The 218,668-nt window shown below is 51.1% G+C and overlaps 10 protein-coding genes across 29 annotated transcripts; 7 read left to right on the top strand and 3 right to left on the bottom strand.

The window, feature by feature from the left end:
* Positions 1 to 215: 215 nt before the first annotated feature.
* On the top strand, positions 216 to 43,063 carry SRP68 (signal recognition particle 68). Of its 2 annotated transcripts, XM_008011695.3 has the most exons (16): positions 216 to 595; positions 2,719 to 2,785; positions 7,538 to 7,651; positions 11,035 to 11,230; positions 13,322 to 13,404; positions 13,677 to 13,786; positions 14,506 to 14,588; positions 17,355 to 17,495; positions 26,630 to 26,728; positions 29,216 to 29,280; positions 35,630 to 35,786; positions 36,440 to 36,534; positions 38,472 to 38,601; positions 41,191 to 41,266; positions 41,703 to 41,758; positions 42,240 to 43,063. In XM_008011695.3, the coding sequence occupies exons 1-16, from the start codon at positions 262 to 264 to the stop codon at positions 42,465 to 42,467; spliced, it is 2,034 nt and encodes a 677-aa protein (XP_008009886.3). In that variant the 5' UTR covers positions 216 to 261; the 3' UTR covers positions 42,468 to 43,063. The 2 variants fall into 2 exon arrangements, with proteins under 2 accessions (XP_008009886.3, XP_008009887.1); XM_008011696.3 differs by lacking the exon at positions 2,719 to 2,785 and having other exon boundaries at positions 407 to 558.
* Positions 43,064 to 54,612: 11,549 nt separating this feature from the next.
* On the top strand, positions 54,613 to 75,639 carry EVPL (envoplakin). Its single transcript, XM_008011697.3, has 22 exons — positions 54,613 to 54,710; positions 57,659 to 57,758; positions 58,124 to 58,278; positions 58,360 to 58,486; positions 59,540 to 59,665; positions 59,852 to 59,890; positions 60,051 to 60,212; positions 60,298 to 60,405; positions 60,525 to 60,620; positions 63,009 to 63,134; positions 63,596 to 63,742; positions 64,079 to 64,233; positions 64,421 to 64,518; positions 64,767 to 64,939; positions 67,026 to 67,204; positions 67,289 to 67,427; positions 67,546 to 67,739; positions 68,079 to 68,229; positions 70,283 to 70,366; positions 70,490 to 70,600; positions 70,704 to 70,796; positions 71,826 to 75,639. The coding sequence occupies exons 1-22, from the start codon at positions 54,613 to 54,615 to the stop codon at positions 75,264 to 75,266; spliced, it is 6,102 nt and encodes a 2,033-aa protein (XP_008009888.3). The 3' UTR covers positions 75,267 to 75,639.
* Positions 75,640 to 76,133: 494 nt separating this feature from the next.
* Positions 76,134 to 82,106, bottom strand: CDK3 (cyclin dependent kinase 3). 7 transcript variants are annotated; one of them, XM_073005019.1, is made up of 9 exons: positions 81,998 to 82,106; positions 80,880 to 81,009; positions 80,464 to 80,541; positions 80,273 to 80,393; positions 79,997 to 80,167; positions 79,803 to 79,904; positions 79,037 to 79,240; positions 78,252 to 78,369; positions 76,134 to 76,839 (listed from the first exon to the last, which is right to left on the bottom strand). In XM_073005019.1, exons 2-9 carry the CDS (start codon positions 80,993 to 80,995, stop codon positions 76,823 to 76,825), a joined length of 927 nt encoding a protein of 308 aa, XP_072861120.1. In that variant the 5' UTR covers positions 80,996 to 81,009; positions 81,998 to 82,106; the 3' UTR covers positions 76,134 to 76,822. The 7 variants fall into 7 exon arrangements, with proteins under 7 accessions (XP_072861120.1, XP_072861116.1, XP_072861114.1 ...); XM_073005015.1 differs by having other exon boundaries at positions 79,997 to 80,152; positions 81,819 to 82,053; XM_073005013.1 differs by having other exon boundaries at positions 81,819 to 82,053.
* Positions 81,903 to 104,066, bottom strand: TEN1 (TEN1 subunit of CST complex). 2 transcript variants are annotated; one of them, XM_037993796.2, is made up of 5 exons: positions 103,958 to 104,066; positions 96,055 to 96,189; positions 93,837 to 93,934; positions 87,862 to 88,019; positions 81,903 to 82,345 (listed from the first exon to the last, which is right to left on the bottom strand). In XM_037993796.2, exons 3-5 carry the CDS (start codon positions 93,926 to 93,928, stop codon positions 82,224 to 82,226), a joined length of 372 nt encoding a protein of 123 aa, XP_037849724.1. In that variant the 5' UTR covers positions 93,929 to 93,934; positions 96,055 to 96,189; positions 103,958 to 104,066; the 3' UTR covers positions 81,903 to 82,223. The 2 variants fall into 2 exon arrangements, with proteins under 2 accessions (XP_037849724.1, XP_037849725.1); XM_037993797.2 differs by lacking the exon at positions 96,055 to 96,189.
* A 243-nt stretch (positions 104,067 to 104,309) lies between these two features.
* ACOX1 (acyl-CoA oxidase 1) lies at positions 104,310 to 140,085 on the top strand. Of its 3 annotated transcripts, none has more exons than XM_073005011.1 (14): positions 104,310 to 104,497; positions 104,769 to 104,928; positions 112,176 to 112,336; positions 126,575 to 126,682; positions 128,456 to 128,575; positions 128,718 to 128,833; positions 130,776 to 130,945; positions 133,956 to 134,118; positions 134,582 to 134,772; positions 135,646 to 135,825; positions 135,943 to 136,048; positions 136,184 to 136,327; positions 136,885 to 137,091; positions 138,851 to 140,085. In XM_073005011.1, exons 1-14 carry the CDS (start codon positions 104,389 to 104,391, stop codon positions 138,896 to 138,898), a joined length of 1,983 nt encoding a protein of 660 aa, XP_072861112.1. In that variant the 5' UTR covers positions 104,310 to 104,388; the 3' UTR covers positions 138,899 to 140,085. The 3 variants fall into 3 exon arrangements, with proteins under 3 accessions (XP_072861112.1, XP_072861111.1, XP_072861113.1); XM_073005010.1 differs by lacking the exon at positions 112,176 to 112,336 and adding an exon at positions 124,227 to 124,387; XM_073005012.1 differs by lacking the exon at positions 104,310 to 104,497 and adding an exon at positions 124,227 to 124,387 and having other exon boundaries at positions 104,819 to 104,928.
* A 4,611-nt stretch (positions 140,086 to 144,696) lies between these two features.
* On the top strand, positions 144,697 to 175,843 carry FBF1 (Fas binding factor 1). Of its 7 annotated transcripts, none has more exons than XM_073005008.1 (31): positions 144,697 to 144,802; positions 145,115 to 145,891; positions 147,481 to 147,566; positions 148,118 to 148,145; positions 150,016 to 150,057; positions 152,986 to 153,079; positions 153,686 to 153,746; positions 154,969 to 155,019; positions 157,135 to 157,252; positions 157,803 to 157,880; positions 158,464 to 158,583; positions 158,916 to 159,051; positions 159,191 to 159,324; positions 159,904 to 160,003; positions 161,684 to 162,142; positions 163,276 to 163,377; positions 163,567 to 163,655; positions 163,825 to 163,883; positions 164,686 to 164,841; positions 165,007 to 165,107; positions 165,240 to 165,446; positions 166,832 to 166,939; positions 167,031 to 167,170; positions 167,250 to 167,368; positions 170,265 to 170,387; positions 170,472 to 170,657; positions 171,109 to 171,285; positions 171,357 to 171,494; positions 171,588 to 171,705; positions 173,443 to 173,558; positions 174,905 to 175,843. In XM_073005008.1, the coding sequence occupies exons 3-31, from the start codon at positions 147,564 to 147,566 to the stop codon at positions 174,986 to 174,988; spliced, it is 3,447 nt and encodes a 1,148-aa protein (XP_072861109.1). In that variant the 5' UTR covers positions 144,697 to 144,802; positions 145,115 to 145,891; positions 147,481 to 147,563; the 3' UTR covers positions 174,989 to 175,843. The 7 variants fall into 7 exon arrangements, with proteins under 7 accessions (XP_072861109.1, XP_072861110.1, XP_037849722.1 ...); XM_073005009.1 differs by having other exon boundaries at positions 144,702 to 144,802; positions 145,827 to 145,891; XM_008011712.3 differs by lacking the exon at positions 144,697 to 144,802 and having other exon boundaries at positions 145,278 to 145,792; positions 145,880 to 145,891.
* Positions 175,844 to 178,508: 2,665 nt separating this feature from the next.
* Positions 178,509 to 186,973, top strand: MRPL38 (mitochondrial ribosomal protein L38). 3 transcript variants are annotated; one of them, XM_073005020.1, is made up of 9 exons: positions 178,509 to 179,539; positions 180,878 to 181,057; positions 183,439 to 183,573; positions 183,666 to 183,874; positions 184,311 to 184,383; positions 184,557 to 184,602; positions 185,949 to 186,107; positions 186,322 to 186,458; positions 186,633 to 186,973. In XM_073005020.1, the coding sequence occupies exons 2-9, from the start codon at positions 180,913 to 180,915 to the stop codon at positions 186,767 to 186,769; spliced, it is 1,041 nt and encodes a 346-aa protein (XP_072861121.1). In that variant the 5' UTR covers positions 178,509 to 179,539; positions 180,878 to 180,912; the 3' UTR covers positions 186,770 to 186,973. The 3 variants fall into 3 exon arrangements, with proteins under 3 accessions (XP_072861121.1, XP_008009895.2, XP_037849727.1); XM_008011704.3 differs by lacking the exon at positions 178,509 to 179,539 and adding an exon at positions 180,175 to 180,571; XM_037993799.2 differs by lacking the exon at positions 178,509 to 179,539 and adding an exon at positions 180,485 to 180,783.
* Positions 186,974 to 187,064: 91 nt separating this feature from the next.
* On the top strand, positions 187,065 to 196,577 carry TRIM65 (tripartite motif containing 65). 2 transcript variants are annotated; one of them, XM_008011717.3, is made up of 6 exons: positions 187,065 to 189,091; positions 192,704 to 192,799; positions 193,055 to 193,288; positions 193,369 to 193,543; positions 193,674 to 193,739; positions 194,203 to 196,577. In XM_008011717.3, exons 1-6 carry the CDS (start codon positions 188,684 to 188,686, stop codon positions 194,769 to 194,771), a joined length of 1,548 nt encoding a protein of 515 aa, XP_008009908.1. In that variant the 5' UTR covers positions 187,065 to 188,683; the 3' UTR covers positions 194,772 to 196,577. The 2 variants fall into 2 exon arrangements, with proteins under 2 accessions (XP_008009908.1, XP_008009909.1); XM_008011718.3 differs by lacking the exon at positions 193,674 to 193,739.
* Positions 196,578 to 206,070: 9,493 nt separating this feature from the next.
* On the top strand, positions 206,071 to 210,579 carry TRIM47 (tripartite motif containing 47). The gene is made up of 6 exons (XM_008011719.3): positions 206,071 to 206,821; positions 207,861 to 207,956; positions 208,237 to 208,467; positions 208,631 to 208,829; positions 209,256 to 209,330; positions 209,619 to 210,579. The coding sequence occupies exons 1-6, from the start codon at positions 206,141 to 206,143 to the stop codon at positions 210,257 to 210,259; spliced, it is 1,923 nt and encodes a 640-aa protein (XP_008009910.1). The 5' UTR covers positions 206,071 to 206,140; the 3' UTR covers positions 210,260 to 210,579.
* A 3,228-nt stretch (positions 210,580 to 213,807) lies between these two features.
* Positions 213,808 to 214,312, bottom strand: LOC103243027 (large ribosomal subunit protein eL32). The gene has a single exon (XM_008011720.3). It carries the CDS (start codon positions 214,254 to 214,256, stop codon positions 213,849 to 213,851), a length of 408 nt encoding a protein of 135 aa, XP_008009911.2. The 5' UTR covers positions 214,257 to 214,312; the 3' UTR covers positions 213,808 to 213,848.
* Between the last annotated feature and the right edge of the window lie 4,356 nt (positions 214,313 to 218,668).

Consider the following 218,668-nt stretch of genomic DNA (forward strand, 5'->3'; position numbering starts at 1 on the left):
GGTGTTCCGTTCCGGTAGGGAGAACCCTATCTCTCGAGTCCCTGGGGATGCAGACACCCCGAAATCCAGTGGCTTTGGTCTCCTGCTTTCTGCTGGGCAGGACGTGAGCCAGATCCCCAGTCCAGGATGTAGGACGTGGGGTCCACCTCCGGTTCTCTGCCCCTGGTGGGTGAGAGGTGGGACTACGCCTGAGATCTCAGCAGCCACGGTCTCACTGCGGCCTCAAGTCTCCACCTAGCCCGCCACAATTCCGGACCCGGGATGCCAGGATCCCTCGCGCAGGCGCGCTCCAGCATACGGTTCCCTGCTGCAAGAGCCGACGGCAGCGGAGTCCGCCGCTATCCCATCAGCCCGGCCAGGCAGGTCCAGCTCTCACCCGCCCGGGTCGTCCCGCCTCTCCTATCCCGTCTTGCTCTGCGGCGCGGGGGCAAGATGGCTGCTGAGAAGCAGGTCCCTGGCGGCGGCGGCGGTGGCAGTGGCAGCGGCGGTAGCGGCGGTGGACGTGGTGCCGGAGGGGAAGAAAATAAAGAAAACGAACGCCCTTCGGCCGGATCGAAGGCAAACAAAGAATTTGGGGATAGCCTGAGTTTGGAGAGTATCCTAGAGTAATCGGGCCTAACTCGCAATGACTACGTGTCGATCTGGAGGACTAGGGGCGGGAGAGGCGGCGGGTCCCGGCAGGTCCTGGCAGGAGAGGCCGAGGGTCGCAGTTTTTCTCGCCCTTACTTTTTGGTGCTCAGAATTCCGGGGGTCTGTCTCTCAACTAGTCTTTCCTAGTGTCCCCCTCGCCCTCCTGGCTACGTCCTTTTCTTCCAGTGGCACTGGGATATCAGGCAGGTTTCCCCTGGTGCCCCGCGGTTGTCCAGTTGGAGGGCTTGTGACCAGGTGACACTTTGAGCACCTTGCTTTGGCACCTTGAACTGGGGAGAGGAAACTGCAGTCTTGACATTCCGCTTAATACTTTTTTTTTTTTTTTGAGTCTCACTCTGTCATCCAGGCTGGAGTGAAATGGCTCAGTTTTGGCTCACTGCAACCTCCGCCTCCCGGGTTCAAGTGATTCTCCTGCCTCAGCCTCCTGAGTAGCTGGGATTACAGGCATGCGCCACCACGCCTGGCTAATTTTTGCACTTTTAGTAGAGATGGGGTTTCACTGTGTTCGTCAGGCTGGTCTCAAACTCCTGACCTCGTGATCTGCCCGCCTCAGCGTCCCAAAGTACTGGGATTACAGGCGTGAGCCACCACGCCCGGCCCCCTTAATACTCTTGTCTGACAGTCGTGGTAGACTGAGTAGTAAAACCTACAGCTTGATACTTTGATAGTGGAGGTAAAGATTGACTCGGAGGAAAAGCTTGTTGCCCATTTTAATTGAAAGTTACCGTGGTTAATATCGTTTGTCCCCTTGTCATTTTTTTATGACATTTGTAGGCATTTTATCTTGCTGACAGTCATTCATATAAGCTGGAGGAATCGGTTTCTAGTTTTCCTCAGTGTGTATCTCAACCGAGTGCTTGTGGTACTAGTTTGTGACCTTTTGAAATGAATAACAAATGGAGAAAATGTAGGCGAGTTTCTGAAATTCAACTTGACATCTTAATGGACTTAAAGTTTTCAGGGCTTTGGAGTGAAGTTTTTTGAATTAGTGGTAATAGTTCCAAGTAGACGTTAGCAAGCCCTGATTTTACTGAGACCTTTATATCTCTTTGTCCCTTTTTAGTCATTGAAAGAGTCCTTTTAGTGTTCACTATTTTAAAATATGTCTCTAGAGAAGCGTTGAGGAAACATTAAGAGAAAACTATACTTATATAGGTGAAGGTCATTGGACTTTCTAAAGTTTAGTGCATATTCTTAAATATTTTAAGATTATTAAAAGGAGAATTTGGTCAGTCGTTCTTCTTTTAAAAGAAAAACCTTAATACTTTTATGCAAACTGTGGCCTAGCTTGGTTGACATGTGCTAATCATAGACTCTCTAAGCATCACAGCTGTTAAGGAAAGTTAGATTTGGCAGGTGTTGAAGATTATGCAAATGGAGGCTTAGTACACGTCATTTATAATCTGAATCTGTTTGAATGAATAAAATGTGGGGTCCAGGTGTAAACTGGTGTGAAGCACCCCAATTATAGTCAGCATTTAGAATCCGTCAGCTTAAACTGGATTTTGGCAGTTTTCAGTGGCCAGTAGTGCCCTCCTTTTTTAGTTTGAAAGTAGTAACAGTTCAGGCAATCAATTTTTCTGTAGGTTAGCCCTGTCCTGTGACAAGATATTAAAAATGGTTACAGAAGATCTCACTAGTGTACTAAATATTTCGCAAATTTGTGTGTATGTGAGAGAGTGTGTGAGAGTGAGTCTCACTCTGTCACCCAGGCTGGAGTGCAGTGGTGCTATCTTAGCTCACTGCAATGTCTGCCTCCCAAGTTCAAGCGATTCTCCTGCCTCAGCCTCCCGAGTAGCTGGGATTACAGGCACTCGCCACTGCCCCCGGCTAATTTTTTGTGTTTTTAGTAGAGATGGGGTTTCACCATGCTGGCAGGCTGACCTCAGGTGATCCATCTGCCTCGGCCTCCCAAAGTGCTGAGATTACAGGCATGAGCCACTGCACCTGGCTGTATTTCACAAATGTTTAATGTGTTGTGGTTTGACACAGATATAGACTGATGGTACAGGTTTTGATTTGTTTGGGTTCTTGCCGTCGTAAGATTTTCCTTAATGTCGACTCTAGTTCTTCAGATTATTAAGGAATCCCAGCAGCAGCATGGTTTACGGCATGGAGATTTTCAGAGGTACAGGTTAGTATCACATACAAGATGTTTGGAAATCATTGTGGGACTTGCTTTGCTTTTGTTAATATCCTGTTTACTCTGATATATCAGAAAATATACTAGAAAGTCTAGAGCATTGTGGGGTTTTTTTTGTGTGTTTGTTTGTTTGTTTGTTTTTGAGACGGAGTCTTGCTCTATTGCCAGACTGGAATGCAGTGGCTCAGTCTTGTCTCGCTGCAACCTCTGCCTTCTGGGTTCCAGCGATTCTCCTGCCTCAGCCTCCCAAGTAGCTGGGGTTTTTTTGTTTTTGTTTTTTTTAAAGATGGAGTCTCACTCTATCACCCAGGCTGGAGTGCAGTGGCGCGCTCCTGGCTCACTGCAGCCCCTGCCTCTCGGGTTCAGGTGATTCTCCTGCTTCTGCCTCCCGAGTACCTGGTACTACAGGCATGTGCCACCATGCTTGGCTAATTTTTGTATTTTTACTAGAGATGGGGTTCCACCATGTTGGTCAGGCTGGTCTTGAACTCCTGACCTCAGGTGATCCGCCCTCTTTAGACTCCCAAAGTGCTGGGATTACAGGCAGGAGCCACCACACCCAGCCTAATTTTTGTATTTTCAGTAGAGATGGGGTTTCACTGTGTTGGCTAGGCTAGTCTTGAACTCCTGACCTCAAGTGATCCACCTGCCTTGGCCTCCCAAAGTGCTGGGATTACAGATGTGAGCCTCTACGCCCAGCCTGAGGTCTTTTTTTTTTTTTTTTTTTTTTGAGACGGAGTCTTGCTCTGTCGCCTGGGCTGGAGTGCAGTGGCCGGATCTCAGCTCACTGCAAGCTCCGCCTCCCGGGTTTACACCATTCTCCTGCCTCAGCCTCCCGAGTAGCTGGGACTACAGGCGCCCGCCACTTCGCCCAGCTAGTTTTTTGTCTTTTTTAGTAGAGACGGAGTTTCACCGGGTTAGCCAGGATGGTCTCGATCTCCTGACCTCGTGATCCGCCCGTCTCGGCCTCCCAAAGTGCTGGGATTACAGGCTTGAGCCACCGCGCCCGGCCCAGATGTCTTAATAAATGGATTCATATTTCTCACTGGACCTTCCAGGCTTTTTTGTTGTTGTTAAAAATGGATCCATACTGCAAGAAAATTTTTACTAATTTTTATTTCTACTCATAACGTATGAGTGTTCCATTTAATTTTTATGTAAAAGGGTAAATGATAACTAAAGCTGCTATTTTTTTTTTTTTTTTTTTTTTTTTTTTTGAGGCGGAGTGTAGCTCTGTCGCCCAGGCTGGAGTGCAGTGGCCGGATCTCAGCTCACTGCAAGCTCCGCCTCCCGGGTTCACGCCATTCTCCGGCCTCAGCCTCCCGAGTAGCTGGGACTACAGGCGCCCGCCACCACGCCCGGCTAGTTTTTTGTATTTTTTAGTAGAGACGGGGTTTCACCGTGTTAACCAGGATGGTCTCGATCTCTTGACCTCATGATCCGCCCGTCTCGGCCTCCCAAAGTGCTGGGATTACAGGTTTGAGCCACCGCGCCCGGCCAACTAAAGCTGCTATTAGGGATTGAGAGAAAAAAGCCAGTTCGTAGATTCAACCTAGACTACTATTTCTTCTTTTTATTTATGTATTTATTTATTTTTTTTGAGACAGAGTCTCACTCTGTCACCCAGGCTGGAGTGCAATGGTGCAGTCTCAACCCATTGCAACCTCCACCTCCCAGGTTCAAGCGATTCTCCCACCTCAGCCTCTCAAGTAGCTAGGACTACAGGCATGTGCCACCACACCTGGCTAATTTTTGTATTCTTAGTATAGATGGTTTCGCTGTGTTGGCCAGCCTGGTCTCGAACGCCTGACCTCGTGATCCACCCACCTCAGTCTCCCAAAGTGTTGGGATTACAGGCATGAACCACCGTGCCTGGCCTATTTCTTTTTTTTTTTTTTTTTTTTTTAATAATTTATACCCTGGTAGCTTTGATTGAGATGCTGAAGTAGTATTTATTTAATTTATTTTTGATACAGAGTCTCACTCTGTCACCCAGGCTGGAGTATAATGGCACGATCTCGGATCACTGCAACCTCTGCCTCCCTGGTTCAAGTGATTCTCCTGCCTCTGCTTCCTGAATAGCTGGGACTGCAGGCACATGCCACCATGCCCGGCTAATTTTTAGTAGAGACAGTTTCACCGTGTTGGCCAGGCTGGTCTGGAACTCCTGACCTCAGGTGATCCCCTGCCTCAGCCTCCCAAAGTGCTGGGATTACAGGCATGAGCCAATGTGCCCGGCCTATTTCTTTATTTATTTTTTATTTCATTTTATTTACTTATTTTTTTGTCACTTAGGCTGGAATGCCGTGGCATGATCTCGGTGCACTGCAACCTCCACCTTCTGGGTTCAAGCAATTCTGCTGCCTCAGCTTCCCAAGTACCTGGGACTATAGGCATGCACCACCATTCCTGGCTAATTTTTGTATTTTTAGTGGAGATGGGGTTTCACTGTGTTGTCCAGCTGGTCTCGAACTCCTGACCTCAAGTGATCTGCCTGCCTTGGCCTCCCAAAGTGCTACAATTACAGACGTGAGCCACCATGCCCGGCCCCCTGAAGTAGTATTGAAATATCATTTTGTATTGTAAATTATGTACTGTATTACTTTGACTTAAAGGTTGGTACAATTTTTTATATATATATATATTTTAACTAATTTAGTAAAAAATGTATATATTTATTGAACATCTGCGGACTAGACACTGTGTTAAGGCATTGTGAAAAATTTAAAAATGAAATCCTAGCCTGGCGTGGTGGCACCTGCCATAGTGCCAGTTACTTGGGAGGATGAGGCCCGATAATTGCTTAAGCCCCAGAGTTCGAGCCCAGCCTGGGCAACAGCAACATTGTGAGACTCTGTCTCAAAAAATAATTCTCCCTGCCCTAAAGGGATTTATATTAGTGGGCAACTATATGAGAACATAATTATAATGTCACACACTGTAATAGAAGGAAGAATAAAGAGCTACATGAGCATAGAGGAGGAGGTGTGGCATAAAGGTGACATTTGTAGTGCTTCTTGGCAACAACCTAATTGGCTTCCTTATTTTTCTTCAGACATGCCTGCAGTTCTTTCTTCATTTGTTTGGTGTCGTCCTAGTCTTCCTCAGGATTCCCCTTTCCTTGCTTTCTTTACATTCATTAGAATCCTCCTCGTTCTTTTTTTGTTTGTTTGCTTGAGACGGAGTCTTGCTCTGTCACCCAGGCTGGAGTGCAGTGGTGTGTTCTCGGCTCACTGCAACGTCCACCCCTCAGGTTCAAGCAGTTCTCTGCCTCAGCGTCCCGAGTAGCTAAGATTACAGATGCCTGCCCACCATGCCTGTCTAATTTTTTTTGTTTGTTTGTTTTCTCTGAGATGGAGTTTTTGCTCTGTCACCCAGGCTGGAGTGCAGTGGCACGATCTTGGCTCACTGCAAACTCCACTTCCCAGGTTCACGCCGTTCTCCTGCCTCAGTCTCCCAAGTGGCTGGGACTACAGGCGCCCACCACCACGCCCGGCTAATTTTTTGTATTTTTAGTAGAGACAGGGTTTCACCGTGTTAGCCAGGATGGTCTCGATCTCCTGACCTCGTGATCTGCCCACCTCGGCCTCCCAAAGTGCTGGAATTACAGGCGTGAGCCACCATGCCCGGCCTTTTTTTTTTTTTTTTTTTTTTTTTTTCCCTGAGATGGAGTTTCTCTCTTGTTGCCCAGGCTGGAGTGCAATGGCACGATCTTGGCTCACCGCAACCCCCTCCTCCTGGGTTTAAGCGATTGTCCTGCCTCAGCCTTCCGAGTAGCTGGGATTACAGGCATGTGCCACCACACCTGGCTAATTTTGTATTTTTAGTAGAGACAGGGTTTCTGCATGTTGGTCAGGCTGGTCTCGAACTCCTGACCTCAGGTGATCCACCCGCCTCGGCCTCCCAAAGTGCTGGGATTGCTGGTGTGAGCCACTGTGCCCAGCCTAATTTTTGTATTTTTAGTAGAGATGGGTTTCACCATCTTGGCCCGGCTGGTCTTGAATTCCTGACCTCATGATCCACCCACCTCAGCCTCCCAAAGTGCTGGGATTACAGGTGTGAGCCACTGCACCCAGCCCCTCATTCTTTCTAGGCCCCGCCATCAGTCCACTGCAGCCGAAGGTACTAACAACAGAATGATTACCCATGTCCATTCAACTTGATATTTGCCTTGTTTTCTTGGTTACCATTTTCTCTGCATGATTCTCCTCAACTTTAATGTGGGTTCCTTGAGCATGGGCACTGTGTCCTCCATCTGTGTTTCCTATAATACCAATCATACTGCCCTCCATGTTTTAGTCGTTCAATAAATGTTTAGGGCCGGGCATGGTGGCTCATGCCTGTAATCCCAGCACTTTGGAAGGCTGAGGTGGGCGGATCTCTGGAGTCCACGGACTTCGAGACGAGCGTGGGCAACACAGTGATACCCTGTCTCTACAAAAATTAGCCAGGTATGGTGGTGCACCCCTGTGGTCCCATCTACTCAGGAGGCTGAGGTGGGAGGATTGACTGAGCCTGGCTGCAGTTAGCCAAGATCACACCACTGCACTCCAGCCTGGGTGACAGAGTGCGACTCTGTCTCAAAGAAAAGAAAAAAATGTTTGGAAGCTGACATGTGATAATTCTAGTAACCATAAGTATAACACCCCAAACTGTTGACCCTTGACCTTGCCTTATTGCAGAATTTATTGTTCAAAATACTCTCAACTTGGCTGAGTGAGTTTTGTTTGTGGTTTCTTACAGGGGCTACTGTTCCCGTAGACAAAGACGTCTTCGAAAAACACTCAACTTCAAGATGGGGAACAGACACAAATTCACAGGGAAGAAAGTGACTGAAGAGCTTCTGACTGATAATAGGTATTGACTGCTCCGTGCTAGTTGCAAGTTACATCTTGCTAATACATTTATTGAACAATGACACGTGCTAGACTTCATGCCAAACCTTTTAATTATCTCTGGTGACTCTTAGCAGCTCTGTGGGATGGGCATTGTTTACTATTTCTGCATTCTAAGGCAAGGAAACTGAGGCTCAAAGAGGTTCAGTAGTTTGTTCAAGAACTGTGTTGGGGCTGGGCACAGTGGCTCACGCCTGTAATCCCAGCACATTGGGAGGCCAAGGCGGGTAGATCACCTGAGTTCAAGACCAGCCTGGCCAACATAGCAAAAACCCATCTCTACTAAAAATATAAAAATTAACTGGGCGTGGTGGCGGGCACCTGTAATCCCAGCTACTTGGGAGGCTGAGGCACAAGAATTACTTGAACCCGGGAGGCAGAGGTTGCAGTGAGCCAAGATTACACAATTGCACTTCAGCCTAGGCAACAAGAGTGAAACTCCATCTCAAAAAAAGAGGAGGGGAGGGTGGGATTCACTTTCTCAGCTTTGGAGCCCCCGTCCCTCTGTCTCTGTACAGGGAATCTTCTTCCTTCTCCCTTCCTTCTTGCCTATTAAACTCTGCTTTAAAAAAAAAAAAAAAAAACTGTTGGGATGGCAAATGTTGATGTCAGTGATTAGAATCTAAGTGATTATTAGGTAAGGTTTCTAGAATGTAAATTTCAGTGTCTGAAACTAGATGCATATATCAATATATCTTTTTTTTTTTTTTTTTTTTTTTTGAGACAGAGTCTCACTCTGTTGCCCAGGCTGGAGTGCAGTGGCCGGATCTCGGCTCACTGGAAGCTCCGCCTCCCGGGTTTACACCATTCTCCTGCCTCAGCCTCCTGAGCAGCTGGGACTACAGGCACCCACCATCTTGCCCGGCTAGTTTTTTTGTATTTTTTTAGTAGAGACCAGGTTTCACTGTGTTAGCCAGGATGGTCTTGATCTCCTGACCCCGTGATCCGCCGGTCTTGGCCTCTCAAAGTGCTGGGATTACAGGCTTGTGCCACTGCGCCCAGCCCAGTATATCTTAATGTAATTGAGTGGTGTGCAATTTTTGTTTGTTTGTTTGTTCGAAACAGAGTCTCACTGTGTTGCCCAGGCTGGAGTGCAGTGGCTTCATCTTGCCTCACTGCAACCTCCGCCTCCTGGGTTCAAACTTCTCCTGCCTCAGCCTCCCGAGTAGCTGGGATTACAGGCACATGCCACCATGCCCAGCTGAGTTTTGTATTTTTAGTAGAGACAGAGTTTCACCATGTTGGCCAGGCTGGTCTTGAACTCCTAAACCTCAGGTGATCCACCCATCCCTGCCTCCCAAAGTGCTAGGATTACAGGCATGAGCTACTGCGCCCAGCTGGTGTCTAGAACTTCACAGTTATAGAAGAGTCCTGTATTTCAGTGCTGAATACACTAGTGCTGGCATTTGCTGAAGAATTTTTAGTCTGTCAAGCAACATGTAGTGAAGGTCTCCAGGTCTTCCTCACACTTATGGGCCAAATTATGTTCCTGCCACCTTTTGTGTAAATGAAGATTTACTGGAACCCAGCCATGCCCATTCACATAGGTATTGTTTATAGCTGCTTTTGTGCTACATCAGCAGAGTAGTTGTGACACACTAGATACAGAAAGAGAGGAGGCATGGTCCTTGAACCTTATTGACTTTCATCTTGTTGAAAGATGTTGGTCAGTGCAAACCAGGGAATGCTACAGTAAAAGTGCCATGTTGTGTATCATTTACTGTTCAGCATTCTGAAGCCTTGGAAGGGAGACTTGAACTTGAAGGCTCTTGACAGGGAAGTCAGTAAGCCTGCGTGGGGGAGGCTTGACCTTGAAGGATTTGCGAGAGTGAAGAACGTTCTCTGTCAGGGGAAGCAGCATGACCTGGTATCCGTGCATGCAGTCTAGGAACTGTAAAGTTCTGGACACTTGTTAGCTGCTACTCAGGCGGTGAAAAGGCTGTGAGCTTGGTGTGTACAGTCAGAAAACTAGAGCCTGGAGACCATAATAGGATGCAGCAGCAGGATGTAGTGATTAAATCTTAAATCTCATGAGAACCAGTTGGGAGAAATCTGGACTCTCCCTTTTTTTTTTTTTTTTTTTTGAGACAGGGCCTCACTGTCACCCAGGCTGGAGTGCAGCAGTGGGATCATAGCTTACTGCAGCCTTGAACTCCTCCTGCCTCACCCTCCTGAGTAGCTGGGATATAGGCATGTACCACCATGCCCAGCTAACTTTTCTCTTTTTTTCTTTTGTAGAGATGGGATCTCGCTATGAGATGACCAGGCTGGTTTCAAACTCCTGGCCTCAAGCGATCCTCCCACCTCGGCCTCCCAATGTACAGGGATTACAGACATGAGCCGCTACACTGAGCCTGGACTCTCTTATGATAGCAAGATCCTTTACTCTGAAGAGACAAGGTTAAGCTGAAGTTTAAGACAGATTGATCAAGGCAGTAAAGAAAGATTCACTGGTATAATAATAAAGTAATTAACGAACTTACTGAGCACTTAGTAAGTGCCCGGCTCTAGTCTAAATGTGTTATTTGTATTACTACATGGGAGAGTGGTGCACAGAAAGGTTAGTACTTTGCCCACAGTCACACAGCTAGTAAATGGTGGCACTGGGATTCTATCCCAGGCTCTGGAGCCCTTGTTCATCACCACTTTAATATACTGCCTCTTTTTTTTTTTTTTTTGAGATGGAGTCTTGCCTTGTTGCCCAGACAAGAGTATAGTGGTGTGATCTCAGCCCACTGCAACTTCCGCCTCCTGGGTTCAAGCGATTCTCCTGCCTCAGCCTCCCAAGTAGCTGGGATTACACGCGCATACCAACACACCCAGCTAATTTTTGTATTTTTAGTAGAGATGGGGTTTCACTGTGTTGGCCAAGCTGATCTCGAACTCCCGACCTCAGGTGATACGCCTGGCTCAGCCTTCCAAAGTGCTTGGATTATAGGCGTGAGCCACTGCGCCTGGCCAATATACTGCCTCTTAAGGACTTTTCTAACTGGGTTGAGATGAAGGAGGTGTTGATTCAAAGATGAGGCCAGATTGTGTGCCTAGACTGTATCTGTTTGACAGAATTCAGGAGGGGTAGGTCACGATTCTGGATTTACCGAGTTTGAAGTGGTAGAGGTTTTTCAATGAGATACGTCTAGTAGATGATGAGAAACCTGAGATTGAGCCCAGGTTGCGAATAGAGATACTGGTTTAGACATGGCTGAGGATATCAGAAGAGTTGTTTTGAGAGCGGCAAAGGAGGGAGAGTATAAAGAAAAGCCAAGAAGCAGAAGATTACACCTCAGAGAATACCTGGGTCTGATGATGGCCTTTATTGTCTCCCCGCTTCTGTCTCTGGTCTAGATACTTGCTTCTGGTTCTGATGGATGCTGAAAGAGCCTGGAGCTACGCTATGCAGCTGAAACAGGAAGCCAACACTGAACCCCGAAAACGGTTTCACTTATTATCTCGCCTACGCAAAGCCGTGAAGCATGCAGAGGAATTGGAACGTTTGTGTGAGAGCAATCGCGTGGACGCTAAGACCAAGTTAGAGGCTCAGGTTAGTGCCTTAACACTCAGCTTGCTTCATTGTGGAGATGAAAGACGCTTTAAAAAGCTACAGTTAAACACAACAGAGTTTCTTCAGGTTAGAAAGTGATAGTCAGGAGAGGAAAAACTTTCTGAACTTGCTTTTAACAGGTGAAGTTAGCATGTTTTGTTTATCAGCTCTTGATTTTTTTATCCTTTTTTTTTTTTTAAATTGGACAACGCTTCATTCCATAAAAGAGTGAGTATTGGTTTTTTGTAACTAGCTGTAACTTTTTTTTTTTTTTTTTTTTTTTTTTAAGACGTAGTCTCGCTCTCACCCAGGCTGGAGTGCAGTGGCGCCATCTCGGCTCACTGCAAGCTCCGCCTCCCGGGTTTACGCCATTCTCCTGCCTCAGCCTCCCGAGTAGCTGGGACTACAGGCGCCCGCCACCACGCCCGGCTAATTTTTTGTATTTTTAATAGAGACGGGTTTCACTGTGTTAGCCAGGATGGTATCGATCTCCTGACCTCGTGATCCGCCCGCCTCGGCCTCCCAAAGTGCTGGGATTACAGGCATGAGCCACCGCGCTCGGCTCTTTTTTTTTTTTTTTTGAGACAGAGTTTTGCTTTGTTGCCCAGGCTGGAGTGCAGTGGCGCAATCTCGGCTCACTGCAACTTCTGCCTCCCAGGTTCAAGCAATTCTCCTTCATCAGCCTCCCAAGTAGCTGGGATTATAGGCACGCGCCACCACGCCTGGCTAATTTTTGTGTTTTTAGTAGAGATGGGGTTTCACCATGTTGGCCAGGCTGGTCTCAAGCTCCTGACCTCATGATCCACCCACTTACCTCGGCCTCCCAAAGTGCTGGGATTAGAGGCGTGAGCCACCGCGCCTGGCCAGCTAACTAACTTTTTAAGAAAGGTCGTGTTGTATATAGATGAAAGCTTACAATCTTGTACCTGGAAAAGTTCACAAAGTTAAGAACTTTTTTGGAAATGAATTTTTTAAAAAAGAGGTGGTAGGTATTGCAAGGTTTTATTTAACTTCTGGTGCTTATGTTATAGCCCAGAAAATGGTTGTTAAGTAAAATGAAGAAAACTTCTTTTGAAGTTCTTTCCTGGGAAGTGAATGAACCATAACAAATTGCCTATGTATCTCACCTTTTATTGGTTAAATACGTATTTCTCTTTAAAAATCAACCTGTGATTAATATATCCATATTCTTTGTTTGGGTTGTTTGTTTGTTTTTTAGAAACAGAGTCTCACTCTGTCCCAGGCTGGAGTGCACAGTCATGGCTCACTGCAGCTGTGAACTCCTGGGCTCACGTGATCCTCCTGCCACGGCCTCCTGAGTAGTTGGGACTAGAGGCGCACACCACCACACCTGGCTAATTTTTTTTTTTTTTTTTTTGAGACAAAGTCTAGCTCCATCGCCCAGGTTGGGATGCAGTGGTGCTGTCTCGCCCCATTGCAACTTCCGCATCCCAGGTTCAAGCAATTCTCCTGCCTCAACCTCTCGAGTAGCTGGGATTACAGGCGCCCGCTGCCATGCCCAGCTAATTTTTTTGTATTTTTAGTAGAGATGGGTTTTCACCATGTTGGCCAGGCTGGTCCCCAACCCCTTACCTCAGGTGATCCATTCACCTCGGCCTCCCAAAGTGTTGGGATTATAGGCCTGAGCCACCACGCCCGGCCACACCCTGGTAATTTTTTAAAATTTTTGGTAGAGACGAGGTGTTGCTATGTTGCCCAGGCTGATCTCGAACTCTTGAACTCAAGCAGCCCTTCTGCCTTGGCCTCCCAAATTGCTAGGATTACAGGTGTGAGCCCCCACGCCCAGCCCATATCCTTGTTCTTTTTCTTCTTCTTTTTTAAAATTTATTTTTATTTTTAAATTTTTTTGTAGAGGCAGGGTCTTGCTATATTGCTCTGGCTTATCTTGAACAGTGGGTTCAAGTGATCCTCCCACCTCAGCCTCCAAAAATGCTGGGATTACAGGTGTGAGCCACTGCACCTGGCCCATATCTATATTCTTGATATCAAAGTTAGAAGCCAATAAAGGAAGATTGAGTGGGAGCACTGGTTTGCTGTTGAAGCAGTTCCTCCTCTTCCATCTCCTCACAGGCTTACACAGCTTACCTCTCAGGAATGCTGCGTTTTGAACATCAAGAATGGAAAGCTGCCATTGAGGCTTTTAACAAATGCAAGTAAGTCCTATAGTCCAAAGGCTGTGGCCAGTTTTAATTATAGGTAGTCAAATTTAAGCTGCAGATCAGGTAGTGGATTGTTTCTGTGAAAGTGAGGGTGACTTTTCTTTCCTATAGAAATGTTGATGACTCTCTTTCATCCTTAGAACATGCCAGTTAGGGTAGTTGGTAGGAGAGCTTCAAAGGGCCGTAATTTGTTTTTAGTCACTGTGTTCCCCATGAGTTTTTCATATATATGGCTAATGTAAAACCTGGCTTTTCTTTTCTCACAGAACTATCTATGAGAAGCTAGCCAGTGCTTTCACAGAGGAGCAGGCTGTGCTGTATAACCAACGTGTGGAAGAGATTTCACCCAACATCCGCTATTGTGCATATAATATTGGTGAGAGCAGGGATCAAGGCATTATACTCAACTTGAGCATTGACAGGTGGCCTACTGGGAGCTCATTTCAGAGAGCCTAGAGAGTTGATGTAACTTTCTTCTTCCCTTGCCTCCATCTTTGCCCTGAGTTTTGGTTGATGGCAAAAGCAGAACTGTTGAAGCCAGCCCTGCCCAAAATTATGGAAGACGGTTCTGCCTCTGTGTCCATCCTGCTGTGCTGTGTACCCCCAAAGAGCAGTCTTGAGTCTCCGGCTGAGTTCATTTTTTACCTTTTTAGAGCAGTTTTAGGTTCACAGCAAAACTGACAGAAAGATACAGAGATCCATGTAATCCTACCTCCCCACATTCATAGCCTCTCCCGTTAGCGTCTTCCCCCACCAGAGGGGTGCATTTGTTACAATTGATGACCCTTTATTGACACACCATAATCTCCCAAAGTCCATAGTTTACATCAGGGTTCATGCTTGATAGTGTACATTGTATGGGTTTGGACAAATGTTTCATGACGTGTATTTACCATCATATACCATACGGAGTATTTTCATTGCCCCAATCAATTTCATTCTTTATAAAAGACTTGTCTTCAGAGAACAGATTGTACTGCAGATTCATTGAAGTAGAATGTGGAGGGGGAAGAGCTCTTTAAGTCTGAATTGAATCTAGTGATTCTCAAGAAAACAGGCCAGACCCTTGAAGATTTTCCTGTCTTTCTCTCTCAGGGGACCAGTCAGCCATCAATGAACTCATGCAGATGAGACTGAGATCTGGGGGCACTGAGGGTCTCTTGGCTGAAAAATTGGAGGTAATCTAGTATGCATATTTTTGTGAAAAGTCTTTGGACAAAGTCCAGAAGAAGGAGTAATTCATAATCCCCTAGGGATATTTGATGTTAATATATGGATATTTATATCTGTATTAGCAAATATCTACATTTGCTAAAAGTTTGAACAAAAAAACTTTTTTAAATTAATACTTCATTCAATTTTTTTTTTTTGAGACCGTCTTACTCTGTTGCTCAGGCTAGAGTGCAGTGGCGTGATCTCAGCTCACTGCAAGTGATCTGCCCGCCTCGGCCTCCCAGAGTTCTGGGATTACAGGCATGAGTCACTGTGCCTGGCCAAGTATTCAATTATTTAACCTCATTACATTTATTTTCTAAGCAAGTAGTATAGAAAAAGCAAGAAATACAAAAGATTGGGGAAAAATATAAACCACATGGGTTGCCACTTTTATTTGTTTGTTTATTTATTTATTTTGAGACGGAGTCTTGCTCTGTTGCCAGGCTGGAGTGCCATGGTGCGGCCTCGGCTCACTGCAAGCTCCACCTCCCGGGTTCAAGCAATTCCCCTGCCTCAGCCTCCCAAGTAGCTGGGATTACAGGCGCCCGCCACCACGCCTGGCTAATTTTTTGTATTTTAGTAGAGACAGGGTTTCACCATGTTGGCCAGGATGGTCTCAATCTCCTAACCTCGTGATCTACCCGCCTTTGCCTCCCAAAGTGCTGGGATTACAGGTATGAGCCACTGTGCTCAGCTTATTTATTATTATTATTTTTGAAACAGGGTCTCACTCTGTTGCCCAGGCCAGAGTGCAGTGGCTTGATTTTGACTCACTGCTGCCTTGACTTCCTGGTTTCAAGTGATCCTCCTGCCTCAGCCTCCTGAGTAGCTGGAACTACAGGTGAAGATTACCATGCCCAGCTAACTTTTTTATTTTATTTTATTTTTTTGGTAGAGACAGAGTCTTACTATGTTTCCCAGGCTGGTTTCGTTCTTGAACTCTGGTGCTCAAGCGATCTGTTCGCCTTAGACCCCCAAAGTGCTGGGATCACAGGCATGATCCACCTTACCCAGCCATACACCATCATCTTTTGATGGCTACATGGTACTCCATTGCATAGAAGTCTGTTTTATTTAACCATTCATTGTTGTGCATTAAGTGGTAAATGGTATTACCATGAATATCCACGTCCTCAGATTTTGCACACATTCTTGATTATTTTCTTAGGATAAATTCCTAAAACTGGAATTAAATGGTTTGGAAACTTTTGATACGTACTGACAAATGTCTTTAAGTTTCTACTGATTTGCATTTCTGCTTGCAGTGTATACAGATATGCTTTTCTCCTCACATCCTTACCAAACCTCAGTGTTACTCTTTTTAACCTTCCGTTATGTCCTTTTAGTATTTGAATTTCTATAACTAAAATATATGATACCAGGGAGAAATTTAAAACAAATAGATATTGGTGGCCAGTGGGGTGGTTCACACCTGTAATCCTGGCACTGTGGGAGCCTGAGGTGAAAGGATCACTTGAGCCCAGGAGTTCAAGACCAACCTGGGCAACATAGTGAGACAAAAAAAATTTTTTTCAGAGACCGGGCATGGTAGCTTACACCTATAATCCCAGCACTTTGGGAGGCCAAGGCAAGCAGATAACCTGAGGTCAGGAGTTCGAGATCAACCTGACCAACATGGAGAAACCCCGTCTCTCTACTAAAAATACAGAATTAGCTGGGGGTGTTGGTATATGCCTGTAATCCCAGCTACTTGGGAGGCGGAGGTTGCAGTGAACCAAGATCATGCCATTGCATTCCAACCTGGGCAACAAGAGTGGAATTCCATCTCAAAAAAAAAAAAAAAATTTTTTTTTTTTCTTAAATTAGCCAGGCATAGTGACACACAGCTGTAGTCCTAGCTACTCGGGAGGCTGAGACATAGGGATCACTTGAGCCCAGGAGTTTGAGGTTGCAGTAAGCTGTCATGGGGCCACTGTACTCCAGCCTGGGCAACAAAGCAAGACCCTGTCTATTAAAAAAATATTGGACAGGATTCAGGCTAGGATTACAGGCTCACGCTTGTAATCCTAGCACTTTGGGAGGCCGAGGCGGGCAGATCAAGAGGTCAGGAGATCGAGACCATCCTGGCTAACACAGTAAAACCCTGTCTGTAGTAAAAATACAAAAAAATTAGCCGGGCGTGGTGGCGGGCACCTGTAGTCCCAGCTACTCAAGAGGCTGAGGCAGGAGAATGGCATGAACCCGGGAGGCGGAGCTTGCAGTGAGCCGAGATTGTACCACTGCACTCCAGCCTGGGTGACAGAGTGAGACTCCGTCTCAAAAAAAAAAAAAAAAAAGGCTGGGCACAGTGACTCATGCTTGTCATCCCAGCACTTTGGGAGGCTGAGGCAGGTGGATCACTTGAGGCCAGGAGTTTGAGACTGACCTGGCCAACGTGGCGAAATCCCGTCTCTACCAAAAATACAAAAATTAGTTGGGCATGGTGGCATGTGCCTATAGTTCTAGCTTCTCAGGAGGCTAAGGCACGAGAATTCCTTGAACCTGGGAAGTGGAGGTTGCAGTGAGCCTATATTGCGCCACTGCACTCCAGCCTGGGTGACAGAGCAAGACTCTGTCTCAAAAAAATGAAAGAAATTGGTATATACTCTACTTTATATGGGGTATAATATGTTGGTTATACAAAGAGACAAATGATAGATTCCACTTATTTTCACCTCCATCACTTATATCCCCAGTTAAAGCTTTAACTTTTTCAAACTGCTTTTCAGGCTTTGATCACTCAGACTCGAGCCAAACAGGCAGCTACCATGAGTGAAGTGGAGTGGAGAGGGAGAACGGTTCCAGTGAAGATTGACAAAGTGCGCATTTTCTTATTGGGACTGGCTGATAATGAAGCCGCTATTGTCCAGGTGAGGAGGAAGAACTTGCTGTGCTGTCTTCTGTATGTGTCTGAAGGTTGTCCTGTGTGTTTAAGATGTAGTGGCTCGTTGGTATTCAGTTCTAACAAAACAAACATTTAATGCCGTTTGGGATTTGGTAAGTCCGGAGATGTGCCTTATTTAATAAAATTATTTTGAAAACTGAGTTTATAGAGGAATTCTTAATGTTTAGAGGGCAAAGAAATTGACAGCAACAGTCATCAACATAAAAATGGGAAGCATTAGAGGCTGGCTTTAAAGTAAGGGGTCACATTTGGCCCAGCAGGTGGTGCAGCAGCTTAACTGTTATGTTCCTCAAGTCTCTCTGACATGTCATAACCTCCCAGCCCTAAAGGGTTCACCTCTTAGTCCTGGGGCTTTGCAGGATAGCCTGGTTAAACCAGAATGTCTTGTTTTGTGTGTGGTGTACATGTAAAATTCACGCAAAGCTGTATCACTTGATACTGCCTACTGACATAGTTACTTGTTTGTGGGTGTGAACAACCAAATGCATCCTAAAAGATAAGACATCCTGGTGACCTTTGTATGAGGTAGACAGCGATGGCGGCACTTTTTAGAGCTTCTTTTCCACATAAGTTAAAGGATATCTTTAAAAAAGCAGGCTGCTGACAGTCTATTCCCTCATCAGGGAACAGTGGCATTTCCTAAGACTTCATAGTAATCTTTTGCATCCTAAATAATGTGTGTATGGGTTGGCGGGGGTGGGGCGGGGGCGGTGTTTTGTTAATGTGTTGATGAACTGGCTTAAGCATCTAAACTTTTCAGCAACTTGCTCCAAAATGGCTACTTTGGGTTGGAGGCAGCTTTCAACAGCTGACGAGTTGATGTGTGTCCTTGTCTGTGTTTCATATTGCCTCTCTCATATCCCTTTTATTTGCTTAAAGGACAGAAGACCTGAACAGTACTATAAAGTCAATTTTTCCTTAAACCGAAAGGCTTTTCTTGAGAGCATTCTATTGGCACTGTTGTATGGTGCTACCTCCTCTGGACAAGGGCTCTGGTAGCAACTATTTAGATTATGTGATTGAGTTAATGCTTTGGTTTTAAAGTGATCAATGCTGGAAGAAAGAAAGCACTTCAGTCCTCAGTTCAGCAGAGCAGACAGCAGAGACAGCGGGGCAAGAATTCTGACTTGAAGAGGAATTGGGGGAGAGAGATCCATAGGGGCAAGTTAAATGAGGGCTCTTTCAGAGCGGGGCTACAGACACGTACCAAATAAAGAACAGGAAAAGCTGGCATTTATTAAGTAATTTTGAGAAGTTACTGCTGGCATGGTGGCTCATGCCTGTAATCCTAGTGCTTTGAGAGGCAGAGGCGGGCAGATCACTTGAGCTCAGCAGTTGGAGACCAGCCTGGGCATCATGGTGAAACCCCATCTACAAAAAAAATACCAGAAAATTTAGCCGGGCCTGGTGGCATTCACCTGTAGTCCCAGCTACTCAGAGGCTGAGGCAAGAGGATCACTTGAGGCTGCAGTGAGCTGAAATCACACCACTATGCTGCAGCCTGGGTAATAGCGTGCAACTCTGTCTCCAAAAAAAAAAGGAAAAGAAAAAAAAGAAAGTTAGTAACGCTTAAAGTTTAAACACACGTGATTTTTTTTTTTTTTTTTTTTTTTTTTTTAAAGACAAGTCTTGCTCTGTCGCCCAGGCTGGAGTGCAATGGTGCAATCTTGGCTTACTGTAAGCTCTGCCTCCCGGGTTCATGCCATTCTCCTGCCTCAGCCTCCCGAGTAGCTGGGACTATAGGCGCCCACCACCACACCCAGCTGATTTTTTGTGATCTGCCTGCCTCGGTGCCCCAAAGTGCTGGGATTACAGGTGTGAGTCACCACGCCTGGCCTATTTGCCTGTTTTTAATTGGATTATTTATTTATTTATTTATTTATTTATTTTTGAAGTTGAGTTTCTTGTCTATATTTCGGGTATAATTTCAGTGTCTCTTAAGCTAGCTGGTACTGATATTTACCTCCTTCTAGGAACTGGAATGCAAAAATTTGGTAGTCCCAGGTTATTGCTTTCCTGTAGAGGTTTTTATGATATTTAAATACCAAAACAGCAATTTACTGAAAAGTCTGGAAGGAAGAAATAATACAGGGAGATAAAATATTAGACTGAAAAGACTTGAGCTCAAAGTTAATCAGCTGCCAAAGTCCAGTTGCAAAATCCTTAGTCTCTGTAGCCAAGCTTTAAGTATTGACATCCTTAGTATTATCTTTTTTTTTGAGACAGAGTTTTGCTCTTGTTGCCCAGGCTGGAGTGCAATGGCATGATTGATCTCAGCTCACCGCAACCTCTGCCTCCTGGGTTCAAGTGATTCTCCTGCCTCAGCCTCCCGAGTAGCTGGGATTACAGGCACCCGCCACCACGCCCAGCTAATTTTTTTTTTCTTTTTTGAGACAGAGTCTTGCTCTGTTGCCCAGGCTGGAGTGCAATGGTGCAATCTCAGCTCACTGCATCCTCCACGTCCTGGGTTCAAGCGATTCTCTTGCCTCAGCCTCTGAAGTAGCTGGGATTACAGGTGCCTGCCACCACACCCAGCTAATTTTTTGTATTTTTAGTAGAGACGGAGTTTCATCATGTTGGCCAGGCTGGTCTTGAACTCCTGACTTTGTGATCTGCCCTCCTTGGCCTCCCAAAGTGTTGGGATTATGGGCATGAGCCACTGCGCCTGGCCTAATTTTGTATTTTTAGTAGAGATGGGGTTTCTCCATGTTGGTCAGGCTGGTATTGAACTCCCGACTTCAGGTGATTCACCTGCCTCAGCCTCCTAAAGTGCTGGGATTACAAGCGTGAGCCACAGCACCTGGCCCTTAGTATTGTCTTTATACTTTATCTCTATTTTTCTTTCTCTTTCTTCCTTTTTTTTTTTTTTTTTTTTTTAAGCGACAGGATCTTACTTTGTCACCAATGCTGGAGTATGGTGAGGCAGGCATGACTCACTGCAGCCTTGACTTCCCAGGCTTAAGCAATCCTCCTGCCTCAGCCTCACAAGTAGCTGGGACACTGACACTTGCCACCACACCCAGCTAAGTGTTAAATTTTTTGTAGAGACATGATCTCTCCTTGTTGCCCAGGCTGGTCTCAAACTCCTGGGCTCAAGCAATCCTCCTGCCTCAGCCTCCAAAGTGCTGGAATTATAGTTGTGAGACACAATGCCTGTCCTAATTAATTTTTTTTTTTTTTTTTTTTTTTTTTTTGGAGACGGAGTCTTGCTCTGTGGCCCAGGCTGGAGTGCAGTGGCCGGATCTCAGCTCACTGCAAGCTCCGCCTCCCGGGTTTACGCCATTCTCCTGCCTCAGCCTGCCAAGTAGCTGGGACTACAGGCGCTCGCCACCTCGCACAGCTAGTTTTTTGTATTTTTTAGTAGAGACGGGGTTTCACCGGGTTAGCCAGGATGGTCTTGATCTCCTGACCTCGTGATCCGCCCGTCTTGGCCTCCCAAAGTGCTGGGATTACAGGCTTGAGCCACCGCGCCCGGCCCCTAATTAATTTTTAGAGGTGGGGGTCTCCCTGTGTTGCCCAGGCTGGTCCCAAATGCAGGCTCAAGCAATCCTCCTGCCTCAGCCTCCAAAGTGCTAGAACTATAGGCATGAGCCTCTGCACCTGGCCTAATTTTTAATTTTTTGTAGTGATAGGGTTCTTACTATGTGGCCTAGGCTGGTCTCAAACTCCTGGTCTCAAGTAATCCTCCTGCCTTGGCCTCCTAAAGTGCTAGGATTGCTATTTTGTTTTCTTTTCTTTTCTTTTTTTTTTTTTTTTTGAGACAGAGTCTCACCCTGTCGCCCAGGCTGAAATGCAATGGCATGATCTAGGCTCACTGCAACCTCCACCTTCCAGGTTCAGGCGATTCTCCTGCCTCAGCCTCCCGAGTAGCTGGGATTACAGGCATGCACCACCACACCTTGCTAACTTTTGTATTTTTAGTAGAGACGGGGTTTCACCATGTTGGCCAAGCTGGTCTCGAACTCCTGACTTTGTGATCCGCCCGCCTTGGCCTCCCAAAGTGCTGAGATTACAGGCGTGAGCCACCGTGCCCGGCCTATTTTGTTTTCTTTCATGCTTGATCACTCCTGACTTGTCACTAGTTGCATTGAGAGGTTATTTTTAGATAGCTCTTTCTGCAGGGAGGACAGATTTTAAATATCTGCAGGCTTGGTGATTCTTTTTTTATTTTTGAGACAGAGTTTTGCTCTTGTTGCCTAGGCTGAAGTGCAGTGGCACAATCTCGGCTCACTGCAACCTCCACCTCCCGGGTTCAAGCAGTCTCCTGCCTCAGTCTCCCAAGTAGCTGGGATTACAAGCGCCCACCACCACGCTTGGCTAATTTTTGTATTTTTAGTAGGGACAGGGTTTCACCATGTTGGCCAGGCTGGTCTCGAACTCCTGACCTCAGGCGATCCACCCGCCTCAGCCTCCCAAAGTGCTGGGATTACAGGTGTGAGCCACAACGCCCAGCCTAGGCTTGGTGATTCATATCCTCAAGTTGTGGTTAATATTTTAATATTTGAGTAGAAGAGAGACCATTTATCTTTTTCTTAAGAAAAAAAAATATATTTATGTATATTTGTATATTCTCATGTGTGATTTGTTTTCTTCTTTACCGGATTTCCATATGTTTTTTCCTAAACCTCACTGGGCTGGGTAAGGTTTGATTCTTGTGCCCATAGTAGGGGCGTGGTTGGGAATGTGGTCAGACTTGCCTTGTGTGTCTCTTAGTCATACTACCACCTTCCAGCAATTTCCATAGACAAGTGAAAACAATCTGAGAATGTGCATTTTAAAGCAGGAGGTCTGTATCTCAGGACACACCGCAGCCCAGCTCAGTTTCCTCTGTACCAGTCAACTTTGAAACTGAGCCTGAGGAGAGAACCTGAGACTGCAGAAAAGCCCATCCTGAAGGTTTCAAGTTTTGTAAAAGTTTACCTAGGATTGATTGATTCATTTGGACTAATCAGTAACATATTACTTCTGGGCTTAAGATTTCTCTCTGTCATAGGCGCACCTGGGAAAAGGTCTAGTCAGACCACAAATTTTTGTGCAGGGAGTTTGCCACTTGTGTTTAAGAGCACGTTCTGGTTGGTCCAGTGGCTGGTGGAGAAGGTCAGCGTATAGGTGGCCAGGAATCCTACCTCTGCGTATTGAGATGAGTTTCTTATTCCACCGTCCTTTCAGGAATCATCTTAGCCTCGAATATAGATTGATAGAATAAAAGTGTAAATAGCAAAATATATTCAAGGCTTCCTGTTTGGGGACGTTTTGCCCTGCCCAGGGAGAATCATGAAAGCTTCTCCTTCAGAGATTAGTGGTCTGAGTCATTGCAGTGTGGGAGTCTTAAGAAAAACACAACTGACTTAAGTCCTGCCCTTCAAATCGACTTTTTCCTTCATTGCTTTTTAAGATATTTGCAAAATTCCCAGTGGGAACTTAGAGCTTTGTGGGAGCAGTGGGGAGGTTTGCTGCTTTTAGCATCTTGATGTAGAGGCTTAGTTAAAGGGAACAGAAGTAATACGTGGCAGTCAGGAGGTTGTTTTTTTTTTTTGAGACAGACTCTCGCTGTGTGGCCCAGGCTGGAGTGCAGTTGCCGGATCTCAGCTCACTGCAAGCTCCGCCTCCCGGGTTCACGCCGTTCTCCTGCCTCAGCCTCCCGAGTAGCTGGGACTACAGGCACCCACCACCTTGCCCGGCTAGTTTTTTGTATTTTTTAGTAGAGATGGGGTTTCACCGTGTTAGTCAGGATGGTCTCGATCTCCTGACCTCGTGATCCACCCGTTTCGGCCTCCCAAAGTGCTGGGATTACAGGCTTGAGCCACCGCGCCCAGCCGGCAGTCAGGAGGTTTTAAACTTGAACTGTACCCTACCAACAGGAAAAGAGGCAAATCCTGTGTAGCTGGTAAGACGAAGTTTGCTCTTTTCTTGAATGCCTGTTGCCCCAACCACTTAACCCCACCTATCTGAGAAGGGTGTTGGTGGCATGTTTGTTGGATTGCATGGAATTAAAATGGGCACTGTAGCTCATCCTTTCTGCTGAGAACATGGCTGTGGTATATGTGTGTTTCTATTTTGTTTTTGTTTTTGTTTTTTTGAGACAGGGTCTCACTCTGTCACCCAGGCCGGAGTGCAGTGGCACAATCTCATCAGCTCACTGCAACCTCCACCTCCTGGGCTCAGTTGGACCTCCCACCTTAGCCTCCTGAATAGCTGGGACGACAGGCATGCACCACCACACCTGGCTAATTTTTTTTGCATTTTTTGTAGAGATGGGGTTTTGTCATGTTGCCCAGGCTGTTCTCGAACTCCTAGACTCAAGCAATCCTCCCACCTCTGCCTTCCAAAGTACTGGGATTACAGGTGTGAGCCACTGCGTCTGGCACCATGTGTGTTTCTTAAGCGGTGCCAAGTCCACATGTTTTTTTTTTTTTTAAGTTCTGGGATACATGTGCAGAACATGCAGGTTTGTTACACAGGTATACATGTGCCATGGTGGTTTGCTGCACCCACCAACCCATCATCTAGGTTTTAAGCCCTGCATGTATTAGGTGTTTGTCCTAATACTCTCCCTCCCCTTGCGTCCTACCGCCCGCCATTCACATGTCTTACTCAAGTTATTAAGCCGTCTAGATTCACATGTCATTCCAACTGCTGAGCATTATACGGCGGCACCATTCCACAGATTTGTACTTTGAAAAATTAGGCCAGTAAAGGTTGATGAAGTGATTCTAAAGAATCTTGCCAACCTGCGGTCGGCCAGCAATATTCTCCATAAAGTCTGTGCTCCGGTGCTGCATTGTCCAGTGCAATAGCCACTCAACACATGTGGTTATTGAAATTTGAATTAACAAAACTTCCAGTCAGGTGCTGTGGCTCATGCCTGTAATTCCAGCACTTTGGGAGGCCAAGGCAGGTGGATCACATGAGGTCAGGAACTCTAGACCATTGGGAAATAGCCAGGCGTGGTGGCGGGCACCTGTAGTCCCAGCTACTCGGGAGGCTGAGGCAGGAGGATCTCATGAACCCCAGAGGCGGTGGTTACAGTGAGCTGAGATCTTGGCACTATACTCCAGCCTGGGCAACAGAACAAGGCTCTGTCTCAAAAACAGAAAATAATAAAAGATATATTAATAAAACTTCCAAGTGCTCAGGTGTGCATTGGAGAGTGCGTGTAGAGGACATTGCCAGCAGCAGAGAGTTCTGTTGGACAGTGCTGCTCTGGTGGTTCCAGGAGGGAATGGTGGCTGTGTTTGCTTTACTAGATTTATAGGATGAATGAGCCCCAGTTCGTTCCCAAATTAGTGAACTTGGGAAAGTCAAGTAACTTATAAGTGGAAAAGTATGTTTGATTTATATTGGGTAAGTTACAAGGAAGATTTTTTTTTTTTTCCCACGCTAGAGACTAAGAAAAGAGAAGAAAAAGATTCTTAAGAGAACTTTTAAGAAAAGCTTTCTTAAGAAAAAAGGTTTTTCTTTTCTTTTTTTTTGAGACAGAGTCTCACTCTGTCGCCCAGGCTGGAGTGCAGTGGTACAATCTCGGCTCACTGCAAGCTCCGCCTCCCAGGTTCACGCCATTCTCCTGCCTCAGTCTCCCGAGTAGCTGGGACTACAGGCGCCCGCCACCATGCCTGGCTAATTTTTTGTATTTTTAGTAGAGACGGCGTTTCACCATGTTAGCCAGGATGGTCTCAATCTCATGACCTTGTGATCCACCCACCTCAGCCTCCCAAAGTGCTGGGATTACAGGCGTGAGCCACCGCGCCTGGCCAAAAGGTTTTTCTTTAAGCTCCCACCCCCGCCACCCCCGGTCCCAACCATCTCTTAAACGGGTAGGCAGTACTGGGTTTTCGTTTGAGCTTTCTTAGAGCTCAGTTGAATATTAAGACATTTTTTCAGATTGAGTGTTAATTTCTATGAGAAGTCAAATATCATAATGGAATGTTGATGTTTTAATTTCAAGTGGGTCTGCCAGTCACACAGGTTCATCTCCTTTCTGCCTTTTGTCCATTTCTATGTGCTCGGTTAGATTCTTTGGGATGATAATGTGGCTTGGCAGGTATTCAGGTAGTGAATCACTTTCTCACTTACCCCAGCTGTGTAGCAGACAGGTGACGCCCAGTACTTGTGCAAAGACTGTCATCTCATGCTTGTCAACCTTGTCTGTCCTAAAAATTGTTCTCAGAGTAGTCATGTGGATTATCTGAGTGCAGCATGTCTGTGGCAAAAAGAACTTAGTGTGATATTTAGAACTTTTTTTTTTTTTTTTTTTTTTGAGCTGGAGTCTGGCTCTGTCACCCAGGCTGGAGTGCAGTGGCGTGATCTGTGCTCACTGCAAGCTCTGGCCCCCGGGTTCACACCATTCTCCTGCCTCAGCCTCCCATATAGCTGGGACTACAGGCGCCCGCCACCACACCTGGCTAATTTTTTTTGTATTTTTAGTAGAGATGGGGTTTCACCATGTTAGCCAGGATGGTCTCGATCTCCTGACTTCGTGATCCACCCGTCTCGGCCTCCCAAAGTGCTGGGATTACAGGTGTGAGCCACTGCGCCCGGCCGAGAACTGTCTTTTTGGTGGGTATTGATTAGTCATTTTTATTACTTGCTTGGACCTAAGAGAAACAATCTTTGAGTTGGGTTACATTTGTGAAAGGTAATTGTGTTGGCATATAGTAGAGCTTGGCAGTTTGTTCTGGAAGGAAGATAAATGAAGTTCTGATGTGCTGTGCTTCAGTGTAGAGTGCCCCAAGGCCAGTCTGTAAGGCCCCTCAAGGGGTGCCAGGTCCTGCGCAGAGGGCGAAGCGCTGCAGGGAAGTAGCAGGAAGCTATGCTAGGAAGAGACATAAAGCCTTTGCTAAGTCTCAGATCAGTTATGCAGACAGCTTTTTCATCATGTTTACTTTTAAAAATGTAACTCCCCTTTCCATATGAATAATGACTAAGGCTATAAGAAAACATTATATGGTAGAGAATAGTAACAATTAAAATGATGTCTGGTGTGGAATGCGTGAGTGAGTGTGTGGTCGGGGGACTCCAGGTGCGATTTTGCTCTCCTCCCGTTAGATGACTATGGTTTGCTCAAAGGAAAGTCTCTTTCTTTGATCTGCCCTTGTTTAGGCCGAAAGCGAAGAAACCAAGGAGCGCCTGTTTGAATCCATGCTCAGTGAGTGTCGGGACGCCATCCAGGTGGTTCGGGAGGAGCTCAAGCCGGATCAGGTAGGACCCTCAGCTGAGCCCTGGCCCTTGCTCTGGGCAGGGGTCCAGGTCAGCCTGTGTCCCCTTCTCAGGTGGACCCCAGTACTCTGAGTGCACTGTTCTCTTGGCCACTGTTTCGTTTTTTTTGGTTTTTTGTTGTTTTTTTTTTTGTTTTTGAGGTGTGGTCGTCGGGACAAATAAAGGCTTCTGGGCTCCATTACACTGAGAAATTAATCCCTCCCTCCCCTGTTCCTCCTAGTGGTTTTCTGTATGGCCTATGAAGCCTGTGGCCTCAAATTCTGTCTCCAGGTGGACTTCTCCAGTGCCTCCTTTTTCTGAAAACACTGTCCCTGTGATTCATTCAGGCATCTAGGCTGAAAACCTTAGATGTATTTGTCTCTTTTGTCCCTGTCACCCAGCCCACTTTCTTCTCCATTTGCAGGGCCTCGTGCCTATTGTTGATTCGCCTGTTTCTATTAGCCTTTTCTCTTGTGCCTAGGCAACCGCAAAGGTCTCCTAATTGCTTTTTCTGTCTTGGTCCTGGTTCTCTTCTCCAGGCCTTTCTTTTGTGAAGTACAAATGGAATCTTTCTAAATCTAGTTTCCCTGTCTAATTTTAAAAAGCCCAGTGATTTCCTGTAGGGATTGAGCAGTGGCCTCCAAACTTTTATGCTGATAAACCCCACAGGCAGCGTTGAGCCTGCACCACTGATGCATTTATTTATAAATTATATACCTTATTATTTGACTAATTTGTCATATATAAAATGCATTAAAATAAGGACTTTTTTGAATGAGATAAATAGAAATAGAAATTCTAATTTTCTTTTCATACTCAGACTCCCTGGGTTTTATGTGCCCTACTTAGAGACCATTGGTCTCTCAGTTCAGACTTGAACTGGTGTACAAACCTTCCCCAGTCTATTCCCAGCCTTGTACTTCACTACATCCTTCTGAGTCCTCTCCCTCAAGCTGTTCCACTTATGGGCATCTCAGTAATGCTTTTCCCACCCAGTGTGTTACACTGTTCTCATTCCCCTCCCTCCTCACTTGGTTAATCTTTCCTGCCGCTCTTCACTTGTCCAAACGCCATCTGTTTTTCAAGGTCCAGCTCATAGCTTGCCATTTCTAAAAAGCGTATGCTTGCACCATCCTAGCCCACAGAGATCTCTGCAGTTTCTAATTATCTGATACTTGCAGCTATAAGTTTTGATAGTTAAGTATTACCTGTTCATAAAAACTTACTTTTATTGTGGTAAAAAAGCGTTAAACATAAAACATACCACCTTAACCATTTTTAAGTGTACGGTTCAGTGGTAAGTAAATATATTTATAATGTATAACCAACCATCACCACCAGTCCATCTCCAGAACTCTCTGCATTTTGGAAAACTGAAACTCTGAACCCATTAAACAACAATAACTTCAAGTGTTGCCTTGCAACTATTTTTTTTTCAGCATCTGCCACAAAGCCTTGAATATAAACTTTGTTTTGAATCACTGCTTTCTCTAAGGAGTCACCTGCTTCCTTGCCCCGTTAGGCTGCCTTTATGTATTGTGCTTCCCTTCATCGACTTAACAGAGGTGTCTACAGAGTCCTAGCCCCTGTCACTGTCACTCACCTCGAATGCATAGCAGTTGGGAGACACCTCACAGAATGTAAGGAATGTGGTGCAGCAAAGGCTCATTCATTTCCTGTTGCTACAATCATATTACCACAAACTTAATGGCTTAAGATGATACAAATGTATTATCTTATGCTTCTAGAGGTCAGAAATGTAGTGGGTTCACAGGGCTGTGTTCCTTTAGAAGCCCTAGGGGAATCCTTTTCCAGTATTCCCAAGAATACATCTCCTGGCTTCTAGCAGCTGCCTGTAGTCCTTGGCTTGTGGCTCTCCATTTGTGCTTCAAAGTGATCAGCTCCTCTCCCCTCTGCTTCCATTCCTTCATCATCTCCAGCTCTGACCCATCTGTCTCCCTCTTCTCAGGACCCTGGGATTACATTGGGCCCACCCAGATAATTCAGAGATCCTTAATCACATCCGTGGAGTCTCTTTTACCATATATGGTAACATCTTCACAGATTCCACGGAGGCTAGCATGTAGACATCTCTGGGGTACATTATTCAGCCAGCCACAAAAGGCAGGTTCTGGCAGCACAAGGAGTGGAACTGGGATCTGTAGCATATATTTTCACACAGAGCCGTGGACTGTGGAATGTCTGATTTTAATGCTTTGGGGTTAGGCACTGGGAGGAGTGGACAGGAAGTCTCATCTGGCTGTTACTCTCAATTATCTTATTTGAGGTCAGTGTTTAGATGCCAGTGGCAATTTGAATGCCACTGTCGTTCTAGATTATGTCAAGTAGTAGATCTTTGATATTTGAGGACTCCTGTCTTGCTAGAGTCTGCGTCTATGTTCAGGGCACTTTGGAGACCCCACCATTGCATGAGGTGGTCAGAGCGGCAGCATCGGTTGCTTCACTTTTTACCTTTTTCACTTTCTGCAGAAACAGAGAGATTACATCCTTGAAGGAGAGTCGGGGAAGGTGTCTAATCTTCAATACTTGCATAGGTAAGGGTTATTTTAATTTTTCTACTTTTTAATATTGTTAAAATACCATTTGAACAAAAGAGTATATGTAATATTTATGTATATTTACATTTATAATTTCTTTTTTTTTTTTTTTTTTTTGAGACAGGGTCTAGCTCTATCACCCAGACTGGAGTGCAGTGATGTGATCTCAGCTCACTGCAGTCTCAATGGCCCAGGCTCGATCAGTCTTCTCACCTTAGCCTCCCACTGAGTAGCTGGGACTACCGGCATGCCCCACTACACCTGGCTCATTTTTTTTTGTAGAGATGGGATTTTGCCATGTTGCCCGGGCCGGTCTCAAACTCCTAAACTCAAGCAATCTGCCTGTCTCAGCCTCCCACAGTGCTGGGATTACAGGTGTGAACCACTGCACCTGGCTTACATTTATAATTTCTTAATGCGTAAAAATGCTAATGCATGTATGTCCATTGTATCAAATGAATATATATGCTATATTTACATTTTATTTTATATGCCTAATTTAAGATTTTTACATAGCTTAACTAGAACACAGCCAGGCACAGTGGCTCACGCCTGTAATCCCAATACTTTGGGAGGTTGAGATAAATGGATTGCTTGAGCTCAAGAGTTTGAATTAGCTGGGTGTGATGGTGCACACCTGTGGTCTCAGATACTCCAGAGGCTTGGGTGGGAGGATCCCCTGAGCCTGGGCAGTTCAAGGCTGCAGTCAGCCATGATCATGATCATGTCACTGCATTCCAGCCTGATACAGCCCTGACTCAAAATTCTCAAAAAAACAAAAACAAGAACACAACCAGTGTTTGAAGCTCCCTGCGGCCCTTTCCTCATTTCCTTCCACTCCTAGAGCTAACTGCTCTCCTTCCCAGTGCCAAACTCTGGAAGTTGGTCTCTGTGTTTTGAAAGTGTTACGGTTGTCCATTTCACATTGAAGTTTAATTTCAACTCAAGTTTAACTCCATCCAGAGTTTATTGTTGTGTAAGGTCAGGATCTGCTTCACTTTCTTCCATAAAGACAGTAGGTTGTTCTAGTATGATTTATTGACTACTCCATCGTCTCCCCGCTGATCTGCAGCGCCAGCCCTGCCAGGCATGTGTCCCATTTTCTCCGTGTGTGTTCTTTCTCTGGACCCTTCTGCTCCATTGATTTGTCTGTACTTGGACCAGCACAGTGCATTATAACTTTGTGCCAATCTCAATATCTGATAGAGCAAGTTCTCCTCACCAGGTTTGTCCTCAGGGGTCTCTTGACTATTCTTGTTCCTTTCCTCTTTCATCATATATATTTTAAAGTCACATCGTCCCAGCACTTTAGGCAGCCAAGGCACATGGACTACTTGAGTTCAGGCATTCAAGACCAGCCTGGGTGATACCCCATCTCTGCAAAAAAAAAAAAAAAAATTTTTTTTTTTTTGGACTGAATCTCGCTCTGTCGCCCAGGCTGGAGTGCGGTGGCATGATCTTGGCTCACTGCAACCTCTGCCTCCCAGGTTCAAGCGATTCTTGTGCCTCAGCCTCCCGAGTAGCTGGGATTACAGGCACCCACCACCACGCCCAGCTAATTTTTTTGTTATTTTTAGTAGAGATGGGGTTTCACCATGTTGGCCAGGCTGGTCTTGAACTCCTGACCTCAAGTGATCTGCCCGCCTCAGCCTCCCAAAGTGCTGGGATTACAGGCGTGAGCCACCACGCCTGGCCAAAAAAAATTTTTTTATTAACCAGGCATGGTGGTATATGCCCGTAAGTCCCAGCTACTTGGGAGGCTTTGGTGGGAGAATTGCTTGAGCCCACAAGATCTAGGCTGCAGTGAGCCATGACCCTGCTACTCCACTCCAGCCTGAACAACAGAGTGAGACCCTGTCTCAAATGAATAAAGTAAAATCACCTCATCAAGTTTCTTTCTTTCTTTTTTTTTGAGACGGAGTCTTGCTCTGTAGCCCAGCCTGGAATGCAGTGGCGTGATCTCAGCTCACTGCAACCTCAACCTCCCAAGTCCTGGTTCAAGCAATTCTCCTGCCGCAGCCTCCCAAGTAGCTGGGATTACAGGCACATGCCACCATGCTCAGCTAATTTTTTGTATTTTTAGTAGAGACAGGGTTTCACCATGTTGGCCAGGCTGGTCTTGAACTCCTGACCTCATGATCCGCCTGCCTCGGCCTCCCAAAGTCCTGGGATTGCAGGCGTGAGCTACCGTGCCCAGCAAGTTTCATTTTTTTAAAAGATGATTCATTTTGTTTTACAGAAGAGAGGAAGAGTGACATATTTTTGGAATGGACAGGGAGAAGATTGTTGGGAAAACTCCACTTCCCATCAGATTCTCTTTTCCATCTGACCTTGAAATTGTGATTCTTAGTCACTGCTTGTAATTTATATGGTGAGCCTGACAATATCCTTAGCCATTCTCCTGCCCCTCTCCATATTCCTATGAGAGCAAAACCACAAAAACTCCCTTCATTACCCTTAAACTTCACCTTAGGAGTTTTATTTTATGTGAATGTCAAATCCACACGAAATGTCCTACCAGAGGACTCAGCAAGAATGGCCCTTAAATGTTGTCTGTTTCAACAGCCAATGAGAAAGGTGAGGTTCCAGGAGGTTAAGTGGTGTGTTTGTAGTTAACAGCCACAAAGAATCAGGAGTTAGTCTAACTTCCTAACCTTGAAAAGACCCTTTGAAACATTTAACAAGGCTTAGGAGACTTTTGAAATTTTGAAGCCCCCTTGCCCGTGGATTCATTTTCCCACCTGAAGGTATAGCTGGTGTCACACCATGAATTTCAGTTAGGTCAGAGGCCAGCTTTGGGGTAAACTGATGAATCAGGAATCAGGCTGCCTTTCCCCGCCCCCCCCCAAGACAGGATCTTTCTCTGTTGCCCAGGCTGGAGTGCAGTGGTACAGTCACAGCTTATCGCAGCCTCAACCTTCTGGGCTCAAGCCGTCCTCCCACCTCAGCCTCCCAAGTAGCTGGGACTATGTGTGCCACCATGCCCAACTAACTTTTTGTATTTTTTGTAGAGACAGGTTTTCAGCATGTTCAGGCTGGTCTTGAACTCCTGGACTCAAGCAGTCTGCCTGCCTTGGCCTCCCAAAGTTTTGGGAATACAGGCATGAGCCCCATGCCCGGCCCAGCTTTTGTATTTCAATAAAACTTTGGAAAGCTGTATCTAAATTCCCATATCATTTTGTGTATAATATTTCTTTGTTTTGAGTCTGGTTTCTGCAAAGCTTTTTAGGAAAATCCATCTCATGACCTCTCCTGTTTCTCAGAAGCATCCACTTTTAATTCGTTTAACACATTTCTGTGGGATTTACCTCAGTATCTCTAAATAACTTGCAGATTTGGGATTTCATCATTTTGTACCTTTCCACCATTAACCCTGTCTCACTCTTCCACTCTGCTTCTCCCTGCCTTGACCCTTCCTGACTCCCACCTAATGTTGCGGACACCATCTAAGAGCTCCTTTGTGTTCTCTGAATGTTTTGTTTTTGATTTTTGAGACAGTTTCACTCTTGTCGCTCAGGCTGGAGTGCAAAGGTATGATCTCGGGTCACCACAACCTCCGCCTCCTGGGTTCAAGCAATTCTCCTGTCTCAGCCTCCTGAGTAGCTGGAATAATAGGCGCACACCACCACGCCCAGCTAATTTTTAGCCACTGTGCCTGGCTTTTTTTTTTTTGAGATGGAGTCTCGCTCTGTTGCCCAGGCTGGAGTGCAGTGGCGTGATCTCGGCTTACTGCGACCTCTGCCTCCCAGATTCAAGCCATTCTCCTGACTCAGCCTCCCTAATAGCTGGGATTACAGGCGCATGCTACCATGCCTGGCTAATTTTTGTATTTTTTTGTAGAGATGGGGTTTTGCCATGTTGGCCAGGCTGGTCTTGAACTCCTGACCTCAAGTAATCCGCCTGCCTCAGCCTCCCAAAGTGCTGGGATTATAGACATGAGCTACCGTGCCCAGCTGAATGTTATTTTTAAAGATAGAGTGTCTCATTCTAATTTCACAACTGCACAGCCTTCCCTTATGTTTCTGGGGTTATTAATAATCATTTTTTGAAGTTCTTCTCACTGCAAAGTGTGGTTTCTCCTGCTTGCTTATTTTTCCCTCTTGGTTCTGGCCTCTTCCTTTTTGGTAGAGGCTTTCCTTAATTAAATGTCTAGTGATCCTTGGTCATCCACTCCTGTTGAAGGGTGTGGCTTGTCAGATGCAAGCTTTGCATATACACATGAGGCTCATCTTGGTGTCTGGCTCTGCCCTTCCACCAAGGACTCCAACTCCAGAATCTTGTAGGGTTTCTGTTGCACTGTTCAGATATCTGGGATATACCAGGCTGCTGTTGTTCTGGAAGCCGAGTAGAGAAGAGACCAGTGGGTCAGTGCTCAGAACTTGACAGTCCCTGGATCTTATGCTCATTTTGGAGCTCTTGACCTCAGCTGTGCTGGTGTCCTCTGCCCACAGCATCTTTTGTATCCTCTCTAAGCTGTGGCCTCTGATCTGCTGGAGTGGGATGGGGCTCTAGGGACAGAAGTGCTGCTTAAACAGAGTTTAAACAGTTAACATGTTTTTAGCCCCAAATATTAAAAGGACTTGCCAGGTGGTACAGTTAAAATAGTCTCTGCAGTTTATACACATGGTTAGTATGCATAACCACCCCAAGCGATTGTACCTTGGTATTTTCTGAGCAGAGAAGGCCCTCAGATGAGTAGGCACAGCTGCAGTGGGAGGACACTGGCCTTGTAGTGTGAGCTGGTCAGGGAAGTAGTCCTTGCTCCAGAAACTGGCTCGCCATCCATGGCCCATCTCTTTTTTTTTTTTTTTCATTTGAGACAAGGTCTCACTCTGTCACCCAGGCTGGAGTGCAGTGGCGCAATCTTGGCTCACTGCAACCTTTGCCTCCCAGGCTCAGGTGATCCTCCCACCTCAGCCTCCTGAATAGCTGGGACCAGAGGTATGAGCCACCATACCTGGCCAATTTTTCTTTTTCTTTTTTCTTTTTTTTGAGATGGAATCTCGCTCTGTCGCCCAGGCTGGAGTGCAGTGGCGCGATCTCGGCTCACTGCAAGCTCCGCCTCCCGGGTTCACGCCATTCTCCTGCCTCAGCCTCCCAAGTAGCTGGGACTACAGGTGCCAGCCACCACGCCCGGCTAATTTTTTGTACTTTTAGTATAGATGGGGTTTCACCGTGTTAGCCAGGATGGTCTTGATCTCCTGACCCGCCTGCTGCAGCCTCCCAAAGTGCTGGGATCACAGGCCTGAGCCACCGCGCCCGGCCCCCTCCCCTCCACCCTTTTTTTTTTTTTTTTTTTTTGAGACAGAGTCTTGCTCTGTCGCCCAGGCTGGAGTACAGTGGCGCAATCTCGGCTCACTGCAAGCTCCGCCTCCCGGGTTCACTCCGTTCTCCTGCTTCAGCCTCCCAAGTAGCTGGGACTACAGGTGCCTGCCACCTCGCCCAGCTAATTTTTTGTACTTTTAGTATAGATGGGGTTTCACCGTGTTAGCCAGGATGGTCTTGATCTCCTGACCCGCCTGCTGCAGCCTCCCAAAGTGCTGGGATCACAGGCCTGAGCCACCACGCCCAGCCCCCTCCCCCCCACCTTTTTTTTTTTTTTTTTTTGAGACAGAGTCTCGCTCTGTCGCCCAGGCTGGAGTGCAGTGGCGTGATCTCGGCTCACTGCAAGCTCCGCCTCCCGGGTTCATGCCATTCTTCTGCCTCAGCCTCCCAAGTAGCTGGGACTACAGGCGCCCGCCACCTCGCCCGGCTAATTTTTTGTATTTTTTTTAGTAGAGACGGGGTTTCACCGTGTTAGCCAGTATGGTCTCGATCTCCTGACCTCGTGATCCGCCCGTCTCGGCCTCCCAAAGTGCTGGGATTACAGGCTTGAGCCACCGCACCTGGCCCCCCTTTTTTTTTAAATTTTAGAGTCAAGGTTTTGCTGTCTTGCTCAGGCTGGAGTGCAGTGGTGTGATCATAGCTCACTGCTGCCTTGAATACCCAGGCTCAAGCAATCTCCTGCCTCATGAGTTGCTGGGATCCCACTGTGTGTGTTTGTGTGTTTGTTTGTTTGTTTGTTTGTTTCTTCCACTGTGTGGTTCTTGAAAAAGGATGCAGAAGGTATAAATCAAGCTAAAAATCAAATTTTGTGATAAGATCCCATACGGGTCCCCTGCAAACTTGCCACTGGATAGTAGCCAAATGGAGGGTCCCTTGAAGCCCAGGCCAAATAGCCCTGCTGTGGCCACACCCCCACCCGCCCCCCACTTCCTCTGGATCAGCCCCAACTCATAGTCCAGTCCTCCTCCCAGTTCCTCTGCTTCTCTGAGTATAACTTGAGTTGACTTATGGTGCATTCCAGCTACCTGACTTATATCAAGCTGTCAACGGCAATCAAGCGTAATGAGAACATGGCCAAAGGTCTGCAGAGGGCTCTGCTGCAGCAGCAGCCAGAGGATGACAGCAAGCGCTCCCCCCGGCCCCAGGACCTGATCCGGCTCTATGACATCATCTTACAGGTGACCCTTGAGGACCGGGAAGGCAAGGGCCTGTCGTTTTCCTTTGCCTGTATCGGGCACAAAATGACTTAACTTTGCATCACGAAAGGACTGTGACAAGCAGGACCTGTTAGTAGCTGGGAAAAGACAAAGGTCTTACACCAGTTGTGCAGTCTGTGAGCCACTACCTCTCAGACATGTTGATCTGTAGAGAATAGTGACCCCAGGTCATCACTGAGCACTTCACCTGTATAAGATGCTCCTAGGTGCCACAGAGCATCTGAGACCTGAGTCCATGCCATCTTGGCCCCCAGGGAGTTTGTCAGTCAGTAGGACTGTGAGACACACACAGTCAAGGCATCTGAGTAGATGCTAAGCAAAATAAAAGCTCAGAGCTGGAACAGATCCCTTCCAGCTGAGATGGGCCAAGAAGTCTCTGAAGGCAGGTGAGCTAAGAGTTGAGTTGTAAAGGACAAATATGTTTCCAAGATCAGAGAGGGGAATGGAGGTGACACCAGGTGTGGCTGCTGCCAGGTCACTTCACAGGCTTTTCCCCATTGTATTGACCTCGGGCTTTTTTTTCCTCACCCTTACCCGTTCTTACAAGGTCTTCTGTCAAAAATTCAATCTAAGATCTTCTCTTCATGAATTTTCTTGTTGCATCTGTTGTACAGAATCTGGTGGAATTGCTCCAGCTTCCTGGTTTAGAGGAAGACAAAGCCTTCCAGAAAGAGATAGGCCTCAAGACTCTGGTGTTCAAAGCTTACAGGTAACGTCCCATGGGATAGGCAGAGTTTTCCTCTGCCTCCCAGGTTCTGTAAGCATTGGGAGCATGACCCAGCCCATAGCAGTTGGAATCGTTGGCCTTGAGTATATGTGTTACCTTGCCTGTGATCACAGGAAGGTCAGCCCAGCATATTCAAGGGGAGTTTGTAAAGGCTGTGGCCAGTAGTGGCCAGTGATGATGTCTGCCGTCTGGCCAGGTCAGGGAGAGTGGAGCACACATGTTAAAGTTGGCTTCCTTGCTGGGCACGTTGGCTCACACTTGTAATCCCAGAACTTGGGGAGGCCGAAGTGGGTGGGTCACCTGTGGTCGGGAGTTTGAGACCAGCCTGACCAACATGGAGAATCTCCATCTCCATTAAAAATACAAAATTAGGCGGGCGCGGTGGCTCACACCTGTAATCCCAGCACTTTGGGAGGCCGAGGCGGGCCGATCTCAAGGTCAGGAGATTAAGACCATCCTGGCTAACATGGTGAAACCCCGTCTCTACTAAAAATATAAAAAATAGCCGGGCATGCTGGTGGGCACCTGTAGTCCCAGCTACGCGGGAGGCTGAGGCAGGAGAATGACGTGAACCCGGGAGATGGAGCTTGCAGTGAGCCGAGATCATGCCACTACACTCCAGCCTGGGAGACAGCGAGACTCCATCTCGAAAAAAAAAAAACAAAATTAGCCGGGCGTGGTGGTGCGTGTCTGTAATCCCAGCTACTCGGGAGGCTGAGGAAGGAGAGTAGCTTGAACCCAGGAGGCAGAGGTTGCGGTGAGCCAAGATCACACCATTGCACTCCAGCCTGGACAAGAGTGAAACTCCATCTCAAAAAAGAAAACTTGTCTTCCTCTACTTTCCTCCTCCCTCCCAGGGGAAAAGGGGCATGCCTTGAAAGGGTGTTAATTAGCGGAACCAGAGTGGCCAGTTCAAGGAACTTGAACTAACTCGGGATAAAGCTAAGCTCGGTTTCTTTTTTTTTTTTTTTTTTGAGATAGAGTTTCACTCTTGTTGCCCAGGCTGGAGTGCATTGGCACCATGTCGGCTCACGCAACCTCCACCTCCTGGGTCCAAGCGATTCTTCTGCCTCAGTCTCCTGAGTAGCTGAGATTACAGGCATGTGCCACCACACCCAGCTAATTTTTTTTTATATTTTTAGTAGAGATGGGGTTTCTCCATGTTGATCAGGCTGGTCTTGAACCCCCGACCTCGGGTGATTCACCCACCTCGGCCTCCCAAAGCGCTGGGATTACAGGTGTGAGCCACCGTGCCCGGCCTAAACTCAGTTTCTTAAATGACTTGTGTCGTTTGTAACTTGGAAGTAGGCTGGGTGGCACAATGGGGCCCAGCCAGGATGGAAGGCAGAGCCCCATGCATTCTTGCCCTTCCTCTTCTGGCCCTCACACGCCAGGGTGCTCTGGTACTCCAGCGTGCCCCATCTTCACTCCATGGCCCCTTCCGTCCTCTCAGGACCAGCAGCACTTAGTGTCTGCTGAGCCCAGGAGAGGAATTTGACTCAGAAAGAACCTTCTGTGGGTTTTGTGTTTGGAAAGCAATGAGCAGAGATGAATGATTACGACTTGGGTGTGTGGATCGGGGTGGGATTTCTGTTTGAGCTGGGCAGCATTCTTCCTTCCTTCCTGTCCTGGCCTCACCATGCTCCTTTTGGGAACTGTTTCTCCTCTGCAGGGTCAGTCAGTCAGTAAAAAACCATGGCTCACTGTTGGGCCTACCTGGGTATCTCTGACTGCTGGGAAGTATCTCTGCAGGGTAGCCTACAAATCTGAACACTTCCCATGAGGGGGGCTCCCATGCAGCGATCCCATGTTAAGAAACCTGTTACCAAATGTAAAATTTTGCCTCAACTGCAAGGAAAGCCTTGGTCTTGGGTAATTGCTGCTTTAGAATATTGTGGCTCTTTTCCCCTCCCCATCAGGTGTTTTTTCATTGCTCAGTCCTATGTGCTGGTGAAGAAGTGGAGCGAAGCCCTTGTCCTGTATGATAGAGTCCTGAAATATGCAAACGAAGTAAATTCTGATGCTGGCGCCTTCAAGAACAGCCTAAAGGTGAGACGTTGGCCTTTCCTTGTTTGCAAGCCCTGGCAGGTTATGGAGTCGGCTGTGGAGGAGCTGCGAGGGTACAACAGCTGGGCTCCACCTCAGGCTGGTCCTCCCTAGCTGCCCATGGGACCTGGTATGGCCCTGACTGCCCAGGAGCTGCAGACTGTGTCACTCATGGCTGTGCTCCAGCCCTGAGGAGGATTTAGGTATGAAGAAGGGAAGGCATTTTTCTGATTTAAAAGAAACCACAGGAAAACCTGAAGTACTGCTCTCAGACTTGACTACACGTTGAAATCTCTTAGGAAGATTGTTTTCAAGGTAGATGTCTGGGTCGCACCCTAGAGATTGCGGTTCTAATCAGTGTGAGGGGTCTGAAGTGGGCATTGGGACCTTGAAAGGCCCTAGTGATTCTGACGTGCAACAAAGTGAGAAGCACTGGTGAAGCCATCCTGCAGGGCCTGTGCGAGACCAGCAGCAGCAGTGGGGGCCTGGCTAGGAATGCAGCCTGTCAGCTCCCACCTGGGACCTTCTGCTCGTTTGTTTTTTTTTCTTTCTTTCTTTCTTTCGACAGGGTCTCGCTCTGTCACCTAGGCTGGAATGCAGTGGCACCATCATAGCTCACTGCAGCCTTGAACTCCCGGGCTCAAGTTACCCTCCCACCTCAGCCTCCTGAGTAGCTGGGACTACAGACATGAGCCACCATGCCAGGCCAATTTTTATTTTTTTGTAGAGATAGGAGGGTCTCACTATGTTGCCCAGGCAGGTCTTGAACTCCTGGCCTCAAGCAGTCCTCCTGCCTCTGCCTCCCAAAACCTTGGGATTGGAGGCATGAACCACCATGCTGGCCAGTAACTGCATTTTAACAAAATCCCCAGGCCATTTGGGGGTCCATTAAAGCTAAGGAAATGCTTGATCTAAAGAACAGCCCCAGGGCCAGGCACGGTGGTTCACGCCTATAATCCCAGCAGTTTGGGAAGCTGAGGTGGGCAGATCACTTAAGGTAAGGAAATCAAGACCAGCCTGGGCAACATGGCGAAACCCTGTGTCTACAAAAATACAAAACATTAGCCAGGTGTGGTGGTGCACACCTGTAATCCCAGCTACTCGGGAAGCTGAGGCAGGAGAATCACTTGAACCTGGGAGGCGGAGGTTGCAGTGAGCTGAGATCACGCCACTGCACTCCAGCCTGAGTGACAAAGCAAGACTCCATTTCAAAATAAATAAACAAAGCGCAGCTGTGGAAGGCTTGCTTTGCTTTACTTTTTTTTTTTTTTTTTTTTTTTTTGAGATGGAGTATCGCTCTGTCTACCAGGCTAGAGTGCAGTGGCACGATCTCGGCTCACTGCAACTTCTGCCTCCCAGGTTCAAGCGATTCTCTTATCTCAGCCTCCCAAGTAGCTGGGACTATAGACATGTGCCACCAAGCCCAGCTTATTTTTGTATTTTTAGTAGAGACAGTTTCACCATGTTGGCCAGGCTGGTCTCAAACTCCTGACCTCAAGTGATCCTCTGACCTCAGCCTCCCAAAGTGCTAGGATTACAGGCGTGAGCCACCACGCCTGGTGCTTTACTGATTATTGAATGACGACTAGCTTCTTAAGCTTGTGGCCTACTGTGATGATATAGAACTTGTTGCAACATCAGCTGGTCTAAGGAATCCATGTATATTTGACAAGTAGAGACCATTTAGAAAAGCAAGCAAAGGTTCCTGTTGTTGATGGAGTCACGCCAGCATAGGAGCTGCTGGATCCCATGCATGCTCAGAGGGGTAGAGAAGAGCTCTCTGCCTTCAGAGAGCTTGTAGTTTTGTTGTAGCCACAGACTGGCATGCAGGAGCCCACCTATGGATGCAGAAGAAGTAAAAGAGACCCCATGCAAAGGCAGAGTTAGGAAAGAGCGGAGGGATGTGGGCAGGTGGGGGTGACGGGCGTGGCAGCGTCGCCACCGTGGAATATCATCTTGAGACACGGTGCAAACCAGTGTGGCCCTGATTTCACGTGCTGAATTGCTTTGTGGGGGACTTGTCAGAGAATGGAGGCGGGAAGGGTTCTGTGGTATTCAGACCTTCTCGGGTCATTCCCAATATGCCAAGCAAGAGACTGAGGCCGGGAGAATTCATCGCCCTCGCTGAAGCAGTGGGATGTAACGACGAAGGCCCTTGAGCGAGATGGCCCAGCCCTTTACCCCAGCCCGCTGCCACTTGGGGGCATGGCCAGCACATTGCCTAACCTCTCCATGCTTCCGTTTTCTCATCTGTAAAATGGGAGTGCAAACTGCCTCAGGATTATTGAGAAGGTTAAGCTAGTGATTATGTAACCTGCTTAGAATAATGCCTGGCACACTGTTTTAGTGTATGATAAATTTATTAATATTATCAACATCATCTTTATTTCCAGGCATTATTACTTAAGCCGTGGCATAGCTTTTCCCATTTGAAACAGGCTAGCATTTTTAGTTTTGTTTTGTTCTAATAGGGAGAACCATTTAGAAAGTCTAAGTCCTATGAAAATACCAGTGGGGTCGCTTAACTCAGGTTAGGTTGGTGTGCTCTGACCTGGCCCTGACTCGGGAGTACACGTTTTCTGAATCTTACAGGACCTACCTGACGTGCAAGAGCTCATCACTCAAGTGCGGTCGGAGAAGTGCTCCCTGCAGGCCGCGGCTATCCTTGGTGAGCCCCCTGCCTGGCCTTTGTATCCCCAGACTTCCCTTCCTGCCACTGCCCTTCTCTCCCACACCCCACACTACTGTTTTAAGGTTGAAAGGGTTGTCTCGGTTCATCTGTAAGATGTTTCTTTTTCCTGGCCTTTACTTGTGCCAGCTGGGCATCAGATCGTGTAGAAGCATTTCGAGATGCGCTGTTACACTGGCCCTTCTCCCTTTTACTGTCCTCATGCAACTGTGCTGGCTTCACTGGGCCGACAGCGTTGGATCTGGGATTGATCTGTTTATCTCCACCACTTCTCAGCAGGAGACAGGACTGGCTTCCCCACGTACTGGCTCCTTTTGCTTTTGGGATGTAGGGGCCACCTGTGTGATAGGCCTCATTTGTGAGTAGTGTGCTATTATAAATCATTGTTCTTACTGAATCCCTGTGAAACTTCCAGATGGAAACGATGCTCATCAAACAGAGACCTCCTCTTCCCAAGTCAAGGACAATAAGGTAAGTCTGGGCTGTAGTTTTTGAGGATTACAAAGCAGGATTAGTAACTAGAAATGCAAGCTCATTGTAGAGCAGTGGACCCTAAATTTCTAAGGAAACCCCCACCTCTCTCCCTTCTCTTACCCAACCTCAAAGCTTCCTACATAAAGCTTCCTAGATGTCAGATCATCCCTGGGAAGAGGGTTGAGGAACCCGTACTGTACAGAGTAGCACCCGTGGGTAAGAGCTCTAACTCGGAACATGGCCGACAGCCCTGCACCCCAGTCCTAGCCTGCCCGTCTCTTAGCCTCGCTGGGTTTCAGTGACTCTGACTGCAAGACAGGGGCGTGGTAGCCGCTCCTCGTAGGAGGCTGTCAGGATTGAGTGATTGAGTGAGATGGCGCCTGTAAAGCTCTGAACCAGGCAGTCGGCACTCAGGAAATGTTCACCAAGGGTGTTCTGTGACGGATGCCTACATACGTCTCTTTGATTTGACTTCCAGCCTCTGGTTGAACGGTTTGAGACATTCTGCCTGGACCCTTCCCTTGTCACCAAGCAAGCCAACCTTGTGCACTTCCCACCAGGCTTCCAGCCCATCCCTTGCAAGCCTTTGTTCTTTGACCTGGCCCTCAACCATGTGGCTTTCCCACCCCTTGAGGACAAGTTGGAACAGAAGACCAAGAGTGGCCTCACTGGATACATCAAGGGCATCTTTGGATTCAGGAGCTAACCAGGCTCTTCCTCAGGGGTGGGGGAGATTCTGACTCTTAATCTGTATTGTGAGAAAATCCCAGCAAGTTCCATGATATTAAATCCAGGTCTGCGTTGGCCCGGGGCAAGAGTTTACCATCTTCGGCCCTGCATTCTACATCTTGTGTTTGTACACATTCTTAAGCAGTGTGTTAGGAGAGCACCCTGTCGTCTTCTGGTAAATGTGTGCGGGGTCATCCTGTCTCCTATGCCTCCTGGGAGAGGGGCCGCTGCTGTCTGGTGCCCTGTGAGCTGTGATTGCCTTTGGTCAGTGATGTGTTCAGGAGGCCACACCAGGCACAGATGGGGCCTTGAAACGCTTTGTCATGCTTCTTCAGTACCATGGATTTGAAATGAACTCATCCTTGCTGTGAGCATCCAGGATCCCTTGAAAAGTTTATCTATGACTGTGAAACTGGCAACGTCACCCCAGAATTACGGTCAGCCTTATTCCCCTTCACCTCCCAGTGAACGCTAAGAAGTTTCAGACAAGCAGAGAGCTCTATTTTTAGAAGAAATATGTTACACTCAGAAATGATGAAACCAAATCTTATATTAAAAGGCAAAGATGATGGAGACTGTGCCCATTTCTTATGTGCTCTCCCTCATATCCAGTCCCTGTTCTCTCCTCAGGAGCCTGGCTGTGTGAACCCAGTGAGGTCAAGTGTAACCTGACTCACCAGCAGCTAGGTGTGGCTGATGCCAGATACAGATGTTAGAGGCACTATTTTTCAGGAGTTCCCAATGTGTAATTTTTTGATGCCATTACATTTTAATCCCCTTCTTTACTTCCCTTTTTTTCTTAGTCATCCCTTTTCACTTCTATTATAACATCAATAATAGAAGTCACAAAAACAATGTAAGAAAGCAAGGAATAAAAGTGATTTAAACATGTACCTGACACTTATGATTCCCTTTGGAAATCAAAACTCACCTGTCACATAGGAAAGAAAAGTCGCCACGAGAAATGTTGGCTTAGTTGTTTTCAGTTTTTGAGCAAATCTGGTGGCTGGAAGAAAAGGCTGACTGGTTAAAAATCTGAGGGCATTGTTTCAGGATGGCATTGTAACTCCGCCAGGGTTCCCTTTGCCCGCTGCCCAGATGGAGCTGATGCATCGAAACAGGAATTGTAATAGAGTTTAATTCACACAGAGGCGGCTAAACAGGAGACTGGAGTTTGTTTTTACTCAAATTGGTCTCCCTGAAAATTCAGAGACTGGGAATTTTAAGGATAATTTGATGGGTAGGGGGTCTGAAAGTGGGAAGTGCTAATTGGTCAGGTTGGAGATGAGGTCATAGGGAGTTGAAGCTGGCCTCTTGTGCTGAGTTGGTTTCCTGGGCAAGGGCCACAAGACCAGATGAGCCAGTTTGGATGGATGGTGCCAGCTGATCCATAGAGTGCAGGGTCTGAAAAATATCTCGAGCACCATTCTTAGGTTTTACAACAGTGACGTCATCCCTAGGAGCAACTGGGAAGGTTCAGAATCTTGTGGCCTGTGGCTGCATGACTCCTAAACCGTAATTTCAATTCTCGTGGCTAATTTGTTAGTCCTGCAAAGGCAGTCTGGTCCCCAGGCAAGAAGGGGGTTTATTTCCGGAAAGTGCTGTTACCATCTTTGTTTCAAAGTTAAACAGTTAAACTGTAAGCTTCTCCCAAAGTTAGTTCGGCTTATTGCCAGGAATGAACAAGGACAGCTTGGAGATTAGAAGCAAGATAGAGGCTGGGTGCAGTGGCTCATGCCTGTAATCCCAGCACTTTGGGAGGCCGAGGCAGGCCGATCACAAAGTCAGGAGATCGAGACCATCCTGGCTAACACGGTGAAACCTCGTCTCTACTAAAAAATACAAAAAATTAGCCGGGCATGGTGGTGGGCGCCTGCAGTCCCAGCTACTCGGGAGGCTGAGGCAGGAGAATGGCGTGAACCAGGAGGCGGAGCTTGCAGTGAGCCGAGATCGCACCACTGCACTCCAGCCTGGGCAACATCTCAAAAAAAAAAAAAAAAATGGAGTGGGTTAGGCCAGACCTTTTTCGCTCTAATAATCTCACCATTAGAATTTTTGAAAAGGTGGTTTTAGAATGCCACTGTGGGCTTGGCTGTGCCTCTTGTTTTCCCAGTAAGTTGCAGGGAGGGCGGGCTAAGAGCTAGAAAGGATGGTGAGACACAAATCAGACTTCTTGTTAGATTTGGGTGGTGGCTTAGAACCTTGAGATGCTGGAAGAGGGGCCTTAACCCCTGGGATTTGTTTTGGGTTGGAGAGCCTCAGGAAGCTGGGGTTTTTCTAATTGAAAGTTTCATCATCTATGCCATATAAATTTAGGACTATCCTCACCCCTCCTTCTAGAAATATAGCACAAATAGGCTGGACACAGTGGCTTACGCTTGTAATCCCAGCACTTTGGGATACTGAGGCAGGCAGATCACTTGAGGCCCGAAGTTCGAGGCCAGCCTGGGCAACATGGCAAGACCTTGTCTCTACCAAAAAAAAAAAATTTGTTTAAAGAAAAATATATATAGCACAGATGATTGGTCTCAGGTCCTTGTCCATCCGTGTCCTCATCCTCCTCTCAGGGTCATCTGCCAAGATTCTGCACCTCCCTTGTCTCGTCTCTGTGCTGACAGCCGTGCTGTCCTCCAGCTCCAAGAACCCAGATCCAGGCCCTGCTGTGCAGCAGTCTCAGGCCTGCCTCAGGCCGTTGCCTGCAGCATCGTGAGGAGGACAGGCATGGGGAACCACTCATCCTCCTGGAAGATGTCCCTTTGTCCTGCCCACAGCCCTCCCAGCCTCTCCCACTACAGTGCTGGCCTCAGTGGGGACCCAGGACCTATAAACTAGGGATGGAGGCGAATCCCGACTATACCTTTTCTTCTCAGGTTGCCTAATGCTTTGTCTCGTGGCCACACTACAAATTCCATTCCTCTCAGTGCTCCTTCCAGGCACTCTGAGCAGCATTGGCTATTACCGGCTAGTGATGCTGTTTAGTATTAAAAGCAGGTGTTTACATAAGAAGACAGATCTGGCAGGGCCAAGGTCTCTGGCGAGCTTCCACATCCCTTCACGTGGGACTCTTGGACATTAAGCAGGCTGTGTCGTGGGGGACAGAGCGCCAAACACAGGACCCCCTCCTGTCCTCAGGCCCTGGGAAGCAGCTCTGCCTCTGATGGGAGCAGGTTTCAAGCAGGCCCTTACTGCCCCTGGACCCTGCAGGCTGTTTGCTGGGGGTTTTCACAGAAGGACACTTCGGAGGCCGCTCAGTCCTGCCTTCCCATGGAGCAGGACATGCAGTTGAGGCCCCGGGGGCTGCGAATGGGTCTCTTCCAAGTGGGTGTTCCATGTTGTGCTGGCTCCAGTCCCTCCTCCAGGATGGACTCTGGTGCTGTCAGCAAGCTCTGAGCCTAGAGGAAGCTTCTGTCTCCAACATCAAGAGAGGACGAAGAGACCTCAATTCAGTCTCCTTATACTTTTATTTATTTATTTATTTAGAGACAGAGTCTCGCTGTGTCGCCAGGCTGGAGTGCAGTGGCACGATCTCAGCTCACTGCAGCCTCTGCCTCCCAGGTTCAAGCTATTCTCCTGCCTCAATCTCCCAAGTAGCTGGGACTACAGGTGCATGCCATCATGCCCAGCTAATATTTGTATTTTTAGTAGAAGTAGAATTTCACTGTGTTGGGCAGGCTGGTCTCGAACTCCTGGCCTCAAGTGATCCACCTGCCTCCACCTCTCAAAGTGCTGGGATTACAGGAGTGAGCCACCGCGCCTGGCCCAGTCTCATACTTTTAAAGCCTGCCCAAGGTCTGCTGTGGCTGTGATCATGGTTTCTTGCCTTTTCTTTTCTCTTTTTTTTTTTGAGACAGAGTCTTGCTCTGTCGCCCAGGCTGGAGTGCAGTGGTGTGATAGCTCACTCCACCTCCCCGGTTCAAGCAATTCTCCTGCCTCAGCCTCCCGAGTAGCTGGGATTACAGGTGCCCGCCACCATGCCCAGCTAGTTTTTGTATTTTTAGTAGAGATGGGGGTTTCACCATCTTGGCCAGGCTGGTCTCAAACTCCTGACCTCATGATCCACCCGCCTCAGCCTCCCAAAGTGCTAGGATTACAGGCATGAGCCACCGCACCTGGCCTTTTTTTTTTTTTTTTTGCGATGGAGTCTCCTCACACTGTCGCCCGGGCTGGAGTGCAGTGGTGCGATCTCAGCTCACTGCAACCTCCGCCTCCCATTCAAGTGATTCTCGTGCCTCAGAATTCTGAGTAGCTGGGATTACAGGTGCCCACCACCATGCCCAGCCAATTTTTTGTATTTTTAGTAAGACAGGGTTTCACTATGTTGGCCAGGTTGGTCTCAAATGCCTGACCTCGTGATCCACTCGCCTTGGCCTCCCAAAGTGCTGGGATTACAGGCGTGAGCCACCGTTCCCAGCCGAAGCGATCATGGTTTCTATTCTCTGTTCCAGGCGAGCCCTACCAGGCCTGCTGGGTGACGGTCAGGAGCGTGAGGTGGCTGAGGATGGCACTGGCCTTCGCTGCTGGGTCTCCTGGCCGTTCCTCTCTTCCCGAATGTCGTTTGGATGTGCTCTCCACATCCTTTGGATGTGGTCTCCTCTCTGGTTTTAAATCAGTGAGAACTCTTGGATTCCCTGTTTGAAATGAAACAGTGCCTGGCTTGGTTCCGACTCCTTCCCCTGGTGGCAACCTGAGCCTGTCACCGCGACTGTGAGGTGACAGCCTGTGATGACAACCCATAGCGGCCCTGGGCCATAGCGGGGACTTTCCTCCCAAAAGCAGAGGCAGAGGCTTCACCCCCCTAGGAGAGGAAGGCTGACGCCAGGGACTTTGAGGGTGGGACTGTGCTCTGTTCATTGTCATCGCTGTGGCAGTGCTAATTTTTCACATACAAGGTGTCGGTCGTTAGTCACACACAAAAAAGCTAATTGATCACAGAATTCTAAACAGTGCAATTCTGTCTGCAGCCTTGAAAAGCTTGGGACATTTAGAGGTCTAGGAAAATATCCAAAGATAGCAAAAATATGTGTTGGTTCTAATTTTTTGTTTGAAGACACTTGTTGCTACGGAGGAGATGGAAAGCAGATTTAGCTGTAAAATTTATCGATGTTCCAAAGCAAAGAGAATAAATTGGAAATTGCCTGCATCCTGACAACACCAACTGGAAGAATCCAACCTGTTGTTCTGTTAGATGTTAGAGACACTTGGGAGCAGGATCTGGGAGGGGCCGTGGCTGGGGGCACCGCCCAGAGCCAGCTGGGGTGGCAGGCTGTGCCGGTTGCACAGAGTAGACAGGCCCTGGCCTCTGGGTCCACCCTCTGCTCAAAGCACCATCTGGCACAGAGTGAGGGGCTCTACAAGCGTCCACTAGAGGTATTATTATTATTATTATTATTATTATTATTCCGAGATGAGGTTTCACTCTTCTTGTCCACGCTGGAGTGCAGTGGTGCAATCTCGGCTCACTGCAACCTCCACCTCCCAGGTTCAAGCAATTCTTCTGCCTCAGCCTCCCAAGTAGCTGGGATTACAGGTGTGTGACACCATGTCTGGCTAAATTTTTTTTAGTAGAGGGTTTCACCATGTTGGTCAGGCTGGTCTCAAACTCCTGACCTCAAGTGATTCCACCTGCCTTGGCCTCCCAAAGTGCTGGGATTACAGGCATGAGCCACCACACCTGGCCAATTTTTTGTATTTTTAGTAGAGACAGGGTTTCACCATGTTGGTCAGGCTGGTCTTGAACTCCTGACCTCAGGTGATCCACCCGCCTCAGCCTCCCTAAGTGCTGGGATTACAGGCTTGAGCTACTGCACCTGGCCTAGAGGTATTATTATTTGGTACAGACTAAAGAAAATATCTCAAACAGCCGGGCATGGTGGTGCATGCCTGTAGTCCCATCTACTTATGAGGCTGAGGTGGGAGGATCACTGGAGCCCAGGAGGTCAAGGCTGCAGTGAGCTATAATCACACCACTCACTGAATTCCAGCCTGGGTGACCCTACCTCAGAAAAAACAAAAAAAGTATCTCACATGACAAATACTGATGGAATATTTGTGAGGACCTTTTCAAACTGTTACGGTACTCTGATCTGAGGCTGGTGGCCTGGTGTTTGGCTTTTGCTCCAGATTCCTATATCACCTTAGCCCACTGGAGGCTATTATCTGCTGAGCTGCTCTGCACTGGTCCTGAGACCCACAGAGAACTTCTTCAAGACAGTCAGGGTTTTCTCCTCCAGCCATCCCTTTGCAGTGGCAATTTTGTGTTGGGAATGGGAGCCTTGTTTGTCCATGGTCACTGCCGCGGCAGATGGTTTTGTTTGCCTTCATTAACTGCAACTCTCTGTTCTCACGCACCGCTCAGGGTTGAACGAATCCTCACCACTTGGAAAAGAATCACATCCTTTCTGTTAGGCCAAATTTCCCCTGGAACCTTTTTTTTTTTTTTTTTTTTTTTTTTTTTTTGAGATGGAGTTTTGCTCTTGTTGCTGGAGTACAATGGCACGATCTCGGCTCACCACAACCTCCGCCTCCCGCGTTCAAGTGATTCTCCCACCTTAGCCTCCTGAGTAGCTGGGATTACAGGCATGCACCACCATGCCCAGCTAATTTTTGTATTTTTAGTAGAGATGAGGTTTCACCATGTTGGATAGGCTGGTCTCAAATTCCTGACCTCAGGTGATCCGCAACCTCGGCCCTGCGAAGTGCTCCCCCAGGGATCTTCTGACCTAGAAATCCAGCTATGACGGGTAGGTACCTGGGCTGGTGAAAGCTGAGTAACGTTAGCTGCAGCTCATCTGTGGAATGGAGACGGGTGTGGCTGTGCAAAGGCCTGGCCAGGCAGTGCCTCCCATGCTGCCCGAGAAGAGGTGTGAGGCAGACAGAGCAGGTGCCCAGGGTCCTCTGAGTTCGCGGATCCCTGCCCTGTGCTTACTAATCCATTGCCTCTGAGCACACTCCAGCTCCTGTACAAGGGCAGCTGCGTCTCAAAGTTGCTGGGAGGAGACAGTGAGGAGCTTCCCCCAAAACGTTCTGAACCCCAAGAGAGTGTGGGACTGCTGTACCCTGAGTCGACGGGCACACATAGCTGAGAGAGCCTTCCACTCAGCCAGCCTGTGTCCTTGTCTTCTCCTTCTCAGGAAGTCCTCCTAAATCTATGCAATGCCATTCAGACAATAGTTTGGGTCTGATGAGCCGCTGTGTGTGCTGGGCAGTTTAACCTCCCCTTTTCAGCTTCCTGACAATAGAGACAAATCAGGCAGCTATGAGAACTGCTTGTTCCTTCGTTTTCGTGTTTGTCTGTTTGTTTTATAAACCTTTTTCTCCCTCTGACCAGTGAACAGTGCCAGATGCTACCAGACCCCTGCTGCTGCAGTGCAGCCGGCAGAACGTTTTCTCAAGCGGCCACACGGGTCATTATCTTGGCATGGACAGTTAGCTGGCTGCCTCCATCAGACCTGCACTTCTCCAAAATAGGGCTGCAGGTCCCCAGACCTGGCTAGTAAGGATAGCTATTATCTTAAAGGTGGCAGAGAGGCCCAGAGCCCTTGGGTCTACCAGTTTCTGAGCAGGACTGGCTAGGGTGCAGACTTCTGGAATGCAGGGATGGCTCATGCACCAGGTGGCTGCAGGGGCTGGGGAGTGGGCTGCACCAGCACCAGTCCTACAGCTGAACTGGGGCTGGTGCTATGGGTCCCCTTTCTCCCAGGGAAAAGGGATGGTTCAGAGTGAGGGACAGATACCCTAAGGTAGCCTTGGTTTTGAGGATTCCAGGGCCTCCCTCTATGTTCTCTTGCCATTTAGTATGAGGAATTCTGCCTGCTCTCTTAACATACACAAGGCTTGATTGTTTTCTGTTTTTTGGAGTTTTTATAGTTGCTTCCTCTAAACCTTCCCTGTAAAAGTCCCAAAAGGAATCACCAGCACCTGTTCCTCCCCACGCTTGTCCAGTTAGGCAAGCTGTGCCACCTTTTGCTTCTCTCTAGGCTGACCTTGGCATTTCATTTCTTTTTATCAGACTTGCTAGGCAGATTCACAGCCAAAAGAGCCTCCTCCAGGTGGCCCTGCAGATTCCTGGGCCACAGCTTCTGCCCCCCAACCCTGTACCTGCAGACAATGGAAGGAGGCTGTTTCCTTGAACCCCCAGTCCACCAGATTGTGCTCCTCTAGGCCCAGCTGGAGGAGAGCATCTCTGCTTTGCTCAGCGGGCCAAGGGAGTGAAGGCAAGAGGTCTTCACTCAACTTCGGTCCAAGGGTCTGGCAGCGGAGCTTTTGTACAAACAGGGCAATTTCCTGAGACGGCAAAGCCTCGCCTCATCAGGAACACATGGGCGCCTGGCAGCTTACAGCTCCTGGGGCAAAGGAGGCAATTACCACCATCTGCCTCAGCAGGGAGAAGAATGCCTCCCCACAGGAGCCCCGAAGCTGGAGGAGAGAGTGGGCACCAGAGGGCTTAACTGCTGGCATGCTTGCCAAGTGGTCACACCGTGGCCAGGCTGCACATGTGCCCAGCTGTGTCTGGCAGTCTTGGAGCCGAGAGTCTCACTGTTTTTGGTCTGATCAGACCTCTTGCTCAGGTCCTGAGCTGGGTGAGCTGCCAGCTGCCCACATCAGCGTGGAGCTCTAGGCGCAAGGAGTTGGTAAGCTGCCGCACAAAGTCATGGCTGGTAGAGGGCTGAGCAGCCCCAGGGATCGTTTCATCTCCAACCTCTCAGTCCACCAAGGAGCAATCCAGGGCCAGGTGAAGGGAAGGACTCACCAGGCCCCTCAAAGTGGGGAGATGCCCTCTTTGTATGCATGCCTTAATTTTTTTTTTTTTTTTTTTTTGAGACAGTCTCACTCTGTTGCACAGGCTGGAGTGCAGTGGTGCAATCTCAGCTCACTGCAAGCTCCGCCTCCTGGGTTCACACCATTCTCCTGCCTCAGCCTCCCGAGTAGCTGGGATTACAGGCGCCCACCACCACGCCCGGCTAATTTTTGTATTCTTAGTAGAGATGAGGTTTCACCATGTTAATCAGGCTGGTCTTGAACTCCTGACCTCGTGATCTGCCCGTCTTGGCCTCTGAAAGTGCCAGGATTACAGGCATGAGCCACCGCACCCAGCCGTTTTACATTCTTTTTCCATAGTATGTCTTTGAAGTCTGGCATGAATTTTGCACATAGAATACATCTCACTTCGTCCGGGCACCTTCAAATGCACTACAGCCACACACAGCAGGGCCTGTGGTTGCAGAAACCGACGCTGAGGGTCTTGATCCAGGCAGTCAGCCCCATCTTGGCCTTTTAGGTAAAGGGCTCCTTTCTCTCCAAAGGGTGAGACCAGAGGTGAAGCACAAAGACAGCCATGCCCCACTCTGTGTCCCTGTCCTTTCTCCTGTTTTCTTCTGCGGCCAGGGTTGCCGCCATCTGACAGGAGCATCCCACGATGAGAGACCGCCTCAGGGCTCGGAGTGTTCCTGCCTGCCGCCTGGCAGCCCATATCAGAGGAGCCGGGCCTGATTTGATCCGGCATGAGAAGATCACGCCAGGAAGTCAGCTCTTGTTTTTCTTGTAGTGTATCAGTTAGCCCTTAATCTCCGGGGCGTGTGGGGGCCCCCTGCAGTGCTCATTTCCTTCCTGGAGGGCTTCTGCAGAGGCAGCGAGTGTTCCAAACCTCAGGCTCGCTGCCCTCTGCCCAGGGCACCTCCCCCTGCACAGCTCAGGGACCTCGCCTGGCTGCTCTCCGTCTGAAGTCTGGACACCTGTCCCCAGGGCCCCACTTCCAATGACTGCCACCTCCCAGGGAGGGGCCTAGCTCAAAGGTGAAGCAGCCGGGCTTGGTGGCTCATGCCTGTAATCCCAACACTTTGGGAGGCTGAGGTGGGCGGATCACCTGAGGTCAGGAGTTGGGAGACCAGCCTGGCCAACATGGTGGAAATCCGTCCCTACTAAAAATACAAAAATTAACAGGTGTGGTGGCGTGCGCCTGTAGTCCCAGCTACTCAGGAGGCTGAGACAGGAGAATCGCTTGAACCTGGGAGGCAGAGGTTGCAGTGAGCCGAGATGGTGCCAGCGCACTCCAGCCTGGGAGACAGAGCGAGACTCGGTCTCAAAAACAAAAAAAGGTGAGTCAGGGATGCTGGGGTGAGGCTGGCGTTGGCCCCCGTAGTCATTCACACAAACGACTCCTTTCTGAAGACAGTTGATTGCAGGCATGCAATGAGTGGTTAGAAGACAAGTGTCACCAGGAATAAAGGGGGAGCAGGCTGGGGCAGAGGCTGAGTGGCCTGTCATCTCTGGTGCCATCTCACTCATCACACGGGCTGGGAGCCGAGGACACTGGAGACCACTTTGTTTCCTCATCGCTGTCAGAGGCCGCCACTGCCCTCCCCACCCCCACTGCCCCTGTCAGCTCCTCCACCTCCAGGAATGGGGGTCTCCTGCATCCCCTCTCCACGGCCGAGTTCAGGGACTTCCCATGAGATTCAGCCAAAAAGGGTGCAGGCCTTTTTTATCCCATGGGGGCCTGAGGCCGGTATCAGGTGTCGGTCCCTGGTCTCCCCCGTCTGCTGGGACCTTTCTCTCCTGCCAGGCTGTGTTTTGTCCTCAGCAAGGCCTGCCAGGATGTCCAGGTGATGTCACCCAGTCAGCCTGTTCCATCCCCTGACTCCCCCTCAAGCCCTCCTTCCACTAAAACCGTGGGGGTTTCAGGAACGACCTGGAAAGCGACGCCACCTCCGAAGAAGGGGCCTGTTACGCTTGGCCAGTGAAATGAGCGCCTGGAAACGGGGGTGGCATCACCCCTTTCTTGAAGAGGCTCAGGGACACCACAGAAGTAAAAGGCAGCAGCCCTGGTCCCCAGTGTGAGGAAAAGACCAATAAGCTGGCATTGCGGTCTGCCACTCAATCTGACTTCACAGAAGCCACCAGGGGCCATTTCTGGGTGGGGGAAGAGGCAGGTGGGAAAAGCCAAGTGTGGTGGGTTCCCGGGCCTCAGCCAGAGCCCAGGCTTAGTGGCACCTGAAGCCAGCCCTGGTGGCACCTGGGGGAGGGCATGCACCAGACGTCCCCGCCTCTCTGGAGCTGGCCTGAGGATCTGAGGATCTCAGTGATGCGCGTCCTACTGCATCGGGCTCCGAGCCCTGCACAGATGGTGCACAGAGCCCCGCACACAGCCAGCCAGGAAGACAGGGCGGGGAGGCAGGGACCGCTGCCTGTGCACACTTTATAAAATGGGGCCCGGTGCGGTGGCTCATGCCTATGATTCCAGCATTTTGGGAGGCCAAGGTGGGTGGATCACTTGAGTTCAGGAGTTCGAGACCAGCCTGGCCAACATGGTGAATCCCCTTCTCTGCTAAAAATACAAAAATTAGCTGAGCGTGGCGACGGGCACCTGTAATCCCAGCTACTTGGGAGGCTGAGGCAGGAGAATCGCTTGAACTCGGGAGGCAGAGGTTGCAGTGAGCTGAGATTGTGCAATTGCACTCCAGCCTGGGTGACAGAGCGAGACTTTGTCTCAAAAAAAATGGACCTTGTGCCAGTTGTCTGGAGTGAATGTCCCCTGGCTGCCCCATCACGTCGGTGGAGAGCAGAGAGCCAGGCCCTGGGCTGGCAGGACACCCCCTCCTCTCCTGGGGGATTGAGAGCTGTGGGTGGAGGCCTGCCTGGCAGCAGGGCCTCTGAGCTGGCTGGAGGTGTTTATTAATCCTGAGCTCCGAGGCTGGGGCCTCTCCGCTGAGCCTGCGCCTGCATGTGCACGTCTGTTTTCAGCCCTGTCTGTCCTGGCCTAACTCCTTCCCCATCTGGGTGTGATCGCCGCCGCACTCCCCTGGGCATGTGGGTGTAACAAGTCCAAACCTTCCGTGGGAGTCGGGCAGGCTCGGCCCCGCCCTCGGGGCTGCGCCCTTTCCTCCCAGACTGGTTGTGCAGGAGCAGGCATGAGTGTGGTCGTTGTGGGTGCATGCGCGGCCCGGCCACCCGCTGCCTCACCTGCAAGGAGGGGCCTCCCAGAAACTCCCTTCCCCAGTGCCCAGCCGCCCCACCTCACCAGACTTAGCTGACCAGCCAGCAAGGACGCCCGCTGCCTCCCACCTGCCCTCCTGCCCTCCTTCGCCAGCCAAGCCCAGCCTGAGCCAGCACCTGCCTTTCCGACCATGTTCAAGGGGCTGAGCAAAGGCTCCCAGGGGAAGGGGTCCCCCAAGGGCTCCCCAGCCAAGGGGTCCCCCAAAGGCTCCCCCAGCAAGCACAGCCGGTGAGTGGGGCTGGGGGATGGGGAGCCGGGGAGCTGGGGTGGGGTTGGTGCCAGGCCCAGGTCCTTGAGCCACCTGGCGGCAGCAGCGGCCCAGAGCCCAGGACCAGCCCCGTGCTGGCATTTGGTGTCCCGAGGCCAAAGGGCCCATGGGTGGACTCTCTCCCGGCCTCGGGAGCCGCAGGCCTAGGCTGAACTTCAGCCCTGGCAGGAGGCAGGGGATGGCCTGGGGCTCCCCACATCGTCTCAGGGGGCCTGCGGGCCACGGATTGAGGCTGCTCAGCGGGAGAAGTGCTGGACAGGAGCCTGCACCGACGCCCTCCTCTGCCAGAGGCTGGGAGATGGGAGACCCTGACTGTCTGACTGCAGCTCTGCCCCAAGGCTCTACTTGACTGGGATGACCCCTGGGGCCTGGGTGCAGGGCATGAGGACTGAGGGGGTGGGATGGGGACCCTGGGGTAGGGACGCAGGGGCTGTGCTGCCTCCTGCCTAAGCCACAGCCCTCCCCAGAGCTCTCATACAGGGCCTTGCTGTATTGAAGAGTTAGGGGTTCATGGCCAGGCGCAGTGGCTCACACCTATAATCCCCGAACTTCAGGAGGCCAATGCAGGAGGATTCCTTGAGCCCAGGAGTTCGAGACCAGCCTGGGTAACATAGGGAGATCTTGTTTCTATAAAAAACTAAAAATAAAAAATAGCCAGGCATGGTGGCTCATGCCTATTGCTTGAGCCCAGGAGTCTGAGGCTGCAGTGAGCCATGATCACACCACTGTGCTCCCGCCTGCCTGGGTGACAGAGTGAGACTCTGCTTTAAAAAAAAAAAAAGCCTGGTGCTATGGCTCACGCCTGTAATCCTGCCACTCTGGGAGGCCGAGGCAGGTGGATCACTTGAGCCCAGGAGTTTGAGACCAGCCTGGGAAACATGACGAAACCCTGTCTCTACAGAAAATACAAAAATTAACTGGATATAGTGGTGCGTGCCTGTAGTCAGAGCTACTTGGGAGGCTGAGGTGAGAGGATCACTTGAGCCCGGGAAGTCGAGGCTGCAGTGAGCCGTGATCACTCCACTGCACTCTAGCCTGGGTGACAGAGGAAGACCCTGTCTGTTAAAACAAAACAAAACAAAATAGAGCTGGGGCTTCCTTTGCCGGGGGGTGTGGTGCAGGGGGCACTGGGCCTCCCTTGGACCAGCCGGCTCTCTGGGGCCCAGCCCCGGCTCTCTGTGGATGTGCTGGGCCGCGTTCTTGCCACTCACTGACTTCAGCTCCTCTGCAGGGGAGGCAGCAGCCCACCTGGGCCCAGGGTGTTGAGATAAGCACAGGGATGAAAGGCTGGTGTGGGAGTGGGGGTGCCCATTACCCCGATAAGGATCAAGGCACCAACAGACACCAAGGCTGGGCGTCTGGGCGGACGGGAAAGACAGTGGTTAAGACTCTCGGCTAACACTCTCGCTGAGTGACCTGTCCTCCCTGGGGTGCCTGAGCCCCACCCAGGGTGGAGTGTGCAGCTCCCGGTGGGAGCAGCCACCCCAGGAGGCGGGACCTGAGCAGGAGTGCCCGGGGCTCAGCACCTGCAGCTCCCACTGTCCAGGCAGGCTTCCCAGCAGTGTGCTCCTGGCCTGGTGCAGCTCGGTCCTCAGGGCCCTGTTGGCTCTGGTTGCAGCCCCCTCACCTCACGTGCGATCCACTCATTTGACACGAACTTACTGAGCACTTACTCTATGCCAGGACTGTTCTAGGCACTGGAGAGGTCTCTGTAGACAGAACCAACAGGCCCCTGCCTTCAAGGCACTAGCCCTCTAGTGGGATATAAACTAACACGTGCTGGGTGCCGACCCTGCACCAGGCCTGCACTGGATGTTTCAGATGGATAAATTCAATTAATGCTCACAATAGCCCTAAGGCATAGATATTTTTATTAAAATCCCGCTTTACAAGTGAGGAACCTCAGGCACAGAGAGGTTGAGTAACTTGCCCAAGGTCACACAGCATTAATGATGGAGCAAGATGAAACCAGGCTGTCTTGGCCACAGAGTTCTTCCAGACTGCTGTGCCTTCACCAGCACTGCCCCTTTGCCTGGGGTGGCCCATCCTTTGACTCAGTTCAAGGCTTCCCCTGCCCCAGGATAATGATCCCCCATAAGGCACTGTGCTCATGAGGCTTGGACCACTCTGCCCTCTTTTAGGTCTGCTTGACCTCGTGAACTCCAAACAGTGAGTGCGTGCACACAGCAGGTGCTCTATGGAGGCTGCAGGGCGAATGCACAGAAAAAGTCCTGGGGTGGAAGCAAGGCTTCCCCTCTGTCCCTGACCGTGTGACTCAGAGCAAGTCAGGGCCCAATCTGGGCTCTGAACCCTCAACTCTGGAGAATGTTACGGTGCCCGGCAGTGTCTTGCGCCTGCCCCCCCACCTGGCTCCGACAGTGTGAGGCTCCTCTAGACAGGCACTGGAGCCTCCACTCTGGCAAAGCCCCCCGGGCTGGGGGAGGTATGGGGATCACAGGGCTGGAGTGGGAGGAGGTGGGGGTGGAGGACATGCTGCTGCCTCCCCGCCCCAGCCAGCCCAACTGCCCCTCCCAGGGCCCAGCCCGGCTGGCTCAGGTACTAGTGGCTGAGCCGGTGATTCACTGACTCGGGGAGGGAATCGGCAGGCAGCTGGGTGGGGTCGGGGACTCACTGCCAGCACAGCTGGTTGAGACTGGGACACCGAGGCCGCCTGCCCCCCAGCACCACACAGACCTGAGACCCTCACCTTTGACCCTTCATGTGGGCAGTGCTGACACCCCCAACCAGGACTAGCTCACAGAGCCTCCTGCAGAGAGAAACCCGAGTCGGGGCAGTGAGCTAGGCTGTGGGGGCAGGGAGGGGTGGAGGGAGGGCAGGGGATGCCACCTGGGTGGGGCATAGAGGGGCCTCATCCACCAAGCTGCCCGCTGTCCTCTCCACCCACCAGGGCTGCCACTCAGGAGCTGGCCCTGCTCATCTCCCGCATGCAAGCCAACGCCGACCAGGTGGAGCGGGACATCCTGGAGACGCAGAAGAGGCTGCAGCAGGTGAGGCCCAGGCAGCAGTTGGCAGGGCGTGGGCAGGCTGGGTGGCATGGGAGGCCCATCATCAGGACTGGCACTCCCTGAGTGCCCCCGGTGATGGCGAAGATGGGACAGATGACCTTTGTCCTGCACCGCCCATCCCCTAACACACGGTAGGAGAGAGGACTCGGCTTCCTTCTTTGCTGGGCTCCCCTGTGTCCTTGTCACCTGCCTCACGGATGTCCTGGGCCTGACCCTGTGCCTGGCATGGGCCTCCAGGTTGGCCAGCATAGCTAGGGTCCCAGAGGTGGGGCTCAGGCCCACAGTGATGGGGCAGCAGGGGTGTGGGGGTCTGGGCCCTGGCGAGTCTGCCCATCCCCTGCCCATAGGACCGGCTGAACAGTGAGCAGAGCCAGGCCCTGCAGCACCAGCAGGAGACGGGCCGCAGCCTGAAGGAGGCCGAGGTGCTGCTCAAGGATCTCTTCCTGGACGTGGACAAGGCCCGGCGGTTCAAGCACCCGCAGGCTGAGGAGATCGAGAAGGAGTGAGTTGGGCTGCGGCAGGGCTGGGGGTCCCCGGGGAAGGCCCAGGCCCAGCCCTGACCTGCCGGCCACCTTCTTGACAGCATCAAGCAGCTGCACGAGCGGGTGACCCAGGAGTGTGCGGAGTACCGTGCCCTGTACGAGAAGATGGCGCTGCCCCCCGACGTGGGACCCAGGGTTGACTGGGCACGTGTGCTGGAGCAGAAACAGGTCAGGAGCTCAGTCACACCCCAGTGTGATCAGAGGGCGATACGGAACTGCATTTAATCCAGGGTCTGACCGTAGGCTTGAACCTGGGGTGGCTCAGGGGTCTAGGCAGGGAGACAGCAGAGCAGACAGTGCAGTCAGGGAAGACTTCCTGGAGGAAGAGGCACATGAAGAAACCTCAGAGGGGTGAGAAGGCTCGGTTGGGTCAGGGTGAAGTAGTGAGGAGAGGACCATTCCAGAAAGAAGGAGCAGGCCGGGCGCGGTGGCTCAAGCCTGTAATCCCAGCACTTTGGGAGGCCGAGACGGGCGGATCACGAGGTCAGGAGATCGAGACCATCCTGGCTAACACGGTGAAACCCCGTCTCTACAAAAAAAAATACAAAAAAAAAACTAGCTGGGCGAGGTGGCGGGCGCCTGTCGTCCCAGCTACTCGGGAGGCTGAGGCAGGAGAATGGCGTGAACCCGGGAGGCGGAGCTTGCAGTGAGCTGAGATCCGGCCACTGCACTCCAGCCCGGGCAACAGAGCAAGACTCCGCCTCAAAAAAAAAAAAAAAAAAAAAGAAGCAAAGGCTCCTGCCAGGAGGAAGCCTGGGGTTTGACGGGAAGTGGGGATTTCTGGGCAGGTGGGCAGAGCCAGGCCATGGGCATTCTGATCCCTGGGTGAGGAACTGTGCTGGATGCCACACAGAAGGGGTGTCATGATGACAATAGAGGGACAATGGGGAAGGGCCAGGGTGGAGCAGGGCGTGCTGAGGGCCCTAGAGCTTGGCTGGAGGTGTCCAGGCAGGAAGCACTGAGGCTGGGTCACAGACAAGGCAGGATGGAGCTAGGAGACTTCGCAGAGGCTGAGCCCAGCGTCTGGGAACCAGTGGGACTCAGGCCACTGCAGAATGGCCTCGGCCCTGAGTGAGCTGCAGGGCATGCACCCAGGCTGCTCCCACGCTGGTCCACGCTCTGCCCAAATGACCAAGTCCACTTCTCCGGGTGGGAGGCCCGTGGGGTTCTCTGGCTCCCCACCGCAGTCCTGTGGGGACTGAGCCGCCGGCTGTCCTGCAGAAGCAGGTCTGCGCGGGCCAGTACGGGCCGGGCATGGCGGAGCTGGAGCAGCAGATCGCCGAGCACAACATACTGCAGAAGGAGATCGAGGCCTACGGGCAGCAGCTGCGGAGCCTTGTGGGGCCGGTGGGTGAGCTGGGAGCATGTCACATCCCGGGCCAGCCCCAGCCCCTGTTTCTCCAGTCAGAGCCAGAGCTAGATTGGCTGGACCCTGGGGATAGGGGTGGCTGGGGTATGGCTGCCCAGATATTAGGGGGCCGTCTCCCTGCACCCCACCTCTTACGGGGTTGTTTCTCCCCTTGGTCGAGGCAGGATGCAGCCACCATCCGGAGCCAATACCGAGACCTACTGGTGAGCAGGCGGGAGGGTCGGACCGGGTGGCTGCGGGTGGGCGTGGGTGGCCGCCCAGACCCTGCACGGGGCCAGTGTTCCTGAGCGCGGCCCAACGGCGTCTTTTGCCCCCCACTTTCTCTCTCCCCACCCTGCTGCTGGCGGCGGGTCCTGAGCACAGAAGGCGGCGTCGTGGCGCGGGCAGAGCCTAGGCAGCCTGTACACTCACCTGCAGGGCTGCACGCGGCAGCTGAGCGTCCTGGCGGAGCAGCAGCGCCGCATCCTGCAGCAGGACTGGAGTGACCTCATGGCCGACCCCGCGGGCGTGCGGCGGGAGTATGAGGTTGGCGGGGAGAGGTTGGGGCCGGGTGGGGGCGGCCAGGGCCATCCTGGTCCTCACCGCCGCTCCCCACCCGACTCGCCCCCAGCACTTCAAGCAGCACGAGCTGCTGAGCCAGGAGCAGAGCGTGAACCAGCTGGAGGATGACGGTGAGCGCATGGTGGAGCTGCGGCACCCCGCGGTGGGGCCCATCCAGGTGCGCTGGGGGCAGGGCGAGAGTGAGAAGGGACGTGGTGGGCAGGGAAGAGGAGGAGGTGGGGCGGACGTGGGGTGGGGGCGGAGCGTGGTCCGAGGGCTTCGTGCTGCCGTCCCCAGGCCCACCAGGAGGCCCTGAAGATGGAGTGGCAGAACTTCCTGAACCTGTGCATCTGCCAGGAGACCCAGCTGCAGCACGTGGAGGACTACCGCCGGGTGAGCCCTCGGGCAGGCGGTAGGGGCAGCAGGGGCGGCAAGAGCGGCAAGGGCGGCAGGGGCAGGAGGTCCCACAGCACACCTGCCACAGGAGAGGCACCGCACGTCTCAACTAGACAGAGCTGGCAGGGCGCGGTGGCTCACACCTGTAATCCCAGCACTTTGGGAGGCCGAGGCTGGCGGCTCACTTGAGGTCAGGAGTTCGAGATCACCCTGGCCAACATGGTGAAACCCCATCTCTACTAAAAATACCAAAATTAGCCAGATGTGGTGGCGGGCGCCTGTAATCCCAGCTACTCAGGAGGCTGAGGCAGGAGAATCGCTTGAACCCAGGAGGCGGAGGTTGCAGTGGGCCGAGATTGGTCCACTGCACTCCAGCCTGGGTGACAGAGAGAGACTCCACCTGAAAAACAAAATAGAGCTGTGTGGTTGCCACTTGGTCCCAGAGGGAAGGTAAAGGCATGGGCACATTCTCAACAGGGTGAAGCGGTTCCCAGGGGGGTGAAAATTGTTTCTTAATGGCAGAAAAATATCTTAACTCTTATTATGCATGAAGTACAGATTCACAAACAGCATATCTGTGGTATTAAAATTTCATGGGGGCCAGGTGTGGTGGCTCACACCTGTAATCCCAGCACTTTGGGGGACCAAGCCAGGAGAATTGCTTGACCCCAGTAGTTCCAGACCAGTCTGGGCAACATAGCGAGACCCTGTCTCTATACAAATAGATAAATCTCTATCAAAATAGATAAATACATACATAAATAAATAAAATTTTATGGGGATGAGGTGGGGGAAATTATTATTATTATTATTATTATTTTTTTTTTTTTTTTTTTTTTTTTTTTTTTTTGAGACGGAGTCTGGCTCTGCCGCCCAGGCTTGAGTGCAGTGGCCAGATCTCAGCTCACTGCAAGCTCCGCCTCCCGGGTTCACGCCATTCTCCTGCCTCAGCCTCCCGAGTAGCTGGGACTACAGGCGCCCGCCACCTCGCCCGGCTAGTTTTTTGTATTTTTTAGTAGAAACGAGGTTTCACCGGGTTAGCCAGGATGGTCTCGATCTCCTGACCTTGTGATCCGCCCGTCTCGGCCTCCCAAAGTGCTGGGATTACAGGCTTGAGCCACCGCGCCCGGCGAGGTGGGGGAAATTAAAGAAAAGATTTCTTAAAAGCCTCTTTAAGAGAACAATAATGAAAAAAGGGGGTGAGAAAACTTGATATAATATACAACTGGGATTTGGGGACAGATAATGTTTCATACATTTTCCTGTAGAACCAGAAGACTGTGATCACACACATTGACAATAGTTCCATTAAAGCACCTGGGATGCTGCTTTAAAGCACAGCTCTTCTCCGGGGCTGGGACAAGTGCAGCCCCAATACCCTCTGTCCCAGCAAGAAAGACTTCAGGTGCTGGAGGGAGGCAGGTGTCGGTGCCCTTCATTTGTGCGGGAAGGATGAAGACCAAGTGTTTTATGACCCACTTACAAAAATTAAGTTCAGTGCACGAGTAAGACCCCATCTGCAAGAGCACAACAGTGATCAAAGGTCCTGCCGCCTGGGTAAGGAAAAAAAAGACCGACCAGAGTAGGGGAGAGTGACGGTTTAGGTTTAGCTGGTTTGTTTATCTGGTTTAGGTTTATCTGGTTCGTGTTTAGCTGGTTTAGGTTTAGCTGGTTTGTTTAGGTAGTTTGTGTTTAGCTGGTTTAGATTTAGCTGGTTTAAGTTTAGCTGGTTTAGGTTTACCTGGTTTATGTTTTTCTGGTTTAGGTTTAGCTGATTTGTGTTTAGTTGGTTTAAGTTTAGCTGGCTTAGGGCATGATCTTGGCTCATAGCAGCCTCCTGGGTTCAAGTGATTTTCATGCCTCTGCCTCCCGAGTAGCTGGGATTACAGGTGCCCGCCACCATGCCAGGCTAGTTTTTGTATTTTTAGTAGAGATGGGGTTTCACCATGTTGGCCAGGCTGGTCTTGAACTCCTGACTTCAGGTGATGTGCCTGCCTCAGCCTCCCAAAGTGCTGGGATTACAGGCATGAGCCACCACGCCCGGCCCAGAGTCCCTTTCTTCTGTCTCGTGCCCCTCAGAGTTCTGTTCTAGCACAGTAGTATCTGCAAGCATCACCTGGGGCCTGTGGGAGGCAGGCATGCGGGGCCCACCTGCACATCGGATCCAGCAGGTTTACTTTACTGGTTTAGTTTAGTTTATTGATTTAGTTTAGCTGGTTCACATTTATCTGGTTTAGGTTTAGCTGGTTTGTGTTTAGCTGGTTTAGGTTTAGCTGGTTTGTGTTTAGCTGGTTTAGGTTTAGCTGGCTTAGGTTCAGCTGGTTTGTAGGGTCAGTGGGCAGCAGGTTGCCCCAGGCTCTGCCCTTGACCACCCAGCGAACTCAGTTCCAGGAAGAGGCCGACTCGGTCAGCCAGACCCTGATGAAGCTCAACTCTAACTTGGATGCCAAGTACAGCCCTGCACCTGGGGGCCCCCCTGGCGCCCCCACAGAGCTGCTGCAACAGCTGGAGGTGAGACAACCCCACCAGGCCATTTGCACCCCACTTCTGGGAATTGGTCCTGTCCATCTTTCTGGGCCTCACCCCTTCTGCCTCGGTACCTAGTCCTATCCCAGGCCCTGGCCTGGGTGCTGGCGGGGGTCTGCTCTAGCAGGAGGTTGGCCAGGTACCAGCAAGCCCCTCCCACCTCTGGATGTCAGTTTCCTCATTTGCAGTGGGACAAGGGCAGCCTGGGAGAGCTCTGAGGCTCCTCTAGCTTCTGCTCGGAGGCCTGGGTGGTGCTGTGCCATCCCCCTCCCTGCAGCTAGCAGATCCCAGGATCCTAGGCCCCCAGAGAGGGGCTCCTTTTACTTTGCTGACTTAGAGACCCCTGCCTTCATGAAGGCCAGCCTCTGGTCCTTTGGAAGGACCTTTGGTGTGGCCAGCCCCCAGTGCAGCCTGGCCTGAGTCCCCACTGCCTGGGCCCCTGGCAGGCAGAGGAGAAACAGCTGGCCATCACTGAGAGAGCCACTGGGGACCTGCAGCAGCGTAGCCGGGATGTGGCCCCCCTGCCACAGCGAAGAAACCCACCTCAGCAGCCCCTGCACGTGGACAGCATCTGCGACTGGGACTCAGGAGAAGTGTGAACTCCCCCACCTCACCCCTGCCACCATCCAGCCCCTCCCAGCCCATCCCCTGTCCTGCCCAAGCCCATCCCTGCTGCATCCCCTGCTGTCTCCTGCTCCCACATCCGCCCTACTCCTTCCCTTGACCCAGACCCTCCTCTCTCCAAGTCCTGTCCTGCCTCTTTCCTACCCCAGCACCTCCCACCCTACTCTTGTCCCTGTTTCAGCTGCTGTCCCCATTTGTCTCTATCCCCAGCCCCTACTCTGCCCTAGCCTTGGCCCCCTGCCCCGCCCCAGCCTTGGCCCCCTGCCCCTGAGCCCGCAGGAGCCACTCCCTTTCTGTGCCCCCAGGTGCAGCTGCTGCGGGGTGAGCGGTATAAGCTGATAGATAACACTGACCCACACACCTGGGTCGTGCAGGGCCCTGGTGGGGAGACCAAGCGTGCTCCCGCCGCCTGCTTCTGCATCCCAGCACCTGACCCTGACTCCGTGGCCAGGGCCTCCCGGTAGGTCTGTGTAGGGTTACTCAGGGGCAGGCTGTGGGCAGAGCAGGCTGGCCCTATGCTGTCCAAGGCCATGGCCCGGCAGACCCCTGCTCAAAGGCCGGCCTTCACCTGCAGCTGCGTCTACTGGGGCTGGGGAGGGAGAGAGGCAGAGTGGGGACCTCCTTATCCGACCCCCTCTTCGTTCTAGGCTGGCCTCGGAGCTGCAGGCCCTGAAGCAGAAATTGGCCACAGTCCAGAGCCGCCTGAAGGCCAGCGCTGCAGAGTCTGTTCGGCCCAGCCAGCAGGGTACCCAGGGTGGCCCGGGGAGGGGTGGCTATGGGGCTGGAGGGAGTAGATTCCAACTTCCGACTGGTCTGTGATGGGCAGGGGTCGCCTTGCATTAGGGACCACCACTCTGGGGATTTCTTCTCTGGGGTGGCCCTGCCATCCCCTCCACCCTACCCTGACAGGACCCTCTGTGGGCACCTGGTGGGGGCACCCATCTGGCAGTCAGGAGATAGGCCCTGGGCCCTCACCAGCACCTCTGCCCCCAGCTCCATCTGGCTCGGCCCCAGCCAACCCACAGGCCCAGAAGCTCCTGACACAGATGACCCGGCTGGATGGGGACCTGGGACAGATAGAGAAGCAGCTGCTGGCCTGGGCACGGGCCCCGCTGAGCCGCACCACACCCCTGGAGGACCTGAAGGGCCGCATCCACAGCCACGAGGTGGGTGAGCGGCGGGCAGGGGCAGCTGGGATGGGAAGCGGCCCGGCCCTGATGCTCACACTTGAGGGAAGGGAGTCAAGTGCAGGAGCAGCGGCTGGGATGGAGGTGGAGAAGGGAGTGGACGGACCTGGGCTCAAACAAGCTGGTTCCCCTCCTGGCTCCTCCACTGACCAGCTCCGTGATCTTGGACTACATCATTCTCTGGGCCTTGGTTTCCTCATCCCTGAAGCAGATATAATAATGCCCAGCTCACCTGATCATTCAGGAAGGTTCCAGTAGGGCCCAATGTCATCACCCCCAGGAAGTGTTCTGGCGAAGCTCCTGAAATAGCAAGGGAGCCTGGAGAATCTTAGGAAGAGATGTCCCCTGGCTGCAAGGGGGAGCCTTCCTGGGGAGGTTGCAGCGTTGTGTAAACTCCTCACCCAAGAACAGCAAGCTGTCTGCCACGTGGACTCAACCCTCCCGGAAGTTGTCAAAGTGAAACCCATACCGGGTCACAGTCTGGGTTATCCTTCCAAACCAGTTTCTTTTCTTTTCTTGAGACAAAGTCTCTCCATCACCCAGGCTGGCACGATCTCGGCTCACTGCAACCTGTGCCTCTGGGGTTCAAGCGATTCTCCTGCCTCAGCCTCCCGAGTAGCTGGGATTACAGGTGCCTGCCACCACTCCCAGCTAATTTTTTGTATTTTTAGTAGAGATGGGGTTTCACCATGTTAGCCAGGCTGGTGTAGAACTCCTGAGCTCAAGTGATCCACCCATCTCGGCCTCCCAGAGTGCTGGGATTACAGGTGTGAGCCACTGTGCCTGGTCTGTTTTTTTGTTTTTTGAGATGGGGTCTCACTCTGTCACCCAGGCTGGAGTACAGTGGTGTGCAGTGGTATAATCTCAGCTCACTGCAACCTCTACCTCCCAGGCTTGAGTGATCCTCCCACCTCAGCCTCTCGAGTAGTTGGGACCGCAGGCGCAACACTGAGCCTAGCTAATTTTTTTTGGTAGGGATGGGGTTTTGCCATGTTGCCCAGGCTGGTCTCAAACTCCTGAGCTCAAGTCATCCTCCCACCTTGGCCTCCCAAAGTGCTAGGATTACAGGCATGAGTCACTGCACCTGGCCATATTATTATTATTTTGAGATGGGGTCTTGCTTTGTTGCCCAGGCTGGAGGGCAGTGGCATGATCAAGGCTCACTATAGCCTCAACCTCCTGGTCTCAATCCCCCTGTCTTCACCTCCCAAGAAGCTGGGTCCTTAGGTTTTGAAGTCATAGCATCTGCCACATCAGTGGTATTGGGGTCCAGGAGAAGCCCAGTTAGACTGGGTGGTGGGTGGTACCTGGTGCAGTCAGCACTGCTTGGTGACGGAGGGGGCAGATGAGTGAATAGCTGATGAAAGAATAAGGGCAACAGTCCCTAGTGGGCAGAGCCAGGGCTTTGGCTAGAGCAACAGGGCCAGGGGACCTGATGGTCTCGTGAGCAGGACAGTGACATGAAGATGACTGTAGGTAACTGTGTGCCTGGCACTCACTGCTGAGCTCCAGACACAGGCTCTCATGTCATCCTCCCATCAATCATTCTTTTTTATTTATTTCATTTTTTTGAGATGGAGTCTTGCTCTTGTCACTCAGGCTGGAGTACAGCGGTGTGATCTCAGCTTGCTGCAACCCCCATCTCCTGGGGTTCAAGCAATTCTCCTGCCTCAGCCTCCTGGGTAGCTGGGATTACAGGTGCACACCACTACGGCTGGCTAATTTTTGTATTTTTAGTAGAGACAGGGTTTCGCCATGTTGGCCAGGGTGGTCTCGAACTCCTGACCTCAAGCAATCGGCCCGCCTCTGCCTTCCAAAGTGCTGGGATTACAGGTGTGAGCCACTGCGCCCAGCCCCTCCTATCTATCATTCTGTAGATGAGGAGACTGAGGGTCAGAGAGGTTGATCTGCCCCAGGTCATCCACAGAGGAACGAGTGGAGCCAGGACTGAACCCAGTTCTCTGGCCTGAGCCCATGCCTCCATGGGCGCAGAGTTAGGGTATACTGGTAGAAGAGTCAGGTGGAACCCACCTGCCCAGAGATCCCTGACCCCGCCCCTCTTTAGGGCACAGCCCAGCGTCTGCAGAGCCTGGGAGCAGAGAAGGAGACAGCCCAGAAGGAGTGTGAGGCGTTTCTGTCCACGAGGCCCGTGGGCCCCGCTGCCCTGCAGCTGCCCGTGGCCCTCAACAGCGTGAAGAACAAGTTCAGTGATGTGCAGGTTCTGTGCAGCCTCTACGGGGAGAAGTGAGTGCTCTGGGGTCAGGGCAGCCAGGCAGGGCAGCAGCGTGTGGCCCAGGGAGTGTCTGAGTCTTGCCTCCTCTGTGGCAGAGCCAAGGCTTCCCTGGGTCTGGAGCAGCAGATCCAGGATGCTGACAGGGTCATCCGAGGCTTTGAGGCCACCCTGGTGCAGGAGGCCCCCATCCCTGCCGAACCGGGTGCTCTGCAGGAGAGGGTCAGTGAGCTGCAGGTAAGGGACCAGCCAGGGCCTCCTGGTGGCAGAGGGACTCAGCATTCGGGGGAGGGTGGGGTGGACACGGTATCTCCCCAGCCACGAGGGTGCACAGCTGCATCCCCTCCTCCCACAGCGCCAGCGGAGGGAGCTGCTGGAACAGCAGGCCTGTGTGCTGGGGCTGCACCGCGCGCTGAAGACCTCGGAGCATGCCTGCGCCGCGCTGCAGAACAACTTCCAGGAGTTCTGCCAAGACCTGCCTCACCAGCAGCGCCAGGTGCAAGCCCTCACCGACCGCTACCACGCTGCAGGGGACCAGCTGGACCTGCGGTGAGCGACTGGGTCCTCGGGGCACAGCGTGTGGGCTGGTGCAGAGGCAGGCATTGCTGCCTACAAGCTGTGTGATCCTGGGCTAGTGACTGCACTTCTCTGAAGCTGTTTCCTCACCTCTAACATGAGATAACAACAGCGCTTATCTCCCAGGGTGGTGCCTGGTGGAGACCGTCCCATCTCTGAATTCCCAGGGTCAGGGAGTGGGGATCTGCACAGCAGGTCACTCGGGCCTCCTGACCTGCCCCCAGGAGGAGGCTCCCAGCAGCCTCCCTGTGCACCTGCCCCTGTCCCCAGAGGGCAGGTCTCATCTCTGTTCTGGGCCTCGTCCTCCTGCAGGGAGAAGATGGTGCAGGATGCCGCCCTCACTTATCAGCAGTTCAAGAACTGCAAGGATAACCTGAGCTCCTGGCTGGAGCACCTGCCCCACAGCCAGCTGCGGCCCAGCGACGGCCCCAGCCAGATCGCCTACAAGCTGCAGGCACAGAAGGTGAGGCTGAGGCAGGGACAGCTGCCTGTGCCCATGTCGTCCCCTAGTGGCCAAAGCTCAGAAGAGCTCTAAGGGGCTTCAAAGCCCAGGGCACGGAGGCCTTGGGCCCCTTCCCTGGCCTCCAGCTGAAATGCTTCACTTTGCCCACAGACGGGACCAGCACATCTCTGGCCTGACTGGGGCAATGGGATTTACAAGCTCAGGCCACAGAGCCCTGAGGGTTCCAGTCACTACTGCATTTTCCTCATCAAGCCCCTGCCATGTACCAGACAATGGGTTCACTGGGGTACAACCCTGCACCCAGGCAGCTCCCAGTCTAGTGGGGGAGGTCTGTGATGCTGATAAGCATTGGTGGGAGAAGTCAGCGTGCTGTGGGTGCCCCCAGGCTGGACACCCATGCGGGTCAGGGTCGGTGGTGTGGGAGGAAGCAAGTGTAGTGGGGGGAAGGATGAAGTGTCCCATGCAGAGGGCATGGCAGTCAGGGGAAAGGAGGGGGACTCAGGGGTGAGGACGACCAGATGGGCAGACCACACAGGCCCTTCCGGCACGGGATCCAGGCTGCGCTCTCTCCTGCGGCCTCCAGAAGCTGCTGGGGAGGGGATGCTTCCAGGCCAGTGTTTAGAAGCTGGCTCTGGCTGCCGAGTAGAGAATGACTAAAAGGGTGGGAATGAAGACATGGAGGACCACAAGGAGCCAGGGTGGAAATCCAGTTGAGAGAGAGTGGTGGCCTGGCCGGGGAAGGGACCATAGCACAGGGCGAGGTGGGCAGGTCTGAAATGGACATGGCAGAATTAGGTGGACTTGGTGACTGCTTGAAGGGGACAGTGAGTGAGACGGACAGGGCCCGGTGGTACCCAGAGTTCTGTTGGGGACAACTGGGAAGAGGGGGCACCTCCACCTGAGGCAGGAACACAGGGAACAGAGCATATTTGGGGAGAGGAATGGGGCCAGCTGGGTCATGCTGAAATGAGGTGGCCAGGACAGCCAAGGGCAGCGGGGAGGTGGAGGTAGGCATATGGGAGGGAACTGGGGCTGGGGGTTCCCCTAGGAGATCATGAGAGCAAAGATGGGTCTGGGACTGCCAGAAAATGAGAATTTCTGGGGAGAGAGTAGGGAGGTGACATTGGGAAGGGGGCCTGGGACAGAGATTCTCAGCCCTGGCTGCAAACTAGAATCTCCCAGGGAGCTTTTAAAACATCCCCAGGCCAGGACCCCTCCCCAGACCAAATAAATTGTATTATTGTGGTCAGAGCATCAGTATATTAAGTTCCCAGGTGAATAAAAGTGGGCATCCCGGGTTAAGAACTCTCCAATTGGAGCCATTTTTCTGGATGAGCTGTAGCAGCATCAGCTGGAGACTTGTCAGAAATGTGAATTCTCAGGGCCACCCGGACCTGCTGGTCCTGATGTGCAGGTGGGCCCCGCATGCCTGCCTCCCACAGGCCCCAGGTGATGCTCACAGATACTACTGTGCTAGAACGGAATTCTGAGGGGCACGAGGCTGAAGAAGGGGACTCTGGGCTGGGCATGGTGGCTCATGCCTATAATCCCAGCACTTTGGGAGGCTGCGGCAGGCAGATCACCTGAGGTCAGGAATTCGAGACCAGCCTGGCCAACATGGTGAAACCCCGTCTCTACTAAAAATACAAAAATTAGCCTGGCGTGGTGGCAGGCACCTGTAATCCCAGCTATTTGGGAGGCTGAGGCATGAAAATCACTTGAACCCAGGAGGCTGCAGTGAGCCGAGATCACGCACTCCAACCTGGGTGACAGAGCAAGACTTGGGAAAGAAGAAAGAGAGAAAGAGAAGAAACAAACAGAAAGAGAAAGAAAAGAAAAGAAAAGATTCTGCCAAGGTGCCTTGGAGAGGAAGGAGGAAAAGCAGAGAGAATGATGTCAGGGAAAGGAGGGAATCTGGCCCAGGTCTCCCTCCCTGCCCTTTCTGTCCCTGGGAGGCAGCACTGGCTGACTGTGGCCCTAGAGGCACTGGCTAGAGGAGAGTCAGGGTGAGTGGAATTTCCTGGCCTCCTGACTCTGGGTTCTTCCCTGGCAGAGACTGATGCAGGAGATCCAGAGCCGAGAGCGGGACAGGGCCATGGCATCCCGCCTCTCCCAGGCCCTGCAGGCGGCGCTCCAGGTAAGCAGCTTGCCTTCAACTTGCGCCTCTCCATGCATCACCCTTGTCCCTCTTCCAGCCCTATCCCCCACACCCAGCTTCCCCCACTGGCTGCCAGCCTGCTTTCCTTTTCGCCCTGCTCAGGACTATGAGCTGCAGGCAGACACCTACCGCTGCTCTCTGGAGCCCACCCTGGCAGTGTCAGCCCCCAAGAGACCCCGAGTGGCTCCCCTGCAGGAGAGCATCCATGCCCAGGTGAGATGGGACCTGGCAGGGCTCAGTGGACCTTAGCACCAGCTCTGCAGGCTCCAAGGCAGGAGCTGACTCTGCCCTTCCCCTCTCCCTCTGCCCTCTCCAGGAGAAGAACCTTGCAAAGGCCTGTACTGAGGTTGCAGCAGCCCAGCAGCAGATTCTTCAGCAGCTGGAGTTTGCTAGAAAAATACTGGAGAAGGTACACAGACAACACCTACACCTTTCCCACAACAGCCAGGAATAACCAGGAATGCCCACTCCATTCCCAAAATGCCAGGCTCTCACCCTGGTAGTCTCCCTTCCTCCTCTCCCCCCTGCCTGCAGCCCCTGGGCAGCCCTGGCTGCTGGAGAGGGGCGCAGCTTCCGGCCACTCAGTTTTCTCTCCAGCAGCTCTTACAGGCTGGTGTCCATCCCAGGGTTAGGCCCTGGAGATGGCATTCAGTGTGGTCACAGCTTGGCCACTGGGCGTCCTCCAATGGGACAGGACCTCTAACCCCAGAGAGCAGAGAAAATCTCCATAGAGCCTTCAGCCTTAGCCACCTGGTTCTCCACCCTCGAGCCAGAACTTCTCCAGGACTCCTGGTGACTTACTAGCTTTTCTGTTACCCTCGGCCACAGTCAGTGTCCCTGGATGGAAGGGGAAAGGGGAGAAGTTCTGGAGGGACAGGGAGAATCTGTCCTGTTTGCATTTTTTTTTTTTTTTTTTTTTTGAGATGGAGTCTCGCTCTATCACCAAGGCCGGAGTGCAATGGCACAATCTCAGCTCGCTGCAACCTCCACCTCCCTGGTTCAAGTGATTCTTCTGCCTCAGCCTCCTGAGTAACTGGGATTACAGCATGCATCACCACACCCAGCTAATTTTTTGTATTTTTAGTAGAGATGGGGTTTCACTATGTTGGTCAGGCTGGTCTCGAACTCCTGACCTCAGGTGATCCGCCCACCTTGGCCTCCCAAAGTGTTGGGATTACAGGCATCAGCCATCGCACCTGGCCCCTATTTGCGCTTTCTAATGCAAACCAGGCCTGCACACTGCCTTGGGTCCTAAAATCGTTGCATTGACTGGGTCTTCTCAAAATCCTATATCCAAGCATCTTAGGTCTTCAGCTCCACCTCTGAGGACCCACTGGGGAGTCTCAGGAAAGAGGGAGGGGTCTTTCATCTCAGGAAAAACATGAAGCTCTTATCTCCACCGCCCACCCCCGTGCTCTACCCTTCTTCCTCTCTGCAGAAGGAGCTCAGTGAGGACATCCGAGGGACCCACGATGCAAAGCAGGGCTCCGAGACCCCTGCCCAAGCAGGGAGAGAGTCAGAGGCCCTGAAGGCCCAGCTGGAAGAGGAGAGGAAGCGGGTGGCCCAAGTGCAGCGTGAGCTGGAGGCCCAGAGGAGCCAGCTGCTGCAGCTGAGGACCCAGCGGCCCTTGGAGAGGCTGGAGGAGAAGGAAGTGGTGGAGTTCTACCGGGACCCCCAGCTGGAGGGCAGCCTGTCCAGGGTGAAGGCCCAGGTAGAGGAGGAGAGCAAGCGGCGGGCTGGCCTGCAGGCAGACCTGGAAGTGGCAGCCCAGAAGGTCGTGCAACTGGAGAGCAAGAGGAAGACCATGCAGCCTCATCTGCTGACCAAGGAGGTCACCCAGGTAGAGAGGGACCCCGGCCTGGACAGCCAGGCGGCCCAGCTCAGGATCCAGATCCAGCAGCTCCGCAGGGAGGATGCCGTCATCTCAGCCCGGCTGGAAGGGCTGAAGAAGGAGCTACTGGCCCTTGAGAAGAGGGAGGTGGACGTGAAGGAGAAGGTTGTGGTGAAAGAAGTGGTCAAGGTGGAGAAGAATCTGGAAATGGTCAAGGCCACCCAGGCTCTGAGGCTGCAGATTGAGGAGGATGCTGCCCGGAGGAAGCAGGCGGAGGAGGCTGTGACCAAGCTACAGGCTCGCATCGGAGACCTGGAGCGGGCTATCAGCTTGGTGGAGCCCAAGGTCATCGTGAAGGAGGTGAAGAAGGTGGAGCAGGACCCAGGGCTCCTCCAGGAGTCCTCCAGGCTGAGGAGCCTTCTCGAGGAGGAGAGGAGCAAGAACGCGACACTGGCCAGGGAGCTGAGCGACCTGCACAGCAAGTACAGCATGGTGGAGAAGCAGAGGCCCAAAGTGCAGCTCCAGGAGCGCGTCCACGAGATCTTCCAGGTGGATCCGGAGACAGAGCAGGAGATCACTCGGCTCAAGGCCAAGCTGCAAGAGATGGCGGGCAAGAGGAGCGGTGTGGAGAAGGAGGTGGAGAAGCTGCTGCCCGACCTAGAGGTCCTGCGGGCCCAGAAGCCCACGGTGGAGTACAAGGAGGTGACCCAGGAGGTGGTGAGGCACGAGAAGAGCCCCGAGGTGCTGCGCGAGATCGACCGCCTGAAGGCTCAGCTCAATGAGCTCGTCAACAGCCACGGGCGCTCCCAGGAGCAGCTCATTCGCCTGCAGGGTGAGCGCGACGAGTGGAGGCGCGAGCGGGCCAAGGTGGAGACCAGGACGGTGAGCAAGGAGGTGGTGCGCCACGAGAAGGATCCGGTGCTGGAGAAGGAAGCAGAGCGGCTCCGCCAGGAGGTGCGGGAGGCGGCCCAGAAGAGACGGGCCGCGGAGGACGCGGTGCACGAGCTGCAGAGCAAGAGCCTGCTGCTGGAGAGGAGGAAGCCCGAGGAGAAGGTGGTGGTGCAGGAGGTCGTGGTCACCCAGAAGGACCCGAAGCTGCGCGAGGAGCATAGCCGGCTGAGCCGGAGCCTGGACGAGGAGGTGGGCCGGCGGCGCCAGTTGGAGCTTGAGGTGCAGCAGCTGCGGGCCAGCGTAGAGGAGCAGGAGGGCCTGCTCAGCTTCCAGGAGGACCGCAGCAAGAAGCTGGCCGTGGAGAGGGAGCTGCGGCAGCTGACCTTGAGGATCCAGGAGCTCGAGAAGCGGCCTCCCACGGTGCAGGAGAAGATCATCATGGAGGAAGTGGTCAAGCTGGAGAAGGACCCGGACCTGGAGAAATCCACGGAAGCCCTGCGGCGGGACCTGGACCAGGAGAAGGCCCAGGTGACGGAGCTGCATCGGGAGTGTAAGAACCTGCAGGTCCAGATTGACGTTCTCCAGAAAGCCAAATCGCAGGAGAAGACCATCTACAAGGAAGTGATCCGGGTGCAGAAGGACCGCGTGCTGGAGGACGAGCGGTCCCGCTTGTGGGAGATGCTCACCAGGGAGCGCACTGCCCGGCAGGCCAGGGAGGAGGAGGCGCGGCGCCTGCGGGAGCGCATTGACCGGGCCGAGAGGCTGGGGAGGACCTGGTCCCGGGAGGAGGCTGAACTGCAGAGGGCCCGGGACCAGGCGGACCAGGAGCGTGGGCGGCTGCAGCAGGAGCTGCGGGCTCTGGAGAGGCAGAAGCAGCAGCAGACACTGCAGCTGCAGGAGGAGTCGAAGCTGCTTAGCCAGAAGACAGAGAGCGAGCGGCAGAAGGCGGCCCAGCGGGGCCAGGAGCTCTCACAGCTCGAGGCGGCCATCCTCCGCGAGAAGGACCAGATCTACGAGAAGGAGCGGACCCTCCGGGACCTCCACGCCAAGGTGAGCCGGGAGGAGCTCAGCCAGGAGACCCAGACGCGAGAGACCAACCTTTCCACCAAGATCTCCATCCTGGAACCCGAGACAGGGAAGGACATGTCCCCGTACGAGGCCTACAAGAGAGGCGTCATCGACAGAGACCAGTACCTACAGCTGCAGGAGCTTGAGTGCGACTGGGAGGAGGTCACCACCTCGGGGCCCTGTGGGGAGGAGTCTGTGCTCCTGGACCGCAAGAGCGGGAAGCAGTACTCTATCGAGGCGGCCCTTCGCTGCCGGCGCATCTCTAAGGAGGAGTACCATCTGTACAAGGATGGCCACCTGCCCATCTCTGAGTTTGCACTGCTTGTGGCTGGGGAGACCAAGCCAAGCTCCTCGCTCTCCATCGGCTCTATCATCTCCAAGTCCCCACTTGCCTCCCCGGTCCCCCAGAGCACCAGTTTCTTCTCTCCCAGCTTCTCTCTCGGGCTCGGTGATGACAGCTTCCCTATCGCCGGAATCTATGACACAACCACAGACAACAAGTGCAGCATCAAGACGGCCGTGGCCAAGAACATGCTGGACCCCATCACTGGGCAGAAGCTACTGGAGGCCCAGGCGGCCACAGGGGGCATCGTGGACCTGCTCAGCCGTGAGCGCTACTCTGTGCACAAGGCCATGGAGAGGGGCCTGATCGAGAACACCTCCACACAGAGGCTGCTCAACGCCCAGAAGGCCTTCACTGGCATCGAGGACCCTGTCACCAAGAAGAGGCTGTCGGTGGGCGAGGCCGTCCAGAAGGGGTGGATGCCCCGGGAGAGTGTGCTTCCACACCTGCAGGTGCAGCACCTGACCGGGGGGCTCATTGACCCCAAGAGGACAGGCCGCATCCCCATCCAGCAGGCCCTCCTCTCCGGGATGATCAGCGAGGAGCTGGCCCAGCTCCTGCAGGACGAGTCCAGCTACGAGAAGGATTTGACAGACCCCATCTCCAAGGAACGGCTGAGCTACAAGGAGGCCATGGGCCGCTGCCGCAAAGACCCCCTGAGTGGCCTGCTGCTCCTGCCAGCAGCACTGGAGGGGTACCGCTGCTACCGCTCCGCATCGCCCACTGTCCTGCGCTCCCTGCGCTGACAGGCCAAACAGCCAGTAGGGAAGTGTGTGTTTGGGACAGGTAGGATACGTACACCTCTTGCCCCAGAGCAGCCTCATCCCAGGCAGTGGGTCTTCCCCCTGCCCGACCACTGTTTTATTATTTTACTAACTTGGTGTTGGGCTCCCTCCCCTAAGCTTGGTGCCTGATCCATCCCCAGACCAGGACAGCAGCCACTCAGTTCTTCCTCCACCTCCACCCAGTGATCCCAATAAACAAATTCTCTCTCCCTGTGCCATGTGGTGTCCCATTCGTTCACATTTGAGAGCACAGGATCCAGGTGTCTGGGAGATGAGTGCAGGGACAGCATTGCTCAAGTCCTTCCCTGGGCGGACATGCTCAGTTTGCCTGCCTAGGAAAAGGGCATCCTCAGAGATTATGGTTTAAAATCACTAAAGGAAGCGGGGCACGGTGGCTCACACCTGTAATCCCAGCACTTAGGGAGGCCAAGGCAGGTGGATCACGAGGTCAGGAGTTCGAGGACAACTTGACCAACATGGTAAAACCCCATCTCTACTAAAATACAAAATTTAGCTGGGTGTGGTGGTGCGTGCCTGCAATCCCCACTACTCAGGAGGCTGAGGCAGGAGAATTGCTCGAACCTGGGAGGCGGAGGTTGCAGTGAGCCGAGATTGTGTCACTGCACTCTAGCCTGGGTGACAGAGTGAGACTCTGTGCCAAAAAAAAAAAAAAAAAAGATCACGGGACAGCTCCTGTCTCCCCACCTGCTCCTTGCTCCTTGCCCATTTCCCCGCTGTCTCAGTTTGGGCCAGAGCTGTCTCCAGCCCTGTGTCAATGTCCCCTTTGGGAAGCCCAGGGGTCTCCTGTGAGCAGTACAACCAGAAAACTCAGGAACATATCACATTTATTTCTTGTTGTCAGGCCAGAAACGAACCAAAAGCAGCATATCTCAGGTGAAGGAAGGACTCTTTAGTGCAGTCACAGCCCAGCTCTCCTGGGATCCGGGGAATGCCCTCTCTCCTCTCCCTCACTTCCCTCCTGTTTAACTTGGGACTCTTAACTGGAACTCAACTCTTCCCCCAAACATTTTAAATCCAAAAAGACCAGCAGGGGGCGCCATTTCCTCAGGGTCTGGCCCTGCAGGCGGGGCAGGTGAGGGCTTGCACACCTACACCCAGCTCTGGCAGGCCCCCTGCCTTCAACTTGGCACATGTTGTTCCAGTGCCTGGGGACCCCTCGTGCATGGAGCAACCATGCCTCTATTTTGAAACGGCACCATCAAACCCAAAAAACACACAGGATCTCCCTAACCTGTGGGCAGGACTAACCTAGACTCAGCCCTCTGCAGGCTGATGCCAAATTCCTTAGCGCTCTGCTCTCCCCAGATGCGTCCTCTCTCAGCAATGGGTAGGAGGCAGCTGGGGCAGCAGCTGCTCGAGAGAGGATCTGAGTGTGGTCTTGATGTTCTCAACGGCAGAATCGCTGCAGCACATACTGGCGGGCGGCCGGAGAGGGCTCGGGGGACGAGAAGTATGGGTGGGCCAGGGCAGTCTTGGCTGTGATCCGCCGGCTGGGGTCATACTGCAGGAGTTGCTGGGAAGAAAGGAGCAAGAGGATGTGGTCTGGGTGCAGCCAGGGTGGGGTGAGAAATCCCCCTCCCAGGTCCCAGATCAAGGGCCTGAGCCCCAAATTGGCTGCCCTCAAACCCAGAACCGCACGAAACCACGACCTCCTGGCTCTCCAGCCAGTTCTGGACACTCCTGGAATCTGGACCGTCCTAATGAGTCACCCAGGTCTCCTCAGGCCACTGAAGCTGAGTCACTCCCCTTCTCGGGGAGGGTCCCAGGTCCCAGCCTGCTTCTAGTCGGGAAGACTACAGAACCCCACGTATCAGGAAGCAGGGGACTGAAGCTGTCCAGGGAGAAACCCTGAGTGGGGGGCACAGGGACTGACACTCCAAGAGGCCAAACCTGTCCAGTCCTCTGCCCTAGAGTCCCTAGACCCAGGCAGGATGTGGAAGGACCCCCCGTGGTGGAGCAGCCCAGACAGAGGGCTCGGGGCCTTGGCTGGAGTCCATGCTGTCCTGCTCCCATTGGGCGGGTAGACAATACGCAGAGACTTCTGGAGAGCTGGACACACAGCCTGAAGACGAAAATACTGACCCGCCTTCCTCTCACTCAACACCAGATTAAGGAAAGAAATGTGGCTCCAAGACTTTGTGGGCAAGAATGGACAGGGGACAGGTGCAGTGGCTCACACCTGTGATCCCCCACTTTGACAGGCCAAAGCAGGAGGATCACTTGAGCCCAGGAGTTTGAGACCAGTCTGAGCAACATAGTAAGACCCCCATTTCTACAAAAATAAAATTAGCTGAGCATGGTGGTGCACCCCTATAGTCTCAGCTACTCAGGAAGCTGAGGCAAGAGGATCCACTGAGCTCAGGAGTTCGAGACCAGCCTGGGCAACATGGTGAAACACTGTCTCTACAAAAAAATACAAAAGGTAGCCAGGCATAGTGGCATGTACCTGTGGTCCCACCTACTCAGGAGGCTGAGATGGGAGGATTGCTTGTGCCTAGGAGGTCAAGGCTGCAGTGAGTCATGGTCATACCACTGCACTCCAGCCTGGGTGACAGATTGAGACCCTGTCACAAAAAAAAAAAAAAAAAAAGAAAGCACGGCTCTGCCAGAGACTTCCTGGGCAGTCCAGTCTGGTACACAGCTCAAGACACCAACAGGAGTGGTGAGTGAGAACTGTGGCATGGGCCCAGGCAGCAGGGGACAGCCTGTTCTGAAGATTGACCACTGTAGGAGTCACAGGGGGAACACCCAGGTGGTAGAATGAGTGGCCCCAGCTGGGCACAGTGAGTGGCTCACGCTTGTAATCCCAGCACTTTAGGAAGCTGAGGTGGGCAGATCACCTGAGGTCAGGAGTTCGAGAGTAGTCTGGCCAACATGGTGGAACCCTGTCTCTACTAAAAAAAATAATAATAATACAAAAATCACCTGGGCGTGGTGACAGGCACCTGTAGCCCCAGTTACTCGGGAGCCTGAGGCAGAAGAATGACTTGAACACAGGAGGTGGAGGTTGCAGTGAGCTGAGATCACGCCATTGCACTCCAGCCTGGGCAACAAGAGCGAAACTCCATCTCAAAAAAAAAAAAGGGCCGGGCGCGGTGGCTCAAGTCTGTAATCCCAGCACTTTGGGAGGCCGAGACGAGCGGATCACGAGGTCAGGAGATCGAGACCATCCTGGGTAACACGGTGAAACTCCGTTTCTACTAAAAAAAAATACAAAAAAACTAGCCGGGCGTGGTGGCGGGCACCTGTAGTCCCAGCTACTCGGGCGGGAGGCTGAGGCAGGAGAATGGCGTAAACCTGGGAGGCGGAGCTTGCAGTGAGCCGAGATCTGGCCACTGCACTCCAGCCTGGGCGAAGAAGGTATGGCCCCGGCCTGGGGAGGCATACAGCTTAGATGGAGCAGTAATGTCCACAAAGTAGAATAACCAAACACACAAGGCAACTAGGGCAAAAGGGCATGTCACACAGCAGAAAGACAGAACTAACTCAATGAGGCCACTTCCACAGGGAAGAGAAATACTGCACTTCTCGCGGGGTAGGCTTCCAGGCTGAGCAATCAGTACACCCAAGGACAAGGACAAGCCAGTTGTGTACAAGGGTCAGGAAAGAGACTTTGGCCTTGGACTCGGAAAGTGCCAGGGTTATGTAGGAAGCTGGCTGATGAGGGGACATTGCAGTCGGAGCAGCAGCTGGAGCCCACATGCGCCTACCATGAGCAGGTCCCTGCCCTCTGGCTCCAGACTGGGCACGATCTCTCCCAGTCCCTTCCTGGTCCACTTAGGGAAGTTGCCCTTATAGTCAGGCAGCTGGGTGACCCCGGGCCATGTGGCTTCGCTGGGTGTCCCCAGCATACGAAAGATACGAAAGAGCTGGTCAATCTCAGAGTCACCAGGAAACAGGGCTTTTCGAGTCACCTGAAATGGGGAAGAAGAGAAGGTGTGAGGTCTGCCACTTCGTTGTGCAGAATCCAATACCAGATAAGTGGCCAGACCCAGGGAGAGGCCTGTCAAGATATCTTTCCCATGGTTGTGCAAAGAATTCTGGCCTTTTTTGGAAGAAGGCTACCTTCCTCAGTCCTTTAGCCAGTACTAAACAACTTTTTTTAAAAAACAGAGATGGAGTCTTGCTCTATAGCCCAGGCTAGAGTGCAGTGGTGCAATCACAGCTCACTGCAGCCTCAAGCACAGGCTCAAGCAATCCTCCTGCCTCAGGACTATAAGCATGCACCACCACACCCAGCTAATTTTTATATTTTTTTAAATGCTGGGGATTTGCTATGTTGCCCAGGCTGGTCTCAAACTCCTGGGCTCAAGCAATCCTCCCATCTCGGCTTCCCAAAGTGCTGGGATTACAGGCGTGAGCCACCATGCCTCAAACACTCTTTAATCCACCTCTAATGGAAGCATCAGTGGGCCCCACCCAACCAGGAGGACCCTGCCTGTGGCACCCTGTGGCCATGTGTGCCCCTCTCTCTACCATCTCTGCAAAGATGCAACCAATGCTCCAGATATCCACAGCTGTGGTATAGAACTTGCTGCCCAAGAGAATCTCGGGGGCGCGATACCACAGTGTCACCACCTGCAGGGCAAGGAAACAGCATCACTCAGGGTGGCTGAGTGCATGGGTGACACTCCTCCTGTTGCCCCTCTCTCCTCTTTGTCTCACAATACCTCGTGGGTGTAGGTGCGCAGGGGCACCCCGAAGGCTCGAGCCAGGCCGAAGTCAGCCAGCTTGATGGCACCCAACTCATTGATGAGCAGATTCTGGGGCTTCAGGTCTCGGTGGATGACCCGATGTGAGTGGCAGAAACTCACCCCCTGCAGCAACTGGAAGAGGTAGCTCTGGAGAAATGAGTGCGAGGTGGAGGCAGCTGAGTGGAGGCGCTGCGTGGACAGGGATGACAGGGATGGGGTGTCACCTCTCCTTCCCCGCCCTTCCCTCCTTACCTTGATGAGGTGCAGGGGGAGCTCCGAGTCTGGGGTGGAGTCCATGTACTTCTTCAGGTCCTGGCTGAGGAACTCAAACACCAGATAAAGCTTCCTCTCGTTGTGCACCACGTCCAGCAGCCTGGCAGGAAGATGGCAGTCAGGATGCTACCTTCGCCATCCCAGCTTCCCCGCCTCCATCCTCAACTCACTGGACGATGTTGGGGTGCTTCAGTTCCTTGAGCAGGGAGATCTCCCTGATGGCAGTGCTTGGGACGCCCTCCATCTCCCTGCAAGAAACAAGGGCACACCCACGGGCAGAGACTTGGGCCAAGAAGGGCACTTCCAGCCAGGGGGATTGGCTTCTGCGTTCCTTATCCCCACAGAATTACCCAGGCCCCAGCAATGGAGACCTGTGCTCCTTGGCATGTCACCCACCAAGCTCCACAGAGCAGGGCCCCGGCAAAGGCTGGTCAGAAGACAGCGAGCTGGGGGAAGGATGGGTAAGGGCTGCCGGGCAGCACCCGGAGGAGTTAAGTGTGGACTCCAGGAAGGAGGGAACGGATCAGGGAGCGCCCAGGTTGTGATGGCCCAGGGCGGGTAACTCAGGGGCGGTCCCAGCACTCACAAATCCAGTCTGATCTTCTTCAGGGCCACCAGCTGCCCTGTCTCCCTGTTCTTGGCCTTGTACACCACCCCGTAGGTGCCCTCTCCGATCTTCTCTACCTTCTGGAACACATCCATGGCCACGGAGCTGCCTGGGAAACAGAAGGCGCTGGGCCATTTGTGCCCCACACCCAGCACCCCTATTGCTCCTCCAGCCTCCATGTGGCGCCCTGCCCAGCCCCACCCCACCCAGGCTGCCTAGCTCCCAAGGCCTGCGGCCCAGCCACCCCGACCCCAGCTCATCCTGCCTGGGAACCTGGCTGGGGGTCAGAGACTGCCCCTCGCCCAGTCCAGCCCAAACCCCCAGGGGGTCGGGGGCCACCCCTCACCCAGCCCAGCTCAGCCAGGACCCCCAGGCTTCTCGCCTATGCCTGGCTTCTGAGGGCAGGACCCACACTCTCCCACCCAGTCCCCTGCCCAGCCCAACCAGATCCCCCAGGGGGTCAGGGGACACCCTTCAACCAGCCCAGCCCAGCCCCCCAGGGAGTCAGAGGCCACCCCTCGCCCAGCCCAGCCTGGACCCCCAGGCCTCTCACTTGTGCCTGGCCTTAGAGAACAAGACCACCCTCTCCCGCCCGGGTCCCCGCCCAGCCCGGCCAGGCCCAGGCTCTAGGGGCACAAGGTGGCCAGGAAGGGCTGCCCAGGGGCCAGGGCCACTGGGGGCAGAGGTCAGGGGTCGGGAGGGCCTTGAAGTCACAGTCCTGCCCTAGGCTGCACAGTCAGGGCCCACGGCCTCGGCCCGGCTCAGCCTGGCCCAGCCCGTGTGACGACGCTCAGTCTCCTCAGAAGGCAGAGCCTGACCAGGTGCAGACCCCTGCATCCTGGGCCCCCGACCTGGACCCCCCACCCCGGCCTCTGGGCCTCTGACACCCTCCCCTGAGGCCCCAGGCCCAGAATTCACCAGAAGCCCTGAGAGGCTGCAGCCCACAGCCCCGGTTGCAGCTCCCCCTCCTGGCCCCCGCCGGCGCTGCACCACGAGCACACATCGAGGGCACGCCCCTTGGGCCTTTATTCACTAGGACCTTCTGGAACCCTCCATGGCCCCACACCAAGCACGGTCTGGCACCCGAGCTCAGCCACCTGCAGTCTCCCCGGGTGGGGCTGTCGGATTTATGGCATGCTTTCTGGGTTCTCATTGATGAGCTAATCACAAAGTAGGGGAAGGGGATGGATTCACCATCCGCCCCTCTGCTTTCGGCTCCAGACAAGGCCGTCACTGGGGAGGCGTCTGCGCTCTCCGGGGCTCCCGCAGCTCCAGAGGGTTTGGCCTTGGAAGCAGGTGGGGGTGTTGCTGGGCTGCTGTTTCCTACTGGCCGCCGCCCCGCTCCTGCTGGTACAGCCTCTGCTCCCGGATGGCTTGTTCCAACAAGGGCAGGTTCATCCCCTCCACACAAGTCAGCACGCGCGCCTTCACCAGGGAGCCTCCGTCTGCAAGACAAACACCAGGGAACTAGCGGTGACTGAGGTGACTGAGCGGCGTGTCAATAACGTCCTCCAAAGTGCATTCCAGCTGTTCCCTCGACAGCTCAGTCCTGGGTTTTGGCAGCAAGCTGCGTGGACAATAACAACGGCATATGGGCCTAAGGCAATTTCGTACTTGGGCCTAGAACCGTGGGCCTGCCATGCACAGCAGGTCCGTGTCTGGAACTTAGCAGGTGGCCAGAAAAGCCCTCTGGTCTGAGGAAAGGCCCCCTTGGCACCTTGGGACGCAATGTCATCAGAAACCAGGGGAAAAGAGACACCCATATTTTAAAAATCCAAGGGACTGAGCTTCTGGTAAGTTTGGCTTTATAGGGACAGGTCATCCCACCGTGGACGAGGGGGTCTAGCAGATGCGATGGTGACCTGATCCATAATGGAAAGGCTTGCCAGTGTTCAGGTAGCACCAAACAGGAAAGACATCTGGGATTTGCCATAAGAGACTTTTTAAACATTTTCTTTCTTTTGCCAGATGAACTGGCTCACACCTGTAATCCTAGCACTTTGGGAGGCCGAGGCATGTGGAACACTTGAGGTCAGGAGTTACAGACCAGCCTGGCCAACATGACGAAACCCCATCTCTACTAAAAATACAAAAATTGGCCACGTGTAGTGGTGCATGCCTATAGTCCCAGCTACTCGTGAGGCTGAGGCAGGAGAATCGCTTGAACCCAGGAGGTGGAGGTTGCAGTGAGCCAAGATCACACCACTGCACTCCAGCCTGGGAGAGACAGCGAGACTCCACCTAAAAAAAAATTTCTTTTTTTGAGACAGGGTGTTGCTCTGTCACTTGGGCTAGAGTGCAGTGGGTCAATCATGGCTCAGTATAGCCTCCACCTCCCAGGCTCAGGTGATCATCTCATCTTCCTCAGGAGCTGGGATTACAGGCACGCACCACCACACCTGGCTAATTTTTGTATTTCTTGTAGAGATGGGGTCTCGCCATGTTGCCCAGGCTGGTCTCAAACTCCTGGGATCAAGTGATCTGCCCGCCTCGGCCTCCCAACATGCGAGAATTATAGGTGTGAGCCACTGTGCCTAGCTTTTTTTTTTTTCTATTTTCTCCAGTCACAGCTTGCAAGGGAAAAATAAAATAAAAAAAATTTTTGCACTCATGCTCTTTCTGCTCTCTGAGCATTTTAATAAATAGATTTCTGAGACGGGCAGATCGCCTGAGGTCAGGAGTTCGTGACCAGCCTGGCCAACATGGCAAAACCCCATCTCTACTAAAAATACCAAAATTAGCCAGGCGTGGTGGCTGGCACCTGTAAACCCAGCTACTCAGGAGACTGAGGCAGGAGAATCACTTGAACCTGGGAGGCAGAGGTTGCAGTGAGCTGAGATCAAGCCACTGCACTCCAGCCTGGGCGACAGAGTGAGACTCCCTCTCAAAATAAATAAATAGATTCAACGTTCTAGGCCATTACACTGTCTTCCTTTTTTTTTTTTTTTTTTGAGATGGAGTCTAGCTCTGTCGCCCAGGCTGGAGTGCAGTGGCCGGATCTCAGCTCACTGCAAGCTCCGCCTCCCGGGTTTACGCCATTCTCCTGCCTCAGCCTCCCGAGTAGCTGGGACTACAGGCGCCCGCCACCTCGCCCGGCTAGTTTTTTGTATTTTTTAGTAGAGACGGGGTTTCATCGTGTTAGCCAGGATGGTCTCGATCTCCTGACCTCGTGATCCGCCCGTCTCGGCCTCCCAAAGTGCTGGGATTACAGGCTTGAGCCACCGCGCCCAGCCCACTGTCTTCTTTTTATGCTGTTTTGAGATAAAGGCTGTGCCTGTCCTTTCCTCTAGTCTAGGTCATTTATAGCACAGCCTGAGGGCAGAATCCAAGGTGTCATCCTGCCTAGATTCCAGCTGTCTACACAGGCTACCCTTAGACAATGAACTCATTTGAAACATGAGGTTGCCTGCGTGTCTCAGCTTCTGTTAGCCTGGTGCTGAGCAGCAGAGCCTGCACAGGTTAGAGAGGAATCGGGGCCGGGTGCGGTGGCTCCCAATACTATAATCCCAACACTTTGGGAGGGCAAGACAGGTGGATCACTTGAGGCCAGGAGTTCAAGACCAGCCTGGCCAACATGCCAAAACCCTGTCTCTACTAAAAATACAAAAGTTACCCAGGCATTGTGGCACACACCTGTAATCCCAACTACTTGGGAGACTGAGGCATGATAATCATTTGAACCAGGGAGGTGGATATTGCAGTGAGCCAAGATTGTGCCACTGCACTCCAGCCTGGGCAACAGAGCAAGACTCTTGTCTCAAAAAAAAAGGACAGGCACAGTGGCTCATGTCTGTAATCCCAGCACTCTGGGAGGCTGAGGTGGGCAGATCACCTGAGGTCAGGAGCTCAAGACCAGCCTGGCCAACACAGTGAAACCCTGTCTCTACTAATACAAAAATTAGCTGGGTGTGGTGGCACACTCCTGTAATCCCAGCTATTCGGGAGGCTGAGGCAGGAAACTCACTTGAACCTGGGAAGCAGAGGTTGCAGTGAGCGGAGATCATGCCACTGTACTCCCAGCCTGGGTGACAGAGCGAGAGACTGTCTCAAAAAAAAAAAAAAAAGATAAAGAACATGGAGTAAAGAAGGGCCTGGGCTATAAAAAGCAGTCAGAATGCAGTGGGGTGAGGCCTGGGGACAGGAAGGCGTTATATGGAGCACAGATGTTCTTTTAGGTTTGTCTGCAAAGGGAGGGAAGGTCATGGGCAGGCAGGTCGGACTCTAGTGTAGATGATGACTTCTTGTCGTTGAGACTATTATTTCCATATAGAGGAGGCTTGAGCGCCTTATATGTGGAGAGGGAAGAACTGTGGTAACCCTTTAGGTAGGAGGGACCCTGCTTCCTCTTAGACTAGAGGAAGGCGCTAACGGTGGCCATTTCAGTGTCTGACTGTAGGAGGAAGAACGGCTGCCTGTGGCCTCAATTCTAGCTGGGACATAAAGCAATAAGCTGGGAGGGACAGGGGAGGAGAGGAAGTGAGTTCTTACGAGGCAAGGGAATTTCTGGACTAGCTGTGGTGGCGCCTGGGAGGCGGATGTGGCCAGGACACAGGAAGGGTTTCTAGGCAGAGCAGGGAAACCTCAGTGAGCCCCTGAAATCATTGAGCTCCGAATCCTTGGAGCTCTGTGATCTTTCTGCACTCAACAGTTGGCAGGACCAGGAGGGTGGAGGCTGGGGTCTCGGCAGGAGTGAAGCTGCCAGGAAAGTGGCTGAAATGGTAGTGAGGCCCAGCGGGGAAAAGAGGTGGGGAAGAAAGTCCAGCAGTCCTGAGTCCACAGGTCCTGAAAGGGCAAGAGGGACGCAGCAGAAGTAGAAGGGAGAGCGGATGGCATGCAATTTCAGGAAAACAAGTCCAAGGTGCGGCAGCAGGCGCGGGAGGTGGAATTGGGGCAGAGGTGCTTGCTGGTGGAACTGGTTGACAGGAGGGAGACAGGGAGGGTTGTGAGATGCTGACACACCTGAGGAGCTGGGGAAACTCGGGCCCTGCTCCAGACTCTGTGGGTGTGTGGTTTGGGGAGGAAGGTTTGGGCAAGTCCCGGAGCCATAAGGATGCTCGAAGAGGGAGGTGCACAGGGGACACACAAGAAGGTTTCCCTCCCTCCCTTTCTCTTCTCTTTTCTCTTTCTTTTCTTTCGTCTTTCTTTTTCTTTCTTTTTTTTTTTTTTTTTGACAGGGTCTCACTCTGTCCCCCAGGCTGGAGTACAGTGGTACAGTCTCAGTTCACTGCAATCTCCACCTCCCTGGCTCAAGTGATCCTCCCACCTCAAGTTCCCCAGTAGCTGGGACTATAGGCTTGTGTGCAACAATACACCCTGCTAATTTTTGTATTTTTTGTAGAGACGGGGTTTCACCATGTTACCCAGGCTGGTTATTATTTTTTTTTTTTTTTGAGATGGAGTTTTGCTCTTGTCGCCCAGGCTGGAGTGCAATGGCGTGATCTCAGCTCACTGCAACCTTTGCCTCCCGGGTTCAAGCGATTCTCCTGCCTCAGCCTCCCGAGTAGCTGGGACTACAGGCGTGTGTCACCACGCTCAGCTAATTTTGTATTTTTTTAGAGACGGGGTTTCACCATGTTGGTCAGGCCGGTCTCAAACTCCTGACTTCAAGTGATCCACCCACCTCGGCCTCCCAAAGTGCTGAGATTACAGGTGTGAGCCACTGCGGCTGGCTGTCCAGCTGGTCTTGAACTGCTGGACTCAAGAAATCCACCTGCCTCAGCGTCCCAAAAGTTCTGGGATTACAAGCATGAGCTACTGTGCCCAGCCTCTTTTCTTTTTCTTTAGAAACAGGGTCTCATTTTGTCACCCAGGTTGGAGTGCAGTGGCATGATCAGAGCTCACTGCAGCATCGAACTCCTGCCTCAAGCCATCCTCCTGCCTCAGGCTTCCAAGTAGCTGGGACTACAAGCACAAGCCACCACACCCCGCTAATATTTTCATTTTTGTAGAGATGGAGTCTCTCTGCGTCGCCCAAGTTGGTCTCAAAATCCTGGGTTCAAGTGATCCTCCTACCCCAGCCTCTGAACATGCTAGATTACTGAGCCCCTGAGCCCAGCCACACAGGAAGGTTTCTGACGGCAAGGTGCAGGGGTGCGGTGAGAGAAAAGCAGAAGGCAGAGGAGGCATGGTGAGGGCTTGTGGGTAGATGCTTGCTGTGGTCCAGTGCCCTTCGGCCTGGGTGTGCTCCAAGCGCCTCGGGAGTAGGCCTGGGAAAGGCTGTGCCCCACACCTTAGCTCCAGAACGGGGGGCCCTCGGGCCTTTGGATGGCGCCAGCAGGTGTCAGGTCTGTGGGTTTTATCGCAGCCCAGCACGTCTTCACCTGTCGGTCTTCTCAGCTAGTTCTTATGCAAACATCTCTGAAAGGTGACCTCTCACCTGTCCTCAGAACCGTCAGTCTGGCCACAGGGCAGGATTCACATCTGATCAAACTTTGTGTCCCCACAGGACTTTGGGCCTGGCACAGGAAGGTTTATTGTTTTATTTCCATTTATTTATTACTATTTTGTAGAGGCAGGTGCTTGCTACATTTTCCAGGCTAGTCTTGAACTAGCCTGGCTCACTGCAACCTCTACCTCCCTGGTTCTCTTGGCTCACTGCAACCTCTACCTCCCTGGTTCAAGTGATTCTCCTGTCTCAGTCTCCTGAGTAGCTGGGACTACAGGCACATGCCACCATGCCCAGCTAAGTTTTGTACTTTTAGTAGGGACGGGGTTTCGCCATGTTGGCTAGGCTGGTCTCGAACTCCTGACCAGCCACCCTGTCTTTGAGTTGGCACCATGTGGCCAGTCCACTCTGAATTGAATCCTCAAGAGTCCTTGAACTTGTGGGCTGATTTGGAAGAAACATTAACCCTGATGAAACACTGCTGTCGGGTGATGAGCCCATTCCTCACTGACTGCCCCAAAGACTGCCCCAGCTCAGGCCCCAGGAGGAGAAAGGGGGTGTGAGGCCACAGCTCACCCTGCTGGTGCTGGAGCTCCCCGAGGACAATGTACAGGGAGCCCACCTGGGCGTGGAAGGGCTCCACCAACTTGGTACAGACAAGAACCTGGTGTTGATCGGATCCGTGCTGAGCCATCAGTGTTACTCTGGACTGGATCATGTCATAGAGGCACAACCTGGAAGGCAGAGGAAATGCAATAATTTCCATCCATATGTAGAATCACCACCACGTGCAAAAGGTTTGCACGGCCAAGAAATCTACAGAAAAGTGTTCAGCCTCAGTCTCATCAGAGAAATGCAAATTGCAGCAACAAACCAGAAAAAGAATTTTCAGTCTACATTGTAGAATGCGAAGGAATTCCTTTTAATTTTCATCCCCTTGCCTTTAATTTTCTTAATGTTATATTTTGATAAGCAGAAGCTTTTAATTTTGTTGATGATCAGTTTATTCATTGTTTATTCATTTTTTTCTTTCTTTCTTTTTTTTTTTTTTTGAGATGGAGTCTCGCTCTGTTGCCCAGGCTGGAGTGCAGTCGTGCAACCTTGGCTTACTGCAACCTCCACCTCCCAGGTTCAAGCAATTCTTGTGCCTCAGCCTCTTGAGTAGCTGGGGTTACAGGTGCCTGCCACCAGGCCTGGCTAATTTTTGTATTTTCAGTAGGGAAGGGGTTTTACAATGTTGTCCAGGCTGGTATCCAACTCCTGACCTCTAGTGATCCACCCACCTCAACCTCCCAAAGTACTGGGATTACAGGCATGAGCCACCACACCCGACCTTTTTTTTTTTCTTTTATGACTTTTGCTTTCTATGTCTTGTCGAAGAAATCTTTTTTTTCCTTTCTTTCTTTCTTTCTTTTTTTTTTTTCTGTATCCCAGGCTGCAGCCTTGACCTTCCAGGCTGCTCAAGCAATCCTCCCATCTCAGCCTCCTGAGTAGCTGGGACTACAGGTACTTGCCACCACACCTGGCTAATTTTTTTTTTTTTTTTTTGAGATGGAGTCTCGCTCTGTTGCCCAGGCTGGAGTGCAGTGGCACTATCTCAGCTCACTGCAAGCTCCGCCTCCTGGGTTCATGTCATTCTCCTGTCTCAGCCTCCTGAGTAGCTGGGACTACAGGTGCCCGCCACCACGCCCTGCTAATTTTTTTCTATTTTTAGCAGAGATGGGGTTTCACCATGTTAGCCAGGATGGTCTCGATCTCCTTGTGATCCGCCCGCCTCGGCCTCCAAAAGTGCTGGGATTACAAGCATGAGCCACTGCGCCCAGCCTACACCTGGCTAATTTTTTAACTTTTTGTACAGATGGGGTTTTGCTATGTTGTCCACGCTGGTCTCAAACTCCTGGGCTCAAGCGATCCACCTGCCTCAGCCTCCCAAAGTGCTGGGATTACACTCATGAGCCACTGTGCCTGGCCATCTTTTCTTTTTCAATATGGGCTATAAACGCTATTTAAAAAAAAAAAAAAAAAAAAAAAACTTTGCCTACTCAAGGTTGTAAAGATATTTTCTGGTTTTCTGGAGACAGTGCAGCTTTAGCTTGTAATCTATGACACAGTGTAAATTTTTTTTTGCATGTTGTGAAGTAGAGATCAAGATGTTTCCCCTACCATATTAATATCTAGCTGGGCGCAGTGGCTCATGCTGGTAATCCCAGCACTTTGGGAGGCCGAGGCGGGCGGATCACAAGGTCAGGAGATCGAGACCATGCTGAAACCCCGTCTCTACTAAAAATAGAAAAAATTAGCCGGGCACGGTGGCGGGCGCCTGTAGTCCCAGCTACTCGGGAGGCTGAGGCAGGAGAATGGCATGAACCCGGGAGGCGGAGCTTGCAGTGAGCTGAGATTGCGCCACTGCACTCCAGCCTGGGCGACAGAGCGAGACTCTGTCTCAAAAAAAAAAAAAAAAAAAAAAAAAAAAAAAAAAAAAAAAAAAAAAGAAAATCAATAAAGCCGGGCATGGTGGCTCACGCCTGTAATGCTAGCACTTTGGGAGGCTGAGGCAGGCAGATCACAAGGTCAAGAGATGGAGACCATCCTGGCCAACATGATGAAATCCCATCTCTACATAAAAAAATACAAAAATGGCCAGGCGCGGTAGCTCAAGCCTGTAATCCCAGCACTTTGGGAGGCCGAGACGGGCGGATCACGAGGTCAGGAGATCGAGACCATCCTGGCTAACACAGTGAAACCTCGTCTCTACTAAAAAATACAAAAAACTGGCCGGGCGCGGTGGCTCAAGCCTGTAATCCCAGCACTTTGGGAGGCCGAGACGGGCGGATCACGAGATCAGGAGATCGAGACCATCCTGGCTAACCCGGTGAAACCCCGTCTCTACTAAAAATACAGAAAACTAGCCGGGCGAGGTGGCGGGCGTCTGTAGTCCCAGCTACTCGGGAGGCTGAGGCAGGAGAATGGCGTGAACCCGGGAGGCGGAGCTTGCAGTGAGCAGTGAGCAGATCCGGTAACTGCACTCCAGCCTGGGCGACAGAGCGAGACTCCGTCTCAAAAAAAAAAAAAAAAAAAAAAAAAAAAAATACAAAAAACTAGCCGGGCGAGGTGGTGGGCGCCTGTAGTCCCAGCTACTCGGGAGGCTGAGGCAGGCGAATGGCATAAACCCGGGAGGCGGAGCTTGCAGTGAGCTGAGATCCAGCCACTGCACTCCAGCCTGGGCGACAGAGCAAGACTCCGTCTCAAAAAAAAAAAAAATACAAAAATTAGCTGGGTGTGGTGGTGCGCACCTGTAAGCCCAGCTACTTGGGAGGCTGAGACAGGAGAATCGCTTGGGAGGCTGAGACAGAAGAATCGCTTGAACCAGGGAGTTGGAGGTTGCAGTGAGCCAAACTTGAGCAACTGTACTCCAGCCTGGCGACAGAGCAAGACTCCATCTCAATTAAAAAAAAAGAAAAAAAAAAAAAAAAGGCTGGGCGCAGTGGCTCACACCTGTAATCCCAGCACTTTGGGAAGCTGAGGTGGGCAGATCATGAGGTCGGGAGATGGAGACCATCCTGGCCAACATGGTGAAACCCTGTCTCTACTAAAAAAAAAAAAAATACAAAAAAAATAGCCAGGTGTGGTGGCAGGCGCCTATAGTCCCAGCTACTCGGGAAGCTGAGGCAGGAGAATGGTGTGAACCCGGGAGGTGGAGCTTGCAGTGAGCCAAGATCATGCCACTGCACTCAAGCCTGGGCAACAGAGCGAGACTCTGTCTCAAAAAAAAAAAAAAAAAAAAATCAATAAAGTATTGGCTAAGTAGGCTGGGCGCGGTGGCTCATGCCTGTAATCCCAGCACTTTGGGGGGCCAAGGCGGGTGGATTACGAGGTCAGGAGTTCAAGACCAGCCTGGTCAAGATGGTGAAATACCATTTCTACTAAAAAATAAAAAAAATTAGCCGGATGTGGTGGCAGGTGCCTATAATACCAGCTACTCAGGAGGCTGAGGCAGGAGAATCACTTGAACCCAGGAGGCAGAAGTTGCAGTGAGCCGAGATCACACCACTGCACTCCAGCCTGGGCGACAGAGCGAGACTCCATCTCAAAAAAAAAAAAAAAAAAAAAGATTTGGCTAAGTAAATGATGCCATATCACCACAGTGAAACAAAATGGAACTATTCAAAATGATGATGGAGATCTACATGTCTGACATGGAACTAGGTCTACCATACACAGCTAAGTAAATAAATGCTACAGTACAGTAATACAATAGGATCTCATCTAGGTTAAAACACTGCTTTCTTCTTTTTTTTCTTTTCTTTCTTTTTTTTTTTGAGGCAGGATCTCACTCTGTCATCCAGGATGGAGTGCAATGGTGCAATCTCGGCTCACTGCAGCCTAGACCTCCCAGGTTCAGGTGATCCTCCTACCTCAGCCTCCCCAGTAGCTGAGGCTACAGGCGCACACTGCCATGCCTGGCTAATTTTTTGTATATTTTGTAGAGACAGGGTTTCACCCTGTTGCCCAGGCTTGTCTCAAACTCCTGGACTCAACCAATCCTCCCACCTCAGCCTCTCAAAGTGCTAGGATCACAGATGTGAGCCTCCACACCCAGCCTTTAACTAGGTCAAAATACTTTTTTTTTTTTTTGAGACCAAATTTCACTCTTGTCACCCAAGCTGGAACGTGATCTTGGCTCACTGCCACCTCTGCCTTATGGGTTCAAGCAATTCTCCTGCCTCAGCCTCCCAAATAGCTGGGATTACAGGCGCCTGCCACCATGCCTGGCTAATTTTGGTATTTTTTGTAGAGATGGGGTTTCACCATGTTGGCCAGGCTGGTTTTGAACTTCTGACCTCAGGTGATCCACCAACTTTGGCCTCCCAAAGTGTTGGGATTACAGACATGAACCACCGCACCTGGCCTAGGTTAAAATACTACTTTCTCTTTTTTTTTTTCGAGACAGAGTCTCACCTTGTCCCCCAGGCTGGAGTGCAGTGGTGCAATCTCAGCTCAATGCAACCTCCACCTCCTGGGTTCAAGCGATTCTCCTGCCTCAGCCTCCTGAGTAGTTGGGATTATAGGCACCCACCACCAAGCCCGGCTAATTTTTGTATTTTTAGTAGAGACGGGGTTTTGCCATTTTGGCCAGGCTGTTCTCAAACTCCTGACCTCAGGTGATCCGCCTGCCTCAGCCTCCCAAAGTGCTGGGATTACAGGCGTGAGCCACCACACCTGGCCTAGGTTAAAATACTTCTCTATGTATGTACACATGTCTCTAAGATGGTCCCCTGTGATTCTCACCCTCTAATATTTACATCCTTGTGCATCGTCTACGATGCTGAGTAAGGCTGACCTGTGTAATCAGTAGGATACTGCAGAAATGACGGAGACTGACTTTGGAAGCTAAGTCATGAAAGACATTGTGGTTTTCATTCTGCTCTTTCTCTTGGTCACTGCTTCTGGCAGAAACTGCTGTGTTACGAGGACCCTCACACAGAACTACAGAGAAATCCACATTGTCAGGAACTGAGTTATCTTGCCAAGAGCCAGCACTACTTTGCCAAACGTGAACAAGCCACCTTGGAAGTAGAAGTCCTGGCCCCAGTCAAGCCTCCAGATAACTGCAGCCCTGGCCAACATCTGGATGCCACTCCCATGAGCGACCCTGAGCCAGATCCAAACAGTTAAACTACTCCCAAATTCCTGACCCATAGTAACTATGAGACAATAATTATTTTAAATTTGGGGGAGGCCGAGCACAGTGGCTGAGCACAGCACTTTGGAAGGCTGAGTCAGGAGGATCACTTGAGCCCAGGAGTTTGACACCAACCTTGAGAATATAGGGAGACCCTGTTTCTATGAAAAACTAAAATTGTGTGTGTGGGTAATTTGTTACACAGCAATATATAACTGATAAATAACTGACAAAGTATATATGTATATATGTATATCAGGTGTCTCTATACCCACCCACATATACAAACACATACACATGGAAGAGCACATGAGGATAATCACCAAAGGTTAGCAGTGGTTGTCTGGGCAATGGGATTATGGGTGACTTTTCCTTCCTCTCTATACTTTTATGGACTATCTACACTTTTTACAGTGAATATTAATTTTTTCAGTGTATATATATGTGTGTGTATATATGTGTGTGTGTATATAGTTATTTATTTTTATTTTTTATTTTTGAGATGGAGTTTTGTTCTTGTTGCCCAAGCTGGAGTGCAATAGCACAATCTCAGCTTGCTGCAACCTCCACCTCCCAGGTTCAAGCAATTCTCCTGCCTCAGCCTCCCGAGTAGCTGGGATTATAGGCACACGCCACCATGCCAGGCTAATTTTGTATTTTTAGTAGAGACATGGTTTCTCCATGTTGGTCAGGCTGGTCTCAAACTCCCGACCTCAGGTGATTCACCCACCCACCTCGGCCTCCCAAAGTGCTGAGATTACAGGCATGAGCCACCGCGCCCAGCCCTAACTATTTTTTTGGGGGGGGTAGAGAAAGACATTTAACCATCACCCCCACCACTGAAAAAAATTAAAAAAACCATTCTCACCTGCCAAATGTTCTCAGTGTGCCCCCATCAGGAACTTGGCCTGCACTGACCTCCCAGGGGAAGTAATAGGTCCCAGGTTTGGGCAGCATCATGGGCTCCTATAACCAAACAGTTGAGATGGATTTTGAAGTTTCCTGATAAATCAAATACACTGCAAAACAGAGATTAGCAGATATATGAGACCAACAGCATCTTGAAGACTAATTCCAGCGGGCAGTGTTTTAAAATTAAAAAAAAATTTTTGCCAGGCATGGTGGCTCATGCCTATAATCCCAGCACTTTGGGAGGCCGAGGCAGGTGGATCACGAGGTCAAGAGTTTCAGACCAGCCTGACCAACATGGTGAAACCCCATCTCTACTAAAAATACAAAAATTAGCTGGTGGCATGCGCCTGTAATCCCAGTTACTCAGGAGGCTGGAGCAGGAGAATTGCTTGAACCCAGGAGGTGGAGGTTGCAGTGAGACGAAATCGTGCCACTGCACTCCAGCCTGGGTGATAGAGCAAGATGCCATCTCAAAATAAATAAATAAATAAATAATTGATATAATACGCATTCATGTATTAAAAACAAACAAACAAACAGAAACAAACCACGGCCGGGCGCAGTGGCTCATGCCTGTAATCACAGCACTTTGGGAGGCTGAGGCAGGTGGATCACCTAAGGCCGGGAGATCAAGACTAGCCTGACCAACATGGAGAAACCCCGTCTCTACTAAAAATACAAAATTAGCCGGGCATGGTGGCGCATGCCTGTAATCCCAGCGACTTGGGGGGCTGAGGCAGGAGAATCACTTGAACCCGAGAGGCAGAAGTTTCAGTGAGCCGAGATCGTGCCATTGCACTCCAGCCTAGGCAACAAGAGTGAAACTCCATCTCAAACAAACAAACAAAAAAAATTAAAAAGCTATGTGTGGCCCTGAATGGTGGCTCACACCTGTAATCCCAGTGCTTTGGGAGGCCAAGGTGGGAGGACTGCTTGAGGCCAGGAGTTCAGGACCAGCCTGAGAACAAAGCAACAGCCTGATTTTACAAAAAAGAAAAAAATTTGGCAGGCTAGAAATACATGTAGTAACAGCTACTTGGGTGGCTGAGGTGGGAGGATAGCTGGAGCCCAGGAGTTCGAGGCTGCAGTGAGCTATCAGAGCATCACAGAACTCCAGCATGGATGACGGAGGGAGGCTCTGTCTCTAAAAAAAATAAAAAGTCAGGCCGGGCGCGGTGGGTCAAGCCTGTAATCCCAGCACTTTGGGAGGCCAAGACGGGCGGATCACAAGGTCAGGAGATCGAGACCATCCTGGCTAACCCGGTGAAACCCCGCCTCTACTAAAAAATACAAAAAAAAACTAGCCGGGTGAGGTGGCAGGCGCCTGTAGTCCCAGCTACTCGGGAGGCTGAGGCAGGAGAACAGCATAAACCCAGGAGGCGGAGCTTGCAGTGAGCTGAGATCCGGCCACTGCACTCCAGCCTGGGCGACAGAGCGAGGCTCCGTCTCAAAAAAATAAAAATAAAAATAAAAATAAATAAATAAATAAATAAAAAGTCCGTGCACGGTGGCTCATGCCTGTAATCCCATCACTTTGGGAGGCCAAGGTGGGCAGATCACCTGAGATCAGGAGTTTGAGACCAGCCTGGCCAACATGGCGAAATTCCATCTCTACTGAAAATACAAAATTAGGCTGGGTGCAGTGGTTCACACCTGCAATTCCAGCATTTTGGAAGGCTGAGGCAGGTGGGTCACTTGAGGTCAGGAGTTCAAGACCAGCCTGGCCAACCTGGTGAAACCCCATCTCTACTAAAAATACAAAAATTAGCCAGGCATGATGGCAAGCACCTGTGATCCCAGCTACTTGGGAGGCTGAGGCATGAGAATCGCCTGAACCCGGGAGGCAGAGGTTGCAGTGAGCTGAGCTTGCACCACCGTACTCCAGCCTGGGCAACAGAGAGAGACTCAGTCTAAAATAAATAAAATAAAATAAAATAAAATAAAATAAAAAGCTATGTGGAGAAGTATTGTTCCATTCCAATCTCTATGTAACCCATTCCTTCCAATCCCATAAAACAGGGGTTTATAAATGAGTACACAGTACATTTTTTAGCTTTGTGGGCTCTATGATCTCTGTTACAATTGTAGACATGCATTCAAACGATAACAGAGATGTGTTCTCAGAAATGCAGTTAGGTGATTTCGTCGTTGTGTGAACATCACTGTGTACTTACACAAACCTAGATGGTACAGCCTACTGCAGCCCTGGTGCTGTATGGTGGAGCCTATTGTTCGCAGGCTATCAACCTGCACCACGTGTGGCTGTACAGAACACTGGAAGCAACTGTAGCACAATGGTATCTGTATATCTGAACATAAGCAAACATAGGAGAGAAAATGGTAAAAAATGGTCAATAGTAAAAAATACAGTGTCATATAATCTTTTGGGCCACTGTGTATACGTGCTTTGTCATTGACCCAAATGTGTGTATGTGGCATGTGGCTGTACAAGGTCTCACTCTGTCACCAAGGCTGGAGTGCACTGGTGGGATCATAGCCCACTGCAGCCTCAAACTCCTGGACTCAAGTGATTCCCCTTGCCTCAGTCTCCCAAGGGACTACAGGTGTGTACCACCACATCTGGCTGCCTTCAACTATTTATTTATTTATTTATTTATTTATTTATTTATTTTGAGATGGAGTCTCGCTCTGTCACCTAGGCTGGAGTGCAGTGGCGTGATCTTGGCTCACTGCAAGCTCCGCCTCCCGGGTTCACACCATTCTCCTGCCTTAGCCTCCCGAGTAGCTGAGACTACAGGTGCCTGCCACCATGCCGGCTAATGTTTTTGTATTTTTAGTAGAGACGGGGTTTCACCATGGTAGCCAGGATGGTCTCGATCTCCTGACCTCGTGATCCACCCGCTTCAGCCTCCCAAAGTGCTGGGATTACAGGCATGAGCCACCGCACTTGGGCCATTTTTTTTTTTTTTTACTTTTTTTGAGACAGAGTCTTGCTCTGTTGCCTGCCTGGTAGGGCTGGTGTCCCATCATAGATATGACCCCATATTTATGGGGCCTCTCCCTGGGGCTGATGGTCAGGGATACAAGCTGCTGAGCAGTGAGCAGAGAAGCAGCAACTGTGAGTCAGAGGATACAGACAGAAGCAGCTAACTTCAAACGGTGCAACTTCAGGGAAAGATCGCCTTCTTCCCATACCATCCCCTTTCCAACTCCCATCCCTCTAAGAGCTATCACCCAATAAAATCCTCAGCATACACTACCCTTCAATCTGTTTGTGTGACCTGATTCTTCCTGGATGCCAGACAAGAACCCGGGTGCCGAGAGGCACAGGCTTGGATGCTGCTGCGGGCTCTGCACAGAGCCTGCTCCCACCAGAGAGGAGCGATGGGCTGGTTTGTTCCATCCTGTTGCTGCACTTGCTTGCTCCCATGCTCCCTCTCTTGAGGAACGGCCAGTGACAGGCTGAGTAAAACGAGTCACTCCAGTTCCCAACCAGGGAACCAAAGGGGTCAAGGGAACAACTCCATCTCAGCATGATCTCAGCTCACTGCAATCCCAGCCTCAGGGGTTCAAGCGATTTGCCTGCCTCAGCCTGCCAAGTAGCTGCACCTACCACCATACCCAGCTAATTTTTTTGTTTGTTTGTTTTTTTGAGACAGAGTCTTGCTCTGTCATGCAGGAGTTCAGTGGTGCAATTTTGGCTCACTGCAACCTCCGCCTCCTGGCTTCAAGAGATTCTCCTGCCTCAGCCTCACGAGTAGTTGAACTACAGGCGCCTGCCACCATGCCTGGCTAATTTTTATAATTTTTTTTAGTAGAGACAGGGTTTCGCCCTGTTGGTCAGGCTGGTTTCGAACTCTTGACCTCAGGTGATCTACCCAGCTTGGCCTCCCAAAGTGCTGGGATTACAGGCGTGAGCCACCGCGCCTTGCCGCATTTGACTTTCTTTATCAACTTCCTCTTGAACCCTCTCAGGCACACAGTGCCAGGAAGAACCGTTCTGTTTGTCAGCAAAAGAGACAGAGACTGCCTGTGGCTATGGTGCAGATCACATCGTGGAAGGTCCTGATCATAGCTGGCAAGTGAGACTCATGCTGGTAGCCCTGGGGCAGTACCACGGAACTCTGTTCCTTGATAGGAACAGACAGTGACTCTGGACTGGGCTTTGCTTACCTGCTGGAAGTTACAAATGCTTCAAAACAATCAGAACAAGGCCGGGTGCCGTGGCTCATGCCTATAATCCCAGCACTTGAGGAGGCTGAGGCGGGCAGATCACTTGAGCTCAGGAGTTTGAGGGCAACCTTGTCTCTACTAAAAATACAAAAATTAGCCGGGTATGGTGGTGCATGCCTATAATCCGAACTACTTGGGAGGATGAGATAGGAGGATCGCTTGAGCCTGCAAGGTCGAGGCTGCAGTGAACTATGATTGCACCATTGCACTCCAGCCTGGGTGACAGAGTGAGACGCTCACAAAAGCAAAATTAAATTTAAAAAAAAATGAAAAAGCAGAACAAGAGACAGTGCATAGATTTGGAAAGCTGACCATTATTTCTTCAGAACAAGGAACACACTATACAGCCCATAATGTCCAACAATGAGCAAAAAGATCTCCTCAGAGTCATAGTTTGATAGAGAAGTAAGATGTCCTTTGCAAAAATTGCATCAGTGAGAGAATTAGGGCAGCAGGGGAAAGGGGTAGATCTGATCTAGCCAATTCCCCTCTTGCCTTTGGCTGCTAAGTTGCCCTTAATTATTCCCGGGGTTGGGCCAAGCTAACTTTGGGAGACATTTAGTTTATAGTTTAAATGAAAATAGCCCTTCCCTAAAATGCAGCCACTTTTGTAAAGCTAATGAGACACCACCAGGCTAGGAGCACAGAGAAGCCCAAATTCTGTGAAGACTGCCAGCCATTATTCCAGAGGTCACAAGCTAGGCAACTTCCCCAGTTACTCCTGCAGATAACATCACTACTGCAGAATCTAAGATTGGCCTTTGGAGATATCTTTTCAGGTTTTTTGCATGTCTAACACCACCAACTCCACATGGACCCCACCAACCACTCCTGCGGGCCCCCCCTCAGAGGTGACTCAGCCTGCAGGAGGACCATTTGCCACACCCCTAAGGTTGCACCCTCAACCAATCAGCAGCAAGCACCATTGCCTAGCTGCCACCACCCCTTTCCCGAAATTACATCTAAATGACCTCTAATCTCTGAGCCTTCCAGGAGACTGACTAATAATACCAACTCCCACGTGGTGTGGCCAGCCTTGTGTCAATTAAACTCTTTCTTGACTGTAAGCCATGTTCTCCATGAACTGATTTTGTTTGTGCTGCAGGAACCCATCAGGTGGTTATAGAAGTGGCACAGGCTATGAAAACATTCGTTGTCTAAAACAGAGGGAGATAAAAATTACGAAGTGCTGGTGTACACGAGTGTGTGCTCACTAACATGAGGGGACTAAAGGAGTGTCCCCACTAGATGTTCCTGTTTTTCTGGTGGATCTGGGGAAAAAGGGGTGGGGAGGATGCTGGGGTGGCTATGCAACTCTCACCGAGGGAGGAGTTTGCTGGTATAATGATTATACTTTTGGTTTTTTTTTGTTTTTTTGAGACGGAGTCTCGCTCTGTCGCCCGGGCTGGAGTGCAGTAGCCGGATCTCAGCTCACTGCAAGCTCCGCCTCCCGGGTTTACGCCATTCTTCCGCCTCAGCCTTCCGAGTAGCTGGGACTACAGGCGCCCGCCACCTCGCCCGGCTAGGTTTTTTTTTGTATTTTTTTTAGTAGAGACGGGGTTTCACCGTGTTAGCCAGGATGGTCTCGATCTCCTGACCTCGTGATCCACCCGTTTCGGCCTCCCAAAGTGCTAGGATTACAGGCTTGAGCCACCGCGCCCGGCCTGATTATACTTTTTTCTTTCTTTTTGAGATGGAGTCTCACTCTGTCTGCCACGCTGGAGTGCAGTGGCAGGTTCTCAGGGTCACTGTAACCACCACCCCCCAGGTTGAAGTGATTCTCCTGCCTCAGCCTCCCGAGTAGCTGGGACTACAGGCGCCCGCCACCTCGCCCGGCTAGATTTTTGTATTTTTTAGTAGAGACGGGGTTTCACCGGGTTAGCCAGGATGGTCTTGATCTCCTGACCTCGTGATCCGCCCGTCTCGGCCTCCCAAAGTGCTGGGATTACAGGCTTGAGCCACCGCGCCCGGCCTAATTTTTGTATTTTTAGTAGAGATGGGGTTACCATCTTGGCCAGGCTGGTCATGAACTCCTCACTTCAGGTGATCCACCCACTTCGGCCTCCCAGAGTGTTGGGATTATAGGCGTGAGCCACCTCACCCGGTCTCTTTCTTTTTTTTTTTTTTTTTTGAGCCAAGGCAGGCAGATCACTTGAGGTCAGGAGTTCGAGACTAGCCTGGCCAACATGGTGAAACTCCATCTCTACTAAAATACAAAAATTAGCCAGGCATGATGGCGGGCGCCTATAATCCCAGCTACAAGGAAGGCTAAGGCAGGAGAATTGCTTGAACCCGAGAAGCAGAGGCTGCAGTGAGCCGAGATCTCCACAGCACTCCAGCCCAGGCGACAGAGCAAGACTCTGTCTGAAAAAATAAATAAATAAACAAATAAATAAGTAAATAAAACTATGATCAATGCTTGAGCCTAAGAGTTTGAGGCTGCAGTGAACTATGGTTGAGTCACTGCATTCCAGTCTGGGTGACAGAGTTTTGTCTCAAACAAAACAAAACAAAGCAAAACTATGATCAAATACATGTGTATGCCTTTTCTCCTGTTAATCACTTGTGTGGTATTCCTGCCAAAAATGCATCAGCTGAATCTAATCATGAAGAAATATCAGACAAATCTGAATTATGCGACATTCTACTGCAGGGGCCAAGCGGCCCTCTGAAGTTTTGTGGCAAAAAATCAACTTGCAAAAGGCAGAGTAATAGTCAAAAAGGTGTACAAATTTATGTAACATGTACATGTGGGAGCCCTCAGAAGGAAGACCCAAAGATATAGGGGAAAGGTATGATCTAATGCTGATAGACTGAGTGGGGAGGCCCAGCAAGGCCTGTCTAGATTCTTCTTGGCTTCTTGGAACAGGCATTGCTTCCTTCTGGGTGGGGGGCAGGACCCTCTCTGGAATGGGGTCTTATGGCCTATAGTCAAATGAGGTAGGTCAGATCATTTCTTTCTGGCCAGTTTTTACACCAAAAGGTAGAGAGAAAGTTAAGAGTAATATATTTAGGTTTCTTGTTTGTTTGTTTGTTTTGTTTTTTATTTTTGAGATGGAGTCTCACTCTGTCACCCAGGCTGGAAAGCAGTGGTGCAATCTCAGCTCACTGCAACCTCTGCCTCCCGGGTTCAAGCGGTTCTCCTGCCTCAGCCTCCCGAGTAGCTGGGACTACCGGCAAGTGCCACCTCGCCCAGCTAATTTTTTTTGTATTTTTAGTAGAGACGGGTTTCACTGTGTTAGCCGGGATGATCTTGAGCTCCTGACCTCGTGATCCACCTGCCTTGGCCTCCCAAAGTGCCAGGATTATAGGTGTGAGCCACCGCACTCAGCCTATATTTAGGGTTTTATGGCTGGTTTTGGGGGCAAAGGACTCTGTTTTCTATCACCCGCCTTGGGGAGGAGGATTCTAAGGTCTCTGGCTAGCCTTGGGGGAGAATGGGCCTGAGGGAGAGGAGGGCAGAAGGTAAAAACAAACTTGCTTTGTGGGTTGCTTCTGAGGCCTTCATTTTGGGGTATTGTGTTCTGAGACCCAACACTATAAAAAAATGGGCTTATACGCTTCAAAAGTGTTAATGTCAGCCAGCCAGGCGCCGTGGCTCACGCCTGTAATCTCCGCACTTTGGAAGGCTGAGGCAAGCGGATCACATGAGGCCAGGAGTTTGAGACCAGCCTGGTCAACATGGTGAAACCCTGCCTCTAACAAAGACACAAAAATTAGCCAGGTGTGGTAGCGCATTCCTGTAGTCCCAGCTACTTGGGAGGCTGAGGCATGAGAATCATTTGAACGCAGGAGGCGGAGGTTGCAGTGAGCTGAGATCATGCAACTGCACTCCAGCCTGGGTGACAGAGGAAGACATCATCTCAAAAAAAAAAAAAAAAAGTGTTAAAGTCACAGAAGAAAAGTTCTTCGTTCTAGTCTTGTAATTCTCGTGTAAATTTGAAATTATTTCAAAATAAAACTCACCAAATTTAGCTCATCTAAGTCTTTTCTATTCAATGCTGAGTACACCCACTATCATTACATTAAGAGCAATTGGTTTCCTAGAATACTACACCTAGAAGGTCAGCTGTCAAGTAGCCATTTGTTCACGCCACAAAGATTTCCTGAGCACCTTTAGGGGCAGGCACTGTGCCAGGTACAGAGAATAACTAGACACCCTCCCCACTGTTGAAGGGGCCTGAGATCAGCACCTTAATAAGACAAATGAGGATCCTGAGGTCCTAGGGGTTAAGAATGTGTATTATAGTTCTATTATTCAAATGATGAATGTTATGCATCTTTGTAGTTTTACTTCTGAGAAAACCAAACTCATAGTATTACACAGACTACAGACAGGCTAGGCGCGGCGGCTCACGCCTGTAATCCCAGCGCTTTGGGAGGCCGAGGCAGGTGGATAAACTGAGGTCAGGAATTCGAGACCAGCCTGGCCAGTATGGCAAAATCCTGTCTCTACTAAAAATACAAAAATTAGCTTGGGTGTGGCGGCGAGCCCCTGTCATCCCAGCTACTTGGGAGGCTGAGATAGGAGAAGCGCTTGAACCCAGGGGTGGAGGGTGCAATGAGCTGAGATCATACCACCTACCACCACACTGGAGCCTGGGCAACAGAGCGAGACTCCGTCTCAAAAAAAAAAAAAAAAAAAAAAAAAGGCCGGGTGCAGTGGCTCACACCTGTAATCCCAGCACTTTGGGAGGCTGAGGCGGGTGGATCACGAGGTCAGGAGATCGAGACCATCCTGGCTAACACGGTGAAACCCCGTCTCCACTTTAAAAAATGCAAAAAATTAGCCGGGCGTGGTGGCGGGCGCCTGTAGTCCCAGCTACTTGGGAGGCTGAGGCAGGAGAATGGCGTGAACCCGGGAGGCGGAGCTTGCAGTGAGCCGAGATCGTACCACTGCACTCCAACCTGGGCGATAGAGTGAGACTCTGTCTCAAAAAAAAAAACAAAAAAAACAGTGACTACAGATGATTCAACAAATCCGTGAATCTCCCTTGTCCACAATCCCACTGGGCAGAATTGTTTTTTGTTTTTTTGTGTTTTTTTTTTCCTGTAGAGATAGGGTCTCACTATGTTGTCCAGGATGGAGTGCAATGTCACAATCCTGGCTCACTGCAACCTCCACCTCCGGTGCGCAAGCCACCATCCCATCTCAGCCTTCAGAGTAGCTGGGACTACAGGCGCATGCCACTACACCCAGCTAATTTTTTGGCATTTTTTGTAGAGATGGGGTTTTGCCGTGTTGCCCAGGCTGATCTTCAACTCCTGGGCTCAAGTGATACGCCAGCCTCGTCCTCCTAAAGTGCTGGGATTCCAGGCTTGAGCCACGGCGCCCGGCCCTACACGAGGTTTTAACAATATTTAAGTGTGCATTTTCCACTTTGATGACGATAATGGCAAAAGCAAAGAAGTCTGGATTCCAAGACCTCTAGTAACTGCGAGATTGGGGGAAAAAAAATGTCGGGTTTCCCAGACAGAGGACTTAGAGCAGCACTGCCCGCTCGGCCTCATTCTAAGTCCGCGTCCACCCCTTAAACAGCGGGCAGCGCTCACAATCCCACACCCAGGGCCCCGGAGCCCACGCCTCTGCCAATAAAGACGTCATTATTTTAACAAAAGGTAACTAGAGCCTCTCCCCAAAGAGACTTTGGTTCCCGTCCCATTCTCCTCCAATCCGGGTGGATTTGGCAAAAGCCCAAATGACCCTCCCTAGCAATTCCGCAAAGCCCGTCTCCCGTTCCAGGTTCCTAAGTCTCCCCGACCACTCTCATTTCAGAGACACAGACCCGGAAGCGGGGAGGAGCCGGGCGGGGGGGGCGGCAAGCGCAGGCGCAGTCCCTCCTCAGCCTCGTTGTCCCGCCCCTTCCCAAGGCCCCCGCCAACCTGTTCTGGGCGTCGCCGGGTCCTCGGATTTCCTCTTTCCGCCCCGCGTGGTCACGTGACGGGAGAGGGGGCGGGATACAAAAAAGTGTTTTACTTTCCGTCTTTCCGAACGCCCCGCGGGGCAATTTCTTGACCTTTGGAGCCCCTTTCCCGAGGATCCGCTCGGGAGCCTCCCCTGGCCAGGAGCAGGGGATTTGTCTGCCCCGCGACCGGCCCGAGTCACGCCGCGGACATCGCCCCCTCTGTCTGGGCGGTTGTCACTCACGCGCCGAAGGGCCGCAGAGAAAGAAGGGGCGGGCCGGGCGAGCGGAGGCGGGGACTTGCGCGATTCTGAGGCTGCCTCATAGGGCCCGGCCGGCGCTGGAGCTGCGGGTTGAGGTTGTCACTGCCACCTCCGTCGGTGCTTACTTCGCTGCCAGCTGGTCGTCGCCATGAACCCGGACCTGCGCAGGGAGCGGGATTCCGCCAGCTTCAACCCGGAGCTGCTTACACATATCCTGGACGGCAGCCCCGAGAACACCCGGCGCCGCCGAGAGATCGGTGAGGGCGGCGGGCGAGACCTCCCTCCTTTCCTGAGAAAAGCTGGAGACTCCCTCGATGCGGAGTCAGGGGCGCTATGGGGCCCAGGCCCTCTCGCCCAGCGTTAGGGGAGCCGGGACCCCCACTTCGAGGAACAGCCTGTGTTCCTGGTTGGGGGATATCGCCATTCCCGAGATATGTCCGCGACTCTGAAGCCTATTGTGATTCAGGGAGGGTGGAACGGAGCCCCGAGTGTCTGTCTGCCTTTTAATGCCCTTTAACCCCCTTCCAGAGAACATGATCCTGAACGACCCAGACTTCCAGCATGAGGACTTGAACTTCCTCACTCGCAGCCAGCGTTATGAGGTGGCTGTCAGGAAAAGTGCCATCATGGTGAAGAAGATGAGGGAGTTTGGCATCGCAGACCCTGATGAAATTATGTGGTTTAAAAAGTAGGTATGCCTTAGCACAGAGCAAGTGTTGTTAAGCCTCAACTTTAAAGCTGCTGTCTATGGTGGCCTTTCACCACCGTGCTTGGCGTTTGAAGATGCAAACTGGCATATTTTCATGCCACTTTATGAAGTTATATATGTGCCCGGGCGCGGTGGCTCACGCCTGTAATCCCAGCACTTTGGGAGGCCGAGGCGGGCGGATCACGAAGTCAGGAGATCGAGACCATCCTGGCTAACATGGTGAAACCCCGTCTCTACTAAAAATACAAAAAATTAGCTGGGCGTGGTGGCGGGCCCCTGTACCCTGTAGTCCCAGCTACTTGGGAGGCTGAGGCAGGAGAATGGCGTGAACCCGGGAGGCGGAGCCTGCAGTGAGCCTAGATCCCGCCACTGCACTCCAGCCTGGGCAAGAGTGCGCGACTCCGTCTCAAAAAATAAATAAATAAATAAATAAATAAAGTTATATGTGTGGAAAATAATGTGATTACTTTTGTATCCAAGCCTTTTCGTGGGATGACGTGTTTGTAGAATGTTGATAATAAATGGAAATGCAGGAGTTTTCTCGAGTACAGTTTCAAGGATGTTGTAAAAGCATTATTCTGCCCAAGCAACTCAAATTTGACTGATTTGAATGCAGCATCATTTTGCTCTTTGTAACGAGGACGGCTAAAATTCTGAATCTGGAAGGATTTTTTTTTTTAGTTGCACGTCCATTTAAATATTTTGGAGCAGTAGCAGATTATATTATATGGTAATGTGGACCTAGATGAAGAATAATCAGTCACACCTCTGAATGAATAGAAAGTCTAAGAACCCAGTAGTTCTGAATCGATGACAGCGTCTTGTGCATATGAGAGAGACGCCATAAAAACCTGCCTTGGTTCTAGTGTGGAAGAGAGTATATCCTTTTTTCATACCATGTGTTTTATTGTGTTTTTTGTTTGTTTTTGTTTTCGTTTTTGTTTTTTGAGACAGAGTGTCGCTCTGTCGCCCAGGCTGCAGTGCAGTTGTGGGATCTCGGCTCACTCCAACCTCCACCCCCCCACTTCAAGCCATTCTCCTGCTTCAGCCTCCGGAGTACTGGGATTACAGGCGCCCACCACCACGCTTGGCTAATTTTTGTATTTTGAGTCGAGATGGGGTTTCACCATGTTGCCAGGCTGGTCTCAAACTCCTGACCTCGTGATCCACCCTGCTCCACAAGGAGCGGTAAAAATAAATAAAAATAACGATTTTGGGCCGGGCACAGTGGCTTATGCCTATAATCTCAGCACTTTGGGAGGCCGAGGCAGGTGGACCAGCCTGGCCAAAATGGTGAAACCCTCTCTCTACTAAAATACAAAAATTAGCCGGGCGTGGTGGTGCGCTCCTGTGGTCCCAGCTACTTGGGATGCTGAGGCAGGAGAATCCCTTGAACCCGGGAGGTGAAGGCTGCGCTGAGCCGAGATCGTGCCACTGCACTCCAGCCTGGGCAACAAAGAGAGACTCTGTCTCAAAATACAAAAAAAAAGGACATTTTTGCCTTAACCTAAAGAAACACTGTTACATGATCCTAGTACAAGATTATTTTGACCTATAGCATTTTTTCACATTTATTCTTAGGCATTTTCTCTTTCAGTTTCTCCATTTTAAAGAAACACCAGTATTTTCATCAGTAAAGATTAAATCATATGAGTGGTATATAGACTAGAACCAAGCTAAATAGAATATGTTGCACGTTCTGCCTTTATGGTAATAATGGTCACTGCCTCTAGTGCCTTTGGTATTGATATTCAGCTTGACTTGGGTTATTGTTGTGAAGATGAAATGGTTTACTCTGGTCCTTTGGACTTTCCTCAGAGCTCCACTCAGTTTTAGCCGTAAAAATTTTGTTTATTTATTTTTGGTAGTTCAAATCAGCATACTTCTTTTTTTTTTTTTTTTTTTTTTTTTTTTTTGAGACGGAGTCTCGCTCTGTCGCCCAGGTTGGAGTGCTGTGGCCGGATCTCAGCTCACTGCAAGCTCCGCCTCCCGGGTTCACGCCATTCTCCTGCCTCAGCCTCCTGAGTAGCTGGGACTACAGGTGCCCGCCACGGCGCCCGGCTAGTTTTTTGTATTTTTTTAGTAGAGACGGGGTTTCACCATGCTAGCCAGGATGGTCTCGATCTCCTGACCTTGTGATCCACCCATCTCGGCCTCCCAAAGTGCTGGGATTACAGGCTTGAGCCACCGCGCCCGGCCCAAATCAGCATACTTCTAAATGGTCTTTTTTGTTTTTAAAGTCTGTAACTCATGGCTATGGGGATACTGAGATAGAGTAACTCCTAGAAGATTATGTTACTGATACCTGTGTTGGGTTTGTAAATTTGAAAAAATTAGTAAGATTTTATTCCTTCTAGAAATGTCAGGAAAGAAGTTTTTGTGTGTTTGTGCGTGTGTGTGTGTTTGTTTTTGAATAGGTGGTGCAATACATTTTAAAGTTGTTGGTAGATGATTTCATAACCTGTGACCTGTTCATAATGTGTAACCAGACTCGAGTGAGGTCACAATGAAATAGAATAAAGTCCTTTATGTGGATTGAAGATTCATGGACACCAGCAAGTTACTTTGTGTATGATTTTTCATGTGAAGTATCAAAGTACAAACTTTAACACACCCTTTGACGGGCTTCCAGTGTCCTTAGGATATGACAAGGAGATCAGTTTTTAAGTTAGAGAAGGGGTTTGTAAATGAGTCCTGGCAATTATTGCATGCCATTGAGTTAAAGCCTCGGTTATATAATCTCATCGATTATAACTCACACCAGTGTTTCGTGTACACTAAGAAAGAAAGAATGCTGCCTGTTAACCATGGCATGCTATTAATTGTGAAATACATCACTTACCTTTCTTCCTTTCTTCCTTCCTTCCTTCCTTCCTTCCTTTCTTTCCTTTTCTTTCTTTCTCTCTCTCTTTCTCTTTTTCTCTCTCTCTCTTTCTCTCTTTCATTTTTGTTTGAGACAGGATCTTGCTTTGTTGCCCAGGTAGCAGTGTAGTGGCACAATCATAGTTCACTGTAACCTCAAACTCCTGGGTTCAAGTGATCCTCCCACCTCAGCTTTCCAAAGTGCTGGGATTACAGGCATGAGATACTGCTCCTGGCCCATTGGATTTCTTTTCTTTTTCTTTATCTTTTTTTTTTGAGTGGAGTCTCTCTCTGTGGCCCAGGCTGAAGTGCAGTGGCGGGATCTCAGCTCATTGCAACCTCTGCCTCCTGGGTTCAAGCAATTCTCCTACCTCAGCCTCCTGAGTAGCCAGGACTACAGGCAGGCTAATTTTTTGTATTTTTAGTAGAGACGGGGTTTCACTATATTGGTCAGGCTGGTTTCGAACTCCTGACCTCAAGCAATCTGCCCTCCTCGGCCTCCCAAAGTGCTGGGATTACAGGCAGGAGCTACTGTGCCTAGCCTGGATTTCTTTTTTTTTTGAGATGGAGTTTCGCTCTTGTTGCCCAGGCTGGAATGCAATGTTGCGATCTCGGCTCACTGCAACTTCTGCCTCCTGGGTCAAGCGATTCTCCTGCCTCAGCCTCACGAGTAGCTGGGATTACAGGCATGTGCCACCACACTCGACTAATTTTGTATTTTTAGTAGAGACAGGGTTTCTCCGTGCTGGTCAGGCTGGTCTCGAATTCCTGACGTCAGGTGATCCACCCGCCTCGGCCTCCCAGAGTGCTAGGATTACAGTCGTGAGCCACCGTGCCCGGCCTGGATTTCTTAAATGCTAAAATGAGGGAGAAGAATGCTGAAATTGATGAAATAAGCAGTATTTTTGAGAATTTGGGGCATGTACTGGTTTTGTTTTGTTTTTGTTTGAGACGGAGTTTCACTCTTGTCCCACAGGCTGGAGTGCAGTGGCATCATTTCGGCTCACTGCAACCTCCACCTCCCGGGTTCAAGCGATTCTCCTGCCTCAGCCTCCCAAGTAGCTGGGATTACAGGTGCCCACCACCACGCCCAGCTAATTTTTGTATTTTTAGTAGAGATGGAGTTTCACCATGTTTGCCAGGCTGGTATCAAACTCCTGATCTCAGGCGATCCGCCACCTCGGCCTCCCAAAGTGCTGGGATTATAGGTGTGAGCCACTGTGCCTGGCTCACACCTGGTTAATTTTTAAATTTTTTGTAGAGACAGGATTTTATTATCCTGGTCTTGAACTCCTGACCCCAAGTGATCCTCTCACGTCGGCCTTCAAAAATGCTGGGCTTACAGGTGTGAGCCACTGTGCCTGGCCTATTTCTTGGACATTTTTGTATGTTTATTTCCTCTTTATATACATATGAAATAGAATACTTAATACACTTAAAAGTATTTATAGAAAAGTATTCTTGGTAGGGCGTGGTGGCTCACGCCTGTAATCCCAGCACTTTAGGAGGCCAAGGTGGGCAGATCACGAGGTCAGGAGATCGAGACCATCCTGGCTAACATGGTGAAACCCTGTCTCTACTAAAAATACAAACAAAATTAGCCGGGCATGGTGGCAGGCACCTGTAGTCCCAGCTACTGGGAGGCTGAGGCAGGAGAATGGCGTGAACCCGGGAGGCGGAGCTTGCAGTGAGCCGAGATCGTGCCTTTGCACTCCAGTCTGGGCGACAGAGTGAGACTCTGTCTCCAAAAAAAAAAAAGTGTTCTTATTTATACAAATAGAAAGTGTATAAAAACATTTTGGTTTTAGTAACACAACTGTTAGAGAATTCTGTGTTTGCCTTTGAGAGATTAAGTTACACATTAATCAGGCTTTTGGGCATGGTACATTTTATGAAATGTGTAACTTATGTATTAGAGTTATACAAGTAACTCTTGTGTTGCATAAAATACAGAGGAGTAAGCTGCTGCTGTAAGTTCCTTAGAAATTGACTCATCTTTTCTGTTCATACTCCTCCTTTCTCTTATTTTCCTCTAGTTTAAATTAACATAAACAATATAAAAATCATAGAATCTGAGGGTTAAAAGGCATTTCAGATGTTGGCTAGTAGTCGTCTCTTGGCTGTTCAGATGAGTATGTCTTCAGCACCCCTGAAAAGTGATGTCCTGCCCTAGGCCTATGCCTGACAACTGTTGGTGGCAGAGAAAACTTTTTTTTTTTTTTTTTGAGACGGAGTCTTGCTCTGTCTCCCGGGCAAGAGTACAGTGGTGTGATCTTGGCTCACGGCAACCTCCGCCTCCTGGGTTCAAGTGATTGTTCTGTCTCGTCTCCTGAGTAGCTGGGATTACAGGCACCTGCCACCTCACCGAGCTAATTTTTGTATTTTTAGTAGAAACGGGGTGTCACCATGTTGGCCAGGCTGGTCTCGAACTCCTGATCTCGTAATCCACCTACCTTGGCCTCCCAAAGTGCTGGGATTACAGGCATAAGCCACTGCGCCTGGCCGAGAAAACATTTTTTACTGATGTTAATAAGCAGCTTCTATTGACTTAAACACATGATTAGGACACAGAAGTCGTTCCCTCTGGTGGAATCTATAATAATTACATTAATTCATTTTGATTAACTAGAAATATTCGTATCTAAGAGCATCCATGATGAGTGTTTTTTGTTTCTAAGTGGATTATGATTTATGTAAGATAGAAAAGACAATGGGGCTGGACATGTTGGCTCACACCTGTAATCCCAGCACTTTGTGTGGCTGAGGTGGGCTGGTCACTTGAGGCCAGGCCACTTTGTGACCAGCCTGGCCAACGTGGCAAAATGCATTCTCTACTAAAATACAAAATTAGGCAGGCTTGGTGGTGCACGCCTATAATCCCAGCTACTTGGGAGGCTGAGGCATGAGAATCACATGAACCTAGGAGGCAGAGGTTGCCATGAGCTGAGATCACACCACTGTACTCCAGCCTGGGCAACAGAGGGAGACTGTCTCCAAAAAAAAAAAAAGAAAGAAACAAACAAAGAAAAGAAATGGTGAGGATAATCGTGTAGTACTTATTTAGGAAATAGGAAAATAAGGGTATATTGTGTTTACTATTATTTCCTTTTTTTTTTTTTTTTTTTTTTGAGATGGAGTCTCGCTCTGTTGCCCAGGCTGGAGTGCAGTGGCGTGATCTTGGCTCACTGCAGGCTCCGCCTCCCGGGTTCATGCCATTCTCCCACCTCAGCCTCCCGAGTAGCTGGGACTACAGGTGGCTGCCACCATGCCCAGCTAATGTTTTTGTATTTTTAGTAGAGATGGGGTTTCACCATGTTAGCCAGGAGGGCTCGATCTCCTGACCTTGTGATCCGTCCACCTCGGCCTCCCAAAGTGCTGGGATTACAGGTGTGAGCCACTGTGCCCGGCTACTATTATTTCTTGTAAGGTGGTGATTTGGTTTCAGGGTCCCCCAGCGCTGCAATGGCAGCCTATCCCTTCTCTCCTTTACTTCATGCTCTGCTCATTGCACAGGTCAAGATAAACTGGTAGTAACATTGCTTCCTAATCATCTGTTGGGAAGTTGTGAAGATCGGTTAGATTAGATGTATTTTGTACTTTAAACTCTTTAGATACGCACTTTGTCAAAGTACAAAATTGATCCCCATAAAATCTGTGACATGGCACAGCCAAAAGGCCAACTACTGTGGACTCTGTTTTATAAGAAGAGAGTTGAGGACTAAATTTCAATGTGATATAGAGTTAATCTGTAGTAATGTTCATTGACCATTGGGGATAAATTTTTACATGTCCGCATTACTTATTGTAAACCCTGAAGACCTTTAGAGATGTATGATTCTGCCCTGGAATATATATTTACTCTTCTAGATATTTGCTTATATTATCTAGGTAAACATAGTTGAAATTATTTCTTCCTTGGAGCTCTTGTTGACAGCTCTACAAGTAAGTGTTCTATGGAGTTACTTTTAACCTTTAAAACAAACAAGTAAAACCTAAATAAAGCAAAAAAGAAAAAAAACACACATTCTAAAATATTCAACCCGTCGAACCAGTAAATAACACCAACAGCCTCCCCTTCCAAAAATTAGAGATGTTTTTATGCTAAAACTTAGGTGGAATTTGCTTCCTAGATTACATGTAAATATGAAATGAACTGTGGCCTTGAACTAGTTAGAAGAGACATCATCAGGTTCTGCTGTTGGCTTTTTAGGCAGTAAAATGGTAAATCTTATGTTTAACTTTATGAGAAGGGGGTTTACATTTTCCTGACCTTCTCCTTGAAGGCCAAAGCTGTTTGGCAAGAATGGGTTGTAGGATGCAGTTTCTAAAGGAAGGCTGAGATCCTTTTCTTTTCTCTCCTGTAGACTACATTTGGTCAATTTTGTGGAACCTGTGGGCCTCAATTACTCCATGTTTATTCCCACCTTGCTGAATCAGGGCACCACTGCTCAGAAAGAGAAATGGCTGCCTTCATCCAAAGGACTCCAGATAATTGGCACCTACGCCCAGACGGAAATGGGCCACGGTTAGTCCACGCTGAGGGTCTCTGGGTAACCCACCTCAGGACACCAGTTAACAGTGATTGCCGGCGTTTGGCTTTTTTCTGCTGCTATCTGTTTGGGATTTTATTTTTAAGTGGTTAAGTCAAAATTCAGCTTCTTGTTTTCTCCTAGATATTTTCCCGGGAAACTATTCCAGGCCTCTGGCCTATAAACATCATTCACTGTTATTTTTTCAAGTCTTTATTATGGAACAGTTGGAAAAGATGGGGTTTACAGTGCAGCAGGGAAGCCCATTATGTTACTCTGGGTCGAATGAGTAAAGACTTTGTTGGAAATTCTTCAGAGGGTTAGTGCCCCAGCAGTATCTGGAAAGTGCCTCTCTGCTGTAAGGCAGTTAAAGCTGTGGATTTTAATGGGGGCCGCAGGTGGTGGCAGCTACCTGTCTCATCTCTCATTGCCCACTAGCAGGTTTATAAGGCAGTTTGGAAAAAAGTCCATGATTCTCTTCATCTGACTTCAGTCCTTTTAGATATTTTTTCCCCTATATGTCTGGGAACTCTTGTGTTGCCAGTAATTCTTTGTTAAATTGTTCCTAAATGTCTGGCTTCCTTTAAAAAGTTTTGCTTTTGGTCTTCATGTGAAATAGGTTTGTTTTCATAGACAAGGCCATTGGCAGGTTTGAGTGTTTGGAATTTGAGCTGCCCAGCCTCATGTCTAAGTATCAAAATGGGAGGAGTAAAGAAAGGGAAGGAAAAAGGGATGCAGATATCAGGGAAACATCATTTTGTGTTTGATTGCTGATTTCGATGGGCGAATTGGTTTAAGGAAAGTGTTGTTTATTCTCATCTCCATGGGGACAGCATATTTCTGATCATGGTTTGATGTTCCAGACACCTTACTAAACACCCAAGACTTCAACTTCAAGATGGTCAGTACTGAAATTGTAAGCCTGAAAGAAAGGTTTGTTAAGTACGATAAGATTCTTTATTTATTTATTTATTTTTGAGATGGAGTTTCGCTCTTTTTGCCCAGGCTGGAGTGCAATGGCGCGATCTTGGCTCACTGCAACCTCCGCCTCCGGGTTCAAGCAATTCTCCTGCCTCAGCCTCCTGAGTAGCTGGAATTACAGGCGCTCACCACCACGCCAGGCTAATTTTGTTTTTTTAGTAGAGACGTGGTTTTTCCATGTTGGCCAGGCTGATCTCTAACTCCTGACCTCGGGTGATCTGTCCACCTTGGCCTCCCAAAGTACTGGGATTACAGTCCTGAATCACCACGCCTGGCTGACAGATAAGATTCTTTTTTTTTTTTTTGAGACAGAGTCTTGTTCGGTTGCCCAGGCTGGAGTGCAGTAGTGCCATCTCGGCTCACTGCAAGCTCCACCTTGCGGGTTCACGCCATTCTTCTGCCTTGGCTCCCGAGTAGCTGGGACTACAGGCGCCCACCACCACGCCTGGCTAATTCTTTGTATTTTTAGTAGAGATGGGGTTTCACCGTGTTAGCCAGGATGGTCTCGGTCTCCTGACCTCGTGATCCACCCGTCTCGGCCTCCCAAAGTGCTGGGATTACAGGCGTGAGCCACTGCGCCGCCTGGCCTGACAGATAAGATTCTTTAGTCCTCCTCACTTGGAGTATCTGTGTGTTTGTGTACATGCATGTGTGGTGTGTGTATGTGTTGTAATCTTGAGGTAGCTTTGTGGTATAGAATTTATTTGACTTGGCCGGGCGCGGTGGCTCACGCCTGTAATCCCAGCACTTTGGGAGGCCGAGACGGGCGGATCACAAGGTCAGGAGATCGAGACCATCCTGGCTAACATGGTGAAACCCCATCTCTACTAAAAATGCAAAAAATTAGCCAGACGAGGCGGCGGGCGCCTGTAGTCCCAGCTACTCGGGAGGCTGAGGCAGGAGAATGGCGTGAACCCGGGAGGTGGAGCTTGCAGTGAGCCAAGATCGCGCCACTGTACTCCAGCCTGGGCGACTGAGCGAGACTCTGTCTCAAAAAAAAAAAAAAAAAGAATTTATTTGACTTAACAGTCATGCTATTCATAGGAGGCATAAGATGTGAAATAGTCTGAGGCTAATGGATCTGTTAAGTATATCTCTTGCTGGTCTAATGCTTCTGCCTCATTTATAAAGTAAATCACAAATATATATTTGCCCTAATTTTTTTATTTTATTTTATTTTTGAGTCGGGGTCTCATCCTGTGCCCCAGGCTGGAATGCCGTAGAGTGATCTCGGCTCACTGCAATCTCCACCTCCTGGGTTCAAGTGATTCTTCTGCCTTAGCCTCCTGAGTAGCTGGGTTTATAGGCGCCCACCACCATGCCTAGCTAATTTTGCTATTCTTAGTAGAGACGGGGTTTCGCCATTTTGGTCAGGCTGGTCTCAAACTCGTTACCTCAGGTGATCCTCCCACCTCAGCCTCCCATAGTGCAGGGATTACAGGTGTGAGCCACCACGCCCGGCCTGCCCTAATTTTTGAAAGGAGAGAGGAAGAAAGGAAGACTTGAACTATACTGGTTTGAGGAGAACAGAAGTTGGACAGAGATCCTATATGGCTGTGGGCAAGTTTGCATTTGTTAGAGTTTTTGTTCCCTTATTGCTTCTAGTTTTGTTTTGTTTTTTGTTTGTTTGTTTGTTTGTTTTGAGATGGAGTTTCGCTCTTGTTGCCCAGGCTGGAGTGCAATGGCGCGATCTCGGCTCACCGCAACCTCCGCCTCCCAGGTTCAAGTGATTCTCCTGCCTCACCCTCCCTAGTAGCTGAGATTACAGGCATATGCCACCATGCCCTGCTAATTTTATATTTTTAGTAGAGTTGGGGTTTCTCCATGTTGGTCAGGCTGGCCTCGAACTCCCGACCTCAGGTGATCCGCCTGCCTCGGCCTCCCAAAGTGCTGGGATTACAGGCATGAGTCACTGTGCCCAGCTAGTTTTGATTATTTTTTTGTATTTGAACCAATGTTGTCTTAATCTCTGTGGTTTAGAGAACAGTGTCCTGAGGTTTTTTTTTTTTTTCTTGCTGGAATTTTGCTAATTCATATTGCTGTTCTTGGTTGACCACTTATCCTTTCCTTGGAAACAAGTCAGGTTGGTTAATTTACATCACGTGACAGTTTTACCTTCTATGGAATAGGCAAAAAGTCAACATCCAGGAGATCGGCAATAGAGCAACTTACATAGAATGAGATCTAACTATTTAAATTCTGAGACTTTGGAAAATGGATCAACAGTGATTATCTAATGCGGTCTCACAAAAGCAGCTGTAACTTTGGGTTTCCCCGAATTCTTTCACTTCTGGGTAGCTGCTGAGAAGTGAAGGGCCTCAGAAGTGTTCAGGTTCACTCCATGTTCCTTCTGAATCCTAAAATTCAGTCACCTACAGAAAGTCTCGGTCACCAACATCATCCTTCTTTCTAGAGTATGTCTTCTTTCCTCTAAAGACACGAAGAAGAAACTCGGATATACACCTGCCCTGTGGGTCTGGGAGCCTTAATCAAAGGCAGAGGCGTGAGCCTGGGTGGGCCCCCCTGCCTGGGGTTCTGGAATTAAAGGAACAGCCTGGGGAAATGGGTCCATGTTATCATCCCCACCACATGTTTCTTTAGGCCACAAAACAGGTCATTTGTTTGCTCTTACAGATATCTAGTCATTTCAAGATCTAGCCACTTCGGGAGATTCTTCTTGCTTTGTTTTCCTTGTTTGCTTGCTAACTCGCTTCCTTCCTTCCTTCCTTCCTTCCTCCCTCCCTCCCTCCCTCCCTCCCTCCCTCCCTTCCTTCCTTCCTTCGTTGTTTTTTTTTTTTTTTTTTTTTGAAGAAGTCTCATGTTGCCCAGGCTGGAGTGGTGCAATGGTATAATCTCGGCTCACTGCAACCTCCGCCTCCAGGGTTCAAGTGATTCTCCTGCCTCAGACTCTCGGAGTAGCTGGGATTACAGGCATGCACCACCGTACCTGGCTAATATTTGTATTTTTAGTAGAGACGGGGTTTCACCATGTTGGCCAGGCTGGTCTTGAACTCCTGACCTCAGGTAATCTGCCCACTTGGGCCTCCCAAAGTGCTGGGATTACAAGCATGAGCCACTGTGCCCGGCCTCTTTCTATCTCTCTTTCTGTCTTCCTCCCTTCCTCTGTTCCTCTGTTCCTTTCGTTCCTTTCTTTCTTCCTCACCCATGGACTCAGGTCATATTGCCTTGTTTCCTATTACCATCTATTTAGGAATATAGAGCTTGTAGGATACATAGTTAGCTTTGAAGCTGATGCAGTGTTCTAGCAAATTGCCATCATTAACTCTTAAATATGAAATAAAGCACCTTTCTTTGAAACAGGAAAGGGGTAGTAAACTTGATTTGTAAGTCGTCAATCTTTACCTGCACCTCTGTTGCCCTCTCTCCCCAGGCTCAATAGTTTCCTCCTTCCTCTGCCCAAGTGATTCTCTTCCCTGTTGCACTTCTCATGAGACTTGCTTCCCTGGGAATTTGGGCTAAATTTCACCAATATTAGTGATGATAATATAAACTTTATGGAAACTGTATTCTGGCCAAGTGCGGTGGCTCACGCCTGTAATCCCAGCACTTTGAGAGGCCAAGGTGGGCGGATCACCTGAAGTCGGGAGTTCGAGACCAGCCTGACCAACATGGAGAAACCCCGTCCCTACTAAAAATACAAAATTACCCAGGTGTGGTAGTGCGTGCCTGTAATCCCAGCTACTAGGGAGGCTGAGGCAGGAGAAGCACTTGAACCTGGGAGGTGGAAGTTGTGGTGAGCCGAGATGTCGCCATTGTGCTCTAACTTGGGTAACAAGAGCGAGGCTCCATCTCAATAAATAAATAAATAAATATCTTTGGGGTCATACTTCTGGAATATCTCAGAAATGAATTACTATATTGAGGGACATGAGTATTTTAGAGCTTTTGCTACATAGTTTGAGACTTTTCCTGAAACACAGAACCAGTTGACAATATATTTAGCAAGCTCTGAACCTGTATTTTCACAGCTCCATCAACGTGGCCACTTTAATTTATTTTTGCTACTTTAATATATATTTTTTTCTTTTTTTCTTTTTTTTTGAGCTGGAGTTTTGCTCTTGTTGCTCAGGCTGGAGTGCAATGGCGTGATCTCAACGCAACCTCCGTCCCCCCGGGTTCAAGCAATTCTCCTTCCTTAGCCTCCTGAGTAGCTGGGATTACAGGCAAGCGCCACCACGCCCGGCTACTTTTGTATGTTTAGTAGAGGTGGGGTTTCTCCATGTTGGTCAAGCTGATCTCGAACTCTTGACCTCAGGTGATCCGCCTGCCTTCGCCTCCCAAAGTGCTGGGATTACAGGCGTGAGCCACCATGCACGGCCTACTTTAATGTGTTTCTTTTTTGTTGGTTTTTTTTTTTTTTTTTTTGAGGCAGAGTCTCGCTCTTTCGTCCAGGTTGGGGTGCAGTGGCGCAGCTTCCAAGCTTTCTAATGTTCATTATTAACTAGTGGCTTTTTCCCATTGTTACCTTAATCCCATTATGTCCTTTCTGGTTTGTCTTAGAGTTTTATGATAGGTTAAATTTATTTCTGGAACCTTTCATATATTATATTGATAGGTTGATTTCTTTCTTTGTTTTTCTTCTAACATAAATTTTGACCACTGGTGCTTTATAAAACTTTTTTGAGACAGAGTCTCGCACTGTCGCCTGGGTTGGAGTGCAGTGGCGCAATGTTGGCTCACTGCAACCTCCGCCTCCCAGGTTCAAGCAATTTTCCTGCCTCAGCCTCCCCAGTAGCTGGAATTACAGGTGCCCATCACCACACCCAGCTAATTTTTTTGTATTTTTAGTAGAGGCAGGGTTTCACCATGTTGGCCAGGCTGGTCTCAAACTCCTGACTTCATGATTTGCCCGCCTCAGCCTCCTAGAATGCTGGGAATACAGGCGTGAGCCACTGTGCCCAGTCAAGACTTTTTATTTTATTTTTATTTTGTATTTTTGTATTTTTATTTTTTATTTTTAAGATGGAGTCTCACTCTGTTGCCCAGGCTGGAGTGCAATGGCGCAATCTCAGCTCACTGCAACCTCTGTCTCCTGTGTTCAAGCGATTCTCCTGCCTCAGCCCCCTGAGTAGCCAGGATTACAGGCGTGAACCACCATGCTCAGCTAATTTTTGTATTTTTAGTAGAAACAGGGTTTCACCATGTTGATCAGGCTGGTCTCGAACACTTGACCTCGTGATCCGCCCGCCTCAGCCTCCCAAAGTGCAGGGATTATAGGCTGAGCCACCAGGCCTGGCCTTTATCTTTTTTTATTATTTTTATTTATTTTTTTTTTTCTTTTTCATATAAGTACCGTGTGCTAACCGATTGCGCCACTGGAGCTCCTATTTTTTTCGTTTTCAAGACAGAGTCTTGCTCTGTCACCCAGCCTGGAGTGCAGTGGCATGATCTTGGCTCACTGCCGAGAACTCCTGACCTCAGGTGATCTGCCTGCCTCAGCCTCCCAAAGTGCTGAGATTATAGGAGTGAGCCACCAGGTCTGGTGTATTTTTATTTTTTAAAGACAGGTTCTTGCTCTGCTGCCCAGGCTGTAGTGCAAAGGTTTGTTCATAGCTCACTGCAGCCTTGATCTCCTAGACTGAAGGGGTCCTCCTACCTGAGCCTCCCGAGTAGCTGAGAGTATAGGCACATGACACCGTGCCCAGTTGATTTTTTAAATTTTTAGTAGAGATAGGTTCTTGCTGTGTTGCTCAGGCTTGTAAGGTATTTAAAAATCTGATAGGATAAGCCTACCATTGTTGCATTTCAAGATATGTGTATTTGGTATTTATGCTTGCTTATTCTAGATGAATTCTAATCCGAATCTGTCAGGTTCTAAAAACAAATTCTACAGGAATTAAATTTTTCTTTTCTCCTTCTCTATCTGGAATTTTAAGTTGGTTTTATATTGAAGCCTTGTCTTTTCTTGGGAAGCTATTTCTTTCCTCTTATTTTTCTCTTCTTTTTTTTCTCACCCTATTAGGTATTTATCATTTTTCTGTGTGTGTGTGTGTTTTTTTTTTTTTTGAGAGGGAGTCTCGCTCTGTCGCCCAGGTTGGAGTGCAGTGGTGCGATCTCGGCTCACTGCAAGCTCTGCCTCCTGGGTTCACTCCATTCTCCTGCTTCAGCCTCCCAGTAGCTGGGACTACAGGCGCCCGCCACCACGCCCAACCGATTTTCTTGTATTTTTAGTAGAGACAGGGTTTTGCTGTGTTGGCCAGGATGGTCTCGATTTCCTGACCTCGTGATCTGCCCGCCTCGGCCTCCCAAAGTGCTGGGATTACAGGTGTGAGCCACCACGCCTGAATGCTGTTAATTTTTTTTCCCTTATAGCCTGCAGCTTTTCTCAGTTCACTTATTCTGATATTTTGTTGACATTGTTGATTTCCTGGGATGATACTCATGCTTTCTACAGAGCTGCTTTTTATTTCTTCTTTTCTCATATATGAATAGTCTAATTGGTTTTTCCTCAGTATTGATTGTCAGCCTTTCCAGCCTTGTGTCATGTGGAAAGAGGGGCTGGGGATGCCTTTTGATGTTTTGGTTTTAAAAGAGCTGACTCTAGCGCTTCACTAAGTAAATGTTGGTGCTTTGTAATTTTATGATAAATTATTTTAAAATAATATCTTTATCATGCATAACCAGCTTTTAAAACAAATAGTTGGCTTAAGTCAAAAAACTCTGCAGTTCACTTCCTCCTTGTAACATTTCTAAATTTCATCCACATCTGAATAATCCTTGTCTTAGTTGGAAGAAATATTTTTTTCCCGAAAACATTCTTTAGTGTCAGAACCATTTGTTTATTTATTTATGTATTTATTTATTTATTTTGAGACGGAGTCTCGCTCTGTCGCCCAGGCTGGAGTGCAGTGGCCGGATCTCAGCTCACTGCAAGCTCTGCCTCCCGGGTTTATGCCATTCTCCTGCCTCAGCCTCCCGAGTAGCTGGGACTACAGGCGCCCGCCACCTCGCCCGGCTAGTTTTTTGTATTTTTTAGTAGAGACGGGGTTTCACGGGGTTAGTCAGGATGGTCTCGATCTCCTGACCTCGTGATCCGCCCGTCTCGGCCTCCCAAAGTGCTGGGATTACAGGCTTGAGCCACCGCACCCGGCCTAGTGTCAGAACCATTTGTGACTGTAGTGGTTTTACCCCTGCCCTACTGAGCGCATTTGTTGTAGCCCTTAGTGTCCATCTTCGCTCTGTGATATACTCAGATGTAAATCTTCCAGAGTCTGATGGGTGCTTGATAGTGGCCTTTCCTTCACCAGGAATTGCTCTGATTTATGGTGAAGTAAAACAACCCTCCATGAAAGCATGAAAAGTGTCTAGTCCTAGGTTTCAGTCCTAACTCAGAGTTTTCGCCTCCCAGGTTCTAAGTGTACATTGATTTTTCTTCCTAGACAGTACTCAAAAGGCAGGGATGGTTGACATATCTGTTTGAGTGAAAGGCACTCTCATTCCATGAATGTGCTTTTCTTGGGATTTCTGCTATTAATTTTTTTTTTTTTTTTTTTTTTTGAGATGGAGTCTTGCTCTGTTCCCCAGGCTAGAATGCAGTGGTGCGATCTTGGCTCACTGCAACTTCCGCCTCCCAGGTTCAAGCAATTCTCCTACCTCACCCTCCTGAGTAGCTGGGATAACCAGCGCCTGCCACCATGCCCAGCTAATTTTGTATTTTTGGTAGAGATGGGGTTTCACCATGTTGCACAGGCTGGTCTCGAACTCCTGACCTCAAGTGATCTGCCCACCTTGGCCTCCCAAAGTGTGGGGATTACAGGCGTGAGTCACCGCGCCCGGCCTACAGTCACAGTCTTTAGTCCGTGCTATGCTTGTGCAATAATTTCCCCAGCTAGGAGACAGGACTAGGTGACAAGGTTCTTTTTTAAAAAAAATAGGTTTTGGGGGTAGAAGTGCCATTTCCTTACATGCATGTGTTATGTAATGGTGAAGTCTGGGATTTTGCAGTACCCATTGCCCAAATAGTGAACATAGTACCCAGTAGATAACTTTTCAGACCTCATACCCCTCCCATCCTCCCACATTCTGAAACCTCCAGTGTCTGCTATGTTCGTTGTTTTTTGTTTTTTGAGAGAGTCTCTGTCTCCCAGGCTAGAGTGCAGTGGCACCATCGTGGCTCACTGCAACCTTTGCCTCCTGGGTTCAAGTGATTCTCCTGCCTCAGCCTCCCAAGTAGCTGGGATTACAGGTGCCCACCACCACGCCCAGCTAATTTTTGTATTTTTAGTAGAGATGGGGTTTCACCATGTTGACCAGGCTGGTCTTGAACTCCAACCTCAGGTGATCCGCCTGCCTTGGCCTCCCAAAGTGCTGGGATTATAGACATGAGCCACCGCACCTGGCCCCTGTGCCTGTTATTCCATTCTGCATGTCCATGTTTACCCCTTGCTCAGCTCCTGTGGTGACGAGATTCTTGTCCTTGTTTTGCCATTATCTTTTTTCCCTGAGGAAGGCATTTAATCCGTCTCAGCCTTAATTTCTTCTCTGTAAAATGAGGGATTCAGTCACACATACTTTGATTTTTCTTTTTCTAAAGTGTGATTGCTTAGCTGAAAGCCCAGCCAGTAGATTGGAAGAAGTCATTGATCAGCCCTTGTCTGAGCAGTATGCCCTGGTTATTTTCCTCCCTACCTTGCAAGGAACAAACAGATTTAAAAACTGAAGCGTCGTTTATGCTCATTTCAAAGACACAAAGAATGATAAGAGCAATATGGAGTTGACGGATTTGGAGCTAGCAATTAAACAGAATATCAGTAATGTGGAAAAATGCAAAGGCATATAGAATGACTTCCTATCCTTAGCAAAAAATCACACAGAATCCTGTCTCATGCACGTTTTAAGGGGAAAAAAATGACCCCAGAAAGTGGATTTAAAACTAATAAAGCTAAGATGTTTATTATCATTAGTGATAATTTCTGTATAATTGTCATAGAAAGCTTATGCATGAATCTGTAACTTGTTATTGTGGTCTTCACTAGAAATTGCATGTCTTTTTTAATTTCTGAAATAATTTATTGGGATGAAGAGCACTGTCAGTTTTTGTATTAAATTGTTTCAGTAAAGCATGGCCCAATATTTGACATGATGAGTCTGAATGAAGTGATCAGATCTATGTGAGGAATGTGGTTCTATGCTGGATGTTTTGTGGACAAGACAGAAAAAAAATCCCAGCCTAGAAGCATTTTTGAAGTTGCATTGAGGAAAAACTATAATCTGGGGGTCATATTGTCACACTGAGAGAACTACTATGTTCTTTCTCGCTTTCTCATCAGAGGACATCCTTGTACCAGTACCACTCAAATTTTCTGTTCTCCAACTCCTGGCCTTAAGTGATTCTCCTCAAGCAATTCTGCCTCAGCATCCCAAGTGGCTGCGATTACAGGCACGTGCCACCACACGCAGCAAATTCTCCATTCTATACAACTTTTTTTTTGAGACAGAGTCTTGCTCTGTTGCCCAGGCTGGAGTGCAGTGGTGTGATCTTAGCTCACTGCAACCTTCCATTCCCAGGTTCAAGCAATTCTCCTGCCTTAGCCTCCCAAGTAGCTGGGATTTCAGGTGGGCGCCACGACACCCAGCTAATTGGTTGGTTGGTTGGTTGGTTGGTTTCTTTTTTGTTGTTGTTTTTTGAGACGGATTTTCACTCTTGTTGCCTAGGCTGGAGTACAATGGCGTGATCTCGGCTCACTGCAACCACCGCCCCCCGGGTTCAAGCATTTCTCCTGCCTCAGCCTCCCAAGTAGCTTGGATTACAGGCATGTGCCACCATGCCCGGCTGATTTTGTATTTTTAGTAGCGATGGGGTCTTACCATGTTGATCAGGCTGGTCTCCCAACTCCTGACCTCAGGTGATCCGCCCACCTCAGCCTCCCAAAGTGCTGGGATTACAGGCGTGAGCCACCATGCCTGGCCGTATACAACTTTTCAAATTCTCTCTCTCTCTCTCTCTCCCTCTCTCTTTTTTTTTTTTGAGGTGGAGTCTCACTCTGTCGCCCAGGCTAGAATGCAGTGATGTGATCTTGGCTCACTGCAACCTCTGCCTTCTGGGTTGGAGCAGTTCTCCTGCCTCAACCTTCCAGTAGCTGGGATTACAGGTGTGCACCACCACGCCTGGCTAATTTTTGTATTTTTAGTAGAGACAGGGTTTCACCATGTTGGCCAGGCTGGTCTTGAACTCCTGACCTCAGATGATCCACCCACCTTGGCCTCCCAGAGTGCTGGGATTATAGGTGTGAGCCACTGTGCCTGGCCAATTCTTTTTTTTTTTTTTTTTTTTTTTTTTGGAGACAGAATCTCACTCTGTCACCCAGGCTGGAATGCAGTGGGCGTGATCTCAGCTCACTGCAACCTCCGCCTCCTATGTTCAAGCGATTTTCCTGCCTCAGCCTCCCAAATAGCTGGGACTACTGGCTGGCGCCACCATGCCTAACTGATTTTTGTATTTTTAGAAGAGTCGGGGTTTTGTCATGTTGACCAGGCTGGTCTCGAACTCCTGACTTAAGGTGATCTGACCGCCTTGGCCTTCCAAAGTGCTGAGATTGCAGGCGTGAGCCACTGCACTGGCCTCTCAAATTTTCTTTATTTCCTTTGATTTAATTCCTGGGCTGGGATCCTCTGTCTTGGACGTGTGGTTTTGTACTGTACTGACTTTGGAATCAGTAGCCAATCCCTTTCCTCATACTCCTTGCTGACTCCGGAAAAATGGAAATTAACAAGAATTATAAAGTAATACAGAAAGGGACAGTGCTCCCATCTATGATTAAGTGCACGCAACTAATTCATACTTAAGATTTTTTTTGTCTCCTTTCCTTGCTCTATTTAAATTGCTGATTCTCTCACACCTGATGACTCTTCTCTCAAATGCCCATCCTTGATATTTCCTCGAAGTTTTGTGCACCGAGGGCGGCCTGAGCCTCTGGATCTTCACTTGGGCATGTTCCTGCCCACCTTGCTTCACCAGGCAACTGCGGAGCAGCAGGAGCGCTTCTTCATGCCCGCCTGGAACTTGGAGATCATTGGCACTTATGCCCAGACAGAGATGGGTCATGGTATGGAGTATTCAGTCTACCTTCTGGGTTGGGCGGGCCCCTGTGAACTTACCATGTGTGGAGTGCCCACCATGTACCATCGATGGCGTGTTGATGTTCTGTGGTCTGTTTAAATGAGCTTTTTTTTGCAGAGTTCAGGTTTTGGTATAAACACTGCTTTGGTCAGTGGGAATTAAAGGCTATCATAGTGATAAAACGATTGTCTTTTTTATGCCATAGTTCCCCTTCAGAGGGTCAGGAATTACAAGTCAGGTCTTATTTGCCAAGTGGCTTTCAATGTTACTGAGGTTGTATGGAATCTGTGAGCATATACAACTCAAAACTGTTTTTTTCTTCATTACTATCTGATTACCTTTGTTACTGGTACCTTAATGAACTTGTACAAATTCCAGAAGAAACACAAATAATAGTTTGTGTACCCTGTACCCTTGGATTTGCTTGAGGGAAATGAGTAGCTTATAACTGAAGTGTGTGACATTTTGTGCCTTGGAGTTATTTGTACTTTGAGTCAGTCAGTAGTTCTACAAGTAACTTGACTGCAGAGTTAAAAAACCAAGATAAGCCGAACTTGGCAGGCATTTGGTTTCAGACACTATCTCCACCTTTCATTGATCTTTCCATCCCCCACCTGCTTTCTTCATGCACCTGGGTGGGCTGGAGGTGGCCGCTGTTCCTCTTTGTATCTGCTCTGAATTGGATCCATGTTTGCCATTCATTTGCTTTTGGCTTCTCTTTTTCTGCTCTGATATTTCAGAAAAACTGGTCTAGTGTGTATTTGCCACTTGCTCCTTATTTCTGTACAGCTGCTGCTTTTTATTTGGTGCTGAATAGTATTTTACAGGATTTTCATGAGACTCCAAGTGGAATACTATTTGTTTCAGTTGTGCTTTTGAAAACATTTTGTCCTTATCTGTTCTGTTTAATGTTATCTGCTCTTCTGTAAAAGCTGCTTTTTTGATGAAAGATGTCTGTGAAAGTTATGGATTGCACGTAAGTTGGTTATTCAACCTGGAAGCTTCTAAATGTTTCAAAGTGTGTTTAATGAGGTCTAGCATTATGAAAGCAGATAGGTAAAAGGTTCCCAACATTTGCTTTAGTCAGTAGTTTTGTAGAGACTGCCACCTAGAACATTTTTCTGTAACTCTTTTCAAATAGTTTTGGTATATTTATGTTAAGATTTAAAACGTAAGACGCTATCTATCCCAGTACACATAAGAAACTGGAAACTCTTCCTTGCTGCATTAATGAACCAGCTAGGACTAAGTTAGGCCTGCTATTGGAAATCTGTAGGGTCAACTGAGACCTTATTATTGGACCTTTTTAGGAATTTTTTGAAGTCACATTCCAGGTCATTTCCCCAATAATGGTTATACTTTTATACTTTATTGTTTTGTTTTTTTTTTTTTTTGAGACGGAGTCTCACTCCGTCACCCAGGCTGGAGTGCGGTGGCACAATCTTGGCTCACTGCAACCTCTGCCTCCTGGGTTCAAGCGATTCTCCTGCCTCAGCCTCCTGAGTAGCTGGGACTACAGGCGCATACCACAATGCCTAGCTGTTTTTTGTATTTTTAGTAGAGACGGGGTTTCACCGTGTTAGCCAGGATGGTCTCGATCTCCTGACCTTGTGATCCACCCGCCTCGGTCTCCCAAAGTGCTGGGATTACAGGCGTGAGCCACCGCGCCAGGCCTACATTTTTAATTTATAAGAATTTTGGCTGAAATGTCTTCCTCTCACATGTTATCTTCTCATTAGTACAGAATTCGAGAATGTTGAATTGGTGTGGTTAACACAATACTTATGAGTTGAAATTGGCATACTTGCAACTCAGAGATGGGTTTAAAAAGACAGTTAACATCCCTGTTAAATTAATATATTGTGATCTTAAAAATGTGATTCTAAGTTGCGTTTGTATTTTCTTTCAGTTGCTGTAAATAAATGTAACAAATCAAATACAGAAATGGAACATGCATGACACTTAGATTTTCAACTTAATGGAAAACCATCAGATAGTGTGGGAAATTCAGTGTCTTGGTTGTCAACCAGTTGTAGCTCATCTACTGGTGTTTTTTGTTAGATTTTGTTTTTCTCTGAGATATGAGAGTTTAAAGGACTGTGTAGGAAATTTTTCCTTGTGCCTATTTTTTTCCCCATCTCTTAACTGAAGTCAGTGTAATTTATCTCCTTAGGAACTCACCTTCGAGGCTTGGAAACCACAGCCACATATGACCCTGAAACCCAGGAGTTCATTCTCAACAGTCCTACTGTGACCTCCATTAAATGGTGGCCTGGTGGACGTAAGTGAATTTTTCATCATTTATTGGATGTTTTGAAGGTTTGTCATGAGATTTTGCTTAGAATGTAGAGCTTTTATGAGAACATCTGCCAGGCTTGGTGGTTTCACGCCTGTAATCCTAACACTTCAGGAGGCTGAGGTGGGCGGATCACTTGAGGTCAGGAATTCAAGACCAGCCTGGTTAATATGCTGAAACCCTGTCTCTACTAAAAATACTAAAATTAGCCGGGTGTGATGGCGCACTCCTGTAGTCCTAGCTACTCGGGAGGCTGAGGCAGGAGAATCACTTGAACCCGGAAAGATTGCAGTGAGCCAAGATTGTACCACTGCACTCCAACCTGGGCATCGCAGCAAGACTCTGTCTCAAAAACAACCCAACAAACAAACATATGTGTGTGGTTGTGTGTGTGTGTGTGTGTGTGTGTATAGACAGAGAGAGAGAGGTGTGTGTGTGTGTGTGTGTATATATATATATGTAGAGAGAGAGAGAGAGAGAGTGCACGAGAGAGAGAGAGAGGGGAAAGCCAGGCATAGTGGCATATACCTATAGACCTGTAGTCCTGGCTACTCAGGAGGCTGAGGTGGGAGGACCACTTGAGCCCAAGAGTTCAAGCCTGCAGTGAGCTACTGTCTGTGATCATGCCACTGCATTCCAGCCTGGGTGACAGAGTGAAACCCTGTCTCTTAAAAGAAAAAAATGGCTGGGCATGGTGGCTCACGCTTGTAATCCCAGCACGTTGGGAGACCGAGGCGGGCGGATCACGAGGTCAGGAGATCGAGACCATCCTGGCTAACACGGTGAAACCCTGTCTCTACTAAAAATACAAAAAATTAGCCGGGCGTGGTGGTGCGCGCCTGTAGTCCCAGCTACTCAGAGGCTGAGGGAGGAGAATGGCATGAACCCGGGAGGCGGAGCTTGCAGTGAGCCGAGATCACGCCACTGCACTCCAGCCTGGGTGACAAAGCGAGACTCTGTCTCAAAAAAAAAAAGAAAAAAATTTAAATAGCTTTAACACAAATTTTTTTTTTTTTTTTTTGAGACGAAATCTCACTGTGTCGCCCAGGTTGGAGTGCAGTGGCGTGATCTCGGCTCACTGCAACCTCCACCTTCCAGTTCCAGTTCTCCTGCATCAGCCTCCTGAGTAGCTGGGACTACAGGTGCACACCACCAAGCCCAGCTAATTTTTGTATTTTTAGTAGAGATGGGATTTCACCATATTGGCCAGGCTAGTCTCGAACTCCTGACCTTGTGATCTGCCCGCCTCGGCCTCCCAAAGTGCTGGAATTACAGGTGTGAGCCACCGTGCCCAGCTGACCTGAAACTTTTATATCTTCTTATTCCATTCTGAGTTATTATCTTGGAATATATATTTCTGATACAGTTAGTGGTTAAAGGATTTTGTTATTCACATTGTATATTTTATTTAATTATAATTTATATGTAAGAAGGCACATGTAGCTAGTGATTACTGTTTTGGACAGCACTGCCTTAAGGGATAACAAGGAAGTAGTTTAAATTAATATTCTTATTTTTATCCTAAAATTTTCTCTATGTAAATGCATGAGAAATAAGCAGAAAAGAAAGTAATTACTATTAGCTTAAGGGAATTTCTTTCTGAAAGCTAAGTGTGATACTGTCAGCAGAAAGGCTTTCCGGACTCATACTATTGGTTTAGTCTAGCGTTAGATGTAACATATTCTTTCTTCTTTTTTCTACCCTTTAAAAATGTACGAACGTTTACTCACCCCTCTCTTGTTCCCTTTGATATTACAGTTGGAAAGACTTCAAATCATGCAATAGTTCTTGCCCAGCTCATCACTAAGGGGAAATGCTATGGATTACATGCCTTTATCGTACCTATTCGTGAACTCGGGACCCATAAGCCTTTGCCAGGTAAGAACTGTTCATCTGATGTTGAGATGAAAATGAAACTGAGCACTTTCTTAAAAGGTAGAATGCCCAACTGAAGAAATGGAGCGAAAGCCAGAAATTCCAGAGCATAAACATCTCATGACTGTCCTTTCATCTGTGGTAGGAATTACTGTTGGCGACATCGGCCCCAAATTTGGTTATGATGAGATAGACAATGGCTACCTCAAAATGGACAACTATCGTATTCCTAGAGAAAACATGCTGATGAAGTATGCCCAGGTATGTTTTGATAGAAAATAGAAGCAGAGGCATCAAACAGTGGGGTTGCAGTGGCTGTTGCTCACAATAGGGTTAGAATGGTCTGTTCTTTTAGAAGGTAATAACAGCCGGCACACTGGCATATTCCTGTTATCCCAGCACTTTGGGAGGCTGAGTGCATGGATGACTTGAGCCCAGGAGTTCAAGACCAGCCTGGGCAACATAGTGTGAACCCATCTCTACAAACATTTAAAAAATCTAGCTGGGCATGGTAGCACACGTGTGCAGTCCCGGCTACTTGGGAGACTGGGGTGGGAGGATCACTTGAGCCTGGGAGGTCGAGGCTTCAGTGAGCTGTGATTACGCCACACTGTACTCCGGCCTAGATAACAGTGAGACCTTGCCTCAAAAAAAAAAAAAAAAAATGCTGGGTGCGGTGGCTCACACCTGTAATTCCAGCACTTTGGGAGGCTGAGGCAGGAAGATCATGAGGTCAGGAGATGGAGACCATCCTGGCCAACCAACATGGTGAAACTCCGTCTCTACTAAAAATACAAAAAAATTAGCTGGGCGTGGTGGCGTGCGCCTGTAGTCCCAGCTACTCAGGAGGCTGAGGCAGGAGAATCTCTTGAATCCAGGAGGCAGAGGTTGCAGTGAGCAGAGATCGTGCCATTGCACTCCAGCTTGGCAACAGAGTGAGACTCTGTCTTATAAAAGGAGGTAATAAGGCTGGGCGCGGTGGCTCATGCCTGTAGTCCCAGCACTTTGGGAGGCTGAGGAGGGCGGATCATGAGGTCAGGAATTCAAGACCAGCCTGACCAATATGGTGAAACCCTGTCTCTACTAAAAATACAAAGATTAGCTGGGTGTGATGGCATGTACCTGTAATCTCAGCTACTCAGGAGGCTGAGGCAGGAGAATCACTTGAACCCGGAAGGCAGAAGTTGCAGTAAATCAAGATCGCACCACTGTCCTCCAGCCTGGGCAACACAGCGAGACTCTTGTCTCAAAAAAAAAGGTAATAATGCATTTTTCCTTCTGATGCTTTTTTTTTTTTTTTTTTTTTGAGAGAGAGTCTTGCTTTGTCACCCATGCAGTGGTGTGATCTTGGCTCACTGCAACCTCCGCCTCCTGGGTTCAAGTGATTCTCCTGCCTCAGCCTCCCGAGTAGCTGGGATTATAGGCATGCGGCACCACACCCAGCTAATTTTTTTTGTATTTTTAGTAGAGGTGGGGTTTCACCCTGTTGGCCGGGCTGGTCTCGAACTCCTGACTTCAAGGGACCCTCCTGCCTCGGCCTCCCAAAGTGCTAGGATTACAGGTGTGAGCCACTGTGCCCGGCATTTTATTTTTATTTTTATTTTTTTTTTGAGATGGAGTCTCACTCTGTCACCCAGGCTGGAGTGCAGTGGCACAATCTCAGCTCACTGCAACCTCCGCCTCCCGGGTTCAAACGATTCTCCTGTCTCAGCCTCCTGAGTAGCTGGGATTACAGGCACGTGCCACCACACTCAGCTAATTTTTGTATTTTTAGTAGAGACAGGGTTTCACCATTTTGTTCAGCCTGGTCTCAAACTCCTGACCTCTTGATCTGTCCGCTTTGGCCTCCCAAAGTGCTGGAATTACAGGCGTGGTCATCACGCCCACTCTGTTGCTGCTTTTACTGTGACAGTGAAATCAGAAGCAGTTAGCAGGGTTGAAGGATATATTTTGATTTGCTAAACCAGTGATTCTCAAACTTGCATGCATTAGAATCACCTGGAAGGCCAGTTAAAGCCCAGATTGCTAGGCCCCACCCCGGAGTTTCTGATTCAGTTGGTCAGGGTGGGGACTAAGATGTCGTAGTTCATGCAAGTTGCCAGGTGATGCTGATGCTGCTATTCCAGGGACTATACTTTGAGAACCACTGAACTGCCTCTTGGACTTAAAAAAAGGAAGCATCAGTCCCACGTTCTTCTTCCAGGTGAAGCCTGATGGCACGTACGTGAAACCACTGAGTAACAAGCTGACTTACGGGACCATGGTGTTTGTCAGGTCCTTCCTTGTGGGAGAAGCTGCTCGGGCTCTGTCTAAGGCGTGCACCATTGCCATCCGATACAGCGCTGTGAGGCACCAGTCTGAAATCAAGCCAGGGTAAGGGTAGGGTCCTAGATGGGCTCAGTACCGAAAGCCTAGTTTTTACCCCATTCAGATCCCAGAATTCCCAAATGTCAATACAGAAGATGCATTGGCACTGCAAAATTGGCTAGGGTGATAATGGGGCCTGTAATTTTGTATCTAGGCTTCCTTTTCTTAAGAGGAAAGATAGAAATAACCACCCTTGCTATAATCAGTGACTGCCAAAAAAGAAAAAAAGAGAATACTCACCTTTTTATTTTTAACCTTTTAAGAAAAGTAGTAATACTACTACTTGAACTTTGTAAGTGAAATGTTCAACACATTAAAGGCAATTTGAAAGTTCGGATTACTACTAGCAACTATAAATTGTGCATGGTGAAAGTGACATTAAATTTGTTTCCCTTTTGCATTCATGGCCACAGTTTATTCCTACAACTGCCTTTCACTGATACTCCCTGATACTCTTTTTACTCTTAAGGAATAAAGAAATTGGCCAGGTGTGGTAGCTCACACCTGTAATCCCAGCACTTTGGGAGGCCGAGGCAAGATTACTTGAGCTTAGGAGTTTGAGGCCAACCTGAGCAACACAGCGAGACCCTGTCTCTCTTTTCTTTCCTTTCCCTTTCCCTTTCCCTCCCCTCTCCTTAACTAATCTGTTAAGAGGAGAGGAGAGGAGAGGCTGGGCACAGTGGGTCATGACTGTAATCTCAGCACTCTGGGAGGCCGAGGCGGGCGGATCACCAGGTAAGGAGTTCAAGACCAGTCTGACCAACATGGTGAAACCCTGTCTCCTTAACTAATCTGTTAAGATACAGATTGGAGGTCTGAGGAAATGATCAACAGTACTCATGCCTTCTTGTCATCTATCAGGGCCCCAGCCCTAGAATACTCTGCTGCGTATTCTAGCTCTTGAGGGAAAGCTCACCTGGCTGCACGGAGTTTATATGCTTCGGTTAGGCTTTCGGGGCTATTGATATCCACCATGGTCGGCCAGACTGCTACCTGCTGTGGCTGGATGCGTTGACTGGGCAGGTCATTCAAATAGGACACCATGCCACACACCAGCTTTCCTGAGTGAACCTGGTCATAACTTTTCATCAGGAACCTAAAAATCACCAGTAAACCTGCTTCTAGTAACTACTTTTGTTTTGTTTTGTTTTGTTTTTTCTTTTTTGAGATGGAGTTTCGTTCTTGTTGCCTAGGCTGGATGAAGTGCAATGGCCAGATCTCAGCTCACTGCAACCTCCTCTTCTCAGGTTCAAATGAATGATTCTTCTGCTTCAGCCTCCCAAGTAGCTGGGACTACAGGCACCTGCCACCATGCCTGGCTAATTTTTAATATTTTTTTTTTTTTTTAGTAGAGACAGGGTTTTACCATATTGGCCAGGCTGGTCTTAAACTCCTTACCTGGTAATCTGCCCGCCTCGGCCTCCCAAAGTGCTGGGATTACAGGAGTGAGCCACCACACCTGGCCTTTTTTTTTTTTTTTCCGATGGAGTTTTCACTCTTGTTGCCCAGGATGGAGTGCAATGGCACAATCTTGGCTCACTGCAACCTCCGCCTCCCAGGTTCAAGTGATTCTTCTGCCTCAGCCTCCCAAGTTGCTGGGATTATAGGCATGTGCCACCATGCCTGTCTAATTTTTTTTGTATTTTTTAGTAGAGACAGGGTTTGACCATGTTGGTCAGGCTGGTCTTGAACTCCTTACCTCGTGATTCGGCCTCCCCTCCCCTTCCCTCTCCTTTTCGTCTTTTTTTTTTTTTTTTTTTTTTTTTTGAGATGGATTCTAACTCTGTTGCCCAAGCCGGAGTGCAGTGGCGCCATCTCAGCTTGCTGCAGTCTCCGCCCCCTGGGTTCAAGTGATTCTCCTGCCTCAGCCTCCAAAGTAGCTGGGATTACAGTCGCACACCACCATGCCCGGCTAATTTTTGTATTTTTAGTAGAGACAGGATTTCACCATGTTGGTCAGGCTGGTCTATTTTCAACAAAATTAAAAATTAATTAAATTTTAAAGCCAGGTGCAGTGGCTCACGCCTGTAATCCCAGCACTTTGGGAGGCCAAAGCGGGTGGATCACTTGAAGTCAGGAGTTCGAGATCAGCCTGGCCAACATAGTGAAACCCCACGTCTACTAAAAATACAAAACTTAGCCAGGTATAGTGGCAGGTGCCTGTAATTCCAGCTACTCGGAGACTGAGGCAGAGAATCACTTGAACCCAGGAAGTGGAGGTTGTAGTGAGCCAAAATCACAACACTGTACTCCATCCTGGGTGGTAAAGGGAGACTTCATCTCAAAAAATAATAATAATAATTACATTTTTAAAAAGAAATAAAGGAGTTGATACAATCAGACGCTTGCTAATTCTTACACTTCAAAATATTTAACACCCTCCATTGGGTCTTCTCCAAAATTGTGGTCAAATACAGTGTATTCAGCCATCTGGTGAGCAGAGCACTTCAGCATTGCCTTCTTACTGGGTTGTCTAGCGTTGGTTTTATATGTTGCTATGAGCTACGGTTTTCTTAGTCATACTGGAAAGACTAGGACAGATATGGACTTTGCAGCTAGAAAATTCTGTCAACCTACACAGTAGAAGGTAATTAGAGCATGGTCTTAGGGAGCCAAATAGCCTAGGCACCATGGCTCATGCCTGTAATCCCAACACTGTGGGAGGCTGACGCAGGAGAATCGCTTGAACCTGGGAGGTGGAGCTTGCAGTGAGCCAAGATCGCACCACTGCACTCAAGGCTAGGTGACAGAGGGAGACTCCATCGCAAAAAAAAAAAAAAAAAAGAGCCCCAATTTCAATCTAAGACCTGACACATATGAACTGTATGACCTTAGGCAGATTCTTGACCTCTCGGTTTCCCATTTGTAAAATGGGGATAGTAATAGTAACTATCTCACAGTGCCCTTATAAGGACTAAATAAGTTAAAATATCAAGTGCTTAGATTAGAACCCGGCATATAGAAAGTTCTGTATAAACATTTACTTACTATTTTATTTTTTTTCTGCGTCATGTAGTGAACCAGAACCGCAGATTTTGGATTTTCAAACCCAGCAGTATAAACTCTTTCCACTCCTGGCCACTGCCTATGCCTTCCAGTTTGTGGGCGCATACATGAAGGAGACCTATCACCGGATTAATGAAGGCATTGGTCAAGGGGACCTGAGTGAACTGCCTGAGGTACGAGTTTGGTCTCATTCACTCGTGGGCACCCTTCTGTTTCATGGTTGCCTGTTGGACAATGTCCAGAGACAACTAGATGTTGGGATTTCCTGAAAAGAATTATGTATTCTGAGAAATACATAATTCTGAGAAATGTGGTTGAAAGTAGATCAGATATGAAGAACTGTGGGGTTTGTTGTTAAATATTTTTCATGTTATCAGAAATATTGTACCATGTTGATTATTTGTCAATCAAGGAAACGTAAGTGGTGAATTTTTAGCCAAGTAGAGCAGCTCAGATGGGTGTGGGTAGTGTTCTCCATTCTTCTGGCCAGTCGGACAGCTGTGCTTCTTCAGTTTGCATGTGTGGCAGCTGTGTTTTGACAGTGGCTGGGATTTTAGAGGAGGGGTGTGTTTTCTCATTGGTTCTCAGGCTCTCAGCACTACAAATGTCCTGACAGATTTGTGCTTGTCCTCTTAGCTTCATGCCCTCACTGCTGGACTTAAGGCTTTCACCTCCTGGACTGCAAACACTGGCATCGAAGCATGTCGGATGGCTTGTGGTGGGCATGGCTATTCTCATTGCAGTGGTCTTCCAAATATTTATGTCAATTTCACCCCAAGCTGTACCTTTGAGGGAGAAAACACTGTCATGATGCTCCAGACGGCTAGGTGAGAGTCAAATCCGCAATTCCTCCCATCTGTGTATAAGAATGTTCTAGTCCTTTTCCTAGGTTCTTGTTCCCATGGTTTTTCGTCACCATATATATATATTTGTTCCTGAAAGGTATACTTTTACCTTCCATTCTGACTCACTGTTTTTATTTCGTGGTGAGGCTAGAGAGTATGACGCACCTGTTACATAGCTTGAAGTTGTATCAAGGGTAGAGTTACTGGGCTGGGCACAGTGGCTCATGACTAATCCCAGCACTTTGGGAGGCCGAGGCGGGCGGATCACGAGGTAAGGAGTCAAGACCAGCCTGACCAACATGGTCAAACCCTGTCTCTACTAAAAAATACAAAAAAAATTAGACAGGCATGGTGGCACATGCCTATAATCCCGGCTACTTGGGAGGCTGAGGCAGAAGAATCACTTGAACCTGGGAGGCGGAGGTTGCAGTGAGCCAAGATTGTGCCATTGCACGCCATCCTGGCAACAAGAGTGAAAACTCCATCGGAAAAAAAAAAAGGCCAGGTGTGGTGGCTCACTCCTGTAATCCCAGCACTTTGGGAGGCCAAGCTGGGTGGATCACTTGAGGTCAGGAGTTAGAGACTAGCCTGGCCAACATGGTAAAACCCTGTCTCTACTAGAAAAAAAAAATATTAAAAATTAGCCAGGCATGGTGGCAGGTGCCTGTAGTCCCAGCTACTTGGAAGGCTGAGACAGGAGAATCATTCATTTGAACCTGAGAGGAGGAGGTTGCAGTGAGCTGAGATCTGGCCATTGCACTTCATCCAGCCTAGGCAACAAGAGCAAAACTCCATCTCAAAAAAAAAAAAAAAGAAAAAGTAGTTACTAAAAGCATGTTTACTGGTGATTTTTAGGTTCCTGATGAAAAGTTATGACCAGGTGCACTCAGGAAAGCTGGTGTGTGGCATGGTGTCCTATTTGAATGACCTGCCCAGTCAACGCATCCAGCCACAGCAGGTAGCAGTCTGGCCAACCATGGTGGATATCAATAGCCCCGAAAGCCTAACCGAAGCATATAAACTCCGTGCAGCCAGGTGAGCTTTCCCTCAAGAGCTAGAATACGCAGCAGAGGGGCTGGGGCCCTGATAGATGACAAGAAGGCATGAGTACTGTTGATCATTTCCTCAGACCTCCAATCTGTGTCTTAACAGATTAGTAGAAATTGCTGCAAAAAACCTTCAAAAAGAAGTGATTCACAGAAAAAGCAAGGAGGTAGCATGGAACCTAACTTCTGTTGACCTTGTTCGAGCAAGTGAGGTCAGTGGTAGTTCTCTCTTTTTCCCCTTCCCTGCCCCCTAGCGTCCCACATTTTCTGGTGCAGAAACCCTAGTCACTGTGTATTGAATCTTTTTGTGAGGTTCTCAAACTTAGGTGTTTTCTGTTTAATCTTAGGCACATTGCCACTATGTGGTAGTTAAGCTCTTTTCAGAAAAACTCCTCAAAATTCAAGATAAAGCCATTGAAGCTGTCTTAAGGAATTTATGTCTGCTGTATTCTCTGTATGGAATCAGTCAGAACGCAGGGGATTTCCTTCAGGTCAGTATATTCTAAGTACAAGTCTTTTTTGTTGTTAAGAAAAGTAATTGTTGGCCGGGCGCGGGCAACCCTGGAGGCAGAGGTTGCAATGAGCCAAGATTGCAGTGGTGCAATGAGCACCACTGCACTCCAGCCTGGGCGACAGAGCAAGACTCTGTCTCAAAAAAGAAAAATAGCTGGGCACAGTGGCTCACACCTGTAATGCCAGCACTTTGGGAGGCCAAGGCAGGTGGATCACCTGAGGTCGGGAGTTCAAGACCAGCCTGACAAACATAGAGAAACCCTGTCTCTACTAAAAATACAAAATTAGCCTGGCATGCTATTGCATGCTTGTAATCCCAGCTATTCTGGAGGCTGAGGGAGGAGAATCGCTTGAACCCAGGAGGCAGAGATTGCGGTGAGCCAAGATCACGCCATTGCACTCCAGCCTGGGCAACAAGAGTGAAACTCAGTCTCAAAAAGAAAATTTACTGTCTGCTTCATAGCTGTATATGTATATAATTATGTCTATCTGTATACATATATATGTTTTATTTACTTATTTTGGTCTCTTTTAGGGGAACATCATGACAGAGTCTCAGATTATGCAAGTAAACCCGCGTATAAAGGAGTTACTCACTCTTATTCGCTCAGATGCTGTTGCTTTGGTTGATGCATTTGATTTTCAGGATGTGACACTTGGCTCTGTGCTTGGCCGCTATGATGGAAATGTGTATGAAAACTTGTTTGAGTGGGCTAAGAACTCCCCACTAAACAAAACAGAGGTAAAAATCCAGTGTCTTTGCACCTTTTTAAAAGTCTTCACTTAAATATTGAAGCAGGAAAGGCCTTTGGAAAGGGATTTATCTGTGAAAGCTCTGAAAGTACTGTGGCCACTTCTGACAGTTACTTTATTTGAGCAACAGGTTCAGAAGGGAACTGCGTTGATCCCATAGTAACCAGGGTCTTAATCAATTTCAATTTTTGATAACGAATTGAACATTTAAAAATATATATAGGCTGGGTGCGTTGGCTCACACCTGTAATCCCAGCACTTTGGGAGGCCAAGTGGGCGGATCACCTGAGGTCAGCAGTTCGAGAATAGCCTGGCTAAAATGATGAAACTCCGTCTCTACTAAAAATACAAAAAATCAGCCGGGCGGTAGTGGTGCACGCCTAGAGTCCCAGCTACTTGGGAATTCTCCTGCCTCCGCTTGAAGCCAGGAGAACCCAGGAGGCGGAGGTTGCAGTGAGCCATGTTTGTGCCATTGCACTCCAGCCTGGGCGACAAGAGCAAAACTCTGTCACAAAAAAAAAAAAAAGTATATATATACACACACACACACACAAATAGAATAAAATATACAAAAAGAGAATTCCATAGTGCTCTTTGGTACACCCTTTGTCTAGCAGCAATGACTGTCAACTCGTGGCCAGTTGTGTTTCATCTGAACCTTCATCCCCATCCTCCTGGGGACTATTTTGAAATAAATCTAAGACATCAGGGCCAGACTCAGTGACGCACACCTGTAATTCCAGCACTCTGGGAGGCCAAGGTGGGCAGATCACCTGAGGTCAGGAGTTTGAGACCAGCCTGACTAACATGGAGAAACCCTGTTTCTACTAAAAATACAAAATTAGCCGGGTGTGGTGGCGCATGCCTGTAATCCCAGCTACTCGGGAGGCTGAGGCAGGAGAATTGCTTGAACCTGGGAGGTGGAGGTTGTGGTGAGCCGAGACAGTGCCATTGCACTCCAGCCTGGGCAACAAGAGCAAGGCTCCATTTCAAAAAAAAAAAAAAAAAAATGGCCAGGCGTGGTGGCTCACGCCTGTAATCCCAGCACTTTGGGAGGCCAAGGCGGGTGGATCACAAGGTCAGGAGATCGAGAGCATCCTGGCTAACACGGTGAAACCCCATCTCTACTAAAAATACAAAAAATTAGCCGGGCGTGGTGGTGGGTGCCTGTAGTCCCAGCTACTCAGGAGGCTGAGGCAGGAGAATGGCGTGAACCCGGGAGGCAGAGCTTGCAGTGAGCCGAGATCGTGCCACTGCACTCCAGCCTGGGAGACAGAGTAAGACTCCATCTCAAAAAAATAAATAAATATATAAACTAAGACATCAGATAATTTTATCCATAAATAATTCAATGCATATCTCTGAAAGATAAGGACTCTGTAGTAATAACCACAGGCTGGGCACAGTGGTACGCCTGTAATCTTAGCACTTTGGGAGGCTGAGGTGGGTGGATGACTTGGGTTGAGGAGTTCTAGACCAACCTGGCCAACATGGTAAACCCCCATCTCTACAAAAATTGGAAATAGCAGCCAGGTGTCATGGCACACACCTGTAGTTCTAGCAACTCAGGAGGCTGAGATGGGAAGATCCCTGGAGCCTAGGAGGCAGAGGCTGTACTGAGCCAGGATGTGCCACTGCACTCCAGCCTGGGCAACAGAGTAGGACTCAGTCTCCAAAAAAAAAAAAAAGTATACTATTTAACATTACAAACTCTTTATTAGTAGTTCTTCTCTTTCCCTTTCCCACAGGTCCACGAATCTTACAAGCACCTGAAATCACTGCAGTCTAAGCTCTGAAGTGTCACAAGGACAAGTTTAATCTGCTCCAGAAAGCACCTGTGTGCAACTCGAATCTGTGTGGAATCTTTTTTGAATTCAAATAGCTATAGAGCAAATGATAAATTGACCCCTTTTTATAAATGGAGGGAAAAAAATGAACAGATTTCAGAGATTAAATGAAAAAAAAAAGCAGATGTTTTAAGTGCAATTAACACTGAAAGAGACCTGTTAAACCATTCAGAAAAAGCTTAAGAAATGCAATATGACTTCCTTTTGTAATGCTGCTGATCCCAGTAGACTATGACTTTTGATAATTAGCAGAATTTAACTACTAAGTAGTTGATTATTTTCACATTTTAATTGCTAATCACTGGCTATATAAGTGTTTTTAAGCAAAGGTATTTTTGAAGTGGTGTAGAACCCTTCCAAGCTTTCCTGCTCGGTGTTCTACCAGACTTACCCTGGGACCTGGCTTAAAAGCAGGATTGAAGAAAAGGGACTGGGGGAAGGAAACTATTGGAAAACTTGATGCAAATGAGTTTCTGCTTGGCACAGTCTCTGCCTGCTTGCTCTCCTTTGCTAATGGATTGCGTTTATCAAACTATTCATGCTAGCATTTTTCCAACAAGAGAACTTATTTCGCAAGGGCCTGCTGTAGGACCATTGTCTCGTGTAATTAGGAATTTTCCATTTGAAAGATCGCTAAGTTGTCACAGTAGTAGGAACTGTAGGGAGAGCTCTCAGCTGTAACTTTGGTGACCATATTAACTGGATTTTCTGGGACAATCAGATTTCAAATATTCTGTCATCTTGGCATAAGCCATTAAAAGCTTGGAGGTTACCATATTTGGCATTAAAAAAATGTCGCTTAGGTCACCTCACTCCCAGATGTAGCACAGAAAAACCCTTTGACACAAACCATGTGTTCTGATTTTTGGTTCAGAAAATATAATCATTGAAACGGTGAGGGGTTTTTTTTTTTTTCTTTTTTTAACAACTGGGAGAAAACAAAAACAAAAAACTATGGTTAGAAAAATGGAAGTTCTGTAGGTTCTATTTCTTACTATATGTATGGCTTTGTTTTCAGTATATTTCTAGGAGCTTTATCTGAATTGCTAATTGTCCTTTCAGCTGAAATCTAATTTACATAATCATTCTATATTTAAAGATTAAATACATCTCAATTAATTTTTTCTTAAAGTCAATGTAAGTCACTTTGTTGTTTTTTTTGTTTTGTTTTTTTTTTTTTGCTTTTTAAAATCTGCGCCGTATGCCTCATGAAACCAGCTGTTCTAGAATCAGTCCTGAGAATATGGTTTAATTCCATGGAAACATAATTCCTGTCTTGGGACCTGACATAATATCTATCTATCCTGGGGAACTGGTAATATGACACTTTTAGGTTACAGCAGAAATGCTACATATTGACAAAAGTCTAAATCTTTCCATTGGGAGAACTAATTGATAATTGTGTTAAGATTGAAGATTAACCCTGAGTTAATCTCACTTGAGTCTATCTTGACAGTAGTTCAGATTCTGGAAAATGATAAACTGACCTGCTAGATGTAGAATTGTTTCAAAATTAGTGTTGAAATACCTTGTTCACAGATGATTATCTGGGCAGGATCTGAGGGTGTTTGGAATGACATCCCCCTAATCCATTTGCATAGATGGGATGTCTTTGCAGGTTTGAGGAGATCATCGACCTGCAGGTCCCCCTTTGACCTAGTACCTCAAGTTTTATTTAAAATCTAAATCTGGGGCCAGGTGCGGTGGCTCACACCTGTAATCCAAGCACTTTGGGAGGCCGAGACTCGTGGATCACCTGAGGTCAGGAGTTTGAGATCATCCTGGCCAACATGGTGAAATCCCATCTCTACTAAAAAAAAAAAATACAAAAATTAGCTGGGCATGGTGGTGGTGCGTGCCTGTAATCCCAGCTACTCAGGAGGCTGAGGCAGGAGAATCACTTGAACCGGGAGCGGGGTGGTGGAGGTTGCAGTAAGCCAAGATGACGCCACTGCACTCCAGCCTGGGTGGCTGAGCGAGACTCCGTCTCAAAAAATAATGAAATAAAATCTAAATCTGATGTTTGATGCTATTTTTATTAATATTGAAATATTCTGTCTTGAACTTTATTCAATATAATCAAGAGTAAAGATACAGTAAACCTCGCTGATTTGTACTATTAAGAGAGAAAAAATATGCCACACAAACTTAGGTTTAAATTATGAAGAAATTTAGAATATAGGTTTATTAGATTTAGGGAACACTAAGAATAAAAAAGGAAGGAATGATACCTGCCTGAGTGGATAACTATAAATCAGCTGTAATTACTGCAGTTGCAGCAATAGTTGTGAGTGGCTCCAGTCACCTTAGGAGTCCTTGGAAGTACTTGGTACACATTTGTTGGCTGTACCTTAAAGGAAGTGGCAAGTCCAGTTTGTTCTCTCTACCACACTAGACTGCCACTGACAGGTTTGGGTCTGTTGGATTCAAAATTTTGTGAGCCATTTTCACAAGTACAAAGATACATTTTAACCTTGTTTTCTCCAAAATTACTGAGTAAGAATTTTATTTTTTATTTTTATGTTTTTGAGACAGGGTATCACTCTGTCACCCAGTCTGGAGTACAATGGTGGGATGTTGGCTCACTGTGACCTCTGCCTCCCGGGTTCAAATGGTCCTCCCTCCTCAGTCTCCTGAGTAGCTGGGACCACAGGCACGTGCCCCCATGCCCGGCTAATTTGTTCTACTTTTTTTGTAGAGACAAGGTTTTGCCATGTTGCCCAGGCTGGTCTCAGATTCCTGGGCTCAAGTTATTATCTTGCCTCAGCCTCCCAAAGTGTGAGATTACAGGTGTGAGCCACAGCACCTGGCCCAGAGTGAGAATTAATGAGATTTTTGTGTGTGTGTCAGATAATACTAATTTAAGCCTTTCTTAAAAAAGTACTCTCAACCAAATACAAAGTTGAAAATGTGAGGTTTAATAGAAATGTGTTGGCTATTTGTAATGGATTCTTCTTGCCCAAGTGTTTGGAGTTCTACTTTATGCTCTGTATTTAAAAATTAGTGACCTCAAAGCAGAGTTGGTGACATAGCCTTTCGGGCCCTCATGTTCTTGTCTTTAGAACATATCACTACTAAGTATCAGCTTATCTTCAGAACATTACAACATTCACTATGTTCATCTGCTTTCTGAGAAGTCACCACTTGTAATTTCAGATCATATATACCTCTGCAATGGCGACTTCATTTTATAGTTCCTAAAGTTAGCATGTTAGATCTTTTTTTTCCACCCCACAAGGGTCTCACTCTCACCCAGGCTGGAATGCAGTGGTGTGATTGTAGCACACTTTGGCCACCAACTCTTGGACTCAAGTGATCCTCCTGCCTTGGACTCTTCTGAGAAGCTGGGATTACTGGTGTACACCACCACACCTGGCTAATTTTTTTTTTTTTTTTTTTTTTGGAGATAGGATATGGCTATGTTGCCTTGGGCCGGTCGTGAACTCGTAGCCTCAGGTGATCTTCCCACCTCAGGCCTCCCAAAGGGTTGGGATTACAGGAGTGAGCTGCTGTGCTGGGCCAAAGTGTTACTTTTTTTTTTTTTTTTTTTTTTTGAGACGGAGTCTTGCTCTGTTGCCCAGGCAGGAATGCAATGGTGCAATCTCGGCTTACTGCAATCTTCACCTCCCGGGGTCAAGCGATTCTCCCACCTCAGCCTCCTGAGTAGCTGGGATTACAGGCACCTACCATCACGCTTGGCTAATTTTTGTATTTTGAGCAGAGATGGGGTTTCACTATGTTGGCCAGGTGATCTGCACACACCCCCCGCCACCTCCCAAAGTGCTGAGATTACAGGCGTAAGCCACCACGCCACCTCGCCCAGCCAACATGTTACATCTTAATTCTTGGATTTTCTTCACTGCAGGGCTTTGGGTGGAGAAATAAAACTCTTCAAATGCATAATCTTGGAGATCCTGTGAATCAATAATTCTTTAGAATTATTAGCGGCTCAAAATCCCTCCTCTATTTTCCGAGTTACTCCATCCATCTTACTAGGAAGTGAATTAGGTGTAGGTGGTCTGTAACACCCGCACATCTTTGTATACATGTAGAGGGTATGCCTGGGATACACAGGTTGTCTTCAAGCAGTAGCTGCTACTACAGCTAGAGGAGGAGTGCCAGGAAATTGATGACCTGAGACCAAGAGTCTTGTTGATGTTCTGACTTAGATAAAGGTTTTGATCATTTTTCATGAAACAATGCAGGAAAGTCATTTCTGCTGTTTATTTACTACGTTATTGGAGGATTAGAACAAGTCACACTGTAATGGACTAAAATGACTTTTTATTTTAAAATACTGATGGTGGTTTTTTTGGGTTTTTCTTGTTTTGTTTTTTTGTTTTTGAGACGCTGTCTTGCTCTTTCACCCAGGCCAGAGTGCAGTGGCGCAATCTTGGCTCACTGCAACCTCCGCCTCCTGGGTTCAAGCAGTTCTCCGCCTCAGCCTTCTGAGTAGCTGTGATTACAGGCGCCTGCTGCCATGCCCGTCTAATTTTTTTGTATTTTTAGCAGAGACGGGGTTTCACCAAGTTGGCCAGGCTCGTCTTGAACTCCTGACCTCGTGATCCACCCACCTCAGCCTCCCAAAGTGCTGGAATTACAGGCGTGAGCCACTGCGCCCAGCCAGTGTTTTGCTTTTAACTGTGCACACTTACTAAATTTTCCAGTACCTGATTCCTATGGTCCATGATAGTAAACACAGAAACATATAAGGAACATTGTTAGAGTTACCAGATGTTAGCTGTTGCATATGTGCACGTTCCTAGATTCAAGGGTGTTTCTGCCTTAAGTTTAAGTGGGTCATTGGTTGTCTTGGGAAGATCATGGAAAATTGGGGATTTTTTAGACCAAAATATGTTTTGAGTGTTTCTTAGATTAGTAAATGTGTGATCTTCCACCTTCCACATTCAGACTGCGGACTACACTTCATAAATGCCTTTTTATTTCCAACTGTTATGGATTCAACTAAATGACTGTATGCCTTGGGAGCACATAATTACTTTGCTACCTTTTTCCGCCTTTGCTGTTGTGGCTTGAGTTTGGTTCATACCTGATAAGATGTATTTAGCATATGCTGTTACCCAGCCCTGGCTTGATGGTGTCCTGTGGGGGCAGAGGTGGGAGGACGAGGGGCACAGGGCCAGAGCATGTGAATGAATCATGGTTGGACAGCTGTGACCTGCCAGCACTGCGGGTAAGCCAAACTACAAACCGTTCTTTCCTCTGTGAAATTGAATAAACCTTAATAAAATTCATAATTAGCACATACTAGAAAAAATGTGACGTATCTTTTTGTGGGGTGACAGTATTGGGTTTCATTCTGGCTATACAGCTTTGATTGGATCATTAGGAAGGTCAGTCACTTCCCTCAAGCTTTGGGGTGTGGAATAAACACGAGTGAATTTGTGGATTCACCCGTCAACCTCCCAATATCAACACATTTCTCATGCCTCCGCGCCGGCCACGTGTCAGCCCTCAGAAGTGGGCAGGAGGAACTTTTAAGCGTCTCGGCAGTTCCCAAGAGGGCCTTTGAGCCTGGCGCCCTCTTCCTGGAGAGGCGTTGGGGCAGCTCCTAGCAACGTGCCCACCGCCGGCAGAGGCCCGGCCCCGCCAACGGCCGCGCGCGGCTCCCTGGGAGCTGTAGTTCCTCACGTCGTCCCCGTCTCCTCTGTGCGGGCAGGTGAGCAGACCGCCGACTACGACTCCCAGGATGCCTCGCGCCCGCCTTTCCGCGGGAGGCCGGAAGGCTGAGGGTGGCAGCAGCGGCTGGAAGCGGGAGGCCTGGCCGGGCTGGGCGACCTGAACGGAGCCGGGGCCGATGCTGGTCCCAGCGGCCGCACCTCCGGGGACACGGCGCGTAACGGGAAGCTTCAGGGGCTGGGAGCATTACAGGCTGCTCTCGGGGGCCATATAGGCCGGGCGCTCAGAAGGGTGACGCATTGAGGGGCGCGGAGTCTCGGGACGGAGGGGCTACTCCGGTTAGGGGTCTTGTTTAGGGGTGGTCTCGGGATCTGTAAAACGCCTGGCATGGAGTCGGCTGAATAGATGTAGGAATGGCCTTGGCATACCACGCCTAGAAAATTCCCATAGTTTGAATCCCGTACAGGATCGATAGGAGATGCCAGAAGTTCCATGATGTGTTATGGGACACATTTGGACTTGTAGGTCGTGATGTCGCCATTGCAGAGAAAAAGAAACACAAAGCCGGGCACGGTGACTCATGCCTGTAATCCCAACACTTCGGGAGGCCAAGGCGGGAGGATCACTCGAGGCCAGGTGTTTGGGACGACCCTGGGCAACGTAGGGAGACCCGTCTCCACAAAAAAGTTTTAAAATTTGCCGGACATGGTGGCGTGTGCCTGTGGTCCCAGCTTCTAGGGAGGCTGAGATTGGAGGATCGCCTGAGCCCAAGGAGGTCGAGGCTGCAGTGATCTGTGAGAGCTGTGATCGCGCCACTGCACTCCAGCCTGGGCAACAGAGTGAGACCGTGTCTGGAAAAAAGAAAGAAAGAAAGAAGGCCAGGCGCGGTGGCTCACACCTGTAATCCTAGCACTTTGGGAGGCTGAGGCAGGCAGATCACGAGGTCAGGAGTTCAAGACCAGCCTGGCCAACAGTGAAACCCCGTCTCTACTAAAAATACAAAAATTAACTGGGCATGGTGGTGCACGCCTGTATTCTCAGCTACTCGGGAGGCTGAGGCAGGAGATTCGCTTGAACCCGGGAGGCTGAGGTTGCGGTGAGCCAAGATTGCACCACTGCACTACAGCCTAGGCAACAGAAGCAAGACTCCATCTAAAAAAAAAGAAAACACATGTATTCAATTATTCAAGGTGGACTCTGTAGGTAAGCCCAGATAACCCTTGCATTCCAATAACAGGACAGGCCAACACCTGGGACAGAGAGAGGACCCCTCTGACTCCTTTCTTCCAGGACATCCTGTAGGTGGGTTTTGGTAAAGTGGAGGAGAGGGAGGGAGAGAGCTAATTCCGAAGAAAACTGTTCTCAATGGGTCAGATTTACTGCCTATGTAAAGGGAAATATTTCCACCGTCTGTGAAAATCGTATTGCTGGATGTGGTGGCTCATACCTGTAATCCCAGCACTTTGGAAGACCAGCGCAGGAGGATTGTTTGAGCCCCAGAGTTCAATAGCAACCTGGGTAACACAGTGAGACCCCGTCTCTAAAGAAAGATTTTACAAAGAAAAAGAATATCAAAGAGTAACCAGAGCTCACACCTGCTTTTGTGCTACATGCTGCCTAGAAAGTAGTCATGGGTGCTGCCTGGGAAAGGGTTTCAGACTTAGTGCCAGGTACCTACCTCCTTTCTGAAATGAGTACTTGCCACTTGCCACATCAGCTTTCAGGGTAAGGGATCATGGCCACTGCCCTTTTTTCAAGTAATCTCAAAGCTTTAGAAAGCCCGTTAAGTTATCCAGAGCACTTTTTTTTTTTTTTTTTTTTTTTTTTGAGACAGAGTCTCACATGTTGCCCAGGCTGGAGTGCAGTGGGGCGATCTTGGCTCACTGCAACCTTCTCCTTCTGGGTTCAAGCGAGTCTCCTGCCTCAGCCTCCTGAGTAGCTGAGATTACAGGCATGTGCCACCACGCCCAGCTAATTTTTGTATTTTTAGTAGAGACAACATTTCACCATGTTGGTCAGGCTGGTCTTGAACTCCTGACCTCAAGTGATCTGCCCACCTCAGCTTCCCAAAGTGCTGGGATAACAGGTGTAAGCCACCGCGCCCAGCCTGAGAGTACTTTGCTCCTCTTCTGAAGTGCATCCCCTATAAGGAATTTTTAATTTATGGAAATGGGTTTTACCTCTTGAATGGGCAAAGTGAGAGAAGCTTTGATAAACCTTGGATTCATGCTCTGTTAAACCATCTTTTTTTTTTTTTTTTGAGATGGAGTCTTGCTCTGTTGCCTAGGCTAGAATGCATAGCATGATCTCAGCTCACTGCAACTTCCATCTAGCGGGTTCAAGTGATTCTTCTGCCTCAGCCTGCCAAGTAGCTGGGTGCCCACCACCACACCCAGCTAATTTTTTGTATTTTTTGGTAGAGATGGGGTTTTACCATGTTGGCCAAGCTGGTCACAAACTCCTGACCTCAGGTGATCCACCTGCCTCAGCCTCCCAAAGAGTTCTGGGATTACAGGTGTGAGCCACTGCGCCCTGTCTCTCTTTCTCTCTCTCTTTTTTTTTTTTTTTTTTTTTGAGACAGAGTCTCACTCTGTCTCCTAGGTTGGCACAGTCTCAGCTCACTGCAGCCTCCACATCCCAAGTTCAAACGAGTCTAGTGCCTCAGCCTCCTGAGTAGCTGGGATTACAGATGTGCACTACCACGCCCAGCTAATTTTTGTGTTTTTAGTAGAGACAGGGTTTCACCATGTTGGCCAGGCTGGTCTTGAACTCCTGACCTCAGGTGATCTACCCACCTCGGCCTCTGAAAGCGTTGGGATTACAGGTGTGAGCCATGGCGCCCAGCCAAAGCTACATCATTTTTAAGCAACCACTTTAATTTTCTTCATTAGGGAGTATGAGCCTGATGTAGGCAGAATCCAGATGAGCTGGCCAGTGCTGTGAAGGAGCTGCAAGCGCCCCCAAGAGCCGTGAGATGGTAGGCAGAGTTCAGAGTAAGATGCATGGAAAGCAAACATGCCTCCCATCCTGCACCCCCAAAGATCTTGACTGCATGCAACACTCTGGGGGCTGGGCAGCAAGGACCAGGATGGAGACCCTGGAGAAGAGTGACAGGAGGTGGCATTGATACCAAACTTTCGATGACCAAGGTTTCTTCTGAGCCTCTGAGTGTCCGGCTGGAAGCGTTTTTAAGTGTCTGTCACTGGTATTGAATCAGGGGCACGGAACAGAAGACATTTCCGGTGACAGACATCTCAACTGGGAGGGTTTGCATGTCGTGTCTGGGATAGGAATGACTTCTGCCCACCCATTGGTACCCATCACTGGTTAGTGGGGCTGTGTCCACGCTCCAATGAGTCAGTTCTCAGAAAATACAGGAACGCATAAAGGACTTAACATCTCTAAATGCCATTGGTGCTCCTGCCTCTGGTGACTTGGCAAAAGGCAATGCAATTCATTCTGCATTGCCAGTTTCCACCTGTGTTCACTGTTTGGTATTCTTGATGTGATTTGTTTTTCCCATTTTAGGCGCCAAAAACCAAGAAGGGATGGAAAGGTGAGTGGAGAGATGGAACATTACCCTTAAGCCAAATATATATATCTTTTTCCCCTTTGGTCCTAGAACAATGAAATGTGTGTTTATTTAAATGTTTTTGGGCCAGGCATGGTGGCTTATGCCTGTAATCCCAGCACTTTGGGAGGCTGAGGCGGGTGGATCATGAGGTCAGTAGATCGAGACCATCCTGGCTAACACGGTGAAACCCCGTCTCTACTAAAAATACAAAAAATTAGCTGGGCATGGTGGCAGGCACCTGTAGTCCCAGCTGCTTGGGAGGCTGAGACAGGAGAATGGTGTGAACCCGGGAGGCGGAGCTTGCAGTGAGCCAAGATCGCACCACTGCACTCTGGCCTGGGCAACAGAGCGAGACTCCGTCTCAGAAAAAAAAAAAGTGTTTTTGATGAGAGTCTTACTATTCTTCCCATTTTTCCATAGGCAGCCTTGGTCTTCCTTATGCTGCCTCACTGGTCCTCAGAGAAGTTCAGACATAAATAAGATATGGGGTTGTGGAAAAAATCCTTCTCCTTGGGCTCTGTATCCAGAAATATGTGGTTGGGATTCAGGGTGGGAAAACTGGGGAGGGAAACAAATTTGGTATTCATACTTAGGTTCCCCCACATGCCTCCATCAGAAAGTGGCCATTGATGAGGACGTCCAGACCAGTTCTGGGGGATCTTAGATGGAAGGGTACAAGGAACCTACTTGTCTGAAAGTAGCTTTCATGTGCCTAGAAATCTTGAGTACTCTTCCCAAAGAGCCGCAATGGGCTGTGTTCAAGATCTGGAAGACTGATCTTTGGCCAGTGTGTCTTGGTAGACAGGTAGAATATAGGTTCTCCTGAAAATCTGCACCATCATTCTTTGAGATAGTTTTTTCTTTTTTTTTTCAATTAGAGTCTCGTTCTGTTGCCCGGGCTAGAGTGCAATGGCACGATCTCAGATCACTGCAACCTCTGCCTCCCAGGTTCAAGCGATTCTCCTGCCTCAGCCTCCCCAGTAACTGGGATTACAGGCATGCGCCACCATGCCTGACTAATCTTGTTTGTTTTTGAGATGGCATCTTGCTCTGTCACCCAGGCTGGAATGCAGTGACGCGATCTCGGTTCACTGCAACCTCTGCCTCCCAGGTTCAAGCAATTCTCTTGCCTTAGCCTCCCTAGTAGCTGGGATTACAGACATGTGCCACCATGCCCAGCTAATTTTTTGGAGTTTTTTTTTTTTTTTTCTTTCCTGAGGTGGCTTCTTGCTCTGTTGCCCAGGCTGGAGTGCAGTGGTGCGATCTCGGCTCACTACAACCTCGGCAACCCAGGTTCAAGTGATTCTCCTGCCTCAGCCTCCCAAGTACCTGGGACTACAGGTGCCCGCCACCACGCCTGGCTAATTTTTTGTATTTTTAGGAGAGACAGGGTTTCACCGCGTTAGCCAGGATGGTCTTGATCTCCTGACCTCATGATCCACCTGCCTCAGCCTCCCAAAGTGCTGGGATTACAGGCATGTGCCACTGCGCCCAGCATTTTTTTGTATTTTTAGTAGAGACGGAGTTTCGCCATGTTGGTCAGGCTGGTCTCAAACTCCTAACTTCAGGAGATCCACCTGCCTCGGCCTCCCAAAGTGCTGGCATTGCAGGTGTGAGCCACTGTACCCGGCCTGAGATAGTTATTTTAAATGTCTGCCTCGGGGTATTTCAGCAAGGCTTTGTGACTTGTTGCCAGAGACATAAAACATCTCGTGGCCAGTGAAAGGAGAGCTAAGCCTAAGTCTCAACATCTGAAAGCTCTGATGCCTTCTGGCGAGTCTCAAGCCTTGAGGTTTATTAAGGGTCACTCTTCTTTCCTCCTGAAGTCATGACAGTTCCTTTTCTGTTCCAGGCTCCATTGATGATTTACTTGGTGACCTTCTAGGGGATGATAGTAAGTGCGCCTTGCCCAGAATCCCCTAATTTGGGCTGCTGCTGTTGCTTTTTTTTCGTTACTCTGTTGCCCAGGCTGGTCCCACACTTCTGGACTCAAATGGATCCTCCCGCCTCCTGAACCAAAGTGCTAGGATTACAGGCATGAGCCACTACACCCGGCCTTTTTAAAAAATTGAGATATACACGTCTGTAATACCAGCACTCTGGGAGGCCGAGGAGGGCCAATCATGAGGTCAGGAGTTCAAGACCAGCCCGAACAACATGGTGAAACCCTGTCTCTACTAAAAATACAAAAAAATTAGTTGGGCATAGTGGCGGGCGCCTGTAATCCCAGCTACTTGGGAGGCTGAGTCAGGAGAATCACTTGAACCCAGGAGGCGGAGGTTGCAGTGAGCCAAGATTGCACCACTGCACTCCAGCCCGTGCAACAGAGCGAGACTCTGTCTCAAAAAAAAAAAAAATTGAGATGTAATTTATATAGCATAAAGTCCGCGCCTGTAAAGTATACAACTCAGTGGTTTTAGAATATTCACAAAGTTGTACAACCATCACCACTACCTAATTCCAGAACATTCTCTATCACCCCGTAAAGAAGCCCTATGCCCATTAGTAGTCAATTTCATTCTCTCCTCCCTCCAACCTTAGGCAACCACTTATTATTTACTCTCTGTCTCTGTGGATTTGCCTATTGTGGACACTTGAATGGAATCACACAGCATCTTACTTTTTTTTTTTTTTTGAGACAGAGTTTTGCTCTTGTTGCCCAGGCTGGAGTGCAATGGCACGATCTCGGCTCCCCACAACCTCCACCTCTCAGGTTCAAGCAATTCTGCCTCAGCCTCCTGAGTAGCTGGGATTACAGGCGGTCACCATCATGCCCGGCTAATTTTGTATTTTTAGTAGAAACGGGAGTTTCATCATGTTGGTCAGGCTGGTCTCGAACTCCCAACCTCAGGTGATCCGCCAGTCTCGGCCTCCCAAAGTGCTGGGATTACAGGTGTTGAGCCACCACGCCCGGCCAGCATCTTACCTTTACATCTAGCTTTTTTTTTTTTTTTTTTTTTTTTTTTTTTTTTTTTTTTGTAACAGAGTCTCACTGTGTCACCCTGGCTGGAGTGCAGTGGCGTGATCTCGGCTCTGCCTCTGCCTCCTGAGTTCAAGCGATTCTCGTGCCTCAGCTTCCCGAGTAGCTGGGACTACAGGCACACACAACCACAACCAGCTAATTTTTGTATTTTTAGTAGAGATGGGTTTTCACCATGTTGGCCAGGCTGATCTCGAACTCCTGGCCTCAGTCACCTGCCTCAGCCTCCCAAAGTGTTGGCATTACAAGTGTGAGCCACCGTGCCCAGCACACATAGCTTCTCTGATGTAGCATAATGTTTTCCGAGTTTTATCCAAGTTTTATCCACACTGTAGCATGAATCAGTACTTTATAACTTTTTTATGGCTAGATAATGTTCCATTGTGTGGATAAATCACATTTTGTTTATCCCTTCATCAGTTGACGGATATCTGAGATATTTCCGCATTTTGGCTGTTATGAATAATGCAGTTATGAATGTTTGTGTACTAGTTTTTGGGCGGACATGTGTCTTCAGTTCATTTGGAATTCCTGGACCATATGGCAACTGTATGTTTAACTTTTTGAGGAGACTGCTTTTCCACAGCAGCTGTGCCATTTTACATCCCACCAGCAATGTAAAGCAACGTAGTTCCTCTACGTCCTTGCTAATACTTATTTTCCTTCTTTTTGATTGTTGCCATCCTAGAGGGTGTAAAGTGGGTATCTCATGATAGTTTTGATGTGCGTTTCCCTAATGACTAATGAGGTTCAGCATCTTTTCATGTGTTTATTGGCCATGTGTATATCTTTGGAGAAATGTCTGTTCAGATTCTTTGCCCCTTTTTTTTTTTTTTTTTTTTTTTTTTTGAGACGGAGTCTCGCTCTGTCGCCCAGGCTGGAGTGCAGTGGCGCAATCTCAGCTCACTGCAAGCTCCGCCTCCCGGGTTCACGCCATTCTCCTGCCTCAGCCTCCCGAGTAGCTGGGACTACAGGCGCCCGCCACTGCGCCCGGCTAATTTTTTGTATTTTTAGTAGAGACGGGGTTTCACCATGGTCTCGATCTCCTGACCTTGTGATCCGCCCGCCTCGGCCTCCCAAAGTGCTGGGATTACAGGCGTGAGCCACCGCGCCCGGCTCTTTGCCCCTTTTTAATTGGGTAACTTGTCTTTTTATCGTTGAGTTATAAGAGTTCCTGGTAGATTCTGGATGCTAATCCATATTATTTGTGTTCGTGTTGGTCTGTTAAGGAACATGGTTTCATGGTCATGTAAAGCTCACCAGGGACAGAGAGACAGGTTTCCCCCGCCTGGTCCCAGAGAACCCACAAAGCTCCTGTCACCCAGGCTGGAGTGCAGTGGCGCAATCTCTGCTCACTGCAATCTCCGCCTCCCGATTCAAGCGATTCTCCTGCCTCAGCCTCCTGAGTAGCTGGGATTACAGACACCCACCACCACGCCTGGCTAATGTATTCCAGCCTACAGTTTTGGGCTGTGGAAAAGCAATTGTTCCTTATACATTTCCTTGGGGTGCAGTTGGGTTGGGTTGGGTTGGGTTGGGTTGGGTTCGGTTGGGTTGGGTTGGGTTGGGTTGGGTTGGGTTGGGTTCAGTTGCATTGGGTTGGGTTGGGTTGGGTTGGGCTCTTCATTTGGTATTCGGCACTTAGGGTTGACTTCCTCCTTGGAAATTACTACCCTCTCTCCCATTCAGGTTTTCCAAGGGGTGACATTGGGACCTGCCTATGGGGCCAGATTTCTTCCTCCTAATACAGAGACAGCTTGGGAAGGGAGCTTGCCAGCCTTTGCATCTTGATTCCAGGTCCCTTTAGCTGAATGACACATTTTCTCTTTTCTTTTTTTCCAGTGACACTACCTGAGAAGCCTGTTAAACTAGCTTCACATACCAGAGACACTACAGGTGTATCTCAGATGTTCCCTTCTTCAAAGGCTAGAACAAAGTAAGGGCAGGGTCGGCCTGGGTATCCATGGACCTACTTCAGTCTAAATGCTCTTTGCCCCTCCACCCCCGACTTTCTACTTCACACTTGATCGCCATTTTTTTTTTTTTTTTTTTTTTTTTAAGAGAGTCTCTGTCGCCCAGGCTGGAGTGCAGAGGCACAATCTCAGCTCACTGCAACCTCCGCCACCCCAGTTCAAGCAATTCTCCTGTCTCAGCCTCCCAAGTAACTGGGACTACAGGTGCCCACCACCACACCCAGCTAATTTTTATATTTTTCATAGAGATGAGGTTTCACCATATTGGTCAGGCTGGTCTCAAACTGACCTCAGGTGATCCGCCCACCTCGGCCTCCCAAAGTGCTGGGATTACAGGCGTCAGCCCCTGCACCCAGCCTATTGTTTTTAACAATTTGTTTTTAAAGCAGTTCTACTGCTAACAAAGTTGGAAATCACTGCATCAGCAGGCTTGTGACATTCTTTTTAGCACCTCTGTTCTCCAGAGAAATCTATCTGAGATTCCTTGGGCTTTCTAAGCCACTCTTCCCCTTTTTAGAGTCATCCAGTGCCCTTGGATGCATGTAGGGGCTGACGCCTCCCCTTTGCAGGTCCCTCCTGGGTGATGATGTCTTCAGCACCATCGCAGGCCTGGAAGAAGCTGATGCTGAGGTAAGCCTGGCCATTTCCTACTCCTCCACCTCTCTGCTTATCCCAGAAACAATGAGATGGGTGTTGTTGCCAAGGGGCTGCCCACAGAAGGGTTTAGAAGTCCCTGCAAAGTCACTTTGTTCTTTCTTTTTTTTTTTTTTTTGAGATGGAGTCTTGCTCTGTTGCTCAGGCTAGAGTGCAATGGCGCGATCTTGGCTCACTGCAACCTCCACCTCCCGAGGTCAAGCAATTCTCCTGCCTCAGCCTCCCAAGTAGCTGGGATTATAGGCGCCTGCCACCATGACTGGCTAATTTTTTTTGTCATTTTTTTTTTTTTTTATTTTGAGACGGAGTCTCCCTCTGTTGCCCAGGCTGGAATACAGTGGTGCGATCTTGGCTCACTGCAATCTCCACCTCCTGGTTCAAGCAATTCTCCTGTTTCAGCCTCCTGAGTAGCTGGGATTACAGGTACCCACCACCACGCCTGGCTAATTTTTGTATTTTTAGTAGAGGTGGGGTTTCACCATGTTGGTCAAGCTGGTCTCAAATTCCTGACCTCTTGATCCACCTGTATCAGCCTCTCAGAGTACTGTGATTACAGTCTGAGCCACTGTGCCCAGCCAAAGAAAATAATTTTTGTATTTTTAGTAGGTAATTTTGTATTTTTAGTAGAGACAGGGTTTCACCATGTTGACCAGGCTGGTCTCAAACTCCTGACCTCAAGTGATCTAACCACCTCGGCCTCCCAAAGTGCTGGGATTACAGGCATGAGCCACTGCGCCCAGCCATCACTTTGTTTTTAAAGCAAAATAATGCCTAAGGGCTGCCGAGTGACTCAAAGCAGAATCCTCTTTCCTGTAGTAAGATGAGTGGAAAGGAGAGCTCCCTGAAACAGCTAGAGTCTTAGATGTTGCTCCTTTCCCCTAATAAGCTCCATAGCTATCCACTGGCATGGGTGGGAAGTAGCAGAATTCCGGTGCTGGATGGAAGGGTTCTCTACGGTTGGAAGGGGCAGGAATGGCAGTGCTTTCTGAGTCTCTACGACCAGGCAGGTTTGGCTTCAAACAACTGCCAAGCCCAAGCAAGGGGAACAAAGCCACCCTTCTGTGTAAGCTCCGTTGGCTGTGTAAGCTCCTGCCGCACCGTCTGCCCTAATAAAAGCAAGGGGCCAGGACCCTGAATTTTATGGGGCCTTGACTAATGTGCCTCCTAGTCTGTGTCCTCACCCTCCTTGTGGACTTAGGTTTCAGGTATCTCAGAGGCAGACCCACAGGCTCTGCTCCAGGCCATGAAGGTAAGGAAACAGCTTGCTGGATTCTTAGAACTGGGCGTGGGTGGGGTGGGGTCATGACATTTTGTACCAAGGCTTCATTCTCCCTCTGATTTCTCCCTTTACAACCTGTGTTTCTGAGCCCTTCCTCGTGCAAGCATGGAACTCGTCTGTGAGCCGTTGGCCTTCTCGCCTTTCTGGGGATCAACCAGTGTTGCTGGTATATAGAGAATGGAGGGTGCCACAGGCCTCTGGGGAAATGGGGCCAGCCCTACTCGGAGGCCCACCTAGCTGGGTCCCCTCACTTCCACCTAGAGGACAGAGCAGGAAACTGTCTCCTGTAATGCTTGTTCTTAATTTTTCTCCATATTTCTCTCCACATCCCCTGCCAAGCCCCCTTCAATACTGCTGTCTTCTTGTCAGATCAAGCCCAGCGCCAATCTTTGCAATGGATTTTTAAGGCACAGATTCTGAATAATTTGTAAGGACGTAATCTCTAGCTTGGCCTAGGACACTTTGTTCTCCCTCTCCTTCCAGCCAGCAGCACCCTCCTGTCTGACCCTTGGGGTTTTGTGTCCCTTTTAGTTAACCCATTTTGCCATAGTCCCTAGGACAAGGCCACGCTTTTGGTTACAGCCCTCTGGGGCTCTTGTTTTTTTGTTTTTTTGGTATTTTTTTTTTAGAGACACTGTCTCATTCTATCACCCAGACTGGAGTGCAGTGGTGTGATCTCATTGCAACCTTACACTCCTGACCTTAAGCAATTCTCTTACCTGGGCCTCCCAAAATAGTGTAATTTCAGGCATGAGGCACCACACCCGGCCCAGATTCAACTTCTTTAACCTCATCTTGAAATCTTTCTCCTCAAAGGCCAGGCACAGTCAGTCACACCTGTAATCCCAGAACTTTGGGAGGCCAAAGCAGTAGGCTCGCTTGAGCCTAGGAGTTGGAGACTGCAATGAGCTATGATCACACCACTGTACTTCAGCCTGGGTGACAAAGTGAGACTCTGTCTTCAAAAAAAAAAAAAAAAAAGGCCGGGCGCAGTGGCTCACGCCTGTAATCCCAGCACTTTGGGAGGCCGAGGCGGGTGGATCACCTGAGGTCGGGAGTTTGAGACCAGCCTGACCAATATGGAGAAACCCCATCTCTACTAAAAATACAAAATTAGCTGGGCCTGGTGGCACATGCCTATAATCCCAGCTACTAGGGAGGCTGAGGCAGGAGAATTGCTTGAACCTGGGAGGCGGAGGTTGCGGTGAGCCGAGATCGTGCCATTGTACTCCAGCCTGGGCAACAAGAGTGAAACTCTGCCTCAAAAAAAAAAAAAAAAAGCCTGGCATGGTGGCTTACTCCTGTAATGCCAGCACTTCGGGAGGCCAATGCAAGTGGATCACTTGAGCTCAGGAGTTAGAGGCTGCAATGAGCTATGATCGCACCACTTCACTCCAGCCTGGGTGACAGAGTGAGACTCTGTCTTTATTTTATTTTATTTTTAATTAATTTTTATTTTTTTGAGACGGAGTTTTGCTCTCTTGCCTAGGCAGGAGTGTAGTCGCGCGATGTCAGCTCACTGCAACCTCCAGCTCTCAGGTTCAAGCGATTCTCCTACCTCAGCCTCCCAAGTAGCTGGGACTACAGGCGTGCACCACCACGCCCAACTAAATTTTGTATTTTTAGTAGAGACAGGGTTTCACCATGTTGGCCAGGATGGTCTGGATTTCTTGACCTGGTGATCCACCTGCCTCAGCCCAAAGTGCTGGGATTACAGGCATGAGCCACCGTGCCCGGCCAAAATCCTGTCTAAAAAAAGAAAACAAAGGAAAGCTTTTTTCCCAGACCAGCCACCTAGGATCCCTGGGCATAACCCACAAGTCCTCTGACTCAGTTTTTGATGCTAACTTTGAGTCTCTCATCCCAGAACCATGAGCTGGACTCCACTCCACTCCACTCCACTCCACCCTGCTTACCTTTAGTTCCATTTTCTTTCTTCACTCACTGTTTTTCTCAACAGTTTTTGCATTTTCCTTTGTTTTCTCACAATTCTGCCCCTGGGGTGCCAACAGCCCATCTGTCTCGGGTGAAGTCCTCACCCCCTTATCAGACATCATCGTCTGCCCTCCCTCCCTGGTTTTCTAGGACCTAGACGGCATGGATGCTGATATCTTAGGTCTGAAGAAGTCTAATCCAGCCCCTAGCAAAAAAGCTGCAAAGGACCCTGGGAAAGGAGAGCTGCCCAGCCACCCCAAGCCTGCAGGTGGGTCAGTAGCCAGTGAGAAAGGTGCATGGGAGACAGCTCCTCGAATCTGTTAGGGAGACTTTGAGGATGTGGAAGATGCTAGTAGGAAGTGTTTGCGTCCTTGGGTTTTCTCTGCGCAAGCTGGAGAGGTCAAGAAGCAGTTGTGCGTGTGTGTGTTTGAGTGTGTGTGGTGGGGTAAGGGGACAGCTTGAGTTTCCTCCCTTCCTCGAGCTGTTCCAGGCCCTCTGGGTCCAACATGGGCAGCTCCTGGAGAAGCTGTGTGAGTTAAAATGGAGAACTCTGTGGTAGCCTGTGCCTCTCCTGAACCCATGTCTCTGGAGTGACTCATGATGAGGGAGCGGAGGTAGCTCCTACCACGTTTCACTACCAGAAGCCCATGGGAGAACTGGAGACTCCTCCCTTGGCTGTGCCCATGGCCATGAGCCCCCAGCTTCCCAGGGGGCTGGAAGAAGTGTACCCCATCCCAGAGGTCCCAGTCCATGGTATGGGAGGAAGACTTTGGCCAGGAGAGACTCAGGCCTACAGCCTTGCCTTCTGCTTCCTGCAGGGGGCGCCATATCCACCAAGAAGTCACCTCCGTCTCCCAGCAGCTCTGGGCATCAGAACAGGAGGTTTTCCTCTGAAGGTATCATAGGCTCCTGTCATGCATTTGGGACACTCTGGTTTGGGAGTGGAGCAGCCTGGGTGCACTTTCTGGCCCGAGGCCCCGCTGCTGCCTATGTCACATGGGGAGCAGAGAGCTGGTGCCACCGGTTTAGTTCCTCATGAATTCATGTCGGGACCAGTTATATTGTATCGGCTGAGATATTGGGAAACTTACTTGCAAAGACCTTAAAGCCAGGCATCAAACTGAAGATTTTCCCCAATATAGGAAGAAGCCCCTTTCCCGTCATGAATGTGTGAACATTTTATATCTCTTTTGATGCTTGAGGGACATTTCCAGAAGGCCATGCAGCCTGCAGAGTCAGAGGCCCCACGGGCAAGCCTGAGGCAGGCCCCTTAGGCCCAGGGCCGCCCTCCAACTCCCTCTCCCCTTGCCCGGCCTCTGGAGTCCCTGTTGCCCCAGGCCCCACCCTCCAGACGCCAGGGGGCTTGTTTATGTACTGGAGCAGCCACAAGTCTTGACTCGAGCGCTGCTCCCCAGTTCAGGCTTGCTTTTCCTCAACTAAGTGCTGCGGTCTGACCTGTGCTTTCCCTTCTGCTGTGAGACTTGGAAGACCCATTGGCAGGACTTCTCTCCTATGATGAAGAAGGAATCACCAAGAAGCCGCCTGTGACAGAGAGTAAAACAGCTTCTGACAAGAGCCCCAGCACAGTCAGAGATCAAGGTAGGGTGGAGTGGGCTCACTTCCCATCCTGGAGGAAGGCTGTATTGGCAACAGGCTAACCAGCCTTTCTGGAGCAGAACCAGAGGCCTCTCCCGGGTGGGGACCAGAGGTCTAAGGTCCAGTACAAAGAGATCATCAGCCTTTAGGAATAGGGAGGTAGGATGTGTGAGTCTGGGAGTAGGCTGGAGGAATTGGGTCCCGTGACAGACCGGGCAGGTCTAAAGCCTGTCGTCCTACCCAAAGGTGCAGAGAAACCACCCCCCAACCCATTCAGACATCACAGCTGAGGGCAAGAAGGCTGTGGGCATTGGGCCTTGTGTTCTGTCTTTCAGGTCCCTCTATTCCGCTAACTCCTGGAGACACCCCCATCCGAAAAAGAGAAGAATTGTTTGATGATGGGGATGACATCATGGCCACCTTAGGGTTTGGAGACAGTCCCAAAGCAGAGAAGAGGCAGATGGGAGACCAGTAAGGATCCCTATGAGTAGGCCGGGCTGCTGCCTGAGGCTGCTGCTTCAGGTTCAGGGAAAAGCTAGTGGACGGGTACTGTGGGGGTCCCAAGAGCCCCTCATACCCACACGTTCCTGCCGCGTGTCCCGTCCTGCAGGGAAGGGCCTCGCCCTGCTCGCTCCACGCTGGATGAGCTGCTGGGTCGAGGCACGGCCACCAAACTCCTGGCCCGCCCGGGCACAGGGGAGCACAGGGAGTTCAAGCTAGACAAGAAGTACCAGAGGCCACAGGGTAAGGAGGCTTGCGGGGGCCACGACAGGACGGGAGGGAGGCCTCTAGATCAGGCTTTCATTACAACCTATTATAAGAAATCAGCCTCACACCCTGATACACACATGTGATTATACACGTCTGTAGCTGAGACAAAAGCGTCATGTAATAATACTTACCGAGACCACTGTTCGTGCTCGGTCGTCTATGATTGAGATGCTGTTTGATTTAGAAACACACTGACTGTGACACATTAAGCTGGTTTCTCGGCCCCCTCATGGGTAGCAGCTCGCATCTGAAAAGCACTGCTCTGGCCAGTGTTTCTCAAAGCATCGGCCCACAAGCTGCCCGCTGAGAATCGTTCTTGTGACACATGCAGCTCACTGGACCCGACCTCGAGGGATCCTGGGGCAGGGCCCGGCTACTGCAAAGCCACTGCACCTTCCTGGCCAGTGCCTGAGGTGCTCCCTTCACAGCAGCTTCCCTCTGCTTGTCTTACACAACAAGCTACCAAATTCAGCTTTTGTTAGAATTTTGCAGCTGCAAATGAGCTCAGTTTCCCCTACTCCAGATCATGGTCACAGGCTCCTTAATTCACAGAGAGTGAAGATGCGTGGGGAGACGAGGACTTCACCTTTGGAGCCTATCAGCCCACCGTGGGCTCCTCTGAGGGCCGGCAGTCCCGCAGGCAGTCTGTTAGGTAAGTGGGGCCTGCAGGAGGCCTGGCCTCTGAGACAGATTGTCCACTAGGATGACAGGCCCCTGCAGCTGGCCCCTGTCCCACCCAAGAGTCTCGTGTGGGAGGCCACAGGGTACAAGGCCCTCAGCTCTGTGGGTGCTGGAGGAGCAGGAGATGGCCTGGTCTCGCCAGCCCAGACAGAGTGGTGGAGATGGCCCCAGTGGGAGCCCCCATCCCAGACACTGCTCAGATTCGCCAGTGCCCCACCCAGCCTCAAAAGGAAAGGAGCAGGTAGGCCTGCCTCCACCTAAAGTCCCTGAAATCATAAAAGGCTGTAATGTCACTCGGTCTCCCCAAGGAACATACATCCTGATGGGTAGCAAGACTTCTACAGTGGCCTCTGCAGTGGCATCTCAGACCCCGCTTCCCAGGAACTCTGCTGTTGAACCTGCCGTGACAATTCGGACAGCGTGATCCTCGCAGTTTACAAAAAAAAAATTAAAGCAGTGATAGGATTTTCTGAGTCTGGAGTTTTTTCCCCAATATATATTTTAAACTTTGTATTTTGAAGGAATTTCAAACTTCAAAAGTTGGCTGGGTGTGGTGGCTCACACCTGTAATCTCAGCAGTTTGGGAGACCAAGGCAGGTGGATCACCTGAGGTCAGGAGTTCAAGAACAGTGTGGCCAACATGGTGAAACCCCGTCTCTGCTAAAAATACAAAAAGTAGCTGGGCGTGGTGGTGGGTGCCTGTAATTCCAGCTACTCGGGAGGCTGAGGCAGGAGAATAGCTTGAACTCCAGAGGTGGAGGTTGTGATGAGCTGAGATTGCACTGCTGCACTCCAGCCTGGGCAATAGAGTGAGACTCCATCTCAAAAAAAAACTTCAGAAGTTGTAAGAACAGCGCTTCCCAGGTTCAGCAGTTGTTCCCATTATGCCAGGTTGGCTTCCTCAGCCTCTTTCTATCTGAATAGCTCTGTGCATATTGGCATTTCTTCCCACACCCAGTATGTTCTTAACCCTGGGTACCTGCTGCCACTGGTCAGTGACAGATGAAGGCCATGGCTGAACAAATGAAGTAACTGTTGTTGGAAAACCTGGAAACCACTTGATCCAATTTATTATTTTCTTTAGACAGAGTCTCACTCTGTCACCCACGCTGGAGCGCAGTGGCATGATCTCTGCTTACCACAACCTCCACCTCCCAGGTTCAAGCAGTTCTTGTGCCTCAGCCTGCCAAGTAGCTGAGATTACAGGCGCCCACCACCACACCTGGCTTTTTTTGTGTGTTTTTAGTAGAGATGGGGTTTCACCATGTTGGCCACGCTAGTCTCGAACTCCTGGCCTTAAGCGATCTGCCCACCTTGGCCTCCCAAAACTCTGGGATTACAGGCATGAGCCACCATGCTCAGCCTGATTTTTCTTTAGACCTGTGTGCCCATGGCTGTCATTTCATTCTGTTCCTGCTCTCTATGGGGAGAACTGTCCCTGGTTCATGTGATGGAAGTCAAGATCTCTGTACTTCATTGTTCTACAGATAGCACGTGGCCTGCCACATGAGCCGGTCCAGGAGCCACTGCTTACTGGGCCTCAGCTGAGCGTGCAGGGTCCCTGGGCATCGTGCCGCCCAGCCCCAGGCTGCTAGGGGGCCAATGGGACTGGCTGCTTCCCCTGCCTGACACCCTCCTTTCTGTCTTGAAGTAGGTTCTTAGCAGACAGTGGCCCAGACCCCAAGGGAGAACCAGGCTCCAAACAGAGCCCTCCAGCTGCTTCCAGCCCCATCCAGCCCAGGAAGGGAGGAGCTGACTGGCTGAGCCTCAAGGACGAGGACTTGGACCTGCTCCCTGCCTCACCCACCAGAGAGGCCCGTCGGGAAAGCTCGGTGCCTGCCACGCCCTCAGTGCCTCCTCCTGCGAGCCAGCACTCCATACCAGCTGGGCTGCCCCCCTCCAGGGCAAAGCCACCAACCGAAGGGGCAGGGTCCCCTGCCAAAGCCAGCCAGGCTTCCAAGCTGCGAGCCTCCAAGGAGGAGGAAGAGGAGGACTGGCTGAGCCATGCCCTGTCTCGGAAGAAGTCCCAAGGCCTGGCCAGAGAGCAGCGTGCTGGGGCCTCTGAGGGCCTGAGTTTGGCGGGGACAGCGGGCCATCCCCCTTCTGGCAGGTATGGGCTTGGGCTGCTGTGGCTAGTAGGGGGAGGACTGGCTGCAGACCTGAGGAGCCCCTTTGCCCCTCCATCTGTTGCAGCCTCAGTCGGGAGTTGGGGAACAAGGCAGGGCACTGTGGGCACAGAGGCCGTTTCTTGGCTTTGCTACTCTGCCTTTTGGGCACTGCAGAGAGAGCCTCTGGCTCCCGGGCTTGCCCCAGGGACACACCCAAGAAGGAGGGCTGTTGACATTCATGCCCTGACCGCCATGGGGACAGGTGCTAACTAGATCAGGCAGAAGACAGAGGGTACCTGAGGTGGCAGACACACCGCTGCCCTGTCACAGCGCCCTCAGGCTGGAAGCCCCAGCATCCAAACAACTGGTGCTTCTGCCAACTCCACTGAAGTGAATATGGCGTGTGTGAGACGAAATGTCCCTGTGCTCTTTGAGAGTGTTAGAAGAGACACAGTGGCCGAGAGGCACCTCCTGGCAAGCCCCTATCCGTGGGGCAGGATAGCAAGTGACCTCTGAGGGCAGGAAGGCACAAGGGGCTGGCAGGCTGGGGGAGTCCAGAGGAAGTGGTGAGATGTGCTGTGGCCAGAGCCCAGGGTAGTGAACTGGGGAATTTGTGGCAGCCCAGGGACATCACCCAGTCCTGGGGTTGATGAGGGCAGTTTTGGCTTTGACCTGAGGCCGAGGGGAAAGCTCAGGCCAAAACAGATGAGAGCCTGTCTCTTCACTGACCTGTGAGCCAAGAAAGAGGTGGAAATAATGGGAAAGGGAGCCAGCCAGATTTGGGAGACTAAGCAGAACCTTAATCTAGAGCTGAGCCAAGTTAAGTGGGCTGGAACAGGGCTCTGAACTTGAACTTGACTCCAGTGTCTATAACATTTCCATTGTCACTGCTTGGACCGTGTCCATTCACTGCGCCACTGTGGACACTGAGGCAGGAAGGGGGTACTTGAAGGGAAGAGATGCCCAGAAATCCCAGGAGCTCAGATGTGGGAGGAGAACGCCCCAAGATGGGATGATGGGAGCAGGAGGAAGGGCGGCCACGAGCTTCACATGTGAAGCCCGTCCTGGGACCCATCTTCATCCAGCCTGACCTGGGCCTTCTGTCACCTTCACCTTGAATGCTGCCTTTCCTCAGCCAACCTGTCACCAGCACACAAGGACTTGAGCAAGCAGCTACTGGAGGGAGCTCCGGAACAACCGCACAAGAAAGACCGTGTGTCAGGCCTGGTGACTCGGGGTAGGCCTGGGCTGTGGGCTGAGTGGGAGTGAGATCATGGTGGGCAGCACAGGCCTCTGTCCTTAGAGAGGGACACAGAGGCTGCCCACCCTGCCCCGTCCCCGTGCCCCACACAGAGGCTGCCCACCCTGCCCCGTCCCCGTGTCTCACGCAGAGGCTGCCCACCCTGCCCCGTCCCTGTGTCCTCAGGTCCCCTGTGACTCGGAACCATGCCGCCTCAGCACTCCCTACAGGTTCCCCAAAGAGGCGACCAGCCCCTGGAGACCTCTCGGCCACTGGTTTGTTTTTTGTTTTCTGCTTCATTTGGGAGTTTAACCCTGGGTGAGGAAGAGGTGCTTTGAGCTTCCTTTGGGGTCCCTGGGACATGAGTGACACCAGTCCCTCCTGGACACTCGCAGGCCCAGAGCCCTGGGCCTCCTGCTCATTTCTCTGCTGTTGACATTTCAGAGCCTGCCACCTGTTTCCCGAGCACCCAGGAACCCACAAAGCCTTCCATGCCCATCCAGGTAGGGGTGTGGGCAGACAGATCTAGCTCAGGGCCTAGGGAGCAGTTCTCCATGCCCAGAGGCAACACCAACAGTTTGACCTGATGACCTGCCAGGAAAAATATGTCAAACATACCAAATGTGATGTCAGCCAGCTCCCCCGGCACCCCCCACCAGAACTTGCCTGAATCTCTAGCCTCGCTGCTCCCAGGCAGAGCTGGGTGTTAATTTGCCTACATCAGTGAGGAGTTTGAGGAGGTAGCCAGGCCGGGGAGCTGGGACGCTGCAGTCAGAAAGCAGGGCCCAGGGTCCTGTTCTGTCAAGAAAGCCTCCTCCACCCCTGCCATCCTCGCACCACACCTCTGCCTCTGTTTCCCATGTGTGGCAGTCACCTGTGACATGTAGGCCTGGGAGATGTGGCCCCCGGGAGTGTGTCCCTGGGAGATGGTGGGTAGGGGACAGCTTGTGGGAACCAGATTAGTGTCAACATGTGGGCTTCAGGCCTGACAGGAAAAGCCAGCGTCAGCTTTTGTCATAGCAGAGACTGCTGGGGCTCAGCCATTTGTCTGGGAAGCCGGAGACCATGCAGGGGAGGAAGCTGTTCTGGGGTGGTGGAGGGAGACATGCTCCTGACCAGACCTGCAAGGGGAGGTACACTGGGGACTGCTCAGCCACAGTGACTGTGACTCTCCAAGGCCTTGGACCCATCTGCAGCCATAGATCAGATGCAGGGAGGTCCAGTGAGCAGCAGGCCAGGAGGTAGCTGATCTCAGCTGGGCCCCTGTCCCCTCCCTAACCAGGAACCTCTCTTCCTTTCCTCCAGCCCCTGCTCCCAGAGTCCCTGGCCCGGAGCCTGCTGCCAGGCACAGAATACCAGAAGCAGCTCCTGGCAGCACAGGGGCAGCTTCAGAGCGGCACCACTGAACTCCGGGCCGAACTGCTACAGAGCCAGGCCCGGCTGGCAGAGCTGCAGACCCAGGTGAGAGCAGCGGGGCCACTGCCGCTGGGGGCAGGGTTGCGATGGGAGGGGACACTGAGAGTGGCTGGAAGCTTCCCCAGGAGGGAGGAGGGGCTGTTGGCACAGGGCAGCGTGGAGTACAGCTGCCTCCCCTCCCTGGTCGCTGGCCCTCCTGCCGTCTTCTAGGTGCGGAAGCTGGAGCTGGAACGGGCCCAGCATGAGCTGCTGCTAGGGAGTCTGCAGCAGCAGCACCAGGCAGACCTGGAGCTCATCGAGAGTGCACACAGGTAACCTGGTGCTGGCCCCAGCTCTGCCTTGGATCTCATGCTGACCCCAAAGCCATCCCAGTGTGTCTGGAGAGGCTTTTAGGTGGCAGCCCTCTGCCTTCCTCGCACCATGGCTGGGTGTTCTGTTGGCAGAAGCCACATCAAGATGCTAGAAACATCGTACCAGCAACGGGAGGAGCGGCTCCGGAGAGAGAATGAGGAGCTGTCAGCTCGGTATCTGTCGCACTGCCAGGAGGCTGAACAGGCCCGTGCTGAGCTCATGGCCCAGCACCAGCGGCGCTTGGCAGCCACAGCGCAGGAAAAAGACCAGGAAATGCAGCGGCTCCAGGAGCTGCAGCGGTGAGGCCCAGGGACAGGCAGCTGGGGAGCGGGCTTGCAAGGAGTAGCCGGAAGAGAGCCATCCCTATGAGACCCTTCGCTGTGACTCAGCAGCCTTTGGACAGGGGTTCGGGTCCTTCCCTCCCAGTCCAGTGAGTGAGGACTGAGGGCTGGGCACACTGACTCATCATACCCATGGGTAGGGGTGCCACCTGCTCTTACAGAGGCAGGAGGGGTACCACAGGCTGTTCAGGCACGGCATGGCAGCAGCAAGTCCCCCAGGGTCTAACTAAGCACAGGGTCATCCACTCACCTGCTCACGCAGTAGAGGCTAGAAACAAGATCCACCTGGGAAAGGCTTGCGCTGTTGTGCCTGCCACGTTGATAGGGTTGCCTTTCTAGAAGAGAAGGAAACTAAGAAAGGTTACCTAAGGGAGCCAGGTTGATGAAGGCAGAGGCAACCTTTTAAGACTGCTCAGGGCCAGGCACAGTGGCTCACACCTGTAATCCTAGCACTTTGGGAGGCCAAGGTGGGAGGATCACTTGAGGCCAGGTGTTTGAGACCAGCCTGGGCAACACAGTGAGACCTTGTCTCTAAAAACAATTTTTAAATTAGCTGGCATGATAGTGTACTCCTGTAGTTCCAGCTACTTGGGAGGCTGAGGCAGGAGGATACCTTGAGCCCAAGAGATCAGGGCTGCAATGAGCTATGATCATGCCACTGCACTCCAGCCTGGACCACAGAACAAAACCCTGTCTCTGAAAACATTTTAAAAATAAACACTTGGGAGGCCAAGGTAGGAGAATTGCTTGAGGCTAGGAGTTCAAGACCAGCCTGGGCAACATAGTGAGACCTCATCTCTACAAAAAGAAAAAAAAAAGAAAAGAAAGACTGCTCAGGGCCGGGCGCGGTGGCTCACGTCTGTAATCCTAGCGCTTTGGGTGTCCAAGGCAGGAAGATTGCCTGAGCTCAGGAGTTCGAGACCAGCCTGGGCAACACGGTAAAACCCCATCTCTACTAAAATACAAAAAATTAGCTGGGCGTGGTGGTGGGCACCTGTAGTCCCAACTACTTGGGAGGCTGAGGCAGGAGAATTGCTTGAACCCAGGAGGCGGAGGTTGCAGTGAGCCGAGATCATGCCAGTGCGCTCCAGCCTGGGTGACAGAGCGAGACTCCGTCTCCTAAAAAAAAAAAGCTGAATAATGGGAGGATTGCCCATCTTAGTGTGTGTAGCATTGAGGCACCATGACAGATAAGACAGAGGAGCTGGGGAAACTGAGGCAGTGCCCAGTGGAGGAGAGGCCTGGGAGCAAGGGCTGCTCAGAAGCACGCCCTTCCCCAAGGAATTACCACATCCAGGTGGTCCAGCTCAGAGTGACCACCTTCCCGTCCCGCCTCCCCTCAGGGCGTCCATCCTAGAGATGCGCAGAGACCACGAGGAGCAGCTGCAGCGGCTAAAGCTGCTGAAGGACCGAGAGGTCGATGCGGCCACCAGTGCTACCTCTCACACACGGTATGTGCGCCACCCCAACCATGCCCACCTGAGGGTGGGGTCTGGGGGGTCCCCGAGACCTTCAGGAGGGGCTGACCCAGTCTTCTTCCAGGTCCCTGAATAGCATCATCCATCAGATGGAGAAGTTCTCCAGCAGCCTGCACGAGCTGTCCTCCCGCGTGGAGGCCTCACACCTCACCACCTCCCAGGAGTGGGAGCTGGGGATCCGGCAGCATGACGAGCAGCTGCGGGGTACGCCCTCCCCTCTCAGCCACCCGGGCTCCTGGTGGGAAGGGGAGCAGCTGCTGAGCACCCTGTGGGTTGCCCCCAGCACTGCAGGAGCGGCTGGGCCAGCAGCAGCGGGACATGGAGGAGGAGCGGAGCCGGCAACAGGAAATCATCGGGAAGATGGAGGCACGGCTGAATGAGCAGAGCCGGCTGCTGGAGCAGGTGAGGCCCATCCTCCTGGCCCTCCTGCCATGGGGCCTCTTCTCCAGGGCATCCGCAGGCGTGGCGGCACTCCCGACCTCACCTTCTCAGGAGGTCAGCACCCCACGTGAGGCTTCCTGCCTCTACATCTCCCTGCCCCAGCCAGGCCCTCAGCACTGCCCACCTCAGCACGCAGGGGCCACCTGGCCAGGCCCCCACCACGCCCTGCCTGCTCCTCAGCACCACAAGCCCCTCGGCTGCCTTGGCTGCCCTCCACAGTGTATCCCCTGCAACCATCAGCTGCACTTCCCACTTCCTGACACTCGAATCTGTCACATCAGCTGAGGCCTGACATTGGGACAGATGCTCTTGCCTATTAAATGTCATCCTAGCCTCTTCAGCTCTCACAGAGACATTTGAACTCCCTAGATACCTTTCATATATAAGCACATGCTTTATTTAAATAATAATGACCTGGCTGGGCTCGGTGGCTCACACCTGTAATCCCAGCACTTTGGGAGGCCAAGGCGGGTGGATCACAATGTCAGGAGATCGAGACCATCCTGGCTAACACAGTGAAACACCGTCTCTACTAAAAATACAAAAAATTAGCCGGGCGTGCTGGCGGGTGCCTGTAGTCCCAGCTACTCGGGAGGCTGAGGCAGGAGAATGACGTGAACCTGGGAGGTGGAGCTTGCAGTGAGCCGAGATCGCGCCACTGCACTCCAGCCTGGGAGACACCGAGACTCCGTCTCAAAAAATAAATAAATAAATAATGATTACCTTAGCCAGGCACAGTGGCCAGTGCCTGTAATCCCAGCTACTTGGGGGGCTGATGCAGGAGGATCACTTAAGCCCAAGAATTTGAGACCAGCCTAGCGAGACCATAGTAAGACCCCACCTCTAAAAACATTTTTTTATGCCAGGCAAGTTGACTCATGCCTGTAATTCCAGCACTTCGGGAGGCCAAGGCTGGTGGATCACTTGAGGTCAGGAGTTTGAGACCAGCCTGACCAACATGGTGAAACCCTATCTCTACTAAAAATAAAAAAACTAGCCGGGCATGGTGGCACATGCCTGTAATCTTAGCTATTAGGGAGGCTGAGGCAGGAGAATTGCTTGAACTCAGGATGCAGAGGTTGCAGTGAGTGGAGATCGTACCACTGCACACCAGTCTGGTTAACAACGAGACTCTGTCTCAAATAAATAAATAACTAATAAAAACATTTAAATTTTGTTTTAATGAACTGGGTGTGGTGGTGCACACCTGCAATTCCTGCCTTTGCTCACATCTTTTTCCTTACCTGTGGAAATCTTTCTAGGCTGAATTCAACGGTAATGAATCTTTTGATGCTACCACCTCCACAAAGCCTTCCTTGTCCTCCCACCTGTCTTTTTGTCCCCAGCTGTCATAAAGCGCTTTTTTTTTTTTTTTTTTTTTTTTAGAGACAGGGTCTTGCTCTGTCGCCCAGGCTGGAGTGCAGTGGTGTGATCATAGCTCACTGCAGCCTGACCTCCTTGGCTCAAGCCATCCTCCTGCCTCAGCTTCCTGAGTAGCTGGGACTACAGGCACACACCACCACACCCAGCTAATAGTGTATTTTTTGTTGAGATGTGGGTCTCGCCATGTTGCCCAGGCTGGCCTTGAACTCCTGGGCTCAAGCAATCCACCCACTTAGGCCTTCCAACATTTTGAGAGTATAGGTGGGAGCCACCACGCCTGGCCAAAAAAAAATTTTTTTAGAGATGGGGTCTCACTGTCACTCAAGCTGAAGTACAGTGGCAAGATCTCAGCTCACAGCAGCTTGAACCTCCCGGGCTCAAGCAGTCTTCCCACCTCAGCCCCCAAGTAGCTGGGACCACAGGTGCATGCCACTATACCCAGCTAATTTTTTGTATTTTTTGTAGAAACAGGGGTTTGCCATATTGCCCAGGGTGATCTCAAACTCCTGAACTCAGACAGTCTGCCCACTTTGGCCTCCCAAAGTGCAGGGATTACAGGCGTGAACCACCTTGCCCAGTCAAAAACCTTTTTTTTTTTTTTTTTTGAGTCAGAGTCTTGCTCTGTCGCCCAGGCTGGAGTGCAGCGGTGCAATCTCAGCTCACTGCAACCTTCGCCTCCTGGGTTGAAGGGATTCTCCTGCCTCAGCCTCCTGAGCTGCTGGGATTACAGGCAACTGCCACCACACCCAGCTAATTTTTGTATTTTTAGTAGAGATGGGTTTCACCCTGTTGGCCAGGGTGGTCTTGAACTCCTGACCTCAGGTGATCCACCTGTCTTGGCTTCCCAAAGTGCTGGGATTATAGGCCCTAGCCACTGTGCCTGGCCAAAAAAAAAAGTTTTTAAAGAAGAAAATAAAAATATCTCACTAGTCAGAGATGTCCACTGCTGACCTGATATCTATCCTGTAGCCATATCAACATAGAGAGAGATGCTTTTATGTTGTGGACCATTTTGATTCGCCTCTTCATTTGGTAACTGTGTTAAGCACCTGCCTGGGGTCAGGCACAGTGAAGCTCTTGCCTCATGCCGTGTGTGGCTGGGCCCACAGCACAGCATTAGGCCACCCTGTGCTTAGCCTGCTTGGCTGATGGGTGAGGACAGGCAGAGTGTGTAGCTGGCCATTCAGCGGCAGGGATGTTGCTGCTCCTTGGCCCTCCCAAGCTGCTAGCCTTGGTGCTGTTGGAGACCTGAGGGTTGGGAGGGCACCTGCTGGGTCCTCCTCTTGGGCAGAATCATGCGGGCTGGGCCCTGGCAGTGCCTCTCAGGCACCCCTCATTTTGTGCCTCTTTGGGAAGGACAGGTCAGTGGCATAGCGTGGGAGACACTGGCGGGTTCGTGCAGCTCCTCAGGGAGTGGCCAGGCGTGATCCTCAGGGTGGGAACCACGCTCTCAGTCCTGCCCTGGGCCCTACAGGAACGCTGGCGGGTGACTGCCGAGCAGTCCAAGGCGGAGTCCATGCAGCGCGCCCTAGAGGAGCAAAGGAAGGTCACGGCCCAGCAGATGGCCATGGAAAGGGCGGAGCTGGAGCGGGCCAAGGTGAGTCAAGCCACTGCACTCAGCCCCTGCCCCTGCCATTATGCCCAGGGACACTCACCCTGTGCCCTCACCCCCACATCCCAGAGCACCTTGCTGGAGGAGCAGAAGTCTGTCATGCTCAAGTGCGGGGAGGAGCGGCGGCGCCTGGCGGCCGAGTGGGCGGAGTTCTCCGCGCAGCAAAAGCTGAGTAAGGAGCGGGCCGAGCGCGAGGCCGAGCGGGCGCTGCAGGTGGACACGCAGCGGGAGGGCACCCTCATCAGCCTGGCCAAGGTAGGGCCCAGAGCCTCCGGACAGTGGAGGGCCCGGGGTAGCCTGCGCCCCTCCATCTGAACACATCCGCTTCTAGTTTTAGGAGAGGAGAGTGTAGCACTAATGTCACAAGAGCATAGGGATTAAAACAGTAATCACATCATCATACTAACAGCTTCCTCGTATTGTCCCAGGTGCATTATACATATTTTATCATTGGATCCTCATATTCCCATGACTTTGATCATTTAGAAATGAGGAAACCGAACTTCAGAGTTGAACCTGCCACAGTCACGTGGATTGTGAGGGCAGCACCCCGGCTTGGCCCCAGGCTTCTCTGGCCCTCCCTGGAAGCCCTTGGCTCCACCACCCCCTCCCAGAGGCAGGGTGGGCAGAGGGGACCCTAGAGTCCTGCACAGAGCGCAGCGCAGCTCCTGGGAGGAGAATGCAGCAGGGCCTCCGCCATCTCCAGGAGCAAGCTGAGCTGAAGATCAGGGCCAGCGAGCTCCGGGCCGAGGAGAAGCAGCTGGCGGCGGAAAGAGCAGCCCTGGAGCAGGAGCGGCAGGAGCTGCGGCTGGAGAAGGAGAGGACCAACGCCACCGCCCTACGTGTCAAGCTCCGCGCGGAGGAGGTGGAGAGCATGAGCAAGGTGCTGCTCAGGCACATGGGTGTGGGCACGGCTGAGCTCGGGCAGCCCTGACCCAGGCGGCCTCCCTGCAGGTGGCCTCCGAGAAGTACGAGGAGGGGGAGCGAGCATTGCGCGAGGCCCGGCAGGTGCAGGCAGAGCAGCAGGCCCGGTTGCAGGCGGTGCAGCAACAGCAGGAGAGGCTGCGGAAGCAGGAGCAGCACATGCACCAGGCAAGGCTCCCTGAGTGTATGGCACCCTTGCCCCCCACACCCCCAGCCTCCCACCTGACAGCTGAGTCCTTCTTTCCGGGGGAACGGGGACAGGAGCATCTGAGTCTGGCCCAGCAGAGGCTGCAACTGGACCGCGCACGACAGGACCTGCCCTCCAGCCTCATGGGTCTGTTCCCCAGGGCCCAGGGCCCTGCAGCCTCCAGCCAGAGAGGTGAGTGGCTCCAGAAGGAAGAGCCGGCGGCTCAGGACTGGGCAGGGGCAGTGCTAGGAGTGGGCAAGCCCTCCTCCAGCTGCTCCAGTTAAGGCAGCCAGCTGGGTTTTACAGTTGCCTTATTTCTTTTTTACACAAATAATGTGTGTTAATTTTAGATAAATCAGAAACAGAGAGGAACGCTATTATGAAAAATGTCACCTTTTTCTGGACTAAGGGGAGAAAAAGGAAATTTTAAAAGTCGTTATCAGGCTGGGTGCGGTGGCTCACGCCTGTAATCCCAGCACTTTGAGTGGCTGAGGCAGGCAGATCACATGAGGTCAGGAGTTCAAGACCAGCCTGGCCAACATAGTGAAACCCTATCTCTACTAAAAATACAAAATTAGCCAGATGTGGTGGCAGGTGCCTGTAATCCCAGCTACTTGGGAGGCTGAGGCAGGAGAATCACTTGAACCTGAGAAGTGGAGGTTGCAGTAAGCTGAGATTGTGCCACTGCACTCCAGCCTGGACAACAGAGGGAGAGTGCGGTTAAAAAAAAAAAAAAAAGTCACCCTCACCACCACTCCCAAGTCTAGAGAGAACCACTTTTCACTTTTAACATTTTAGTGCATAATGTTCCACTCAGGTACATTTGTTTTTTTGTTTGCTTGTTTGTTTGTTTTTTGAGATGGAGTTTTGCTCCTGTCACCCAGGCTGGAGTGCAGAGACATGATCTCGGCTCACTGCAACCTCCACCTCCTGGGTTCAAGCGATTCTCTTGCCTCAGCCTCTCAAGTAGCTGGGATTACAGGCATATGCTACCATGCCTGGCTAATTTTGTATTTTTAGTAGAGATAGGGTTTTGCCATGTTGGCCAGGCTAGTCTCAAACTCCTGACCTCGGGTGATCCACCCGCCTTGGCCTCCCAAAGTGCTGGGATTGCAGGCATGAGCCAATGCGCCCAGCCTGGTACATATGTTTTAAAAACAAAATTAGGATTGTATGTGTTGTTCGACAACTTTACTTTTTTCACTCATTTTCACTCAGTAATGTACACGTGGAACAGGTTTTGAGATCAGTCATTAAACATTTATCAATTCCCAACCAGCACAGTTTTCCCATGAGGCTGCTCTGTGCTGAGTGATTTGTTGTCTTTTTTTTTTTTTTTTTTTTGAGACAGAGTTTTGCTCTTGTTGCCCAGGCTGGAGTGCAGTGGCGCGATGTCGGCTCACCGCAACCTCCACCTCCCAGGTTCGAGCGATTCTTCTGCCTCACCCTGCCTAGTAGCTGGGATTACAGGCATGCGCCACCACGCCTAGCTAATTTTGTATTTTCAGTAGAGACAGGGTTTCTCCATGTCGGTCAGGCTGGTCTCGAACTCCCGACCTCAGGTGATCTGCCTGCCTTGGCTTCCCAAAGTGCTAGGATTACAGGCATGAGCCACCATGCCTGGCCTCATGAGCCACCGTGCCCGGCCTATTGTCTTAAAGAGAAAGAGTACCCAGTGGACATCTACCTACATACGTCTTTGCACCTTTGCCTGATTATTTCACTTGAATAAATTCCTATAAATGGTCTCGCCAGGTAGGAGCAGGTGTGCATTTGTCAGAGGCTTCTGAGAGTTAGTGCCATTGCACCCTGAGTGTATGGCCAGTGTCCACCCACTGGCAGTGGGGAGCAGCTCTGCAGGAACAAGCTGTGACTGCCCGGTATTTCCACCAACACTTTGGTCCCTGACTTCCTCCTTGGCCTTTTCAGCCCTCTTGCCTACTGCTCCCAGCACCCGCTGGTGCAGCCAGCCACCAACTGGCCTGGACCCCAGCCCCTTACACCTTCATGCCAGGCTGGTGCTGCTGAGGCACACGGCAGAGCAGGTGAGTCTCTCCTGGCCTTGGGGATCCTTGTGTTCATAAGTCCTTCCTGCTCAGGGCAGAGGCAGGGAGGGGCACACGGTAGCCCTGGGGAGGGGTGACCCCAGCTTCCAGGGAGTAAAACTGCAGTTTGCTTAGTGAGCCAATGCTCAGACCTCCTCACTAGGCCAGGTTCTGTGCAAAGCAATTTGCATATGTTATCTCCTGATAACCTATAGTAATAATAATAACAGACTGGGCCCGGTGGCTCACACCTGTAATCCCAACACTTTGGGAGGTTGAAGCAGGAGGATCACTTGAGCCCAGGAGTTTGAGACCAGCCTGGGCAACATGTTGAGACCCTGTCTCTACAAAATGAAAAACTACAGGACCGGGTGTGTGGCTCACACCTGTAATCCCAGCACTTTGGGAGGCTATGGTGGGAGGAGTACTTGAGCCCAGGAGTTCGTGGCCAGCCTGGGCAACATAGTAAGACCTCGTCTCCACAAAAAAATAGCTGAGCATGGTGGCATGCACGTGTAGTCCCAGCTACTCCGGAGGCTGAGGCGGGAGGATCATTTAAGCCCGGGAGGTAAAGGCAGCAGTGAGCCACCCAGGCAACAGAGTGAGACTCTGTCTCAAAAAAATAAATATTAAAAATTTAAAGATTAGCTGGGCCTGGTGGGGCACATCTGTAGTCCCAGCTATTTGGGAGGCTGAGGTGGGAGGATTGCCTGAGCCCAGCTGGTCGAGGCTACAGGTGTGTTCACACCACTGCACTTCAACTTGAATGACAGAGCAAGACACTTGTCTCAAACTAAACAAAACAATAATGATAACAGTTGTCATGGATCATTTCCTGTTTGCCAACCTCAGTGCTGAAGGCTTTGTTTATATTTTCTTTCTTATTTATTTATATTTAGAAATAGGGTCTCATGATGTTGCCTAGGCTGGTCTCAAAGTCCTGGGCTCAAGTGATCCTACCCCGTTGGCCTGCGGATTAGCTAGGATTACTGGCATGAGCCATTGTGCCTGGCCTGCTTTGTGTATATTTTAAGCCTTTACCCTCACACAGCCCTACAAGGAAGGGCTACAAGGAATGTTTACAGACAAGGAAACTGAGGCTTAGAGACATGAAGTCATGTGCTCGTAAGTTACACAGCAAACAAGTAGCCTTGCCAGGATTGAGACTGTGGTCTGTCCCACTCCGTACCTGGGCTCTTTCACGGCCCCTGCTGACTCCCAGAGCCAGGCAGAGTCAGGGACGATGTGGGGAGGAGCCTTAATGAGGGCTGGCTCAGCTAGTGTCCAGGGCTCCACCTCTCTCTCAGCTCAGGGAAGGTGACCGCCCATCCACATCTGCCTTGCAGGACCGCGACTTCTTGGAGAATGAACAGTTCTTTCTGGAGACCCTGAAGAAAGGGTCCTACAATTTGACATCTCATTCAGCCTGAGTGGGATCCCAGCCGATTCCCCAACAGAGGGTTCAGACCCCAGAACTCTCCTGTTCCTCCTGCTGCCTCCATGGAGGCAGTGCCTGGGGAGGATTCTGAGATGCTTGAGGCCTGATGGCAGCTCTTCCGTGGACAGGGTGCAAGTGCATCCTTTCCAAGTGTGCCAGCCTGGGGCAGCCCCTGCCTCTGGGGTTCTGTGGTGTAGGCTCTTACCACGGCTTTGGCTGCCCTGCCTCAAAGCCATCTGGCTTGGATCTGAAGGTCTGAGCTGGCAGCGAGGACCCCCAGCTCTCACTGGGCTCTGTGGGCTCCCCCTGTTCCACAGGTAGACTGCTGTGGGCTCTTTTTGCCTGGACCTCTTCTGAGGCAGGAGCTTTCTTGAGGGATGCCACAAACAGCCTTCCCTACTCCCTGCCAGAGCAGTTCCCTCCCTGATGAGCTGGAGAAGGGCCCTCTGGCCTCCTGCCAGTACAGGGAAGGCAGCAGCTAGATCCTCCCTTGTGGTGTGAGATGTTCCTGGAACTCAACCGGGCCCTCCTCCTCCTGGGCTTGCCCAGAGCCCCCACCCTATTGCCCGAAGGACCAACCAGTTTGGGTGGACAGTGGCCTCCTCAGCTTCCTCCCCATCTGGGTGCCACCCTGGTGGCAGAGGGAGCTGTGGCGATGGTGGGGCATGGGGAGGGATGAGGAGGGAAGGTGCCTCTGTGCTGCTCATCTGCCCAAAGCCACAGCTCAGGGGGCGTGCAGTGGAGGTGACAAGGAATCCATCACAACTAGCAGAGATTTCTTTGGTCCTCCTCCACTACCACTGCTTCACTTGACTAAGCTTAAAACAACTGCTTTTGCCATGGCTCATCAGAGTTTATACTTATTTCTTAGAAAATGTTTCCTGTTACTTGCTGGACAAGTCCCAAAGAACAGGCAGATGTTCCTATTTAAAAAGTCAGCCTATAAGATTGGTCAGGACCAGGCACCTCTGGCCATGTGCCTCTCGCCTCCAGCACCTACAGTCTCCAGTGGCACCTGGCAGCTGGACCACAGCCAGGAGAAGGGTACTATTAGCCCTGCTTCAAACATGCAGAAACTGAGGCCCGGGCAGAGTAAATAACCTGCCTGAGGTGACAGTGAGTAGCACCTGGATTTGAGTTCTGCTCTGTCTGACCCCCAAGTCCCAGGCTGTCAGCCACCCCAGTCTCCTACCTCCCAGAGGAGCAGGCTACACTCCTGGTAGGTGCTGGTGTGGGAGGAAGATCTCTTCAGGAGCTTCTGGGGCTGAGGAGGGAAGCATCACACACCCCGTTGGAAGCCTTGGTTAAGTCTCAAATTTGATTCTCCGCAAAAGAGACTCAACCAGTCCTGAGGCAGACCTGTGCAAAGAGCTGGGGGGGTCTAAGGATGGGCACGTCAGCTCAAGGGCAGCTGGCGTCTAGGCAGCCACCTGCAGGATCTGCAGGTGATCAAGCACACACGTCTGGGAGGGCAGTGCTGGGAGACCCACAGGGGAGAGCATGGCCTTCAAGACAGTAGGGAGAAGAGGTTAGAATGAGAGGGCTTTGCATATCTTGTTAAAGATGTGCAAGTTTTCAGGGCAAATTTGTCCGAGGGCAAATTTTCAGGTCTTCACTAGAAGATTTTAAACAGTTGAACCATATTTGTATTTTAGAAAACCCATTGGCCAGGCACGGTGGCTCACGCCTGTAATCCTAACACTTTGGGAGGCCAACGTGGGTGGATCACTTGAAATCAGGAGTTTGAAACCAACCTGGCCAACATCGTGAAACTCTGTCTCTACTAAAAATACAAAAAAATTAGCTGGGCATGGTAGTGTGTGCCTGTAATCCCAGCTACTTGGGAGGCTGAGGCAGGAGGATCGCTTGAACACAGGAGGCACAGGTTGCAGAGAGCCGAGATTGCACCACTGCACTGCAGCCTGGGCGACACAGCAAGACTCCGTCTCAAAAAAAAAAAAAAAAAAAAAAAAAAACGACAAAAGAAAACCCATTGTGTCTGCAGAGTGGGGACAGAGGATGTGTGAGAAGGCAGCTGGCAATGGTGCAGGGGACAGACTGTGGGCAGGACTGTGCCAGGTATGGCAGGGAGGGCCCACAGAAAAGTGCCCCTCAGACCTGGTGCCAGTCATGGAGGGTCAGAAAGGAAGACGTGTCGAGGAGGACACTCAGGTTCCTGGCATGGGTGACTGGGTGGTGTCACAGATGAGTATACAGTGCCGGGGGGACAGCGAAGCAGAGGCATTCCACAGGCACTCAGTTATAATGGCACTTTACTCAGTGTGAGCGCTCAGCATTCCTGTCACCACCATGAGGGTGTGGCAGGCATCCTAATTACCCCATTCAGACTTCTCCCAGGCCACAGACGCTGGAGAGGGCTGAGTGCAGAAATGAGTGTGGTGTAGCTGCTGCTCTTTCTTTTTCCTTCAAAATTGTAAACAAGATCATAACCCAAGTGCTTCATTCAGTTCCTTTTAGAGAGAGAAATATTGCAGCCGGGCGCGGTGGGTCATGTCTGTAATCCCAGCATTTTGGGAGGCCAAGGTGGGTGGATTACCTGAGGTCAGGAGTTCCAGCCTGGCCAATGTGGTGAAACCCTGTCTCTACTGAAAATACAAAAATTATCTGGGCATGGTGGCGTGTGGCCTGTAGTCCCAGCTACTTGGGAGGCTGAGGCAGGAGAATCGCTTGAACCCAGGAGGCAGAGGTTGCAGTGAGCCAAGATTATGTCACTGCCCTCCAGCCTGGGTGACAGAGTGAGATTTTGTCTCAAAAAAAACAAAAAAAAAGAAAAGAAAAAGAAATATTGGTGGAATGTAATGATTAAAAAATACTGGTGCAGGGGCTGGGCGCGGTGGTTCATGCCTGTAATCCCAGCACTTTGGGAGGCAGAGGCAGGCGGGTCACGAGGTCAGGAGATCGAGACCATCCTGGCTAACACAGTGAAACCTAGCCGGGCGTGGTGGAAGGCGCCTGTAGTCCCAGCTACTCCGGAGGCTGAGGCAGGAGAATGGCGTGAACCTGGGAAGCGGAGCTTGCAGTGAGCCGAGATCGGGCCACTGCACTCCAGCCTGGGCGACAGAGCAATACTGTCTCAAAAAAGTACTGGTACAGCGGTACACACCTGTAGCTGCTATCGGGAGGCCGAGGTGGGAGGATGGCTTGAGCCCAGTATGGGCAACACAGTGACCCCATATATTTTTAAAAAATGGTAGAGCCGCTGTTTCTAGTTTCAAGATATTCATCGTTATTTGCTTCAAGTTGGTACATGTGGGAATCCATGTGAGGCCTCTCTCAAACCGTTAATATCCAAGCAAGCACCATTAAGAGTTCTGGGACAGCGAGAGGACAAGAATGGAGGAATGCATCGCCACCTGGGTGGCCTGCGGCTTTCAAGCCAACTGCTGAGGCCCCGTATATCTTCATCTGGAGAGGGTTGGGAGGGTCGTGGGGTAGGACGGGTGGGTTTAGAGGCTGAAGAAAAGGATTCAGAAACAAAAGGACAAGGTGGCTGGGTGCGGTGGCTCACACCTGTAATCCCAGCACTTTGGGAAGCCAAGGCGGGCGGGTCACCTGAAGTCAGTAGTTCCAGACCAGCCTGGCCAATACGGTGAAACCCCATCTCTACTAAAAATACAAAAAATTAGCCAGGCGTGGTGGTGTATGCCTGTAATCCCAGCTCCTCGGGAGGCTGAGGCAGGAGAATCACTTGAACCTGGGAGGCAGAGAATGCAGTGAGCCAAGGTCATGCCAATACACTCCAGCCTGGGCAACAGAAACTGCATCTCAAAAGAAAAAAAAAGGACAAGGTTAAACAGCCACGATGTAAACACACACAATCCAGTTATGCTCCTGTACTGCATAACTGCAGTATGGAATTTCACAATAAGCAACTCCTGACAAGCAGGACTGGGTGTGACTGCCCCCATGCATTCCCCTCCACATTTAGCATGTAGCAGGTGCATACTGCAGGGTGAATTAGAAATGACGGTGAAAGGTTTAGCTGTTTGGCTGCTGTTTATGAAAACCAGTGGAAGGTGTGGCCACTTCCTGCTGGATGGAGAGACCCTCATTCCATTCTCATTCCATCTCAAAGTGATTATGAGGGCCAAGCTTCTGCTGGTGCCAGAGCCACTGGCCTGGGATGTCAGAGCAAGTTTCCTGGAGAGACCTCTCTCCTGGGGCTGGGTGGTAGCCAGGCCAAGGTGGGGAAGTGAGGAGGTGAGACGCAGAAGAGACAGCGTGTACAAAGACCCCGTGGCCTCGGGGGGCAAAGTGCGCTGGAAGATTCCCTTTTAGGGCAGGAGGGCCAGGGCTGGGGCAAAGGAGGGTCCCAGATTCCCCAGGCTACCAGGTTTTGCCTTTGTAGAACTGGATCACAAGAGCAAGCCTGAGTCCTGCCAGAAACATTCACATCTGCATCTTAACCAGGTCACTTCCGCCTTTGTGTGGATAATGGGAAGTTGGAGATAGCTGAGCTAACTGATACACACCGCTGCAAGTGCTTTCCAGAGGGTAATCTTTTCATCCTGACAACTGTCAGGTAAGCACTAGTATTACCTGCTTTTTCCCAAATAAGGAAACCACAAGGGAGACGGTAAGGTCACGATCTGGGTTTTTTTGTTTGTTTTTTGGGTTTTTTTTTTTTTTTTCGAGATGGTGTGTCTGTCACCAAGGTGGTGGCGCGATCTTGTCTCACTGCAGCCTCTGCCTCCCGGGTTCAAGCAATTCTTGTGCCTTAGCCTCCTGAGTAGCTGGGATTACAGGCATCTGCCACCACGCCTGGCTAATTTGTGTATCATTAGTAGATACAAAAATTTTTGTATCTTTAGGGTTTTGCCATGTTGGTAGGGCTTGTCTCAAACTTCTGACCTCAGGTGATCCACCCACCTCGGCCCCCCAAACTGCTGGGATTACAGGTGTGAACCACTGCGCCCGGCCACAATCTGGGTTTTTATTATTATTATTATTATTATTATTTATTTTTTTTTTTTTGAGATGGAGTTTCACTTTTGTCGCCCATGTTGGAGTGCAGTGGCGCGATCTCGACTCACTGCAGCCTCTGCCTCCCAGGTTCAAGCGAGTCTCCTCCCTCAGCCTCCTGAGTAACTGGGATTACAGGCGGCCGCCACGCCCGGCTAATTTTTGTATTTTTAGTAGAGACGGGTTTTCACCGTGTTGACCAGGATGGTATCGATTTCCTGACCTCGTGATCCACCCGCCTCGGCCTCCCAAAGTGCTAGAATTCTAGGCGTGAGCCACTGTACCCAGCCCTCAATCTGGGTTTTAAACCCAAGCAGCCCGAGTCCGGAATCGGAGTTCGCACCCCTTCTCCCAACCAGGCCTGCGCCCCTGGGGAACTCAGTGCGCCGCGTCCAGGGGCTGGGGGAGGGCCCCGCCGGCCGACCCCGGTCTGTGCCGCCCCCTGGTGGCCCGCCGTGGGCGAGAGCCTGGCTGCTCTCAGCTCCGCCCCGCCGTCCAACGGGCACTTCCGGAGCCGGGCGCCTGCAGACCGCGGCCACCTCCACCTCCGCCCCAGGCGGACGGTGCAGGGGCCTCCGGGACAGGCGACAGGGTCCGCAGCGCGGGACCCGGGGGCGGGCCTAGGAGCGGGGCCTGGGCGGGGCTGGACGCGGCCTGCCGCGTTGCGCTCAGGCGCCGCGCTGGCCACCTGTGCCCGGGTCCTAGTGGAGGCCGCGATGACGCAGGCCGGAGGGAAGATGGCGGCGCCCTGGTGGCGAGCCGCGCTGTGCGGGTGTCGGAGAGGGCGGGCCTTCAGCACCTCGGGTGAGGGGTTTGCGGGTGGGCAGCTCTGTGGGGTGGGGGCGGGCTGTCGCGCGAGCTCTGGGGCGCCGGCCTTACGTCTTCTCTCTGCCCGCAGCCGTCCTCGGCCGCCGGACGCCCCCGCTGGGGCCAATGCCCAACCAGGACATCGACGTGAGCAACCTGGAGCGGCTGGAGAAGTATCGGAGCTTCGACCGCTACCGGCGCCAGGCAGAGCAGGAGGCGAAGGCCCCGCACTGGTGGCGGACCTACTGGGAGCATTTCGGGGAGAAGACAGGTGCGGGGCGACTGGAGCAGGGGCTGCAGCCACCGTCCGGGGAACTCAAGGGGACCCGCCGGCGTTTTCCCCGGGTGCTGGACGAGCCTTGTCAGCGCCCCTGTGGATGCTGGCGAGGATAGGAGGGCCCGCCTGCAGACCTGTGTGCTCTATTGGCAGCTTCATCACGCCGGGATTGTTCACACCTTCTGCGCCTCATTCTTGGAAAATTTGCTCCCCCTACTATTAGAGTTCCAGCTCCTAAAATATCTGCTCCTAAAATCTTGACCATCTGACTTTCTGTATTGGGATGTCGTTCTGTGCGCCTAAAATACTCTAGGTAGCTCTGGCCACACTGCATTCTGACTCTGTGCGCTGCCTGTCCCCAGACTGTGAGCGCGCTGTTGACAGGGATTCTGCTTGTCTTGCTCTCCATTGGATCCTTGCACCTGAACAGTGCAAGGATGTACGTGTGCAATACTTTGCTGAATGAAGTTAAAGCCCTGGGCAGGGTAACTCAAAAAAAGAACCCAACCTGGCCGATCGCGGTGGCTCACGCCTGTAATCCCACCACTTTGGGAGGCCGAGGCGGGCGGATCACCTGAGGTCGGGAGTTTGAGACCAACCTGACCAACATGGAGAAACCCTGTCGCTACTAAAAATACAAAATTAGCTCGGTGTGGTGGCGCATGCCTGTAATCCCAGCTACTCGGGAGGCCTCTGAGGCAGGAGAATCGCTTGAACCCAGGAGGCGGAGGTTGCGGTGAGCCGAGATCGCGCCATTGCACTCCAGTCTGGGCAACGAGGGCGAAACGCCGTCTCAAAAAAAAGACCCCAACCTTTAAGGAGCTTACAATTTATGGAGTATATGTTGTTGTTGTTTTTAGCATTTATAGAGGCAGTTTTGTGGTGGTTAAAGGCACAAGCATGGAATCTGAATAACCCGATTTAAATCCCAGCTCAGCCTCTCAGGGACAATGTCCCTGAGCTTATTTCAACTGTAAAATAAAATGTGTCTTTGCTACAAAATTACCACGAGGATTAAAAGATACAATTCATTGGCATTTTTGCCTAATGCCATCTCTGATGTGGGCTCAGTATGTTTTCGTTATTAGTTTTGTTTTCTTTTTTTTTTTTTTTTTTTTTTAAGGCGGAGACTCACTCTGTTTCCCAGGCTGGAGTGCAGTGGTGCGATGGCTCACTGCAACCTCTGCCTCCTGAGTTCAAGAAATTTTCCTGCCTCAGCCTCCAAAGTAGCTGACACTACAGGCATGCGCCACCACGCCCAGCTAATTTTTGTATTTTTAGTAGAGATGGGGTTTCACCATGTTGCCGAAGCTGGTCTCAAACTCCTGAACTCAAGTGATCCCCCTGCCTCAGCCTCCCAAAGTGTTGGGATTACAGCCATGAGCCACCACACCTGGCCGAGAAGCACTTCTGTAAGTCCTTCTAGCATCAGTCATTCACTCTAGCCAGGACAGCTGGGTGTTCATAGCCACCTGTGAACAGGCTTGGAGGTGATCTCAACTATAATTGGAAGGACCATTGACTTCAATTTCCCATGACTTAGACAAAACTGTGACCTGGTTTGGGGATCAGAAAAACACAACCTCCAGCCTGGCCAATGTGGTGAAATCCTGTCTCTACTAAAAATACGAAAAAAAAATTAGCCGGGCATGGTGGCAGGCGCCTGTAATCCCAGCTACTAAGGAGACTAAGACAGGAGAATTGCTTCAACCCAGGAGGCAGAGGTTGCAGTGAGCCGAGATCGCGCCACTGCACTCCAACCTGGGTGACAGAGGGAGATTCTGTCTCAAAAAAAAAAAAACACAACCTCAAGTTGCATCTGATTTGCTTCCCAATTACATCCTGTTCAGGTCTGGGAAGTAGAACAGTATGTTTTAATTCTGTGAATCATGGGGAAAGCTTGAGCAGCAGAGCTTGAAGCACAGAATGAGAGGACTAGGTAGGGACAGACAGTTTAACCAAGACGATGTGCCTGCCCCCTCACTGGGTGCAGTGGCTTGCACCTGTAATCCCAGCTACTCAGGAGGCTGAGGCAGGAGGATCACTTGAGGCCAGGAGTTTGAGACCAGCCTGAGCAACATAATGAGATCCCATCTCTCAGAAAGGTTTTTTAAATTAGCTACCATGGCTGGGTGCAGTGGCTCACGCCTGTGATCCCAACACTGTGGGAGGCCGAGGCGGGCAGATCACTTGAGCCCAGGAGTTCCAGACCAGCCTGGGCAATGTGGCAAAACCCCGTCTCTACAAAAAATGCAAAAATTAGCCAGACAAGAAGGTGTACACTTGTAGCCCCAGCTACTCAGAACACTGAGTCGGGGAGGTTAAGGCTGCAGTGACCCGTGACCCTGTTTTTCCAACACATCTTCCCTCTCTAGATCCCAAAGAGAAGATTGATATTGGGCTGCCTCCACCCAAAGTCTCCCGGACCCAACAGCTACTGGAACGGAAACAGGTCATCCGGAATCTTCGGGCCAACGTAGAAGAGGAGCGGGCTGCCCGCCTCCGCACAGGTAAGCCTTCTCAGGGGAGGCGCCATCCCAGAGTTGGGGTACAGGGTGTGTCCCTGCCCCCCTGTATCCCAACTGTCCTTATTCCTGTCCAGCCAGTGTCCCACTGGATGCCGTGCGGGCCGAGTGGGAGAGAACCTGTGGCCCCTACCATAAGCAGCGTCTGGCTGAATATTATGGCCTCTACCGAGACCTGTTCCATGGTGCCACCTTTGTGCCCCGAGTTCCCCTGCATGTGGCCTACGCTGTGGGTGAGGACGACCTGATACCTGTGTACTGTGGCAATGAGGTGACTCCAACCGAGGTAACCGCTCACTTGTGCCCCTCCTCCCTGCCCTGTGCAAACACAGACACATCCCATCTCAGTGTCACAGACGCTCCTGGGTTTGGAATTTTGTTGTTCTCTGTTTCTTTGATTTCCTGGAAGACAACACCATGACAATTTCAAAGAAAATAGAACAAAATGAAGGAAAAAGAGGCTCCATCTTAGCACATTCCTGTGACCGGCCTGCTGTCTGTGGTGTGCCCTCCTGCCCAGGCCTTGGCACAGTTCTTTTTGTGGTTGTTGCCTGGACAGGCAACTCTGCAGGGCTCCTTCTCTACGCATCCCTTTGCCTGCCTGCCTGTGCCAAGGGCTGTCAAGGGCATTTGGGTCAGAGTGGGTACCCCTTTCTCCAGGGCTCCCTGCAACAGCTGGTCTGTCCCTGGTGGGGCTGACAGCTTCCTTCTCTCCCTGCCAGGCTGCCCAAGCACCAGAGGTGACCTATGAGGCCGAAGAGAGCTCCTTGTGGACGTTGCTACTCACTAGCTTGGGTGGGTGTCTGGGGTTCACCAAGCCCCCTGCCCCGCTCACCTCCCATGAGCCAGGGCCCTGGGGAGCTGGGGGAGGGGCCAGGTGGAGATCTCCAGCGCTGGCTCCTAACAAGGGAGGGGGCGGCAGGGCCATGGTCGGCAGGGCGGTGATCAGCAGGTGTGTTTTTGTGCAGATGGGCACCTGCTGGAGCCGGATGCTGAGTACCTCCACTGGCTGCTGTGAGTACGGGGGGTAGGGGGGTGCTGCCCAGGCGGGAGGAGGACCTGGAAGCCTGGACCGAGCTGCTCCTGAGTTTCATAGACTACCCATGGGACTTGAATTCACCTCCTGCCTCAGGAGGTGACCCCCGCCTCTACCTCCTGAGGGTGTTAGGGGCCCTGGGATCCCCGTGTCTACTTGAAGACAGCTACAGGAGACAAAGTTTGCAGTAGGCCTCGGTCAGTCCCCACAAGCCGCCTCATCTTTTCTTTTCTTTTTTTTCTTTTTTTTTTTTTTTTTTTGAGACAGGGTCTCACTCTGTCCCCCAGGCTGGAGTACAGTGGTGCAATCATGGCTAATTGCAGCCTCTAACTCCTGGACTCAGGTGCTCCTCCCACCTCAGTCTCCTGAGTAGCTGGGACTACATGTGCAAGCCACTACACCCAGCTAATTTTTGGTTTTTTTATACAGACAGGGTTTCACCATGTTGCCCAGGCTGGTCTCCTGAGCTGGAGAGCTCAAGCGATCTGCCCACCTCCGCCTCCCAAAGTGCTAGGATTACAAGCATGAGCCACCATGCCTGGCCCCTTCGTCTCTCTAAACTCATTTCTTCACCTGTAAAACTGGGATAATGGCACCACATACCTTACTCAACCTGACCTGTGGACTGTGATGGTCACATGAGAGAAGTAGCAGGACAGGCCTGGCAGCTGTGGCGTCTCCCAAGTGCTCCTTGAACCACTGGGCACTTCTTCCCTGGGCCCAGACGAGGCTGCCTTCTATCTTTTCGGTAGCTTTTGGCTCTGAACACCAGGCCAGGGGGCAGAAGTCAGGCCAGTGACCCCAACTTTGAGCCTTCTGGTTAATTGGGGACAGTGACTGGGAGGCTGGTTTCTGTCATTTTTATTCAACTGCAGTTACCAACCTGTGCAGCAGGACCCTCTGGGGAGTTATGCCTGAGGCATTGGCCGTCCCTGTGCCAGGCTGGGCACACAATCCCCGACGAGGTCCTGGAGACTTCAGGACGCAGAGGGAAAAGCAGCCAAAAGTGGCATGGCTTTCTAGCCTCAGTGACTGTGGCTGGCCCCCTGGCTCCCGGGCCTGGAAGCAGGCTGCATGGCCTTGCTGTCAAGGTGACGCTCTCTGGAGCCCTGTCCCCCACTCGGAGCTCCTCCAGCCCGCTTCCCATGTTTGCAGTATGTCCAGGCATTCACAGAGCTTGGCTGCCTCCTCTGTCCTAGGAAAGAGAGTGCTTAGAGTTGTTGTCTCAGGGAGTCATGTCAGCCTCTACGGTGTGTGTGGAGCTGGGGGGACACTCCTGCTGCCTCCCTGGAGTGGTTATGAATGGAGACTTTCCTCCTCCCAGAACCAATATCCCGGGTAACCGGGTGGCTGAAGGACAGGTGACGTGTCCCTACCTCCCCCCCTTCCCTGCCCGAGGCTCCGGCATCCACCGTCTTGCTTTCCTGCTCTTCAAGCAGGACCAGCCGATTGACTTCTCCGAGGACGCACGCCCCTCACCCTGGTAATCTACACCCCCAACACATAACCCGGCCTCAGGCCAGCTCCCCTGGAATGGTCACTCTTGCTCAGTTCTCTCCGACCTCAGCCTTGAGGCTGGCAGAAGAGCAGAACAGGGTGCTAGCAGCGTCCCAGGGGCCCCTCAGGGTTGCCTGTGGGGTGGAGGGGTGAGGGCTCTGGTGCCCACTCTCCACTCTCACATGCTCTCCATCTTACAGCTATCAGCTGGCCCAGCGGACCTTCCGCACTTTTGATTTCTACAAGAAACACCAAGAAGCCATGACTCCAGCCGGCTTGTCGTTCTTCCAGTGCCGCTGGGATGACTCCGTCACCCACATCTTCCACCAACTTCTGGGTAAGGGCCATGGGGCTGGGGCACTGGGTGGGCCTGAGCTCCCAGGCCTCGCCTGCCCTGCCAGGGAGAAGCTTTGTTAGGGGAAGGCTGCGGCAGGCTCCTGGTGGGCAGGCCTCAGCCTGAGGGGGCGCAGGCCACAGGAGACCACCCCTGTGCCCCTCGCTCTTCTTGCAGACATGCGGGAGCCGGTGTTTGAGTTCGTACGGCCGCCCCCTTACCACCCCAAGCAGAAGCGGTTCCCCCACCGGCAGCCCCTGCGCTACCTGGACCGGTACAGGGACAGTCATGAGCCCACCTATGGCATCTACTAAGGAGCCAGAGCATGCCCACTTCAGAGCATGGGATTGATCGGCAGCAGGAGTAAAGACACAGCTCCAGAGGCCCACGCTGTGGGGTCTGGGCCCTGCCTTAGGCAGCCCCGCTGTGGCCCCCTCCCATCAGACCCAGGGCTTGGAGTGAAAGGGACTCTCAGGTGGTGGGGTGGGGGATGTGAATAAAGATGATTTCTTGCCAGGCTTGGTGGATCATGCCTGTAATCCCAACACTGGGAGGCTGAGGAGGGAGGATCACTTGAGCCCAGGAGTTCAAGACCAGCCTGGGCAACATAATGAGACTCTGCCTCTATTTAAAAAAAAAAACAAAAAAAAAACAAGATTTCTGCCATAGCTGGCCTGGTTCGGTGTTCCAGGGCCAGAGGACCCCGATGGAGCTGTAGTCATGGGTGGGAAAGGGGCTGCCTCCCACCCCACCAGGTGTACCCTGACCTCCATCTTCTGAGGGTGTCGGGGACCCTGGGATCCGAAGCAAAAGCAGGCAGTGGGCCAAAAACAGGTGTGGCCCCGGGAAGGGAGACGGACATCCCAATCCAGCAGGTGCCTGAAACCCAGCTCCCTGAAAAAGTGGAGCAGAGCAGCTGGGCTCAGGAGGGAGCATTTATTGGGCACTGGCTGTGTGCCCCAGGGGGTCCCACTGGCCCCTGGAGAGAGAGTGCCTGCCCCAGCACTGACCGTCTGCACAGACTCCTGCCCCCACCCCATGCTTGGGAGGAGAAGCCACATTAGGTAGGTAACAGCGTGACTCAAGAGACCTGCTCAGGGTCAGAAAGCCCATGGAGCCTGCGGCTGGACGGTTAGGTGTTTTGTTTCTCCCTTACCAAAAGCAGAAGTCTGGCTAACTAGTAGGTGGAGGGTAGATCCGTGCACTTTTTCCAGAAACTTCACCTGTGGCCGCACACAGGACACAGTACTTGCTGCAGCAGTGAGAGCTCGTGCCGCCGCAACATCAGCCGAGCTTGGTTAGATAGAAAGGCCTTGCTCTCCTGGGGTTCCCCCTGGCCTGATACACACTGCCAGGGAGGTGGGCGCTAGGCCCCAGACCCGCCTTGCCTGCTCAGCTGCAGGGGAAATGCTGGAGTGCCTCTAAATACTGAGGCTGCAGATCAGCTCGGACCCCAGGCAAGAAACTCCCCAGCAGAGGGCAGCAGGGAGAGGGGATGCTGATTGCAGCTAAAAGCTGGTTTGTGTACTCATTCAAGGGCCATTTGAAAAATACCAGTTAACTGGTCCCTGTCTGTTGGTGACCAGACATTTCCATCTCGCTGTTTACTTTAAAATAACCAAAATTACGTGTAGCCCAGAGAAGGAAGACACCCCAGTCTGGCAAGTGCCCGAAACCCAGCTCCAGGAAAAAGTGCAGCAGTGCTCGGGTCTGCAGGGAGCCCGCCAGCCCACATGCACTGACTTTCGTTTCATCGCGGAGCCCCGGGGGATTGCGCGGGTGGTCTATGCCGTTAGGCCATTGACAGATGAGTCAAGAAGAGGTTCTGCGCGACCAGTGGTCAGAAGCCCGGAGGCGGGGCGGGATTTTCGAGCCTCTGGTCTCCAGGACCTGGGCTGAAGGCCCACGGGGGTGGAATGGACCCGCCAGGCTGGGACCCGAGAGAGCCGAACCCAGCTCTCAGCCGGCGTGGCGCAGTGCCTAGAGGGAGGGAGGAGCGCAAGGCCGGAACGCGGAGCCTTCGAACGGCCCAGGCCGAGGCGGGCAGGGGTGGCCTAGGCCCCTGCGGAGGTCGCTGGTCGAAGGTGTCGGAGAAGGGCTTGGCTTCCGGGGCGGGGACCTAGCCTCGCCCCGCCCCGCGTTAGCCACGCCCGGGCGCCCTCAGTACGCGAGGCCAGCTGTCCGTTTAAGAATTCCGGGGCCCGCCTGGCTCCCACCGCTGCCGGGCCATGGCCGCGCAGCTACTGGAGGAGAAGCTGACCTGCGCCATCTGCCTGGGACTCTACCAGGACCCAGTGACGCTGCCCTGCGGCCACAACTTCTGCGGAGCCTGCATCCGGGACTGGTGGGACCGCTGCGGGAAGGCGTGCCCCGAGTGCCGGGAGCCCTTCCCCGACGGCGCCGAGCTGCGCCGCAACGTAGCCCTCAGTGGCGTGCTAGAGGTGGTGCACGCCGGGCCCGCCCAGGACCCTGACCCCGGACCCGGCCCCGGCCCTGCCGCGCGCTGCCCCCGCCATGGGCGGCCAATGGAGCTCTTCTGCCGTACCGAGGGCCGCTGCGTATGCAGCGTGTGCACCGTGCACGAATGTCGCCTCCACGAGCGGGCGCTGCTGGACGCCGAGCGCCTCAAGCGTGAGGTGACGCGTCCGCTGGGAGCAGGAGGGGGCCGGACCCGCCGCGGCCTGGCCACCGCAGGATGACTCCTGCGGGCCACGCCCTGCTCTCTTCGAGCACCCGGTGGGGGAGGGGAGCCTCAACTGGAGAGGCTTCGCCCAACCTGGGAGTTGATTGTAAAAATCGCGGGTCTGCCAGGCGCGGTGGCTCACGCCTGTAATCCCCGCAGTTTGGGAGCCGAGGCGGGCGGATCACGAGGTCAGGAGATCGAGACCATTCTGGCTAACACGGTGAAACCCCGTCTCTACTAAAAATACAAAAAATTAGCCGGGCGAGGTGGCGGGCGCCTGTAGTCCCAGCTACTCGGGAGGCTGAGGCAGGAGAATGGCGTGAACCCGGGAGGCGGAGCTTGCAGTGAGCCGAGATCGTGCCACTGCACTCCAGTCTGGGCGACAGAGCGAGACTCCGTCTCAAAATGAAAAAAAAAATATCTCGCATCTGTGCATCGGACTGGGATGTGCAGCCCGGCCAGTGCCGCAGGGTTGGTCTCAGGAGCTGCTGGATGCCTTCCGGATGAAAAAAGCCTGGGCATGAGGCAGCAGCTCCCTGCTCCGTGCCCAGGCGCTAGAGAACAGTCGTGTGTCTGCTTCAGTTGGCTGTGCGGGGTGGGGGTGGAGGGGTGAGGGGGGTATGGGGGCTGTTGGTAAATGGATAGACGAGCTCCCTGCCCTTAAGAGACTTAGAATCCACTTAAGAAGTCAGTGTTCCAGTAAGACCTGAATGTATTCTTGCAAAATGAAATGAGGAAAGTACATAGCATGTGATAGAGGTGTCGGGGTGACCCTGCTAAACAGGCCAGGAGGAGGAAGGGGAGGCCGCCTTCAGGCTGGCATGTGAGGGCTGAGGAAGCACCAGCCGGGAGGAGGAAGACCTGGGGAAGAGCATTCTAGACGGAGGAATCAGCCTGCTTCCCTCTCTGGGATGGGAAAGGACTGGGCACGCGGGGTGGCTAGTGGCATATTTGTGCCACCGAGATCTGTGGGCCAGGCCCAGGGGTCAGCAGGCGCCAGATCGGGCAGGGTCCTGGGGGAGCCTGTCTCTTACTCTAGGGTCATGGGAGCCTTTGTAGGCTTGGAAGCTGGGTGGCACATGATCAGATTTGGGCTTCGTGGAGACTGATCACCTGGCTGGGGGCTGAAGGGGGCAGGACGCAAGACCTGAATAGGGTAGGAGCCCAGGGCGGGAGTGCAGGGAGGCAAGGAACCATTTGGAGGGCAGGGAAATGGAGAAGGAGATGAGAAACGCTGAGGGGGAGCAGTGCCTTGTGGAGGCGAAAGCAGGCCAGAGGGGACATGGGGGACAGCAGAGAGGGCAGCAAGGGAGACACCTGGGTTTCTGTCTTGAGCACGCAGGTGGCTGGGGTCTGTGTGCTGAGAGGCACAGGTGGAGGGCAGAGTTTGGCCTTAGACGTATAGAGGTCACAGTCGCCAGTGGGACAAACCAGGGGACAGGTCTGTGGCACCTGGGACCCCGGCCCTGCCGCGCGCTGCCCCCGCCATGGGCAGCCGCTGGAGCTTTTCTGCCAGACCAAGAGCTACTGCGTGTGCACCGTGTGCGAGTGTCGCCTCCACAAGCAGGCGCTGCTGCCGGGAGTGGGAGGGGGCCAGACCCACCGCAGCCTGGCCACCACCGGGCACAGTGGCTCACACCTGTGATCCCAGCACTTCGGGAGCCGAGGTGGGCGGATCACAAGGTCAGGAGATTGAGACCATCTTGGCTAACACAGTGAAACCCCGTGTCTACTAAAAATACAAAAAATTACCTGGGCCTGGTGGTGGGCGCCTGTAGTCCCAGCTACTGGGGTGGCTGAGGCAGGAGAATGGCGTGAACCCGGGAGGCGGAGCTTGCAGTGAGCTCCAAAACTCAGGAGTGGAGAGCTGGGAGTCATTAGTGCTGGGAGTCATGAGTGCTAGGAGGGAGAGAGGGTTCCAAGCTGGAGCTCCCAGGAAGATGGGGAAGGTTGGGGGAGCGGCAGCCCTGTGTGGCACCTGGAGACGGGTGCCAGGAAGAGAACAGGCAGGGTGCCCATGCCAATCGGAGGCTCAGTACGAGGACAGAAATGACCTTCAGCACGGCCCTTGACAAAACCCATTTCAGCAGTGAAGACAGGACGTGGAATCATCTGGGGACAGAGGAGGGCTGGGGCTAAGGCATGGGTGGAGGATGGCGCAGGGGCGCTGGATGGAACAAGAAGGGAAGGGGTGGCCAGGAGGCCTGATGGGCAGGGAGGGATGGGGGTGCACGGCTGGGGGTCAGCGAGGTGGGAGGACTGGGACAGGGGTGGCTGGAACAGGAGAAGGCAGGAAGGTGGTGGTCAGAGAAGGAAGAATGGGTGCCTAGAATGGAGATTTTAGAGCTGGTGACAGGGCCAGGGTGAGTTCACGGGAGCGCTGAGATGAGGTGAAGGAAAAGGGCTCCAGAGTGTTGCAGGACATTCCTTGTAGCTGCTGAAGCCGCCGAGTAGGATGAGACAAGATGTACTGCTCAACAGCGGGTGCAGAAGACTGAGCTAGGCATGGAAGTTTGAGTTGGAGGCCAGTAGAGGGCCATGTGGAGGAAGGGAGCAACAGGGGCAGCCAGTAGCACCAGGGGAGCCAGGATTTTGCAAGAGAGAGGGAAAGGGACATGGGGGTGCCTGTCCCTGGGGGAGGGCGGGTACCCTGGGAGAGCCTGCCTTCCTGCCTCCTGTGTTCCTGTGTTAAATGCTGGAGGCTGGGGGCCTGGCGGAGCTCTGGGCTTAGGAAGATCTGAGGACGTTGACCAAATTATCAACCTCTCTGAGCCGTTTCCTCCTCTGTAATGTGGGGATGGTAACAGTCCCCATCTCAGTGCATTGTGGGAAAAGCAGAAACAAGATGGTGAAGCTTTTGACCAGGTGCTGGGAATGGGGCCCCCGGGACCTGCATGGTTTGTCCCACTCTCATGAGAGCGTGGTGTTTTGATTCCCAAGGGATTCAGGGAGCATAACCGAATAAGGGTCCCTTCCTCCCCTCTCAGGCTCAAAGCTAGGGCCAGGGACTGGCCGGATCCCCAGAAGAATCTAGTTTATCCATGCAAATAACTGCCCACTTCTCAGACAGCTTTGGTGCTTTGGATGGTCCCTGCAGTCAGCTTCTTAAGCCCCAGGGCCTCCTGGACCACTGACCCCTCTGCAGTGAGACAGGGACCAACAGCTTTAGTATTTGGGGTCATCCCTGCAAGGCCTCCTGAGCCAGCATTATCACTTTTCATGTATTGATGGGTAGGGGGTTAGGTCCAGAGAGGGCAGGTGCTTTGCCTCAGCTTGCTCAGCATGCAAGAGGTACAAATGGCAATGGAAGTTGGGTCCTGAGCCCAAGGCTTCTGCTCTGCTCAGGTACCACCCTGCTACAGGTTAGGAAAGAATTTGTCCGGACCCGCCGGGGCACGGCCCCCACTCTCCCTGGGTTAGAGTGAGGCCTGTGCTCTGGAGGCTGGCCTGGGTGGCGTGGGGAGGGGCTGCCTGGTGTCTGCAGGCATGCTTGGTTGTCTGAGAAAGGATGTCACAGCCAATCCTGGCCCTCTCTTGTTGCTTGTCCCATGGGCGGCCACCACAGGCCCAGCTGAGAGCCAGCCTGGAGGTTACCCAGCAACAGGCCACCCAGGCCGAAGGCCAGCTACTAGAGCTGCAGAAGCAAAGAAGCCAGATCCAGGTATGAGGGCTGTGCCTGCCCGCCCACCATGGCCTCACACTGCATCCTGGGGGCAGTCACCAGCTGGTGCCTGGAACACCGGGCAGCAGGGAGTGTGGCTGAGCAGGGAACTGGGCACAGGGGTCCTGGGGAGGTTCCCAGGACCCTGCCTCCCAACATCCCTGACCCTCAGCCCAGCGGGCAGCCCTGGCCCTAGCCTGCCTTGGTATGGCACAGGGCCCTGGCCACCCTGAAGCCCCTCCTCTTCCCACCCAGAACTCAGCCTGCATCCTGGCCTCCTGGGTCTCCGGCAAGTTCAGCAGCCTGCTACGGGCCCTGGAAATGCAGCACACGGCAGCACTGAGGAGCATCGACGTGGCCAAGACGCAGGTGCTGGCACAGGCTCGAGATGAGGAGCAGCGGCTGCGGGGCCACTTGGAGGCTGTGGCTCGCCATGGCTGCAGGATCCGGGAGCTTCTGGAGCAGGTGGATGAGCAGACCTTCCTGCAGGTGCGAGGGCTCAGGCACAGGTGGGGGACTTGCTTCCCTGCCCCTTAGGCCCGGGCTTACTTGTTCTCCCTGGGGCTCAGGAATCACAGCTCCTCCAGCCCCCAGGGCCTCTTGGGCCACTGACCCCTCTGCAGTGGGATGAAGACCAACAGCTGGGCGACCTGAAGCAGTTGCTAAGCCGGCTGTGTGGCCTCCTCTTGGAAGAGGGGGGCCACCCCGGGGCACCAGCCAAGCCTGTGGACTTAGGCCCCATGGGTAAGACTGACCCCAGGCCCCCACTACTGCCCTGGGCCCAGCTGCCGCTCCCGCTGTGGGGCAGAGGGGGGTCAGGGCCCACACATCATGACCTCTCCAACCATTCTCCTAATGCTGCTTTGCCCCCTAGAGGCCCCAGGTCCCCTGGCACCGGTCCCAAGCACAGTTTGTCCACTGAGGAGGAAACTCTGGCAGAGTAAGGAGGCCATTCGTGTATGTGTGCAACTGTGTGTGCGTATGCAAGGAGGAGCCTGTGCTGTGAACAAGTGTGTGCACACACATGTTTGTATGCACATGTGAGTGAGGGGGGCATGTGTTGTGACTGTCCTGCCGGGACATCTGAGCCTGGCCCTACCCCCTGCACACCTCGTGCACATCCACCCTGAAGCAGAGGCAGCCAGTGTTCATTGAAGGACAGAGTCTGGGGCACAGACCCGCGATTCTTCCGCTTAATACTGAGTTAATGGATCTCGGAGCCCCAGTTTTCTCAGCTGTGAACAGGGCTGATAGAGGATTCCGCCTGCGAGGTCGTGGCGAGGATTAAGTGTTGTGGTGGCTGCTGGTGCTCAGCATGCCTGGCAGAGGTTTAGCAGCGGATAAATGGAGATCCAGTTGTGCTGTCTTCCCCTAGCCCACTTCTGTCCTCCTTTCCCCAACAGATTATCGCAATCTGACCTTTGATCCAATCAGCGCCAACCGTCACTTCTATCTGTCGAGCCGGGACCAGCAGGTGAAGCACTGCCGTCAGTCCCAGGGCCCAGGCGGTCCCGGCAGATTTGAGCTCTGGCAGGTGCAATGTACCCAGAGTTTCCAGGCCGGGCACCACTACTGGGAGGTGCGCGCGTCAGACCACTCAGTGACACTGGGCGTCTCCTACCCGCAACTGTCACGGTGCAGGGTGGGGCCCCACACAGACAACATTGGCCGGGGACCCTGCTCCTGGGGGCTCTGCGTCCAGGAGGACAGCCTCCAGGCCTGGCACAACGGGCAGGCCCAGCGCCTCCCAGGGGTGTCAGGGCGGCTCCTGGGCATGGATTTGGACCTGGCCTCAGGCTGCCTCACCTTCTACAGCCTGGAGCCCCAGACCCAGCCCCTGTACACCTTCCACACCCTCTTCAACCAGCCCCTCACCCCCGTCTTCTGGCTCCTTGAGGGCAGGACCCTGACCCTGTGCCATCAGCCAGGGGCTGTGTTCCCTCCGGGGCCCCAGGAAGGGGTGCTCAGCTGAAGAAGGCATGGGATGGAGCCCTGGCATAGCTGCCACCATGCCTGCGTGCCCAAGAGCTGCCCAGCTCCAGCTCGGAGACTGGAGGACCAGCTGTTGGCCTCTCTGTTAACTCAGAAAGAGATTGGAGGTGGGGGTAGGTGAGCATAAACCCAGAGTTCACTGTTCCAGCCTCTTTGAAGGGGACACAGTCTAGGAGGGGGATAAATGGGATGCCCTTGCCCCAAACAGAACCCAGTTCTAGGTACTGCCTGGGCCTGGGAGGCTAGAGCAGTGTCCAGGGGACTTCTGGGCTTACAGGACAGCGTGTGTGACAAAATTCAGATCCACCTGAACTTGCCTCTGGAGATGATAAAGGCCAAAGGAGCAGTTAGTGAGGGGCGGTGAGCCAGAGTAGTCCCGGGGCCGACAGATTCCTCCCTCCGTCCCGCCTGCAGCTCTCTTTAATTTTTTGTAACATTTGGATAGACGTCTGTCCTGTCTTGTAGTCTTTTTATTTTGTGCATCCTTATAATTATATTCTATTAACAATTTTGTTTTCTGCATTTAAACATTTTTTTTTAGGAGACGGTCTTGCTGTGTCACTCAGGCTGGTGTACAGTGGCACAATCGTGGCTCACTGCAGCCTCGAGCTCCTGAGCTCAAAGGGTCCTCCCACCTCAGCTTCCGAAGTAGCTGAGATTACAGTGTTTTCTGAAGTTTTTTGACTTAACATAAGCATTTTTCACATGATTGAAAATTTTCACTGATTGCTGTAGTCATTCTAATGGCTATCAAGTTTATCCATTATTGGACATTTAATTTGCTTTCTTTTTAGCTATACAAACATCGATGTGTTTTTTTTGAGACAGGGTCTCCCTCTGTCACCCAGGCTGGTGTGCAGGGGTGCCATCATGGGCTCATGGGATTCTCCTACCTCAGCCTCCTGAGTAGCTGGGATTATAGGTGTGCGCCACCACGCCTGGCTTATGATGAATATTTCTGCGCAGGATGCTTGGCCACATTTATGGTCGTGTATGTAGGCTGTTACCTCAAGTGAGTCACTCAGGGAACAATGAGCACTTGAAGATTTTTTTATTCAAAAGGCCACAGTGAGGCCACCTTGAGTCCGGCCGACTAAGTCCCCTCAACCCTGTCACCAAGCAGCACGTGACACCAGCAGGACCTCCGTCTCCAGCATCCCACCCCTGGGTGTGGGACTTTGGGGCAGCCGTGTGTGCAGGTGCCGGCACAGGCTAGCTCCTCCTGGCTTGGTGTGGTGTTTGCCATTGCAGAACATGCTGCCACGAAGAGCCCTGGGCATGATTTTGCTTGTACTTCCAGAAGCGGGGTTGCTGGGTCATCGGGTAGATGTAATTTGTTTTACTTGAAATGTTCCACTTCTTGTTCTGGGAGGTGGTTCCAAGGGTGTCTGCTTTTGGCCAGGCGTGGTGGCTCACGCTTGTAATCCCAGCACTTTGGGAGGCCGAGGTGGGCGGATCACAAGGTCAGGAGTTCGAGTTCAGCCTGGCCAACATAGCAAAACCCCGTCTCTACTAAAAATAGCAAAAATTAGCCGGGTGTGGTGGTGTGCGCCTGTAATCCCTCCTGGGGAGGCTGAGGCAGGAGAATTGCTTGAACCCGGGAGGTGAGGTTGCAGTGAACCGAGATTGCACCACTGCACTACAGCCTGGGTGACGGAGCGAGACTCCATCTGAAAAAAAAAAAAGGGGGGGAGGGGTGTCTGCCTTTGTAACTTTAAAAACTGGACATCTGTGTTATATATACTCATGGATAAATATTTCACAATAAAAATTTTTTAAAGGATAATACATGTAATATACATACCCCAATATATATAATGTTTTTATACTTGTTTAAAAAAAAAAACCTCCCACGACAACCCCAATGACTGCCACCATTGCAGCCTCCATCTTGTGTCCCTGCTCCTAGCCTGTGGCTGTTTGTTCAAGAGCAGGGCAGGGACTTGGATTGGCACAGCCCAGGTAAGGCCTTTCCAGCAAGATCCTCAGATGAGAGCTCGCCAGACGTGGGAAGGGAATCTGACATGTAGAGCCCCACAGCCAGGAGGCAGGCAGGACCTTGCTGGCCAGCTAGGGGCAACAGTGGGAGCTGAAAGCCCAGCCAGGCAGGATGTATTGGCCTGGCCAGATAGCCATCATTGCTGTCCCTACCTCATACTCCCTCCTAATCCAAGGCTGCAGCAGAAGCTTCCAGAGGGCTGAGCTGCGCTCTGAGAGGGGCAGAGAGAGGAAGAGTGGCCCCCTGTCTGCTTTTGAGGTGGGAGGTGTTTGGGGTCATTTATTATATGAAATTCTTCTTTCTATTGGGTGGTGGTTCTTTCTATATTCTGTGGGCGTGTTCTGTATTATAAATATTAACCCCTTTTTCTTTCTTTCTTTCTTTCTTTTTGAGACGGAGTCTCGCTCTGTCCCCCAGGCTGGAGTGCAGTGGCGCGATCTCAGCTCACTGCAACCTCCACCTCCCGGGTTCAAGCGATCTTCCTGCCTCAGCCTCCTGAGTAGCTGGGATTATAGGTGCACGCCACCACGCCTGACTAATTTTTGTATTTTTAGTAAAGTTGGGGTTTCACCACGTTGGTCAGGCTGGTCTCAAACTCTGGACCTCGTGATCCACCTGCCTCGGCCTCCCAAAGTGCCGGGATTACAGGCAGGAGTCACCATGTCCAGCCCCGCCTTTTTTTTCTAATGGACAGCCTCCCGAGCCAATGTAGGCTCAGAGACTCCCACTCTTTATTTCTTTTTCGTTTTTGTTTGTTTGTTTGTTTTGTTTTGTTTTTTGAGATGGATCCTTACTCTGTCACCCAGGCTAGAGTGCAGTGGTACAATCTTGGCTCACTGCAACCTCTGCCTCCCGGGTTTAAGTGATTCTCCTGCCTCAGCCTCCAAAATAGCTAGGACTACAGGCACCCACCTGTAATGCCCAGCTAATTTGTTTTTTATTTTGTTTTTGAGACAGAGTTGCACTCTGTCGCCCAGGCTGGAGTGTAGTGGCGATCTCAGCTCAGTGCAACCTCTGCCTTCCACATTCAAGTGATTCTCCTGCCTCAGCCTCCCAAGTAGCTTGGATTATAGGCGCCCACCACCACACCCAGCTAGTTTTTGTATTTTTAGTGGAGTCATGGTTTCACCAGTTTGGCCAGGCTGGTCTCAAACTCCTGACCTCATATCATCTGCCCGCCTGAGACTCCCAAAGGGATCCACGCCTGGGATTGCAGGCATGAGCCATTGCTTTTTTTTTTCTTCTTTCTTTTTTTCTTTTTTTTTTTTTTTTTGAGACGGAGTCTTGCTCTGTAGCCCGGGCTGGACTGCAGTGGCCGGATCTCAGCTCACTGCAAGCTCCGCCTTCCGGGTTTACGCCATTCTCCTGCCTCAGCCTCCGGAGTAGCTGGGACTACAGGCGCCCGCCACCTCGCCCGGCTAGTTTTTTGTATTTTTAGTAGAGACGGGGTTTCACCGTGTTAGCCAGGATGGTCTCGATCTCCTGACCTCGTGATCCGCCCGTCTCGGCCTCCCAAAGTGCTGGGATTACAGGCTTGAGCCACCGCACCCGGCCATTTTTTTCTTTTTTCTTTCTTTCTTTTTTTTTTTTTTTTTAAAGAGATGGGGCCTCACTCTGTCACCCAGGCTGCAGTGCAAGGGCGGGATACAACCTCCGCCTCCTGGGCTCAAGTGATCCTCCTCCTGCCTCAGCCTCCTGAGTAGCTGGAACTATAGTTGTATACCACTTCGCCCAGCTAATTTTTTAATTTTTTTGTGGAGAATGGTTCTCACTGTGTTGCCCGGGCTGGTCCTGAACTCCTGGCTTCAAGCGATCCATGCTCAGCCAGCCTAACTTATTCTGAGAGGCCTCTCCATGTCCTCTCCGGGAAAATGCACACTGGTATCGAGGGAAAAGGCAGTGCAGAGTTGGAATGTGACATTTGGAAAGGGGACACGTTTGATTAGCTTGTGGGTGTTTCCAGCGTGTCTGGCCCATCCACCAGACCTCCATATAGATTCTGGGCTTCAGTTATGCACAGTCAGGTGGATGGTCACCCAGAGACAGAACAAGGGCAGGAGAGATTGTGAAAGACAGGGACCTCAAGGGCCAGCAGGATTGGAGGGAGTTGGATGGGAGGCCAGAGAGGTGTATTAGTCAGTTTTTTTCGTGCTGCTAATAAAGACATACCTGAGACTGGGCAATTTATAAAGGAAAACGGTGTGGGTTTTTTTTTTTTTTTTTTTTTTTTTTAATGGAGTCTCGCTCTGTTGCCCAGGCTGGAGTGCAGTGGCGTGATCTTGGCTCACTGCCAGCTCCAGCTCCCAGGTTCATGCCATTCTCCTGCCTCAGCCTCTGAGTAGCTGGGACTACAGGCGCCCGCCACCACATCCGGCTAATTTTTTGTATTTTTAGTAGAGACGGGGTTTCACCGTGTTAGCCAGGATGGTCTTGATCTCCTGACCTCGTGATCCACCTGCCTCAGCCTCCCAAAGTGCTGGGATTACAGGCGTAAGCCACTGTACCTGGCCTATTTATTATTTTTTGAGATGGAGTCTCACTCTGTCACCCAGGCTGGAGTGCAGTGGCCCAGTCTCGGCTCACTGCAACCTCTGCCTCCTGGGTTCAAGCAATTCTCCTGCCTCAGCATCCTGAGTAGCTGGGACTACAGACATGCACTACCACGCCCAGCTAATTTTTGTATTTTTAGTAGACATAGGGTTTTGCCATGTTGGCCAGGCTGGTCTCAAATTCCCAGTCTCAGATGAGCCACCGCACCTACCCTGTTTACTTTTTAAGTAATATAAATACATTCATTTGACATTCATACAAACCAACTGTTTAAAAATACATAAAAAGCCGGGCGCGGTGGCTCACGCCTGTAATCCCAGCACTTTGGGAGGCTGAGGTAGGTGGATCACAAGGTCAGGAGATCGAGACCATCCTGGCTAACACGGTGAAACCCCCTCTCTACTAAAAATACAAAAAACTAGCCGGGCGAGGTGGCGGGCGCCTGTAGTCTCAGCTACTCGGGAGGCTGAGGCAGGAGACAGGCGTGAACCAGGGAGGCAGAGCTTGCAGTGAGCTGAGATCGCGCCACTACACTCCAGCCTGGGCGACAGAGCGAGACTCTGTCTCAAAAAATAAATAAATAAATAAAAATTTTAAAAACTTGTTCAGAGACAGTGAGGAAAAAAGACAATGAAACAAACAAACAAAACAAACAAAAAAGCTTTTTGCCGGGCGCGGTGGCTCAAGCCTGTAATCCCAGCACTTTGGGAGGCCGAGACGGGCGGATCACGAGGTCAGGAGATCGAGACCATCCTGGCTGACACGGTGAAACCCCGTCTCTACTAAAAAATACAAAAAACTAGCCGGGCGAGGTGGCGGGCGCCTGTAGTCCCAGCTACTCAGGAAGCTGAGGCAGGAGAATGGTGTGAACCCGGTTGGCGGAGCTTGCAGTGAGCTGAGATCTGGCCACTGCACTCCAGCCTGGGCCTCAGAGCGAGACTCCGTCTCAAAAAAAAAAAAAAAAAAAAAAAAAAAAAAGCTTTTTAACCAAAAAACAAAACAAGTACATCAAAAGCATAAAGAAGTCCAGGCGTGGTGGCTCATGCCTGTAGTCCCAGCAATTTGGGAGGCCAGATCACCTGAGGTCAGGAGTTCAAGACCAGCCTGGCCAACATGGTGAAGCCCCCTCTCTACTAAAAATACAAAAACTAGTTGGGCGTGGTAGTGCATGCCTATAGTCCCAGCTGCTCCGGAGGCTGAGGCACGAGGATGGCTTGAACCCAGGAGGCAGGTGTTGCAGTGAGCCGAGATCGAGCCAGTGCACTCCAGCCTGGGAGAAAGAGTGAGACTCTGTCTCAAAAAAAAAAAAAAAAAAAAAAAAAGCATATAGAAAAGGAAGTGCTCTTAGGGACATGGTGTTTGGATCCCCTTTCAATAATTTTCAGAGACGCAAGTAAAGCTAGAAATAGCTTTTTAATTACTCTCATCACCGGATTGCTTTTTGCTTTTTTTCCCCAGAGACAGGCTCTTAATATGTTGCCCAGGCTGGTCTCCAACTCCTGAGCTGGAGTCCTCGTGCCTTGGCTCCCAAAGGATTGGGATTATAGGCGTGAGCCACCACACCCAGCCACTTGTTTTTATTTGATTTTTTTTTCTTTTTTTTCTCAAGCAGTACTAAGGTCAGATAGTCATATGTGAGATTTATAATTATTCAAGCTGCAACCTCTTGAGCTTAAATTCTGCTTCCTCTGCAGGACGAGTTACGTGACCTCTGGCAAGACATGGTACCTGTCGGAATTCCTGTTGCCGTCCTTTAGGATGGGGTCCTTGGATGGACAGAATGAGGGCAGGTGTGAACGTGCTGAGCTCACATGGTGCCAGTTACCCTTGCCCTTGGCTCTTAGACAATTCATTTTGAAGGGAACTAATACATTGGGCAAACAACTTTAAAACTTTGGAAATGGAAATGAAATAGAAAGATGCCAGGCTGGGCACGGTGGCTCACATCTGTAACTCCAGCACTTTGAGAGGCCGAGGCGGGCTGATCACCTGAGGTCAGGGGTTTGAGACCAGCCTGGCCAACATGGTGAAACCCCATCACTATTAAAAAATACAAAATTTAGCCGGGCGTGGTGATGCATGTCTGTAATCCCAGCTACTTGGGAGGCTGAGGCAGGAGAATCGCTTGAACCCGGGAGGTGGAGGTTGCAGTAAGCTGAGACTGTACCACTGCACTCCAGCCTGAGCAACTCCATTTCAAAAAAAAAACAGAAAAGAAATATCTAGATGCCACCACACTGACAAACCACATCTCTGTGCTTTCCTCTTGGGGGAGAGATCTTTTCAAGCAGGGAGGATAGCAGGCTGTGGGTGGGGAGCAGAGGGTTGGCTGGGACCCAGCTAGAAAGGCACCCTCTCCTTCCAGAACCAGGCAGGTTTATGGCCTCAACAAACCCAGGCAGCCTGGGCCTCCCAACCGCTCCTGGGGCTTGGCAGACAAGTGACAGTCTTGATCAAGTGCTCTTGAGAAACCAACGTATGGAACTCATTACCCACCTTCCTGCCAAATCAGGCACACCCAGGCCGGCTCCCTCTGCTACTCCCTCTGCCTGAAAGGTCTTTTCCCACCCCAGCCTCTGCCTGCCTGAGTCCTAGCAGTCTGTGAAAGCCCAGCTCAAATGCCACTTCCACAGTTCCCCCAGCCTTTCCCATGGAGCCCCCAGGAGCAGATTGCACTGCTCTTTTGGCACTTGGAGTTGCAACAGTCTGAATGTGTGTGTACCCTCAGAAGTGATGTGTTGAGATCCTCATCCCTAAGGTGATGGTCCTAGGAGGTGGGGTCTTCAGGTGGGTGAAGCCTCATTCATGGGATGAGTGCCCTTGTCCGAGGGGCCCCAGAGGCTCTCTGGCTGTTTCTCAGCCATGTGAGGACACAGTGGAAAGGCAGCCATCTACAACCCAGGAAGTGGCTCTCGCCGGAACCCTGACTGTGCTGTCACCGTTATTGCAGACCTCCAGCCTCCAGAACTGTAAGGAGTGTCTGTTGTGTGTAAGCCACCCAGTCTCTGGTGTTCTGGGATAGCAGCTGAGACACACTAAGACAGGGGTTACCGAATGCCTGGAGAGCCAGCTCCCTCCCCAAGAGACTGGGTCCCTCCTTCTTTCTTTCTTTTCTTTTCTTTTTTTTTTTTTTTTGAGATGGAGTCTCGCTCTGTCGCCCAGGCTGGAGTGCAGTGGCACAACCTCTGCCTCCCGGGTTCAAGCAATTCTCCTGCCTCAGCCTCCCAAGTAGCTGGGAATAGAGGTGCATGCACCACCATGCCTGGCTAATTTTCTTGTACTTTTAGTAGAGATGGGGTTTTGCCATGTTGGCCAGGCTGGTCTGGAACTCGTGACCTCAAGTGATCGCCCACCTCGGCCTCCCAAAGTCCTGGGATTCCAGGCGGGAGCCACCGCGCCCGGCTCATTTGTGCTCTTTTCCTTGTGTTTTTTCCTCTTTAGCTCTGAACTCATTAAGTTCCTCCTGAACATTTCTAGCCTGGTCTCAGGGGACCTGAAAGTATCTTCCCATCCCCCAAGCCTAGAGAGCTGGGGAAACAGAGGCAGGAATGCAGACCTGATGGGAGAGGTGGACAAGGGTTTGGGATGGCCGTGGCACTGTGTGCTGAGGTTCAGGGAAGGGCCAGGGTCCCGGAACACAGAGAAGGCCAGGAACACCAGGGGACATGCATGACCTCTAGCACATTTGAGCCTGGGCCTCTCTCCAACCTTTCCTTACTTATGTGCTGTTATAGATTGAATCATGTTCCCTGAAAAAGACTTACTCAGATCCTGACCCCTAGGACCTGTGGCTGTGACCTTATTTGGAAATAGAGTATTTGTAGATGTGACCGAGTTAAGATGAGGGCATACTGGAGTAGAATATGCCCTCATCCAACGACTGGTGTCCTTACAAGAAGAGGAAATTGGCACCGGGCACAGTGATCCAGCACTTTGGGAGGCTGAGGCAGGCAGACTGCTTAAGCCCAGGGGTTTCAGTGAGCAACAGAGCAAGAGTCTCTCAAAAAAAAAAAAAAAAAAAAAAAAAAAAGAGGGAAGAGGACATGAACACAGACACGGAGAAAAGGCAAATGACAACTGAGACTGATATTAGAGCGCATCTTACAGCTGAGAGCCAAGGAACTCCAAGAACTGCCAGCCAGTACCAGAAGCTGGGACAGATGCCCAGGACAGAGTCTCTCTCAGATCCTGCAGAAGGAAGCCACGCTGCAGCACCTTACTGAAACATTTCTTTCTATTCCAAATGGAGACAATACACCATAGTGGTATGAGCAGTTACCTGTGACTTTGTCACTAACCGAAATTACAGGTATCTCCAGGTACAGTGGCTCATGTCTGTAATCACAGCACTTTGGGAGGCTGAGGCGGGCAGATCACTTTAGGTCAGGAGTTCGAGACCAGCCTGGCCAACATGATGAAACCCCGTCTCTACTAAAAATACAAAAAAATTAGCCAGGCAAGGTAGCATTTAATTTTTTTTTTTTTTTTTTTTTTTTTTTTGAGCTGCTCTGTCACCCAGGCTGGAGTGCAGTGGCATGAACTCTCACTGCAACCTCTACCTCCCAGATTCAAGCGATTCTCCTGCCTCAGCCTCCCGAGTAGCTGGGATTACAGGTGCCCGCTACCTTGCCTGTCTAATATGGTGAAACCCCATCTCTGCTAAAAATACAAAAATTAGCCGGGTGTGGTGGCGGGCGCCTGTAATACCAGATACTTGGGAGGCTGAGGCACGAGAATGACTTGAACCCGGGAGGTGGAGGTTGCAGTGAGCCGAAGTCGTGCCCCTGTACTGCCAGTTTGGTCTCAAACTCCTGACCTTAAGTGATCTGCCTGCCTCGGCCTCCCAAAGTGCTGGGATTACAGGTGTGAGCCACCATACCCAGCTGCACTGTAGTCTTGACCTGCCCAGGGTCAAGTGATCCTACCACTTCAGCCTCCCAAGTAGCTGGGACCACAGCCTACTGCACTCAGCTATTTTTTTTTTTTTTTTTTTTTTTTGAGACGGAGTCTGCCTATGTTGCCCAGGCTGGTTTCGAACTCCTGGACTCAAGTGATCCTCCCACCTTAATCTCCCCAAGGGCTGGAATTACAGGCATGAGCCCCTGCACCCAGCCTGCCATCACTGTTGATGTTGACCTTGATCACCTGGCTGAGCTACTGAGTCAGGTTTCTCAGCTGTGAAGCTTTGGTTCCCTTTAGAAGAGTCGCTCTGCACAGCCCACAGGAACGGGAAGTTAAGTTCCTCCTCACAGGCACTACAAAAATCATTTGGGGCGGGGCGCGGTGGCTCACGCCTGTAATCCCAGCACTTTGGGAGGCCGAGGTGGGTGGATCACCTGAAGTCAGCAGTTGGAGACCAGCTTGGCCAACATGGTGAAACCCCGTCTCTACTGAAAATACAAAAATTAGCCGAGTGTGGTGGCAGGTGCGCATAATCCCAGCTACTCCAGAGGCTGAGGAAGGAGAATCGCTTGAACCCAGGAGGCACAGGTTGCAGTGAGCTGAGATTGCGCCACTGCACTCCAGCCTGGGCGACAAAAGCGAAATTCCATCTAAAAAAATAAAAATAAAATAACATTATTTGGAATTTTCAATGCCAAACGTGTCTATTCTCCCTGGTTTGTTAATTTATTATTTATTTATATCGGCATGGACCCATAGATGTTTATTTTACACTTTGGGTTATAATCAGCGCTACTTTACTTATTCTGTTGTCATTCTGGTGTAGTGTTTTAACATTATTGAGATATAATTCATACAATAAAACGCACCACTTTAAGTGCATAATTAGATGAGCTTTAAATACTTCCAGTTGGGGAACCCCCAGCCCCACCACAGGTGCCCCCAGTGTCCAGGGACCAGAACTAAATTCCTCAGGCAAAGGACTCAGGGAATGACGTCAACTTCCCATTTCAGATCTAGAAAAGCCCAAGTTCCCCACTGGGGGTAAACAGAGTCGCTAAAGGGGCTAGGCGCGGTGGCTCACGCCTGTAATCCCAGCACTTTGGGAGGCCAAGGCGGGTACATCACCTGAGGTCACGAGTTCAACACCAGCCTGTACCAGCCTGGACAACAACGCCATCTCTACAAAAAATTACAAAAATCAGCCGCATGTGGTGGTGAGCGCATGTAATTCCAGTTACTTGGGAGGCTGAAGCAGGAGAATCACTTGAATCCGGGAGGCAGAGGTTGCAGTGAGCCGAGATCACCCCACTGCACTCCAGCCTGGGCGACAAGTGCGGAACTCTGTCTCAAAAAAAAAAAAAAAAAAAAAAAAAAATAGAATCGCTAAGGGGCAAAAACATATGTACATCAGCAGTTATTTTTCTCTGCAGTCAGCAGCTCGGGAACTTTGCTAAGGGTGCCGGGGAGGGGTCGAGCGCAAAGGTGCAGGCGTGACACAGCTAGACCCGCCCAGCTCCTGCAGAGCCCTGGCCAGGCCCAGAAGGACCAGAGGGATGGAGGTTGAGCCCTTCCCATTCCTTCCGCTGTACCCCTCACGTTCTCCGCCCGCGCTCCCTCAGTTTCACACCCTTTCAGCAGCGCCCTTCCTTGGGACCACGCGGACTCCCCTGGGGGGCGCGCGGGTTCAGAGGCCTCCCCGCGTTGTCTGGGCGGGGACTGGGAGTCCGCGGACCAGCGGGCGGGCGGGCGGGCGGCGCTGCGGGGCGGGCCGAGCTGGGGGCGGGCGAGGGCCGGAGCCCTGGCCTAGGTCCCAGGGGGCGGTGCCGCGGCGCGAACGGCCCGGGTCCCTCCCAGGCCGGAGCAGAATCGGCGGCGCCCTGGGCGGCCGCGGAGCCATGGACAACAGTGGTCCCTTCAGCTGCCCCATCTGCCTAGAGCCGCTCCGGGAGCCGGTGACGCTGCCCTGCGGCCACAACTTCTGTCTGGCCTGCCTGGGCGCACTCTGGCCGCATCGTGGCGCGAGTGGCGCCGGCGGACCCGGAGGCGCGTCCCGCTGCCCGCTGTGCCAGGAGCCCTTCCCCGACGGCCTTCAGCTCCGCAAGAACCACACGCTGTCCGAGCTGCTGCAGCTCCGCCAGGGCTCGGGCCCCGGGCTCGGCCCCGGCCCCGGCCCGGCCCCTGCTCCGGCTCCGGAGCCCTCGGTGCCCAGCGCGCCGCCCAGCGCCCCGGAGCCGTCGGCCCCCTGCGCGCCCGAGCCGTGGTCCGCGGGCGAAGAGCCAGTGCGCTGCGACGCGTGCCCCGAGGGCGCGGCCCTGCCTGCCGCGCTGTCCTGCCTCTCCTGCCTCGCCTCCTTTTGCCCCGCGCACCTGGGCCCGCACGAGCGCAGCCCCGCGCTCCGCGGACACCGCCTGGTGCCGCCGCTGCGCCGGCTAGAGGAGAGCCTGTGCCCGCGCCACCTGCGGCCGCTTGAGCGCTACTGCCGCGCGGAGCGCGTGTGTCTGTGCGAGGCCTGCGCCGCCCAGGAGCACCGCGGCCACGAGCTGGTGCCGCTGGAGCAGGAGCGCGCGCTTCAGGAGGTGGGCTCCGGGGGCACACTCGGGTGAGCCGGGGCTGGTGACTGACCGCGCGCGAGCGGGCCGAGGACCTTGGACCCCCCAGCCTTCCCGGGTTGGGTCTTAATTTCCTCCTCTAACCTGAGGATCTTTGCGGTCCCTTCCAGCCTTGACAAGGTCATCTGCTCGCGGGATGGAGATGGGAAGGGAGAAGGAGGGACGTGAGAGAACGGGACAAGGACGCGAAGAGAGGGCAGGGAACCTGAAGCCGGGCCGGGGTCTATGGGGGTGTAGGCGGGAGGGAACCGGGTCAGGCCCGCGGGGTTCCAGTAGCGTGACTCCTGCTGCCGCCCAGGGGCTCACCCGGTCTCAGCTCAGATTTGCCCTGGGCTGAGTCTGCGGCTTTCGATGGGTGTGGCAGGCGGCAGGAGGGCGGCCGGGCACACAGATTCTCTGTCCAGCTGTTCCAGGGGCCAGTGGTGGGAGCATGTGCGCCGCGGCCTCTACCTCCCGCCCCCAGTTTCCTTTGGCCTCCAGCCCGGTCTTGGCGCCTCTGGCCAAGGGATTTTCCGTCTCTCCTGCCTGGAGCAGTGACTCATAAGACCTAGGGGATTTGCCCGGAATCCCCTTTTTTCAGGCCTGGACTGTGGATGCAGGTTCTTTGGGAACAGTGATCCCCAGGACAGCTTAATGCTTCCTTGTGCAGTCACCCCCAACCCCCGCACCTAACTCGCTTACTCCGTGCCTCTTCCCCGCTGGAGGAAGTTCTCAAATTCATCTGAGTAACACTGAGACCAGCGGAAGGCCCTGTACTGGGCCTCCTGTCAGAGACGGGAGGCAGACACCCAGTCAGCCTGCGGGCCCCCAGGCGTTCGGGAAAGGCACCAGCCTGGGCTGCAGGCACCTCTGGCATATTATGGGACATCGTGGCCACTCCAGTCCCACCCAATGCACAGATACCACTCCCCGGTCACCCCCGTCTCTCCCCTGGCAAGGCCTGGGACCCCAGGGCAGGGCTGTGGCCTCTGCCAGACCTCACACTCATGGAGGGTGTTGTCCACAGGCTGAGCAGCCGAAAGTCCTGAGCGCCGTGGAGGACCGCATGGACGAACTGGGTGCTGGCATTGCACAGTCCAGGCGCACAGTGGCTCTCATCAAGGTCAGACACCCCTCCCCAGCCTCCATCCCTGTCCTCCCCTGCAGTGGGCATACTCCTGGCAGTGTATGCTTTCAGCATGGCACAATCCACTCCAAACAAGCCATGCGCATACCCACTGAGCACAAGTGTCCCCTGACCTGGCCCAGATGCAGGGTAGGCTCAGGCTGGCCCCTCTGTCCTCTCAAGAGGGTGGGTGGGAAGCCGGGGTCAGGGAAGGAGGGAGCCACAGTCCAGGACGGTTCTTTGCCCTCATTGCCCCCGCTACTGTCATCCTGTGCAGAGTGCAGCCGTGGCAGAGAGGGAGAGGGTGAGCCGGCTGTTTGCAGAGGCTGCGGCTGCCCTGCAGGGCTTCCAGACCCAGGTGCTGGCCTTCATCGAGGAGGGGGAAGCTGCTATGCTGGGCCGCTCCCAGGGTGACCTGCAGCGACAGGAGGAACAGCGCAGCCGCCTGAGCCGAGCCCGCCAGAATCTCAGCCAGGTCCCCGAAGCCGACTCAGTCAGCTTCCTGCAGGTGAGGGCCGTTCTGGGGGCCACAGAAGGAACAGAAACTGGGACAGGTCGGGGTGGAGGGAGGAGGAGACAGTGGGTGCATGACCTCCTGGCAGAGCCGCCTCCACCCCCAGCAAGGAGGAGCCATGGCCAGCAGAGCTTTAATGGGCATTTGTCTGGCACAGGAGCTGCTGGCACTAAGGCTGGCCCTGGAGGAGGGGTGTGGCCCTGGCCCTGGACCCCCGAGGGAGCTCAGCTTCACCAAATCTTCCCAAGCTGTCCGCGCAGTGAGAGACGTGCTGGCCGTGGCCTGCACCAACCAGTGGGAGCAGCTGAGGGGGCCGGGTGGCAACGAGGACGGGCCACAGAAGCTGGATTCGGAAGGTGGGCACCGCCCCACTCCCCCAGTGACTCACCCTCTCCCAGCCTCTCGCACAGGCCCCCCCAGGCCTGGTGCCCATCCAGAAGTGGAGGAGGAAAATTGTGCCTGGCACAGGGAGGAGCCCAAATCCCACCAGTGACTAGAGCTGCCATCCTGTGGGGATCAATCAGCCCCTTGGACCTGGGGTAGAGGGGGCTTCTCCTAGCCTACCCTCTAGCTCCAGAGGGGCTGTGGCCCGGGAAGCACATGGGGCAAGGAGCAGAACACAGGCAACGGGCATGCGTGTGAGCACAGCGTGCCACGTCTGGGTGGTGCTTGCTCCCTGGTGGCTCTGGACTCTGGAGGAAGTGAAGGGGGAAGGGATTGTAGTCACAGGTTCGGCGGGGGGCAGTCTGGGGGCATTCTCACCATTATCTCCTCTTCTGCAGCTGATGCTGAGCCCCAGGACCCCGACAGCACGAACCTCTTAGAGAGTGAAGCTCCCAGGGACTATTTCCTGAAGTGTAAGTGGGCGCCCGTGCCCCCTCCACCCACACCGGGCCCTCCCAGGGCTGCTAGGCTGATCCCAGAAGCAGGTCCCAGCAGGGCCCTGGCACACAAGGATTAGGATTCCTCTCCCTAGTTCGTGGGGAAAGCTAGGGCAGCTCCTGGGGTGGTCTCCGGCGGGGCTGGGTTGTGCTGGTTGGAAAGCAGGGGAGAGGCTGTGTTTTCGGGGGTGGGCACTTGTGGAGGGGCCATGCCCTCTCAGCCTGGCCCTGAGCCCTGCCTCTCTCTTCTGTCTGCGGGATCAGTTGCCTACATTGTGGATTTGGACAGTGACACAGCAGACAAGTTCCTGCAGCTGTTTGGAACCAAAGGTGTCAAGAGGGTGCTGTGTCCTATCAACTACCCCGAGTCGCCTACCCGCTTCACGCATTGTGAGCAGGTGCTGGGCGAGGGTGCCCTGGACCGGGGCACCTACTATTGGGAGGTGGAGATTATCGAGGGCTGGGTCAGCGTGGGAGTCATGGCCGAAGACTTCTCCCCACAAGAGCCCTACGACCGTGGCCGGTTAGGCCGCAACGCCCACTCCTGCTGCCTGCAGTGGAATGGACGCAGCTTCTCCGTCTGGTTTCATGGGCTGGAGGCTCCCCTGCCGCACCCCTTCTCGCCCACGGTCGGGGTCTGCCTAGAATACGCCGACCGTGCCCTGGCTTTCTATGCCGTGCGGGACGGCAAGATGAGCCTCCTGCGGAGGTTGAAGGCCTCCCGGCCCCGCCGGGGTGGCATCCCGGCCTCCCCCATTGACCCCTTCCAGAGCCGCCTGGACAGTCATTTTGCAGGGCTGTTCACCCACAGGCTCAAGCCTGCCTTTTTCCTGGAGAGTGTGGACGCTCACCTGCAGATCGGGCCCCTCAAGAAGTCCTGCATATCCGTGCTGAAGAGGAGGTGATGCCGGGCACGGGCGCTCCTGTTGCGGTCTCTGCTCCAGGAAGCTGCCTCCTCTGGGCCCTCTCCTTCCTCTGGGGAAGGCACCAGCATGAGTCCCTTACACTCAGCCTTCTCATTTCTAGAGGCTTCCACCTTTTATACACTCAGCCTTCCCCCACCCAAGGCAGGAGGCCCCCCAGACCCTGTTCCCCTGCAGACCTCGCTTCTGAGAGACAGAGCTACAGCTGGGACAGCTCCAAGCTACCCTGACTGCTCCTTTTCCAGGTTTCTAGAACAATGTCTGGCATATAGTAGGTGCTCAATAAACACTTGTCGAATGAATGACTCCTTTTCCATCCTCTCCACCCAAGGATTCCCAGAACCGCTCTCATACATAAGCTGGTTGAGTGGGCAGGCAGGAGAGGGGCCAGAGCCCCTGGTCCCAGGATTCCTGTTGAGAGAGAGCCCTGGCCTATGAGAAGGGGGCTGGAACAGGGTACCTGCCCTTTGGGGCACCCCCAATCCCTTGTTCCCAGCAGGGGCAGCCAGAGGTGGCTTCTCCAGCCCCACTGCCATCCTGGCTGCTCGAGTGTTTGCTTGGGATGGCCTGACTCCCACCAGCTATTTCTGTCTTTCATGTGGCAGCCTGGCTCTGGACCTGCCATCGCTGTTTGTACTGTTTGTGCCCAGCATTAAATGCAGGCCTCACCCCTCCAGGAACAGGGCAGGACCCCTGGGTGTGGGCAAGAGAGTTTTGAGACCTGGAACTTCCTTCACACATAGCCCTCAGCCCACAGAACCGGCCCAGGATGTGGCTGGAACCCAGAGCATCTACAATAAGAGGACTTATGTCCTGGCTAGGCACAGTGACTCACGCCTGTAATCTCAGCACTTTGGGAGGCCAAGGCAGGCAGGTCACTTGAGGTCAGGAGTTTGAGACCAGCCTAGGCAACTTGGTGAACCCCTCGTCTCTACTAAAAATACAAAAATTAGCCGGGCGTGGTGGTGGGCGCCTATAATCCCAGCTACTCAAGGCCCTGAGGCAGAAGAATCACTTGAACCCGGAAGGCAGAGGTAATAGTGAGCCAAGATCAATCACACCACTGCACTCCAGCCTGGGCGACACAGCAAGACTCCATCTCAAAAAATAAAAGGACGTATGTCGCCCTCTGGAATCTTCTTGTCCTCCATGCTGGGGACACCTGTGACCTGTCCCCCAGGAGAGCCTCTGCCTCTCTTCTGGGAGGGCCCAGTGCCCTCTGCTGCCCTAGAACCCGAACCAGGCCTGGGATGCCCTGAGGGTACAGGCCAGTATGTTTCCAGGCGCAGGCCAGCTCACTCCTCCCTGGGTTCTGTGTGGCCCAGGTGCACCCCAGAGAGGGGCTGTGGCCAAGGGCAAGGGCAGACAGAGAGGCCTCTCAGACAGACGCCCATCTCCAGGTCAGGCGGGATAATGGGTGAGCTATGCAGCCAGACAGCAAGGCCATACAAGTCCAGCCCCAGCGGCCTCAGCAGCTAAAAATAGCCCCTCCCATGGAGCCTGCCTGGGCCCCAGCAGCCAGGATGTTGTTTTTCCGGGCGGGGCCTCCTTGCTTCTGGTGCTTTGTGTTTTCAACACCGTTCCCTTGGCAGCCACGGGTCCCCAGCTCACCCGGCAGTGAAAGGGCTGGCGGAGAAGGCTGCCCCACTGTCCCTTGGATGCTCCTTGGACCACCTACTACAAGCCTCCTACCTTGCACAGGACCCCTCCCACCCCTCATGCCACCTGCTGGCTCATCTTGTCCCCCTACTTGGCACTCCCTACCCTACAGGCTCCCCTTGCCAGGGAACCTTCTGGTCTCTGACCCTGTAGGAAGCGTTGGCATGTCCTGGAATGTGAGCTAGACAAGCCTGGTGCTTTCTTGGTGGAATTCAGGTGGGACTGGTCACGCCTGTGGCCACAGACACAGCCAATCAGCAAGGATGCCATCTGCAGAGTGGCCTCCAGCTCCAGAGTCTTGCGTGGAAGTTTGAGAAACAAACATCTCTTTATAAAAAAAAAATTGAGTCCGGGTGCAGTGGCTCAAGCCTGTAATCCCAGCATTTTGGGAGGCCGAGACGGGCGGATCACAAGGTCAGGAGATCGAGACCATCCTGGCTAACACGGTGAAACCCCGTCTCTACTAAAAAAATACAAAATACTAGCCGGGCATGGTGGTGGGCGCCTGTAGTCCCAGCTACTCGGGAGGCTGAGGCAGGAGAATGGCGTAAACCCGGGAGGCGGAGCTTGCAATGAGCTGAGATCCGGCCACTGCACTCCAGCCTGGGTGACAGAGCGAGACTCTGTCTCAAAAGAAAAAAAAAAAAGAAAAAAAAAAAAATTGAGGCTGGGCACGGTGGCTCACACCTGTAATCCCAGCACTTTGGGAGGCTGAGGTGGGACAATCACTCGAGCCCAGGAGTTTGAGATCAGTCTGGCCGACATGGTGAGACTCCATCTCTACAAAAAACAAAAATAAAAATAAAAATTGGCCAGGTGCAATAGCTCACACCTGTAATCCCAACACTTTGGGAGGCCGAGACGGGTGGATCACGAGGTCAGGAGTTCAAGACCAGCCTGGCCAACATGGTGAAACCGTGTCTCTCTTTTTTTTTTTTTTTTTTTGAAACCGTGTCTCTACTAAAAATACAAAAAAATTAGCCGGACATGGTGGTGGGCACCTGTAATCCCAGCTACTCAGGAGGCTGAGGCAGAGAATTACTTGAACCCAGCAGGCGGAGGTTGCAGTGAGCCGAGATCGCACCACTGTACTCCAGACTGGGCGACAGAGCCAGACTCCGTCTCTAAAACAAAAAACAAAAAACAGCCAGCATGGTGGTGCATATCTGTGGTTTCAGCTACTTGGGAGGCTGAGATGGGAGGGTCCCTTGAGCCCAGGAGGTTGGGGCTGCAATGAGCCATATTCATGCCACTATACTCCAGCTTGGATGACAGGGTGAGACTCTGTCTTAAAAATAAATACATAAAATAAAATAAATTTTAAAATATAGAGACAGGGTTCTATACCATGCCTGAAACAAGCATTTTAATCCCAAATCCCTGTATTGTAGCTTTGCAGCTCAGAGCCAGGGATTGGCTGGCCCCTGGGTGCACAGCTAGCAAGGGGCTGGCTCTTCAGATCCCAAGTTTCAGACTCTGAAGACTGGAGTGTTAGCTACAACCTCGCATTTCTTTTGTCACCCTGGACTGCGAGTGTGTATGTGTGTGTGGTCTGCATGCCTAGGTGTTTTGTGTGTATGCGTATATGTGCATATATCTGCATACCTGTGTGTATATCTGCATGTGTGTGTGTGCTATGCGTGAGTGTCTGCCTGGGTGATCGTCTGTGTATGAACGCATGTTGCTCCAGCCTAGTGACTTTTCCAACGATGCTCTGAGAAGACCTAGGAGGAGGTGCACTGAGCGGGGTGGGCTGGGGAAAGGCTGGGGGCAGGTCCCTCAGCACCCCTGCCAACATCTTAATCAGAGAAGCTTTTGCCTATTTATTGTTGTTGTTTTTTTGTTTTTTTTTTTGTTTGTTTTTTTGGCAGTTTTTACATTTATTTAAACAGAAAACGTGCACATGAGCTGTCTACTCATTTTCTTCACTGCGCAGCCTGGCATTGGGGTTGGTGACTCTGATGGCCAGCTGGGCAGCTCTTTCCACGATGGCTTTGCGGTTCTTGGAAGAGACATTGTGAGCAATCTCAGCACAGTAAGATTTGTTGCACATCAGCAGCACTTCCAACTCCTTGACGTTGTGGACCAGGAACTTCCGGAAGCCACTGGGCAGCATGTGCTTTGTTTTTTTGTTGCTCCCATAACCAATGTTGGGCATCAAGATCTGGCCCTTGAATCTTCTACGAACCCTGTTGTCAATGCCTCTGGGTTTCCGCCAGTTATGCTTAATTTTGACATATCGGTCTGACTGGTGCCGGATGAACTTCTTGGTTCTTTTTTTGACGATCTTGGGCTTCACAAGGGGTCTGAGAGCGGCCATGATGCCGAGGAGGAGATGGCTGCCACCTCCGTAGGCAGCGCCGAGGAAGAGAGAAGGGAGCTTTTGCCTATTTGATTCAAGACTGCTTTTAAAAAAGAAACTGGACTGGGTGCGGTGGCTCACGCCTGTAATCCCAGCACTTTGGGAGGCCGAGGTGGGCAGATCATGAGGTCAGAAGATCGAGACCGTCCTGGCCAACATGGTGAAACCCCCTCTCTACTAAAAAAAAAAAAAAAAAAAAAATTAACCGGACATGGTGGCGGGCACCTGTAGTCCCAGCTACTTGGGAGGCTGAGGCAGGAGAATAGTGTGAACCTGGGAGGCAGAGCTTGCAGTGAGGCGAGATCGCGCCACTGCACTCCAGCCTGGGTGACACAGCAAGACTCCGCCTCAAAAAAAAAAAAAAGAAAAGAAAAAAGAAACTGTTAAAAGAAAAAAAATGAGAAAACCACTGACCTAGTCTCAACCTTCCCCTCCCACTACCATTTTTAGAGGAAGAAACTGAGGCACAGGGGTACTGGGGGACTGCCCAGTTACCCAGTCCAGAACACACTCCATACTGCCCAGTCTAGGTGTGTCTTGTGCTTAGAAATGCCTAAACAGGCCAGGCGCGGTAGCTCATGCCTGTAATCCCAGCACTTTGGGAGGTTGAGGCGGGCAGATCACTTGAGATCACGAGTTCGAGACTAACCTGGCCAACATAGGGAAACCCCATCTCTACTAAAAAATAGAAAAATTAGCCAGGAGTGGTGGCACATGCCTGTAGTCCTAGCTACTAGGGAGGCTGAGGCAAAAGAATCGCTTGAATCTGGGAGGCAGAGGTTGCAGTGAGCTGAGATCACACCCCTGCACTCCAGCCTGGGTGACAGAGCAAGATTTTGTCTCCAAAAAAAAAAAAAAAGAAATGTCTAAACACACACACACACACCCCCCTCACACTCACACACACACAACCCTGCTTCCCAGCATTGCCGCCTGTGTATGCGCTGCCCTCGGCCAGGTCCCAGTTCCCACAGTCACCAGAGCCTTGGCACGTCTGCCTGAGGGTCTGTGGCCTCAGAAGCTCCCACCAGAGCCCCCGCCAGGCCCCCACTAGGCCCAGACAATGGTGCAGGGTGAGGGGTTTCCAAGGCTTTGGCGCTGGTTGCTGGGCCTGGCTGCTCTGGGCCAGGCAGGGAGCCAACCTCCACTCGAACTTTGTTTCTGTGGGAAAATGAGCTCGGGTTCCAACCAACGGCCTGAGGAAGCGGCTTGGGCTGCTCCCATGGCTTCCCCACACCCCAGGAGGACACAGACCCCCAGTCTTCTTTCCTCCCTTCTCCTCATCCTTGTCCTCCCCTTCCCGAGGCCCGAGGAACACTCACAGAAGTACCTCCCTTCACCCCCTCTCCTCCCAGGCAGAGCGGGTGTGGCTGGACTGTGGCTCCCGGAGGCCTGGCCAGGAGGATGGGGCCGAACTGGGCGTGGCTGAGGTTGGCAGCTACTGCATCTCTCCCAGGAGGAAAGTGCTCTAGTCCTTCTTTATCTCGGAGGCTGCGTTCCCAGACCCCCCGCGTGTGCCTGACGCTGCAGACGGTACAGAATCCTATACGCACTATGGCTTTTCCATCTGGTAACCAAGATGGCTAAAAGTAAACAATGGGCGGGCAGTCCCTACGGTGTGGATTCCCCGAACAAAGGGATGATTCTTGTCCCAGGCAGGCTGGATGAAGTGGGATGGCGCGAGATTTCATCATGCTACTCAGAACGGCATGCAATCTAAAACTTATGAGTTGTTTGCTTCTGGAATCTTCCATTTAACATTTCTGGATTGCAGTAGACTGTGAGTAAGCAAAGCCAGCACTGAGCAGGGTTTGTGTCCCGTTCAACCCCAAACACCCCACGCCTATTTGATGCCGACATTCAAAATCTGGAAGGTGGCCAGGTGTGGTGGCTCATGCCTGTAATGCCAGCACTTTGGGAGGCCGAGGAGGGCAGATCATGAGGTTAGGAGTTCAAGGCCAGCCTTACCAACATAGTGAAACCCCATCTTTACTAAAAATACAAAAATTAGCTGGGCATGGTGGTGCAAGCCTGTAATTCCAGCTACTCAGAAGGCCGAGGCAGGAGAATGACTTGAACCAGGGAGGCAGAGGTTGCAGTGAGCTGAGACTATACCACTGCACTCCAGCCTGGGCAACAGAGTGAGACTCCATCTCAAACAGACAAACGAAATCTAGAAGGCGAGGTCATTCCCCGTCCACACAGTCAGATCTGGGGGATGCACAAGAAATGCAGGAAGCCCTGGTGGTCCTTGTGGGCTTCACTTGGGATGGAGAGCCACCGTGTTCTCCTCACATGCTCCTGACACCTTCAGGGGTATATGGACCAAATAGTGGTGGGGTCTTGCTGTGTTGGCCTGGCTGGTCTCCAACTCCTGGGCCCAAGCAATCTTCCCACTTCACCTTCCCAAAGTGCTGGGATTATAGGCATGAGCTACCATGCCCACACCCAGCCTGTACTTTATCTTTAAATGACATTCAAATTTTGAATTTTACTCAATAGCTGGGATTACAGGTGCACACCACCACGCCCGGCTAATTTTGTATTTTTAGCCCAATGTTATTTTAATGTACAAGCCCGGCCCAATATTGCTTTAATATAAAAAACAGGCCAGGCATGGTGGCTCACACCTATAATCCTAGCATTTTTGGAGGCTGAGGCGGGTGGATCACCTGCGGTCAGGAGTTTGAGACCATTGTGGCCAACATGGTGAAACCCCGTCTCTACTAAAAATACAATACTTAGCCAGGCGTGGTGGCTAATCCCAGCTACTTGGGAGGCTGAGGCAGGAGGATGGCTTGAACCCGAGAGGCGGAGGTTGCAGTGAGCTGAGATTGCACCACTGCACTCCAGCCTGGCAACAGAGCGAGACTCCGTGCCAAAAAAAAAAAAAAAAAGTTTAAAATGGTGAATTTTATGTTATGTATATTTTACCACGTGCCCCCGCCCAACACTGCCAAAAATAAAGAAAGAAAAGGACAGTGGCCATGAGAAGGAGCCCTAATGGGGCTGGTGGAAGGCCATTTCTAGGGATCACTTCCTTGAAGAAAGGACTGCTGAGACCTGAAGGACAGGGAGGAGCTAACAAGACAGAAAGGATGGGTATGGGCTCGAGACCAGCCAGTGCACTGCAGGGGACAGCAGTGCAGGCAGAAGGGTGAGAGGCCTGAGGTGGCAGGCCAGGTCCTGCAAGGCAAAGCCTGGTAAGGATTCTAGACTTTTCCTAGGAACAATGGGAAGCCAGGGCATGGTCTCACATCAGTAAACAGTACAGTCAGATTTGAAGTTTTGACTGGGCACCATGGCTTATGCCTGTAATCCCAGCACTTTGGGAGTCCGAGGCGGGAGGATCACAAGCTCAGGAGTTCAAGGCCAGCCTGGGCAACATGGTGAAACCCCATCTCTACCAAAAATAGAAAAAAAAAAAAAAAAAAATCAGCCAGGCATGGTGACGCACACCTGTGGTTCCAGCTACTCTGAGGGCTGAGGTACGAGGATTGCTTGAGCCCAGGAAGCAGAGGTTGCAGTGAGCTGAGATCACACTGCAGTCCAGCCTGGGTGACAGAGTGAGACTCCATTTCTTTCTTTCTTTTTTTTTTTTTTTGAGATTGAGTCTCGCTCTGTTGCCCAGGCTGGAGTGCAGTGGCCGGATCTCAGCTCACTGCAAGCTCTGCCTCCCGGATTTACGCCATTCTCCTGCCTCAGCCTCCCAAGTAGCTAGGACTACAGGTGCCCGCCACCTTGCCCAGCTAGTTTTTTGTATTTTTTAGTAGAGACGGGGTTTCACTGGGTTAGCCAGGATGGTCTCGATCTCCTGATCTCGTGATCCGCCTGTCTCGGCCTCCCAAAGTGCTAGGATTACAGGCTTGAGTCACCGCGCCCGGCCAAGACTCCATTTCAAAAAAAATTTAAAAAAAAAAGGGTTTGAAGTTTCAAAGTCATTCTACTATTTAGGTGAGAAATAAGCTAAGAAGGGGAAAAAAGAGGATGAAAATAACTAAAACTGCTGCCTTGCATCTTGCCAGGGAGAGCCCCCTAACTCTGGGAAGGGGGACAGAGAAATCTAATAGCAGGGAGAGCCAGGCCCTTAAGCACCTCCCCTGCGCCCTCCTCTCCTCCAGCTCTCTGGTGTAGGGGGTCCCTCCAGCCAAGGCTCCTCAGTACTGGGATGCAGACATCTTCAGAGGTCACACCGCCCCTTTCTGGCTTTCTGTGGCTTTGGAGGCTCAGAAGCGGAAATGCACTCAAGCCGTGTATAAACTCTAACAGCAAGAATTGCTCAGAACAGGCCTTGCAGCTGTGTCTGGGGAAACTGAACTTGACAGAGCCAGGAGGTCCCAGTGGGAACCTCAGGGTGGGGCCCATCTCTA

The sequence above is a fragment of the Chlorocebus sabaeus genome, chromosome 16 (genome assembly GCF_047675955.1).
Source record: "Chlorocebus sabaeus isolate Y175 chromosome 16, mChlSab1.0.hap1, whole genome shotgun sequence".
Classification (NCBI taxonomy): domain Eukaryota; kingdom Metazoa; phylum Chordata; class Mammalia; order Primates; family Cercopithecidae; genus Chlorocebus; species Chlorocebus sabaeus.

Coding starts and splice junctions, on each gene's coding strand:
- EVPL (XM_008011697.3), top strand. CDS start 54,613: ATGTTCAAGGGGCTGAGCAAAGGCTCCCAGGGGAAGGGGTCCCCCAAG. Junction 67,740..68,078: donor GGGGACCAGCTGGACCTGCG/GTGAGCGACTGG, acceptor GTCCTCCTGCAG/GGAGAAGATGGTGCAGGATG. Junction 70,797..71,825: donor CTAGAAAAATACTGGAGAAG/GTACACAGACAA, acceptor TCCTCTCTGCAG/AAGGAGCTCAGTGAGGACAT.
- TEN1 (XM_037993797.2), bottom strand. CDS start 93,928: ATGATGCTGCCCAAACCTGGGACCTATTACTTCCCCTGGGAGGTCAGT. Junction 88,020..93,836: donor ACACTGAGAACATTTGGCAG/GTGAGAATGGTT, acceptor TCTGCCTTCCAG/GTTGTGCCTCTATGACATGA. Junction 82,346..87,861: donor GGAGCTCCAGCACCAGCAGG/GTGAGCTGTGGC, acceptor TTTGTCTTGCAG/ACGGAGGCTCCCTGGTGAAG.
- TRIM65 (XM_008011717.3), top strand. CDS start 188,684: ATGGCCGCGCAGCTACTGGAGGAGAAGCTGACCTGCGCCATCTGCCTG. Junction 189,092..192,703: donor CCGAGCGCCTCAAGCGTGAG/GTGACGCGTCCG, acceptor CGGCCACCACAG/GCCCAGCTGAGAGCCAGCCT. Junction 193,289..193,368: donor ATGAGCAGACCTTCCTGCAG/GTGCGAGGGCTC, acceptor CCTGGGGCTCAG/GAATCACAGCTCCTCCAGCC.
- LOC103243027 (XM_008011720.3), bottom strand. CDS start 214,256: ATGGCCGCTCTCAGACCCCTTGTGAAGCCCAAGATCGTCAAAAAAAGA.
- MRPL38 (XM_037993799.2), top strand. CDS start 180,696: ATGACGCAGGCCGGAGGGAAGATGGCGGCGCCCTGGTGGCGAGCCGCG. Junction 186,108..186,321: donor GACGCACGCCCCTCACCCTG/GTAATCTACACC, acceptor TCCATCTTACAG/CTATCAGCTGGCCCAGCGGA. Junction 186,459..186,632: donor CATCTTCCACCAACTTCTGG/GTAAGGGCCATG, acceptor CTCTTCTTGCAG/ACATGCGGGAGCCGGTGTTT.
- TRIM47 (XM_008011719.3), top strand. CDS start 206,141: ATGGACAACAGTGGTCCCTTCAGCTGCCCCATCTGCCTAGAGCCGCTC. Junction 207,957..208,236: donor GCACAGTGGCTCTCATCAAG/GTCAGACACCCC, acceptor CATCCTGTGCAG/AGTGCAGCCGTGGCAGAGAG. Junction 208,468..208,630: donor ACTCAGTCAGCTTCCTGCAG/GTGAGGGCCGTT, acceptor TGTCTGGCACAG/GAGCTGCTGGCACTAAGGCT.
- CDK3 (XM_073005013.1), bottom strand. CDS start 82,053: ATGAGAACCCAGAAAGCATGCCATAAATCCGACAGCCCCACCCGGGGA. Junction 79,241..79,802: donor GTTGCATCTTTGCAGAGATG/GTAGAGAGAGGG, acceptor TCCCCATTTCAG/GTGACTCGAAAAGCCCTGTT. Junction 78,370..79,036: donor AGGGCAGGGACCTGCTCATG/GTAGGCGCATGT, acceptor CTTGTTGCCCAG/GCTGGAGTGCAATGGCGTGA.
- SRP68 (XM_008011695.3), top strand. CDS start 262: ATGCCAGGATCCCTCGCGCAGGCGCGCTCCAGCATACGGTTCCCTGCT. Junction 7,652..11,034: donor GAGCTTCTGACTGATAATAG/GTATTGACTGCT, acceptor TCTCTGGTCTAG/ATACTTGCTTCTGGTTCTGA. Junction 13,787..14,505: donor CTATTGTGCATATAATATTG/GTGAGAGCAGGG, acceptor TTTCTCTCTCAG/GGGACCAGTCAGCCATCAAT.
- ACOX1 (XM_073005011.1), top strand. CDS start 104,389: ATGAACCCGGACCTGCGCAGGGAGCGGGATTCCGCCAGCTTCAACCCG. Junction 130,946..133,955: donor CAGTCTGAAATCAAGCCAGG/GTAAGGGTAGGG, acceptor TGCGTCATGTAG/TGAACCAGAACCGCAGATTT. Junction 136,328..136,884: donor ACGCAGGGGATTTCCTTCAG/GTCAGTATATTC, acceptor GGTCTCTTTTAG/GGGAACATCATGACAGAGTC.
- FBF1 (XM_073005008.1), top strand. Junction 153,747..154,968: donor TGGAAGAAGCTGATGCTGAG/GTAAGCCTGGCC, acceptor TTGTGGACTTAG/GTTTCAGGTATCTCAGAGGC. Junction 157,253..157,802: donor CAGCCACCCCAAGCCTGCAG/GTGGGTCAGTAG, acceptor TGCTTCCTGCAG/GGGGCGCCATATCCACCAAG.